This window comes from Rattus norvegicus, chromosome 18, assembly GCF_036323735.1.
Source record: "Rattus norvegicus strain BN/NHsdMcwi chromosome 18, GRCr8, whole genome shotgun sequence".
Lineage (NCBI taxonomy): Eukaryota > Metazoa > Chordata > Mammalia > Rodentia > Muridae > Rattus > Rattus norvegicus.
Window position 1 is genome coordinate 84,491,564 of NC_086036.1, and position 210,405 is coordinate 84,701,968.

Here is a 210,405-nt window from a genome sequence, read left to right on the forward strand (position 1 = left end):
TTCCTCTTTTGCAAGAAAAGAATGAGTTATCTATTTTGATTGACATCCCCTCCCTTCCTAGGAAATTGAAAACGCCAGTACAATAAAATGTTCCTTAAAATGCAAATAATTTTATAAATTTAGCTTTATCATCCCTCTTACTATCATTTGCAATTTCATTTCAGCGTATGTTAGAAAAGCATGGAAAATGCATTTAGAAAGCATTCAAACAGAATCTTCTTTTTTTTTTAATTTTTCTTTTTTTTTTTATTAACTTGAGTATTTCTTATATACATTTCAAGTGTTATTCCCTTTCCCGGTTTCCGGACAAACATCACCCTCCCCCCTCCCCTTCCTTATGGGTGTTCCCCTCCCAAACCTCCCCCCATTGCCACCCTCCCCGCATAGTCTAGTTCACTGGGGGTTCAGTCTTAGCAGGACCCAGGGCTTCCCCTTCCACTGGTGCTCTTACTAGGATATTCATTGCTACCTATGGGGACAGAGTCCAGGGTCAGTCCATGTATAGTCTTTAGGTAGTGGCTTAGTCCCTGGAAGCTCTGGTTGCTTGACATTGTTGTACTTTTGGGGTCTCGAGCACCTTCAAGCTCTTCCAGTTCTTTCTCTGATTCCTTCAACGGGGGACCTATTCTCAGTTCAGTGGTTTGCTGCTGGCATTCGCCTCTGTATTTGCTGTATTCTGGCTGTGTCTCTCAGGAGCGATCTACATCCGGCTCCTGTCGGTCTGCACTTCTTTGCTTCATCCATCTTGTCTAATTGGGTGGCTGTATATGTATGGGCCACATGTGGGGCAGGCTCTGAATGGGTGTTCCTTCAGTCTCTGTTTTAATCTTTGCCTCTCCCTTCCCTGCCAAGGGTATTCTTTTTCCTCATTTAAAGAAGGAGTGAAGCATTCACATTTTGATCATCCGTCTTGAGTTTCGTTTGTTCTAGGGATCTAGGGTAATTCAAGCATTTGGGCTAATAGCCACTTATCAATGAGTGCATACCATGTATGTCTTTCTGTGATTGGGTTAGCTCACTCAGGATGATATTTTCCAGTTCCAACCATTTGCCTACGAATTTCATAAACTCGTTGTTTTTGATAGCTGAGTAATATTCCATTGTGTAGATGTACCACATTTTCTGTATCCATTCCTCTGTTGAAGGGCATCTGGGTTCTTTCCAGTTTCTGGCTATTATAAATAAGGCTGCGATGAACATAGTGGAGCACGTGTCTCTTTTATATGTTGAGGCATCTTTTGGGTATATGCCCAAGAGAGGTATAGCTGGATCCTCAGGCAGTTCAATGTCCAATTTTCTGAGGAACCTCCAGACTGATTTCCAGAATGGTTTTACCAGTCTGCAATCCCACCAACAATGGAGGAGTGTTCCTCTTTCTCCACATCCTCGCCAGCATCTGCTGTCACCTGTTTTTGATCTTAGCCATTCTCACTGGTGTGAGGTGAAATCTCAGGGTTGTTTTGATTTGCATTTCCCTTATGACTAAAGATGTTGAACATTTCTTTAGGTGTTTCTCAGCCATTCGGCATTCCTCAGCTGTGAATTCTTTGTTTAGCTCTGAACCCCATTTTTTAATAGGGTTATTTGTTTCCCTGCGGTCTAACTTCTTGAGTTCTTTGTATATTTTGGATATAAGGCCTCTATCTGTTATAGGATTGGTAAAGATCTTTTCCCAATCTGTTGGTTGCCGTTTTGTCCTAACCACAGTGTCCTTTGCCTTACAGAAGCTTTGCAGTTTTATGAGATCCCATTTGTCGATTCTTGATCTTAGAGCATAAGCCATTGGTGTTTTGTTCAGGAAATTTTTTCCAGTGCCCATGTGTTCCAGATGCTTCCCTAGTTTTTCTTCTATTAGTTTGAGTGTGTCTGGTTTGATGTGGAGGTCCTTGATCCACTTGGACTTAAGCTTTGTACAGGGTGATAAGCATGGATTGATCTGCATTCTTCTACATGTTGCCCTCCAGTTGAACCAGCACCATTTGCTGAAAATGCTATCTTTTTTCCATTGGATGGTTTTGGCTCCTTTGTCAAAAATCAAGTGACCATAGGTGTGTGGGTTCATTTCTGGGTCTTCAATTCTATTCCATTGGTCTATCTGTCTGTCTCTGTACCAATACCATGCAGTTTTTATCACTATTGCTCTGTAATACTGCTTGAGTTCAGGGATAGTGATTCCCCCTGAAGTCCTCTTATTGTTGAGGATAGCTTTAGCTATCCTGGGTTTTTTGTTATTCCAGATGAATTTGCAAATTGTTCTGTCTAACTCTTTGAAGAATTGGATTGGTATTTTGATGGGGATTGCATTGAATCTGTAGATTGCTTTTGGTAAAATGGCCATTTTTACTTTATTAATCCTGCCAATCCATGAGCATGGGAGATCTTTCCATCTTCTGAGGTCTTCTTCAATTTCTTTCCTCAGTGTCTTGAAGTTCTTATTGTACAGATCTTTTACTTGCTTGGTTAAAGTCACACCGAGGTACTTTATATTATTTGGGTCTATTATGAAGGGTGTCGTTTCCCTAATTTCTTTCTCGGCTTGTTTCTCTTTTGTATAGAGGAAGGCAACTGATTTATTTGAGTTAATTTTATACCCAGCCACTTTGCTGAAGTTGTTTATCAGCTTTAGTAGTTCTCTGGTGGAACTTTTGGGATCACTTAAATATACTATCATGTTGTCTGCAAATAGTGATATTTTGACCTCTTCTTTTCAGATCTGTATCCCCTTGACCTCCTTTTGTTGTCTGATTGCTCTGGCTAGAACTTCAAGAACTATATTGAATAAGTAGGGAGAGAGTGGGCAGCCTTGTCTAGTCCCTGATTTTAGTGGGATTGCTTCAAGTTTCTCTCCATTTAGTTTAATGTTAGCAACTGGTTTGCTGTATATGGCTTTTACTATGTTTAGGTATGGGCCTTGAATACCTATTCTTTCCAGGACTTTTATCATGAAGGGGTATTGAATTTTGTCAAATGCTTTCTCAGCATCTAATGAAATGATCATGTGGTTCTGTTCTTTCAGTTTGTTTATATGATGGATCACGTTGATGGTTTTCCTTATATTAAACCATCCCTGCATGCCTGGGATGAAGCCTACTTGATCATGGTGGATGATTGTTTTGATGTGCTCTTGAATTCGGTTTGCCAGAATTTTATTGAGTATTTTTGCGTCGATATTCATAAGGGAAATTGGTCTGAAGTTCTCTTTCTTTGTTGGGTCTTTGTGTGGTTTAGGTATAAGAGTAATTGTGGCTTCATAGAAGGAATTCGGTAGGGCTCCATCTGTTTCAATTTTGTGGAATAATTTGGATAATATTGGTATAAGGTCTTCTATGAAGGTTTGATAGAATTCTGCACTAAACCCGTCTGGACCTGGGCTCTTTTTGGTTGGGAGACCTTTAATGACTGCTTCTATTTCCTTAGGAGTTATGGGGTTGTTTAACTGGTTTATCTGTTCCAAACAGAATCTTAACGCCGTTCCTTTTTTTCCCTTTTCTTTTGTCACCCCCCCCCCCACCTTCTCCTCCGCCTTTGATTTTTGCTTATGCATTCTTGAGGTCTGGTATCCTAGACGCTGAACTTTTCAGTTACATTTTGCAGCTTGAGCCATTTAATAATCAGGAAGAGAGTTGGAAGAGCAACCACACACACACACACACACACACACACACACACACAACCACCCGAGCTCTAGGAAACATTCAGACTGGCAACACACACACACACACACACACACACATATTCCACCCCAGCTCTAGAAGCTAAACATTCACACACACACACACACACACACACACACATATTCCACCCCAGCTCTAGAAGCTAAACCTTCACACACCCACACACCCACACCCACACCCACACACACAGACACACAGACACACAGACACACAGACACACACACACACACACACACACACACACACACACACACACACACACACACACATTCCACCCCAGCTCTAAAAGCTAAACATTCAGACTGGCACGGTCTGAACAAATCCCATCAGAGCCTTGGGCTGTTGCCAGCTCCTAAGAGCCCGCTTTTTAGCCCGCGTCTGAAAGCCGGAACTCAATACCAAGGGGCGAAGGGGCGTGTCCGGAACTTCTGGAGGGAGCAGGGCTGAGCCAGACTACAACTCCCAACATGCACTTGGACGGAAGAGGGTGCTACCTCTTCTTGACTCCCTTATACCTTAGGCTTCTTAGGACCGAGGCAGAGGTATACGTAATCAGTCGTAATAACAAAGAGATATCGTAAACTTGTGTGGTGACAGAAGCATTGGGAACTTTTCATTTACTGCTCTCTACTCAAGGGGTGGCTAGCGTAGACATCGTGGAACCTCTGTTCCTTTCAGACGAGTTTCCGGAGGATATTAATTATGAACGAACTCTGTGGCGCGACCGTTTAATTCTCCGGCGGCGACAGATTGTGGTGGAGAGATGGTTCTGGCGGGGCTCATCAGGAAGCTCGGTAACTGTCTGTGTTGCCCAGGGTCCGAGGAGCCCTCGCGTCTTGGCTTGGTAGTGCTGGGTTTCGGCGGTCCGGTCGCGCGATCACCGCTCCTAGTCCCTGCTTGCGCAACGTTGCCCGCTGACCTTGCTCACATTGTATAATCCTCGGCCGCATCCAGCGCACCTGTGGCTTAGTTACATCCTGCTTTCTCTTCAGGGGGTTGGGGGGAACAAGCACATTCAGAATAAGTTATGAGTGGTTCATCTTTTCAGAGCCGGGAGATAAAATTATTTTGTGCCAACTTTTCTAACAGGCCATCAGCTGACAGAGATCAGGGAACGCGCCCTCAAAAGTATCCTGTGCAAGATCGAGCACAACTTGATCTGCTGTGCTGACTTGATTCAGGAAAGGTTGCTTTTTCTCCATTTGCTTGAATGGTTCAATTTCCCGTCCGTCCCAATGAAAGAGGAGGTTCTGAACTTGTTAAGCAGATTGGTTAAGGTAATGTCATTTTGAAATGAAACAACTGTGGTCTAAGTTAACTAGCATTTACTGAAAGGCATACTTGGCATTAATTTTTTTTTAAAAGACAATCAGAGGTGTTGAATTTTAATTCATCTGAGTAGACATTGCTCATCATTTCTTATAATAGCTTATCTCACATTGTACGATGCCTTGAAGTAGAACTACTAATTCTGTTTTTTTGATTATTTGCCGCCCGTTTTTCTTCATTTTCCTGATATTTCACGTTTAAATTAGACATTTCCAGTATTAAAAGGAATACATTTAAATACGTTTAATTAACAGTGCATATAATGCTATTTCATGAAAATATTTTTTTTTCTATTTCTGTGTCTACATTAAGAGTAATTTAATTTTAAGGACCAATGTCAAATGTTCAGTGTCTTTTAAGTCATTAAAATTCTCATGGGGAAATTTTAATGCCTTTGGCATTTTGATTCCAGTAAGGAGACTAAGATAAAGTGTCAGTAGAGAAAAGTAACTTAATTTATATTTAAAAGAAAGGCGTGGAAGTAGGAAGGATCATATAAGACAGGGGCCAGCCAGTGTGTGTGTATTGTGTGTATGCTCCTGTGATGGGAAGACAAAGTACAATGATGCATATATATGAAATATAATGGAACCCATTTTCTAAGTGACTATATTAGCAATAAAACATTTACAAGTAAAAGGGGAATTGGTAGTGTGTGTTTTTAGTGCTCAGAGGCTTGGCTTCTTTCTATTGAGTATGTGTCTCTCTAAGTTTGTCTGTTTTCCTTTATGTTTGATTTATGGAAGTTGTTTAGAACACAGCAATGCAGAGTTTGCATTTCAAAACATGAAATATTTGTTACACTAAAACTGCTATGTTTTGATTATGGTAAAATGAAGTTTAGAGATCTCCATGTTCATGGCTATTCTCAAGAATATTTCTTTTACTGTAGTATCCTCCAGCTGTCCAACACTTGATTGACCTTGGTGCAGTAGAGTTCTTATCTAAGCTCCGTCCAAATGTGGAGCCAGCAATTCAGGCTGAGATTGATGGCATTCTCGATGGACTTTTCATTCTTCCTTCAGAAGTTCCTGCACTGCGTTCTGCCACTTACCAACCTGATCAAAATGGTAACTGCTTTTCTGTGTTGTATTCTCTTCAAATCTTTATTATGTTTTTTTTTGTGTGTATGTATGTGTGTATGTAGGATGTATGTATGTATGAAGTATGTGTGTGTGTATGTATGTATGTATGTATGTATGTATGTATGTATGTATGTATATATGTATATGGGTATATGTGTGGATGAATGTCAGCTACAACATGCCTAAGGAGGACAGACAGAGGATACTTGTGGGAGTCAGTTCTCTCTTTTCCACTAGTATAGGCCCCAGAGATTAAATTCAGACTGTCAGGCTTGGTGGGCTTGCCAACTCATGTCCTTTTTTTTTTTCTTTCTCTTTTTTTTTTGCAATTCTTTCCTAAGTATATTCAGTGAGAACCAAAGCAGCTGGGAACTATAAATTTGAGTAGTGAAGAGAAGGGAAACAGACTAAGAAACACAGGTGGGCAGTCATCATTTGATACTTTTAGCAGACTCATATTCACCAGGGATATTTTCAATCTAATTAGTAACTATATTTACCTTACAGTGAAAGAGAGGGGAAAGCACCTTACTTGGAACTTGGCATTCTTTTTTTCTTTTTTGTTTTGGAATATACAATATTCAGAGGATAAACTGGATTACTTTTTTATTTTTATTATTTATTTAGTTTTATTAATATTGAAAGAGTGAGAGAAAATAATACACTTTAAGATGGATAATTTTTGTTTTAGCAGGTGAATTGATAACAGTAATTCATGTATTTTTTTTTTTTTTTTTTCAGAATTGTCACAACAACCTGAAGTTTTAACAGGCTATTTTCCCCAAGACAAAAGTAATCTCCAGCAGATGGAAGTCCCACCAGGGCCAGTGGGTGTGTATAAATAGGGAAATCTACTCTGTTGTAGAGACTTTCCTGATGATTGTTTGTAGTGACATGTTAGTTTGTTTTCTATTGCTGTGATAAACACCATGACTAAAATGATGTTTTTGATTGGGAGAAAAGGGTTTATTTCATGTTACAGCTTATAGGCTATCATGAAGGAAGTCAGGGCAGAAACTCAAGGTAGGAACTGAAGCAAAGACCATAGAGGAATGCTTGTTATTGACTTGATCTCCATGGCTTTCTCAGACCACTTCCCTATACCACCAAGTATTACCTTCTAGGGCCTGGGCCCTTCCACATCAGTGATTAATCAGTAAAATGTCCTACCATCAACTTGATAGAGATATTTTCTCAATTGTTATCTAACCCCCAGATAAGTAGCTTTTTTCACATTGACCAAAAGTAATTAAGACATGACTGGTTGAACTGTGTCTGATTCTGTTCTTAACGCCCCCTCTGTCAGAGAGTTTTCTGATTGATGTTCTCTTTATGTCTCTTCTTAGCAAATTATATATATGTTTACTGCTTGTCTCCTTCCTAGTGTAATAAGCTGTGACAGCCCCTCTTTCTCAGTATTTGAACCAATGCTAGAAATGTATCAGGCATCCAATGTGGACTCTTCAAAGGATTCAATGAGTACTTACCAAGCCACAGTGGGATTTGGTATTATCCAATGGGGTAAGCACACTATTATCACCTGACTACAGTGGCTCAAATACAGTTAGTATAGCATAAAACTTGGCCACACAGACTCAAATCCCAGTGTCCCTATTTTACCAACTAAGACACTGACAAAAGGTGAAAAGTTTGTCCTAGGTGACAGGGAATGGTTAAAAATTACACAAGTTAACATGGTATTACATGTTATAGTTGAGATGAAAGGATGTGCTAAAGAGTGTCTGCTGATATCAAGAATTAAAATAAACTTAATTTAGAACCCTCTGCTTTTAAAAAGCTTTCACGGCAACTTAAAGGCTGAATAGCAGCATACGGGAACAGGAAGCATGTGAAGCGGCTTTAAATGCTATACTCCCTCTGTCTGGAAAAGCAAGAAATTTAAAGATAATCTCTGCATTTAACGAGTTCATGTTCTTCCCAAACCATTTGACACACATTATTTACACACCATCATATTTGATTGTTCAGTTTTGCTGTTCTTTTACAGGAAACCCAACTGTGAAGTGGCTGAGGTTCTCTGTGTTTCCTTGGCTACCCCTGACCACAACAGACAGACATGTTCTCTCCTCCAATGAAAGGTACAGAGATGATGTATTACAGGCCCTTTTGGTTTTTTGTAGCCATGAAATCTGATAGTTATCACTATATGTATTCTTCTGGAAAAGGTAACAAGTTCTGAAATGTGATTTTCAGTATTTCAAGAAAGCAAGCAAGAAAATTGTTGCATGTGTCTTATCTTTGAGCCATCTACATGCCCATTTTTTTTTCCTGAATGGATATCATGTAGCCCAGGCTGTCCTCAAGCTTACTATAAATAGCTAAGGATGACCTTGAACTCCTGCTGCTCCTTATCCCCCCACCGTGTGCTGTGATGATATGCATGTTTGTGCACCTGGAGCACACCCAGTGTCTTCTGTGGTTGGAAGCTTACACAGTCTTTCATGACATGCTATCTCTAATTGTGTAGGCTGTCTGAGTATTTCCTGAGTCCTTCAGGAAGAACAGTGGGACAACTAAATGCAGTCCGTTTGGTAGAATATACTTGAAACATGGGCTCCATGAGGAGGAAAACTTAAAGGTGTTGAGAAAGTTGGAGATACCCGCACTGGTCTTCTCTAGTGCGTATTGATCTTAAATTAGGAGGATTTATAAAAGGAGAGGGCTGATTGAGAAAAGCTTGCAGCATCTTACTTGTCGTTTTTGTTTTTTTAAGGTTGATTTTTAGGACAGACCATAGTGGCACATACTTTTAATGCTGGTTCTCTCGAGGCAGAGCCAGGAGGATCTCCGTGTGTTTGAGGCTAGCCAGGTCAGAATAGTGAAACCCTTAAATTTTTTTTAAAAGAAAAACATTTGTTTGTAGTTTTAATTAATTTAATGTGTCTGTGAGTGGGTTTGTGCCTGTGTGAGTTCGGGTGCCAGAGAAGTCCAGAAGGTGGCATCCAGTCCCCTGGAGCAGGAGTTACAGGTTGTGAACTGATTAATGTGGGGGGGGGGGAGCCGAAATTGGGTCCTCTGTAAGAGTAGCATGTGCTTTCGACTACTGAGTTATCTCTCTAGTCCCAGATAGTGGTTTATATATGTAGGTATGCATGCATTTATTAATTATGTATGTAGAGATCTGCCTGCATGTATGCCTGCAGGCCAGAAGAGGGCACCAGATCTGATCATAGAAAGTTATGAACCACTATGTGGTTTCTGGGACCTGAACTCAGGACCTCTGGAAGAGTAGCCAATGTTCTTAACTTCTGAGCCATCTCTATAGCCCCCAGATGGTATTTTAAATATCAATATTTATCTGGTGTAATTTACTTGAAGTCACAATAAGTGATTGTCTCTTTTGATAAGGTATGAGTTTATCAAATTTGAAAGAGTTAAGACAAAATACAGGCGATTGCTGGTAATGCTTACATCATTGTCTAAGAGCAAAATATTGAAGAGGTAGTGCCCACTTTAGAATGGGTCAAGGGTGAGTTATTAGTTGTGAGTCAGTGCTTAAGGAAGAGGTAGAATAATTCTAGCTGAGTTCTTGAAGTGGACTGTATACAATTAACTGCATCCTTAGGTAAGTGGAAGCTAAGGGTATGGGATAAAAGGACATCGGGAACAGGGAAGATGATTGGAGAATCGAATTCCCAGAAATTAACACTATACAGGCTGTCATTTTTTCCCTTTTAATTTGAAAATTGTATTTGACTCACCAGTCCCATTTGGTAGAGTTGTTATGCCTTCACATTTAGTGGTTAATGTGACGTAGTTCCTGTTCTGCCAGAGTATGGTCTAGTGGAGGATGCAAAGCCAGTAAGCAGTCACTGAATTAAACAGTGTGGTGTAGAGAAGAAGGACCTCCTCAGAGTTGACTAGGAAAAGATAGGAGGATGCATCCAGGGCCTAGTGATGCCTCTGTGGAGCTTCAGGTGCTGACAGAGACATTATGCCGTTAGGTTACACAGGCAGGTGCACATGCGTTCTCTCTGAAGCCTGGCTCTGTTGTCTCAGCTCCTTGAGAAGTAGTAACCACACTCTGATCTGGAACACCTGTGAGCTTCTGAAGGACGTGATCATGCAAGACTTTCCTGCGGAGATTTTTCTTCAGAGGCCTAAGATTGTTCAGGTAAGTATATTCTGTATTGTTTTAGGCTTTAAAACAACATTTTATCTTACCACAAATTAGTGAAGTGCATAGCAGAGTAAGCATCCTTGGGAAGAAACCTTGTATGAATTTTAATTTTAAAAATGAAGTATTGAGTGACTTAAACTGCCTTCTGTCTGACGTATCAGGATAGTTAACAGTTCTTTTAGTGGACAGTAGTCTCATTTAGTACTTTCTGTCAAGCTGTCTATCTCAAATTCTCATCGTTTGGATTTTCTTCTTTAAAGTTTTAAATTTCTACATCAAAGTGTGCGTGTGGAGATCAGAGGGCCACTTTACAGCATTGGTTCTCTCCTTTCACCTTGATGTGGGTTCTGGGGATCAAGCTTAGGTTGCCACAGTGCATGGCACGAGTCTTTACCCACTGAGCCATCTCACCAGCCCCATTTATGGGTAATCTAATAGAGTAAGCTTTAGAAGAGTGGGCAGCAATAATCTTCATGTTTCGTATTCTTTATGTTTAGAGAATAATGCTAAAGAAATACATTATCAATGATCAATAATGATTACCCTTTCCCTTTATGCAGTCTCTTGTCTCTGCAGTAGACAGATTCAAATGGGAATGTAACATATCCACAGCATCTTGTAATACCTGAGGGTTCTGGGTTCTCACTCAGGCTGGATGGATCCCAGTGATTGGCAGTGTTGATGCCTTCCATCACAGATGGGAAATGGAAACAAAAACGCTGTTTATTACTGAAGCCTGTAAAGTGCTTCAGATGGGTGAGGTGTAGAGAACTTGCTGTGACTCTGTGTGCTGTGACTCTGTGTGCTGTGAAGTGGGTGTCCTTAATGAGAAACACTCCTTCCAGATAGGAAATAGGAGATACTGACTGCTTTAGTCAGCTTTTTTATTATTCGTACTTATTTATTTTTTATTTTATGTGTATGAGTGTTTTGTCTACATGTATGTCTACACCATGTGCTGTGTGCTCCTGGGGCCTGTGAAGGTCAGAGGTAGGCATCAGGTTAATGTAGCCCTAACCCTAACACTGACAGTTGTGAGCTACCATGTGGGTGTTGGAATTGAGCACAACTCTGCAAGAGCAACAAGTGCTCTTAACTGCTGTTGCACTAGGCCTACTCAGCTTTTAAGCACTGTCATTGAGATGAGGTCTGGCTGTGTTGCCCAGGTTTGTCTCAGACTCACATGGGTTCAAGTGTACTGAGTATCTGAGTATCTGGTACTGCAACAGGTATGTGGTGCCACCGTGACTTGTTTAATTTTATCACCTATGGACATTGTTGGATTTTGCTGTCATTTTTGCCAGTATCTTTTTTAAACATTTTTTCTGTTTTTTGAATAAAATATATTTTATTATTATTATTATTATTATTATTATTATTATTATTATTAATGTTGAGTGCTCATGATGTGTATTTGTCTACGTTCATGTCATCAAACAACTTTATGAAGGTGATTTCCTCCTTTCATGTGAGTTCTGGGTATCAAACTTGGGTTGTCAGGCTTGTGTGCCCCTGTTTCTCATGTTTTATGAAAGTTTGCAACCCTTTTCTTTGCTTATTCACCTTTGTTTGCTTATGTGCCACATCCATTTTTATTTATTTATTTTTTTTGTTTTTGTATGTAGTTCTAAAAACATAATTTTTAAAAATATAGGTCTCGTTATATATGCTCTGGAACTTGCTTTGCAGACCAGACTTCTGCCTTGAAGTTGTGGTGGCCCTCCTGACCACCACACCTGACCACAGTGTTCTGTAGAACTGAGCTCTCTGTTTCTATAACTACTTTCACTCTCCTGTCTCAGGGCCTTTTGTGTCTGGTGAAGCTGGCCTTTGGAGGAGATGGGAAGCATCGTCTCGCCTTACAGTCAGTGTCCTGTTTGCAGCAGCTGTGCACAAGCTTAAGAAACAGACTCAACTTTTACAGAGATCCCAACCTTTTCTCGAATAAACAAGGTACTTTGCTTATCTGTTTACCAGTTAGCAATATTCTTTATCGTCTTCTGAGAACTGTCCACCTCACTTGAAAGTTGACTGTGTATGCTTTGCCTTTCTCAGTATACATTCTCATTCCTAAGACGTCATTGGCTCCTTGAGTAGAAACTAGGCAAATGAGAGAACCATCATGATCCCGCTCTTTTTTTTTTTTTTTTTTTTTTAAATAAGGCAAAGTTTGAATTACTTAGAAAAAGATTCTCATAGAGAATTAGGTGTGGGCACTAAGAGAGAGATACACACTGAAGGACAGTAGCCCATATCCAAAGATGGTGCCAGCTTAAAGAGATTTCCTTTCACAGTCTTAACAATGGCTATATATGTGACGCCGGTGGCTTTCGAAGTTACAGTGCTTAAATGATTTAAATCTCAGATAAAAATGTTTTAGTATGCTTTGTTTTTTATCTGAAGAACTTTTCTTTCCTAAATGAGTTTGTAAGGTGGTTTATGGTTTATGGGGTTCCATGTGCCTTATAGTTGTATGCATTTGCAGGATAAACTAGGTCAGTAAAGGTCAGTGGAGTGCTAACTATAGGAGGTTAGGCATTCATTGTTCATAATTTTCTGGAATTTTCTCAGAAAAAGGAATATGTTCCTTTGCATATGGTGTCAAAATTATTTTTAAAGATTAATTTTTATTATTTTTAATAAATTGTAGTTGTGTGTCTGTTTGTGGATATGTGCATATAAGTACAGGTGCCTGAGGGATCCAGAGGTGTTGGATCCCCCAGAACTGGAGTTACAGACACATGCAAGTCACCTGCCCTGGGCGCTCTGAGGAAAAGCAAGCTGGCTGCCCTTTCTTCCAAAGCCTCCTTTCCTTTTCTGTTGTGTCTCTCCTCTGAGCCTTCTGGCTGTTCATCTTAGGGATGACTGTAGCAGAAGTCCCATTTTCTGGTAGTGAATTTACTTGCTTAGAGATTTATAGAGTGATTCTCTGTTTTATCCCCAGATTCTCAATCATTATGGGTCTGGGGACTAGGATTCAGACTGTGACAGTTCATGTGGGACTTAGGGAATTTTAATGCAAGGTATATATTGGGTTAAAACACTCTTTTGTTTGAAAAACAGTGATTTGTATTTTACCAAAGCCATGTTTATGCTTTTTGAGATGTAGCATATGCAGACATGTACTCACATCCACAGGCCATTCAGAGGAAAAGTGCCCTCTAGTGGACAGATGGGATACAGGGTGACCTAGGCTGAATAGTCTCTACAACCTGATTTCTGGGTACACTGTGCCTTGAAAGATAAATACAAAAATCCAGTCATTTGTTATTCTGTTTTACAGTCCCTGTTTACTTGGGGGCCTCGCTTTTTACCGTAGACTTTACCATAGGCTATGGGCTCTTGTTAATATTCTTAATGGGTTTTCTGCAAATGACCCCAGAGAGCTGTGCTCCATGCTTTAGCATAGAAAGAGTTCAAGTACTTACATAACTCCTATTATATGCCAGCAGATAAACTAGCCTCTGGGTAGGGAGCAATGACCCAGCAATTCTGTTCTCGGGGTCTTGTACTTTTGGCACTTGAGGAAGACAGAGAAAATCAGGGTTGTTTCTGATAAGAAGTGCTCTAAGGAAATAGAAAGGCGACATCACAGAAGAGGATACCACTTTCACCACTTTCTTTAGATGGATAGAGAGTTGCATGAAGAGTGTACATGGGGAGTTGGAGATCAAGGCACCAAGTGCATGCGATGTATGTGAGAAAGGCAATCATGTCCTAGGAGAGCAGAATGTCCAGAGTCAGGTACAAGGAAGTGAGGCGAGATAAGAGAGGTTATAGAGGCATGTAGATTGTGGTGGTTTGAATATTGAATATGTTTGATCCATGGGAAGTAGTACTATTAGGAGATGTGGCCTTGTTGGAGGGGTTGTGTCACCGTGGTGGTGGCCTTTGAGGTCTCCTAGGCTTAAGCTCCACCCAGTATGGAATTCTAGTTTCCTCTTGCCTGGCTGCCTACAGAAGACAGTCTTCTTCTGACTGCCTTCAGATTAAGACATAGAATTCTGGGCTCCTCTAGCACCATGTCTGCTATCTTGCTGCATGCTATCTTGCTTCCTCCCATGATGATAATGGAATGTACCTTTGAAATTGTAAGCCAACCCCAAATAAATGCTTTCTTTTATAAAAGTTGCCTTGGGCATGGGGTCTCTTCACAGCAATGAAACCCTAACTAAGACATAGATCTTATTAAGCATTTCATAGTTTGTGAAGAACAGTGAGAAGTGTGTGGTGTTAATTTTTTCCCCTTATAAAGTCTGTCAATGTATCTAACATGTCTTTTTCTACAGCTGTCTGTAAATACACATTTGTGCACTGAAGTGCTATTATGGCTACTTTCACCATCATGAGTCTTATCTACAAATGTACATAAGACAACTCCGGCTGTCCTGGAATTCATGTGTAGATGGGCTAGCCTCGAGCTCACAGAGATCCTCATGCTTCTGCCTTCCTAAAGCTGAGGTTAAAGGTGTGAACCAGCACACCAGGCTCCATGTGCACCTATAACATAAGATGTAGTTATAGCTTTTTAAAAGAGTGATGTGAATGCTCATACTGTTTTACAGCTCTCAGACATCCTTGTTACTCTGAAGAGAGGCATTAAGTAATAATCCCCCTTTCTGCTTTTTCTTCACCTACTGATGAACTCTAATCTAATTTTATTATGAATTTTGTCCATTCTTGATACATTTGAGATCATACAGAATTTGCCATTTTTGTTTCTGGCTTATTTTCTTTGTAATAGTTTTAAGCTATGCCTTCTTTGTACTTTATTTCTTCCTTTGGCCGAATAATTTTCCATTGTGTTTATGTGCCAGATTGTGTTTGTTTATATCTTGAGGGACGTTTGTGTTATATCTACCTTCAGTCATGTGTCAGTGTGCTGTATCCTACATGTGTGTGTTTGTGTCTGACGTGTGTGTAAGAATGAGCTGAAGATCATATGCTAGTTCTTTCCTTTGCTTTGGAAGGTCGTCTTCGGGCCCCTTTGTTGGTGGCTAAAACACTTTACGAATCTACTAGCATAAAGCTTCTGCACATGCAGTTCTCATGAGTGCTTCCTCTCACTCTTCATCATGACATTTCACAGGTGCCAAGCAGTTTCTCTCGCCCTTTTGATTTGCATGTATAGACACTCACAATGGATGATGAACTCACTACTAATTTTGTGTGTGTGTGTGTGTGTGTGTGTGTGTGTGTGTGTGTGTGCTGGTTGTTATTTGTATGTCTAATTTGGAGAAATGAATGGCTATTTCAAAACCTTTGCCCATTTTCACTTTGTTCTTTGTTTACTGTTCAGTTTTAGGAATTATTAATGTATTCAAAATATTAAACCCTTACTAAATACATATTTTGCAAATATTTTGCCACTCTGTATTTTGTCTTTATGCTTTCTTATAAAGTATTTTGATGCACAAAAGTTTTGAATTTGATGAAGTGTGACTTATCTATTTTCTTTTGTTGTTTACATTTTAATTTCCATATCTAAGAATTCATTGCCATGAGGATTTTTCTGTTGTTGACTGGGAGGTGTATTTATGGTTTTAGTTCATATTTAGATTGATGTTTAATTTTGTTATGGTTGCATGTGGTTCAAAGCATGGGTGCTTTGAGAGCTCAAAGCTGGGGAGACGTACCCAGTGTTGTTCTATTTCACAGTCTTAGCTGTCACTGCCCAGAACTTCTTAAAATCAGGTCAGGAATGTGCTGTGTAAATATTTGCTGGGAAGTGTGATTTACTCTTTAAATTTTGTCCCTGTAGAAAATATTTTTTATTAATTTTTTTTATTTTTGCTAAAAGTCTAGGGGATATAATTAATTCACATTATCAGAAGTCTGTTTCTATCAGGGGTAATTATATTGTTTTATTTCTCCAGACACAATCTCCCAGAATTCTTCTTTGTCTTACTGTCATGAAGCAAGAGGTCCTTACCATTCCCCAAACCCGTCCCCAGGAAGCAGTAGCTCTCGGCCTTCCGTGGTTGGGCGTACAGGCCAGCGACCCCGAGGAGATGGCCAGGACTGGGATGCAGTGTCTTCCAGGTGATTGGCTCCTGTGTCTGTGTCCATTTTATAAGGAGAGAATTGTTCCCCCTGTTTTCTCTTGGATTATTGCCCTACGTATAGGCAATGAAACTCTGCATTCAATACACATTCATATGCTTCCTCTTAGTCTCTGACTCTCTTTATGTGTGTTTAACTAAAAAACAACATGTTTACACCATTTTACTCCAATTCACTATTCTGCAACCAGTCTGTATTCTTTATTCCTTCCTATTTCTTTAAAAAGATTTCATTCACTGCTATTTTGATCAGCTATACATAGAACATTACATTAAAAAATTGTATGTGTGGGGGAATGGGGCTTGGGATAGGAGCTAGCATGCCATGCTGCACATGTGGAAGTCAGAAGGTAACTTCGTGGATTGGGTTCTCTCCACCTTTTATATGTGCTTTTGGGATTAACTCAGGTCATCAGGCCTTAATGATAAGTACCTTAATCCACTGAGCTGTCTCTCAATCTCTAAATTATATTTTTAAATGATATTTTCATATATATTTTTGTAAGTCTAATTATAAAGTCCTGTGTGCGAGGATATGAATGGTTAGAGAATATCGTTTACATGGGAACTCATTCAAGGGGCATGCATCATTTATCTGTGTGAATACAGATTTTCCATATGTCATGTTTGCTTGAAGGGATGACATTATATCTGTGTTAGCCTATCCTAGGCCATAACTGCACACAGTAACCTTTTCTTGCATGTCATGCTAAGCAGTGTTTAATAAGGAAGTCCATGTCTTGGCTTGGTTATTGTTGCTGCTGCCCTACAAGCTCACACAAATTCATCATGGTCATGAGCACGGTGTTAGGACCACACACTTTACATTCTTGATTTCCTTAGTCATCTTCAGACAGTTTTACAATAGGATAGGCATTGTTCTTATTGCTATTACTTGCAGAAAGACTTGTATTTTCAAGGGGTTGAAACCACGATAGTTGCCAAGGAGTAGAGTTGGGGCTGCCTGTGGCAGGAGAGCACAGAGCTCTCTTACAGGTTTTCTTTTTACCTGGTTATAAAGCATGCTTTACAACCTTGTTCTCTGTATGTGAACAGTTTCCTCACAGGGCCTATCAGACTTTGAGGGAAACCTCGGTGGCTCCCTTTCACATTTTGGGATGCTTGGAATCTTGAAGCTAATAAATAAGGAAATAGGCATGAAATCTGGGGAGCTTTGAATGCTCACACAAAATGTTTCAGTAATTCAGCTGTAGTTGTCCATAACAGAAGTCAGAATTTTGAGGACCAGAATAAGAATCTTTTAATGGAGAAAGCATTTTCAAAATCACTATATGATGTTGAATGTCCTGGTAAGTAACCCACTTCCTATGGTATCTTTCTGAGGCCATTCTCTAGTTGCTCGCACTGGCTTACTTAGAACATTTGCTGAAAATCACAGAAGCCCTCAGCAACTGTAGAGTTTACCCTCATGATTTGCTCCCATCAGTGCTTTGCTGTGAGCCTGCTTGTTTTCTTTTCGGAAGTCAGTGGGTTATTGTTGCTCCTGTTTTCTGCTGTAGAAGTGTTCATGTCTCAAAGTTATCAATATGAAAAGCAAGGAGTAAATGAATGCATGTTTTGCTTCATGTTCAGTTTTTTCTGTTTTTCTTTTGTGGTGTTGCAGTCTGTAGTTTAGGTAAGTGCTGTGTCACTGAGCTGCACATGTAGTTCCTTCATGGATAGCCTGAAGTTCTCTGAATGGAATTTAGTCTAATTTGTCAGACTTATTACGCAAGTCAGTACGAAGAATAGTGTGCGTTCTGCTGTGCAGCAGGTAACAGCAAGTCTGCTGTTGGAGTTGTCTTCTTACTGAAGATCTGTCTTTGCTTTCCAGCGGGAGCAGCAGTCACGCACATGTGAACTCTAGGCTGTCTGTGCGTTCTCCCTTGGATGTGGCGCATGCAGATCTGCCGGAGCTGGAAACAGAGGACGCATTGGAGCTGCACTTCCAGCAGCTTAGTCTTCCTCAGTTCTGCATCTCCACCCTGGACGCAGCAGTCCCTCTGCTGAGGACAGGTGAGCTGCACGTGAGCTTGTGTTTGTTTTATGTGTCTCCTGCGAGTGACTGATGCTCTTTCTTTTGTATGAAGGCTTTTAGCATCTATTTTTACTTATCTTTCTTTAGAAATTAGCAAGCCTCCTCCCTTTCTACTTCACTAAATGTGTTGCCATGCTGATATTCAAATAGAGTATCTTCTTCCATTATTTGTTGTCATGGGCTTCTTCACTATTTTAATATGAACACTAACTATAAAATTTAGCTTAAGTAAGTTAACAAAGATACATTTAAAAACTAGCAAAGAAAATTCACTCAAAATTCTGTTTGAGGTACTCTCTGTTGCTCATACTTTATACTCATGTCTTCTAAAAATGATTTATTTATATTTTTATGTGTATGAATGTTTGGCTGTTGCCCATTGGTATGATTGCATCATGTATGTTTGGTCCTCATGGGGACCAAAAGGACATCATATTTCCTTTAATGAGTAACAGAGAGTTATGAACTACCATGTGGGTGCTGGGAACTGAACAGCCTGGGTCTTTTTCAAGAGCAGCAAGTGCTCTTAACTACTGAGCTATCTCTCTAGCCATATTCATATCTTATAAGCCAGAAAATGGTAACCAATCCTCTACCTGGATATATTTTTCTCTAAAGCAACCCCCACATGTTCTGGTTTTACTCATATGTACTAAGTATCCTTTTCTAAAGCATGCTAGTTACAGTGACAGTGTGGCTGGTCTCTGCTGGAGTCTAGTCATGGAGCTCTGTGTGGAATTCCCAGCCTGCTTAGTCATTGCTATTTGATTTCATGAGCATTATTTTCTGTTTGTCAACAACCCAGTTTTCTCCTTCAGCAGTCACAGTTAGTGTTGCCATGTTTTCAAAGGAGGAAACTAGGGTTTAAAATGATTTTCAGACTTACTGTCAAAATAGCCAGGGACCTGACCAAAAGCACTAAACTTGGAGTCCACACTCCAACATTTTTTAGTGTAAGCAAAATATTGAAAGCAGTAATGATTTGTATTCTGTAAGCTTATACATTCCTCCTCGGTTTTGAATATTGAAGCAGATACTTATGTTTTCTAGGCAAGCACTCACTCCTAAACTACATCTCCTAGCAGTTGATAAACTTGTCAAGATATTCATATAAAGTGAGTTTTGCCCTTGTTAGTTTATTTATCAAAAATCCCATATAATGGTTGAACATTTAATTTTTTTTGTCTTGGTTTTTGTCTGCTTGAAGGAGATGGAGAAAAAAATAGAGCAAAGGTATAAATTTGTGAAGCATCTTTGTCTTGAAACCCCCCTCCCCTTCCTTCTCATGGTGGATTCCTGGCTCCCAGGCTTGTGAGTGTGCATGCTTTCACATGCTGATGGTGTTATGTGATACAAGAGTGGCACTTTGCATCATCAGGTGGTTTTGTCTATTTGTCTGGTATATTGAGAAGAACAGTTTTAGTCTTAATGATTTTGCATTTAACCTTTCTTTAATTTGTTGTAAAAAGTCAGATTGATAATTATAAAGCTATATCTTGTACATAAAAATTTCTAAATGTTCCCTTGCCCTTTTGCAGTAAATTATTGCATAATTTGTAATTGTTCAGTATTTTAAGAGGTGTAGAGAGAGCTTGCTCCAGCTGTTCTAATGAAAAAAATGAATGTAGATAGATCCCTGTGATTCAGGAGTTTGTTTTACAAACAATTCATTAGGAATTAACCTTTAAGATATAAGACAGGATAGACAGTCTTATTTGAAAGTTTGCCTTTCAGAATTTCAGAAAATGCTTTTGTTTTCTATCTCAGGAGAGAGAGATTTGGTTGCTTTTATGGTAGTGTTGGTTTTGTTCTTTTGAGATGGTCTGGTGATTGGCCAAGAACACATCGTGTAACCCAGTGCTGGGATTACAGGTGTGCACCACCTTGTTTTTCTAGAGCAGCATCTCTTGTAATGTTTGTGGTTAGTGGCTTTTTGTTTGTTTGTTTGTTTAGACAGTCTGAGGTGTCCCAGCTTGATCTTAAACTTACTTCATAGCTGAGGATGACTTTGAACTTCTGATCTTAACCTTCACCTCTTGAGTAATGAGATCAGAAGTGTGCCTTACCGTACCTGTGTAGGCCATCTGGAAATGGAACCCAGGGCCTCAAGCAAGCTAAGCAAGCCTTCTACCAGCTTAGTTACACTCTCAGCATTGGATGCTATTTCTTATAATTTCTTCAGTATACAATACTGTGGATGGACATTTATTCTTTTAGTTACTGTGGTATAGGACTAGTTTCTCATGTGACTCTTATGTGTGACTCTATGACAAAGCTTAAAGCTTCTTGTGCTAGAGAGAAGTCTAGAATGTATCCTTTAAACTTGCTTGTTTTGTTGCATATAATATACAACATGGATAGTCTCTGAGTTTGAAATTGCTTAAATCTGTTTCAGGGTATTTTTAGTTATTTCTGCTTTCAAGTAACTTTGACACTTATGAACACATTTGGTCTGTTACAGTGAGATTGTGATTTCCTCCTTCATCTCTGCCAGCAGTTTACAAACCGAGGATGGGGTAATAGGAATTTGGGAGCATTACCTCGCTTGAGGGTCCAGCCATTAACTGATAATCAAGTGACTTTGTTTTCCTTTATATTTCTCCCATTTTTATGTCTAGGTAGCAGAGAAATGGTAATAAGAGTTTTGGAACTGCTTGGAGAGGACCTGTTGCTCATTGGACAAGCAATTTCATCTGAAATCTGGGATGATAACAGCCTTTTTGCTATAGATGTGGTGAGAGTCATTATTTTCTTTAGGGTATAGTAGGTTTTAATTTGTGACAGAATACATGATAGGTTCATTTTGTATGCATCTTTGAGTGAATCCTTTCCTCAGTGGTTTGGTTTACACTAATAGAGACAGGTCTAGACCAATAAAAGGCCACTGGGTATAAAAGCTGTCATGACATCCCACCCCTCTTCTATAACAGAACTATGATATCTAATTCATGGGTTTGTATTTGCTGTGTTCTGATTTTAAATTTTTCTTATACTTTTGTTCAGAGAAAGTATTAGTTCACAGCAAGAGGAAAATAATTAGCTTTCATTGGTAGCATATGTACATTAGCTTGATAATAGTAACACTAGCACAGTGTTTCCCAGTCTTTTTTTTACTTCAAGTAAATTTAAACCTTAAAACATACAGTTGAAATATTCCTTAAATTTACTTGAAGGAATTCTCTTTTCCTTACAATTTCAAGAAACACAGTTATACTGGCTCAGGTAATTTTTTAAAAAAGTAAAAATATAATTCATAAAAATATTAACTCATATTTCTCTCCATGAAATTTTTTACATTAATGTCATTCTCAGAGGTTTTTTCCTTCTCTTGCTTTGGTTTTTGTAATTTCTTTGGGATTTTCTCTCTCTGGAATCACTCTATCAATGAATAAACCGTGTTAGGATTATGTCGTCTGTGAATATAGACAGTTTGATGTCTGTTTAGTCAATTTAGATATCTTTTAATTTATTGTTGCTGCCCATTGCTTTGGCTAGCACATGGCATACAATGGGAGTTAGCATGCTGTGAGCCTTGTTCTTCCTGTGGAGGAGTGTAAGTCGGTCTGTAAGGATTAGCTATAGTTTGAGCTCCCCAGTTTTGTTAAGTGCCCTTAGGAGAGGAAGTTTTCAGTTATTCCTTAATTTGATTTTTTTTCTTGAACAGATGTTGGATTTTGTCCTAACCTTTTCAGTGTCCTATAGAGATGATCATTTTTTGAATAGAAGTTACTCATTTATCTGTTTATTTTTATGCTTGAGACATTGTCTTGGTAGATATTCTAGGTTGTCCTTGACCCCAAGATTTTCTGCTTCAGCCTCCCTAGTGTTGAGATTATAGGTATGCATCCCACGCCTGGCTGGATTACACTGTGTGTCTTGATTTTTAATGCATTTGTCCTTGTAGAATTAGAATCTGTTCTTATAAGTGGCTAAGGTATTATCAGAGCAGTCTCACTTCTTTGGGGCCTATTTAAATTTTTCTAGAAAGGTTCTTAAACAGTGACTTTAAAGTGGAACAGTTTTGCCCTCCAGTGGGCATATGGCATTATCTAGAGACATTTCTATGTATTATAACTGTCATGGTACTGGCATCTAATAGATAGAATCCAGAACAGTTCTTCATAAGAAGTACATTTTTAGCTGAAGGTTCCAGTAATAGCAATATTGGAAACAACAACAACAACAACAACAACAACAACAACAACAACAACAACCCCCAAAAAACAAATGTCAGTGTTAGAGTATCCTCCTTACAGAGGTTAGACTCTACTCCTCTAGGAGATGTGGCCTCTCTGGGTTCCCATCGGATGTCTGCAGACTTCTGATGACTTCCATTGGTTGAGGCTTGAATCTCTTGTTGTATCTGTGCCCTGGGATTTTGTGTTAAATCTGAGTGGTTAGATTTGGCCCACATTATGCAGTTTGTAGTTTCTACATCATCTCCATCTTCTTTTTTTTTTTTTTTTTTTATTAACTTGAGTATTTCTATTATACATTTCGAGTGTTATTCCCTTTCCCGGTTTCCGGACAAACATCCCCCTTCCCCCTCCCCTTCCTTATGGGTGATCCCCTCCCAACCCTCCCCCCATTGCCGCCCTCCCCCCACCAGTCTAGTTCACTGGGGGTTCAGTCTTAGCAGGACCCAGGGCTTCCCCTTCCACTGGTGCTCTTACTAGGATATTCATTGCTACCTATGAGGTCAGAGTCCAGGGTCAGTCCATGTATAGTCTTTAGGTAGTGGCTTAGTCTCTGGAAGCTCTGGTTGCTTGGCATTGTTGTACTTTTGGGGTCTCGAGCACCTTCAAGCTCTTCCAGTTCTTTCTCTGATTCCTTCAACGGGGGACCTATTCTCAGTTCAGTGGTTTGCTGCTGGCATTCGCCTCTGTATTTGCTGTATTCTGGCTGTGTCTCTCAGGAGCGATCTACATCCGGCTCCTGTCGGTCTGCACTTCTTTGCTTCATCCATCTTGTCTAATTGGGTGGCTGTATATGTATGGGCCACATGTGGGGCAGGCTCTGAATGGGTGTTCCTTCAGTCTCTGTTTTAATCTTTGCCTCTCCCTTCCCTGCCAAGGGTATTCTTTTTCCTCATTTAAAGAAGGAGTGAAGCATTCACATTTTGATCATCCGTCTTGAGTTTCGTTTGTTCTAGGGATCTAGGGTAATTCAAGCATTTGGGCTAATAGCCACTTATCAATGAGTGCATACCATGTATGTCTCTCTGTGATTGGGTTAGCTCACTCAGGATGATATTTTCCAGTTCCAACCATTTGCCTATGAATTTCATAAACTCGTTGTTTTTGATAGCTGAGTAATATTCCATTGTGTAGATGTACCACATTTTCTGTATCCATTCCTCTGTTGAAGGGGATCTGGGTTCTTTCCAGTTTCTGGCTATTATAAATAAGGCTGCGATGAACATAGTAGAGCACGTGTCTCTTTTATATGTTGAGGCATCTTTTGGGTATATGCCCAAGAGAGGTATAGCTGGATCCTCAGGCAGTTCAATGTCCAATTTTCTGAGGAACCTCCAGACTGATTTCCAGAATGGTTTTACCAGTCTGCAATCCCACCAACAATGGAGGAGTGTTCCTCTTTCTCATCCTCGCCAGCATCTGCTGTCACCTGAGTTTTTGATCTTAGCCATTCTCACTGGTGTGAGGTGAAATCTCAGGGTTGTTTTGATTTGCGTTTCCCTCATGACTAAAGATGTTGAACATTTCTTTAGGTGTTTCTCAGCCATTCGGCATTCCTCAGCTGTGAATTCTTTGTTTAGCTCTGAACCCCATTTTTTAATAGGGTTATTTGTTTCCCTGCGGTCTAACGTCTTGAGTTCTTTGTATATTTTGGACATAAGGCCTCTATCTGTTGTAGGATTGGTAAAGATCTTTTCCCAATCTGTTGGTTGCCGTTTTGTCCTAACCACAGTGTCCTTTGCCTTACAGAAGCTTTGCAGTTTTATGAGATCCCATTTGTTGATTCTTGATCTTAGAGCATAAGCCATTGGTGTTTTGTTCAGGAAATTTTTTCCAGTGCCCATGTGTTCCAGATGCTTCCCTAGTTTTTCTTCTATTAGTTTGAGTGTGTCTGGTTTGATGTGGAGGTCCTTGATCCACTTGGACTTAAGTTTTGTACAGGGTGATAAGGATGGATCGATCTGCATTCTTCTACATGTTGCCCTCCAGTTGAACCAGCACCATTTGCTGAAAATGCTATCTTTTTTCCATTGGATGGTTTTGGCTCCTTTTCAAAAATCAAGTGACCATAGGTGTGTGGGTTCATTTCTGGGTCTTCAATTCTATTCCATTGGTCTATCTGTCTGTCTCTGTACCAATACCATGCAGTTTTTATCACTATTGCTCTGTAATACTGCTTGAGTTCAGGGATAGTGATTCCCCCTGAAGTCCTTTTATTGTTGAGGATAGCTTTAGCTATCCTGGGTTTTTTGTTATTCCAGATGAATTTGCAAATTGTTCTGTCTAACTCTTTGAAGAATTGGATTGGTATTTTGATGGGATTGCATTGAATCTGTAGATTGCTTTTGGTAAAATGGCCATTTTTACTATATTAATCCTGCCAATCCATGAGCATGGGAGATCTTTCCATCTTCTGAGGTCCTCTTCAATTTCTTTCCTCAGTGTCTTGAAGTTCTTATTGTACAGATCTTTTACTTGCTTGGTTAAAGTCACACCGAGGTACTTTATATTATTTGGGTCTATTATGAAGGGTGTCGTTTCCCTAATTTCTTTCTCGGCTTGTTTCTCTTTTATATAGAGGAAGGCAACTGATTTATTTGAGTTAATTTTATACCCAGCCACTTTGCTGAAGTTGTTTATCAGCTTTAGTAGTTCTCTGGTGGAACTTTTGGGATCACTTAAATATACTATCATGTCGTCTGCAAATAGTGATATTTTGACCTCTTCTTTTCCGATCTGTATCCCCTTGATCTCCTTTTGTTGTCTGATTGCTCTGGCTAGAACTTCAAGAACTATATTGAATAAGTAGGGAGAGAGTGGGCAGCCTTGTCTAGTCCCTGATTTTAGTGGGATTGCTTCAAGTTTCTCTCCATTTAGTTTAATGTTAGCAACTGGTTTGCTGTATATGGCTTTTACTATGTTTAGGTATGGGCCTTGAATTCCTATTCTTTCCAGGACTTTTATCATGAAGGGGTGTTGAATTTTGTCAAATGCTTTCTCAGCATCTAATGAAATGATCATGTGGTTCTGTTCTTTCAGTTTGTTTATATGATGGATCATGTTGATGGTTTTCCGTATATTAAACCATCCCTGCATGCCTGGGATGAAGCCTACTTGATCATGGTGGATGATTGTTTTGATGTGCTCTTGGATTCCGTTTGCCAGAATTTTATTGAGTATTTTTGCATCGATATTCATAAGGGAAATTGGTCTGAAGTTCTCTTTCTTTGTTGGGTCTTTGTGTGGTTTAGGTATAAGAGTAATTGTGGCTTCGTAGAAGGAATTCGGTAGGGCTCCATCTGTTTCAATTTTGTGGAATAGTTTGGATAATATTGGTATGAGGTCTTCTATGAAGGTTTGATAGAATTCTGCACTAAACTCGTCTGGACCTGGGCTCTTTTTGGTTGGGAGACCTTTAATGACTGCTTCTATTTCCTTAGGAGTTATGGGGTTGTTTAACTGGTTTATCTGTTCCTGATTTAACTTCGATACCTGGTATCTGTCTAGGAAATTGTCCATTTCCTGAAGATTTTCAAGTTTTGTTGAATATAGGTTTTTATAGTAAGATCTGATAATTTTTTGAATTTCCTCTGAATCTGTAGTTATGTCTGCCTTTTCATTTCTGATTTTGTTAATTTGGACGCACTCTCTGTGTCCTCTCGTTAGTCTGGCTAAGGGTTTATCTATCTTGTTGATTTTCTCAAAGAACCAACTTTTGGTTCTGTTGATTCTTTCTATGGTCCTTTTTGTTTCTACTTGGTTGATTTCAGCTCTGAGTTTGATTATTTCCTGCCTTCTACTCCTCCTGGGTGTATTTGCTTCTTTTTGTTCTAGAGCTTTTAGGTGTGCTGTCAAGCTGCTGACATATGCTCTTTCCTGTTTCTTTCTGCAGGCACTCAGCGCTATGAGTTTTGCTCTTAGCACAGCTTTCATTGTGTCCCATAAGTTTGGGTATGTTGTATCTTCATTTTCATTAAATTCTAAAAGGTTTTTAATTTCTTTCTTTATTTCTTCCTTGACCAGGTTATCATTGAGTAGAGCATTGTTCAATTTCCACGTATATGTGGGCATTCTTCCCTTATTGTTATTGAAGACCAGTTTTAGGCCGTGGTGGTCCGATAGCACGCATGGGATTATTTCTATCTTTCTGTACCTGTTGAGGCCCGTTTTTTGACCAATTATATGGTCAATTTTGGAGAAAGTACCATGAGGAGCTACGAAGAAGGTATATCCTTTTGCTTTAGGATAGAATGTTCTATAAATATCCGTTAAGTCCATTTGGCTCATGACTTCTCTTAGTCTGTCTACATCTCTGTTTAATTTCTGTTTCCATGATCTGTCCATTGATGAGAGTGGGGTGTTGAAATCTCCCACTATTATTGTGTGAGGTGCAATGTGTGTTTTGAGCTTTAGTAAGGTTTCTTTTACATATGTAGGTGCCCTTGTATTTGGGGCATAGATATTTAGGATTGAGAGTTCATCTTGGTGGATTTTTCCTTTGATGAATATGAAGTGTCCTTCCTTATCTTGTTTGATGACTTTTAGTTGGAAATTGATTTTATTTGATATTAGAATGGCTACTCCAGCTTGCTTCTTCTGACCATTTGCTTGGAAAGTTGTTTTCCAGCCTTTCACTCTGAGGTAGTGTCTGTCTTTGTCTCTGAGGTGTGTTTCCTGTAGGCAGCAGAATGCAGGGTCCTCGTTGCGTATCTAGTTTGTTAATCTATGTCTTTTTATTGGGGAGTTGAGGCCATTGATATTGAGAGATATTAAGGAATAGTGATTATTGCTTCCCATTATATTCATATTTGGAAGTGAGGTTATGTTTGTGTGCTTTCATTCTCTTTGTTTTGTTGCCAAGACGATTAGTTTTTTGCTTCTTCTAGGGTATAGCTTGCCTTCTTATGTTGGGCTTTACCATTTATTATCCTTTGTAGTGCTGGATTTGTAGAAAGATATTGTATAAATTTGGTTTTGTCATGGAATATCTTGGTTTCTCCATCAATGTTAATTGAGAGTTTTGCTGGATACAGTAACCTGGGCTGGCATTTGTGTTCTCTTAGGGTCTGTATGACATCAGTCCAGGATCTTCTGGCCTTCATAGTTTCTGGCGAGAAGTCTGGTGTGATTCTGATAGGTCTGCCTTTATATGTTACTTGACCTTTTTCCCTTTCTGCTTTTAATATTCTTTCTTTATCTTGTGCGTTTGGTGTTTTGACAATTATGTGACGGGAGGTGTTTCTTTTCTGGTCCAATCTATTTGGAGTTCTGTAGGCTTCTTGTATGTCTATGGGTATCTCTTTTTTTAGGTTAGGGAAGTTTTCTTCTATGATTTTGTTGAAGATATTTACTGGTCCTTTGAGCTGGGAGTCTTCACTCTCTTCTATACCTATTATCCTTAGGTTTGATCTTCTCATTGAGTCCTGGATTTCCTGTATGTTTTGGACCAGTAGCTTTTTCTGCTTTACATTGTCTTTGACAGTTGAGTCAATGATTTCTATGGAATCTTCTGCTCCTGAGATTCTCTCTTCCATCTCTTGTATTCTGTTGGTGAAGCTTGTATCTACAGCTCCTTGTCTCTTCTTTTGGTTTTCTATATCCAGGGTTGTTTCCATGTGTTCTTTCTTGATTGCTTCTATTTCCATTTTTAATTCCTTCAACTGTTTGATTGTGTTTTCCTGGGATTCTTCCAGGGATTTTTGTGTCTCCTCTCTATGGGTTTCTACTTGTTTATTTATGTTTTCCTGGAATTCTTTCAGGGATTTTTGTGTCTCCTCTCTATGGGCTTCTACTTGTTTATTTATGTTTTCCTGGAATTCTTTCAGGCATTTTTGCGATTCCTCTGTGTAGGCTTCTACTTGTTCTCTAAGGGAGTTCTTCACGTCTTTCTTGAAGTCCTCCAGCATCATGATCAAAAATGATTTTGAAACTAGATCTTGCTTTTCTGGTGTGTTTGGATATTCCATGTTTGTTTTGATGGGAGAATTGGGCTCCGATGGTGCCATGTAATCTTGGTTTCTGTTGCTTGGGTTCCTGCGCTTGCCTCTCGCCATCAGATTATCTCTAGTGTTACTTTGTTCTGCTATTTCTGACAGTGGCTAGACTGTCCTATAAGCCTGTGTGTCAGGAGTGCTGTAGACCTGTTTTCCTCTCTTTCAGTCAGTTATGGGGACAGAGTGTTCTGCTTTCGGGCGTGTAGTTTTTCCTCTCTACAGGTCTTCAGCTGTTCCTGTGGGCCTGTGTCTTGAGTTTACCAGGCAGCTTTCTTGCAGCAGAAAATTTGGTCTTACCTGTGGTCCTGAGGCTCAAGTTCGCTCGTGGGGTGCTGCCCCCGGGCTCTCTGCAGCGGCAGCAACCAGGAAGACCTGTGCCGCCCCTTCCGGGAGCTTCAGTGCACCAGGGTTCCAGATGGTCTTTGGCTTTTTCCTCTGGCGTCCGAGATGTGTGTGCAGAGAGCAGTCTCTTCTGGTTTCCCAGGCTTGTCTGCCTCTCTGAAGGTTTAGCTCTCCCTCCCACGGGATTTGGGTGCAGAGAACTGTTTATCCGGTCCGTTTCCTTCAGGTTCAGGCGGTGTCTCAGGCAGGGGTCCTGCTGCTCCTGGGCCCTCCCCCACGGGAGCCTAGAGGCCTTATACAGTTTCCTCTTGGGCCAGGGATGTGGGCAGGGGTGAGCAGTGTTGGTGGTCTCTTCCGCTCTGCAGCCTCAGGAGTGCCCACCTGACCAGGCGGTTGGGTCTCTCTCTCTCATGGGGTCTGGGAGCAGAGAGCTGCTGTGGCCCGGGATCCCCGGGTGTGGGACTTCTGGTAAACACAGAACGTGCCTGGTCCTAGAGGAATTCTGCTTCCGTGTATCCCAAGCTCACCAGGCAGCTTTCTTGCAGCAGAAAATTTGGTCTTACCTATGGTCCCGAGGCTCAAGTTCGCTCGTGGGGTGTTGCCCACGCGCTCTCTGCAGCGGCAGCCCATCTCCATCTTCTTAAACCATCTATGACTGTCTGACTCCATGGGCCATTTTGTCTGTTTTCTCCATAGGAGTTGCTTGCAGGCACAGTAAGTAGGGCCTTCATTTCTTGTTTTTCTTTCCCCTGATACGACAGTTTTAGACTGTTAATTCTCCAGTGTCTACTATTTCTTTTAAGGAAAAAAAAATAGTGCAGCTTTTTATTTGTTTCTTAGAAATGACTAGTCCTTATTACTATTTTATGACCCACATACAGAGGCTTTAAATTATGATGTTTATGCAACTGACTTACCTGGGAATTATCAGAGTTTATTTGTACAGTTGTCTACAGTATAGATTCTGTATCTCTCTCAGAGTCGTTTTGTATGGACAAATGTTATTGAGGTTAGTTTTGTGAATTTAATACAAACTAGAGTCATGGGGAAAGGAGATTTTGGTTAAAGAATTGCTACCTTTATATTGGCCTGTGGGTATATCTATGGGGATCTTCTTAATTGCTAATTAATGTAGGAGAGCCTAGCACACTGTGGGCAATGCTGTCATGTGGGCCTGGGCTGAATAAGAAAATTACCCAGACTAATCAGAGGAAGTTACCCAGTCAGAGGAAGAAATTACCCAGTCAGACTAGTCAGAGGAAGAAATTACCCAGTCAGACTAGTCAGAGGAAGAAATTACCCAGCCAGACTAGTCAGAGGAAGAAGCTGGTAGCAGAGTTCCTTGTGGTCCGCACTTCATTTCCTGTCTCTACTTTCTTGCCTGAGTTCCTGGCTCCTTCTTCCCCCAAGCTGGTTTGGGCAGTGATTTATTATAGCAAAAGAAAGCAAATAGGGTTGGTGTTTTGTTCTTCACTGTTTGTATTTTCATTTGGTAGATAATTTCAGAAGTACACAGTAGCCTCAGGAATGCTGTATTATGGCATAATATTTAGAAGATCTATAAACTGCCAAAGTTTGGTTCTTATTGTTTTGCTGCCAGAGATCCATTACACAAGAATTTTACCACTGAGATGCATCTTTAGTCCTTAGTGTATCGGCATGTAATTGCAAATTGTAAATCCTTTGACATTTCATTGTAGCATAATTCTGTTGTCACTTAGATCTTTTATTTTGAAATCATCTGATAAACATTTTTCTTGAAAGAGTGACATCTCTTTTGTTAATGTCTACTAGTAATATCTGTTCTCTTTATTTACCATTTTGATTATCTTGCTAAGGAAGTATTATAACTTGTTAGTCATTAAAATATATGTTGCTTTAAAGGTAACTCATTGCTTTTAGGATAACTTGAGTATTGTTTTGTAAGTGATAGGGATCAAACCCAGGGCCTTGCATGTGCTGGTATGTTCTTTCTACTGAACTGTGTCCCCAGTCCATGTGATGACTTGTAGTTACTGAGTTTTCTTTGTTACTGTGATTTTTTCTGTCTATATTTAATTAAGATTTGTTTTGGCTGTTAGGGAATGGCTGATAAAATTCTTAGGAATAGAAGCCAAATCATAAAAACACAACTAAAATAGAGACAATGCAGATATTTACATAATAAATATTTGTGCATAATATTTACTTGATGCTATAATGAATATTCAAGATAATTAACTTGTTAAGGGAAGAGAGTTATTTTACTTAGAGTGTTGGAACTTACAGTGTAATACTAAGTGGACTCAGTGGCTTTGGATTTCAGGTAGATATGTGTGATATCAGAGGTGGTCTATGTATGAGGTCAGTCTGTATGCCTCATAGCTACTTCAGTCCTCTTCAGATGAGAGACTCTTCTTCCTGATAGCTTCACCCTGGATGCCAAGCCTTTAACATTTAGACTTTGGAGGTCATTAGGCTTTTAACTATAATAGTATTATGTATGCAAATACTTACGGTGTTATCTTTTTAATGATACATGTATCTTGAAAATATAAATAAATGATATATAATAGCTATGTTTCAAGCCCTTCAATTCGTGATAGTAGTTTTTGTTTATTTGTTTTATGTTTTTGAGATAGATTCCTATATATCTCAGGCTGGCATCCAATTTGCTGTGTAGCCAAAGATGATCTTGAACTTCTGATCCTCTTGCCTCCACTTCCAAATGCTGTGATCACAGGCATGATCCACCTTGCCAAGGCACTAAATGGAGAGCTTCCTGTATGCTGAGCAATAATACAACCAACTGAATCACTCCCTACCTTCTGATGAAGCTTTTCCTCACTTCATTTTTCTTTACAGTTATACTCCTTCATAGTATTTTACTTTTCTATTTTATTTACTTGTTTTTACACTCCAGATTTTATTCCCCTCTGGTCCACCCTCTGGCTGTTCCACATCCCATATCTCCTTCTGCCCATATCCTCCACTCCCCCTTCACTTCCACTACCCCCCACCAACTGTCCTACCCTCCACGCCCATCTCCACAAGGATGTACCCCCGACTCCCACCCCTACTCCACCAGACCTCTAAACTTCCTGGGGCCTCCAGTCTCTTGAGGGTTAGGTGCATCTTCTCTGACTGATTCCAGACCTGGGGGTCCTCTTCTGTATATGTGTTGGGGGCCTCATCTCATCTGGTGTATGCTCTCTGGTTCGTGATCCAGTGGCAGAGAGATCTTGGGTTCTAGGTTAATTGAGACTGCTGGTCCTTCTATAGGGTTAGTCTCCTCCTCAGCTTCCTCCAGCTTTCCTCTAATTCAACCAGAGGGGTCAGCAGCGTCTGTTCTTTGGTTGGGTGTACATATCTGCATCTGACTCTTTCGGCTGCTTGTTGGGTCTTTTGGACGACAGTCATGATAGGTCCTCTTTTGTCAGTGCCCCATAGCTTCAGTGATGGTGTCAGGTCTTAGGGCCTCTCCTTGAGCTGGATCCCACTTTGGGTCTGTTGCTGGACCTTCTTTTCCACAGGCTCTTCTCCATTTCTATTCCTGCATTTCTTTCAGACAGGAAGAATTATTGGTCAGAGTTTTGACTGTGGGATAGCAACCATATTCCTCACTTGATGTCCCGTCTTTCTACTGGAGGTGGGCTCTACAAGTTCCCTCTTTCCACTGTAGGGCATTTCATGTAGGGTCCCCCCACTTTGATTTCTGAGAGTCTCTCACTTCCCAGATCTCTGGTACATTTTGGAGGGTCCTCCCAACCTCCTTCCAAGGTCACCTTTCTTTCTGCTGACCTTCAGGGCTTCAGTTGTTTTCACCCATCCAATACCAGATCCCCCCACCTCCATCCCTTTGCAAAACACATGATGTCCTCGTTCATAAGAGCCGAGTAATATTCCATTATGTAAATGAACCACATTTTCTGTATCCATTCTTCTGTCATGGGACATCTGGGTTGTTTCCAGCTTCTGGTTATCACAAATAAGGCCACTATGAACATAGTGGAAGACGTACCCCTGCGGCATGGTAGGGCATCTTTTGGGTATATTCCCAAGAGTGGTATTTTTGGGTCTTTAGGCAGGTCTAGTTCCAATTTTCTGAGGAACCTCCAAATTGATTTCCAGAGTGGTTGTACCAGTTTGCAATCCCACCAGCAATGGAGGAGTGTTTCTCCTTCTCTACATCCTTGCCAGCATCTGTTGTCACCTGAGGTTTTGATCTTAGTCATTCTGACTGGTGTAAGGTGGAATCTCAGTATTGTTTTGTGTTTGCATTTTCCTGATCACTAAGGATTTTGAACATTTCTTTATGTGCTTCTCAGCCATTGGAGATTCCTCTGTTTTGAATTCTCTGTTTAGTTCTGTACCCCATTGTTTGATTGGGTTGTTTGTTTTTTGGTGGTTAGCTTCTTGAGTTCTTTATATATTTTGGATATTAGCCCTCTATTGGATGTGGGGTTAGTGGAGATTTTTTCCCCCAATCTGTAGGATGCCGATTTGTCTTACTATGTCCTTTGCCTTACAGAAGCTTTCCAGTTTCCCGAGGTCCCATTTATCAAATCTTAGAGCATGAGCCATTGGAGTTCTGTTTAGGAAATTTCCCCTTTTCCAATACTTTTTTTAAAAAGTAGATTTGTTTTCTTCTCATATTGAAGAGTTTCAGCACGTGATTTTATCCTTAGAAATGTGAGGAATAGATTATCAGTTGTGTCTTAAATTAACTCAAAGACTCTTGGCCAGAACATTTATCTGAGAAAGTTCAGTCATTCACTTTTTACTTTTGGCTGCTGATCATTTGTGACTCAAAGATTTATTTATTTTTAATCTGTAAAGGTTAAATCTGTTATATAAGTACCAATTGGTACATAAGAAATGCTAGGTCATCAGTGCTTGAAATTATACGTAATTTACTTATAAATAAATACCTCCTTGGTAAAAGCTATTTTCTTCAGTGTTAAAAGCAAAAAACTGAAATTTGTGTTCCAACTTTGACAAACATTAAGATAAAAAAATAGAATGTTACGGCATTAAATAACACAATATATTGTTATCAATTTAGAAATAAAGTACTTGAGGATATATAATCATATTACTAGATAGTTCTAAATAGTTAAGTCATATCTAATATTCTGTAACTCAGTTTTGTTAAGCTAACATAATGAATCTTCCCCTAGAAGTGACTACTTTTATTCATTTGAAGTAAAAAGAAAAAAAAATATTGTTGTTAAAGTAGAAATGTATTGATAAACAATTACCACATTTTATTTTCCTAGAGTACCCCATTCTACTTTACATATGAAATCAGGTTTCCATTTTTTTCTGTACACATGGCCATTAGGTCTAGGAGCTGGGAGCCTGGCCTTTCTTTAGAAAACTCCCAGCTCCTCTTGTCCTTTGTTTTGTTTCATTTCTCTCTCTCTGTCTCTGTTGTCATTGTAGCTCACTGAGAAGCAGTCTCATGACTCAAAGCTTCTAAGTTTCCAAGCACCTAGCACTGAGTGGCCAGTGTTCTTAGTCTGCACGTTTTCCATTGTCGTGCTTATGTGTCCTGTGTTGGAAGTGAGACTTCCAATGTGTGCTGTCATTGTTCTGCTGTACTGTCTGATGGCAGCTGAGAGCACGTCAGTATATCTAGAATACATTTTGGCCTATATTATCATGACTTGGCAAGTCAGTTTCTCTATATGTTATTTAATTTTTTTAATATGTTATATTTACCTTTCAATATAAAAGATACAGTGTTCTGGTTATGTGGTAAGTTACATGGATATTTATAATGGTAAAATATTTCTTCTTTAAACGGCCTTACTACTTGAGAAGAAAGTTGACATGCTTGATAATTTTTTTAGCTAGATGGCTTCTGTTTTATTATTTAATAAACATTTGGGTCATCAATTTGAGAATATTTCTATTAAATTACTTCTTCTACCCCATTATATTTGCCATTGTATTCAGCAAATATTAATCTTGGTACACATTTGAAGCAAGGTCACATGAGTCTGTGCTCCAATTTGGAGAATTAGGTAGTGGAAACTGGGAGGAATTTATAGCCCTCTAAGCTTTTGTGTTTTATTGTTTTTGTTATTCTTAGTAAGGATTTCTCACTATATGCTCAAGAACTGGCAGCCTCCCTGTGTAACATTAATGTACCCGTTCTTTTGCACTTTCTGTTATCTCTAGATGTTGGCTGTTTTTTTGCTGTGAGGAGTAAATTTTTGTGTTGGTTTGTAAATGACAGTATTTGTTCTCAATGAGATTTGTGTATATTTACATGCAGAATTGATTGTTTTGTTTAGTTTTGTCTTGTTTGAATGCTTTCAGAAAGAGAAACTGCTCCAAGTGTTGGGGTCCCTTGGAGAAACTATGTGCTACCGAAAGACCAGTTTTAGCTTGGAGCAAGCAGAGGCTATACTAGTGCACCACAGGATGGCCTTTGTCAGCATCTCACTGTTCACCGTTCGACTGTTACAAATTCTTCTCCCTGTTGAAAAGGTAAGAGAGAGAAGGCTGGATGCTTATAATTTACTGAAAAATGTAAGTAAATGGCTATTTAATGGTGTAAAGGTGTGTTCTACTTTAGAATGTTTTCAAAATATGTGTGGCATAGCACTGTATCCTGTAAGCCTTGACCTTGGAAACCTGACTAGGATGATGAGAGCGAAGAAAGGACAGACACATAGAATGATGTATAGAAAAGCTGGAGGTCAGTTGGGCCATTTGCTGTGATGGTGACACACCATCACTGCAGCAACCAAGACTAAGTGTGTTTATTTTATACACTTCTGTCAAGGAGGTGTGTTTACTGTATATAGCTGAACAAGCAGGTAGGTTTAGCTAAACGTGGTTGGAAGTCTCTGTCCTAGTTATTGTTCTATAGTTGTGAAGAGACGTCATATCCATGGTAGCTTAAATAAGAAAGCATTTCCATGACCATCATGGTAGAGAGCATGGCAGCAGGGAGGCATGGCAGTGGAGAAGTAGCTGAGAGCTTATATCTGATCCACCAGCAGCAGGCAGAGAGACAGAGACAGAAAGAGACAGAGACAGAGAGATAGACTGAACTAGGCTTGCCATGGCATTTTCAAACCTTGCACCTCACCCCCAGTGACACACTTCCTTCTACACAGCCAAACCTTCTTCTAGTCTTTCCTGAATAGTCCACCAACCTGGAACCACACATTTAAGTATATTAGCTTATGGGGACCATTCTCATTCCTATCCCTATAGTCTCTATAGGGGGGCAATCTCAGGTTGTAATCATATTGGAAGAGGAAAACTGCTTGATAATTTCTGCATATACTGCACATGGATCAGAGGAAGGCTTTGCAAATTCTCTTTGAGTATCCCTGGAGAAAGATTTATGGTGGAGGCACTGGGGTCCTAGACATGGCTCTGCCCCTATCAATAAATAATACACACTCACTCAGGAAATTATCTGCTCCTCACACATCTGCCCAAGGCTTCCTCCATTCTTCACGATTCCCTCTTTTTTTTTTGTGTCTTAAATGCTTCTGATGCAGCTTGACTTCTGGTTCAGTGGCAGTTCTGGGTGATCTCAAACCAGGTCTCTGGTCTGGGTGATTTGTTATCCTGCTTAAAAACTAGAATTAATTTGAAAACCAATTAGATCCTTCCCTTTCAGCAGGTCTTGTCTCAGGGCTGCTTGTAAGAGCCATACTACTAATAGCTACAGCTGGCCTTGTCTACCAAAAGAAAAGACTAGAGCTGTTTTCTGAGGTGGTCCCCAGCTGGGAGGCATATGCCTCCTTTGAGCCTAGCCTTGAAGACAAGGGCTTGGTAGTGTAGAGTGGGGAAGAGCCTGGCTGGGTTGTCCTGTATTAGCTCAAGGTCAAGAGCAGCTTGCTGTTGCCAGAGATCAAGCCTGAGCACAAGAGAGCCCACTACCCCTGACTACTTCTACACCTGGGAAAGGAAGTCCTAGACATAGATCTGGGTAGGTTATTACGCTGGACGCTCAGGAACTATTTCAGTGTGGGAAGATCGGTAGCGACTATAAAGTGTCCCACTACGCCAAACCCAAACTCTTAGAACTCTGAAATCCCTAAAGAATCCTGATAGTTTGTAAGATGAATATAATCCATTTGGACAGCCTCTTCATAAGGAGAACATTGCAGCAAAATCTCCTTTAGAGTACTAAAGTACAACTTTAAAGTACAAGCAAAACTGCCTCGGTCTTGGTTCTCTGTCTTGCTTGTCCCATGTTTTAAACCTAGAACTTAGACATGCACTTCTTTCTGTCCCTCTACCACCCCCATTCCCTTCCTCTTCCTCTTTCTTTGTATTCTTCTCTCAGACCTACACAACTTCATCCTGGAAACCTGTTGGGGTGGCAAAGAAATACAGATAGGACAGACACATGTACAGAGAAGCTGGGATTGGGTGGGCTGTGCACTGTGATGGAGACACTGACCCCGAGAGCCACCTGGAAACTCAATGTGAGGAGGCCTGTTGATTGAACATAGCTGAGCAAGGAAGGTTGTTTAGCTAGTCTGAGTGCGGGGTGCGGGGGGTAGGGAAGCCTTAGCCTGTAGTCTGAGAGGAAGCTGTATTTGCTATTTTCTGCATAATAGCCAATCTTTCCTAAATATGCATACTTGGATCTGAGCAAGGTTTTACCAGTTCTCTAAGCCTGACTTGATAAGACTGCCATTCCCATGGGTCTGAGACACGGAGGTCTTTGACATGGCTGTGCCCCTGTCAATAACACACATTCGTTCAGGACTTCATCCTCTCATTTACTCATGACTTCCTCTGTTCCCCACAATGTAGTGATTTTAAGAGAGTTGTAGAAAATGACTAGCACCTCGAACAATTTTGGCAAATCATTTGGTAGAAAGGGATTTTTACTTTTGCATATGTTAAACACATTTGGGCTTTCTACACTCATGTATATTCCTTCATTTGTTTACCTAATCAATATTTAATTCATTAGTAGTAGTTGACTAGTCGTATTAGAAACTGGATGTAGAACTGAGTTAGAATTTGTCTCACAGAACTTAATCTTGTCTAAAGCTTGCTATTATCTAATATATGCATTTATATTCTTGACTTGCCTGATTTCATTAAAAAAGAACATTTATTTGTTTTATATGTGTTTTATCTGTTTGTGTATATGAGCACCATGTGTGTGTGTGTGTGTGTGTGTGTGTGTGTGTGTGTGTGTATGTGTGTGTATGTGTCTTGTGCCCATGGAGGTCAGCAGAGGATATCAGATCCCCTGAAATAGGAGTTACAGATAGTTATGAGCTGCCATGCAGGTACTAGGAATTGAACCGTGAACATCTGTAAGAACAAGTGCTCTTGTCCAGTGAACCATGTTTTCAGCTCCTGCTTTCATTTCTTTAATAAGTTTGGGGTTACATGAAGGGTAGTGGTCATGTCTTTGTAATTCCTTTTACCTTATTATTTTTACTTCTATTAAGCATGCAGCAAGCCTTATAAATACCTCACATATATAGATACAGACATACACATATGTATACCTATATAATTGATAGACCTTTTAATTGAATGGATGTCATTACATATACACCCATGTTCTCATCTCTGCAAACGAGGAGCATAGCTCTCGATGCTTATCATTCCTGGCAAGGTTTTCTACTGCTTCTTTACAGATAGGTAGAGTTTGTTACTTAGCCCATTTCCCAAATTCCTTGGCATATGTAAAACATAGTTTTCAGCCTTTCAGAAATTATATCCTGGTTAGCATTTGCTAAGTGTCATCTATTTTCTCTGGCATGACATTTCAGAACAGGTAAGCAGTGCCTTAGCATCCAGGTGTTGATTAAGTTGGTTTCTTAGTATTGTTTCTCATGATTATCCTAACGAAAGGCTTTTCTCTTTATTTATTAAACAGTGCAAGAAACAATATGAGAAAGGAATAAGAATTTATTACAAGAGAGTAAGTTACTGACCCTGAATAGCACTTAGCAACAAACAGTTGTTATCAATAAACACAGCTTATTTTTAATATTTATAGTGAATATTCATTTTAAGGTTTCATTTTCACATATTTGCTTTCCTCAAATGATTATTATAGTGCCCATATGTGCGCGCGTGCGCGCGCGCACGCACACACACACACACACACACACACACACACACACACACACACACAATTCTGGGTCAGGAGCATGCAAAAGTATGTAACTTAAGACTGAACATTTAGCTTACCTTGTACAAGCTAATTGCGTGCAAAGTGCAATGCATAGTAATGTTGATTATACTTGTTCAAGGCAGGTTAAACTTAAACAGAATTACCCTTAGTTATTAACTATTTTTAGTTTTGTTTCTATAATTTTGTGGAGAATATAGTCTCAATTCTATTTTCTTTTGATGTTTAAGATCTGCAATATACTGCCAGGACATTTTGGAAAAAACAAAGTTTTAATTTTAAAACATACATTTTACATTGTAAAAAATTAAAATGTAGAATCCTAAGACTGACCTGGTTATATTTGCTTCAATTAGCGAAGTTCTTTAAAATGGCATCTTAACAGAAATGCTCTTCCATTGCGCCTCATTTCTCCATTGTGTAGAAATGTGAGGTTTTGCTGCCCTCTGCCTGTGAGGAGTCACCAACAATTGGAAGGCAATTTGAGCCATGTTCACAGTACTTTTCCTTTGAAATTGATATTTTTTGATTGAAAATAATTTTGTAGAGTATTCATATTTGGTTAAAATGTTAGCAATCTCATGAAAAATACTTTTGATTGGGATTGAACTGATTGGGAAATAAAATGAAGGTTGTTTTACTTGAGTAAATATTTAGGAGGTATGGGGGAAGAATTGAAAATACTAGCCTGAACCAGAAGAAGCAGAACCCAAGATCCAAGTGTATTTTAGGAATATACTTTTATGCTTCTTAGCTTGCAAGCAGAAGTAAAAGTGAGGAGGACTTCATACCCAAGTCTTCTGGCTTTTGGTGATGTATGTCAGGTATCTTGGTACTGACTGAATGATTCAGACTAGTACATTTTGAAGTATAGTGTATAAACAGATCTCCTAGAGATCTTGATAATCTTATTTTCCATATTCTGATTCATCAGGGTAGGGCCCAAGGGGATGGATTTCCTGTCCTTGATACCCTCTATTGTTGGAGACAAAGGGCCTTGTGTTTGCTAGGCAAGCACTCTACTACTGAGCTAAATCCCTAACCCAGAGGTTTCCTTTCTATCAAACTCTTAGATAATACTGCACCATGCAAGAATTAAATTTAGGATATTAGCATAGTGTTTTGAGTTGTTGATATAACAGAGTTTCAGATACAAATATGCAGAGTGAAAATGTCAAATTCCTCCTTGAGGGGAAAGGGGAAAGGAAGAAAATGAATATTTATCAAGTACTATGTACTCTGTTCTTTGCTTAATGCTTAATTCAAACCCAGTTATTATTTTTCTCACTAGATTTAGGCATTGTTCTTTCAAACTAATGAAGGGACCTTTTCATCCTATTTTGTCACCACTTAGAAACTAGGCCATAAACCATTTGCTCCAGCAGCAGACCCCTAAGTCCAGTAACAAGACAATAAAATCCCACACTTGAGGAACAGCCTAAAGATACCCACATGAATGGGAAATAATCTTAGGATAGGCCATCTGTGCTGGGCAGCACATCCTGTGGTTAATCATTTATGACGCAGCCCATCTGGGTCATCCCAGTACACATCAATGAGGTCTTAGATTACCTTATCCTAACAATATAGTAATAATAAAATGTTTGTCTACTTTAAGTCTAAGTCAATGCCTGTCTGAGTAGTTCTGAGGCTGGAAACGGCAGTTTCCAGTAGCATCTCATAGTAGAACGGGTTGCGTGGGGGAACTGTTCAGCTCTTAGTTGAAGTCTTGGGGGAAAAAAAGGGGAGGGTGACATGTCTCTGCTCTTAGTTCTCAGCACTTGTATGTCTTCCAGAGTGTATGATCACATGGTAAAAAAAAAAACACTACAAGTTTGCACATAAATTTAGGTCATAAATCAAATGAAAGGTTTACAACAGAGGATGTCTTTATGTTTATCTACTAAGAGTAATTATCTGGCTAAACATTCATCATTTGTTATTAGCTCTACAGGTTCATGGAGAGTTAAAAACCATAACTGTGTTATCCTTGAAGTTTTGTATAGGTAAACCTACTCAAATATATATATATATATATATATATATATATATATATATGTGTGTGTGTGTGTGTGTGTGTGTGTGTGTGTATATATATATATATATATATATATATATATATATATATATGTTTATTTATTTATTTATTTTTTTCCTGTCCTTGCACCTATAGTAAATCCTTAGTTCCCTTTTTATGACCTTTGGTTAATGGTTCTTACAACCTTTTGGAATGCGCTGTAATTTTTAGATATCTCAGAAGTATTTAGTATTTTGCTATCTCAGAAGTAATTAACTAGGGACACTTGAAGACTGGAAGAATTCTCATTGCAGTTTTGACATCAGAAATGATTTAATAGAGAAGTCCCATTATAAAAGAGACCTGAGTGTCTTTGAAGTGGTGGGGACCCATGAGTGCTGGTTGCTTCTGCAGATTAAATGCTCTTTGGTCTTGCATACTATTTGAGTCTGGGGGCTTCCTTCAGTGATTTTGAACCCTGACACTAAAATGTAGTTACCATGGAGTTAGAGCCTCTGGGTTATATTATTTCAGTACAGTGCGTCCAAGTCACAAGTTCTCCCTTACTTGTTTTTCTTTAGCTTCCTTAGTCTTTCAAATGTAGAAGACTGACCTTGTGAAATACTCCCTTTATGTGACCTTTAAATGTGATTTACTTGTTTATGATTCCAGGACTTATGCTTACAGGCAAGACATTCACATGTTTCTTATCATTTATATGTTCTATATCTCTAGTGTTCCATTTCAGTACCATCACTTGGATAGTGGTGTTTCTAATTCCCTACATCAGACCTAATCCTTTGCTTCATAAGTGTTTTCTCCCCGTAGACTTTGTTATTTCAGTATCTTCATTTCCTACATGTTACTTTTTTAGGTGAAAGGTTCTAGTCCTTAAGTATTGTTTCTCCAGCTTGAATTACCTGAGTTGAACCCAATGTCCTGTTTGGTCTGTGCTATTGCAGTAAACGATTCACTGGTCTGTCTCTTTTTATCTTTGTTTTACTCTGTATTCTCTGCAGACTAGTCAGATGAATACTTGCATCCTGTCAAGGGCCTCAATCTGTGAGCAAATCCTTAAGAAAGATCAAAGCCTTAATTAATCTGGTTCTTCTTTCTCTATTTCCATCCCTCAGCACTATCTATAATGGCCTATTTAGAGCTCTCTCTCTCTCTCTCTCTCTCTCTCTCTCTCTCTCTCTCTCTCTCTCTCTCTCTCTCTCTCTCTCTTTACCGCTTTCCTCCCAGATATCTATGCTTCCTGATGGGTCCAGGTTGCTAAGGACGAGCCTCAGCACGGAGAGGGTCTCTGAGAGAAGGATTGTCTAGGAACAGCAAAAAGAATGACTCAAAGTCAAACTGTGTGTCCAAGCTTGTGGCCTATTGTCTGCTGAGGTGGCTTTTCAGACTGTTCCCCGCCCCTCGTGTTCTGTTCAGCTCTAGACAGTTTTTTCTTGGTATTCTAAAAACTCTAATAGTAAAAATTCTAAAAGCTGTATGGATAGCTCATGACTTTTCTGACCAAAGTCAGAAAATCTGCTATAAAAAAATTATTGGATCTTCTAACCAAGTCAGAAATCCTTTTAGGCAACAATCCTTGAAGAGCTAGCTGTGTTGCTCTCCAGAAATCTTCAGACAACTCTGTTTTTGCTAGGGAAAAAAAATGTAAAAAAGAACTGCTATCTCTTTTTGCTAGCTCATCTACTGCAGACCAAACATCCAGTTTTTAATTTACATATCAATTCAGTTATTTATTCCAGGTTTCTTTTGCTTATCTTATGAATCAGTATCCTGTGACCCTAGCCATTTGATTCTTAAGAGACAGCAGGCATACATTTTTTCCCTTAATATTGTGAAAGAATTCAGAAATCTGTCTGCCTCTGTTTAGCACAGATGAGAAAGTGGTTGGGTGGGACCCTGCTATGAAATTACCATTTCTACCACACCTGGCTTTGTCCTAGGCTGATGTTGACTCAGGAATCTGCCTGCCTTTGTATCTTTCTGACAAGCTGGCTCATACTGTAGCTGCCTTTGTTCGTTTAGATTCATGAAGGCCCTCATAATTCATATTGTGACCTTATATTTTACATAGTTGAGAAATTATATATATTTTCGAACTCATGTATTTAGAGCTCTTTCCCATAGCCTTTAAGGGCTGTCCTGAAGGTCCCAGCATTTATCATTTTGGTGAAACATCTTCACCTCCTGGACTTGTGCTGTTTCTGATTCTCATGGAATAATTAACATTAACAGGGAAGACATTCCTTGGAGGAATGTGAAAATATGTACATTATTATACAAACAAGCCTTATGCCCACAGTAGCCATCTGCACTTGTGGAAGCTTACAGCAGGCCCTGTCAGGGGCAGGAGCCATGTCATCATGTCACCCTGTCCCTACCTGGGCTGCGCTAGGGCAGGAGCATCGGGGAAGAGTTGTCTCTCTCAGAGTGGCCTGTGGACATGTCTGACAGGCGTTTTTTGATAGATGATTGTTGTGGGAGAACCCAGTACAAAGTGGACCATGTTATCTTTGGGTAGGTGGTCCAGAGGTGTATAGGAAGGAACTGAGCAAGCCACAGAAATCGAGCTATTAAGTAAGATTTCTCGTTGGTTTCTGCTTCAGTTCCTGCCTTCAGGTTCTTGCCTTGAATTCCTACCTGGGTTTTCTTTGATGATTGTCTGTAACTGGTAAGCCAAATAAACCCTGTCTTCCCTAAATTGGATTTGGTCATGGTGTTTATCACAGCAATAGAATGCAAACTAGGAAACTCTGATGTCGTCTGCCAGAGATGCTATACTGCTTTAAAGTTAGTAGCATTTCCCTTATCTAGTCCATATAGCATTTCTCTAGCTTTCCCATCCTGATTTAAAAATTTTATTAGTACTTGTAGCCACATTTGCCATCATGTGAATGTATTATTTACTCTCTGTCTTCTTCAGTGGAATGTCAGCTTCTGGAGGGCAGAGATTTTGATTTGCTTCTGCTGTGTCCTCAGTCTCTGGTACAGTGCCTAGCTTATACAGCTGCAGAGGGGAGGCTCAATTACTATTTTTTGAGTGATTTGTAGGTGAGCAGATATATATTTTTTCTCTCCTCCTTTTTTTAGTAAGAGTGTTACTAACAAAGCAATGAGGTTCTTGTGACTTACTAATAGCTGTTCTCTTATGTGTCTAAGTTTTTCAGTGGTTTTAACCTAAAGTTTGATTTCTTTATCTTTTGATATTCTCTTGGCAACTCTTTTAACGGCATTATTGCTTAACTGATTCAGCTCTTAATATTAGACTTTCAGGCAGATGATGATTATTGTTAAAATAGGATGCCAGTGAAATAAAGTTATGATTAAATTCAGTGATAAAGAAAATATTTCAGCCATACTATTGAGCTTGTTGAAAGATTTTTCTTTAACTTGGACTAAACTACATTTTATTTTTTAATTAATACTTAGAATCTTACCACAGAACTATAACCATTAGTTAAAATTAATTCTAGTTTTAGATCCATTGACTTTGATTATAAAATATATTGTAATTTAAAACAATAGAATAGGTCTGTCTTCTATAAGTTTTCTGTAATGATTTGAAATATTATGTTAAATTCCATCTTAAAAGGAGAGCACAAATCAATTTCTGCTCAAATAAATCAAGTTGGAATTGAATTAGTGCTGTACTGTTTTATGTGTAGTTATTAATGCCTGCACTGCTTGTATATGCTTGTATATGCTTGTATATGTCAGAGAAAATGTTTCTGTTCTCAGGAGCGTGTCGGCTTCATTCTGTACTTCATAGCAGAACTGTAAACAAGGGACCGCAGTTAGAGGGAGAGTAATTCTGGGTATTAGAGGGAAGTAACCGATCTCTCCAGCTGGGACAAAGGACTTAACATTTGGATTAATATTTGGACTTAACATTTTAGGCAGAGAGAAATTGCATTAAAAAAACATAGATGTACATGATATGTTGATATGTTGGGAAATATAATTTTCTTTTGAAAAAATATAGATTTTTGATAGAGAATTAATAAGATAGACTCAACTAATATTATAATATACACTTTGTTTCTAAAAAGATTTTTTAGAAAATACTTACTTAAATTTTTTTTTTTTCCATCAAGGCTAGTGAGTTTTTGCCAGAGTCCATGTCAGCAGCATTATTTTTTGTCTCGTTGGACATGCCTATTTCTTTGGAATATCCAGAGATTCATGACACTGTTGTGGCTTATTTGGAACAGCTGGATTCTGAAAATTACAGCATTTATAAGCGAACTGCAGAGGCTGTTTATTCAATTGAATGTACCTGTAACTTCCTATCTGATGTGGGGAAAGAGGTAAAATATTTTGCAAATAATCTCTTAAATCTTTTTGGTGAAGTGTTTAGAATAGCTAACCTACAGTGTTCCAACTGATAGATGTACAATAAATTAATTGGTTGTTGATATGTGAGAAAAATGTGATACATTTGATTGGAGTGGTTTATAGTCTCTTTAAAATAAAGATGCAATTTGTACATAAGTAACACAGAGACATTAGGGTACTGAATAGTGTATTCTCAAAGAATTAGTGGTTTCAGAAAGCTATAACTATTTCGTTTTACACATAATAGCAAGTACCTGTTATCAGTGTCTCACAGTTTGAGAACTGAGTGATGACTGATTTAATCAGAATTATGAGAGTTGTGTTAATGCATACTTAAAGACTTGTAGATAAAATTTTGTTTTAATCTTTTATGACATTTATTACATATTTTCATGAAGAACCTGATATTTTTGCTGTTAATTACAGTCTTGAGTTATTATTTGTAAGATAGTGGGTATCTTGAGTTATAGCATCCTAGCAGTAATTATTAACATTTACCTCATTTAAATTTACTATTGAAGTATAACATATTATACTGAAAGGCTAGTGGATCCCAGAGATGGGTTCCAGAGATGGCATTGTCTTGAGTAGAGGTATGAGAATATCAAAATGGTCCCTGCAAAGTAAGCACACAATTCTAATTCCTTTTGAAGTATCTTGAACCTCATGTTTATAATTTATTTTTATATATTATGAATTTTTTCTTTTTATTTTTATGTTACCCTCTTTAACACATTGCCCCGTGCTGGGGATGGAAGCTCAGGCCTCTTACTTATTAGGTAAGCACTTCATTGCTGAAGCTGAACTAAGCCTCCAGCCCTTTTGCTTGCCTTTCTATTTGTTTTTATAAATTGATCAGATTTGATTTGAGTTTATTTTATAGTCCTGGTGGGCCTTATACTTGATCCCCTGCCTCAGCCACCTCAGTAGCTGGGATGAAGGCCTGAGCTACTTGGCCTGGCCAGTTTTTTTTGTCACTTCTTGATGCCACTGGTTTCCAGTTTATTCTTTTACAATTTTAATTAGCATCTTAAGTAGATTTATTATTTATTATTTTTGTGCATTCTTTAGTCTTTTGAGTGTGCATGTATAGATGCCTTCTTGTTTCCAGAGCTTGTCAGGATGGTAGGTAATAAAATGCATCAATCTTTTAGTCACAGAGGTCACAAGTGAGCAAGTGAGCAAAGGAAACCCAAATAAGGAACAATCTCAGATGACATTTCACTAGGATTTCCCCCACACTTTGCTTTCTAGGTTGGGATTTTTAGATTAATATGTCAGAAAGTGGACTTAAACAAATGTGAACAGGGTCTCTGAATGGTTTAATTTCCTGAAGGTACTTAGTTAACTATGAGAATTTTATTCTATGTGAATTTTATATTTCCTATCCCTTTTCTCTTTTATTGCAGGGAGAAAAGAATCTCCTAGAATTAGTGGAGCTGGCAGACCAAGCCTTGCGTAGCTTTTCCTATCATCAGCATTCCCCCCTCATAAAGGAAGTCATCTGCCTTTGTTCAAAGATGTAATATTTCCTTTTTAAATGTGACAGTGTTAATATAGGTGTGTGTGTGTGTGTGTGTGTGTGTGTGTGTATGTGTGTATGTCTGTGTGTGCGCGTGTGTATGTGTGTGTGTGCGTGTGTGTGTGCATGTGTGTGTGTGCATGTGTGTGTGTGCATGTCTGTGTGTGCGCGTGTGTATGTGTGTGTGTGCATGTGTGTGTGTGTGCGCGTGTGTGTGTGCATGTGTGTGTGTGTGTGTGTGCCTGTGCGCGCGCACGTGCATGTGCATGTGCAGGCATCGGATGTGAGGCATGCATATACAAACTTAAGAGTAATATAAATGAGCATGGGTCTGTAAACTTTGGAGTAATATAAATGAGCATGGGTCTGTAAACTTTGGAGTAATATAAATGAGCATGGGTGTGTAAACTTTGGAGTAATATAAATGAACAAGGGTGGGTAAACTTAGGAAGAATATAAACGAAGCTGGGGGCTGGAGAGATGGATTGGTGGTTAAGAGCACTGCCTACTCTTCCAGAGGACCCAGGTTCAATTTCCAGCACCCACATGGCAGCATACAACCATCTGTAACTCCTCTTCCAGGGGATCTGACACCCTCATGCAGACATAGGCAGTCAAAATACCAGTGTACAAAAAATACAAATAATAAAAGAATATATAAATGAAACTGACCTTACACATTTTCTATTTTAATTTAAATTGCTTTATGGGTCACACTATTAAATTGTATTAGTTCATTAAGTGCATTAAGCTAGTTAACTGCTTTATTCAAGAATTAATTTCACAGTGTCATGCCCATAATGAAAATGAGTATTTCCTGGATCTGTGTGCATTTGTAGCCATCCTTGTCACCTACTCAACTCTTAGTTATTAATAGTCAGAGGTGCTGGTTCACACCTACAGGCCTAGCGCTCAGGACACAGAAGCAGGAGATTCACTTGTAGTTAAAAGTCGTCACTGCCTAGTAAGAACCAATCTCAAAAACACTAATGTCAACAGAAATAATTACTTATGTATGTTTGATTCCTTTTTATAAATTTTATAAAATTACTAATTTTCTTAAATGGATTTCTAGGAAGCATTATGCATTAGTTATTTTATTTCAAGATAGTGGACAGATTCCCATAATACATTCTATAATATGACAAACATCAGCTAACTTATGAGTTATTCACTTTTTTACTAATATGTATGATATGTATGTGTGGAATATGGCACATGCCATGACCTGTGGAGGCCGAAGGGCAGTTTTAGGAACTAGATTCACTCCTTCTGTAGGACCTAGGTTGAACTCAGGCCATCAGATTTGTGTTACAAACACCTCTATTCTCTAAGCCATTTCACTAAGCGCTCTACCAGTGAGCTAAATCCCCAACCCCCTCAAAGATTCTTTTTTAATAAAGATTTTATTTATTTATTTATTTTGCATGAGTTCTTACTGTGTAGCTTTGGCTAGCCTGTAACTTCTTATGTCCAGGGTGGGACTTAGTGATATACTTACCCCCGTTCTCTGAGTGCTGGACTTGAAGGCATGTGTCATCATGACTGGCTGCAAGTGTGAGTGCAAGGATGTTTTCTTTTTGTCTCTTTCTCTCTCTATTCCTTTAGAGAGAATTATTATTTTACCCAAGTTCATGCCAGTCTAGTTAATTAAAGAAAGATGTCACTCAAAGGAACTGGAGTAGGAGGGGGTCTTTCCCAACATGCTTTGTAATCCTTTGCTTAGTAACTTGCTGACCTCTGATGATTTAGCTGTTTTTCTTTTTTTTTCTTTTTACCAGCTGGAAATCTGCACAGGCTAGTCCACTACTCCAGGGAGAGAGCCAGAAGGTGTTTCTCCATATGCTGTCTCACCCATTGCCACAGGTGAAGGTGGAGACTTACCAGTGCTGCCTGGAGATTGTGAAGGTGGAGCTTTTCTTCTTCTGTTTTTGTGTTAATCCTAAGAACTGTATTCCAGAGTAGATGGTAGTCATTAGTCAGCTCTGGGAAGGTTGCATTTATAAATCTAACAACTCCTGTAAGTCTGTTTGGCTGTAACAAGTGTTTGTGTTTTGCCATTCTTCTAATTAATAAAAATACCACAGTGACAGACATCTCAGCCAATCTTGCTGTTGGGGTGTCTTTCCATCCATGTTTTAGAATATATGTTTACTCGATACACATGTCTTTATAATACAATGTATTATTGTTTGTTTTGTGTGCCTAAAGTATATTTTCATACTATACATGTTTTTGTCAAATGTTTAGTTTATCTGAAGGATATGGGATCTACTTAGTTAATTCATCTTTACTGTTATAAGTTGAAATTTACTTCCTTTTGCTTAATGATTTCTTTAGGTTGAATCTCTTTTTTACCTAAACAAGAATTTTAATTCCGAGTGTTTGGATTTTTAATCCATGGTGCTCAGGTGGCACTGTGGTCACCTGAGATGATTTTTAAAGCTATAATTTGGGTAGTATTTAGGAGATGGGCATAGAAGGCTTGTAGAAGGAATTATTACATTTTTGGAGGAATAAATTAAAGCTCAGAGAATTGTGTGTGTTTTAAGGAAGTGACAGTAACATTAAGGCTGAAGCCTTAGCTCTCAAGAATTTAGAGCATTTTTTTTGTTGCATTAAGTTAGTAGTTAAAAGATAGTTTATATGCATATAAGTATGTGAGATTATATGTATATATTTTGACCTGTGAATTGTTACTAGTTCTAAGTAGAGAATAACTTGCAGTATGAAAGAAATTGAGCTTAGGTTTGTGACCCACTATTTCATGTGCTCCACCTATTGGGTCTATATCCTCTTAATATTTCTGATCACTTCTCTTCTCTCTCACATTAAATAGGTTCTAGGATAACATTTTCTCTTATAATTGAGAAAGGATTTAATGTTTCTTTTGTACGTTTCATCACATATTCTTCAATACACACACACACACTCCCTTCCCTCTCTCTCTCCTTCCTCTTTCTTTCCTTCCTTCCTTCTTCCCTTCTTCGTTTTTTTACTCCCTCCCTCCCTCCCTCTCTTCCTTTCTTCCTTCCTTTTTTTAATTTGAATTTTGTTTTTCTTTCTTAAGCCTCAGTAAATCAAGTCACAAATCAAGTCACATTAGGTTAACGTTTTAGAGTTTTAGATTTCTGGAGGTTATGTTACTTTTTTTTTTTTTTAAATTTCTGAAGACTTTGCACATTGATCATTATATAGTCCATATAGACTTGAACAGTTAGGTAGAAAAATCTTACTAGCTAAAAAAAGTTTTTAATGATGTAAAAACTAACAGTGGAAACAAATTATAAGCAGAAGAAAGAGGACTCTTAGAAAAATCTTTCACTAATTTCAAATATTTGTATTATTTTGCAGGAGTGTTTAGGTGTCCATAATGTCACTAAACCTGTGTCTTCACTGTGTAGTGGAATTCATTTTCTGCTTCATCCAAAAGTTCTCTATGAAATCTCTGCATTTGGTATTCAAGAATCCAAAAATGAGGTATAATATGTTTAAAAAAATGGGCAAAAGATTACTCTACCAAGTCAAAATGCTCTAATAAAATTGAATAGCTTGATGAAAAGCTATAAGGACATGTATATTTGGTGTATTAGTTCAGTTTTGATACTATTTATATAAAAAGATGTTAAAGAAAATGGGTGAATCAAAATACAGAATGCACTTGATCTCATAGAATCAGATGAACATTTTACTTATGATTATCTTTTAGATGTAGGGAGCTACAAAATAGTTGTTATTTCAGATTTTTTGATAAGGGTGAAGTAGTAGAAACTAGTAAGGGGGCAAACTCACTAATATCAGAATATAGATGATATATGGAGAGAGGAACACTTTAAGAAAGAGGAGTTGATTCTGCACCTTTTCAGATTTTATAAACATAGGTCTGTGAGAGGACCTAGTAGGACATCTCATATCATGTCTCCTGTTGAGCAGGTGAATGCTGCTGCCAAGGCTGTTCTCCTGTATCTGCTTCAAGGACGATTTATGATGACAGCTCTGACCTGGAACAAGTTTATCGAGTCTCTCTGTCCTGTCATTCCAGTGCTACAGGTACTCTACAATTCATTTTTTCTGATACCATTTATCTTTGGCTGGTTGTCAGTGATTTAAAAGAATGCAAACAGCAGAACTGTCACATTGTGAGAAAAATGAAATGGAGCTGTGAAGGCACCGGTGATAAGTGAGCAGGAAGTGTGTGGCTGTCTTGTTCCTGGCAGAAGGTTAAACAAGGATAGCAAATTTGCCCATGTACACTTACATACCTGGGTGGGAGGTCAGAAAGTATTGACTGTGAAAAATAGAATTCCATCTTTTATAAAGGCTTTGAGGCAAAGCCAGCAGTCTTTGTAAAACTGACATTGCATAATTAGCTTGCCTCATGAATTCTATTTGTGCATGTATTTAATTAGAATAATACTTTGATTAATGAGCTTGTAGGTACAAGACTTTCTTAAGCAGCCCCTTTTGGCATTGAAAGAATGAGGAAAGTTTAGGTTCCTACCTCCTTTGGATGGAAAGGTAGAGAGTGAGGACCCACACACTTATTTATTTTAATTAATTTTATTTATGTGTACATGTGTGTTTGTGTGAGTGTATGATATATATGTATGGGTACATATGGAGACCAGAAAGAGGTGCCAGATCACTTGGAATTGGAGTGATAGTTATGAGTTGCCTGATATGGGCGCTGGGAACTGAACTTCAGTAAGAATTATTCATTACAGCTGAACCATATTGCAAGTCCCAGGTTTATTTGTTTGTTTGGTTGTAAATACATAACTATCTTTATCTTTAGAAACTGAACAACTGTCAAATTACTATATAAAATACTTTGTTTCCATGGTCAAAAGTTCACATTCAAAATGTAATTTCTTTGTATTTATTAAATAGGATCCTATTTAAGTGTGCTAATGTGTGATAAGATACTCTGTTCTGAAAAATCTCATTGGGGTTCAGGTGGTTTGCCTAAGAAAGAAATAATCTGCAGCTAAGCCACATGAAAGAAAGGATAAGAATGTAGGGGAACCTCTTGTCTAGTACCATGAAGAAAAGTGATTTTATTTATTTTTCCTGTTCACATTTTTTTTCCACTTTTATATTGTTGCTATAACAAGCATCATGACCAAAAGCAACGTAAGGGAGGGAAGGGTTTTTGACTTTCCCTTCCAGGTCCCAGCACATCATGAAGGGAAGACAGGGCATGTAGGGACTGTTGTGGTGTGGCTCATGCTCATGCTCAGCTGTGTAGGACTGGTACTACCCACAGTGGACTGGGCCCTCCTGCATCAGTTAATAATCAAGACAATCCCCACAGACATACCCACAGGCAAATGTAGTCTATGTGGTCCCTTGATTCAGGCTTTCTTCTCTGGTGACTCTAGGTTGTGTCAAGTTCACAGTTAAGCTTTTAGAATGTCTAAGAATGAGCTTCAGAAACATTCTTTATTCTCACTTTTATATTGTCTACATTGCATTGTATTATGTAGAAAAAAATAGCTTACTTCACTGGAGACTGACTACAGCTTCCTATGGACAATGGTTATATGTTCCCAATGGAAACATAGGTTTTAGTCCTTGAAGCTCACTGGTGTAGTTTTCCACATGGAGTTCCTATAGCACTCCTGCTTTGTTCTGTTTGGAGAGGGCTAAAGATCTGTCAAGTGTCTCAGGTATGGAGATGCTACTGCTCAGATCTTGGAAAACAGACATTTCAGCACATTTTTCTTAAAATATACTTTTAAATTTTATTTTACTTTTAATTTAGTTTTATTTCAGCTCCTAATCACATGTAGGCTATTTTCAAAAGAGGCTCTGTTCTTCAACTGACATGAAAGGATTAATGAACTGCATGACATGCCTGTATAATTACTATTATTTTCAAATTGAAAACTTAATATTAATAAAGCTGAATGGTAATTTCTCTTAAAAACAATTCTTAGGGCTATGCTGATACAGAAGACCCTTTAGGCAACTGCATTCTCCTTCTAAGCAAAGTGAGTTCTGAGACAGGAGAAGGCATTCTCCCCTGCACTACCCGGCTGAAGTCTGTGCTACGACTTTTGCTAGTGAAAAAACCTTCGTGAGTACAATGTAACCTTTTGAATAAAAATGATTAATGGAGCCATCCTAGGAGAATGTAGTAATTATATGAATCTGAAACAGAACTAAAGAACGGAATCAAGGTGGTTCCGTGTCATTACCCTGGAGAACCAATGCATGTGTAACAGTGAGCAGTGCGAAGTCCTTGGCTGCTTTCCTGAGTGCTTTAATCTCTCTTTGGTTTGTGCTGTTACTTGTGAAAGCTAAAAGGAGCCCTTTCCTTAGTAGCTATCATCTTTTTTTTTTCTTATTCAGTGACACATGAGTCGTCTCTGTTCCCTTCTGTAGTTAACGGTGGATATATTTCCCTTCATTGAGAAGAGGAAGAACTTTAAAGTCAAGTGGTGATGAAGAGTATTCAAGAATACTATTTTAAAATTTAACTATTTTAAAATTTTTAAATATTTTTATTTTATTTTATATGTATGGGTGCTTTGCCTGCACATATTTTCTATGTACCACATCTGTGCCTGGTGTTTGTTTGTCAGATCCCTTGGTACTGGAGTTAGGATGGTTGTGAGTCACCATGTGGAGTCTAGCAAGTGAACCCTAGTCTTCTATAAGAACAGCAAGTGCTCTTACCTGTTGAGCCATTTCTGTAGCCAGAGCAATCTTTAAAAAAAATTTCTCTTTATTATTTTTTAATGATGGGTATATACATGTACATATCTGTTTGTTGGTGCCTATGGAGTCCAGAGGTACTGGATTCCCTCAGAGCTTCAGTTAAAGGCAGTTGTGAAAGTGAACAAACGGAGTTCTCCTTTGGGACTGGCTTCTGTGAGTGTGCCATGGTCCCTGGAAAACACTAGTATTTATTGTTTTAGTACTGTACTCTTCTTTTTCCCTTAACCAGCACCTGCATTTGATGAGGAACATACAAATATATTTGTTATTCTCTTAGGTAGATTGTATTAGTTTTTCATTGTTTTTGTTCATGCTCTGACAGAATACCTAACAAAAGCAACTTGTTTTGCTTCATATCTTAAGGTTACAGTTTCAGTCTTTTATAGTGGGGGACGTATGTAAGGCATTGGGAACTTGGAGCAGCTGACCACATAAGTGTTCAGCAAACAGAAAGAGGAATGCTGGTGCTTAGCTCAATTTCTTTTTATCCAATCCATGTCCATAGTTCATGGGATGGTACCGTTCACAGTTAGGTTGTGGGCCTTCCCACTTTTTTTGGGCATACCTACATAAACATGCCAGAGTTGTTTCTGTGGTGATTCTGAATCTAGGTAAGTTGACAGTGAAGATTAGGAAACATCACAGGGTCCAAGACCTCTAGTAAGCAGACTCAACAGGATCCATGAACAAGGTCTGAACTCTATTAGAGTATGAGTAAAGAACTTAGCATATTTAACTTAGTCATTTTCTTCATTGGATTAGTTTCATATTATCCCACTTATAAACTCAGTGAAGTTGGGAACTCTGTCTACTGACTAATTTTCTATCATTACAGATTATATATCAGGATAGTTGAAAAAGTAGGTAAATATTAGGATAATTGGATTCTGGAGGCCAATACCAAACCTAAGAACATGTTAAGTTTATATACTAGAAAGGAAGACACAATAAACATGGTTTATTCTTCTCATCTCTGGTCTTATTGTGGTGTTTTGAAACTCTCCCTAAATCCCAGCTTCTGCATAGAAGCCTTAGAAGAAAGGAACAAGAAACAGCATTAGGTAAATTGAATGTATGCCCTTGCTTTATTTCCTTCTTCCTTTTTATCCCTTAGTTACTTTTCTATCAGGTGACAAGACACCATGACTGAGGCAATTTATTGGGATTCATGATTCCCAGTAGAGGTTAGAGACATGATGATTTTGGCCTTGAATCTGGCAGTAGACAGGCAGTTGTGGTCCCAAAGAAGCAGATGGGAACGTCTTTGTGATCCACAGCTATGAGACTGGGTAGGGTGAGGGGAATATGTCACTCCCAGTGACACGACTCCTCTACTAAGACCACACCTCCTAATCTTTCCCAAATAGTTCTACCTGTAACAGACCAAGTATTCATTAGTCTATGGGGGCCATTCTCATTTAAACTGCCACATTCTACTTGCTGGTCCCTGCATGCTTTGTGCCATATAAAAATGCATTTAGTCCAACTTCAAAAATCCTCAGATGTTTCCACCAAGTGTAGACCATGCATTCAAATATATGAGCCTATGAGTACCGGTCTTCAAACCACCACATCTTGTAGGTTTATTTTTAGACTGGCTTTATCATTGTGATGCCAGGACTACTCTCAACCTCCTGTGTTTAAGTGATCCTCCTGTTACATTCATGGGCAGTAGGGACCACAGATCTGACATGGAGATTAACCTCCTGTTTTCTTCAGTCTCAGTGAGTCTACCTAATTGTATTCTGAGTTTCTGATGGTATTTTATAAAATAATGTTGACTCCTTATGAAAATAGCTATATATGAATTTTTTGTAGAAATAGGAAAATATTAGTAATGGCAATATATATATATATATATGGGTAGTTATACTTTATTATGATAATTATGTATATTATTCTAAGCCTTTTTATAAAATTATAAAATTTTGACTTAAATACCTTCTGTTTTTAGGGTTCGCTCACTAGCATTAAAACTTTTAGCATTTCATCTTACCGGTGAAGAAGGAGCTGATACAAAGCGCCCATTCGTAGATGCTAGAGTTCTTTCCAGAGTTACTAATCTGTTTATTGTGAAAAAACCTATTGATCTTAAGTTGGATGACAGAAGAGAACTAGTTATTAAGGTAATTTCAACACTTGAGTTTATTACTATGTGGTAATTTGACACATTTATATAAGATGTATTTCCTGTGATGTTTTTTAGGATGTATGTGCATATGAAGGGAGATGGTTAATTTGGGGCTATTTCATGCAGTCTGTATTGATCTGACTTCTGGATGTGTTTGTTTACTGGGCAGGTATCACCTGAGTACCTGTTGTCTTCCAGGTATTATACCTTTAACTGAGTGTGTGTGTTGGAAATACAAGTTATTCATGGAGTGTCTGAAATGCACTACAATTGAATACAGTGAGAGGTTTTGTGATGAATTTTAATTTATCTTTCTAATTAAAAAACCCCTTATGTATGTATGCTTATGGCTACAATGCCCAGTTGAAGGCAGAAGAGGGCGCTGGATTTCTTGGAGCTGGATTTATAGATGGCTACTTGCTATGGATGCTGGAGTTCGAACTCCAGTCCTTTGGAAGAGTAGCATATGCTCTTAATCTCTGAATTATTTCTCCAGCCCTGTTTTTTATTTTTTCAGTTAATTTCTTAAAATATATAAGATTTGTCTGTGTATGTTTGTGTTAGAGAGGAAAGGGCTTATTTAATCTTACAGATTAGTACATCATCTGGAAGCCAAGTCGGGAACTTAAAGCAGAAATCATGGATAAACATTGGTTACTAGTTAGCTCCTAGGGTCAGGTTCAGATATTTTTCTTCTACAGTTCAGACCCACCTTCCTAGAGATGTACCATTTACAGTGGCCTGGGTCCTCAAGCATCAATCAGCAATTAATAAAATGCTCCATAGACTTCCCTATAGACTAATCTGTTGGAAGAAATTCCTCAAATGAAGTTTCCTATTCCTAGTTGTGTCAAGTTGACAGCCGTTATTAACCATCACTGAATAGAATTTAGCAGAGGGTGCAAGAAAAAAATAATGTTGCTTTTTGTTCTGTTTATATTGCTGCCTTTGCTGTTTCAGACTCTGTCTTTGAAGTAAGCCAGTCTCTGCCTGTTAAAACTACTAGACTTGTGTCCAGGGCAGAGATAGTTAAAGAAGAGGGCTATGGGTGCTGGTGGTTTACAGGATTGAGAGAAAATCTTTCTGAGTCGTGCGTCTGAGTTGTTTGTTTCAGGTTTGTGTGGTATAACACATAACCGCTAGGAAACCTGGAAGTTTTTATTATATTCTCAAGTGCTAATAGATTAATGACCTATGTCCTTTAGCAATAATGTTCATTTAGAAGAGAAGCTTATTTGAACATTGTAGTTGCTTCTTTTTAAATTTCCCTATTAAGTAACACATCACTGTGGCAAAACATATAAATGTTTATATAAGTAAGTTGACTGCAAGCTTTGGTTTTTATGTCATGAACTATAAAATTTTATTGGAATTGGAAACAGGTAAAAATGTCTTTTTTGATTTCCAGTTGGAGACTGTTAAAAAGGTGTATGAAATCTTCACCTCAGATGATGTTGATCTTGTTTTAAGAAAGTCAGCAGCAGAACAACTAGCTGTGATAATGCAAGGTAATGAGGACTTTTGTTTTGTTTTGTTTTGTTTTGTTTTGTTTTGTTTTGTTTTGTTTGTTTTCCGACAGTGGTTGTTGCTGACCTAGGGTTTGAGATTGCTGCGTAGTCGTCTTGTTATTGGGTGGCTGTCACAGGCCAGCTGTGGCCTCTGACTTACTTTAACCTTGAAGATAAGAGTGCCTTTTTTTACGTTTGGAATTATTATAATCAAGTCTCAAGAATGTGTGATAGATTTTACATGTAATATTTACTACTCAGTTCTTCACAAAAAATTGGCTTGTTAAGGATGTTGTCAGTGTTTTTCCATACGAAGTTGAGAATTGCTCCTTCCTTGTCTGTAAAGAATTGAGTTGGAATTTTGATGAGGATTGCATTGAATCTGTAGAGAGCTTTTGGTAAGATGGCCATTTTCATTATGATAATCCTACCAATCTATGAGCATGGGAGTTCTTTCCATCTTCTGAGGTATTCTTTGATCTATAGAATGCCATTTGGGGGCATTATCAAATTATCAAATCTATTATAAAATATTAATAAAATTATGAGTGTAAAGTTTTATATATTTTTACAACTTATTAGTATATGGTAATTTTGATTTGTACATGTTGTCCAGAGAACAACCAAAAAGTACTTTTGAGTACGACTGAAAATAAATCACAGTGAGCTAGAGAGGTGACATAGTGGTTAAGAGCACAATGGTTAAGAGTTCCCAGTACCCATACAGAGCTTACAACCATCTGTAATCCAGACCCAGGGGATCTAATGCCCTGTGTTCTCAGGGCACTGGTTGTTATACAACATGTAGTTGGTGTACAAATATACATTCAGACAAAACACCCATACACATAACATGAAATGGAAAAAGTGCATTGTAATTGTCTGTATTATGACCTATTGTTTAAAAAGAGTGTGTGTGGTTTAAAAATAAATTAGAAAAAATACTGTTTGCTTTGTTTGTACTATTACTATTGTATAGGCTTCCAGTCTTTGTTAGTGTTTAATTTTTCTCATCTTTGATATGTTCTTTAATGTTTTTGAAAAAAAATGCTAATTTCATTTATATACTGAAAAGTCATATGGTAAGTATTCCACAGTTATCCTGAGATTATTGGACCCTGGAATGAGAGGATATTTTGAAAAGGAATAATCAGCATATTTCTGTTTTTATTTTATTTTTTATTTTCTTGATTGGGACATAATTCAGCTAAAATATTGTTTAAATAGCCAAGTAGACACTTTATAAATGAAGACAAGTAGTTGGTCACAGGTATAGGAAAACATGTTTCCCACCACTAATTATTATAGCATTATAAATCAAAACCATATTCTTGTTAAAATGTCTGCCTTTAAAAAGAGAAAAAAATAAAAACAAACACCTACTGGCAAGGTTGGGCAAAACAGGAGCTCAATCTCCAACTTTTATGCTGCTGATAGGGATCAAGGTAGTGTAGCCATTATGGAGAACAGTGTGCAAGCTCCTCAAAGACTTCAGTACTGGCCTGCTGTAGTATCTGCATAGCCAAAAGACAAGAGATTGTTATCTTGGAGAGACATTGCATGTGTCGACTAGTTTTATGTCAGTTTGACACAAGCTAAAGTTATCTGAGTGGAAGGAACCTCAATTGAGAAAATGCCTCCATGTGATCTGGTTGTAGGACATTTTCTTAATAAATGATTGATATGTGAGGGCACAGCCCACTGTAGGGAGTGCCATCTCTTGGCTGATGGTCCTGGATTCTATGAGAAAGCAGACCGAGTAAGCTATGAGGAACAGTCAAGAAAGCAGTACCCCTCAATAGCTTTTGCATCAGCTTTTTCCTCCAGGTTTCTATCCTGTTTGAATTCCTGTCCTGGCTTCCCTCAGTGATGAACTGCAATGTAGCCAAATAAAGCTTTCCTCTCCAACTTGCTTTTGTTCATGATATTTTATCACAGCAGTAGTAGTACTAACTAGGACATTACTCTGTGTTTCATGTAACCCTGTTCAGTGCTCTGTCTGTGGTTTTAATAACAGTAATATAGACTGCAGAAAATAGGCTCTAAAGATGTGGAAGCTTGGCATGACACGCATAATCACAAGTCTCAGAAGGCCGAGGCAGAATGATTCTGTGACCAACCTGGGTATAAAGAGACCGTACTTCAAAATCTGGAAAGAAGGAGCTAGGTATGGTGGTATATATCTGTTATCCCAGTTCTTAGGTCTTGGAGACTTGAGGACCAGGAGTTCAAGGTCATTCTTAGCTACAGGATAAGTTCAAGGCCAGCCCAGCCTGCCTGTAGCCCTGCTTCTAGATACATGAATGAATGGAGAATTTTGGTTAAAAATTGAAGACCTTTTTGAAAGATTATTACTTCAATATTACTAAAATTTCATAAGTAGAGTTTGAAAATATCCTATACTGTGGTTACTGGAAATTCACTTTTTAAATAGTAGCCATAAGCTAGTTATAATGATACTTACATCACAGTATGAAGATTCCTATGATTTTATTAGTGATAATAGAGGAGAAAATTTGCATGTAAATTATTTGCCAATACTTGTAACATATCTAGCATTTCTGGCTCTAGTAACATCTGTGTGTGTGTGTGTGTGTGTGTGTGTGTGTGTGTGTGTGTGTGTATGTGTGTGTTTCTCTGTACACAATTTTAAATTTTTTCTGCATATTATAATATTTGAATATATTCTTACAATTATTTTTCTGAAATATATAGTACATTAAAGTTTCTTTAAAAATATTTCTTTCTTGCGGGGGGATGCTAGGGTAGTGAGGTAGGAGTGGGTGGGTAGGAAGAGTTGCATCCTTATAGAATCAGGGAGAGGGGGGATGAGAGGAAGAACCAGGAAAGAAGATAACATTTGAGATGTAAATACATAAAATATTCAATAAGAAAAGCAAAAAAAAATTCTTTTTATATTTCCTATTATTAACTTGAGAAGGAAAAATCATTTGTTAATAGACTCATCTTCATGTTTAACCCATATCTATATATCAGTTTATGGAGACTTCTAACTATTTTGAGGTAAACTATTTGGGAAAGAGAAGAAATGAAACAATATAGAGAAAAAATTTACCATGTGGAATTAAAATAATTCATTTGCCTTCTTAAAGTTCTAGTTTCTACTTAGTATCTAAAATAGTTTTTATTAGTTTTTATAGTTTTATTTTTTAATTTAATTTTTAAAATATGTTTAATTATTTATACATTTATATATTTACATCAAACACTGCCCTTCCTCTCACAGAGACCCTTCCCCCATCTCTCTCCCCTTCTCTTCTGAGAGGGTGGGCCCTGCTAGGTATCCCCCACCTTGGCGTATCAAGTCTCTGCCAGGGTAGGAGTATCCTCTCTCACTGACTGTCAGACAAGGAGGCCTTTTTGGGGAACGAATACCTCAGTCAGGTTACAGCTTTAGGGATAGCATTCTCCCCTTCATTAACCCATCCCCCTTGTGCTCCAGTTGTTGGGGGACACACATGGAGACTGAGTTGCACTTCTGCTGCTTGTGTGCCAGGGACCTCAGTCCAGCCTGTGTATGCTCTTTGGTTGTTGGCTCAGTCTTTGAGACCTCTCAGAGGTACAGGTTAGTTGACTCTGTTCGTCTTCCTGTAGGGTTCCCATCCCCTTCAGGGCCTTCAACCCTTCCCCCAACTTTTTCATAAGAGTTCCCGACCTCTGTCTAATGTGTTTGGCTGTGGGTATCTGCATCTGTTTTAGTCAGCTAAAACAGCATCAGAGAGGATAGTTACACTAGGTTCCTGTCTGCAAGCATAACAGAATCATTAATAATGTCAGGGCTTGGTGCTTGCTTGTGGGGTGGGTCTCAGTTGGGCCAGTTAATGGGTGGCCATTCCTTCAGTTTCTGCTCCATCTTTGTCCCTGCATTTCTTTCAGACAGGATACATTTGGGGTCTAAAGTTCTGTGTGTGGCCTGGTGTCCTATCCCTCCACTGGGGGTCCTGCCTGTTTGCAAGAGGTGGCCTTTTCCGGCTCTATGTCCCTACTGTTAGGGATCTTGACTAATCTCACCCGCATTAGTCAATTAGGAGTCCTGGGAGCCCCCCATTGCCAGCAGCTGAAGATTTCCACTCATTTTCTTGGTCCTCTGGGTCTCTGCACACCTCATCCTGCCTCCCCAAAACCCATTCTTCTCCCCCTCCCCTTTCCTACCACTTCCCTTTCTCCCTCTGCTTTCTTCATCATGGAATGAATCAATAGATGCAGATTTACTTGTAGCTTACATGTTTTCACAGTGTACAGATTCATAAAAATACTGTGTCTTAAAATTTCAGCCTAGGTATACCCTATTTTTTAGTATCTAGAAATTTGTATGCATATAACTGTCTCATATATTTCAACATGTTTTTAAAGCCACAAACATTTATTTAACTTTTAATACTGTTTTGTCTGTAGATATTAAAATGCATACTGTGGTGAAAAAGTTGTGCTTAATTGAGAAGATTATTGGATACCTAAATGAATTCGTGGGTCAAGATGGCAAGGTAAGACAATGAAGTCAGACATTTATTATAGGTCGGATTTTTTGGTAAAGAGGTTATTTCTGTATGCCTCTGCAGATGTGCATGTACATGTGTGTGTTGTATGGTGTATGCATATATGCATGCAAGCGTACTTGCCTGTGCATGGATGTGTGGAGGCAAGCAAGTGAAACTGGATATCTTCTTTCCCTCTCCATATTACTTTTGAGATGGGGTTTTTCATTCAGCTGTACTTCACTCAGGGCTTTTGTTGGACTTCACTCAGGGCTTTTGCTGGTTAGGAATCTGTAGCATCCATCTGCCTCACCCACCATGTTCTGGTGTACTACACTGAGATTGTCCATGGAAGCTAGGGCTCAGATCCAGGTCCTTCTGCTTACAGAGCAAGTAATTTCCCCACTGTGCCATGTTTCCAGCCCAGTAGGTTGGTTTAATTTGTTTGGAACTGAATTTAGAGAGAATAGTTGGATTTGTAGTGTCAAAAGGGATACCAACTCATCTTTTTTTTATTTCTAAAAAGGGTTTATAAAGGAGAAATAAGATAGTTTTATAAAGAGAAGTGTATTCAATATTGCTTTTATTTTTAAGTAGTTTTTTAAAATTAAAATAATCATCAACTTATGAGTATAAGGGTTTCCTGAATATATGCCTGCACATCATGTGGGTGCCTGGTGCCAATAAAGGGCAGAAGAGGGCATTGGATTTCCTAGAAGTGGGGTTACACACAGTGGAGAGCCACCCTGTGGGTGCTAGGAGTTGAACTTGGGTTTTCTGCAAGAAGAGGCAGTGTTCCTTAACCACTGAGCCATCTCTCCAGCCCAGTGTTTAAAGTAACTCTCAATATAATTTAAATATGTAATATTTAACATCCTTTCATCTTAGTTTCATATAAATTGATGAGAAAGCAATTAAACTTAGAATAGGATAATGTGGTATATTTTATCTTCTTTCCTGCTGGCAGGTTATAGAATGCTTGATTCGGCCATGTCTCACACTCCTGAGGAAGGTTGTGTGTGCTGACCTGGTTATCCGTGCCTCTTTGTCACAGCAGGCCTCTCTCTTGACCCTCTTACTCAGAGGTGAGTAAGTAGTGCCCGAAGGGCTCCACCTGTGCTTATACTCTGACTGAAGGCTAAAGTTACTTCTCACTGTAGTAGGAGAACAGAGTTCCTTACTGTTTACTATACTGAAAACATAATCTTAAAAAGCACCTAATGTGTGTTTGGAATTATCCCTTCTACTGCTGTTGCCCAAGTAGGCAGCAGCTGAGAAATGCTGAGTGAACGTGGATTGGTCTCTGCACCTGCTTGTTAATATGGAGTTTACTACTTATATGGCGAACATTGTGAAGAGCAAGGCCAGCTGTTTTTTTCCTTTCCCTTAGTATCTGTGTCCTACCTCTGTTTTCTCTTGCACCTTCGCTTGGCATTTGTGTATGAGATCAGGCTGGGATTGAGACTGGAGACCTAACTCTATCACACTGAGTGACCTACTCTGAGCATCTGTTTATGCGTGTCATTTTAAAAAACATTTTTAAAATGTGCTTTAAAAAATAATTCTAGGTTTGATTGGATGTTAATGATAATTTGAGAGAAAACATGGGTTTATGTTATTTCTTATCATTTGCTTTTAATACAGACTTGAGTATTTTTATACGAGGTAGGATTCTCCAGAGGAACAGAGCACAGAATGAGTGTGTTATGCAAGGGGGTCTGAAGGCGGACGGGCAGAGGGCACCAGTCCCCAGATTCCGTCTGTGCTGCGGCCGAGATCCAGCACAGGCTGCCTTGGTTCTGTCCAGCCCTAGTCAGGTTCCCACCCCAGGCTGACCAGCATAGTGTTCTACAAGCACTGTGTTTCCTCCAGCATCACCTCACTGCTTTTAATTATTCTAAAGAGGCGTTTTGGTCAAATGTTTCAATATTTTGTGACCTGTTAGGCATTGGTGAGATAAATGATGTTTATATTAGAATATTTAGTATTATAAAATAATTTTATTTTAGAATTTTACCCTCAGTGATAATCTGCTTACAAAATGAGTAGGACACAGTTTAAGAATCATTTGTGAAAGTCCAAACCAGGCTAAAAAAAAAAATTCATTTTTAACATCATAAAATTATATAAGTAGAGTGTGAGATTTTTTATAGATCTTTACGTAGTGATCACCTGAAGGGATAGCAAGTATAGACTTCTGATTTCATCTTTCCCCTTTAAAAACACTTACTTATTTTTCATTTGTAGCTTTCTTTTTAAAATTGTTCTCAGAAAGGGTATCTCTCTGCAGCAGTTTTTGGCTAGAACTTAGTATAAGGTGGTCTTGAAGTGATCAGCTTCTCTCTGCCTTCTGAGTGCTAGCAGAACACACTGTGTTCCATTGTGTCTATCTTTAACTTTTTTATGTTAATAATTCTCTTATTAACTCTTTTAATTTCATCTAGTCTCTCATTTACCCATTTTCTTTTAAATTATTCAAATACTGCACTTATGAGTATCTAGCAGATACTAAAGCATTTTTGCATGTTTGGGATGGTGTTGGGAATTAACTGAAGTTTTGTATGTGCGAGACAAGTGCTGCACCAGTGAGCTACACTCCTAGCTTTCAAAAGTACTTTCTATGGCCACATAATCTGTATCCTTTGGGTATTTTTAGCAATTGTTCTCTGTCATGTGTACACAGGGAAATTTTTATTTTTTAACCAGCTACTCTGCCAGGAAACTATTCCTCTGTAAGCATTTATGAAGCACATACTATGCTTTAGATGCGGTAGTAGGCCCTTTTATTAGAGTTATTAGCATGCCAAAGGGACTGTCTTTATAAACAATTAAAAATACAGCATATAATACCTGAAGTGGGATGCCTGGTACCAGAGGAAGTGCTGAATGTGTTAATTAGTGTGAGGGAGGTAATAGATGATGCTTCTAGGAACCATGGTGTCTGAGCTGGGCTTTGAGCATTGCATGGGAATTCAGATGGACGTGACTGAGCTACTGATAATGGAAGAAGATATGCTCCACACGTTAGCTTGCTAGGAGCAGTGTAAATTCAAAGGAACATAAATGAAGGGGAAATGGAAATTGTAAGGAGGGCAGCTCGTGTAAGATCCAGTAAGAAAGAGCAGGGAGGAATTATACGAGACTGTTAAGTGGGAACATGTGTTTTAGAGATTATTCTGTCCTAGTATGGAAAACTGATTGACAGGCTTTAATGATTAAATAATCTTGGCAAAGCTCTGTTTTGAATTATAGCCTTGCTATGACAGAATCTTATACTATATTGTAGGGATAGAATCTAAGTTAAATAGTGAGGGGATGGGAACAGGAACAGGGATGAAGTGAGTGAGGGAGGGGAATGGAGGCAGAGAGGATGGATTCTGGAATTATTATTCTAGAGACCAGCATCAGGGTGCAGATCTAACTTCCTTGTTCAGTACAATAAACTTATATACAGTTTTTCAGCTAACCAGGGGGCAGTTACAGAATCAGTGGCCAAGCGGGAATTGCACACATTGTCCTGCTGAATGTAATTCACTTGTCCACGACTCTGTAGGGGAGAGGGTTAATCATCCAGGGAGATTGCCATTCCTGTGAATAGGGAAAGCAGCCAACTCCCTGATTCACCTGTGTGCTGGAGCCATCTCAGAGTACCATGTACAGCAGGTCAGGATTCTTGGAGGAGGTGCAGGAGCCAATGGAGCTTTGCTCTCCACCTCACTTCTTCCCCACCAGGTTCCCTCCCATAGTCCCCAGAAGACAGTATTCATGATATCGTTAGAGAGGGAGGAAATTGAGGTCTCACAGGTACTTGGGTGCTTCAGCATATTCCTAGTACTAGCTAGATATGTAGTAGAGGCAGAAGAACTCCAAATTCTTTATCTTTCTTAAAAATGATAACAAGTTACATATCCCCATTGCAAAGTTCCAGACAGTTGTTGAGCTATACAAAATAAAATTCTATAGGTTTTTTTTTTTTTTCAGGGCCTTGCGCTTGCTAGGCAAGTGCTCTACCACTGAGCTAAATCCCCAACCTTCTATAGGTTTTTATCATCTCTGTTATTTTCTAATATCCCTTAAAAAGAATGACGTATTGTTGTTTTTTGTTTCATTTGCCATATTACTGAATATTTGTTTCAGATTTCATATTGTCAGAAATCATTTTTCGTCATCTTACGCATGCACTGTCATAAGAACTGCTGCCCTTACTCTGGAATGTGGTTAAGTTCTTCAAGCCAGTTTCTTCACAGTCTGCTATGTCTGGGGGTGTCTCATTTAAAATTTTTTTTGTAGATAAAAATAATAGTTCAAATAGGCTGTTGAGGAGAAGATAACCAAACTAAAGTGTGCATGAGGTTTTGCTGCCTTAGTAAAAGATAAAATGAGGGGTGTAGTATATCACATGTGAAATGAAGGAATTGGCCTGGGGTGGAGTGGGAACTGAAGTTAAGCAGTTCTCACACAGGGGAGTAGGGGAAAGAGTGGATAAAGGAGAAATGAAAACTAAAGATATAAAAGAATCCTTATGCAACCTCACTGGTTTATAAGCTATTTAAAAATATATCAAGAAACAAGCTTGTATTATAGCTAAAGCCTTTAATAAACTTAAATATTTTAATGGAAATAAAATTTAAGGTAAGGTTCCAAATCTGTTTTAGCCTCATACAATAGCCAGTTGTACTTCAGAAATTTTTTACTATTTATACACTCCAAACCATCTTTTTAATATTCGTTCATTTTTATATAATTCTTATTTTTTTACTTTTTAGGTTATATTTTTAATAATGCTAACTACATATTTATCTTTTTGTACAATTAGGAAAGTTTGTATCTAAAATACAGATTTCTTGTTTGTGAGTCTATAAATGTGAAGATTCTGTATTGTTACTATTTGTGTGTGATGGTACAACTATTAATTCAGTTTGTTTAGTATTTCTTAGTTTTCAAATAGTGAAAAATGTCTCATTGGGAATGTTGCAGAAGTAGATGAGGCTTTTTTTTTATGGTAAAGGACGTGACTAGCCCTCTGAACTAGTATGTGGTGAAGCTAGTGTTATTACCTGCTAACTCTGGATGTTTTTACCTACATTTTCTCCTAGTGAGTAAAAAAGACAGAATAACAAAGCATAAGTACAACATTTTAGTATTAAGTCTAAGTTATAGGACCATATTTGTTCCTAAGATCCAAAGTTATAAAGGATGTCTAGTAAGAAAACTTCAGCTAGAATTATGTAACTTGATAAAGCATCCCTTGACTTGGATTTCTTTGCTGAGATCACCTGCAACTGGACAGTGTTTAGTGAACAAGTCTGCATGTGTGGCTCTGGACCAGTACTGTCAGCATTTTCTGGGAAGGTGTTGGAGATACACATTACTTACATAGAACTGTTGCCTTCCTAGTAACTCTCACACATTTGGTAGCTTGAGAGACAGTGTTTTAGATATGTCAGTTTTTCTGGGTTATTGCTATATTTCTTTTTCTTTCAAGTTTCAAGTGTAAGACATTTACAAGCTTAATATTTTATGAAATTGCATTCCCTCTTTCCCTCAGTTTCCTTGATATTTCATGAAGACTGTGCTGTGGTGGCTGAAGTCGGGGCATTGTTTTGTCTTCTGTTGTTCGATGAAGTATCAAGAATGGATATGTGGTGAGATATAAGGATTTTATTGGTGTGCTTTTGCCCTGAGTTATCTAAGGTATGATGCACTCTTCTTTCCATGCTGTACACATCATTCATCCTCTTCAGTTTGAGTAGGTGTGAGTAAACGATATTTAAAAACCCATGCTTTCAGAAAGTCACCCTCAGTTACTTTTTTGAGCATAACTAAGTACAAAATTAAAAAAGTAATTATTATAGTGATTTTTGTCTTGGATATGTTTTTAATATATATTTCAGCATTGTATGCTTTAAAAATTATTATTTACAAGAGGAGAAAATATTTAGAATAATAATATTTGATTAATGTGACCCTAAGAAGCATCAGTCAGAGGGGTCACAGATGTCACTTGCTAGTATATCTACTTTGTTATATGAATGCTTATTATATGAAACTACAAACAGAAATACAGTTTACTTTCAGTTCAGGTGATAGCAAACACTCGACTATACTGAATGTTAGACTTAGTAATAATCTCAAATGCACTGTCTAAGAAGGAGTGGGCTGTACCTCTCAGAACTTTGGCCTACTCAGTTTTCATTTTGCCTTCTTTTTATAGGTCTGATAATTCTTCTAATAAACCTTCTTTGTCATCAGTCTTCAGTTTGCCTGTTTCAGTCTTTAGAAGGTAAAGAATTTGTCTTATTTTCATAACTAGTAAGTTTATTTCACAAAGGCGAAGTTGCTGTCTGTAATTGTTTCAGTCTCTTCTTTGTCAGGACTTCCAGAATTTCCTCACTGGGATTCTTTGAAGGGTCCATGAGTTCTGCTCCCTCCAATCAGCTTTTTACTTCAATCTCTTGCAAGTTTACAGGACAGCTTATTTCAGTGTCCCTTCAGCCCTGAGTCATTGTTCACATGCTGTCCCTTTCTCCACATATAATCTCTATTTTCAATCATTTGAAAAGAAGCTTTAGAAAATTTTTTTCACTGTTTCAAAATTCAGAATATAATCAAGATCATGTGTTGAATTTTATTATATGTACATTTAGAACTTGAAAATATATGTCATTTTTTTATGTATAATATACATGAAATTATACACAACCCTTGTATTTCTCAGTAAACACTAGAAAATACTATGCAGATAAAGAAAATGGCTGTTACTTCTAGGTCACAAACTTCTTCCACCTTTTTTAAATTACTTTTTACTACTCCAGAATGTAATTCTGTTTTCATTTTTGTCAGTATAGCTTATTTTTGCTGACTTTTATCAACAAAGTGCATTTAAAAAAATGTTTATTTATATTTCGAATGTTGCCCCTTTCCTTGTACCCCCTCAAACAGGTCTTCCTTCTACCTCCCCTCCCCTCCACCTCTGAGAGAGTATCCCCATCTATCCCACCTCCCCCAGGATCTCCCTACTTTGCTACATGATTAGGTTAATCCTTTCCCACTGAGGCTAGAAAGGCAGCCCTATGGTACATAAGTTCCAGGGCCTCAGACAGCTCTTTGTCAGTCACAGTCTCTAGCAGCTATTAGGTTTCCAAGGTAGTTGATACTGTTGGTCTTCTTATGGGGTCACCATCCCTTTCAGCTCCTTCAATCCTTGCCCTAACTCCTAGGGGTCCCTGACCTCCGTCCAATGCTTGACTGTGAGTATGAGTGTCTGTCTCATTCAGCTTCTGATAAAGCCTGTCGGAGCACGTTAGATTCCAGTCTGTAAGCATCCGTAAAAGTGTTTGGAGTGCCCATGGGGTGGATCCCAAGTTGTGACGGTCACTAGTTGCCATTCCTTCAGTCTTTGCTCCATTTTTGTTCCTGCATTTCTTTTAGACAGGAGCAGTTTGGGGTCTAATGTTTTGTATGTGGGTTGATGTCTCCATCCTTCTATTGGGGGTCCTGTCTGACTACTGGAAGTGGTCTCTCTAGGTTCCATATCCCCACTGTTGGGAATTTTGGCTAAGGTTACCCATATTGAGTCCTGGAAGTCTCTCCCATCCCAGGTCTCAGATTTTTCTAGAGGTTCCCCCCCAGCCCTGGCAGCTGCATATTTCCATTCATTCTCCTGTTCCTTTGGGCCTCTCTCTTGTCTCCCTCCATACCTGATGCTGTCCTCCTTATTTCCTCCTTCCCTCTCTCACCCAAGGCCCTCCCTCCCTCTGCTTACCATGATTATTATGTTATGGACTGGGGAGGAAAAGGGGATAGGGATTGGGATGGGAGAGGGACATGATCTGGTATTTGGTGGGGGAAAAGAACGGAAGCCCTGATGTCTAGGGGGAAGAATGGAAACAGGCCATCTCAGGAGGTAGGAGTGGGAGGACCCTCCAGAATGTACCAGAGATCTGGGAGGTGAGAGACCCTCAGAACTCAAAGGATGGGGATCCTAGATGAAATGCCCTACAGTGGGAAGCGGGAACTTGTAGAGCTCATCTCCAGCAGAAAGACAGGACATCAAGAAAAGGATGGGGTTGATATCTCACAGTTAAAATTCTGACCCATAATTCTTCCTAACTGGAAGAACTACAGAGAGTAAATGGAGAAGAGCCCGAGGAAAAGAAGGTCCAGGGACAGGCTAAAATGTGGTCTAGCTCAAGTCGGGCAGCAAGGCCTGGCCCTATTACTGAAGCTGTGGATTGCTCAGAAAAAGGGACCTCTCCTGACTGCCCTCTAAAAGACCCAACAAGCAGGTGAAAGTGTCAGATGCAGATATGTACACCCAACCAATGGACAGACGCTGTTGACCCCTCTGATTGAATTTGGGAAAAGCTGGAGGAAGCTAAAGAGGAGGGTGACCCTGTAGGAGGACCAGCAGTCTCAGTTAACTTGGACCCCTGAGATCTCTCCGACACTGGATCACCAACCAGGCAGCATACACCAGCTGAAATGAGGCCTTCAACACATTTACGGAAGAGGACTCCCAGGTTTGGGTTCAGTCAGAGAAGATGCACCTAACCCTCAAGAGACTGGAGGCCCAAGGAGTTTAGAGGTCTGGTGGGGTGTGTGGGGTACAGACACCCTAGTGGAGATGGTGGGTGGTTAGGTATGGGATATGGAGAAATAGGAGTGTGGGCTAGGAGGAGAATAAAATCTTGATTGTGAAAGAAAAATAACAAAAAAGAAAAGAATAGAAGCAACTTGATTACAGTTTTTCAAAATATGCCAAGAGGCAAAACAGAAACAACAGCAAAAGAAGAACGTCATCCATTATCTTTCTTTGCAGCTCTTGTGTCTTTCTAACCTGCCCTCATGAATCAGTGTTTGGTTGCTTTCTGGCACAGAATAATCAAGGCTCCTTGAGACTAGCAGTAGCTGTTCATTTAAAAAGAGAGTTTTTTGTCTAGAAAAAACCCAAACTTATTTGTGTGTGTGCGTGTGCGTGTGTGTGTGTGTGTGTGTGTGTGTGTATGTGTGTGTGTGTGTGTGTGTGTGTGTGTGTGTGTGTGTGTGCGCGCGCGCGTGCACGCGTGTGGAGAAACCAGAAAAAAGAATCAGATTTCTTGGGTCTGTGTCTATAGGCTTTTGTGAGCTGCCTGATGTGGGTGTTGAGAAGCTAGCTTGCTTTTCTTCAAGAGTGGCAAGTGCTCTTAACCAGTGAGACAGCTTGTCATCCCCAGTTTATTAGTTTTCAGTGGAAAATTGCTATTAAAATGTTTAAATTGCTATTAGAATGTTAAAAGCTTGTTAAAAGTAGCTTTACTTGATAAATCATAGTTTGATGTAGATATGAAATTATAGCATTGTTTCTCCTTCATTGGTGTGTAGAAAGTCAGAAAGAAAGCATGTGTTCTTGTAAGCTAAATGATATAATTACTTGTATTACAGTGGTCATTAATGAGGATTAGGGAATATGCGGGAGGGGAGCATTGTGAGGGGGTACCTGAAAAGAGAGGGATACTTCAGTTGGGATGTAAAGTGAGTAAAAAATAAATTAATGGGAAAAATTAGTCATTAATATGTAAATTAGAGACATGTGGGTTGGTGGGGGGTGTTGATTTTTGTTTTTTGCTTTTTCTCTTAAAGAGCTCAGGCTTCCTTGGTCCTGGACAAGAATTTGATTGCTGAACTATAGCTTCAACCTATTGGAATATGTTACATTATTAAAGTTATACTTTACATATAGCATATGAACTGGGACTGTCTTGCTAGCCACCACTGTTAAATTGCTTTGAGTTCATTTAAGAGACATCAGTATTTAATTTCTTCTTGTATCTAGAAATACTTGTGTAGTCTTGAGTTTATTGATCACTCGGTCAAAGGAAAGCAGTGCATGGAGTGCAGTCACTTAGTAACTTTGATCATAGGCAATTCTGTAGCTCCCTCGAGAGCCTTATTTTTGTCCATCTGTATGCCATTGCATTACCCAGCATAAGTAGAGAAATGGTGGTTTGGAACAGTGTTTGTCAAAAATAGTCGGCATCCTTGTTTTAGCAAACCACCTTTAATTTTCAGTGTAATTATGTTCCTGACTTCAGGGAGCACTGACTATCTCAGTAACAACCCTAATGTAGAGAATGTAGCCATTCATAGATAGGAAAGAGTAATACAGTATCTTGGAGAATGTAGAGGAGAGTGACAGAATAATTAAACTATTATGTAAGATGTGATAAATTTAACATTGTTATGTATGGGAGTCACAAAACTAGCTCACACTTCTGGTTCATTATTTGAGTCCTGTTTACTAATTTAAAGTTTGTAACTATTTAAATTCATTTTCTTTAGGTATCACCTACCAGTTTATGTGAATGGCCACCACGCTGTGAGTCCTTACTCAATAGTTTTGCCATTATCTACTGAATGTTTGGCCCTCAAGCCTGTGTCAGATATGCTGAGAATAGCTTGGAACCTGGCATGGTATCATGGGAGTGATAATCTATTGAAACAAACGACCTCTGAAACTAAAATTCAGGAGTAAGTAGTTATATTAAGATAAATCACAAACAAATTACATGAAATTAATTAGGCTTCAGAAGTTCTTAAAAGTTTTTAAAAGCATTTTTACCTTGATATCATCAACTGATTGTAATTTAAGATTATATTTTCGTTTTCTTTTAGGTCTGTGCTTATTAACAATTATATGCTGTCTAAACTGTTTCTAAACTGTATAGTGTTTATTCAGTTAATAGTTGTAAATCATTTGGAAAGAGTAATGTGTACCCAAGAATATTCTTACTTCTAGATGTGGTAATTGGCTCCCATGAGTAACAATATATTGGTGTGTCATTGATAAGAAGGGAAAGTCAGTATCCACAGTTGGAATGCTAATGTGAAACTGTGCTATTGATAGATTTATATGTTAGTATTTAACTATAAGTTAACCTTTATTGAAAAGCACATGAAGCCAAACAGAATTTTTAAGAGGCTTATGAATAGAAATAAGTATGGGCTTATGTTCTTTTTCTTTTTATGCTTAGATTTTCAGATACACTGCAGCTGTCCACAGAAGATATCCTTACACTGAAGATCACATACACGGATAGTGGGCTGAAGGACTGCCTTCAGTCCATTGTTCAGGCTGGAGGCCACAGGGATGTGAGGGCTGCTATTACCAGGATGAGTTTTTATCTTTTGAACGACAAACTGTCTTTGAAGGATGATATTGGTCCATGTGGGTTTACTTTAAAGTCCTTGGCCTGGCACACTGTGCTGAACAGGTTAGTGTAAATTTAAGGCTGCCAGTTTGAAAGACCTGCTTTGAATTATGTTTAGGATTATCTTCAAACCTTTGCAGGGAAGAGTGTATATTTGTACAGTTGCTATCATGAGAGAGATGCTTTAAACAGAAAGAAAAACTAAACTGCTATTTACTTATCTGTGATAAATAATAACAAAAGAGAAAAACTTTACCTCAGTTCCAGCATTTCTGAAGAAAGTTTCTTATAATAAGGTTACAACATTGGCTGAAACATAGCTATTGGATTCATTACATTGAAATAATATTCATTATTTTAAACGAATAGAGCCATAGTAGATTGACGACAAATAGGTTCTGTACACCTGCTACTGGTCGTTTTATTTTGCCTTTGTTTTCTTCTCAAATAAATGATTTCAGTTTTCTTTCTGTTCAAATTCCATGAAGTTAATGGCCATATGGCTGTCTTTGGTAGTTATTGGAAAGACTCTATCTTGTAAATTTCAGATGTTGAACTGATAGCAGATGGCTCCATTTGAAACAAGACTGAGAAACCTTCCCTCAAAGCAATTTTTCATCTTATGTTTCACATGAATAGTGTAGATGTGTATTTTTCTAAATAGGCACAGCATATGATTTTCAAAGTGTTAGGTGATATGAGCTTGTGAATTTGAAGTTCTCCAGTTCCTTGTTAAGAGTGTAAAAGAACTTACCCTCTCCAGTGGCATGCTGAACCAGCTTGTGAGGTGGTGGTGTCACGATTATGGATTTTTCCAATTAATTACATAAAAATTATTATGCAGTATAATTTCATATATTGTTAATTTATGAATTAAATTATATGAAAAGTAAAAGCAGCAAACATGAAAATTGTCACTTTTTAATTGCTTTACATTTTACTATTGTCTGTGCTCTGGTGGTTATTTATAATAGATCTTTTATGGATGTACTGTTGTATTGTGTGCTATAATTTTTCACAGCCCCCTAGTAAATTGTAGCTAGAAATAGGCCACAGTAGGGATATTATTATACTATGTAAATCGGCAAACAAGCACATTAGTAATGTTTTATCAGGCTACTTCTTTTATACATACCAACTAAAGCATGTGCAAATTTTGCAGTTTCAATTCTTTTGATATATTGTTTGTCAAAAAAATAAACAACAAAAGCCATTAATATATCTTGATGTAATTGTACATGCTAGGTTTTCTTTTGCACATTAAAACTATAATTGCATGCTATACCACAGTGAAACAAAGGCTCTCTAATAAGTTTGTATCAGTGGAGCCTCCAGGGGAGTTCAAATTGAATAGTAGCAGAAACTATGTGAGAGTCACATTTTTTAGGATTATGTTTTCCACATACAAGGACAGAATTGTATGTGTGTGCCTCATAAGTATGCATCTGCTACAACCATGCATTTAGCCAAGTGTATATTGAAAATAATAAGAATAATAACAACGGCTGGTCAGATGGTTCAGTGGGTAAGAGACTTACTTCTCTTGCAAAGAACCCTCCTTATTTCCTAACATCCACATTGGGTGGCTCAGAATTTCCTATAATTTTAGTTTCTGGAGATTCCCTTCCCTCATCAGTCCTCCTTGGGCACCTGCACACACATAACACACATATATACATATACATAATCAGTTCCCCCAAAAGAAGCATCTGTGATGAAAAGGTGTTTTTTTGTCTTGTTTTGTTTATTTTTTATGTAATTGTTTCCTAGACAATACAGTGTAACAACTGTATGATAACATTTATATTGTATTGGGTAGTCAAAGTAATGTTACAGTTTAATGCTTGTGAGAGGATATGTGTAAGTTATACTTAAATACAGTGCTATGCTGTAGAAAGGACTTGAACAATTGCAACTGCAAATTTTGGTTTAGGAACCTAATTAACGCAGATTGGATGAATAGCAGCATGTAGAGATTATTTTGTCTACCCATGTACTCATTGAATCCCTTTCTGTGTTTCCCTGTTAAGCAGCCATGTACATTCATGTGAGGACCTCTTCTAAAGAAAGACTGTTTCATTTTTGCACTTGGACCAGAAGTTCTAGCTTTGAACTATTTTTGCTTTTGCTTTTGTAGTTATTCCTACCAGTATATCCTTTAAACTTACTTAAAACTAATCCTCACTCACTTCGCATGTTACATCTCTCCAGTTATTTAAGTACAACTATAATTTCTTCTCTGATTTTTCTCCTTACATTCTCTCAATGTTCCTTAGACTTACTTGTTCACACTTCCTCTTTCACCATGATGTGATGACGTTTAAATAGGACATGTAATAAGGAATGGAGTAGGCAAGGAAAAGGGATATTACATTTTTTCCCCTTATTGCATTTAGTTAACATTGTTTACCTACTAGATGCAAGTCACTTCTAGGAAATTTAATAGAAAGCCAAATAGGTATGTTCCCTCTTATGGAACTCATGGTGAAGACAGCAAACAGTATTGTGAATAGTAAGTAGTACAGCGCCTGAGGAAGAAATGGGTGGAAGACTGGATGAGCAAGTTCTAACCTTATGCCAGTAGGGAACTAATATTTCAGTGGAAGAAATTTAAGTCAAGACATAATAGAGTTAAGAAGGATGAAACAGAAAAGATGCCAGGCAAAGGGGCATAGGCCTCCTGTAAGAGAATAATCTTTAAGCAAGAGAAAGAAAGAAATTACACATGGACTTAAAGAATATGGAAGTCAATACAGAATGAGTACAGGGATGATTATGTGTATTTATGATTATGTTAGATATCATGGAAAAGTTCTAGAAATTATTATGTATTCCTTTAAAACAAGACTTGGTATCTTCTCAACTGACTGTCATTTTGCAAAGTGGAGATTTTAAGTGAAAAGGTGTAATTTAGCAAGTATCTACTGTCTAACACTTAGTAGCCACATGACTATAAAGAAAACTGCCTAACCACATCTTTGTCTGCATTTCCTCATTTTAACAATAAAAGCATCGAGGTTCTAGAAATATTTTTTTATAATTTATTAGACTTTTTATTTATATTTCAAATGTTATCCCATTTCCTGATTTCCCATCCATAAACTCCTATCCCATCCCCCTTCCCCTTTTTCTATAAGGGTGTTCCCTCACTTAAAAGATCACCCCTTCCTGCCTCCCTGCCCTGATATTCCCCTACCCTGGGAGTCCAAGGACATTTCCTCACATTGGTGCCCAACGAGGCCACCCTTTGCTACATATGCAGCTGGAAACATGGGTCTGTCAATCATACTCATTGGATGATGTGTCTCCTCTATGCAGCAAAATGCTGGGTCTTCTTTATGTATCAAGTCTGTTAGTCTATGTCTTTTTATTGGGGAATTGAGTCCATTAATGTTAAGAGATATTAAGTAACAGTGATTGTTGTTTCCTGGTTTTTTTTTTTTGTTTTTGTTTTTGTTTTTGTTTTTTTTTGTTGTTGTTGTTGATGATGATGTTAGAGAAGGAATTATGTTGTGTGGCTCTCTTCTTTTGGGTTTGTTGCAAGAAGATTACTTTTTTGCTTTTTCTAGGGTATAGTTGTCCTACTTGTGTTGGAGTTTTCTATCTGTTCTCCTTTGTAGGGCTAGATTTGTCAGAAGATACTGTGTAGATTTTGTTTCATTATCTAATATCTTGGTTTCTCCATCTATGTTAATTGAGAGTTTTGCTGGATACAGTAACCTGAGCTGGAATTTGTGTTCTCTTAGGGTCTATATGACATCTGTTCAGGATCTTCTGGCTTTCAAAGTCTCTGGTGAGAAGTCTGGTGTGATTCTGATAGGTCTGCCTTTATATGTTACTTGACATTTTCTCTTACTGCTTTATATATTCTTTCTTTGTTTTGTGCATTTGGTGTTTTGACTATTATGTGACGGGAGGAATTTCTTTTCTGGTCCAATCTATTTGGAGTTTTATAAGCTTCTTGTATGTTTATGGGCATTTCTTTATAGGTTAGGGATGTTTTCGTCTATAATTTTGTTGAAGATGTTTTACTGGTCCTTTAAGTTGGAAATCTTCGTTCTCTTTTATACCTATTTTCATTAGGTTTGATCTTCTTATTGTTTCCTGGATTTCCTGGATGTTTTGGGTTAGGAGCTTTTTGCATTTTACATTTTCATTGACAGTTCTGTCAGTGTTTTCTATGGTATCTTCTGCTCCTGAGATTCTCTCTTCTATTTCTTGTATTCTGTTGATGATGCTTGTATCTCTGATTCCTGATCTCCTTTCTAGGTTTTCTATCTCCAGGGTTGTCTCCCTTTGTGATTTCTTTCTTCATTGTTTCTATTTCCATTTTTAGATCCTGGATGGTTTCGTTCAATTCCTTCTCCTATTTGGTTGTGTTTTCTTCTAATTCTTCAAGGGATTTTTGTGTTTCCTCTTTAAGGAATTCTACTTATTTACCTGTGTTGTCCTATATTTCTTTAAGGGAGTTATTTATGTCCTTCTTAAAGTCCTCTATCATCCTCTTGAGATGTCATTTTAAATCCAAATCTTACTTTTCCGGTGTGTTTGGATATCCTGTGTTTGCTTTGGTGGGAGAGCTGGGCTCTGATGATGCCAAGTAGTCTTGGTTTCTGCTGCTTAGGTTCCTGGGCTTGCCTTTTGCTCTCAGGTTGTCTCTGGTGTTAGCTTGTCTTTCTGTCTCTGACAGTGGCTGGACCCTCTCTTTTTTTTTTTTTTTTTTTTTTTTTTTTTTTGGTTCTTTTTTTCGGAGCTGGGGACTGAACCCAGGGCCTTGCGCTTCCTAGGTAAGTGCTCTACTACTGAGCTAAATCCCCAGCCCTGGCTGGACCCTCTCTTAAGCCTGTGTGTCAGCACTCCTTGAGATCAGCTTTCTCCCAGCAGGATCCAGTACAGAGAGCTGTGTCACAGGGTCAGCTCTAGGTGCAAGCAGAAACCAGAAGGATCCCGTTCCAGACTGCTCCTAGGTTCCTGAGTCCTAAGGGCTCCAGGCAGGTCCCTCGGAGCAGAAGTGGTGGTCTTACCTCTGCTCTCAGGTGTGTCAGGGCTCCTGGAGACTGGTTTTCAACTCTGAATGCAGGCAGAAACTGGAAGGATCCTGTCCCTGACTGCTCCTAGGTTCCTGTGTCCAGAGGGCTCCAGGAGGTTCTTGGTTTCTGCTGCTTAGGTTCCTGGGCATGTGAGTAGGATTGGTGGTCTCCCCTGCGCTCTCAGCATTATATGTACTTCTGAAAGTCCAGCTCTCTCCCCCATGGATTTGGGTCTAGAAAGTTTTTAAAACTGGCAAAAGTCCAGTGGGTAGTGGATGATGAGTGACCCAATTCTTATTACTGCGTACTCCAGCAGTTGAATCTCATCTCTCTTCCTATTTGCTTTTTCCATGATCCTCCTCCCCTACAGAAAATTTTTTGTCTAACTACTTTAAGCTCTTTTATACTAATGTTTGTTTAAAAATCTTCGAAAGTTGCTTTGGCTTTTGTAATTCTGAACTTTAATTATTTTTCCTAAGCCTCTTTCTGCTTGTTGCAAAATCTAGTAACTTCTTTGCAAGATTGGTGTGTCTGTTCGTTTGTCCATCCGTCCGTCCGTCCTTTTTTCTTTCCTTCCTTCCTTCCTTCCCTCCCTCCCTCTCTCCTTCCCTCCTTCCTCCCCTCCCTCCCTCCTCCCCTCCCTCCCTCCCTTCCTCCCTTCCTTATTTTTGCACCTTGATTTTCTTAATTGGTCAGACTTGGTTTTGAAGTCACAATTCTTATTAGTGAAAGTTGACACTTCCAGCTTGAAAATACAGAGGTAGAGAGATTGTTTTTGCCCCTGGCATCCCCTTTAGTATTTTTCTCTGAAGTTTATGTTTTATTTTGAGTGAACCTAGAACTTTGTACATGGTAAGGCAAATGTAGATCATTTTTTTGCATTTTTCTTTTGGTGACTTACTTGTCACTTAATTCTCTTTCACCATTAAGTTCATCACGTAATTTTCTCCACTATACTGGGGTTATGGGAGACAAATGCCCCGTTCCCTCCTTCTGTGCATTTCACAACTCTAGACTCTTATCTTAGAATATACTGTGTTTGTGCTAACTATACATACTTGACCAACAATGATGACGTCTGCATTTTGAAGAGCTAGGAATCATGATTACTGTCTTTTTCCAAAATATAGGTTTTTACAAGTACTTCCTGCTTGCACTGAAGATGAAAAACTGCTAATAGATATCATACATTTTTTGAATAAGTTAATAAAGGAACAAAGAAAAAATCCATCAGTAGAACTTTTAAACTGGATTCTAGAATTACTTCTTAGACATGTAAGTATATTAAAAGAATTCAAATTTTTGGTTTGGGAAGGAATTTACTTGGAAAAATCACTTATATTGGAAGGGGTAATGCTTATATAGCATGTGATAAGTAAAATAATTCTTATTTTGAATGAGAATTGTGTTGAGTGTTTAATGTAGTGTGGTCTTCTTGACATGATTGATTCTGTTTATTTAATTGACATTCCATACAATGACTGAGACCATTAATATTCATGTTTAATTAATCCAGTTTTGTTTGTGAGCTTTTTGCTATATTTAAAATTTTTTGTTAGTGAGTTTTTAAATTTGTTTTGGTATTTTAGAGAAGTTCATACAATGCTTGAACTTTCCTTCCCCTTACCACCCTCAGATCTTTCCACATTTCTTTTTTCACCCAATGTCATAGTCTTTCTTTCTCTTAAAAAAACACTGAAACCCAAACAAAGCAACAAAAAGAAGTACAAGTGTGGGCATGCCACACGAGTGTGTGTACATGTGCACAGATGTGTACCCATGTGCACCTGTGTACACACACACACACACACACACACACACACACACACACACACTAAACAACAAGGAGTCCTATTCGTGTTGGCCAGTATTCCTGAGCATAGGGAATGTCCTGAAGTGTGGTTGATACACCCAGTATCTTCCCATTAAAAAAAAAAAAAAACAACAAAAACTAATTTCTCTTCTTTCAGCAGCTAGCAATTGCAGATAGTTTCTAGGTGGTGGTGGGACTTTGTGCCTATTTCTCCTTGTTGTTCCTGGGATTTTGCTTATCTTGTACTTAGACAGGTCTTGGGCATGCTGCTACAATCTTTTGGGGACAAAAGTATACCAACTATGTTGTTTAGGAAACACTGTTTTCTTGAAGTCTTCTACCACTTTGGGCTTTTACAACTTTTTGTCTTCTCTTCTACATAGATCCCTGAACCTTGATGGGGGGAGGGTTATGGCACAACATTCCATTTAAGATCTGTGTCTCTAAAGTCTCTTACTTTCTGAGCATTGTCCAGTTGAGGGTCTTGATGTTTATTACCATCTTCTGTAAGAAGCTTTTCTGACGAGAGTTGAGCAATGCAATGATCTGTGAGCATAGCAGTATGTCATTAGAAGTCATTTTATTGCTTTGTGCATTGATCAAAATAATAGTAGTAGGGTTTCCCATAAGGCCTATGACCAATTGAGTATCATGTATGGATTCAGTTTCATGAAGCAGGCCTATAATCCAGTTTTTTTACCACCCTCAGATCTTTCCACATTTCTTTTTTCACCCAATGTCATAGTCTTTCTTTCTCTTAAAAAAACACTGAAACCCAAACAAAGCAACAAAAAGAAGTACAAGTGTGGGCATGCCACACGAGTGTGTGTACATGTGCACAGATGTGTACCCATGTGCACCTGTGTACACACACACACACACACACACACACACACACACACACACACACACACTAAACAACAAGGAGTCCTATTCGTGTTGGCCAGTATTCCTGAGCATAGGGAATGTCCTGAAGTGTGGTTGATACACCCAGTATCTTCCCATTAAAAAAAAAAAAAACAACAAAAACTAATTTCTCTTCTTTCAGCAGCTAGCAATTGCAGATAGTTTCTAGGTGGTGGTGGGACTTTGTGCCTATTTCTCCTTGTTGTTCCTGGGATTTTGCTTATCTTGTACTTAGACAGGTCTTGGGCATGCTGCTACAATCTTTTGGGGACAAAAGTATACCAACTATGTTGTTTAGGAAACACTGTTTTCTTGAAGTCTTCTACCACTTTGGGCTTTTACAACTTTTTGTCTTCTCTTCTACATAGATCCCTGAACCTTGATGGGGGGAGGGTTATGGCACAACATTCCATTTAAGATCTGTGTCTCTAAAGTCTCTTACTTTCTGAGCATTGTCCAGTTGAGGGTCTTGATGTTTATTACCATCTTCTGTAAGAAGCTTTTCTGACGAGAGTTGAGCAATGCAATGATCTGTGAGCATAGCAGTATGTCATTAGAAGTCATTTTATTGCTTTGTGCATTGATCAAAATAATAGTAGTAGGGTTTCCCATAAGGCCTATGACCAATTGAGTATCATGTATGGATTCAGTTTCATGAAGCAGGCCTATAATCCAGTTTTTTTAAAAACCGTTGACTGTTCCTATAACATTTGTGCACTATTGTATCAGTGGGTATATGTGATAGGCAGGTGAGTGGCTATTGTAACTTGGAGGGATCTTGGAGCTGGCTGAGATTCATACTAACTATGAATGCTAGTTAGTAGTAGTGGTGAAGCTTCTAGTTGAACTGAACACTATTTTTCCATGTTCTATAACATTAGTATTTAGTGTCTTTAGCAATATTGTTGCTTTCAGGATGTGGAGGTTAAAGGGAAATATCAAGAGGTAGGTAACTGACTTAGTATTCTATTGCTGTGAAGAGACACTGTGATAAGAGGAGAGCATTTAATTGGGGTTTGTTTATATTTTCAGAGGTTTGGGCATGATGGGATCATGGCAACATGCAGACAGATATCATAGTGCTGGAGAAGTAGCTTAGAATTTTACGTCCAGTTCCCAAGGCAGTGACTAGGCCTGGCTTGAGTTTTTGATACCTCAAAGCCCACTTTCAGTGACACACTTCCTAAAAGAAGGCCACACCTACTCCAACAAGATTACACTTCTTAATCATTCTCAAGTAGTGCCAGTCCCTGGTGATTAAGAATTCAAATATATGAGTGAGTCAGTGGGGATCATTCTCATCAAACCACCACAATAATGGAAGCTTGAAGGTGAAATGGAGAACTGGGTAAATGGTATTCAATCTTTACTGTGGGATTACTAGGGGATTAACCTGCCCAGTCTTTACAAACTCAAAGTTTCTAATAAACCTGCTAAAAGCACTAAAAGCTAGCTCACAATGTGGTCCTCGTGGTTATGTTCATCTATGTATTTATTTCTGTGAAGTTAGTAAAGATAAATCTTTTCAAAAATAAAAGTATATAGGAATCAGAAAAGGTCTGATCTGTTATAGAAGATGGTAGATGTCTATTATGTTTTGGCGTATTTGCAAAATTTTTAAGAATACTAAGTTCTGTATCTCAAAACATGGAAATTCTAATTGACAGGAATGTCTGTATACAACTTAAGTGTTTATTATCTTCTCTTTTATTGTAAACCAGTGAAACCAGGCTGTTTTACCCACAATGAAATACCACAAACATGTAGTAACTCAAAAACCACACATAAATTCATAAAATTAAATTTTTAAGTGGCTTACCAACAACAAAATGGTCACTGTAAAGTGTGTTGAGGGGTACATGTGCCAATATATTTATAAACTAATTATCTAGAATTGTTGCTGTGCTATGTTATAGTTTTGTATGTGTGTGTATGTATTTTGAGGTTCTATTTGTTGGTGGTGTTCTATAAATAACTTACATTTAGTGAGTTAGAGATGTTTATATACTTGAGGCATTTTTTATTTTATTTTATTTTTATGAATTGTTCCTTGATTTCTTGCTGGTTTTACTCCATGATTGGTTGGCTTTCTCCCTCCCTCCCTCCCTCCCTCCCTCCTCCCCCTCCCTCCTCCCCCTCCTTCCTTCCTCTCTCCCTCCCTCTCTTCCTTCCTTCCTTCCACTCATTCATAGAAGAACTTTTTATAAATTAGTCCTTTATCTGTGGTGTGAAGTACAGAATCTTTTGTTATGATTTGTCATTTATTATTTGATTGACATAAATGCTTAATCTGGTCAAAAAAATACTAAGAGGAAATAAAAGACATATCTATTAGTTTTCTGAGGGTAGGCTAGAAACTTTCTCCCTTGCAATTTTTGCCTTGGCTTTATTGCCATTTTATTTATTGTAGTGAGCATATTGTTTGAGAATATATTACCTTACTCCTCTGTATCTTAATATTTTATTAATGTTACCTATTTTATTATTTTGTCTATTTTAGCAATATAGAGCTAGCCTAGCTAATGAGCTGATTTAGATTTGTATCAGAATGATATGTAATGCTAATGTATCAAAGTAGGGCTGTAATTTTTCTTTCTTTGGAGGAAACTAGTTGGAACTTCTTTTTTTTTGTTGCTATTGACTTTCGTGTAACATGTCCTGGTGCCATAGTTTCATGAAAGCATTGAACAGCCTGCAATCATAGACGTGGTGACTGTGGTAAATAGAATAAGACATCACTGTAAAGATGTTTGGCTTTTTAGAGGTCAGCCTTGACAGAATAAAGGTTCCAGTAGTTTCGAATGAGAATAGAATACCAATATGAAAAGACAAAAGCTCGAGGTGTGAGAGGTTGAATATTTGTGATCAGGACATATTAGTACAGCCATCCTCCCTGTTACTTCTTGTGCTTGTCTTGTGTTTTAGAAGATACTGGTATAGTTCACTAGATCTGAATGTCAACAAGTACATGGAATATACAAAGGGAGAAAAGTCTCAGCAGTCTGCCAGCAGAAAGAGCTTGCTAATAGGATTGAGAGACTTTGACAAATCTTACTTTTAGCCCAGGACCAGATGGGTTTAGTTGAGAATTCTATTAGACCTTTATAGAAGACCTCATAACAATACTGTCCAAACTATTCCACAAAATAGAAACAGAAGGAACACTACACAATTCCTTCTAGGAAGCCACAGTTACACTTATACCTAAATCTCACAAAGACCCAACAAAGAAAGAGAACTTCAGACGAATTTCCCTTACGAATATCGACATAAAAAATAATCAATAAAATTCTTGCAAACCAAATACAAGAACACAGCAAAATGATCATCCATCATGATAAAGAAGGCTTCATTCCAGGGATGCAGGGATGGTTCAATATACAGAAACCCAATCCACTATGTAAACAAACTCAAAGAAAAAAAACCACATGATCATTTCATTAGATGCTGAGAAAGCATTTGACAAAATTCAATACCCCTTTATGTTAAAAGTCCTGGAAAGACCAGGAATTCAAGGCCCATACCTAAACCTAGTAAAAGCAATATACAGCACACTAGTAGTCAACATCAAACTAAATGGAAATTAACTTGAAGTGATCACACTAAAATCAGGGACTAGACAAGGCTGCCCACACTCTCTCTACTTAGTCAATATATTGCTCAAAATCCTAGGCAGAGCAATCAGACAAAAAAAAAGGAGGTGAAAGGCCTACAAATTGGAAAGGAAGAAGTCAAAATATCACTATTTGCAGATGATATGATAGCATAATTAAGTGACCCCAAAAATTCCACCAGAGAACTACTAAGCCTGATAAACAACTTCAGAAAAGTGGTTGGGTATAAAATTAACTCAAACATACCAGTAGCCTTCCTCTAATCAAAGGATAAACAGATTGAGAAAGAAATTAGGGAAATGACCCCCTTCACAATAGTCACAAATAACATAAAATACCTCGGTGTGACTCTGACCAAGTAAATGAAAGATCTGTATGACCAGAACTTCAAGTGTCTGAAGAAAGAAATTGAATAAGATCTCAAAAGATGGAAAGACCTCCCATGCTCATGGATTGCCAGGATTAATATGGTAAAAATAGCCATTTTGCCAAAAGCAATCTACAGATTCAATGCAATTTCCATCGAAATTCCAACTCAATTCTTTATAGAGTTAGAAGGAGCAATTTGCAAATTCATTTGGAATAACAAAAAAACCCAGGAGAGCAAAACTTCTGGGGGAATCACCATCCTTGATCTCAAGCTGTATTATAGAGCAATGATGATAAAAAACTGTATGGTATTGGTACAGACACAGGCAGGTAGATTGGTGGAATAGAATTGAAGACCCAGAATGAACCCACACACCTAGGGTCACTTGATCGTTGACAGAGGAGCTAAAACCATCCAGTATAAAGAAGATAGCATTTTCAACAAATGGTGCTGGTTCAACTGGAGGTTAGCATGTAGAAGAATGCAAATTGACCCATTCTTACCACTCTGTACAAAACATTAGTCCAAGTGGATCAAGGACCTCCACATAAAACCAGATACACCCAGACTAATAGAAGTAAAAGTAGGGAAGACCCTTGAACACATGGGCACTGGGGAAAATTTTCTGAACAGAACACCAATGGCTTATGCTCTAAGATCAAGAATTGACAAATGGGACCTCATAAAACTGCAAAGGTTTTGTAAGGGAAAGGACACTGTCATTAGGACAAAACAGCAACTAACAAATTGAGAAAAGATCTTTTCTAACCTTATATCTGGTAGAGGGCTAATATCCAAGAACTCAAGAGGTTAGACTCTAAAGAATCAAATAACCCTATTAAAAATGGAGTACAGAGCTAAACAAAGAATTCTCAGCTGAGGAATATCAAATGGCCGAGAAGTATCTAAAGAAATGTTCAATATCCTTAGTCATCAGGGAAATGTAAATCAAAACAACCCTGAGATTCCACCTCACACCAGTTAGAATGGCTAAGATCAAAAACTCAGGTGACAATAGATTCTGGCAAGGATGTGGAGAAAGAGGAAAACTCCTCCGTTGTTGGTGGGATTGCAAAATGGTACAACCATTCTGGAAATCAATCTGTAGGTTCCTCAGAAAATTGGACATTGCACTACCTGAGGACCTAGCTATACTACTCCTGGGCACATCCCTAACAAATGTTCCAATATACAACAACAACAAAAAAAACAAAAACATGCTCCACTGTGTTCATAGCAGCCTCATTTATAATAGCCAGAAGCTGGAAAGAACCCAGATGCCCTTCTACAGAGGAATGGATACAGAAAATGTGCTACATCTACACAATGGAATACTACTCAGCTATGAAACACGATGACTTAATGAAATTCATAGGCAAATGTATGGAACTAGAAAATATCATCCTGAGTTAGATTACACAATCCATAAAAAAAAAAACCCTCATGGTATATACTCACTTGATAAGTGAATATTAGCCCAAAAGTTCAAATTACTCATGATAAAATTCCCAGACTACATGAAACTCAAGAAGAAGGACAACCAAAATGTGTATGCTTCAGTACTTCTTAAAATGGGGAACAAAAATATAAAAATATTCATAGAAGGATATAGGGAAAAGTTTGGAGCAGAGACTGAAGGAATGGCCATTCAGAGCCTGCCCACCTGGGGATCCAACCCATATACACACAGCCACCAAACCCAGACAATATTGATGAAGCCAAGAAATTCATGATGACAGGAGCCTGATGTAGTTGTCACCTGAGACGCTTAGCCAGAGCTTGTCAAATAGAGGTGAATGCTAGCAGCAAACCATTGAACTGAGAAAGGGGTCCCTATTGGATGAGTTAGAGAAAGGATTGAAGGAGCTGAAGGGGCTTGCAACCCCCATAAGAACAACAATATCAACCAACCAGAGCTCCCAGGGACTAAACCACTACCTAAAGAGGACACATGGCTCCAGCTGCATATGTACAGATTTTGGCCTTGTTGGGCAATAATGGGAGGAGAAGCCCTTGGTCCTGCCAAGGCTGAACCTGCCAGTGTAGGGGAATGTCAGGGTGGGGAGGCCAGAAGGGGGGGCTTTGGGGAGGCGGAACATCCTTATAGAAGAAGCGGGGGAGGAGATGGGACATGGGGGCTTATGGACGGGAAATTGTGAAAGGGAATCATGTTTGAAATGTAAATAAAAAATATCTAAGAAAGAAATTCTGACTTTTTGATAAATATTTAGTATCGATATAGCAGTTAGTAGTTTCTGTTTAATTTTTACTTGTGTATTAGTTCTGTATAATTTTTACTTATATACATTAATTTTTACTTCTTTCCTGATTGCGAAGTATAGACATTTGAGAACATTAGTATGAATAGTTTGTTCATTCTATCACTATTCATAGGAGTCAGTTGACATATAACTGTATTACCTTTTGGTCTATGGATGTTACTGAAAATATTTTGAGTTTTTTTAAAAAAAAAAAACACAACCTAAGTATATGATCTGATTGTTTCATTCTTGGGAGAGAAATGGATTTTAGGTAATTTTAATTGTCCCATGAGTATTTTTTGTTCAAGATAACACATAAAGATTGGCAAAAATTCTGCTCAGGTATAAAGCGTAGTATTATAGAACAAAACCATGACAGCCTCCCTGGTTCTTTCCCAAAGTTTTTACTGATAATTGTTTTTATAATTACATATCTGATTAAAGTATTCTCAACATACTTTATAATATAAGTGACTTGACAATTGTCTTCACGTTTTACACTAAGTACAACGTAGGCATTTTAAACTTTAATTTGTTACATGAAAAATTTAATAACAGCAGTAGCTACATTTCGATTTGATTACTTTCTATGCTATTACATGCACTTGTGATGTGGCACAATGCTAAGAGTGGGTGTTAGATTGGAAATGTGATGCCACTTGGTCTGCTTTGTAGGCTTTACCTTTTCTCTTTTGATATCCTATCTGTAAGACCGAGGTAAAAACAGAAATCTTGGAGCTACTCAGGAAGTTAATTGGAATCTTGCCTTTCCCCTGTTTCGCATAGACTCTGACACCAAAACGATTATTGTAAAATATGTCTACCAGTGCTTGCTGACACCTTATAATGCTTTCTACTCTCGGTATTGTTAGAAACAATCCTTTTAAATACCTTTAGGTACAGTGTTTTAGTTGGTAAACTGGACATATTTTACAAAGTCGAAGTTTGATTCTCTTCTTAATTTATCATATTGCTAAATATTACAGCAGTAATAACCCTCAACATTGACATATACTTTAGGATGTTTTACATACTAATTAGTCATATACATCAGTACTTTTGGGGGTGGGAGGGTAAGGGCAGTATGGCAATATACCAAAAGGTTTTAAACTATAACAATGTATTGTCTTAGTAATTTCATGGCTTACAATTTTTATATGAGTCATAATTCGACATGTGCATACTCTTTATTGAAGCTCAGGAAAACCATAATCATCGAGTAGCCATATGTAGTGTTGTATTCAAGTACATATGCACAAGGAACGGTCAGATACCTAAACAAGGTGTAAAGACTGCTAATTAGAATAAGGAAGAATTGAGTAGTGGGTCTTTCACTTAGTGTCAGTTTTGTGTAAAACATATAATTTAATTTGTCTCTATTTCTAATGATGGAGACAAAGACAAGAGTATGGAGCCGATTTCTTGCGTTCCTCTGTTTCCTTCATTTCTTTGTAATGGTTGCATTTTGTTCTTATCAGCATAATACATTAAGACTGTTGAATTTAGAATGTCTTTATGAATACAGTTAAAGCCCAGGGCTACCAGTTTTAATAGTTGGATAATGACATAGCAACAGAAAACTTTTATAGGAAGCAATACATATCAAAGAATAAATATATTTTAAAAATGTTTCGTTTTAGAATCCAAACCCACTATTAGACCTGCTGGTTCTGACAGAGTCACATACACGAGAAGTAACAGATGAAATCCGGACTGCTGTCAGACAGCAACTCCAGAAAGAATTGATCACTCTTCTTAATTCCTTATTGCTGGTTTGCATGACAGTTTCTGACAGGTACCATTTTTGTTATTTACTATTTGAGTATGTTCATATAAAGCATACTTTTCTTCAATTTCTAAAGGTTGACTTCTAGTTCTTTAAATTAAGAGGTTAAAAACTATTCATCAGATAGGCTCAATCTGTCTGTTTCTAGTAAAGCCTGGTTGTCCTTTTTTTTAATCTTTAGTACAATAATGAATGTATGTATGTGTTGGAGAAAAAAATGAAACATTTTCTTCTGCTCCCATACTATGGTCACAAAGGACTCTCTCTACACTATGGTCAACACAGAGGACTTTTGACTCTTAGATGTGGTTTTCACTCTTACCATGAAACAAATAGTTTCAGTGAATAATGGTTGGGTTTGTCCAATTCAGTTTAATATGACATACTATCCAGAAGTCCCATCTGTTTCACAGGTTGAAGACAACCTTAAGAATGCCCTTAGTTTCACCTTCGATGCTCATTGGCAGGTTCAAGTTACACTGCTTGTGTTCTGGCCCACCTCCTATTACCTAGAATGCCAGCCATCTTCTCAGCTGGTTTCTTAGTTCACATGAGTAGCTCATAGAATTTGTGGATGTACTTAGATTTGCTGCTTTATAAAAGGTTATGACAAAGCTTATGGATGGAGCATATACAAGGAAGACTGAGGAGTGAGACATGTTGTTTTCATGCCTTCTTGGGGTGCTTCACTCTTCATGTTCAGCTATTCACAAATACACACTGATCATTGCTTTGTTTAAAATTAGTGACACAAAGAACTTACACTAAGGCTAAAAGTTGCTTATATACATTCACAGTTCAACCACAAAGCAATCTAATACAATTTAAAATGTTCCTATCTTTTTTTTTTTCTTCAATCAAACCTTCTCTTCCCTCTTCTCTTGCCTCCTTCATAACTACCACTCTGGATAGTTCAGATGATTACTCCAATCCCAGAGAACAGCAATAGAATACTCATTGTTTTCTCCAATGAGATAAGTTATTGGCAAAGATCACATCTACCAGAAGAATACGTTTACTCCACTATGTGGAAATCTGTTATTAAAATAAAAACTCCTTATTTGAAAATAATCAGTTTCAGTGTAAATGGTTCTTTAATAAAAGAAGCGTCTATGAGAACACTCCATTTTTCACTGTATTCCTTTTTCTTCATGTTAATGTTATTATACTGTTGGGTTTAACCTTTTATCCATAAAAAGCAAGTAGGAAAAAGGAAAGTGTATAAAGCACTTTAAAGTTGCAATAAGCATAATTGTGTCTTAGTAAGATGAAATAAAAATTTCTTGATGCAAACTTGGTTCTCATTGGAGAAAAACAGTAGATATTGTATTGTTAATCTCCAGATTACCACTCCATAACCAGAGTGGTTATGTGGGAGGGAAGGGGAGGAGGAAGAGAAGGAGGTTTGAAGGTTTGAAAAAGAGATAGGAACATTTTAAATTGTATTAGATTGCTTTGTGGTTTACCTGTAAGGAAGTGAACTTAGAGAAATAATTTTTGATGTTAGTGTAAGTTTTTTTTGTGCTTCTAAAATGCTTTAACAGCCAGTGAGAAGTATGTAAAATAATGATCTTAGAACACATATATTTGATGGAATAAATAGTGATGCAGTTAAAGTTGTCAGATTTAGAGTTTTATAATTAGAGGTATTGAAAGATTTCTGGCTTTATTTAGTAGCTTGACTGATTATTTATGAATTACATTTCTGAATCCATGCCTAGGTATTTAATTTTAGGAATTTTTCTTTAGTAAAATAAATGTTCTTTTTATGATCGTTTTGCTTATGTGTTTAGATTTTTAGGGAAAATGTGAATTTTAATTAAACAAAAACCACTCTTATGACAGTGAGTGATTTAAGTATAGTATTAAAATATGCAAGTTAAAGTCATTTGAAATATGAACTTTTGTATTTTAGCTTTCTACCTCTTTACAGGGTGGTAATGCCACAATCTACAAACGTGTATTTTCAATGTAACAATGTATTTGTTGCTTATTTTTCTCTTGTCTTACCTTTGTTGATATTTTTTCTGTGCTCCCCTTGAAGAATGTTGAGCAGCAATATTTTCTATCATCTTTTTTAACTCATACATTTCTAATGTAGTGCATCATCAGAAACATCCTCAGCTGCTAAGAGAGCACCTGAGCTCTAACCATGTGGTTTTCCTCTTTTTCCACAAATAGGAAATGCCTGGAACTATTTTATGTTTTCCAAACACAGCTGTCTCTGAAGCTACTCCAGTGCCTCAGAGTCACAGATGCTCCCCATTTCTATGGCTTGCCTTCCTTGGAGAGGACCTTAGCAGGGATGGCTCACCTCACTGCCTCCCCTGGGTGGAGTGCACATTCTCCTCTCTCAAAGCCACTTGAGATTTGTGGGAAGTACTTGTCAGGTCTCCTGGAGGTAAGTGAGAATGACAACTCTAACACCTAGCTACTGTTTATTGGTCATTTTTTAATTTCTAAGCCAGGAACAAATGCAGTATATATTGTTATATTTAAGGTAGATTATAGTACAGTATATGTATAACTTATAATAATTTTGAAACGTTTTAATTTTTTAAACAAATATGTGAGGTCATATATACCTAGTTACATTTACAAGAAAAACTGAGACTTATCCTAAGTCTCTTTAGGGATGTGATTTGTTTTTTCACTTATTTCATTTAGCCAGCTAAAGTTTTGGTTTTACTTTCTGGATGCTCAGGAAGGGTGGGGTGGGTTTGTCCTTGCCACAACACAGGTGTGACTACCAGAGGACAATTCAGAGCAAGCAGTCTTTTCTTCCCTCGTTCCATGTGACTCCTAAGGTCAAACTGTTCATGAGGCTTGGTAGCAAGCACTTTTATGTGCTGAACTATCTCACCAACCCCGTTTAAGTTTAAATTATGAAATATAACATATATCCAGAAATACACAAAATTAAACAATAGCCCAGTGTGTTATTACATGACTAAAATCCCACATGATTGCCCCCAAATCTCTAAATAGAACCTCGCTGACAGCTCTGGCATGTTGTTAATCACATTTCTTTTAATAACATTTCTGAAGGGTCTTGATTGCTTGGCATTTTGGTCATTTTGATAGTTTTACTCCTTTGTCTTGTGTTGGTAGAAAATATTTTCTGACTTTTTAAAAATATGCAAATGGAATCGTTTGATTTCTTTCTTTCAATGATATTCTTAGGAAATTTATTTATTTTTTCCATTTTTATTAAATTGGGTATTTCTTATTTGCATTTCAAATGTTACTCCATTTCCCAGTTTCCTGTCCATCAGCCCCCTATCCCCTTCCCCTCCCCTTCTATATGCCTATTCCCCTCCCCATTCACCACCCCCCATGTTCCCCTACAGTGGGGGTCCAACCTTGGCAGGACCAAGGGCTTCCCCTTCCAGTGGTGCCCCAACAAGGATATTCATTGCTACATATACAGTTGGAGCCCAGGGTCAGCCCATGTATAGTCTTTGGGTAGTGGTTTAGTCCCTGGAAGCTCTGGTTGGTTGGCATTGTTGTTCATATGGGGTCTCAAGCCCCTTCAACTCCTTCAGACCTTTCTCTAATTCCTCCAATGGGGGTGCCGTTCTCAGTTCAGTGGTTTGCTGCTGGCATTCACCTCTGTGTTTGACATGTTCTGGCTGAGTTTCTCAGGAGTTTTATTTTTTTGTTGCTTATAGGTGTTTAATTTTTTTTTACAGTAATCTACATACTACAAGAATGACTTGCATTTAGTTTTAAGTTTTGTTTGATAGAGACCAAATTTGGATACTGTTGCTATGAAATTATTGCCGTTGGGTGAAAATGTGTACAATATATGTATTTAAAAAGTTTTCTTATTCTTGTTAATTTGTGGAAACTTACCAGTTTCTAAGCAAATGCCTTTAATTTTTTACTCATTGATTCATTTTGTTTATGAAGTCATTCAGGCTGGAATCGCCTATTTGGGAAGATTATTAGTTATGCATTGAGTTTTAGTAAATCTATAAGTAAACTATTTTTTCATGTTTGTTTTGTTTAGTAGGCTATATTTTTCTAGAATTAAAATTTTTATTTACCTAAATTTTCAAAATCATTATCTAAAAATTCTTCAGCACTTAAATGTCTACTGCATCTATAGTTGCTACCATCCAGATATTAATTATCCTTTCTCCATTTTTCTTTCCTCATCTCACCAGTGCCGATGTTTGTTACTGTTACAAAGCAATCAGCCTTCATCTTTGATCCTCTGTCCTGCTTTTCCCTATTAATTTTTACTTATACAAAAAAATGCATTTACAAAAAGTGTACAGCTTTATTAATGTTTTTAGGTACAGTCTTACTTCACTAATTTTTGTTCCTACTCCAGCTTTTCTTTTTTATTTTATTGTATTTATTTATTTATTTATATTATTTATACAATATTTATTGTATTTATTTATGTATTTATATATGTATTTATTTACATCGCTGCCCTCCTCTCAAACATCCCCTCTCTGTCCTCTCCTTCCAGAGTTCCTCCCCCACTCCCTCCCTTTCTCCTCTGAGAGGGTGGAGCCTCCCCTCCCCCCAGGTATCCCTTCACCCTGGCACATTATCCTCTCTGAGGCCAGACAAGGCAGCCCTATTGGGGATGGATTCCACGGTCAACAGCTTTAGGGCTAGTCCCTGCCCCCTGCCTTCCTCCACTCTAGTTTTTGGGGGCCACATGAAGGCTGAGCTGCACATCTGCTACATAAGTGCTAAGGGCCTCAGTCCAGCCCTGCATGCTCTTTGGTTGGTGGTTCAGTCTCTGGTAGCCTCCAAGAATCCAGGGTAGTTGACTCCGTTGGTCTTCTGGTGGAATCTCTATCCTCTTGAGGTCCTTTAATCCCTATCCCAACTCTCCTTTAAGAGACCCTGACCTCCATCCAATGTTTGGCTGCGAGGATCTGCATTTGTTTCTGTCAGCTGCTGGAGGGAGCCTCTTAGAAGAGAGTTATGCTAGGCTCCTATCAGCAAGCATAATAGAGTATCATTAATAGTATCAGGGATTGGTACTTGCACATGGAATGGTCTCAAATTGGGCCAGTTGGCCATTCCTTTAGTCTTTGCTCCATCGTTGTCCCTGCATTTCTTTTAGACAGGACAAATTTTCTTAAGTAAGCCTTTTTGTCTCTTAGTAGACTAGAAGCATGGCCTTAATTATATTCCGCAGTCATCATTTGGTTCAAAGTATTTCCAGTACGATGTAATTAAATGAACTGAGATATGGTTGTGCAAAGTTTTCAGAGAACAACTTTGCTCTGGCAGCCTCACATTATGCCTAGCTGATGGATGTCTTAGCAGAATTGTCTGAGATAGCTCTGCAATTTAAAAATCTCTTCATGGGACTGTCAGAAGATTAATTGACATGCTTGTTCACTATTTGAAGTTGGTTATGAACTTCTAAACTTATGTGTCTTTTTATTTTTTATAGCTATATGTATTTTATTTTGCTTTTATGATTTCAATCTTTTTTATTCTTTAGGATTTTATATGTTATTTTGATCCTAGTTACTCTCTCCCTAGTTCTTCCCACTTCTCTATCTGTCTACGTTGTGTCCTTTTTTTCTGATTTCTTTTCTTTCCTTTAATTTTGAATTTTGAATTTTCTGTTATTTTTGACTACTCATTCATAGAAGCTTTCCAGCAAGAACTATTCAGTAGTGTCTGTCTTTTATAGAAGTCAGTCTCTATATATATAGAGTTTACATCTTAACTTGCTTCTTTTAATAAGCCTTTTCTTTTTCACAGCTATGTGCTAAGTATTGGTTGCTGGTCTGTAGATGACATCTACTTATAGAGGTTTACAGATGCCACTGTTAGTACATAATCTTTTAGATACATTGTATTTCTTTGTTTTACATGTCTTATCATTAGTTTATGATAATGGTTTTTGGACCATTTCCATTACTGGTGCCTATCTGCATGTTTAACACAATGATTATGATCTGCCTTTACCCCTAAACTTTGTTTTGTTTTTTAAAAAGTTTTAAAAGTGCTAAATTTTTAGAAGCATTATGAAATCCAGTATAAATTTAACTGTAGCCTCTTTAAAAAAGTACCCTTTTTCTTAATTATATAAACCAAGAAAGATGTACTATAAATTGACTCATTAATCACTCTATGCTACAAGGTTTTTGTAATTAGAAATATATGATTATTTTACATAAATATACTAGCCAATAACTTCCTTCTAAGTTCAGCTATCTTGAAATAAAAACATTAGCAGTTTATTGACCAAGGAACAGATAGAAATATTCCCTATTTTCTAATATTGCATAGTTATGAAAAATTTAATTAATAAGTACTGATTTGGAATGAATAGGTGTTTCTTTAATGCTTCATTGAAAGTAATGGAAAATGTATGTCTTTATATTCAATGACAGGAAGTTCATGTCAAGAAGTCATTTTTTGTTAGAAATTATAGCTGAGTTACATTCAATCTAGGATTTTTTGCTCAGTTAATTATGTGAATGGGTCTCTTTATTGTATATTATCTAAACTCATACTATTAAGGAGAAAGTAAAGTTTATGTGAGTGGATGTGTCAAGATCTATCGTTTGTCCCACTGATTTGCTTAATGTTTGTCACTGAAGCTAATCCTGTCTTGAAAGAGCTGCTCTTCCAATATCAAGTCCTTTTATTTCTCTACAGCAGATCTGATATTTGTCTTTTGCAGTACTTTATTATTTTCAGCTATTTATACCTAATTATGATATGTAGATAAACACCAAATTGGTATTTGAAATCACCTACATGATCAATAATTCCAGAGATCTGATGAATAATACTAAAGTTATTACCAGGTATTGTGATCTAAAAAATAATATTATTACAAAGATGGTAAAAACAAAGTGATAAGGATTTGATCATGTATGACTTGTATTTTTAATGTAGTCTCATAAAACTTAAGTTTTTAATTACTAAAAATATCATATAAACCTACATTTTGGAAGACTAGTTGAGCCTATGGAACTGTTGTTCACAGTTTTTAACTCCTGCCTAGTCTTGCTTTTTTTTTTTTTTTTTTTTTTTTTTTTTTTTTTTTTTTTTTTTTTTTTTTTCCGGAGCTGGGGACCGAACCCAGGGCCTTGTGCTTCCTAGGTAAGCGCTCTACCACTGAGCTAAATCCCCAGCCCCCTAGTCTTGCTTTTTAAGAGATAATTTTGAATTATCTGTTTTTAAAAAACTTAATTTTTCATCAAAAACCCTTAGTTTTCTATTGGCAGGTCATTTAAAAAAATGTATGTATGTGTGTGTGTGTGTATAACATTGTATGTATATTTATATATTAATATGTATATTTATACATATAAATATATATGGTTTTAAATATGCTTATATGTAAATATATATTTAATTATATAATTATAAATCAAATTAAAATTATATATAATCACATATATAATTGATGTATATACATATACATGTTATATATACTAACACAAACATATATGCAGTGATTGCTATATATAATTTCCTTTGCTTCATGAGTTGAAGAAACACATAAAAGAAACCCTAGAAGACCCCCAAGGGAGGCGATTTGAAGTTGTCCACATGGAGGTTTACTACGGAAAGAGAGCAGTGAAGCCTTAGCCAGTGCAATACTTACAGTAGTATTAGGACCAAAAACTAATAGTATTGCTTATTTGGACACACAGAGAAATTTTATTCAAAGGTATTATGCCTAAACATGGCATCTTTTTTAAAAGAAATATTATAACAAGAAATTATTTTTGTCTTACTGAATTTTTATAGTTTAAGTTAATAATCTATAAAGAATATTTTTGTAATCACTTCACAGTTAGTTACCAAGTCCCTGCTCGGGAACAGTGTGCTATTCACACAGAAATGGTGAATATTAAGGATATTGCTGCACAATTGAGTTTTCCTAATCAGGCATCAGGACTCCTTCTGATGTAGTTGCTTAGTTAAGGGTGTCTCTTCACAAGAGAAATGCTTCTGTGTTGTTACTGTTGAAGAAGTGTCAAAGCTCTCAAATATGTGAGAAAGAAATTACCTAAAGACCAGTTATTGAAATAATAATCACATACTAAAATGAGCAGTAGCAATGCAAAATCTTTCAGAAGTAAATACAATTTCTGTTTACATTTAACACAAATATTAGCATAATCCTGGTAATCAGTGCATTTTATAGAGCTTGTAATTTTATGTATACTTTTCATTATACATTTAAAAATTGGATTAAAATTGCTACAGCACTAAACAATATCATATTCATATTTTAATTGTAAAAGAATGTCCTAGGAAGGTCCTTTGAACAAATTCCAAAGTTGAAAAAATTTAAAAACATTTTTTTAACTAGAGTAAAATTTACCACCACTGTCACTATTAAATGAATTAATAGGACTTTTAAATTTATGTAGCTAATATTTGATTAGATAAGAGAAAGATGCTTACTATTATATTCCCTTAAGAAGAAGTCCACTATAAAATTGCTGACCTTTGCTTTCTAGGTAATTACTTCTTTTTATGTGGAAAGGGGAGGAAACGCTATGTCCTTCATGGGGAAAGGTGTGACGAAGAGCACAGTTCTTTGCTTACTTCATTTATCCCACGAGATGATAGTCCAGGCACCAAACTCGGTAAGAGAAGCTGACATATGACAAGCTCAGATGACAGGCTGCCATCATTTGAAGTGTTGTGAAAAGGAAACGTGCTGTGGTTTAAGCCTATGGGCTTTCTACATGGAAATGTTAATTTTGACTTGGTCGCGAGACAGTAAGAATTACTTACGGATGTTGAGTGCTGGAGAGGTGGCTCAGTGGTAAAGTGAGCTGGCTGCTCTTTCAGGGTGCCTGAGTTTGGTTCTTAGCACTCACCTACATTGATTGATTCACAGCTGCCTATAACTCCAGCTCCAGGGGTTACAAGGCTCTTATAACATTTGTAAGCAACTACACACACACACACACACACACACACACACACACACCCCATAAACAAAATAAAATCTTTAAGACAACAATTGTTTTGAGTTACAACATTTCTTTGATTTTATATGTGTCTGAGTTTATTTAAAAAATTATTTTGGTTGAAATCTTAAGTAGAAAACTACTTTTTTTGTCTAAATTATGGGAGAAAAGCCTCTGTTGAAAAAATTTTAAAGGGAAGCCAAGATATTTACTTGCATTATTTTAGCCAAAAGTGCATTTTTATTTTTTGATCTTTAAAACCTTAAGAGTTATTTTAAGCTGTATAAATGTACTTTTAAGTATTGTGTTCTTGGTTTTCATTCTAGGAGTGGATGCCACTTTGGTTCTTGCCTTTGGGTAGTCACAGTGAAGAAAACGTCCCTTCTCAGCAAGGATTGGCCTGGCTGATTCCCTTATGGGTTGATCGAGACCCAGAGGTCAGTGTGGAGGAACACCAACTATGTTATATCTAAATTGAAAAGCAACTAAAAGCAGATTTACTTATGTAATATTGTGGGTTACTGTAATTGATAAAACATGTTTTATTTAGCCCCCATCTTTCCTCAGGCAACCCTAAAGAAGCATTGTTGACAGAGTTATTGCAATAAGAATTTCTTGCCTTATAGTTTTGTTGACTGTACGAGCACAGTCAGGTTCTGGAGAGAGCCTTTAATTTTCACTTACAGATGCTTGTCTTTTTAGAGAATGTCCACAGAGCTTTTCACTGTACATGTGTTGGCAGTCCCCGGTCTGGTTGTGGGAAGGATGTTATCATTAAGAGTTCATTTCATTCTAATTATTTTGAGGAAGCCCTATTTCCAAACAGGACCCATTGGGAATTAAAGCTTTCACTGAGACTGGAAAATCATCTTTCAATCTAGCTTTATAACTCTGTTCCATTATAATTTTTATCCTTTTTAAATACATTAATCTCTGTAAATAGATTTAAAAAACAATACTTAGCTCACTGCATTATCATCTTTAAACTCTGAAGTCCAAGGTCTTGTATGAATATTATCTAAATCAAGAATAGATGAAAATTTATATATTTCATCTCAAGGAAAGAATTTGTTCTCACCTAGGATCTGTGAAACAAAGACATTAGGTATGTCTGTCTGATTGTAGAATAGTTGTAGGTTACATATTTCTAGTCCCAGAGGGAGAAATAGGAATGGAAGAAACGAGGCTCCAGAGCAAGTGTACATGCTGTGGAAGCAAAATTCCATTAGCACTTAAGACTCGAGCCCTTTGTCTTGATACTGTGCATTTTAGGCGTGCTGGAGAAATATTCTCAGCACCCCATGTTCCTACAACTCAGTGGGTAGCTGACCTCCTCAGGCTGTCTCCCTGGGCTCCACCTGTGCTGTCGTCATTACGGACAGCACCACAGTCCCTTAGGCACTGACTGGACTGGGCCATCCTGGCCCAGTGAAACTAGAAAGGCAGCCGTAGCCTTAGAAAGTGAGGCTGTGCTTTGCCTCCATGCTAGGGTAGGAGTGACTGAGCTAAAGATCTCTGAATTCCATTTGGAGCCATTATTGTCCTTGAAGAGTACCACACACTGCCTTCTGGAATCTAAGCCCCATAGTCTCCCAGTCATTGCAGTTCACTTCCTTATTTCCTGCCGTTCCACACTGGCACTGTCTTTGTCTTATCTCCATTCTGGCTACTGCTAAAATGTCTAAACAACATTCATAATCTCTTCATGAAACAGTTATTCAGCCATCCTTCCGTGGCCTTTCCAGAACTAGAGTTCTCATCTTGTATGTAGATAGCCTAGAATTTTCTTAATTATCTATAACTGTCCCCCTTTTACAGACATATCATTAATTCCTGATTCAAATCATGCTTCCTTTGCATTTTGCTATAAGCACTCATGAGAAATTGATATACTCAGCACTTTGCTTAGAAATATTTTCAACTATGTGTATAATTTCATTGCTCACAAAAACAACACTTGAATGCAGTTTTACCACTTTTAACTTTTATTTGTATAAAGCAGCTCTATATTATTATAACAAATACCTGAGCAGAACTAACTTAAGAGTTAAGAAGTCAAGGTTTATTTTCACTTACAGTTTCAAGCATTCCGCTCTCTTTCCTTTTGGTCCTGTAGCAGTGTCTTGGTGGGAGCTCATGGAGTAGCACACCTGCTGGCCTCCTGGCAGCTGGGCAGCAGAAAGAGAGAAAGTAGAGGGCCGGGGTCTCAGTATGCCTATTTTGTGCATGCCATAACATGGTTAAAAGACTTCTAACTGCCTACTATCCTTAAAGATTCTACCTTCTGTCAATGGTTGCATGGACTAGGAACTGCACATTAACACACCGGTCTTTGACGGTTACTTGTGCAAATCCGAGCATGACCTTCTATGGATCATCCTTCCTCCATGCTCTCATTTCTTTCTGCTATCACAGCAGAGTCATCTTGCGGCTGAGCTTCTTGGTATGAGCCTGGAGTCTTCCAGACTCTAACTTGTGTAGTTCAAAAGTCACTTCTGTGTCATGGTATTTGTTTTAGTATAGCTCCTCTTGTTAGTTATTATTAAAAAAGAGAAATTAAAAAACAACTTGTATTAATGTTCTCAGGTTGCCATAATAAATACCACAGAATGGATTGCTTAAAAAGCAGCAATGTAATTTCTCATGGTTCTGGAGGCAGCAGTCTAAAATCTACAGTTAGCTTCCTGGAACACTCCTTCCCACTGTGGATGTCTACCTTCTCATTCTGTGTTCATTTTCCTCTTCTTGTTGCGGGCACTTGGTGAAAGGTCTCTCTCTCTTTTCTTTTAAGGGAGCCACCCTACTTCATTTTAAATGCCTAGTAATATTTAAGTGCCATTTTATACATAACTTATATTATTTAGACATTTTTCAATGATGTTAGGTAAGAAATCATGGGTCTTATTAAAAACCTTGATTTGTGTAAGTATTATTTGATCTGAACTTAGAAGGTACACTTGGACTTATTACTTGACTGTTTTGTGACTATGTTATTTTATTCCTGTAATTCTCACTGAAAATGTATTTTTGACTCAAAATTCAGAAATGCAGCAAATTGTTAACTTAAATAGCAGTTATGCTATGGTCAGTATTACTGTAACAACTTAATTTTGATTTTTTGAGACATTTTCTTCCTCTTAAAATAACTTGAGAAAGTACTACATGCCCTATAAAGAATTGTAATTTATCTACATAGTTTTGAAATGAAGTATTACCAAACAAAACTATTTGGAAAAATACTGCTAACTTAAAAAAAAAGAACAAAGTAATGGGTATATTTTTTAAGAATGAGGAGTAATAGAAATCATGTTCAATAAATACTTCATTTGCATATGAAGTCATGTTCAAATGCCTTTCCTTAAAAAAAAAAACCTTCTAAATTATAATTGCTTTAATGCTTACTTATAACTACCTAGGCTACCTCATGTAACATTTGATCATAGTCTACTTCTTTTTCAAATCATTGATTTGTTTTTTCCCTCCACTCTGATATGAAATTTCTGCAAAGCCAATGACATAGTCACACACATGCAGGACACTTCCTAGTGTTCTATAATGTGTAGGAATGTAAGGCCAATACCATATTCACATATATGTAGGACACTGTTTCTGAGTGTCCTTTAGTGTATAGAATGTAAAACCAATGCCATACCTGTGTAGGTCTAACAGTTCTTTTGTACCAGAAGGACAATCTAATGGTAGCAGTGAGTATTCTTGGACTTGATATCTTTGTCTTTACGTGACAGGTGAGATTCACTTCACTGGGGTTGGGATCAGCACTGACTACTATGGAAGCTGGCTGTGTGGCCCTGGCAAACAGTTGTCAGAATATTTCTGGTGGGCTCTGGGGAACTGTGGTGAACATTCTTCTGGATCAGTCAGAATGCAGTATGGTGCGGCGGGAGGTATGTCTGTCTGATTTAGCTGCCAAATCCACTTTCCCATACCCTTTATTGTCACAGAACTCTATTGCAAGAGCATCTATAACTCTCATTTGACTTGCTGTTCAGCAGAGTAGACTGAGAAAAAAAAAACATTATTTATTTTGCTTGCTAAATTTAAAATGATTTACAGTAAAAATTCAAGTCTTTTATTCTGATAAAATTAAGGCAGAATATTTAAAAATTTTGTATTAAATATTTATTTATTTGTTTTTATGTGTGTGCATGCATATACACATATGCGTGTGCACATGTTCTGCTGTGAAGGTCAGAAGACAACTTAGGAGAGTCAGTGCTCTCCTTTCATGTGGATCCTGAGGTGAGAATACAATCTTGGCAGTCAGTGCCTTTATTAGATGCGCCATCTTGTTGTGCCCAAAATGGTACTTTTTAATGTGAACTTTTCTATTCCACATTGCAGAGTAATACACAGAAAACATTTGTTTTTACCTCAACATTTATAGGCATTTAATGTTTTTAAACCCTTTATAATCATAGGTATTTTCAAAATAATGTTTTACAACATTTGTCAGTGATACTTGAGAAGAAACACTAAATTAAATTGTGTTGTAAAATTATTTATGTCATCTACTTGTGTGTGCCCATGAAGGTCAGAGGGCAGATCCCGAGAGTCAGTTCTCTTTCACCATCTTGTGGGTCCTAGGGACCAAAGTTGGGTCATTAGTTCTACCCACAGAGTCCTGTACCCATGGAGCCATCTTGTCAGCTCCAAGTGGCTTTGTTGTTGTCTCATTGATGCTTCTGTCAGGTGATGACTTACACTCGTAGTTTTAAAAATGACAAGCTGATGGCTCTCAGAGGTTCCTGAAGATACCAGCGGTTCCTGGCCCACCATTACCTAGTACCCAGTGGCAAATGTATAAGGACCGTATTCTTATTAGTTGCTGTCTTAGTTTTAAGATCTCTTAAACTTACGGATTAAACTTCTTACACTTATGGATTTTTCTTGATTAGATAATTTTAACCTTTTTAAATTGACTTCTGTGAAGATCGATGGAAACTTTACTCTTAGATTTTTTTCATATTCTTGTTATTCTCTTAGCATGATTATAGCAAACCTTCCATTGAATGAAAATCAGTTCTTATATTCGTATGACTATTTCATTCTGTTGTCTTATATTCTGATAGGTGAAGTTGGACATTTGTGCTTTACCTTTACTAGGAACCTTTATATGAATGAGGAGGAAATTGAGGGAGAAGGCAGATGTTTGCTATCTCTGTGTGTAACCCTACAAAGGGATTTGAAGACTATTTCTTAAATGCTCCTAGAATTATTATACTAGTCATGTTTTGTAGAAAACTAAATTTTGAAATAGTAAAAACTATATTTTCTTATGAAATAACTGCATTGTTTGGTCATCACCTAATTCAGTTATCAGCTAGTAAGAAATGTAGAGTATGAGACCTTGTGAGGGTCTCAGCTTGTATCATTGCCCATCCAGTTATTTAATTGCAACAATCGGTTATTTCAGAGATGACAGCAAGATGGCAGTATTGACATTTTGTGTTTTTAATTTTCAGGCTGCATTTATACTTCAGAATCTCCTTGTAATTCCAATGCCTTCAAAGGTTATAAAGGATTATACTTGGCAGGTAGGTATAAGCGGTTATCAATCTAGCAGATATTTTATATTAGTTTTAAATTTTCAGTATATTTGTTCAACTAGCCCTTTGTGGGTTTTATTTTTGTGGATTTAAGCAATCAGGAGCCAGGAGTCAAAAACATTCAATAAAAAGTAATTGTGTGGAATAATTATATTCTCTTTCTCTCTCTCTCTTTTTTTCTCTTTCTCCATAATATATATGTATACACACACACATATATGTATGTATATATCATTCTCCTTGAATAGTATAGCCTGACAAGCACGTACAATAGCATTGTTATTGTAAGTGACTTAGAGAGCTTTTAAGTTATACAGTAGAATATGCACAGATAATAAACAGTTATCTCTGTCTACAGAGTTTGGTATTTTTGAGAGTCTAAGAACCACTCCCTTTTGATACCAAAGAGGCTAAGCTTTATTACTTAAAAAATTGTGTGTACAGCAGCAAGTGCTTCTTAACTAGAAGGTAGTAACTGATGCTCCAGTTCAGCATGTAAAATGTAAATGTAAAATGGTCCAGCAAAGGTGGAAGGAGAGAACTGACTTTGTAAAGTTGTCCTCTAACCTCCACACATACGCTTCACATGGTACATGTATAACCCCCATTACACATACACCATATATACACAATAAATTTTAATTACAAAAATTTAGGTTTACTTATGTGTGTGACTGTTTTGCCTTCATGTATGTGTGTGAACCATGTATGTGCCTGGTACCTATAGTGGTTAAGAGGAAGGTGTCAGATTACTTGAAACTAGACTTGCAGATGGTTGTAAGTTACTAGGTAGGTGCAGTGAATCAAACCTGGGTCCACTGTAACAGTGAAAAGTGTCCTTAATCACTGAGCCGCCAATAAAATCTTTTTCTCTAGCCTCCAGTAAACATTTCATTTTTCTGTATGTGTGTGGTTTTTGTTTGTTTATTTGTTTGTTTGTTTTTGTTTTCTTATTTGAGATAAGATCTCACCTTGGCCAGCCTGGAACTCATACATCAGGCTGACCTCAAACTCAACAGAGATATCTCTTCCTCTGTCTCCCAGAGCTGGGATTAAAAGCACAGGCCACCATACCCAGCCTGATAATGCTTAAAAAAAGAAGAAACCCTCTTTTGTTGTAGTGGTTAATATTTTTAAAATTAGTAATGCTTAGCATGATAGAGAAGTTTTGGGACTATTAACTAGAATAATTGTTGGAGTTGTGAACTATTTTCCCAATTACATAGTTGAGAAGTTTTATCACAAGGAGTTGAAAGAGCTTAGTGAAGCAACATAGTCAGTGGTATTACAGAGTCTCTTTCTCGTATACATTGTTAAATTGACAATTGGTAAATTGTAAAGTTGGTTGTATTTAAAAATACAATCATATTAAATTTCTTTTTCTGAGTTAGTGTACAGTTGGGACCATGATTTAGTTCTTTTTCTTTATATTAGATTTTTTTTTAAATAGTGAATATCAAGTCACTAAATAGTTAACATGTAATATGTAAGTAGGCTCATCATAGGCATAAGATGTATTTTTATCGTATCTTCATCCTCATAATTATGTTTATAATAATCTTGTATACCACTTCCCGTTCTCCTCCATAAAACTGTTTATTTTTCAGTTTGCTTCAGAATATTCACTCATAGTTACTGAATCAAGCTGAACTTCAGAAAGGGGGATTTCAGTATGTCACCTGTTGCATAATCTAGCTGGCATTTATCTCCTGGGTTCTTCACTTCTTCAGTCTTTACAAAACCAAGTTAGCAGTGCTGGTGCGCCAATTCATCTCTAGCCTTATTAGTATTGTTTGTGTATGTGTGTGTGTGTATTTGTGTATACAAGTCTCTATGTGTGTGTGTCTGTGTTTGTATCTGTGTGTATGTGTGTACTGTGTGTGTGTTTCTGTGTGTGTGTCTCTTTGTATCGGTCCATCTGTCTACATGTGTGTGTACCACCATGTGGGTTGAGAGGTCAAAGGCAACTCTGTGAAGTCTGTTTTTCCTTCCTTTACTCTGGGGTCCAGGGATGGAGCTCAGGTCATCAGGCTCTCATAGTCTGTGATGTTACCTCTGAGTCATATCTTTCCATCCCCTAAAAATAGTTGTAAAAATATTTTTACTAACCACTGTAGTCTTTAATTTTCTCTGAAAGACACTAGTATTTTGTTTTTTGACCATTAAATTGAGTTCATTACCACATATTAATTTACTGCATTGCCTCAATTCTTACTATTAAAATTTATCTTCTTATATAGAACTTTGTTTCAGAAGGTTAGAACCATAGTTTATTATTATTATTTTTACTTTCTTTCCTATGGCTCTAGGGATTGAACCAAGGCATTGCTTATGCTAGGCAGCAAATGCTCTACCACAGATAGGGTTTATGTTTTGAAAATGTGCTCTCCCAATTTCTGATTTAGTAGTGTGTGAAGAATTCAACTTACATTCTTGGTCTTATGTAATAAAGTCTTTGTTTTGTTTCATAATATTCCATTTACTTTGTTTGGATATGCTGGGGATGGAATGAACTTCAAGAGGAGGAACAGATAGGAAGCATGTACATAATCCTCATCCGTTGGCCTTCAGCGGACACCCACCCACACCTTCTGTTAGTAAGTAGGGAGCCAGCCTCTGGCTGGGTATGAGAGCTCAGCTCTTGTTACAGTAATCTTCACGTATTGTAGTTCTTTCGAAATTGGGGCATATCTTAATAAAATATGTTTATAGAGGCTCACCTTTATTCACATGCATTATCAAGACTGTCACTCTCTGTATCAAAGTGCTGAAAGTTGTATTGTAGTTCTCAACTAAGCAGTGCTTATAAGCTAGTTTCCCACAGCCTGACTAGGTTGTTAGTTCTGGATGTCCCTGATTTTGTTGCTGAGTTTACTTTGAAGACTACCAGGTCAGCCTCTGCAATGTTTTCAATTAACCTTAGACTTGTTTATGATAAGAAATCTAACAGATTTCTTATTTCATCTGGCTTTCTGTTGTTTGGTTTTGGGTCTTTTTGTCTATGACATTTATTTAGTGCCTACATATTGGGGATATGCAGGTGTTCAAATTAAATAATTTGGACCTAATGACATGATTTAGGGGAAGACAGGCGTTTTACAATGTTTTATGTATTCTATTGGTAGCTTATTCATAATTTTTGTAATGACTGAGTTATTCCCTTGAAAAGCATATCATACTTATTGTATAGGCATTTTCATGTGGGTTAATATGCTAGGTTATTGCTAGTTTGTGAATATATTACACTTGTTCTCACTTTGCTTTATATATTTGTAATAGGGCTTTGAGTTGGCACCTGCACTTTGTCTTTTTAACCCTTTGAAAAAATAGTAGATTTATAGAAAGTTGCAGAAACAATATAATTTCCATTCATCTTTACTCAAATCTCCATTGTTCATATGTGTCCTAAATTGTCTTTGTGCTGGTTGTTCTTGGTTGTCAGAAAGAGGGAATTTCAGCTAAGAATTAGCTTCATTAGGATGGTTTGTTAGTTTGTGTGTGCTTGAGTGCACATGTGCATGAGGGCGAGATACCTTTCTTGATTGCTAAATGATAGAGGAGAGCCTAGCCCATTCTGGGCAGGTGGTCCTGAGAAGCAGGAATTAAGCCAATAGGTGCTGTCCCCCTGGTGTCATGATCTCTGCTTCAGTTTCTGATTTATGTTTAATTGTACTCCGGAGTGGATAATATAACCCATAAGCCAAATTCCCAGTTGTTTATGGTCATGATATCTATCACAACAACAGAAATCAAACTGTTCAGCTGGTATCCTTTAAATTTTTGCGTACTATTCAAAATATGGATACACTGATACTTTTCCCATTAACGCCGAAGGATGAATTTCCTATAAACAAGGGCATTTTCTTATGTGATAATAATAATTCTCAAATATTTCTAGTCTGTTATACAGTTGTACCAAGGATCTTCTATAAACCTAAGGTTTATTTAATAGTTAACTGAATCAAGATGAGTTGCTGAAAGGCAGTTTCTAGGTGTTACCTGATGCAGACATAGGTGACATTTATTTCCTGGATCATTTCACTTCTTTTGTTTATGGACAAAGGAAATCCAATATTGTATCCAATTTAGAATAACATTTTTCACTTTTTTGTTTACATGTGAAATTGTTTTTAATTCTTCAAAACTTATAACCATTTTGAAGAATGCATGCTACTCAGTTTCTGCAGTGACTTTCAGTTAGTATTACTTGTTTCCTTATGATTGAATTTGGATTATTCTGTCTTCTCATAAAACACATAGAAATGGGCTAGATAATCTGCTCCCTTGAAGAGGCTATATCCTGAGGCATACCAGAGGATCCGCTGTACTCAGAACATTTGACAACATATCCTGAAGTGTATCACAAGAACCACTACACTCAGAACATTTGATAGTACATCCTGAGGCATTGCAAGAGATCCACTGCACCCAGGACACCACAGCTTAAAGGCATCCCAGGAGTTCATCTGTATACAGGGACAGCTGAGCAGTCGATACCACACCCGCGAAGACCTCCCAGGGGCTCTGTTGCATGCAGGGCACTGACCCAAAAGACTGAAAGCCTCCCTGTGGCTGCACACAAGGAAACAGAAACCACAGTCCATTGGCTCACCACCCCCTTCCCAAAACCCCTGCCCCTGGGAGAACAGCTTTACACAGGTCAACAGTTTGACTGCTCCTCTGAAGACCCAACAGTCTGAAGGCCACCCCCACCAGGAGATCTACTGCAGCCAGGACAACAAATCAGCTTCTCTGCCCCTCTGAATACCCTCTAGTTGGAAGGCCCCACAAGAGGTCTGCTACAGACAGTGCAGCAGGCCTACCAGGAAACATGTAGCAACCCAAGGACAAAAGAGGCAGACTCCAAACAGAGTCACCCAGACCAGCAAACACTAGGGATAACCAGATGACGAGAGGCAAACATAAGACCATAAGCAACAGAAGCCAATATTAATGAGCATTATCTACCACCACAGCAAGCCCTGAATATACCAACAAACCAGGAAATCAGGAAGCTGACCTAAAATCCTATCTCATGAAGATAAAAGAGTCCTTTAAGGAGGATATAAATAACTCACTGAAAGAAATACAGGAAAACACAGGTAAACAGGTAGAAACCTTTAAAGAGCAAACGAGTAAATTCCTTAAAGACATATACGAAAATACAATCAAACAGGAGAAGGAATTGCATAAAGCGGTCCAAGACCTATAAAGTGGAAGTAGAAACAATAAAGAAAACACAAATGGAGGCAAACCAAGAAATGGAAAACCTAGGAAAGAGGTCAGGAATGACAAATTAAATATCACCAACAGAATATAAGACACAGAAGAGAGAATCTCAGGTGTAAAAGATATGGTAGAAGAGAATGACACAACAGTCAAAGAAAATTCATAACATAAAACAAAAACCCAGAACAAAAATTCGAAGCTCAAAACATCCAGGAAATTCAGGACACAATGAAAAGATCAAATCTAAGAATAATTGGAATAGAGGAGAATGAAGACTCGGAGCTCAAACGTCTTTAACAAAATCATAGAAGACAACCTCTCCAACCTAAAGAAAGAGATGGTCATAATGGTATAAGAAGCCTATAGAACATCAAACAAATGGGACTAGAAAAGAAAATCCTCTCTTCACATAATAATCAAGATACTAAATGCACAGAACAAAGAAAGAATATTAAAAGCTACAAGGGAGGGGCTGGGGATTTAGCTCAGTGGTAGAGCGCTTACCTAGGAAGCGCAAGGCCCTGGGTTCGGTCCCGATCTCCGAAAAAAAGAACCAAAAAAAAAAAAAAAAAGCTACAAGGGAAAAGGGACAAGTAACATACAAAGGCAGACCTATCAGAATTATACCAGACTTCTCAACAGAGACTATGAAAGCCAGAAGAGCATTGTCAGAGGTCATGCAGACTCTAAGAGAAGACAAATGCCAGCCCAGGCTACTATACCCAGCAAAACTCTCAATCAATATAGATGGAGAAACCAAAATATCCCAGGACAAAACCAAATTCAAACAGTTCTACAGAGGATCCTAGAAGGAAAACTCCAATACAAGGAAGATATCTATACCAAAGTAAAGACAAGATATTAAGCGTCTCACAGCAAAGCCAAAAGGAGAAAACTACAAGCACATAAAGCTACCTACAAAAACAAATATAACAGGAACCAACAGTCATCTGTCTTTAATATCTCTCAATATTAATGGACTCAACTCACCTTTAAAAACACATAAGCCAACAGGTTTGGTACACAAACAAGATCCAGAATTTTGCTACATCACAAGAAACACACCTCAATAACAAAGACAGACTATCTCAGAGTAAAAGGATGGAAAAAGGTCTTCCAAGCAAGTGGCCAAAGAAATAAGCTGGAATTGCCATCCTAATATCCAATGAAATAGACTTTCAATGAAAAGTTACCAAACGCTATGAGGAAGGACACTTCATCTTCATCAAAGGGAAAATCCACCAAGAAAAAGTCTCAATTTTGAACACCTATGCCCCAAATGCAAGGGCACCCACATTGATGAAAGAAATTTTAGTAAAGCTCCATATATTGAACTCCACCCATTCATATTGGAAGACTTCAATACCCCACTCTTACCAATGGACAGGTCATTGAAACTGAAACTAGACTGAGACACAGTAGAAACTATTTGAGGTCATAAACATGAACCAAATGGGTGTAACAGATATTTACAGAATATTTCACCCTAAAACAATACCCCTTCTTTTCAGCACCTCATAGTACCTTTTCTAAAATTGACCACATGATTGGTCTCAAAATAATCCTCAACCAGTACAAGAAGATTGGAATAATCCCACGAATCCTGACAGACCACCATGGACTAAAGCTGGTTTTCTATAACAGCAAAAGCAACAGAAAACCCATATACCCATAGAAACTGAACAGCTCTCTTCTCAATGGTAATTTGGTGAGGGATAAGATAAAGAAATTAATGATTTACTGAAATTTAATGAAAATGTTGACACATCATACCCAAACTTATGGGACACAATGAAAGCAGTGCTAAGAGGAAAATTCATAGCACTACGTACACTGGTAAATAAACTGGAGAGATCTTACACTAAACAGCATACCTGAGAGCTCTAGAACAAAAAAGAAACAAACTCACCCAAGAGGAGTAGAAGGCAGGAAATAGTCAAACTCAGAGTTGAAATCAACCAAACAGAAACATAGAGCAAAGAATCAGCAAAATCAAAAGCTGGTTCTTTGAGAGAATCAATAAGATAGATAAACCCCTAGCCAAATTAACTAAAGGGCGCAGAGGCGGTATCCAAATTAACAAAACCAGAAATGAAAAGGTAGACATAACAGAAATGGGGAAAATTAAAAAAAAATCATCATATCCTGCTACAAAAGCCTATATTCAACAAAACTGGAAAATTTTGATGAAGTGGATGGTTTTCTAGATAGATGCCACATACCAAAGTTAAATCAACAGCAGGTAAACTTTCTAAACAGGCCCAAAACCAATAAGGAAATAGAAGTCATTAAAATCCTCTCATCTAAAAAAGTCCCAGGGCTAGATGAATTTAGTTCACAATTTTACCAGGCCTTCAAAGACCTGATACTAATATTCCTGAAACTATTTAATAAAATAGACACAGGAGGAATACTACCTATGTCATTCTATGAAGCCACAATTACTCTGATACTTAAACCATACAAGACTCCTAGCAAAATAGACAATTCAGACAATTTCGCTTATGAATATCAGTGCCAAAATACTCAATAAAATTCTTGCACACAGAATCCAAGAATACATCAAAGCCGTCATTCACACACCCGCGGATCCCGGCCTGCAGCAGCTCTCTGCTCCCAGACCCGGTGAGAGAGAGACCCAACCGCCTAGTCAGGTGGGCACTCCTGAGGCTGTAGAGCGGAAGAGACCAACAACACTGCTCACCCCTGCCCACATCCCTGGCCCAAGAGGAAACTGTATAAGGCCTCTGGGCTCCCGTGGAGGAGGGCCCAGGAGCAGCAGGACACCTGCCTGAGACACCACCGGAACCGGAAAGAAACAGACCGGATAAACAGTTCTCTGCACCCAAATCCCGTGGGAGGGAGAGCTAAACCTTCAGAGAGGCAGACAAGCCTGGGAAACCAGAAGAGACTGCTCCCTGCACACACATCTCGGACGCCAGAGGAAAAAGCCAAAGACCATCTGGAACCCTGGTGCACTGAAGCTCCCGGAAGGGGCGGCACAGGTCTTCCTGGTTGCTGCCGCTGCAGAGAGCCCCTGGGCAGCACCCCACGAGCGAACCTGAGCCTCGGGACCACAGGTAAGACCAAATTTTCTGCTGCAAGAAAGCTGCCTGGTGAACTCAAGACACAGGCCCACAGGAACAGCTGAAGACCTGTAGAGAGGAAAAACTACACGCCCGAAAGCAGAACACTCTGTCCCCATAACTGACTGAAAGAGAGGAAAACAGGTCTACAGCACTCCTGACACACAGGCTTATAGGACAGTCTAGCCACTGTCAGAAATAGCAGAACAAAGTAACACTAGAGATAATCTGATGGCGAGAGGCAAGCACAGGAACCCAAGCAACAGAAACCAAGACTACATGGCACCATCGGAGCCCAATTCTCCCACCAAAACAAACATGGAATATCCAAACACACCAGAAAAGCAAGATCTAGTTTCAAAATCATATTTGATCATGATGCTGGAGGACTTCAAGAAAGACATGAACACACTTAGGGAAACACAGGAAAACATTAATAAACAAGTAGAAGCCTACAGAGAGGAATCGCAAAAATCCCTGAAAGAATTCCAGGAAAACACAATCAAACAGTTGAAGGAATTAAAAATGGAAATAGAAGCAATCAAGAAAGAACACATGGAAACAACCCTGGATATAGAAAACCAAAAGAAGAGACAAGGAGCTGTAGATACAAGCTTCACCAACAGAATACAAGAGATGGAAGAGAGAATCTCAGGAGCAGAAGATTCCATAGAAATCATTGACTCAACTGTCAAAGATAATGTAAAGCGGAAAAAGCTACTGGTCCAAAACATACAGGAAATCCAGGACTCAATGAGAAGATCAAACCTAAGGATAATAGGTATAGAAGAGAGTGAAGACTCCCAGCTCAAAGGACCAGTAAATATCTTCAACAAAATCATAGAAGAAAACTTCCCTAACCTAAAAAAAGAGATACCCATAGACATACAAGAAGCCTACAGAACTCCAAATAGATTGGACCAGAAAAGAAACACCTCCCGTCACATAATTGTCAAAACACCAAACGCACAAAATAAAGAAAGAATATTAAAAGCAGTAAGGGAAAAAGGTCAAGTAACATATAAAGGGAGACCTATCAGAATCACACCAGACTTCTCGCCAGAAACTATGAAGGCCAGAAGATCCTGGACTGATGTCATACAGACCCTAAGAGAACACAAATGCCAGCCCAGGTTACTGTATCCAGCAAAACTCTCAATTAACATTGATGGAGAAACCAAGATATTCCATGACAAAACCAAATTTACACAATATCTTTCTACAAATCCAGCACTACAAAGGATAATAAATGGTAAAGCCCAACATAAGGAGGCAAGCTATACCCTAGAAGAAGCAAGAAACTGATCGTCTTGGCAACAAAACAAAGAGAAAGAAAGCACACAAACATAACCTCACATCCAAATATGAATATAACGGGAAACAATAATCACTATTCCTTAATATCTCTCAATATCAATGGCCTCAACTCCCCAATAAAAAGACATAGATTAACAAACTGGATACGCAACGAGGATCCTGCATTCTGCTCCCTACAGGAAACACACCTCAGACACAAAGACAGACACTACCTCAGAGTGAAAGGCTGGAAAACAACTTTCCAAGCAAATGGTCAGAAGAAGCAAGCTGGAGTAGCCATTCTAATATCAAATAAAATCAATTTCCAACTAAAAGTCATCAAAAAAGATAAGGAAGGACACTTCATATTCATTAAAGGAAAAATCCACCAAGATGAACTCTCAATCCTAAATATCTATGCCCAAATACAAGGGCACCTACATACGTAAAAGAAACCTTACTAAAGCTCAAAACACACATTGCACCTCACACAATAATAGTGGGAGATTTCAACACCCCACTCTCATCAATGGACAGATCATGGAAACAGAAATTAAACAGTGATGTCGACAGACTAAGAGAAGTCATGAGCCAAATGGACTTAACAGATATTTATAGAACATTCTATCCTAAAGCAAAAGGATATACCTTCTTCTCAGCTCCTCATGGTACTTTCTCCAAAATTGACCATATAATTGGTCAAAAAACGGGCCTCAACAGGTACAGAAAGATAGAAATAATCCCATGCGTGCTATCGGACCACCACGGCCTAAAACTGGTCTTCAATAACAATAAGGGAAGAATGCCCACATATACGTGGAAATTGAACAATGCTCTACTCAATGATAACCTGGTCAAGGAAGAAATAAGGAAAGAAATTAAAAACTTTTTAGAATTTAATGAAAATGAAGATAAAACATACCCAAACTTATGGGACACAATGAAAGCTGTGCTAAGAGGAAAACTCATAGCGCTGAGTGCCTGCAGAAGGAAACAGGAAAGAGCATATGTCAGCAGCTTGACAGCACACCTAAAAGCTCTAGAACAAAAAGAAGCAAATACACCCAGGAGGAGTAGAAGGCAGGAAATAATCAAACTCAGAGCTGAAATCAACCAAGTAGAAACAAAAAGGACCATAGAAAGAATCAACAGAACCAAAAGTTGGTTCTTTGAGAAAATCAACAAGATAGATAAACCCTTAGCCAGACTAACGAGAGGACACAGAGAGTGCGTCCAAATTAACAAAATCAGAAATGAAAAGGCAGACATAACTACAGATTCAGAGGAAATTCAAAAAATCATCAGATCTTAGTATAAAAACCTATATTCAACAAAATTTGAAAATCTTCAGGAAATGGACAATTTCCTAGACAGATACCAGGTATCGAAGTTAAATCAGGAGCAGATAAACCAGTTAAACAACCCCATAACTCCTAAGGAAATAGAAGCAGTCATTAAAGTTCTCCCAACCAAAAAGAGCCCAGGTCCAGACGGGTTTAGTGCAGAATTCTATCAAACCTTCATAGAAGACCTCATACCAATATTATCCAAACTATTCCACAAAATTGAAACAGATGGAGCCCTACTGAATTCCTTCTACGAAGCCACAATTACTCTTATACCTAAACCACACAAAGACACAACAAAGAAAGAGAACTTCAGACCAATTTCCCTTATGAATATCGACGCAAAAATACTCAATAAAATTCTGGCAAACCGAATTCAAGAGCACATCAAAACCATCATCCACCATGATCAAGTAGGCTTCATCCCAGGCATGCAGGGATGGTTTAATATACGGAAAACCATCAACGTGATCCATTATATAAACAAACTGAAAGAACAGAACCACATGATCATTTCATTAGATGCTGAGAAAGCATTTGACAAAATTCAACACCCCTTCATGATAAAAGTCCTGGAAAGAATAGGAATTCAAGGCCCATACCAAAACATAGTAAAAGCCATATACAGCAAACCAGTTGCTAACATTAAACTAAATGGAGAGAAACTTGAAGCAATCCCACTAAAATCAGGGACTAGACAAGGCTGTCCACTCTCTCCCTACTTATTCAATATAGTTCTTGAAGTTCTAGCCAGAGCAATCAGACAACAAAAGGAGATCAAAGGGATACAGATCGGAAAAGAAGAGGTCAAAATATCACTATTTGCAGATGACATGATAGTATATTTAAGTGATCCCAAAAGTTCCACCAGAGAACTACTAAAGCTGATAAACAACTTCAGCAAAGTGGCTGGGTATAAAATTAACTCAAATAAATCAGTTGCCTTCCTCTATACAAAAGAGAAACAAGCCGAGAAAGAAATTAGGGAAACGACACCCTTCATAATAGACCCAAATAATATAAAGTACCTCGGTGTTACTTTAACCAAGCAAGTAAAGATCTGTACAATAAGAACTTCAAGACACTGAGGAAAGAAATTGAAGAAGACCTCAGAAGATGGAAAGATCTCCCATGCTCATGGATTGGCAGGATTAATATAGTAAAAATGGCCATTTTACCAAAAGCAATCTACAGATTCAATGCAATCCCCATCAAAATACCAATCCAATTCTTCAAAGAGTTAGACAGAACAATTTGCAAATTCATCTGGAATAACAAAAAACCCAGGATAGCTAAAGCTATCCTCAACAATAAAAGGACTTCAGGGGGAATCACTATCCCTGAACTCAAGCAGTATTACAGAGCAATAGTGATAAAAACTGCATGGTATTGGTACAGGGACAGACAGATAGACCAATGGAATAGAATTGAAGACCCAGAAATGAACCCACACACCTATGGTCACTTGATTTTTGACAAAGGAGCCAAAACCATCCAATGGAAAAAAGATAGCATTTTCAGCAAATGGTGCTGGTTCAACTGGAGGGCAACATGTAGAAGAATGCAGATCGATCCATGCTTATCACCCTGTACAAAGCTTAAGTCCAAGTGGATCATGGACCTCCACATCAAACCAGACACACTCAAACTAATAGAAGAAAAACTAGGGAAACATCTGGAACACATGGGCACTGGAAAAAATTTCCTGAACAAAACACCAATGGCTTATGCTCTAAGATCAAGAATCGACAAATGGGATCTCATAAAACTGCAAAGCTTCTGTAAGGCAAAGGACACTGTGGTTAGGACAAAACGGCAACCAACAGATTGGGAAAAGATCTTTACCAATCCTACAACAGATAGAGGCCTTATATCCAAAATATACAAAGAACTCAAGAAGTTAGACCGCAGGGAAACAAATAACCCTATTAAAAAATGGGGTTCAGAGCTAAACAAAGAATTCACAGCTGAGGAATGCCGAATGGCTGAGAAACACCTAAAGAAATGTTCAACATCTTTAGTCATAAGGGAAATGCAAATCAAAACAACCCTGAGATTTCACCTCACACCAGTGCGATTGGCTAAGATCAAAAACTCAGGTGACAGCAGATGCTGGCGAGGATGCGGAGAAAGAGGAACACTCCTCCATTGTTGGTGGGATTGCAGACTGGTAAAACCATTCTGGAAATCAGTCTGGAGGTTCCTCAGAAAATTGGACATTGAACTGCCTGAGGATCCAGCTATACCTCTCTTGGGCATATACCCAAAAGATGCCTCAACATATAAAAGAGACACGTGGTCCACTATGTTCATCGCAGCCTTATTTATAATAGCCAGAAAATGGAAAGAACCCAGATGCCCTTCAACAGAGGAATGGATACAGAAAATGTGGTACATCTACACAATGGAATATTACTCAGCTATCAAAAACAACGAGTTTATGAAATTCGTAGGCAAATGGTTGGAACTGGAAAATATCATCCTGAGTGAGCTAACCCAATCACAGAAAGACATACATAGTATGCACTCATTGATAAGTGGCTATTAGCCCAAATGCTTGAATTACCCTAGATCCCTAGAACAAACGAAACTCAAGACGGATGATCAAAATGTGAATGCTTCACTCCTTCTTTAAATGAGGAAAAAGAATACCCTTGGCAGTGAAGGGAGAGGCAAAGATTAAAACAGAGACTTAAGGAACACCCATTTAGAGCCTGCCCCACATGTGGCCCATACATATACAGCCACCCAATTAGACAAGATGGATGAAGCAAAGAAGTGCAGACCGACAGGAGCCGGATGTAGATCGCTCCTGAGAGACACAGCCAGAATACAGCAAATATAGAGGCGAATGCCAGCAGCAAACCACTGAACTGAGAATAGGTCCCCTATTGAAGGAATCAGAGAAAGAACTGGAAGAGCTTGAAGGGGCTCGAGACCCCAAAAGTACAACAATGTCAAGCAACCAGAGCTTCCAGGGACTAAGCCACTACCTAAAGACTATACATGGACTGACCCTGGACTCTGACCCCATAGGTAGCAATGAATATCCTAGTAAGAGCACCAGTGGAAGGGGAAGCCCTGGGTCCTGCTAAGACTGAACCCCCAGTGAACTAGTCTATGGGGGGAGGGCGGCAATGGGGGGAGGGTTGGGAGGGGAACACCCATAAGGAAGGGGAGGGGGGAGGGGGATGTTTGCCCGGAAACCGGGAAAGGGAATAACACTCGAAATGTATATAAGAAATACTCAAGTTAATAAAAAAAAAAAAAAAGCCGTCATTCACCATAATCAAGTAGACTTCATTATAGGGATACAAGGTTGGTTCAGTATATGAAAATCCATTAATGTGATCCACCATATAAACAAACTCAAAGAAAAAGAATGACATGATCATCTTCTTAGATGCAGAAAAGCATTTGACAAAATACAACACCCCTCATGTTAAAAGTATTGGAGAGATCAGGAGTTCAAGGCCCATATCTAAACATAATAAAAACAATTTACTTCCAACCAACAGCCAATATCAAATTAAATGGAGAGACATTTAAAGCTATTCCACTAAAATTGGGGACAAGAGAAGGATGCCCACTCTCCCCACATATATAGGACTTGAAGTGCTAGTTAGCACAATAAAGACAACAAAAAGAGTTCAAGGGGATACAAATTGGCAAAGAAGAAGTAAAGGCATCACTATTTGCAGATGATTTTGATAGTATACATAAGTGACCCCAAACATTCTACCAGAGAACTTCTCTGCTGATAACCAACATCAGCAAGTAGCCAGATATAAAATTAACTCAAATAAATCAGTAGCCTTCCCTTATGCAAATGAAAAACAAGCTGAGAAAGAAGTTAAGGAAACAATTTCCTTCACAATAGCCACAGATAATGTAAAATATCTTGGGGTAAATCTAACCAAACAAGTGAAAGACCTGTATGATAAGAACTTCAAGTCTCTCAACAAAGATATCGGAAACGATCTCAGAAAATGGAGAAATCTTACATGCTCAGAGTAGTAAAAATGGCCATCCTACCAAAGGCAATCTACAGGTTCAATGCAATGCCCATCAAAATCCCAACACAGTTCTTCAAATACATGGAAAGAACAATTCTCAAATTTACCTAGAAAGGCAAATAACCCAGAATAGCAAAAACATTTTTTTTTTTTTGCTGTTAACTTTTTAATAATGTCCTATTCTTATCCCCCATCCCCCAAGTATCTGCAGGTCACTACTCATTGTCTTTTTTCGTTGTTGTTGGATTTTTTTATTTATATTTCAAATGTTATCCCCTTTCCTGGTTTTATCTTCATAAGCCTCCTATTTCATTCCCCTCCCACTTCTTCAATGAGGGTGTTCCCGACCCCAACCATCCAACCTTCCCTTCTCCCTGCCCTGACATTCCCCTACACTGCCTTAACAAAACCACAATTTTAGGTTGTTATTCTTTCTCTAAGTGACAAAGATGTTGGCTTCTTATGTTCTGCATTATAGCATTGTATCTTATCTTTATCATGCTCTGTTCATTTAAGCATACTATAACATGTGATGGTGACAGTAAGGTTGACTATTTTTTTTCTTGATAAATAGCTCACCTGTGACAATTAATAAAGTCATGTTTTAAAGGACCACAATGGAGTGCAGTTGTAGAGCACTTGCCTCTATGGTTGAGGGCCCTGGTCTCACTGAATAATTTATAAATAAATGACAAGCCACATTGCTTGTAACTGACCATGATGAGTATGCATAGCCTTCTGATGCCATTCTCCTGTTCTGTTTGACCTGCTTCTTCTAGATTTCTTTATTTAAATTGTTCATTTTTTCTGAATCACTGCTAAGTAGAAATGCGTTCAAACAATACTACTTAGACCACATTATTTCAGATCTTTATAATTGTGTTACTATCATGTGTTGGTTAAAAGATACTACTTGGTTGAGAATGATTGTTTTATAGTAGCATTTTTATGAATTGACCCTTCAGGAGGTTCAACCTTCTGGTAGAGGAAGTTTGTACATATATATACATATATATGTATATATATATACTTTTTGTTGTTGTTGTTCTTAGGGAATTTTATTTTTTTTTCCGTCTTTATTACATTGGGTATTTCTTATTTACATTTCAAATGTTATTCCCTTTCTCATTTTCCATGCCAACATCCCCCAACCCCCCTCCCATTCTATATGGGTTTTCCCATCCCAATCCTCCCCCCATTACTGCCCTCCCCACAAGAATCCCATTCACTGGGGGTCCAGCCTTGGTTGGACCAAGGGCTTCTTCCCTTTCCACTGGTGCTCTTACTAGGATATTTATTGCTACCTATGAGGTCAGAGTCCAGGGTCAGTCCATGCATAGTCTTTGGGTAGTGGCTTAGTCCCTGGAAGCTCTGGTTGGTTGACATTGTTGTTCATATGGGGTCTCAAGCCCCTTCAGCTCCTCCAGTCCTTTCTCTGATTCCTTCAATGGGGATCCTGTTCTCAGTTCAGTGGTTTGCTGCTGGCATTTGCCTATGTATTTGCAGTATTCTGGCTGTGTCTCTCAGGAGAGATCTACATCCGGTTCCTGTCGGCCTGCACTTCTTTGCTTCATCCATCTTATCTAATTGGGTGGCTGTATATGTATGGGCCACATGTGAGGCAGGCTCTGAATGGGTGTTCCTTCAGCCTCTGTTCTAAACTTTGCCTCCCTAACCCCTATCAAGTGTATTCTTGTTCCCCTTTTAAAGAAGGAGTGAAACATCCGCATTTTGGCCATCCTTCTCGACTTTCATGTATTCTGTGCATCTAGGGTAATTCAAGCATTTGGGCTAATAGCCACTTATCAATGAGTGCATACCATGTGTGTTTTTCTGTGATTGGGTTAGCTCACTCAGGATGATATTTTCCAGTTCCATCCATTTGCCTATGAATTTCATAAAGTCATTGTTTTTGATAGCTGAGTAGTACTCCATTGTGTAGATGTACCACATTTTTTTTAATTCATTCCTCTGTAGAAGGGCATCTGGGTTCTTTCCAGCTTCTGCCTATTATAAATAAGGCTGTTATGAACATAGTGGAGCATGTTTCTTTCTTATATTTTGGAGTATCTTTTGACTTGACCGTCCTATAGGCCTGTGCGTCAGGAGTGCCGTAGACCTGTTTTCCTGTTTTCTTTCAGCCATTTATGGGAACAGAGTGTTCTGCTTTCAGGTGTATAGTCATTCTTGTCTACTGGCTTTCAGTTGTTCCTGTGGGCGTGTGTCCTGAGTCCACCAGGCAGGTCACATGGAGCAAAAAGTTGGTCTTACCTCTCATCTTGGGCCTGAAGTCGCTCCTCAGGGCTGTGTTTCAGCTCTCCGTTAGGGCAGCAATCAGAAGGGCCTGCCCCTTCTTCTCCGGGGTCCCTGTGTGCAGGGAGCCCTGATGGTGCTAGGCGTTTTCCTCTAGAGTCAGAAATGTGGGCAGAGAGTAGTCTCTTCTGGTTTCCCAGTGGTTTCTGCCCCTCTGAAGGTCTAGCTCTCCCTCCCATGGGATTTGGGTTCAGGGAGCTATTTGACCAGGTCCCTTCAGATCTGGGCACCGTCTTGTATATATATATTTTTTTGCAGCCTATCTCCATAAATATTCAACCTTTCCTCTTGTTGACCACCCACCAGAGGCAGTGGAAGAGAAAGTTATTAGGATATGAGAGTAGTGGATCTGTTTAGCAATAGTTCTTTGGGGGGTGAACTCAGTCTTCTTTTTCTTCGTCAGCAGTTCAGTCAAGTAACAAACACCAAATATGAGTCAGCAGCTAGAGTCCAGTCCTCTTGGCAGGCAGACAGCACACATGAACCAGCAGATGTAGTTCAATCCCAAAGAATATGCAAGGTTTGCCAACTGTCCTGAGGTGAGCCTGCAGAAGAGTCAAGAAGCCACAGTAACTTTATATAAAAGAACATTTTGTCACGTTTCTCTCAATGGCAGCATTAGCATCTCGGAGCTCAACATTGGCATGTAAGCCACCAATACTTGCATGTCATTAGTGAAGAATAGTGATACAGAGAGAGCAAAGCAGACCAATGCTTCTCCCCAGTCTTTGTGGGATCATATTTATACTCCTTCCTTATGTGTCCTTTCTTGTGTCCACTGTAGCAAACTATCCTTTCACTTATGTCTGCTTCAGGAAATCATTCTTTCACATGTCTGCTCCAGCAAGACATCCTTTCACCTGTGTCTGCTTCAGGGAAACATTCTTTCATATGTCAACTTTAGCAAGACATCCTTTTACCTGTGTGCCCCAGCAAATGATCGTTGTACATGATTGACTTTCCTAAGAAGCTAGAAGTTTCCACTTCAGAAATTTAAGAAGCAGAAACCAGTAAAGCAAAATACTTTTTGGTCTAGTCTAAACTGCCATACTAGAAGGATGATGGTAAGGCCTGGGGCACCTTTGCCATAATAGTGAGATGCAGTGGTTTTTGTTTTTGTTTTTTTTTTAAGAATGAGTTCCTAACTCAGTATGTCCTCTCTGTCTTCCCCACAGGGCCCCTGTGTCCATGATGAAGATTCTGGCCTGTCACTTTCAGGAAAACCTGCACTACAGGCCCTTTTGTATCACTGCCGTTTCTATGAACATTTGACTCACATGGTGAAACATTGTTACGTTGGAAGATATATGTTTGATTTTAATATTTCTGCTTTTACTGAAACTTCAGAATATAATGATTTAAATGGTAAGTATAATACCTTTATCATTATCATTATCATTATTATAAAATACAACTTCTGTTAAATGATATCGAGAAGCTAGGGAGATGACTAAGTGTTTAAAACACAAGTGGAAGGACTGAAGTTTGTATCTTCAGCATCCACACAGTGGTCTGGAATCCCCAGAGCAAGCTGTCTAGTCAGATTGACCCGTGTCACGTGAGAGATCCTCCTTTAATATACAAAGTGATAAGAGCGCCTATGGAAGACATGAAGTAAACTTCTGACCTCCACACTCAAGAGTACACATGTGAATATTTAAATAAGCATGCATACCGTCTACACATGGGAAAAAAAGCACATGCTCACTAAAGAACATTTGGAAAATAGTAAAAGATTCATCAGAAAAAACTATCTCTAGAGAATACCTCTGATATATTTCTTACCATCATTTTCCCTATGTGATGTTTTTTCATATGTTTTATGCACACTTTCTGTTTAGTTTCTGCTTCTCTAAACATTGCCTGAACATTATTCTGTGTTATAAGTTCTTCATAGAACCATGCTTGACATTTTCTTAATGCTTCATAAGTTATTTTCTGGCCTTCAGTAAAGTTTATACCTTTTTTTCTATGGTACAGTCTTAAGCATTTTTAAGACATCTTGTGTGTCCAAAGATGTACAGTCTTTCGGTTGTTTTCCCCTACCTTTCATATGAATGAGATCTTTTCTATGGCTTCTCGCTTATTTGGTAAAAGTCTTAAAAAAATCTATTTATTTTTGTATGTCATAAATTTATCAGAACATCTTACTGAAACCTTTTTATTTCTCATTTTCTAAGTTTTATATATTAATGCATAAATACTACTTAGATGTTATAAAGTGAAGATCCATTTAGCATAAACTGCTTTAATTTTGAAATTAATATTAAAATATAATGCTTTAGAATTAACATAACACAGAAAACGTTCAATAAAAAAATAAAAAAACCATTAGCCATATTAATTTATTCACTGTCTCATGAATATGTATGTGTATGTAATTATAAATAAGATTTATGTCTGTATGCAAATATATACATATATAATAAGCAGTAAACTGAAATGAAATTCCATTACTTTTAATTACTTAAATGTGAATTTATTTATAATTATTTAAATGTATATTCACATTTTTATTCCCATCTTAGGGGAGTTGAAAGTAGCACTTAATGAAGCTCTTGAACTTTATAAATAACTGTCTCTATTAGAAAAGTGAGTTAGTTGTTCAGATGTTTTGATTTTATGAGTCACTGTCGTTCCTAACATGGCTTTTGAGCCAATCTGCACTGATGCGTTCTGAGTGTTTGTTAGAAGTGTGCATTCATGGTTTCATTCTCATGTGGGCTATTAGAATCCCTAGGGCAGGTGCACTGGAGAAACTGCACCAACAATCTCTGAGCAATTCTCAAACACAGTGAAACATACCATTCTTTACTTTATGGTTCTTTCCTTAAGGAGTATGTATTCTGTTGATTGTCGGAGAACCTTGAGGAATGTCATATTAACTATTCTCTGTTGTCACAGGTTTAGATGACTCATTCAAGTTCTGGAGGGCCCCCTCTGGGACATCTACTCAGGATCATGAGCCAAGTTCTCTTTCTACCTCAGAAACAATGGTAATTGAAAAGAACACATAGTGTATCATTTTGAGCCACTAAATAAGTTTATATTTGCATACTAGTGATAAAATATTGGATACAAATTTAAGGTTAGGATTATAATGTCTTTTTGAAAGTACATTCTGAGAAGACTCTTGCTCTGCATTTACTCAAAATATTCTGTTTAATATGTTCAGTTATCCTCATATGGTAGACACCCTTTACTTTCCCACACAAGTGTGTCATTCTGAAGTTAAGTAACTATGGTAAACAGCAATGTAAGAGGCAAGATTGGAATTTCAACTGGTATTGCTGGCTACAGTCATAGCTACATACATTGTTTCAGTTGAGTCTTCAGCCGCTCTTTCCTACCTTTTCTGATTGAATCGAGAATAAAATCATGTTAATAATTAAAAGTCATTAATTGTCCTGAAATTTTGATTAAGGGCAAAGCAGAATGAGAAAGTGTACATATTCAGGTCATTCCAATGTGGTATTGATAACTTCAAACACGTTTCTAAATACCTGTATGAAAAACTTTTCTACAGTATGTGAAATTTGCGTGTATGTACATGTCGTCATTCTTGCATATGTGGCTTCTTCCTAGAAGCTGACGCCCATTTTCAGTTTTCTTAAGTATATCAAAAGCATTTCTTCTAATTAAAAACATAAATTTTTCAAGTGTACTCTATTAATAATTGTGTTGTAGAATCTATTAGGAAAGCAATATGTATATGTGATAGTAAAATATATAGACATTAATAATATTTACCTCCTATATTGTCCTTTTCCCTTTCTTCCCTTTATTGTTTCAAAAGAAAGGAGTTGTATTTAGTGCTAAACTAGACCTTTATGTGGAAAAATGGGATAATTACTCTGCTCCCACTAGATGTCATACTTTCCAAGCTTAAATGTAAAGACACTGTATCTTCAGTTCAGCAAGAGAAATGATATAATTAAATGCTAAGATGAATTATATTAGTTGGTTCACAGAAAAATCACTGGAGGAACAGCATCAATATATTCTTAAAATTTTCTCAAGTGAACCAGTTTCTAGAAGACTATTGAATAGCCACTCTAGTGAACCTTTAGTTCTGTGACTAAATGCCTGAGAAAATTACCCTCAGGTAGAGAAGATGTATTGAAATTCACAGTTTGAGAGCTTTGGGCCTGTGGTTATGTGACTTCATTGTTTCTAGGCCAGTCCTTAGTGAGGCAGAACATCATGCAGGGAAGCATGTGGTGGTGGAGCAGAGATGTTCATGGTATGCAGTGAGCAAAAGATAGTTACAGAGGAGGATCTGGGGTCAAATGCTCCCTTCAAAGTCACCCCAATCTACTTCCTGTAACAAGACTATAACTCTTAATGTTCCCATGAACCTACCAATAATTAAGTAAACTATGAAACTTTCAATGTGTTGATCCATTGTTGTATTCAGAGCCCTTAAGAAATAATTGCCTCTTAAAGGTCTTCTGAGGGGCTGTGTTACAGGGGGATGGGGGAGAACATTTAGCACAGGAGCATTGGGAGGAAATTAGGAAATCAATCTTAAGACAGGCCTAAACTGTTTAATTCTTTGTTTATTAGCAGTATCAAGTAAATAGTAATTTTTTGTGTTAGCTATTTTGTGTTATTCAATTTATATTTATCATATGTAGGAAGACTTGATACAGAAAGAACATTTTAATTTATATTTTTAGTGTATATTAACGTATGAACTTACAGCTTAAAGCACTAGATTTGCCAAGAATCTAATTACTATGATCCATATTAAAATAGAAATACTTTTGTCCTCATTAGTCTTGTATTAATGTTAAAAATATTCAGGCAAAAAAAACCAAACAAACAAAAACAAAAACAAACAAACAAAAAAACCAATATAAAAGGAAGAGAGGCTTGTTTTGCCTCACAGTTTGCGAGGTTTCAGTCCAGTCTCTGCCCTGTTGCTTTTGGCCTCTGATTGCACAATACATTACAGTGTATGTGTACATATGTGCAGTAGGTAATAGAGGAAGCCTGTTCATCTCATGACATCTTAGACACTGAGAAAGATGCAGAAAGGAGCCATGATTCTCATATATTCTACCAGGGTACGTCCAGTAGTCTAATGTTCTCCAGCAAGCTCCACCACTAAAGATTCCCCTATCCCTTCCCTGTAGCACTGTGGACTGAGGACCAACCTTCAGTACATGGGCCCAAAGGGACATTTAATATCTAAATTAGAGTGATCTCTGTGAACATAACAGCCCTTAACTTCTTCACAGTTAGTTGTTACAGAGTGAGATGAATGGCAGGATGGCTCAGAGACTACCAGCGTTCACTGTGCAAGTTTAATGACCTCAGCTTTGATCCCTGGTTCTATTTCACAGTCGAAGGAGAAAACCAACTCTCAAGGGCTGTCCTCTGATCTCCACATAGGTGCCATGGCGTGTGCATGCCCACACTCATACACCCCCCACCACACACACACACATACACACACACATACACACACACACACACACACACACACATTGCTAGTAATAAAAGATAATATACAAAAATGTGCTACTGAAGAAGTATTTGAAGTTTAAAAAGGATTATATTATATTATATAAAAATATTAATAATAATAAAATTACTTTATTAGGTTTGTGTAACACTTTCATACATGCATATAATGCTTTTTGATGCTCTCACCTCTTGGCCTCTCTTATCTACCTCATATCCTAATCAATCTTCCTTCCTACCAATCCCTTTCCCAGAATCATGACTTTTGGTTTCATTTCATGACTCTTATAATTTAATCAGGGCCAACTGTGGTTTTAATTATGGGGTCACCAGTGGGCATTTAACTGAAGGCAGTGACTCTCATCTTCTTAAGTCTTTCAATAGCAAGCAGTTGAATAGTGAACGTTGAGATCCCCAAGTACTTCCTTCATCCATGCCTGACTGTTGATGGTCTCACTCTTGGGCAGACCCCTGCACACATCTGTTATCTGCTGTCAGTTGGTTATTCTAATGGCTGTATCTTCCCTAGATGATATTGTTTGCAGCCTTCTCCCTCTCTTCCAACTCCTGCATTCTATACTAAGACATCTTCACCAAAAATTATTTTTAAAATATAGCCCATTCAAATCATTTACCTTTTTTTCAGATGTTGATAGTTTCTCGGGACTTCTACAGTCAGCTTGTGTGTTGTTGTTGCTGTTCTTAGTACTACTCTTACTATTTCATTTCTCCTTTTGGGAGAAGGTAGAGTCCAAACTGAAATACTGGAATTTTGTTTTTAATTCATTCTAAGTTCTGTAGTTGTTCTTATTCTGTTTTTCTTAACCATGGCTAACATGATATGCATCTTTGCCCTAAAGAGACAAGTCAAAGAATTCATTTACTACTCATTACCACTGTATGCAAAGACAGTTGTACTTAGATCAACTAATACTTTCTCTAATGGCTAGAATTGGCTAGTAATCTAGAACTCAGAAGTTATAAACTGAGGTAACAAGGCGAGGGAATGTAAATCTTGGGGGCCCATCTGGCTCTTTACATCTGTTTTTGTTTATCTCTCAGAGTTGAGAAAAAATAAGGTCTGCTTATTGGTTGGCTTTTCCATTTTTGTCTTTTCTAAGTCTGGGACCCTCTTTGATTTGGATCCCGAATAAGTGTTGCCACTGGGCCTGTCCAGCCTGCGCTGTCAGAGCCACTTTAAGGATGCAGCAGTGCCGTCTAATGAATTCAGTCTTTTGTTTGTTTGTTTGTTTGTTTGTTTGTTTTCATGCATTGTAAGGGTTGAGCTTGTATACTGTGTATAGTATAAGCAGTGTCCTGGGCAAGAAAAAAATTTAAGCAATCCCTTGTCTTGAACAGGACCAGAATAGGTCTTTTCTATGTGAATCAAAACTGTGCAGCAGTTAAATATTTAGTTGCCAAAACACTTATTATTTGAACTCCTAGTGAAAAGGTACAGATCTTTATATCAGCATTGATTATTAAATATAACTAATTCTTTTACATGTGTCTTCCAAATATTTTTTTCATGGAAGTGGAGAAGTTTAGTTTAATATATGTTTGGTTTTGCTCATTAAGAAGGAGTATACCGTTATGTTAAATCGAAAAGAACGCATGTAAAGATCAGTGGAAATATAGATCACCTATACTCAATTTTTGAGGCATATTACCAGGCAAAGAACCCCTGACTCCTCAAGTATATGAGACAAATTTTAATATAATTAATAGATTGTTTTCACAAGCATCTTCTTTAAGCTTGGGCTTTTTAATCCTGTCTCCTTTACTTTTTTTTTTTTTTTAAACAGCCAGAGGAGTTTTTTGATAGGAGACAGATGTATTTATTATTCAGCTCTGCCTAGGTTGTGATATTAGTCATGGTGTTTGATTACTCTTTCCTAGAACCATAAAAATCATCTTGATTGCTTTGACATGAATATTTTTTACATGCCTCCCAATTGTCATCTGGACAAGTATATTTGTAAAATAAGCAACAGTTAGATTATTTTGCTATTATCTGAATTTAATACAAGAGATTTAGTGCTTGTCTGTGAGTGATTTATTTAGAAGAAACATTCATTCAGATAGATATTTTATGCTTAAGCTCGGTGTTTTTGACTTTAGAATTTTCTCACTTACTAGAACCAAAATCATATTTACCTAAGGTGGGAAATAATGTCTTCTGTTCAAATGGAGATTTGTTAAGTATATTTAGATTTAATCGCTGTGGATTTTTTCATATTCTCTTTACTCTCAGAAACTACAAATGAAGACAGTCTTAGTGTTTGCTTTCATGATATCACTTTAAGTCAAAAGTACAATATGCTAAAAGTAAGCACAGCCAGTGTACAGATGTGACCTTGTAGCACTGTGACAGCAATAATGCTAGTTTATCAGTTCTGGTGATGTCCCATATCATGTGCACACACTGACACAGGGTCTCCCCCTGTGTAGATTCTTTGTGCCTTTTCACAGAGAAAGAAATATCTTACCTTCCCAGGGAGGGATTTTTCACATAAGAAGTGCCAAACACAATAGCCTGAGTGCATTCAATTTTTGAGGGTCACAGCCTCATCTACAAACCTCTAGGTATTTTGTGTTTTGCTTTCTACAGCAATTCTATCAGGTTTGATGTTTTAAAAAATGTTGTATTCTGAAACATGGTGTCAGCATTTTGACAGCCTTTTTTTTTTCTTTTTCAAAGTTTTTTTTCTTATATGAGGTAAAATAAAGAAAAATCTTTTAATACTTCACTGATTGTTTTTGTTTAAATTCAATATCTGCAAGCTTTTCCCCCCACTTTATGTGTAGGCTTTTATGTTTGTTCATTTGTTTGTTTTTTGCTTGTATACATCTGTTCATCACATGTTTGTCTGGTATCTGTAGACCTTAGAATAGGGCATCAGGTCTCCTGGGAATGGTTGTGATGCAGAGGTTGTGAGCAGCCAAATGGGTACTGAAGATTGGACGTGGGTCCTCTGGAAGAACAGCAAGTGCTTTTACATTCTGTGTTATCCATGTCTCCAACACTTACAGTGATTATTATAGGCATTATTAAAACTTAATTGTGCAATTTGAAACATCAGAAACAAACTAAACAAACATGGGTGTTGGAGAGTTGGCTGAGCAGTTAATAGCATTTATTGATTTTTCAAACGATTGAGGTTCAGTGTATTCCAGTTCCAGGGGCCACCTTCTGTTCTCCATGTACACTAGGCACATAGGTGGTAAACATTCATACGTGGTGGCAAACCACTCATATAGCTAACATGTATATCTAATGTAAAAATCTCAAAACCAATAAATTTTTTATGAATAAGTATGTATCTTAAACACTCTGTCATTTGGGCAATGAGAGCTGTAGATTGCTTATGAAAGGAAAGGTATTGGCATTGTACACCCAAGAGCAAGTTCTGAGCATGATTCTTCAGTGGGACAGGCCAAGGAATAAGAGACTAAGACAGGAGATAGAGCGTGAGGAAAGAGAAGGAAACAAGGAAGAGGGGCAGCGATATTTGTTCCACTTGACAAAGGACTGCCATGTTAAGATGAGGTGCTTGGTTTTAATTGGGCATGTTATTTAGGTGAGACAAAGGAGGTGTTTGACTTCAGTACTTTAATGGTTGGACTTTGGTAGTCAACCTCAGGAGGGGTAAGTGACCAAGCAAGCGAATAGATTTGGTGGCTAGCTTTAGGTATGTAATCTAGTGGTTTGTAGCAAGGCAAGGGGATGGGAGAGAAAAGTAGGGCTGCCAGAGTCATGCTCGCCATCCTCGAACTGACCAGAGTCCAGTTTATATCAGAAACTTAAATCCTACTTGGGCTTCTGATCAAAACTTGGCTCTTTTGAGTTACTGATTTATGGACATTATAGCAGTTCCTATAAGAGGTCAGAGAAAATGTCAGTGTTGGAAGACTAACTCAAGATTTAAAGTATTTTATAGTTATGTTAGCTGGCAAAATTAATTTAAAACTGGCTTCCTTAATAGTCTGTATACCTGCTGTTTGTTTCCATGTTACAACATTAATGAGAACCTACCTGGTTCACAGGTGGCGGCTTCGGTGGTCAGTGCTGAGATTCAGCCCCTGCTGCCATCAACACTTCTTCCTGAACCAGCAGCCCTTGACCAGTTTGTGACACAAGGTATTCTTTTTTGTATATAAAGGTTTTTATTTATTTATTCTTTTAGTTTTCCCTTTCCCTGTCTCTGTCTCTCTTTCTCTCTTCCCCTCTTTATCTTCCCTCCTTCTCTCCCTCCCTCCCTCCCTGTGGTCTGTGGTATGTGGTATGTCCAGGGGTTGATATTACAAGCCTTTCCCAATCATCCTCCCTTTAATTTTTTAGCAGCACAGAAAATTGTAAAACTAAGATTTCCAAAGGATTATTACTTCTGGATAAAAACAGTATGACTAGCATTTACTTCCTCATGAATGTTTCATAGAAAACTTCTAAATATTCTAAACATGGACAGGTGTTCTTCCCTTGTGCGTCCTATACTAGCTACATACTTCCCTTGTATGTCCTATACTAGCTACATACTTCCCTTGTACCATGTCTGTTTGAGCTCCATGCTTTAAGGTTTTTGAGCATCTTTCATTTTTCTCTTTAAGGAGCATTGGGCACAATTTTCTTTCATTGGAGATAGCCAAACACTGCTATGATGATGATGCATTCTATAATCAGGGAATACTCCGTACAGAGTGTTTCTCTGAATAACCCACAGTGCAAAGGTCTTGCTTATACTTTATAAGTTCTTTCAGAATTTTTAGTTTTGTATTTATTTTGAGCATATTCATTCCATTCTCTCAATTCTTTCCAGATCTCCCCCCTCGTTCTCATCCCCCAACCTTTGTGTTCCTTTATATTGTTTCGATAGGGTCTCATTGTGTAGCTCTGGCTATTTTGAACTTCCTTTGTAGACCTGGCTGCCCTGGAACTCATAGAGGTCTATCTGCCTATCTCTGCTTCTCAAGTGCTGGGATTAAAGGCATTTACCCCCATAGAACTTTAAAAGATGAAATATGCTGTTCAAACATTTCTTTTGTATTTGTTATCTTCACTGAGCATGCTTAGCTCATCAGAAACTACAATCTTAGAGAAAATTGTCACTTTTTCAGCAGCTAGCAGTTGCCATTTGCTCAAAGACTGAGGTGAGATTATATGCCCAGCTCCCCTCTCCATTCCATTTTTTTGAGATGAGGTTTCTTACTGAATTTGGAGCTCACTGGCTGTTAATTCCCAGGACTAGGATCTCAGATGTTTGTTGCCATACCCAGCTTTTCATGGGTGATGAGCATCTGAACTCTCAAGATAGAGCAAGTACGTTACCCGTTGCTCTCTCCCCTGAGCCCACTTAAGTTATTTTCTTTTAGGAAGATATTTTGCTTTAATAAAAGATGGAAAGGGAGGTAAAAGTATGAGAGGCTAGAGAGACAGATGGCTCAGCAGATAAGAGTGCTGCTGCTCTTGCAGAGGTACCAAGTTAGTTTCTCAACTCCCATGCTGAGCTGCCAATTGATAACTGCAGTCACTGCTTCAGGGGACCTCACAGGGCACCTGCACTCAGGTGTACCCCCACATTTAATACTTTAAAAAATAAATAATTTAAATCATTCTTTTTTTTGCGTTTTTTTCCATCTTTATTAACTTGAGTTTTCCTTATTTACATTTCTATTGTTATTCCCATTCCTGGTTTCACAGCCAACATCCCCCTAGCCCCTCTCCCTCCCCTCCTATATTGGTGTTCCCCTCCCCATCCTCCCTCCATTACCACCCTCCCCCCAACAATCACATTCACTGGGGGTTCAGTCTTGGCAGGACCAAGGGCTTCCCCTTCCACTGGTGCTCTTACTAGGCTACTCATTGCTACCTATGAGGTCAGAGTCCAGGGTCAGTCCATGTATAGTCTTTGGATAGTGGCTTAGTCCCTGGAAGCTCTGGTTGCTTGGCATTGTTGTTCATATGGGGTCTCGAGCCCCTTCAAGCTCTTTCAGCCCTTTCTCTGATTCTTTCAACGGGGGTCCCATTCTCAGTTCAGTGGTTTGCTGCTGGCATTCGCCTATGTATTTGCTGTATTCTGGCTGTGTCTCTCAGGAGCGATCTACATCCGGCTCCTGTCGGCCTGCACTTCTTTGCTTCATCCATCTTGTCTAATTGGGTGGCTGTATATGTATGGGCCACATGTGGGGCAGGCTCTGAATGGGTGTTCCTTCATTCTCTGTTTTAATCTTTGCCTCCCTATTCTCTCCCAAGGGTATTCTTGTTCCCCTTTTAAAGAAGGAGTGAAGTGTTCGCATTTTGGTCATCCTTCTTGAGTTTCATGTGTCTGTGCATCTAGGGTAATTCAAGCATTTGGGCTAATAGCCACTTAAATAAATCATTCTTTAGGGAAGTTGTTTAGCCGGACCCCTGGGAGCTTCCCGACACTGAGCCACCAACCAGGCAGCACACAGGAACTGTTGAGAGGCCCCTGACACATAGAGAACAGAGAACTGCCTGGTCTGGCTTCAGTGGGAGAAGATGCACTTAACCCTGGAGAGAGCTGAGGGCTCAGGGAGAGGGGCTGTCTGGTGCGGAGGGAGCATCCTCTCAGAGATGGGGAAGGAAGAACGGGGTGAACTGTTGGGGGTCAGTGTCTGGATTGTAAATAAATAAATAAACAACAACAACAATAATAATAAGTCTGATCGCCACATGGCTCCTTACTTAGTATTTCAGTAAATAACCACTGCATATGACTCCACATTTTAATCCTCTTTTGGGAAGCACTTAATAGTACGTGACTTGGATGTGAAGAAATTGTAGTTAACATGTATTCTATAAGGATGTGCAGTCATTTGAAACAAAATCTATTGGTGTTTTTGTTTTTAGAAATCCACACAAGCAACCTGAAATATATTTTTATTTATTTTCCTGCAGATAAGGACTGAACCTAGGGCCATTTTCATGCTATACCCACACAGAAAAATTTTTATATCAATTCTCCATCCCTGCAGTGCACTTTTATAAATCCAGTATGTTTTACTTTTTGTCTTTGGACCACAACCAACTCTACTTTAAGTTGTATTTATATTGGAGTTTACAACTCATCTTTGAATCCTAGAGAATATGTTGGCCTTATTTGTTAGCACTAAATTTCTGACCTAAAAGAAATAATACTTCCTAAAGGAAGTTAAATGTGAACACTGATGTACAGAAGATATTCTTACAAAAAAGTTTGCTTCATTGAATTTTCATTACTGTATTATAATAATTTCACAAACAGGTTTCCACCTTGGTAATTTATGTTAGTTAATAAAAAAGATTTAATTATAAAAAATACTTAATTCAACCTCTATGTTGTATGCTTACAAATCTTTAAACAATTTTATTAAATAGTAAAAAAGTCACAAGGATTGAAGTTAGGTTTGGCTGCAACCTAGGCCTGCTGAGCCATCTTACCTGCAATAATTATAGAAGAAAAACCACAATTATTATTAATAATTTAACTTTAAAATTCAGCCCACAAAATAGATGTGAACAAACATTTAAAAATACATTATTTTTAGATAGCATAGCTAATATCAAAAATATGTAAAATGTTAATTTCTATAAGTTAATCTATAAATTAGTGTCCAGTCAAAATAACATCAGATTTCTTTGTAGTAGGAAAATTGTATTCACCCTTAAAACAAAACAAAATGAAGAATGAGTATACAGAAGTAGCCAGGAAAATGCTACTTGGATATAATAACTGATTAAAAAATAATATTGAATCTTTTTTATTACCAGCAATGAAAAATAAATAGAAGTGAGAATGTATCCATAATGATTAAAGTGTCACCTCAGGTCTCTGGATAAGCCGTAGGTCTTTTGATAGATAATAATGAAAACTGGCCAGCCATTTGACACAAGAGCACATCTTACGCAGAATCATCTGGGCTCCAAAGTAAAAAGTGAAATTAATGAATACTAGAAGGACACATGGATGGATGCTTATAAAACCACATTGAAGACTCTAATCTCATGTCAGAGTCAAAATTCAATAAGAAGGACACATTTACATTTAACTAACAACAATAAAAACGACTTATGAAGCAGAAAAGATCATAAAGTGAAGAGATTGCTTGACAAAGTAGCATAACTATGTGGAACATTGCTTACAGGAAATGCTGTCTAAGCATTTAGCACACTTAATTCTTAAGAAGGAATAGGACTGACAACTTGTAAAAGTGAGCAGGGACATGAGACAAACAGGCACAAACGACATGAGGAACCCATATTATCAGATGCATACAAATTAGTGCTACACCATGACCCTCGTTCTTAGCTATTAAATTAAATTGCCAGCTATTAAAAAGCACTGGCAGTGCATCCTCTTGGCAAGACTATGGAAAACAACACTTTTATAAATTGTAAGAGGGAATGCAATTAGTGTAACATTTTTGGAAGGGAACTTGGCAATATCTAATGACTCTATAAATGCATTTATCTTACAGATAGCAATTTTCATATAACTCATCCCTAAAAGCATAAAAGTATACATGCACATGATTATTTAATGAAATATTTGCAATTAGGAAATATATCACATACCCAGATTCCCATAAGCAGGAGGGTGTTTACAAGTAAATATCTACTGTAATGAACTATTCAGGTGTTGAAAAATCAAGGAGGGTATCTTCAAATTGGTACATCAGAATTACCCCAAAATATCAATAAGAAAGCATCTGATTGGGTTAGGGAGAGGGTTCAGTGGGCACAGTGTTTGCTCTGTAATCCTTTAGCATCCATGTGGAAAGTTGGTTGTCGTGACACATGCTTTTCATGCCAGTGCCGAGGGCAGAAACAGGCAGATAACTGAGCTTCACTGAGTAGTCCATCTAGTTGCTTTGGTGATGTTCGTGTTGAGAGAGAGAGAGAGAGAGAGAGAGAGAGAGAGAGAGAGAGAGAGAGAGAGAGAGAAAGACTGACCAACCGACTCTGTTTCAGACCATAAGATAGATGGAAAGCAATAAAAAGGGGAACACCCAGTTTAGACTCTGGCCTCCACATCTGTATATAATTCCCACATATACATTACTGGTTGTAATGGGGTACAGCTGGTGGGGAATAGCCTGCAGGAGCAAAAAGTCTCACGGGGTTCAGGCATAGCCCAAAGGACTCAATGGTTACAGCTCTCCAAGGGAAAGCCAGAGCAAGGTAGGCTGCAGGATCTCTTCTGCTGGTAGCAGGTGATGAGACACAGCAGGTAGCTAGAGGCCAAGGTCAGAGTCACTGAACAGGAAGTGGCTTTGGTCACATGCACCCAGCTGATTGGGCTGGGTCGAGGTCCGGTAGTGAAAGCTTCTGGAGTGAAAACTCTTACCTGGAGTGTTAGAGCTTAACAAGACAGGCATTCTCAAACTAGTTGTCTTTGGTGAAGTAACTCAGGCACTTTTTTCTTGTGGATGGGACCTTACAAACATTTGGGATTGGGTTGGGATCTAGAAGCAGATGCTTTTTATTGGCTTGGTCTGAGATTAACATCTCATCTGCGTATAGAAGGACTTCAGGTGTTGTCTCTACATGACTGATTGTCACAGTCCTTTCAATGGTGTGTTGTAGTCACATGTTCCATGACAGAAACCTGGTCAGAGGTAGATTTAAACACCTACTCTTCTCAATTATGAGAAATGCCTGAGTTCCTGAATCTGCTCAACCTTACCTGGTTTTCTGTCTGGTGGCATGGTCCACTGCATCACAATATGTCACACACACAATGCACTAAAAATATATACCTCACACTATATAGTATTTGCAGATTTCTACTTTTTGAGAGATGATTCAGTGGTTAAGAGTACTGTTTGCTCTTCTAGAGGTACCTGAATTTAATTTCTAGTACCCGAGTAGCAGTTCACTACCACTGTTATTCTAGTTCCATGGGTTCTGGAGCCCTCTCTGAAAGCTACTCACTCAGATAACTACACTTCATATTTTCTTTTATAACAACGAGGACATACATGCATTTTTTTTACTTCCCCCCTTTATTATTATTTCATTGCTTTCATGTTTGTTTTCTTTTACTGTATATCTGTATACTATACACATGCTTGGCTTAGTTAGATTTTTATAACCATAGTTTATGTTTCATGTGCTACAAAGGAAAAGAAAAATGAATTAAACTGACAAAATGTGAAAGTAATGTGAATACAAACAAGTTCATTTAGTAAGTAATTCATGAACTTTCCTCCTCAGAGTTAATGGCAAGCAAAGAAAACTACAGGCAAACAAACGTTCAAGTCATAATGTTAGTTCATCTTTTGCAACTAGCAATCCTAAAACTTCTTCAAATAGACATAAAACCGAGCAAATGAGCTGTTTACTGCTGGATTTACCCTGTTACGATTGTGTGCATGCTGCACTACCAGTGTAGTTCTGATGCTATCTGAGCTCGCATTGGAGGTGTTGAAGGATAGTTCACTAGACCTTACTGCTTTTCTAAAACCCAAAAGTATTTGAAAGTTGGAAACATTCTGTTACTTAGAATTTTTGGAGAAAAAGTTTGTATCCTAACCTTGGCTCTTAGTACCCTCTCTCAAGACATATGCATGTATTTATGTATGCATGCATGTATGTATGTGGAATTGCATGTTGTGTGCTTCTGTAATGTGCACATGTACACTCACAGGGGGAAACAAAACAGCGGGTGTTCAGTAAGGTTACAGTAAACCATGCAGTTACAAGAATTAAGCCACCCTTCTCATCATCTTAAGGAGATTTCTTATGTTGTGAAAACTTGTAAATTTTGTTAATAACCTCCTGATAGATGGAATAATTTTTTATGCTCTTTGTAAATAACAGGTCAACCTGAAGTCAGACCTGTGCGACCGCGTGACTCATCGCCGTCTGCTTCCCTGCACAGGCAGTGTGTGTTTGTTACTCCGTCTCTGCTGTCAGCAGTGTGTAGCCTCTTAGACAACCTCTTGGCAGTTACTCCAAGAGATGCTGCAAATGCTTTTCAACAAGCTCATCTCATAGAACTCCTCTGTAGGTAAGAGATAAGGGCATAGCGATGATGAATACAAGATGTATGTTCCTCACGTATGTTCTCTTCTGTTCTTATACCCTTAAATTCCAGGCTTTTGCTTTTGCCGTCCTTGGCTTCACAGATGTTGCTGTTGTTATTTCCTCCCTCTGTTATGTTAATATACATGTATCAGCTTCTTAGCTTGATTGTTAAGCACAGAAAGATTTTTTTTCTTAAGTTTTAAAAGTTGAGATGGTTCTGAACCTTATGCCTTCTATCATAGTCACGGAGTGCAGTATATTCCACTTGTTTACTCTTTGTGATGGACAGGAAGGAGTTTGAGGATTCCTCTCTCTAGCAGCCACATCAGAATAATGACCCCAAGTTGAAAATCACTGTTGAATTTCATTCATATGTATTTTGTTATGGGAAACTAAATTCATTAAAAATGTTATGGTAGAATTTATGGAAACAATGACTTGTTTTAGTTTTTCATTTTCCTAATATTAATGAGCCTCTGATGATGGTATTTACATAGCAGCAAAGCCTTAGCGGTTGTGCTCAGGCCCGTCTAAGGTTACAGTTTATTCCTTGCCTGGTGTTGCTTTGTCCTCTACAGGATATTGTTGGCCCCAGCTTAAAGGGGAAGCTTGAGGAAGTCTAGGGTGCAGATACTCCTTCTGTGTGCTGAGTGTGATGTCTCTCTTCCTGACACTAGCTCTTCTCTCCCAGCATTCTTTTAACCATATGCATATGTCTATTTCTCTGCCATTCTCTCTTCTTACTTTCAAAAAGTGCTGTCTGAAATATTTTTTTTTTCTCTTTGCTAAACCGTACTGCCTTCTCTTTCTTTTGGGATTTGAAGATAGAACTGAAGAAAAAAAATCAACCCTACATTTCTGCCTTAGGTTTTCTGTTGTAGTAATAAACACTAATCAAAAGCAACTTAGAGGAGGAAAGGGCTTATTTGGTTTGGTTTACAGGTTTTCTTCATCATCAAGAGAAGCTGAGCTAAGCTGAGCCAGGAACTGAAGCAGAGCCCACGGAGGAGTGCTGCCACTGGCTTGCTCCCTCTAGCTTGTGCAGCTCTCTTCCTCCACCTAGATCCACTTGTCCAGGGTTAGTCCCTCCCACTTGGGGCTAGGCCCACTCACATCAATTAGCAACTAAGAGCATGCTCCACAGACATACCCTCAGGACAGTATGATGGAGGCAATTCCTGAACTGTGGTTTCTTCTGTTCAGGTGTGCCAGATTAACAGCTGACGCTAACTATGATACTTCACTCTTTAGAATTCTTTGTTTTAACACTTACCTAACAATATATTCCTGTTTTCTGAAGTACTCTGGGAAACCTTAAACAGGTTTTTGTTGTTGTTGTTGTTGTTTTTGTTTTTACTTAGAAAAGCCCTTTCTCTCTATTTATATTCAGGGTTATATGGTAACGTAACATTATGGTGTTTTGTCTTTAGTAAGAAGCATAGTAACTATCTATGGGGTGTCCTTTATCCTTGACAGCACTATGGATGCCTCCCTCCTAGAAATGTGCGTCCAGGAACTCAAGACCCCACTGTCTTTATCATCTGCTGTTGAACATACTCAGGCTCAGGTAAGCATCTTGGATCTGCCTCTCACTTGTGTCAGGGGTCTTTTGCCTTAAGGGCCAAACAGCAAAGTCTGCTAAGGAGATCCATCCACAGAAAAGATGGAAATCTCTCATTATATGTGTGGTGTTATGTGCTTTTTGAACTAGGTTACTTAAAATTAGTATAAGAGACGGGGATTGGAGGAAAGAATACTGAATACTTCCCCTAACTCCATCATTAATCACTTATAAATGTTTAATTCCTTGGAGCAGTACTTTATAAAGGGACGCTGGCGTAACCCACTTATACTATGATTTTAGGATGTCTCTGGAGTGTCTTATTTTTACCTAGGTTGAAGTTGTTAGATTAGTGTATTATTTGTTTCCTTGTTTTTCTTTTTTCTTTTATTTTTTGAGACAGGTTTCTCTGTGTAGACATGGAACTCACTCTGTAAACCAGGCTGGTTTATTTATAATAGTATTTCTAGTATCCAGAGATTAAACTTTATTTAGCTTTAATAGGGCAGCAGATGAAGAGAATCAAAGATTTTTTTACAAAAGAATATACCTTTTTCTCAACATTTCTCATGGTACCATCTCCAAAATTGACCATATAATTGGTCACAAAACAAACCTCAAGAGATACAAGAAGATTGAAATAATCCCATGCATCCCATCACCACAGATCACCACAAACTAAAGCTAGACTTCAATAGCAACCAAAACCTCACATACCCATGGAAACTGAACAACTCTCTACTCAATGATAACCTGGTCAAGGAAGAAATAAAGAAAGACATTAAAGACTTCCTGGAATTCAATGAAAAGGATGACACAGCATCCTTATGGGACAGAATGAAAGCAGTACTAAGAGGAAAATTCATAGCACCAAGTCCCCTGGTAACGAAATTGGAGAAGTCCTACACCAGCAGCTTAGCAGCACACCTGAGAGCGCTAGAACAAAAAGAAGCAAGCACACCCAAATGGAGTAGATCACAGGAAATAGTCAAACTCAGGGCCTAAATCAACCAAATAGAAACAAGGAGAATGATACAAAGAATCAACAAAACCAAAAGCAGATTCTTTGAGAAAATCGACAAGATAGATAAACCCCTAGCCAAACTATCTAAAGGGCCCAGAGACAGAGTGCAAATTAACAGAATCAGAAATGAAAAGGGAGACATAATAACAGAAACTGAGGAAATTAAAAAAAAAAGTCAGATCCTAGAACAAAAGCTTATATTGAACAAAACTAGAAAATCTAGAGGAAGTGGATGATTTTCTAGACAGATACCACATACCAAAGTTAAACCAAGAGTAGGTAAACTATCTGAACAGGCCCATGTTCCCTAAGGAAATAAAAGATGTCATTAAAAACCTCCCAACCAAAAAAAGCCCAGGGCCAGATGACTTTAGTGCAGAATTCTAATGGACCTACAAAATATTATTTTTATATTGAAGGATAACTAGAAGCAAAATACATTTTATTGATAACATTACCTAGGCTTATTAGGCTTGATGTCTTTTCCCCCATACTTTTGCACTTTGAGGATTATTTTTATAATCAGATCTTTCTTTGCAAATTGGTTTATTTTGACTTTAAATACCCTCTCTGCTGCTTCTGGGATATTGGTTTCACAAGTTACCTATTTTAAAAATACAAATACTTTAAATGAAGTATGGAAATCACCTTTGAAAATACTGTGTTGTTTACTTGTGGTATACTTAATAGTGCTAATGTGACCATTACTGATATGCTTTTAATATTGGAAACTATTGCCTGTTGCATATTAAGTTTATAGCATACAATTTATGATGAGTGCTTTTTTAGTATCTTACTGAATACATTTTATAAAGAAACGATTTTGTATAACACATGGAAAAGCAAATTACTATGATGCCACCTAGATAGATGTTTTATGAAATCTGTTTACCATATTCTATCTCTTTTTGCAAATAGACTTCCTTTTTTTTGGAGTACCTATCCTCTTTGTTCCAGCTTTTGAAGTCCTGTCTGTTGGTAGATCCTAAACTTGTGACACAAGATGAGCTCTTGAAACCTCTTATCACTAATGTCATCCGAGTTCTCATTGTGTGTACCAAAGATGTATTGGGTAAGTTTGTTTACTTATTTGTTTGTTTGTTTAAATTAAAATGCATTTATGTGTGTGGGTGTTTTGTCTGCATGTATATCTATACCACATTCATGCCTGGTGCCCATGGAGGTTAATGGATCCTCTCATACATGAGTAGCAGATGGTTGTTAGCTGCCATGCGGGTGCTGGGAATTGAACCCAGGTCCTTAGGAAGAACAGTCAGTGCTCTTAACCACTGAGCTATCCTCAGGGATAGAGGGGAAAGAGTACTGGGAGAGCTACTGGAACTGGGCAGCAATTTGGGGACCAGGGAAGCAGCTAATGTAATGGAAACTCCCTGAGATCTACAAGGGTGACAAAGATTTTTACTAATGGGGATGTTGACCCTGAACCAGCCATCTTGTATATCTAGGCAAACCTTCCAGTGAAGGGATTGAGACACCAAACCAGCAATAAAACCTTCAATCTACAATTTTTGTGCTCACAAAATGTGCTGGTATAAAGGTGGTACAGAACTTGTGGGAGTGGCCAACCAAAGGCTGGTCCAACTTGAGCTCCATGCCACAAAGGGAATCAGTGAAATGATTGCTAATCATTCTTCTCTACTAGTTGACCAGACCCTAGCATCATCCTTATTAGAGAGGAGTCATCTAGCAACTGATAGGAACAGATACAGAGACCCACAGCAAAACATTAGGTAGAGCTTGGGGAATTGTGCAGAAAAGGGGGAGGAAGGACTGGAGGACCCAGAGGGGTCAAGGATGCAGCAATAACATGACCCACAGAATCACCTAACCAGGGCTCATAGGGACTCACAGAGACTGAACCTATAATCAGGAAGCCCATATAGGTCTGACTTAGGGCTGCATATTTGTTATGGGAGTGTAGCTTGGTTTTCTTGTGGAATTCCTTATAGTAGTAGCGGGGAATATCTCTGACTTTTTTACCTGACTTGGGGATTCTCTTTTCCTATTAGGTTGCCTCATCCAGTCTTGATATGAGGGTATGTGCCTAGTCTTATTGTAACTTATGGTGATATCCCTGCTCTTTTCTGAAGGGAAACAGAAGAGAAGTAGAGGAGGAGATGAGAGATGGTGTGGAGGGAATGAGAAGATAGGAGGGAAGGAAAACTGGTCAGGTGTAATACATGGTAGAAATATGTGAGAAGAAGAAATAAAAAGAAAAAAATGAACACAATCAAATTTCCTTCCTTCCTTTTTTCCCTCCAACTCTTCCCTTGTCTCCATCCCCCACTTTCTCTCAAATTCATGGCTTCAATTTCTTGACTTGTTCCTCCCTCCCCCTACCCCCCCCCCCAAAAAAAAACCTTTTTAGTTCATTGAATGTCACATCTTTATATGATTTCCGGGTAGACCACTAGTATTAGATAACCAGTTTGAGGTTTCTTCCCTGACGAAGAGACAGACTATTTTTCCTACTATCAGAATTCCTTATTTGCTTTTAATTCTTTGTCTGTGTTTGAGGCCCTATGAGATTTTCCCCGTCAGTGGTAGCATGTCTATTAGAATGATCCTGCTCAGCTCTTGCTTAGGCAGTTGTGAGACTTCATGGTTGCATCTTCTCTGACATTTCTGGGAGATAAAATCTTACAACAAACGTCCTGTTGACAATCTTTCCGTCTAGTTCTGCAATGATCCCTGAGCCTTAGGGGCAGGGGTTGTATGGTCATGTATCAGGTAGGACTAGGCTCCACACAATCTTTTGGTCTATCAATTTTGATTGGTTGTGGCTTTCTGTAATGATTATCATCTCTAGCAAAGAGACTTTTTTTTTTGAGGAGGGGTGAGACCTATACTTACTGTGAGTATAATATCAATTATTAGGGTGTGGTTAGTGCATTGTATTAGTGCATTGGCATTTGTAGGTTTTCTATGAGATCCGTGACTTTGCTACCCCTGGATAGTTGGCTAGAGCTAAGAGGACTAGGTATCATTTTCTTCTTGTGAAGGAAATCCATTAGAGAGTGGTTGGTTACCAACAAGGTATCGGTGCCGCTCCTGCACGCTTAGAGTTATTGTGCCATGTTAGTCATTGTTGTTGTTCATAGACATCTTACTTTAGTTAATTAGGACTCTCAGTTGCTTCCCTCCTTTGGAAGCTAGAATGATGCCTGTTTCTACCATGAAATGTATTCCTCAGAGAGAAGGCTTTCAGGTTAGATCCAGCTCAGAGAGTCTGGGTCCTGTGTTCAAAGTTTTTGTTTTGTTTTATCCCCTCTGCTGTCAGTATTTTGAGAAGTTTTGATCATGTGTTTTATAATTAGAATGACCTGAAATGGCATCAGGAGAAACTTAGGGCATATATATGTGTGTGTGTGTGTGTGTGTGTGTGTCTGTGTATGTATATATACATATATATACACACATACATACATACATATTCAGAACTCTCCTCCATGTTTCAGTTGAAACAAGTTACAGTCTGTAATGAGCTTGGAGTACTGTTTTTATGTATATGGTAAGGCCAAATGGAAGTTGCAGGTATAAGCCAGTTCAGCATATAATATGAGCATTTAAGATCCTTTGAATTGTTTGGATTTGCGTTGCCATTGAGGTGTGAAAGTGAAAGATGCTCTGGTCATGAGCAGTGCCAGACCACAGTATTGCTCATATCAATGTTAAAATTACTTTTCTGTTTGAGTTGCAGTATTTTCCTGCTTGGAAATTCTCTTCAGGTTAGCAACAATTTAATGAAGCTTAGTAGGTTAGACTGCAGTCTCAACAACAATATAGATTGATCTTGTGAGAAGGGCATGAGGTAGATATTAGTGTGATGTGTGGTCTAACAGAGCTCAGTTGTATCTCATAAATTCTTATTTAGTAATTTCTTATGTTTGGTTTTGTAGCTATTACTTGACCAACACTGACATTGAGTTCATGGGTGTGCAAGGCACTACAATATTTGTCTACAGTACTATGATGATGATAATTGCTCGATCTAGCAGTCACTTGAAAACAGTGTGTGACTGTTGTGGCCTTGTAGATTTTTTTTATTGTTTCTCCTATATACTTTTAGAAATATATTAGATATCTATACATATTACATATTTATATGATTTGCTAGTTCAAGTATATAATTCAATACTTTATATATAAGCAAATAAATTTAATTAAAATATTTAGTAAATATGATAATACATTTAAATGTTAATAGCTTTTGAAATTTATCTTCCAAGTTAAATATTTTATCATTCTTAAGCCTATATTGAATGAAATGAGTAGACTTTTCTGTGGTATTTTAAAGGGGTCATGCAAATATGCATGTAATACATGTGAGTACACAGCATATCATAGGGATTGGCAATCAGGAAACACCTAAAGTGCTTCTCAGTGAGATTAGCAACAAGACAGCTGAGGAGCACTGGGACTGGTTGTGGCCTGAATACTTGGTAGGAGTTCTCTCCAAGGAACTCACTGGTGCTAAGGAACACCTGGACAATGTCCCCTTGCTTACGTCCATGAAGTTTGATGAAAGGTGACAGAACTGCAGAGATATGGCCAGAGAGACTTCAGAGATAGCCAGTGCTGTCCAACTTCCCTCTACACAACGTCCTTACTATGGAAGGTTAACTTCTCTAACAAGGGGTCCACAAAGGCAGCAGTGCTCAGTCTGCTTTGTAGTGTAGTTTTCTTTGTGGGGTAATTCTCTGTTTGGCTCTTCAAAGAAAATTTTCTTTCTCTTCTGCCTTGACCTCAGCATATCGTGCTTTCCTTTTCGTCTCTGCACAAAGCTGCTAGAGGGAATAAAGAAAATAAGAGGAAAGTTTGTTTCACAGAAGTAGCCACGGTTATGTTTTATAATATGCCTACTGTGCAGTTCAGAAATTGTAGTTTGTATTTACTGTATCGTACTTTCTGATTGTTATTGAAAATATTCTAATGAAAGCATGGCTTGCATGACTTTGTAGAAGGGTAAAGGGACATACCTTTAAGTAGCAGTAGAAAAAGAAGTAAGAAGTTAATTGTAGTGACTTGGATAATTGTGCAGGCTAGAGTTTATGTCAACTTGATGCAGGGTGGGGTCTTTTGGAAGAGAAACCTCAATTGAGAGAACACCCCCATCAGATTGGCCAGTGGAGGACTCAGTTCATGGTGGGCTGTGCTAGTAATGGACAGGTAGTCCTGGATGCTACAGGGAAGCAGTCTGAACAAGCCATGAGGATTAAACCACAAGCAGGACTCTTTCATGGCCTCTGTATCAGTCCCTGCTTCTTGGTTCCTCCCCTGTTTGTGTTCCTGTCCTGGCTTTCCTCAGTGACATATTGTGATATGGCACTATTTGCTGAAGTAGATCCTTTACACTGCCTTTTTTTTTTTTTTTTTTTTTTTTTTTTTTTTAGCAAGTGTATATACCTTTTTCTATGTGGATCTAATAAAGTATAATGGTAAGTTGTTAATGTTTGAAGGTTCTCTTCTTGTTAATAACTTGTAGCATTTTGATTAATTTACAGATGTACAGTTAGTGTTGGCTTTTCACCGCACATGGACACATTTATTTGACCTTCTGGCCACACTACTGAGGAAGGCTGGTGCTGTCTCCCTTGTTCCTCTTACCTCAGCTCTTGCCAAGCACTGGGAGGCAGTGACTGGTAAGTAGATCTTAAAGGATTGGGGTGTCTCACCTAATAAAAATAAGATAATCTTTATTGTCAGCTAAATGTGTAAATTCTCCACATAAGTATGGCATGGTATAGGAAATAATTTCAGGATACTTGACTTGAGAATTTTCACTACTCCGGATGAGCCTTCTTTCTCCCAAATTGCAATTTAAAAAGCAGCAATAAATTTCAGTGTGTCAAAAGCTAAGTAAGAAAAGTCTGTTTTTTCATGAAAATATATATATTAAGATTATAAAACAATTAGATTTATATTTGTTCCCAAAGAAGTCGGTCATTTCTGTTATTTGCTATATCTCCATTCTGTGTTAAATGTGGATATATGGAATCTCATATGCAAGCAATATCAAGATGGAAAATTCTAAAGCATTATCTTTTCTGAAGACATTTTTTATAGCCCAGAAATACCAATAATGTGGTTATTTTTATATTTTCTATTTCCCATTAAAATAAGCAAGTGACTATTTTTAAATAAATAAGTTTTGATTTTTTAAAATAGTCTTCTCATAAACTTTAACATAGCAGGGCTTTACATAGGTATAATATTTATTAGTCTTTTTAATTTTAATTTTATTTAATTATTTTTAAAGTACATTTTTAGGAAGCATATAAAATAGGTTTCTATATGGGCTATATACATGTTAGACAAGTGCTAAGCCATACCTTAGCCATACCTGTAAACTCAGGCTAACATTTTCTTAGTACTGAAGTAAAAATTCAGAAGTTAAAAATTCTCAAAACTTTAAATGTTAGCTCAAAGTAGTTATCCACATCTTGTCTCCATGTATCATGTATATATACTGAAAAACTCATGTAATGAAAACTTAAGTAGATTTCATAACTCAGTATGTTGCCTTAATACTGACTTTAAAACTTTTTATTCATGTATATATTGATAGCTTTGCATCTTTAAAAATAAGAATGCTATAAATTTAATTACAAATACAAATCTGATTATTTTCCTCTTTAATTTTGAAGAAGTTGTCAAACATATACATCTGAAATCATTCTCCTTGTAGATACACTGTGCAGATGTGTGGGCCTCTCAGTCAAGTGTCCTGCCCTTAGTATTGCCAGCCTCCAGTTCCTGTCTGTTCTCTTGGCTGAGGAAGAAAAGAGACGTGTCCAGGACAAGGATAAAACAAATGCATGTCAGACCCCAACAGTGGCCTTCCTTCTTGATGGAACTCAGGGAAGCCTTAGATCTTCAGAGCGACTTAATGAAACAATTCTTCAGGTGTGTGATTTCTTGAAATTTTTTTAGACTTTATGTATCTTTAAATGAATTCCCTTTCATTATTCATCAATTTAAATTTTTTCAAACATTTTTATTAAGGAGTCAATGACCATTTTGATTGAGTAAGCATATAGTAGAAAATTATAATAGATCAAGTATTTCTTTTACAATTAGTTGTATTACTAGCACTCTGTAGCTACCTATGTGTGTCTGTGTGAGTGTTTGTGTATGTTCATATGAGTGTATGTGTGTGAATGAGTATGTATCTGTTTGTCCTTGTATATGTGACTGTGTGTGTGTGTGTGTGTGTGTGTGTGTGTGTGTGTGTGTGTGTGTGTGTTCGTATGGGGGTGGTGATTAGAGATTGAACTCAGGACTTCTTGCATGCTAGGAAAACACTCTATTCCTAAGCTGTATCCCTAGATCCTTTGTTTTACCTTTGATTTTGACATAAATTTTAAGTTGCTCAAGCTTGCCTTGAATTCACCCTGTATAATGTAGGCTAACCTTAAAATTGTAATCTTCCTGCCTCAGACATTTCAGCATATGACATTATAGGATGGGGCAGGAGCTTTCTGAGAATATAGCTTTGTTGGTAGAGTGCGTGCATAAACATGCATGAGTTTGTAGGATCTGTGTCCAACATGACACACACTGGTTATGATGATAGGCACCTGAATCTCAGCACTCAGCATGTAGCAGCAAGAGAATCGAGAGTTCAAGCAAGCCTCAAACATCAAGACCCAGAGATAGGTAGGGGGTCCTTTAATTTCTTGATTTTAATCTTCTTTCTGAAATGTGGAAAAGTGATAGAATTCTATATGAGGGATTCGCAAATCAGCTAGATGTAATTTACATGGTTGGTTGTGCCATCTGATATGTGGTGGTCCCTTTTTTGCTTTGAATTTAGAGATTTTTCTCTCCCCTTGGTTTGTGAATGTTGTCCTCAAGAAGGTATTTATGGCATGACTACTTGTACATTTTTAGCATCAGTCTTGACTGTGTTGAGATGCAGAGAAGGCTGGTAGACAGGCAAAACTGAAAGGGAAATGAGGAGATAGTAGAATTTATGTCATAAAGTCAGAAGGGCATGCTGCTTCTAGGTAGAACAGTGCCAGTAAGAGCGGGAGGGGAGAGTAATAGAGTAATATTGTAGAAATGTTATAATCAAACCCATTCTTTTGTATACTACCAGAAATTTAATTAAAAGCAATAGCAAAAAGACAAGAGATACTTTCTGCTCCAGTTAAAGGATGCTTTATAGGATACCTTGGAGTAATTTTTTTTTCCTGTTTTACAAAATCTGGTTGTTTTCTCAGCATCACTAAGAATCCTAACAGAAGGTCTCCTACATTTTGTCATCTGTCTGCAAATGTTGTTTACTGCAGAGCTTGGTCTCCTCTAAGAGCTGTTTATTTTGATGAGACCAGAGCTTCCCTATAGATAACTTTCTTTTTTTTTTTTCTTTTTTTTTCTTTTTCTTTTTTTCGGAGCTTGGGACCGAACCCAGGGCCTTGCGCTTGCTAGGCAAGCGCTCTACCACTGAGCTAAATCCCCAACCCCTTATAGATAACTTTCTTACATACATCCTTTCAGCTTTTTCCAGTGAAGAACTAGACACTAGGACAGAGCACTTATAATTCTTGCAGAGAACCTGGGTTTGGCTCCCAGCATCCATATGGTAGCTCATAACTGCCTATAACTCCTGTTCCAGGGGATCCATGCTGTCTTCGGAGTGGCCTCCATTGGTTGCATGTGATACACAATAATGCACTTAGATGTACACACATGTACATTAAATAAATCTTAAAACTGGATGCTGCCCCTGCTGTCTTGATTCCAAATCCAAAAACTAAAGTGGCTTAGTTTTTCCTGTGACATTGTTGGCACTGTTGTATCAGTGGAATTATCTGCGGCATTGTAGATCATTGTAGATCACAAGATTCACAGCTCAGCAAGACTGATGATGCATCTCACACTTCAGCACTGTGAAAGCTAGTCAGTAGTGATGAACCTTCCAAATGGCATGAGTATGTGTTGCCATCATCTTACTGACTAACAACTTTTTTTTTTTTATTAAATTGGGTATTTCTTATTTACATTTCAATTGTTATTCCTTTCCCGGTTTCCGGGCAAACATCCCCCCCCTCCCCTTCTTTATGGGTGTTCCCCTCCCCATCCTCCCCCCCTTGCCGCCCTCCGCCCAACAATCTAGTTCACTGGGGGTTCAGTCTTAGCAGGACCCAGGGCTTCCCCTTCCACTGGTGCTCTTACTAGGATATTCATTGCTACCTATGAGGTCAGAGTCCAGGGTCAGTCCATGTATAGTCTTTAGGTAGTGGCTTAGTCCCTGGAAGCTCTGGTTGCTTGGCATTGTTGTACCTATGGGGTCTCGAGCCCCTTCAAGCTCTTCCAGTTCTTTCTCTGATTCCTTCAACGGGGGTCCTATTCTCAGTTCAGTGGTTTGCTGCTGGCATTCGCCTCTGTATTTGCTGTATTCTGGCTGTGTCTCTCAGGAGCGATCTACATCCGGCTCCTGTCGGCCTGCACTTCTTTGCTTCATCCATCTTGTCTAATTGGATGGCTGTATATGAATGGGCCACATGTGGGGCAGGCTCTCAATGGGTGTTCCTTTTGTGTCTGTTTTAATCTTTGCCTCTCTATTCCCTGCCAAGGGTATTCTTATTCCCCTTTTAAAGAAGGAGTGAAGCATTCACATTTTGATAATCCGTCTTGAGTTTCATTTGTTCTAGGCATCTATGGTAATTCAAGCATTTGGGCTAAGAGATGGCTTAGCTGTTAAAGGCTAGGCTCACAACCAAAAATATAAGACTAACAACTTCAAATGAGAAAATACATTCCTGGCACTGGACTTTTATTTGCTAGTCTGTAGTGTCTAATAGCATCACTGTTGCCCCTGTTATAGGTTAACTCCACATATGTGTGTGCATACATGTATATGTTGTATATTTATATATATATATATATGTGTGTGTACATATGTACACTATTTTAAAAGTAATTGTTAATTATTCACTTTGTATCCTGCTCACTGCCCCCCTTTCAGGCTCCTCCTCCCAGTGACCATTATTAGACATATATTCTGTAATATTCTCCACCTGATACAAAAATAAAACTTCTTTAATAAGGGGTGAAAGCTACACTTAGGTATGAGGATATGCATTTGGAATACAGTTAGAATTTATACTGGTTTAGAAAAATGGTAATAGGAGGTTCTAATCTTGAATCTATGACCTCTCCAACCACAAGTAACTTGTTTACAATATCAGGCATGAATTTCCTTCTTTTGAGTGCCTCAAGGACAATTAGACAATGTTGGCTATGCCTATGATAAAAGCGCCACTATTACAGCACTGTGGAAATCTTTCTAGTCCAGCCAATGTGTATTTCTTGGTGTCACAGCTAGTTAGAGGTATATTGAGAATTTTGGTTTCTTTAAAACACAGAAATACTATAAGAATATGTTTTCATTTTAATCCCACTTGTGGAATATGGGATTTGATTGTCCACAGCAGCTATGATTTGCCTCACGCTCTAGCAGGGGTGTGATTTTGCCAGATGCAGATAGTTTCTGCTGTTGTGTGGTATTTGGAGTTCTGGGGGACTTTTCAGAAGGTCTATAGATGCTAGGGCCCTGAAAGGTGCTTTGGGTTGTTGGTTGTGTGCTGTTTCCAGTGGTTTGTTAAGTAGTCATGCTCAAAGAAGAACCAAGAAGGAAAAAATTAGATATCCTGAGGGTGGAGATCAGTCTTGCCCCAAGGAACTTGACACCTCTCATCAGCAGGAAGTAGTCTAACAATAATGTCACCCTCTTTCTCCTCTATCCTTCTTTTCTTTTCTATCTAGTGTTAGGGAGATGAAAGGGTGGAAGAAAGAGGTGCAACTTGCACAGCACATTGGTGCACAAAGGAAAGAAAGTTCTTGGGGAGAAGACTTTCAGGTCAGTTTCATCCTGTTTCCTGGAAGTCCTGTGACTGAAGTGCGATAGGGTCTTACATTCAAGGGGGGCAAGAAAGGACAACAGATAGAGAATATATTGTGTTCGGGGTCTTTTGGACTGCTCCAACTAACAACTCAAGCAGAATTTCTTGTAGTTGGAACTGGGGTTTTCTTTAGGTAGTCTATAACACCATTTTTATTCTGTGTCATAACTCCATTTAAACTGAATGTCTATGTATATACATATGCATAAATATATGTAATTTTAGGTAAATATGAACTAATATGATTCCCTATGTCATTTTGAAATATCCTTAGTGTTATTTATTCCTCCTCTTTCTTCTCCCTCTGCATTGCCTCTTATTCCTCTGTTTTTCTCATTTTCTTCTTTATTGAACTTGTGTCCTACTGGTTCCTACTCTAGAATTTATTGTCCCCCAATCCCTTGGTCACTTCTTACTTTCTTGCTGTGTATTAATCTATACCCCCTCCCCCATAGAGAGACTTTGAGAATAATTTTAATTTTCTTCCATATGGATAATTTCTTTTTTTTTTTTTTTATTAACTTGAGTATTTCTTATATACATTTCGAGTGTTATTCCCTTTCCCGGTTTCCGGGCAAACATCCCCCTCCCCCCTCCCCTTCCTTATGAGTGTTCCCCTCCCAACCCTCCCCCCATTGCCGCCCTTTCCCCATAGACTAGTTCACTGTGGGTTCAGTCTTAGCAGGACCCAGGGCTTCCCCTTCCACTGGTGCTCTTACTAGGATATTCATTGCTACCTATGGGGTCAGAGTCCAGGGTCAGTCCATGTATAGTCTTTAGGTAGTGGCTTAGTCCCTGGAAGCTCTGGTTGCTTGGCATTGTTGTACTTTTGGGGTCTCGAGCCCCTTCAAGCTCTTCCAGTTCTTTCTCTGATTCCTTCAATAGGGGACCTATTCTCAGTTCAGTGGTTTGCTGCTGGCATTCGCCTCTATATTTGCTGTATTCTGGCTGTGTCTCTCAGGAGCGATCTACATCCGGCTCCTGTCGGTCTGCACTTCTTTGCTTCATCCATCTTGTCTAATTGGGTGGCTGTATATGTATAGGCCACATGTGGGGCAGGCTCTGAATGGGTGTTCCTTCAGTCTCTGTTTTAATCTTTGCCTCTCCCTTCCCTGCCAAGGGTATTCTTTTTCCTCATTTAAAGAAGGAGTGAAGCATTCACATTTTGATCATCCGTCTTGAGTTTCGTTTGTTCTAGGGATCTAGGGTAATTCAAGCATTTGGGATAATTTCTATTTAGGCTTTTCTCTGTAGAATGTTCATAGTTGGTAATAATTTATTAAATTATAGCGGTGGTTTTTTGTTTTTGTTTTTAGTTTTGTTGTTTCACACAATCCTTAATATGCCTCTTATTTAAACATACTTTGGTTCATAGAAGTTTTACTAGATGGAGTTTTTTTCTGAGCAGTTTCTCTGCCTTCTCTACAGTGCTATGAAGGAATCTCCTCCAAAGACGTCCTGAAAAGAGTTGCTGCAAATGCTCTGATGTCACTTCTGGCTGTCAGCAGAAGAGCGCAGAGGCATGCGTTGAAATGTGAGATCACCATCAAATGTTTATTGGCATCTTGCTAATCATATTTTCTACTGCTTGTTTAATTTCCTTTGAACTAAAAATGTAAAGAAATTATAGTAAAATTTCAATGACATTTAAAAAGTTTTTTCTATATAGCAATACTGAAATTATTACTTTTAATTATTTTTTATTTTTAAGATTTATTTTATTTTTAATTATGTGTGTGTATGTCTGTGTATTTGTGAGTATGTGCATGTGAGAAGAATTGCTTATGGAGGACAGAAAAGGACACTGGATCCCTAACCTGGAGTTATAGGCTGTTGTGAGGCACCTGACATGGGTATTGGAAACTGATTCTCTGCAAGAGTTAGTTAGTTTATCTTAACCACAGAGTAGTCTCTCCCACCCACATTCATTCCTTTAAAATAAATGAATAGGCTGGGAATATAGTACCTAGGAAGCACAGGACCCTGTATTGAATCTTAACACCAAAATATCAGTCAATAAATAATATAAAGATGATGATACTTATAGATTGTGTGTTTCTATTTGCATGTAATGATTATTATTATTCTAGAGAATAAAAACATAAAGAAATTTCAAGCTGTATCCTATTGTTAAGCTTTATAATCATTAGTATACACAAGCATATTTTACACACAGTATACAAGCATAGTTTTTATGGTATGGTAAAGACTACAGTATCAAATAAGCAGTATTTTTATATAAATTTTCACACTACAGGGTCATGATTTTCCTTCTAGACATCAGAGAATACAAGTCTGAGAGGTGAAAGAAAGGTGAAAGCACAAAGCTTATCCACTCAACTAATTATTTGCTGCTAAAATAAAGCGTATAAGCTATAAAATACATAGATATGGAAACTCTCTTACTAGGAAATGAAAACAAAGGGTATGGTGCTCTTTTTCCTCTTTAAATCACCATTCTTTCATCATATATTCGAATGGGTTTTCAGTGACTTGAGTACTTGCAGCCTTAATGTCTTCAGAAATGGAATGGCCCCTTGACAGTTGAAGCCTTTTTCTTTCAGCTGATCTCATAGAAAACTGTGTGGAGCAGATGAAGCACATCAATGCACAACTGAACCTAGATGTGCTGAGGCCTGGGAAAGCAGCACTAAAAAAAAAGGTGACTTCAAGGTCTGAATTCTTGTACAAGGGAAGATTGATAGAATGACCATGTCTCCGTTGCTCTTGTGCCTACAATGAGCACAAGGTTGAAATCAATGTTTGACTTAGAAGGTAGATAGAGGCAGGTACATTATTGAGGTCAATTCTCATTTGAAAATCTGTGAGATTTATATGTTACTCATTTCTGTTATGCACAGGTAGGAATGTGAACATTTACATGATATATTGCAGAAATATTTTATACAATGAAATATATGAATAAAAAGTTCTCGAGGGATGAAATCTGTGACAACTGTAATTTATTTGTGTTTATGTTTGGACAGTTCATACATTTCAAATTTGTTATTGTATAAATAAACATTTATAACAACATATTGACAAAATCCTGCCATTGATGAGGCAAGATTTTGCTCTCACATTCTGTATATTTTCTTTCATGATTCCCAGATGTTTGTTCTAGCATTTAATTGTTTGACTGTATATATAAATTATACCTTCATGTAAACACAATATAACATAGTAACTATGTATTGCCCATGGCTAGTCATAATTGTGACTAGTAACATTTACACCTCATTTTTTTTTCAAAAAGTGAATGTACATATGAATATTTAAATATATTGTTGCTTGTAAAATTATAAAAAATGCTGTCTTTTATCCCGCACTAGGTCTGGCACCGGAGTGCCCCTCGATAACTGGTAGATATCTTCATTTCAGTCAGCAAAGCCTCTCACCCGCTTTGCACTAACCCATATCACACTGTCGGTGGCCTCTCTCTGAGCCTGGCAATAATCTCTCTGCCCATCTAGTTCCCAGGGCAAGCTGCCACCATGCCAAACACACATCCCAATTCCGTGGCGGCCCAGTGTCTCCAGCCACCACGTACTCTCTTGAACTTAAGTCGCCACATGAAAGGACACACAACACAATAACCTCTGATCCAATTGATAAGTTATAATTGCCCACCTAGACATACAAAGCCATGTTCACATCCATCCCTTAAGAATATTCATCACAACCTGTAAATGTGCAGAGAGGAAGCTTAACATCCGCCCCCATCTTCTCTCTGCTGCTTCTCCTCCTCTTGCTCGAGTCTCCTCCTCTCTAAAACTTTTCTCCTGCCCATCCTTCTTGACAGGCCTTGTTCTGTCTTGTACCTGCCTTCACCGTATGACATTCTACAATATATAAATAAATATTCTACTTATTAAATATATATTATAAGTATATATAATGTATTAACACTCTTGCTCATTTTAAAGACACATGGTACTCTTTCAGAAGATAATGAGTTAAGTTCCAAAGGATACAATGTTCTCCTCTAGTCTTTGGAGACACTGCATTTGTTTACATGAACATACCCATGTGTATATGTTTATGCATATACATATATATGTATGTGAGATAAGATTGTATGTAAATATATGCATGTAATTTAAAAGTAAAGTTAAATCTTTTAAAAGAAAATCAGGCAAAACTTTATGAAATAGGTTAACTGGTATACGATTACAGAATCCATGTTTGACAGCTTCTTCTCCTGCTTCTTATTTTCTGCCTAGAAAAAGCCATAGTTATCATTTAGAAAGTCAGCACAGACCTGATATGATGGAAAACCAGTCAGTACCTACCTCCCTTGATTGGAGACGTGACATGGAGGCTATTATAGATCTGAATTGTTCCATGCCTGATGGAATCGGTTTTTTTGAGTGCATGTATTTCTTGGTATATGGTCACCATACCTTGTCAGTTTTCTCAAAGTGATTTAGCTGGGCATAATTACAGCACAGCTGCAGTGTATGGTGACCCTAAAGGAGGAAATTACTGTTACTGAAGGAACTGCATTCATGTTTTCCAACTTCTCTGTGTCTGTATAGGAGGATGGCATCATTAAAGAGTTAAGCATTACCCTGCAGCTCCTAAGAAACTGCCTTTATCAAAATGAAGAATGTAAAGTAAGTAGAGTGCCTCAGATGCTGATAGCAGTCCAAGCAGTGAGTGGCTGGGAGTTGTGTGAAGTAGTCCAGGAAGGCAGACGGACCCTCCGAATTCTCTTGTTTAAGACGGATAGCCGATTGTTTCTTAAGCTCAGAGTTAATTCTCAGAACTGAATGAATTTGATTATGTTGTGCTTCATCACTAATGACCTTCCTAGTATATCAAAGCTTTACCTTCGTGATTGAAATGTAACTTCTGAATTTCCTCTTCATCCTATATTGTTATGCATTTAGATGTTTTTTGACTAGATAGTAATAAATGGCTGTATATGTCTTGGAAGAAGGGGTTTTCAAAGGTGTTTGTTAAAACTGATTATTTTCGGGGAGTAAGTGACACTATTCATAATTATAAAGAAGACAAGCATGCATCCTGCTTCAGAATAGGTACTGTTTTGCTTAGGATGGTCATGTCACCTAAAGGAAATCCCTTCCTTACATATTTGCTGTCATCTATGGCCTTGGGACAGTGCTGTTTGAAAGCCACTGAATTATTTTGCTTTCTTTGTAAGCTTTGGTTCTGTCAATTTAAGCCATCGTGATGGCACATCAAGATGTGTGACACAGAATCTTCTGAACTCATGGAGGTACTCAATACGGAGTGACCTCACTTTTGAGGAGTTAGCTTTAGTATAAAAAAAAGTGGTGAGGCAAAGATAAATTATAGAAATTTCTTTTGGTTTTAAATTCTTTGATTATGTGCTCTTGTAAATGTGGAAAAATATGGTAAACATGAATTACTTAATTCCTCTACACTGGGGAATGAGCCTTTACAGGTCCAATGGCTTCTCTTCCTGTTGATGCCAGACAATACCATAGGTCCCTCCATGTGTATTCATTGGTTGGTGGTTTAGTCCCTGGGAGCTCTAGAGGGGTCTGGTTTGTTGATACTGTTGTTCTTCCTATGGTGTTGCAAACCCCTTCAGCTCCTTCAGTTCTTTTTCTAACTCCTCCGTTGGGGACCCAGCACCTTAATCTGTATCAGTAAGGGTATGGTAGAGCCTCTCAGGAAACATCTATATAAGGTTCCTGTGAGCAAGCACTTCTTGGCATCAGCAATAGTGACTGGGATGGTGGCTGCATAAGGGATGGATCCCCAGGTGGAGCAGTCTCTGGATGACCTTCTCTTTAGTCCCTGCTCCACTGCTTGTCCCTGTATTTCCTCCCATATTTTGTTCTCACTTCTAAGAAAGAATGAAGCATCCACATTTTGGTCTTCCTTCTTCTTGGACTTCATATGATCTGTGAATTTTTTCTTAGTTATTTTAAGATTTTGGGCTAATATTCACTTAGCAGTGAGCGTATACCATGTGTGTTCTTATGTGACCCGGTTACCTCACTCAGGATGATATTTTCTAGCTCCATCCATTTGCCTAAGAATTCCATGTAGTCATTGTTTTTAATAGCTGAGTAGTAATCCATTGTGTAGATGTACCACATTTTCTGTATCCATTCTCCTGTTGAAGGGCATCTGGGTTCTTTCCAGCTTCTGACTATTATAAGAAAGGCTGCTATGAACATAGTGAATCATATGTTCTTTTGGATGTATGCCCAGGAGTGGTATAACTGGGTCCTCAGGTAGTTCTATGTACAATTTTCTGAGGAACCTCCAGACTGATTTTCAGAGTAGTTGTACCAGATTGCAATCCCACCAACAATGGAGGAGTGTTCCTCTTTTTCCACATCCTCACCAACATCTGCTGTCACCTGAGTTTTTGATCTTAGCCATTCTGACTGGTGTGATGTCTGGTATCTCAGGGTTGTTTTGATTTGCATTTTCCTGATGACTAAGGATGCTGAACATTTCTTCAGGTGCTTCTTAGCCATTCGATATTCCTCAGCTGAGAATTCTTTGTTTAGCTCTGTACTCCATTTTTTAAAAAAGATTATTTGGTTCTCTAGAATCTAACTTCTTGAGTTCTTTATATATATTAAATATTAGTCCTCTATTGGATGTAGGATTGGTATATATCTTTTCCCATTCTGTTGGTTGCCATTTTGCCCTATTGATGGTGTGTTTTGCTTTACAAAAGCTTTGCACTTTTATGAGATCCCATTTGTTCATCTTAGAGCATGAGCCATTGGTGTTCTGTTCAGGAAATTTTCCCCGGTGCCCATTTGTTCGAAGCTCTTCCCCACTTTCTCTTCTATTAGTTTGAGGGTATCTGGTTTTATGTAGAGGTCCTTCATCCACTTGGACTTGAGCTTTCTACAGGGCAATAAGAATGGATTGATGTACATTCTTTTACATAGTGACCTCCAGTTGAGCCAGCACCATTTGTTGAAAATGCGGTCTTTTTCTCACTGTATAGTTTTAGCACCTTTGTCAAAGATCAAGTGACTGTAGATGTGTGGGTTTATTTCTGAGTCTTTGATTCTATTCTACTGATTTACCTGCCTGTCTCTGGACCAATACTATGCAGTTTTTATCACTATTGCTCTGTAATACTGCTTGAGATCAAGAATGGTAATTCCCTCAGAAGTTCTTTTGTTGTTGAGAATAGTTTTTGTTATCCTGGACTTTTTGCTATTCTAAATGAATCTGCAAATTGCTTTTTTCTAACTCTATGAAGAATTGAGTTGGAATTATGATGGGCATTGTTCTAAATCTGTAGGTTGCTTTCTACAAGATGACCATTTTTACTATATTAATCCTGCCAATCCATGAGCACGGGAGATCTTTTCGTCTTCTCAGATCTTCGATTTCTTTCTTCAGAGACTTGAAGTTCTTGTCATACAGATCTTTCACTTGCTTGGTTCGAGTATAGGGGTATTTTATGTTATTTGTGAATATTGTGAAGGGTGTTGATTCCCTAATTCCTTTCTCAGGCTGTTTATCCTTTGAATAGAGGAAGAATACTAATTTGTTTGAGTTAATTTCATATCCAGCCACTTTGCTGAAATCGTTTATCAGCTGTAGGAGTTCTCTGTTGAAATTTTTGGGGACACTTAAGTATACTGTCACATTATCTGCAAATAGTGATATTGTGGTTTCTTCCTTTCTAATTTGTATCCCTTTAACCTTCCTGTGTTGTCTAATTGCTCTGGCTAGGACTTTCAATACTGTATTGAATAGGTAGGGAGAGAGTAGAGAGCCTTGTCTAGTCCCTGATTTTAGTGGTGTTGCTCCAAATTTCTCTCCATTTAGTTTGATGATGGCTACTGGTTTGCTGTTTATTGCCTTCACTATGTTTAGGTATGGGTCTTGAATTCCTGATCTTTCTAAGATTTTTATCGTGAAGTGGTATTGAATTTTGTCAAATTCTTTCTCAGCATCTAATGAGATGATCATTTTTTTCTTTGCATTTGTTTAAATAGTGGATTAGATTGATGAATTTCCATATATTGAATCATTCGTGAATTCCTGGGATGAAGCCTACTTAATCCTGCTGAATAATCATTTGATGTATTCTTGGACTCTGTTTACAAGAATTTTATTGAGTATTTTTGCATCAATATTTATGAGGGAAATTGATCTGAAGTTCTCTTTCTTTTTAGGGTCTTTGTGTGGTTTAGGTATAAGTGTAATTGTGGCTTCAAAGAACTAATTGGGTAGTGTTCCTTCTGTTTCTATTTTGTAGAATAGTTTGAAGAATATTGTTATTAAATCTTTGAAAGTCTGATAGAATTCAGTACTAAACCCATCTGGTCCTGGGCTCTTTTTGGTTGGGAGGCATCTAATGACTGTTTCTATTTCTTTAGGAGTTATAGGACTGCGTAGATCGTTTATCTGATCCTGATTTAACTTTGCTACCTGTTATCTGTCTAGAAAATTGTTCATTTCCTCTAGTTTTTCCAGTTTTGTTGATTATAAGCTTTTGTAGTAGAATTTGATAATTTTTTGAATTTCCTCAGTTTCTGTAGTTAAGTCTCCATTTTCATGTCTTATTTTGTTAATTTGGATACTGTCTCTGTGCCCTCTGGTTAGTCTTGCTAAGTGCTTATTTATCTTGTTGATTTTCTCAAAGAACCAGCTCCTGGTTTTCTTGGTTCTTTGTATATATAGTTCTTTTTGTTTCTACTTGATTTCAGCCCTGAGTTTGATTATTTCCTGCCTTCTACTCCTCTTGGGTATATTTGTTTCTTTTTGTTCTAGAGCTTTCATTTTGCTATCAAGCTGTTAGTGTAGGCTCTCTCCATTTTATTTTTGAAGGCACACAGAGCTATGAGTTTTCCTCTTAGCACTGTCTTCATTGTATTCCATAAGTTTGGATATATTGTGCCTTCATTTTCATTAAATTCTAAAAAGTCTTTAATTTCTTTCTTTATTTCTTCCTTGAACAAGTTATCATTGAGTAGAGCATTGTTCAGCTTTGATATAGTAGTTTTTGTTGTCATTGAAGATAAGCCTTAATCCATGGTGATCTGTAAGGATGCATGGGATTATTTCAATCTTGTATCTGTTGAGGCCTTTTTTTGTGACCAGTTATATGGTCAGTTTTGTAGAAGGTACCTTGAAGTGCTGAGAAGAAGGTATATTCTTTTGTTTTAGGATTAAATGTTCTATAGATGTTTGTTAAACCCATTTGTTTCATAACTTAGGTTAGTTTCACTGTGTCTCTTTTTAGTTTCTGTTTCCATGATCTGTCCATTGATGTGAATGAGGTGTTGAAGTCTCCCACTATTATTGCTTGCAGTGCAATGTATGCTTTGAGCTTTGGTAAAGTTTCTTTTATGAATGTGGGTGCCCTTACATTTGGAGCATACATGTTCAGAATTGAGAGTTCATTTTGGTATCTGTTTCCTTTGACCAGTATGAAATGTCCTTTTTTGATAACTTTTGGTTGAAAGTCGATTTTATTCGATATTAGAATGGCTACTCCAGCTTGTTTCTTGGGACCATTTGCTTTGAAAATTGTTTTCCAGCTTTTTCCTGAGACGCGGTGTCTGTCTTCATCACTGAGGTGTGTTTTCTGTATGCACCAAAATGCTGGGTCCTATTTAGGTATCTAGTCTATTACTCTATGGGTTTTATTGGTTTGTTTTTTGGTTTTTGGTTTTTTTTTTTTTTTTTTGCAATAGAATCCATTGATGTTAAGAGATATTAAGCAATAGTGATTGTTGTTTCCTGTTATTTTTGTTATTGGAGGTGGAATTATGTTTGTGTGTCTCTCTTTTGGATTTATTGCAAGATTACTGTCTTGCTTTGTGTATGGTGTAGTTTCCTTCCTTGTGTTGGAGTTTTCCATCTATTATCCTTTGTAGGGATGGATTTGTGGAAAGATACTGTGTAAATTTGGTTTTGTCATGGAATATCTTGGTTTCTCCATATATGTTAATTGAGAATCTTGCTGGATATAGTTGCCTGGGCTGGCATTTGTGTTCTCCTAGGGTCTGTATCACATCTGTCTGGAATCTTCAGAGTTTCATAGTCTCTGGTGAGAAGTCTGGTGTAATTCTGATAGGTCTGCCTTTATATGTTATTTGACCTTTTTCCATTACTGTTTTTAATATTCTTTCTTTGTTTTGTGCACTTGTTATTTTGACTATTATGTGACGGGAGGAATTTCTTTTCTGGTCCAATCTCTTTGGAATTCTGTAGGCTTCTTGTATGTTTATCTGCATCTCTTTCTTAGGGAACTTTTCTTCTATGATTTTGATGAAGATATTTACTGGTCCTTTAAGTTGGGAATCTTCAAACTCTTTTATACCTATTATCCTTAGTTTGATCTTCTCATTGTGTCCTGGATTTCCTGGAAGTTTTGGGTTAGGAGCTTTTTGCCTTTTGCATTTTCTTTGACTATTTTATCAATGTTTTTTTCTGTGACATCTTCTGCCCTCATGGTTCTCTCTAGAATCTCTTGTATTCTATTGGTGATGCTTGCGTCTATGACTCCTGATCTCTTTGCTTGGCTTTCTATCTCCATGGTTGTCTGCCTTGTGCCTTCTTTATTGCTTCTATTTACATTTTAAAATCCTGGATGGTTTTGTTTAATTCCTTCACTTGTTTGGTGCTTTCCTATAACTCTTTAAGGGCTTTTTGTATTTCCTCTTTAAGGGCTTCTACTTGTTTACCTGTGTTCTCCTGCCTTTTTCTTTTTTTTAAGGAAATTTTTAATGTCCTTCTTAAAGTCCTCTATCATCATCATGATTTGTGATTTTAAATCCAAATCTTACTTTTCCCGTGTGATGGATATCCCTTTCTTGCTGTGGTGGGACAACTGGGTTCTGATGATGCCAAATAGTCTTAATTTCCTTGCTTAGGTTCTTGTACTTGTCTTTTATCTCTGATGTTAGTTGGTCTTGCTGTCTCTGACTGGAGCTTGTCTCTCTTGTGGGCCTGTGATCCTATGATCTTAGGAGTGAGTGCATTTCTGGGAGAACAGCTCTCTCCTGGAAGGCTTTGGTCCTGAAGGCTGTGGGACAGCCTTAGCTCTGGGCACAGATGGAGACCTGAAGGGTCCAGGCACCAGGCTCCTCTGTGGTTCCTGTGCCCTGTGTGCTCCTGGCTGGTCCCTCTTTGGACAGACAATGGAGCAAAAGTGGGGTCTTACCTGTGTGCTTAGGGGTGAGAGCACTTATGGGAGACAAGCTCTCTCTGGGCAGGTTTTGGGTCCAGAAGGCTATTTGACAGCCTTAGCTCTGGGCTAAGATGGAGACCTGAAGCATAACTATTTTTTTAAGGTATTTGTTTATACATATGTGGTGATTTGAATGAGTATGACCCCCGTGAATACACACACACACACACACACACACACACACACACACACACACGCTTAGTTACCTCAGAGGGGGAATTGTTTGAGAAGGATTGGAAGGATTAGGTTGTGTGACATTTTTGGAGTAGCTATGACCTTGTTAGATAAAGTGTGTTACTGGGAAACAGTTTGGGGTTTCCAAAGCTCACAGAAGGCCCAGTCTTTGTGTCTGCTGCCTGCAGATGAACATGTAAAGCTCTCAGCTACTGCTCTAATACATGCTTGTATGCTTCCTACCATGATACTCATGGACTAATCCTCTGAAACTGCAAGCAAGCTCCCAGTTTAAGATACTTCAGGCAAAATATCATGAGGCCTTATCCTGGGCAGGGAGAAAAGTGAAGATGGTGTATAAGAAGTAAGTCTGCAGAGTTAGGACTGAAGAAGTAAAGTATAGAAGTGACTTCCAGTCTCTAGTTTAAGCTGCTTACTGATATAAGAATATATGATAGAGCTTAGTGCAATGATGAGTACCGTGTAAGCCATCTAGGTGGAGAACTGCTTGTAGCCAAGTTTGCATGAGCCTGAGGAGTTATACTTGCTGGGGATAGTAGGAGTATGTAATTAGTATTTGTACTTAGGATTCTACTTGAACTTTTCTAAGACAGTATATTATAATACCTTTGATCATATATTTGAAACACATGTAAGAGAAGCTGGAAAGCAGAGGGGTCTGGAGAAGGAGAATAGACATAAGATAGAAGGATGGAAGTGAAGACAGAGAAACCTGTAGTAAATGCCCAGTGCTGGAGAGTTTAGGAGCCACAAAAGTTGGAGTGGTCTCAATCATCAGAACAGGAAATAAACTGAATGGAGCTGACCATGAAATGAGAAGTGTAAATGACAGCAGTGAGCATTCTGTCCACAACTTGATCTTTGCATGACATGACACATTTGCTTCTCCTAATGTGGAAGTTACTTACTGTAATCAGAGAAATGAACAAGCTAAAAGTGAGTGTAGTTATGTACATGTGCACTCAAGTGAATGTGGGTATAGAAATTACCTTATAATTTAAAAAGGTACATACTGCTGTACTTCTGCAAGCAACTGTATCTTATCTGCAGTATTGTAAAGACTAAGTTACTTCAGAATCTGTTCAAATCACACAAAAATCACACCCCCATTCAGCAGTTGGATTTTATGTTTCTTTCAAACCTGGCTTTATCTCATGACTGCAAGAGAGTAATTCAGAAGGTAAGTACTTATCATCCCCTTCACGTCATAAAGATTTACTTGGCAAAATAATACTGTCAATCAAATTTTAGAAGTTTATTTCTAGGAGTGCTTTCTTAGGACTTTAAGACATTTTATTTTAAATGTTTGTAAAAGTATTAGAGGCTAATTGCTTAAAGTCACTTTGACAGGCACTAAAATTGAAGCAGGAGATTCTTATTAGTCCATGTCCTTTTAATTATCTCCATAGCTGTGTTTTAACTAAAAATGGTGATTTTAGAAAAACATTGATGTTATACAAATAATATATTTGATCTGTAAGTAGACCAGTCAAACCAATTTCTGTTTATTATGGTGACAGAAAGTTTTATGAAAGCAAAGCTTTATACAAGTTCGTACATAAACGCGCGCGCACACACACACACACACACACACACACACACACACACATACACACACACACGACCACCACCACCACCACCAACAACAACAACCTCCCCATGCTTTCCATCTGTTTGTAGTTTGTTCTCAGTGGTTGATTGGTGATCTATCTGTTGTGTGGGTCTGTACCTGTGTCTGATGAGGCTTTTCTCCATATTTATTGGACAGCCTAGAAAACATGGTATGAAAGAATGAGGTATTCTTTACAGAGCTCTTAAACAGCATTTTATAGGGAAAGACTTTACTGATTGCAGCTGACCTAGAACAGCACTTTGAACCACAAACCAATGTCATTAACTTATACTTGTCTATATGTTGCTTCCATTTCTTGTGGCAGATATTTATTTTAAGGTTGCTGCCAATTAATTAAGGTTGTTGGCTCTTTTCAGCAAATAATTACCATAGCACATACATATATTATTCTGGGTCAGGATATGGGGGGAGTACATAATTGAAAGCTATAAGTTTAGCTTAGGTTGTCAGAACTGAGTGGGAAATCTGAGGCATACTAAGGGTGGTCACCTTGTTCTCCTATAAGCAGGTTAGTTAACCTTAAACAGGCCAAGCACACAGTAGGACTGCACATTAAGTACATAGTCTTAAATAATCTGAAAATATATTATTAACTTGTTTGGCAGTCTGGGCAAGTTAAACCTCTTTGAGGTCAAGGTCTATTTTCAGAAGATTGTCTCATCTCACATATAGTATATCCACATTAAGAGAAGTAAAAGGCAGAATCGATCAAAGAATTTTCTTTACTACAAATCTCTGTCTCTGGACTGTGTATGAACCTTTTTAGTGTTTATTTATTGCTAGGAGATAATCACTTTACTGCATACTTTTACATGTTATAGAAACTTCTTCGTAGTTTTTCTCTGACTAATATATCCTAGCCACCCTTCCAGAGACTGTGCAGTCTCCTGATCCGTTCTGTCCAAGGTGGAGCACTGGTGAACTGAAGAAAATTCTTCCTACTCTTAGGAAAGATGAATTACACTATTACCTTATGTGGGTGACAACTTCAGGGGGTATTTAAACCTAGGTTTGCATTTCACATGTTCAAACTAATGGCTGGTCTTATTTCTTTTCTAAAACAGGTGGCAGCTTTTGAAGCACATCTTGTGCCTGTCCTGCACTCTCTCTGGCCTTGGCTTTTGATGGAAGATTCATTGATGCAAATTGCCTTGCAGTTGCTTTGTGTCTATACTGCAAATTTTCCAACTGGTAAACTAGAATCCAGTGTTGTTTTTTATGATAAATTAAAATACTAGTTAATACTAAACTGGACTGGAAAAATATGTATGTTGATACATTTTTCCTTATTAGTCAAAAGCAAATTTTCTTATGGGTCTTAAAACTCGAGAGCATTTTAAGAATATTATTTGTTGGCCTGGATAGTCAGTGGATAGATAGTTCAGGAAGTAGATTGGCTTGATTTTATATGGCTGTGGGAAACTGCATTCACAGGGAACATCCAAAAGGTGAAAATTAATGAAAAAGCAAGTGAAGATTAGGTCTTTTATAGATTCTAGAACAGGAGACAGATATGATGGAAGTTAGTTCAGGGTACTGTTGGTTTTTGAAAATTGATACTGATTATATTCATTCATGTGGAAGTTATTATCTTGACAATCTATGAAGGGCCATGCATTGTGAGTTGTAATGAAACTGATTAGACAATGAGGAAAATGTACTGGTAGACAATTCTAGGAAGAGAAGGGGTGTGACGTCACTGATTTAGAGGGGGAAGCAAACCTCAGGGTGTGAAGTACTATGTTTGTTAGTGCTTGTTAGCTGTTCAGTAACTATACGGTCAGACATACAATGTGGACTAGTTAGCAAGTATGCATGGTTTCCTTGGCTCAGTAACAGAAATGTACACACACCAAAGGATGCATATGGACGGGATGGGAGACAGTGAGCAGTGAGCTCATCTTGTCACTGCTTTGTGTTATGATGACTGATTTCTTTTTATCGTCTGGTACCTTAGGCTATCTGCTTCACCATCCTACTTAGAAAGTCTCCTGCATATAACAGAGTAAAGCTTGTGGCTGCCAGTCTGTGTCTGATTGTGAATCAGAATTGTCCTCTCTTCCTTCTGCTACTGCTTTCTCTGTCTCTTTCTTCTGCTTGGAGAGTCTCTTCTCAGTGTGTCTTTTATCTCAACCTTCCCTGCGGTGTGGCCAGCTCAGCATAGCCTGTCTCTGAAATGTACTATCGAATGTTGTTCTTCCTTGTCTTAGCTTTCATCCTAAGCATCTAGAAAAGTTGGAGGGACAAAAATTGAGTGGCTTAATGTGATATAAAAAAACTGATTTGTACTATATGCATCCTTAAAATTTATGAGAATTGTAGAAGTGATTAGGGTACTACCAACCTAATGCAAAAATACTATTTTTCTATTTGGTGTGCTGCTAAGCAAAAACACATCATTTAGTGAACACATTAGTGTTTAAATGTAGTTATGAAGTTAAGAGTACAAGAAAGGCTACTATATTTTCACTTGTACTTATCACAAATGAGCTTATTTCATAGACTGTTCAATTCTGATATGACTATACAAGCTGTTCTGCTTGCATGAAGTTTTGCAACTTCATATTTCTAACTCCTTTATGTTTTTTGTTTTGTTTTGTTTTAATTCCCTAATAAATCTCATATGGTTACCTGATTTACTCAGAATACATAGAACTCTGGAAAGCCATAGATACCAATACTAGCTCCTCTATGAGCCCTGTGACCTTGAAATCCCATGATCAGGCTTTTCTGAGTTCTTTATTTTATGGGTACTGTGGAAAGTGGTGTTTGAGCTGTCCCAGTTACCTTCATTGCTAAAATTCTGTTCTATCACACAGGCTTTTATTTTGATGCCTTCTTTATAAACTATTTAAAAAACCGATTATGCTAATCTAATCCTTTCTTTAAAAAACAAAAAACAAAAAAAGTTGGCATTTTAATGCTCCACTGAGGTAATTAGCCACTGAGTGAGTTCAGTCAATCTGTTGGGTTGAGGACACATCAACATTAGGATTCAGTGCTCACGTGTAGTTCATAGGTGACTGACAGATATGCTTACTACTTTGTGTTTTAAAAGCTAAGCAGCAGAACAGAGGCAACTCGGTGACAGGATTTTTTTTTTTTTGAAGGCTGTAGTTCCCTTTGTTGGTCAAATTATGGACAGTATATTCAAACCGCACACAGAGGCACCCCCAGCAGCTCCCTGATACTGTGTGCCCTGAAACTGGCTTCTCAGGTGCCTGCAGAGAACACCCCCATTCAGCAGGCGGTTTTTATGTTTCTTTCAAACCTGGCTTTATCTCATGACTGCAAGGGAGTAATTCAGAAGGTAAGTACATAGTCTCTCCTTTGTGTCATAGTTATTTGGCAAAATAATCCTGTCAATCAGATTTTAGAAGTTTGGAAGTCTGTTTCTAGGACTGCTTTCTTCAGATTTCAAGACATTTTATTTTAAAGGTTTGTAAGAGAATTAGAGACTAATCGCTTAAAGCTAGTTTGAGAAGCACTAAAATTGAAGCAGAAGGAGATTCTTATTAGTCATGTCCTTTTAATTATCTCCATAATTGTGTTTTAACTAAAAATGGTGATTTTAGAAAAATATTGGTGTAATACAAATAATATATTTGATCTGTAAGTAGACCAGTCAAACCAATTTCTGTTTATTATGGTGACAGAAAGTTGTATGAAATCAAAGCTCCTTTGCTCCAGTTACATTTTTACATCTTAATAGCATAGTTTGCCACTTATAAAGTCTCTGGATCTGTAGTTCTAATCCTTCATGTTTTATCACTAATTTTAATGGAGTGTATAAAGAAAGGGTATGGGTGAGACAAATTTCTGGGACAAATGTACTAGAGCAGAGCATCTTTATGGTTATATATGAACAGAATTCCTACTTGGGAATATTTTTAAAATCTAAATGTTATCAGGTCATCTGTTACTTACTCCTGACAGTGATTTGAATGTTTCTGTTTCTTCTGCTTTGAGGTCAGATGGGATTCATAGCAATTCAGTGTCCCCCTACTGTTTCATGTGTTTGAACCAGATAGTTTGGATATAATTGCCCCAAATAATGCTAATGGCTCTCATTTTAAGGAAACTGAATGATTGGTTTTACCAGGGGAATATTTTCTATAAGGAATTTTACCCTGCTCACTCTGACTCATGAGTATCCTCATTATATTTTTTAGAAATTTCTCAAGCCAGTTGATGTGATGTTATCTTAAAATCAGCCATGGAGGGAACATTCATAACCTTAAACTTGACAAACACTACAATCAATTACCTGCCTCTCAATTGTTTATTTACCAGCATACAGCTAGATAGTTTCTTCATGTGCATGCTGATATTTCTACAAATTGTACATATGGATGCATGTGCATATTTAAATATACATAGCATGTATATCATGTTTGTATATTCTTTCATATCTATTGATGTTTATATATGTATACACACACTTTACTTCCAAAAATCTCATCTTGAGCTAAATACATAGAATTATCTTCTTCAACATGAGAGGTTTATACATGTGAGACCATGGTACTGGCCAATCTACCACTTTCTACCACTCCCTTGTAGAACATGGTAATGGGGTGCAGAGTTTGAACATCCAGATGAAATGTAAGTGCCAATTTCAAGTTTGACATGTGACTTTGAGCTGGAGACTTTTTACCTTACATTTCAGGGTTGCTTTATTTTTAATTAATAAGGAAAAATACCTCTAAGATAGGTAAAACTCTCAGTTTAAATTCTGGTTCTCTACTTAAGAATATTGTGGGAGAAAACAAAGATGGCAGCAACTGCTGGTACCCCCTTGAAACTCTGAGGAGTCTTAATGACATGGAGTAGTACCAGAATAACAAAAAGAGAGAGAGAATAAAAAAGGCAAGTCTATAGGATGATGTTTCCAAAATGTGGACTTATGAAATTGGAAAGAAAGAGAGCCAAACAGAGCTGTGTGGCAAAGAATGGCGAATCTATACCCTTAGCATGTCAGCCAGAAGGCTGCAAGCACAAAGATCATGTCTGAGAAGCCATGGCACCCCATGAGGTGACCTGGAGCTCCCACATAATGGGTTGGCTCTAGGCCTACCCAGCCTCCAGCCTACAGACTATGCTGTTTGCCCTGCTGGGAGATCAGAAGCACCACAGCCTACAAGCACAACTGGCTCCAAGAACAACCTGCAGCAGCTGCAGCTCCCAAAGAAACATGTCATTCCCGAATATGGCTGATGGAGCTGTCCCTGCTGACAGGCCCCAGCATGGAGCTGCCCAGCCCAGCCACACCACCACCCTGACTCTGCAACAGTAGAATATCTATTGAGACAAGTCTCAGCAATGGTTCAGTATTTACGGTGCTTCACAAACCAGAATCCTTGAAACTGAAGAATTCATTGCTATGAATATTTATATGTAAAACTGTTTGGGCAAAAAAGTATACTTTGTGATATATTGCAGTCTCAGAGCAGTTGAGTGCAGAGAGAGCTGCAGTGGATGGGGAACGTGTTACTGCTTAATAGGGTCAATGTGGGGAGGGAGGTGCAACAGACTCAATCCCTGAAAATGCTGTCCAGCTGGATATTTACCCTGATTCCAAGCAACAGTGGGGTGTCTGTGCTGAAAAACTGTCCATGTTGTGGATTGGACCTCTTCAAAAGACCTCTGTGGTCTGTGCTCCCATGTTGATGTTGTGTTGAAGCCTGAGGTCTGTATGGATGTCTGTGGTCTGGGCTGCCATTAGAGGGTATGTAGATGGCCAAGGTCTGTGCTACCACTGGAGACCAGGTAGATATCTATAGTGTATGCTACTGTAGGAGGCCATATTAGTGTCCATGGTCCATTGCTGTCGGAGACCATGCTGATGTGAGTGCTCTGTACTGTCACTTGAAGCCATATTCATCTCTATAGCCCCTGTTACCACCAAAGGTCATGTAGGTGTTTGTAGTCTATGGTGCTACCCAAAGCCCTGTTGATGTCCTTGGGCCATGCCATGGACTGTATTTGTGTCCATGGTTCAGGTTGCTGCAGAGAACCTGATGATGGCCTTGACCTGTGTTACCACTGAAGGCTGTAATAGTATCTGTGGCCCATGCTACTGCACAGGGTCATGTTGATGCCCATGGTCTGTATTGCCAATGGAGACCATGCTGAGAACCATGGCATATGCTGATGCTGGAGACCATGTAGATGTCTGTGGTCTGTGGTGTTACCAGAAACCATGTGGGAGTCCTTGATCTATCCTCCCACTGACAGTAGAGAGCAAGGGAGCTACTTTTTGAAAACAGCAAATATAATCTGTCTTGTATTGATTGTGAGCTCACAGTCCAGAAAGAGGTACATGGAAGTCTATGTGACAGCTCCTACCCCACCTCACCCTACTTGCTCTTCCTCAAAATAGAAACAGCCTAGACAGAAAGACTTCAAAGAGAACTCTTAAAAATTGTGATAAGGATCCTATAGAATAGGTCTCCACAATTGATGGCTTCTGACAGGGAAGGACTCAGTTTTTTAAAAGGTGTTGGCCACTGGAGTTTGACCATGTTCCAGTGAGTATATAGGCAAAACAATTTGAACTTTTTTCTTTTTTGTGAGGGAGAAGGTCACAAGAGTTGGGGTACAGACCTGGGAGGTCTGGGAAGTAAATGTAAACAGGGTGCATGATGTGAAATTCCCAAATAATTAGTAAAAATATTATGTTGAAGGGAAAAAAGAATGTTCTGATATAATATGAATATAATCTGTTTTCAGGGAACATAAATCAAGTCTGCTCTAATTAGAAAATTCTGGAAACTTCCATTGCTGTGTTAAGTAATAATAAGCCTAGAGCCTTCCAGTAGTGCCTCTCCCTCACTCACCAATGGCCATGAGAAAATGCAGTAGCATTATTGTATAACTTGGTACACACTCTAACCAGAGTATAAAATTGTTTTAAACTATCTTTAGAGTGTACAGTGTAGAAAAGCCCACAGTATGCTATATTTTCAAGCACTGGGTACATGTTTTGCAACTCTTGTCTGCTCTGAGTTATAATACGGTGTATCTAACTAAATGGGAAAGGCGAGGAGGAACTATTCAAAAAAGCATCCTTTGTGCTGAGATGAGACACAGAGAAATTTTGAGAGCCCTGCAGCACTTGGTTTATAGTAATTTTGCTGTTTGGAAATATTCTAGTATTTCAGTAGCCCATCTCATTATTATCCTCAAGGTTCTCTGTGTAGGTATATTAAAATTAATTATATAAGTTAAATCCAACATCCTCGTTTTCTGCCCAGAAGAACTCAACAGGTAAACTAGTGTAGATTATCAATACAGGTAGGAGTCATTCTATACAGAAATAACATGCAAGTGATGCACTCTACTTCTTTTTCTTTGCATTCTACTTCTTAAATACATCAATGATCATAGCGTCTATATAGTCACGCCAAGCATCTGCTTGAGATTATTGGGTTATATTTTGTTTATATGTGCCTAGTGTCTATCATATAGTTATGTAATTGGTAGTGGTTTAAGGAATTGGCTTTATTTGAAGATTAAAATGACTTTTGCAGTTCAAATAATAGAGTTTTCTCGTTTCTAAGTTTAATAGAATGACATATAGCCATGAAATTTTTCTGTATTGATAAAACATAGGGTAAAATGATTGTGAAGTATGTTCATAAATTTATGAAGAAAACACCTGTAGCTATAATCATATGAAACACTTTCACTCCTACCAGAGTTATTAATTCCTGTGCAGGGTGGATTTGAGTTTTGTTTCTTTCCTCCCGCAGAATATCTTTAATGAGTAGCAAAATTCCTGGAAGAAAGATAAGAAAGGAAACTCAGGAGGCCTTCTCTGAATTATCAACTCTTAAATAATTGAGTTGACTATAGTTTATTTTATCCATCATCAGAAAAAGAAATAGTGGGAATTAAAATTTAAGCACTACTTTGTTCTTACCGTTATATTTATTAATACTTGGAAGTTGTGTAGACAAAGTATTTGGAAGAAAGAGAAATTAAAATCTGGGAGAAGGATATCAAATGCTGCTTAATTGGTCACCAAGGGACTAGGCAAATGATGAAAAAGACCTGAAAAGAAAATACTATTTTGTGTTTATTCATAGAGCAACTTTCTACAGCACTTCCTGTCCCTAACATTGCCTAAAGGAGGAAATCAACATCTCAGCAATGTGACCATTCTATGGTTGAAGTTGCTCCTGAATATGTCGTTTGGAGAAGATGGACAGCAAATGATCCTGAGACTGGACGGCTGCTTAGACTTACTCATCGAGATGAGCAAGTACACACACAAGAGCAGCCCTCACGTGCCTCTGCTGATCTTTCATAACATTTGCTGCAGTCCTGCTAATAAGCCTAAAATTCTGGCTAATGGTACGTAGTCACGTCGTGGACTCATTTCATACACGTTGGATGTGCAGATTGTTCTAATCAGATTAAAACACAAAGTAGCTCCATAATTTCCCACCTGCTGTGTCCTTGGGAGGCAGGGACTCTGGAGGGGGTGGTACTCAAGCATGGGCCTAGCCTCTGAGTGTGGATCAGCAACAGTCACTCAGTGGACACACTGGGTATAGGAGGTACCTGGGAAAGAGAAGCGGTGGGCAAGCGTGCTCTCAGTTTCACCCTCTGCTTCTGACTCTTCTTCATCTACTGTTACTTTAGTTTCCCATCCTTTCTTATCTGTCTTTGAGTAAATGAAAACTCTCTAGAACATGTATCCCAGTTGAGTAAATGAAAACTCTCTAGAACATGTGTCCCAGGTGCAACTTCTGCCCTTCGTCCTGTCCTGCATCTCTTCCACCTTCTACCAGTCCCCTTCCCCAATCTGCCTTTGTGTGTGTGCGTGCGCATGTGTGTATGTGTGTGTGTGTGTGTGTATGTGTGTGTGTGTGCGCGCGCGTGCATCTGTGTGTGCGCGTGTGTGCGTGTGTGTGCGCGTGTGCGCGCGCATGTCTAGTATCTAGAGTTGTGCCTGTCACTACTAAGCTCTCCATAAACATTTAGTAATTAAGAGAAATCCTGACAGGCAGAGTTTAAGGCCACAACCAGATAGGGAAATTAGCCTTATAGGCTTCATTCTCGGAAATGTGTAATTGGAGGCAAGAATCCAAAAGGAATTGAGGGGAAAAAAATGAAAGAATTGGAGGGATCTGTTTCTGAATCCACAACTACCATGTGAATTCATGTGGAATTTTATAAGAGACACCCAATTGTGATATACAAAAAGGAAGAAAAGAAAAAAAAAAAAGAGTAGGAGGTGGTAAACTGGTCTATCTGGTCCTGAACTGAATGTCCTTCTCACTTTACAGAGCTTCTATGAACCCTAATTCTCCCCCACAAAATACTTTGTTTTGATAAGAATGAGTTTATGAAAACAGAATGTCCCTAGGCTTGTTGCTAGTTCATAGTAAAGGTATTAATCCTCTGCTCCTTCATGTTTTACACTTAATTTTTCTGAAACTTTACCATCCCAAGTGTTCTAAGTGAATAGAAATGACACTGAACTCATGTTTTATATGCATAAGGTAGTGCTTCTATTTTTCTGATAGCAGCTATAGAATTGATGAAAATTTTATGCAGAAATTGTTCAAGTTGAACCATCTTCAAACTCACCTGAACTGACTCAATTTTTACCCAGTTTTTCACCACTCTTCTGCTGACAGTGCATCCCACCATTGGGAGATGCATATCGGTGCTTATCTTTGATTCCTCTTCCATTGCATCTGCTTTGGTTCTCACATCTGTAAAGTGAGGATAATAATAGTCCCACTTCAGGTGATAAGATCCATACAGATCATTTGCTGACAGTCCTGGTTCGTGGGAGCAGCTCAATAGCATCTGCTATTGTTTATTCCCCATTCCCATAGTAAGTTGGGTTTTGTTTTTGTTGTTGTTGTTATTGTTGTTACTGTTTTTTCTTTAGATCCCCTGCTTTTACTGTTCAGTCAGTAAAAGGAAAGAATTTAGGGGAACTGAGGAAATATACACTTTTCACTTCTAGATCTCTAGATTTGTATTATGGATTTCCCTATAATCAGCAGTGTTTTCTCTCCCTCGTCAGTATTAAGCAGATGGACAGTTGGAGAGAAGTCATTTCTCCAGTGCTCTCACTCTTGACCTCAGTGGGCTTTCTAGGGAGAGGTCAGGTAAGAGCCAGCATCTGTGTGGAGCTGGGAAGACCTGTCACAGGCTTTCCACATGGTGAGCTAAGCAATAGACTTTGGAAGAATCAGCTAAGTTACACAACTTTCTAAGGCAGACTGCATGCCTTTAATCAGTAGCACCAGACATGTGGTGTGTATGGTTAGGATGGACTGTGCATTGGGCTTGACCTGGCTGCTAAAAACCTCCTCACCCTGTAATGTTCAGGATGAATGTCTTTTGTAAAATCACACTGAATAAATGTCATAAAAATTTACATCAAAGTGTTGCAGGAAGATAGTGGGGAAGCTTACAGACCAGTTTTGATGGAAAGTTTGTGTCCAGATGGATAGCACATGCCGGAAGGATATCTGCCAGGGTTATTGCTTAGCTTTTGTCTAGAACATCAAAGAAAAGAAAGAAGCAATGACCTTCAGGTGAGACTCTTACTGTCTGTCCTTTGTGCACGGAGCTGGGGCTTCAAAGACCCATTCTTGAAGGAGAAAGTAGATCAGAATAAAAATACTTCCCCAGCCTTCATCTGGATGAATAAAGAACAGAAAGAGAGAAAGGGGGATACAGATGGGTCCCATGGGCTGCCCCTCCTAGCCTTTTCATGCTGGGATACATGTTATTGATGTGATCATTGGTTGGTTAATAGTGATCAGAAATCTTGTCAGAAGCAAATTTTCCCCTCTGGATGAAGAACAACATGCTGGACAACAGGGAACTGCCACAAACAACTTTTCTGAACACTAGAACAATTAATCAGGTACACTGGAAAATTTAACTCTCTGAATAAGAATCAGCAGAGAAACAGGTACCAACTTCTCTACCCAGACTACAAATAATTATAAGTATTTCTATCATTTCAGGATTTTTCTTTTGGGCATCGTTCTTTTAGAAACTTAATAGCCTAAATTTAAATTAATATGGATGTCTGTCATTAGCAATATATAATGTAGGTATAGAAAAAAGATAATTTAGGCGATAGAAAATAGATTAGCAAAATATTATTCAGAATGCAACAGAGGGCTGGAAAGGTGAGAAAGGATTGGGAGCATGTATTCCAAGACAAATTAACAGTGTAATAAACTCCTAGACGATGAGGAGGAAATGGCTAAGGGATGATGGCTGTTTCTTTTGTGAGCAAGGAAAGAAAGTTTATTTCAATCTTACAGTCATAAATAAATGCCAAGGCACTTGAAGCAAAAACAGAAGAATTCTACTTACCTGCTTGCTCCCTGCTCCTGGTCACCTAGCTTCCTCATACAGCCCAGGACCAACTGCTCAGAGAGGCTCTGCCCACAGTGGGCTAGGCCAAGCTCTACTTATAATAATTAAGAAAATACCCTGCCTCATCCCCCCAAGAAAAGACCATAGGCCAGTCTGATCGAGTTAATTCCTCAATTGAGGTTCCTTCTTCCCAGGTGTCTCAAGTTGACAACCAAGAGCAGCAATCACGGGCTGTCTTAACAAAGAAACTACAGACTGTAAAATTACATCTTCTGTTTCTGTAGTTCTATTCTCTGCTTTTCTGATTTCTTCCTTTCTTTTCTATTTCAGAGAATGGAAATCCTTGTCTTGTTTCTGATTGTAGTGGGAATCTTTTGAGTTTTGCTTCACTTAGGATGGTGTGACTACACCCCACCCACCAGGGACTACACTCTTACAAAAAACAGACTCTCTCTGCTATCATCTATAAGTGCTATTAGCCTCTTGACTAGGGGTAGGAGGACTCCAAGCCGACTTCTTCTGTATGTAATAGGGTTTAGTGCACTTTGTAAGTGTGCAGACCTTATGCATGCTGGGACAACAGCTGTGATTTTATATGTCCACTTGCCTGGTTGTTTGTGGAAAGCAGTTTCCTTGTAGTTATCCACTACCCCTGACTCTCACAAACTTTTTGCCCCTTCTTCCTCAATGATCGTTAAGCCTTAGGAAAAGTGATATAGTAAAGGTGTCCCATTTAGGGCTAAGTATTCCACAGTCTTATTTTCTGTGTCTTGATCCTTTGTAGTTGTCTGTTAATCTCAGATAAGGTTCGAGAGATGCATTGATGTATGGATTCAATGAGAACTTTCTAGAAGCTGATTTAATACTACATCCATTTAACAGAGTAATAGTAGTAGGTTCTCCCCTAGAACTTAGGGTCTTTCTAGCCACAGGTTCTTGCAAGCAGCATCTCCACACAAGAAAGCAATATAGAGCAAGTAGTGCACAGCCACCACACGGAACTTGTCTGATATGGGTTGCATGAGGCACTAATGATTTATCCAGTCTGTGACTAATTGATTCTCACAAAATACTTCTGTTGATTTCTTTTCTCAAACTTTGATGTCCACAGTTAATTTGTAGTTGTCATTCAGTCATAAGTTGATGAAAGAAATTGCAACCTAATTTCTAGCTTGTAAATTTTAACCTGATAGTACTGTGCTTAAATTATTCCACACGCATGAAGGATATGTTCATTTAGCTGAATTAATCCCTCAGCTTTCTCACTAAACCAACCTTGGTTAGAGCATTTCTTGAATTCTTGGTGTTTATGTTTCACTCTTGTTGATTCACTTTTAACTACTTAAGGTATTTAAAGCTCCTAGGTTTATAATCATTTATAGCTTCCTATTATCTGTCCCTGTGCTTTAATTAGAATTCATACTTTTTGTATGTGCCTTATGTGCTTTTTTGTATGCACATTATATTTCATGATAAAGTGTTGTCTTAAAATGTTTTACTCACTTGCTTTACAGAGGGCTAACACATTATTTAGCCTGTAAATGTAGTTTATTAGAAATGATAAGTGATAATGACTTGTTACAGAAGTTAAGATATAAACTGATATAAATCTTAAGGATTGTTATCTGAATATTTGGGATATAAAATTATTTGATGATTCTCAGTTGGAAAAATGAAACTACCCTCATTTATGTAGCCATCCACAACCCACATGCCAAATTACATTTGATTCCTATTATAGACTTAATTTTGGATAGTCTATTTTATAGGAAAGCCAAGGGGAACTGGGTAATGCACATGAGGTATTCAGGCCAGAGGGGACCGTGTGGGCAGAGCACGACTTTCTCTTACCTGCATACCTCCCTGTCATACCACCACACACATCTGAATTCACTTCCTTTTCTTGGCAAAATTCCTTACAATACAATCACTTAGATTAATTACTTTTCTGTTGCTGTAGTAGAATATACTGACAGAAACCAAGATAAAGAAGAAAGGGCTTCTTTTGGTATATAATCTCAAGGATAAACTCTATCATGCTTAGAGAAAGCATGGCAACAAAAGTGTGAGGCTCTCCTGATAGTCAGAAAATACAGTGGTCATGTTTAGTCCCCACAAAGGAAGAACAGGAAAATCAGGCTAGGCTATAAAACCTCAAAGCTTGCTTTCCTTAATCTACTTTCTCTAACACACAAGGCTCTACTTCCTAAAGGTTCCACAACCTTCTCTAATAGTTACTTCCAAATGAGGACCACACAAGTATTTTCACACTTGAGTCTGTGGGGGTCATTTTTTATTCAAACTACAATATGATTTATACAAAATATTAAGTTGTCAGATTTTCATCCAGGTAGTATTTATTGGGCCCCTATAACGTACTGGCACTGTGATTTGAATGCATACCCTTTGGCTCTCTTTTAAGGGCAGGCTTTTATTTGGGGAAAAATATACTGGGCAGTCAGAAGCTGAGGGAGTTAAATGGAGTTAAAAGATAATGGCCAGGTTCTGTAGTGGTGTGTCGGGCAGGAATCTAGGCTTTAGTTCTAGAAAACTAATTACTAATTACTGTAGTTTCAGCAAATTGTAACCGAAACGGAAGGACTTTTCAATTGGCATGGTCATAGCAAGTACTGACGTGTTTCTGTAGGCAGGTAGAGAGGAGGGAGCAACCGTTATTGTAACTATCCCTGCTGGGTAATGGCAGCATCCTCATCCAAGAGATCTTGGAGCAGTGTCTGGTGTCAGAAAATGTAGAGGGAATGTTGTGACAGCAGAGTCTTCCCTCTGTGGTCTCTTAGCCTGCTGCTGTTTCTAGCTGTGAAATGCTCTCTTCTCAAGCTATGGCACCCTAAAATCATCTAAGAGATGAACATCAGGTCAGTCTAACCATTCGGAGCAGAGATGGGTTTAGAATCTTCACTCCTGCTGATCTTCAGGAATTTGAGGGTATTCATGGGATCCAGGTAGATAGAGTTAGACTATTTCTGAACCCTGAGTGTGGATCAGTAGTAACAGAGGAGATAAAATTAAGACGGCAGTTGCATACTCACAAGGTCTGCACATTAATAGCATCACTACTAAAAATTCTTATATATTGTTTTATGGTAAAGACCCAGAGATTCAGTTTTCGAACTGTTGGCCAATGGGATTGTTGTGTTCAGTGTAGTCTTAGTGAGGTATTATGGACCTTGTGTAAAGGAGAAACTAGCAGGATTATCAAAAACATAAAAGTTGGTGAGGTGTTTCTGATTAGGAAAAGCACGCGAGTCCTTTAATTTATTTATACCTGGAGTTGCTGTGATTATTCCCCACCTGGCATGTCAGTGGCCCAGATGTAATGCCTGACGTAAAGTTTGATTTAAATGATTATCAACCATTTAACTTTTATTATACTTTCCCGCTGGATGTTTTAGACCATGCAGGTGGTCAAAATTAATCATTCTTTTATTGTCAAAGTCAATTGAGGGTCTGATTCTTTGGCATCAAATCTTTCCTTGAGCAGTGCTAGTTTAGTTAGATTCCCTGGGTGGTTAACATGTAACTAATTTGCTGAAACAAACGTTTCACCTTTTAAAAAAGTTTTTAAAATTATACAAATTATACAAATGTAAAATTTAATTATGTGAAAATAATAAAAAATAGTTTTAATATTGTTTGATGCATCCTGACAATTGCCTTTGAAGTAGATGTCTCTGAATCCTCACTTAAAATGATCAGACTGGTATAGATAATTAGTAAGTCTTGATTTCTCTCCTCTAGTGGCCTTCCCAGAGGGACATTTCTTATAAATTAAAATGACATCAAGTCAAATTTTCTTGTGATATAAAAATACAAAATTTTCATGCTGTAGCATGTTTGTATAGTGGTGATTATGATTTTCTATCAATCTGTTTTGTACATGTGAAAATAGGAGCTTTAATAGGATAACAATATACTTGCTTTTGCATTATTGTCTCCCAATGAATAAACTTTTGTTGAACTTAGACCAGAAAATTTAGAGAGGATTGACATCCACATCATCTGGTGTGGGAACAGTGTTCTGAGATATGTCTTCTCATGCCTCAAGTTATAGAAGATATTGTTTGAGGATAGCAATTTGTGTTTTATTCTAATAGGGCATTTATTCTGTTTACTGTTATGGGACCAGTCCAAGATAAGAATGCAGTGAAGTGTGTGGAACTGAACTTTCCTCTCATGATGTGCTTGATTGTAGAAAAGGTTGTTACTCTTCTGGCTACCTGCTTAGAAAGTGAGAATCAAAATGCCCAGAGGATTGGAGCGGCTTCACTTTGGGCTCTAACATACAATTACCAGAAGGTTAGTTTTTAAAATCATTGGTGAATTGGAGGGAGGAGAGTTTGGGCAGTTAAATAATTAAGGCTTTTAGGATGCTTCCAAAAATATCAGGAATACCAGCCAAAGATACAAATGAAGTCACAGACCCAAGTCTCTTTGTTATTCATATGATTAATATATCAGTTAATATTCTTTTCATTTAATTATTTAATCAGCATTGGACTCAGAAAGGTACCTCTGTTTAAGTGAATTTCCCTATTTCAATTTAATGTGCCAATTCATTATAATTTTAGTAGAATTATTTGTTTGTACAGATGTATCCAGGAGAAATGCATCTTGATGTAAGGATGATTAGTTTCATCTGTGCATCTGACTTGGCTTTCGCTTGTATATATCATCACTTAAATTTACAAACAGCTCAGTCCATTTAAGATTGGGGCTCTGGGGCTGCCCACAGCCAATGAGAGCAAGAGGATACTGTGGTCACCCTTTCTCTGGCCTGTGGTCTTCTTCTCTTGCAAACTGAAGGTGACATATGTGAGCTAGCCAGCCTATGTGGCTCCTTCTCATCCTGGGCCAAGGAGCTGCCATCCTTCTCACATGGATTAGGGGATAAAGAATAAAGGGATTAGGGGAGTGAACAGAGGGGAAGCTTCAGAAGGTGCAGTGGGCCTGACACTATAGGCTGAACTGCAGTGCAACTAACTGTCTATATTATATCTTTACTATTATTCTGCTTAACGCAGTAGCTAGGAATGGGTAGTCAGTATTGCATTATCTTCATCCTTAATATTTGGGAGTAAATCTAACAGATTATCTTACTTTCTCCAGGCAAAAGCAACTTTGAAAAATCCATCAATTAAAAGAAAAATAGATGAAGCATATTCCATAGCAAAGAGAAGTAAGTTTTAGTTTTAAAGGTTATAGTTAAATTTGAAGAGAACTAAATGAATTTTCTTGTTACTAAAATATTTGATCAAGCCATTGCAAAATGACAGTATTGTGCATTGCTTTTACTTAGCTAGATTTTGAGAAGTGTTATTAAAGTACTATCAGATGGGCCCACATTTAGTATGTGCTTTTCTTGGTAATATTTCTTGACATAGTAAAATAATAAAATATTCAGATAGACCAGTATTTAAAATATAAACGTTTCTTAAATTGTGTCTATTGATGATCTTTTCCAAGTCAGTTTCTCCCTCCCTCCCCCTCCCTCTCCCGCCCCCTCTCTCTTTTGCCAGCAGCTGCTACTGTGCTATTGAGCATTCTTAGGTGATAAGAATTGGGCCCAATTAGAATTGACCTTGAAGAGAATAGTTTGATTTAACCTTAGGAAGCTGAAGTCTTCCAGGCCCAGATTTGATTGCCCTGTAGCCAGGTTTCTTTATGATCTGCATTCATGGTTTGAGGGGTTTCTTTTTCAGAGCATGTCAGTTGTTTTAAGGGAGCCACTTTTCAATGAGCGTTATCCTCAAAACTTTTATCTCAAGATAGCAAAGTATGTCTTTCTTGAACTGTGGTAGATCTGTTTATTGTTAATGTTTATTTCTGAAGAAAAGTCTTTGGTTTGTTTCCAAATGTGATCTTGCACTTCAGGAGGAAATAGAAAATTAGATTATGTTAAAAGTTATGATTTTAGAGGGAAGGTATATAAAAAAAATTCATCCTGAATTATAGCTAATTTATGTGAGTTACAGAGATGTGTTTTTAAATGTGTTTTAGATAAGCCCATTGAAAAGAAATGAGTGGAAAATTTTAACATTTTAATTTTATAAATGTAAAATGTTTTCATAATTCAGGTATATCAAGAGCATAAATATCTTGCTAATAAATCTTTTTCATAGCTTCATGTAGGAGTGTCTGCCCATATGTGTAGCATTGTTTATTAAAGTGGTATTTATAACTCTTATTTCCTGTATCAGCTTTCTCAAACTCAGAAGAAGACCCTCTAAATTCCTACTATTTGAAATGCCTTGAGAATCTTGTACAACTGCTTAACTGTTCCTGACCCATGAGATACCCTACTCCAAACCTGACCGCCATCCACAGGAGATCTGGATCAGGGGCCACTTTGTATAGCAGCTGCAGCTTTGTATAGCAGCTGCCCCTGAATGATGCTAACTCTGCAGTATGAGTGCCTGCCTCCCTGTGAGGCAGCAGCCGCCACACTGAAAGGAGTAGCTCTGGTGACTTCTCAGGCTGTTCGTTCCTGGCAGTCTTCCAGAAGTGAAGACTTGCTGGCCTAAGATGCTGCAAAGACAGAATTCTGGCAATATAAACATTTTTTACACTTTTCTATGCAATATGTTTTGTAAAATGTCTATTTAATAGTTATTTAATAAATAATATTTTTAGAAACTATACTTTTAAAAGTGTATTTTATTCTGAGAATTTCATGCATGTATGCAGTGTAGTTTGATCTATTTTGTCCTCCATTCCTGAAATTCTGCCTAGATCCTCTCCACACCCTATCCCTATCCAAACTTCATACCTTTTTAGAAAAATAACCCATTAAGTCTAATTAGTGCCACTCAAAGCACATTGATATGAAGTTAGGAGCATGGCCAATCTACCAAAGGCCATACCTCTAACTAAATAAAGCTGACTCTAACAACCCTAGAAGCCATTAACTGTTAATAGGCCAGTTCCTCAGCTAGTCATGGGAGAGTTTGTTCCATGCCCCATTTATTCTAGGCTATCGACTGGATTGATCTTGTACAGATAACCACAGCTGCCATGAGTACAATGTTCCAGTCATGTCCAGAAGACACTGTTTTGTCCCAGTCTTTCCTACCTATGAGTCTTATAATTGTTCTAGCCCCTCTTCTGAAACTTGTAGGAAGGATATATCATCCATGGCTTGGCATTCCACTGACACTAATTCTCTGCACTTGACCTTTTGCTTCTCTGTATTTTCCACCATCCATTGCACAGAGCTGTGTCTCTGATAAATGTTGAAATTTTAGTCCCAATATGGGGACTTTGATCATTCAGTTTCTGGATAAAAGACACAATTTTTATTATTTACAATAAGCCTTAAACAGCACAAAAGCTGAGTAGATATCTTTTTTCCATGCTGTTAGGTCTATATCCCAGCCAATAATCCCATTATATAATTTGCCATGTTTCATCTGGACTGCTCTTAACTCCAGTTAGCCAACCCAGATGGTCATAATTTCATGACTTACCTGATTCATCCTGACTTCTTCCTCCAATCACCTTCTTCTCCCTCTCCCTTGGGGTTCTCTGACCTCCAGCTCAGGAATCTTAATCACCACCACCCCCCAGCCCCATGTCTCTTTTGTCCAGTTATTGGCTGTCAGCATCTTTATTTACCAATCGGAAATAATTTGGGGGCAAAGTCACCTAGTGTCACTTGGGTCTACTTTCAGCCTCTCATCTCTGGGTAATCAGGTCTTGAACCATTATTAGCTTTAGAATACAAGCAGCATCAGGCCAGTCCACTACAGATAAGGTCTGAGAGCTGTGCAATGTAAATGTATGAGCAGAGAAATGCCTACTTAGGAGATCTTGGTATTAATTATCTCCACTTAAGAAAATCATAGTCGTGGGTTCTTCCCTAAGGCCTAGGAGCTTCAGTACCATGGATTCTTTGCCAGATTTACAAGACAGTAATTTCCTTCTGTGGAATGTGGTCGCTATTCTTGGTTGTCAAGCTGACTACATCTAGAAATAACTAAAACCCAAGTGGCTGGGTACATCTGTGAGGGACTTTTTATTAATTGAAGTATGTGAAGTAAGTCAGATTCACCTTTAATCTAGATCTTCTGAGGTAGGAAAACAACCTTAAATCTGGGCCACACCTGTAGCAACCTATTTAAGGCCATGAAAGAAGGAGGCTCTTGCCCTTTGCTTCTGGTGAATCAGTTCCTTCACTGGCATTAAAACCTACTTCTTTGGATTCCAAGATATACTGAAGACCATCTGAGACATCCAGCTCTGTGGATTAAACAACTACTAGATTCTCAGACTTTCCATTGGTAGACAGCCTTGTTGGACTAGCTAGACCACAGCCTATAAGCCATTCTAATAAATTTCATCTCTATATAAATATAAAGATACATAGATATAGATCCATTTTGTCAGTTCTATTCCTCTAGACAACTCTGAAGAATACACAGAGCAAAGGAGCAAATCCAACTACAAAGCAGTTACTCCTATAATCGTTCCTACTGCATCCATGGGCATACCTTCTTAAGCTGGTCATTATTGTAGTTTACCAGGTTCATAGTAGCTAAGACTTCTGGTTACTTTTCTACTATAGCACCTTCTACTATTCTGAAAGCTAACCAGCATTAAATATTCTTGCAGACTCTTATCAGTTGGAGACAAAAGAAGGAATTTTGTCTTGGTTTCTTTTCTCCTCCCCCTGCCCCCACACATACCCATGGAATCTGGCCCTGTCTATATCAATCCTAACTTTTATATGTGTGTTATCCAGAGAATATATGAGACTGAAGTGCACTTGTGTAAATATGCATGGTTTTAGAACTTCCTTGTAGAATGTTTAGTGTCATTAACTTATTTTTGTGATTTAAAAAAATCATTTATAGTTTTCATCTTTCCAAGTTTAGAAAGGCTGTATGTATAATAATGAATTTAAGCATATATTAGTAGCTGCATAGATCCTAGACTAGTTCTACAGAACACTATAACCTTTTTAATTAATTAGTTTTATTTCTTTACTTAGAGGCCTAGACTGACCTTAAACTCATAGTCCTCTTGTCTCTTGTTCCTGAATGCTTTCCTTTAGATTGTATCATCAAACCTAGCTGATATGATTCCTAATTAAGATGAAGTTTAGTGGATTTTAAATATATACTTTGACATTTTTCTTTTACTTTGTGTACACATGCATGCATACCACAACACTCATGTGGATGTCAAAGGACAATTTAAAGCAGTAGTTTCTCTGTAAGTTAGAAATTCTGAATCCCAGAAGTTTCTGAAGTCTGAAGTTATTTGAATAACTGAGCCAGAAGTATATTTAAAAAATAAGTCAAGGGCACTGGAGAAAACTTCCTGAACAAAACACCAATGGCTTATGCTCTAAGATCAAGAATCGACAAATGGGATCTCATAAAACTACAAAGCTTCTGTAAGGCAAAGGACACTGTTGTTAGGACAAAACGGCAACCAACAGATTGGGAAAAGATCTTTACCAATCCTACAACTGATAGAGGGCTTATATCCAAAATATACAAAGAACTCATGAAGTTAGACCGCAGGGAGACAAATAACCCTATTAAAAATGGGGTTCAGAACTAAACAAAGAATTCACAGTTGAGGAATGCCGAATGGCTGAGAAACACCTAATGTTCAACATCTTTAGTCATAAGGGAAATGCAAATTAGAACAACCCTGAGATTCCACCTCACACCAGTCAGAATGGCTAAGATCAAAAACTCCGGTGACAGCAGATGCTGGTGAGGATGTAGAGAAAGAGGAACACTCCTCCATTGTTGGTGGGATTGCAGACTGGTACAACCACTGTGGAAATCAGTCTGGAGGTTACTCAGAAAAGTGGACATTGAACTACCTGAGGACCCAGCTATACCTCTCTTGGGCATATACCCAACATATAACAAAGACACATGCTCCACTATGTTCATAGCAGCCTTATTTATAATAGCCAGAAGCTGGAAAGAACCCAGATGCCCTTCAACAGAGGAATGGATACAGAAAATGTGGTCCATCTACACAATGGAATACTACTCAGCTATCAAAAACAATGACTTTATGAAATTCATAGGCAAATGGATGGAACTGGAAAATATCATCCTGAGTGAGGTAACCCAATCACAGAAAAACATGGTATGCATTCATTGATAAGTGGATATTAGCCCAAATGCTCGAATTACCCTAAATGCACAGAACATATGAAACTCAAGAAGGATGACCAAAATGTGGATGCTTCACTCCTTTAAAAGGGGAACAAGAATACCCTTGGGAGGGGATAGGGAGGCAAAGTTTAGAACAGAGACTGAAGGAACGCCCATTCAGAGCCTGCCCCACATGTGGCCCATATATATACAGCCACCAAACTAGGTAAGATGGATGAAGCAAAGAAGTGCAGGCTGCAGGAACCAGATGTAGAGCTCTCCTGAGAGACACAACCAGAATATGGCAAATACATAGGCGAATGCCAGCAACAAACCACTGAACTGAGAATGGTACCCCCGTTGAAGGATTCAGAAAAAGGACTGAAAGAGCTTGAAGGGGCTTGAGACCCCATATGGACAACAATGCCAACCAATCAGAGCTTCCAGGGACTAAGCCACTACCCAAAGACTATACTTGGACTGACCCTGGGCTCCAACTGCATAAGTAGCAATGAATAGCCTAGTAAGAGCACCAGTGGAAGGGGAAGTCCTTGGTCCTGCCAACACTGAACCCCCAGTGAATGGGATTGTTGGGGGGAGGGAGGTAATGGGGGGAGGATGGGGAGGGGAACACCCATATAGAAGGGGAGGAGGAGGGGCTAGGGGGATGTTGACAAAAAAGAAAAAAAAATAAGTCAAATATTAAAATAAGTTTGAGATATGTAAGAAATCTTAGAGATATTCAGCAGAATTTAAAATGCTCTAAAACCTTAACCTTTTTGAGCGAAGTCACTCAAAAGCTTTCCTTTTTCAATTGTTTGGGAGCTTTATACTGCTCAAAGTTATGAGACAGCATTGTGTCTAACAAAAATAACAACTGTACACTCACATAGCGATAATAAATCCTTATATACTCTTATTTTCCAAAATATTTCCAGAAGAAGTTTTCTAATTATATTTTGCTTAATAAGAAAAACACTTAAGTGATTTCAGCAAATCGTCCAAATCAATAATCCATGGGTGATTATTACATATTTTATGTACTTGTTATTTATTCATTCGTTATTAAGACAGAGTCTTTCTAAATTCCTAGTATCAAAGTTGCAGTTTACCTGCCTCCTGAGTAGCTGGTATCATGTTTTTGACAAACCAGAAGTACAACCACAAAATACTGTCAAACATTTAAGTACTAAGTTTTGTGTTAGAATTATTTCACAGAATTATTGCCAGAAAAGTCTAGGAAACTCAGAAGTTTCTTAATAGGTTAAGTTGAAAGTATGATAATGCTATTGCACTAGTAACTGTTCCTTTGTTGTGACAAATATGTGGACAAATGTAACTTAATGAAGTTCATGTTCCAGAGGTCCATGGTAGAGAAATCGTGGTGGCAGGAGTCTGTGGCAGCTGGCCACATTATAACCACTGTTACCATGGTGGCAGGAGTCTGTGGCAGCTGGCCACATTATAACCACTGTTACCGTGGTGGCAGGAGTCTGTGGCAGCTGGCCACATTATAACCACTGTTACCAAGCAGAACAAGATTGGACAGTGCTGCTCAGATTTCATTCCATCCAGATCTCCCATCCCATAGAATTATTATATAGCGTGATCGCTCTTCCTTCCTCAAATAGCTCAGTCTGGATTCCCTCATGAATAACACCCAGTGTTTTATTCTCATGCTAATTCTAAATCCCCAAGATAACAAACAATTCTAAAAGCAGGAATCTTGTGAATTTTTCTCTCTTTTACTCTGACATATAATTTCTATCATTTTATTTCTTTGAAATTCTTCGTGGTGAGTGAGATGGATTTTGTTACAACTTCTATTTAAGGGAGTTATTTATATGTTCCCAAGCACTGAACTTTTACTGTTTAATCAATCTTCCTAAACAAACAAACAAACAAACAAAACAAAACAAAACAAAAAGAAACCAAAAGCCCACTGTTACTTTATGTTAAAGTCTGTCTTAGTTACTTTTCTATCAGCTGTAAAAAGACACCATGACCAAGACAACTTGGAAAAGAAAGCATTTAATTGGACACTTGCTTTCAATTTCAGAGGCTAAGCTTATGGCCATTATGTCAGGTAGCACTGGGAGCAGCAGAGATGCGGGCAAGCATTGGAGCAGTGCCTGAAAGCCATGTCATCTGCAAGTAGGAGGCTCTGGGTGTGGAAAGACACTGACTCTGAGACTGGACCTAGCCTAGGCTTTTGAAACCTCAAAGCCTACACCTAAGTATATACCTCTAACAAAGCCATGCTTCCTAATCCTACCAATAGGGGATCAATCATTCAAATATATGAGCTCATAACAGGCACTCTCATGCAAATGACCACAGAGGTGAATAAATGGAGGCCCAAGAGTAAATTTGCCTACTGTTGGTGAATGGATAAGAATGGTAAGAATGGAGCCCAAGATATCCACCAGCATCTTTAAGCTCTGTTTTGTTTCTTAACCCCCAAGCTACACTACAGCTCTACCTCCACCTACCACTTCTGTCACTGAAAAGATTTGTACTTGGATCTTGTGAATAACCACTACTTTTCTGTAGAAAACAAGCTCTCTTTAAGAAAATTATCATTTTCTTTGTGATTCATTGATTGACTTTATCTACACATCTTTTTTTAATTGGATATTTTATTTATTTACATTTAAATGTTATGTATCCCCTTTCCCAGTTTTCCCTCTGGAAACCACCTAAACCATCTTCCTTCCCCCTGCTTCTAAGAGGGTGCTCCCACACATATCCATCCAACTCCCACCTCCCCACTCTGATATTCCCCTACACTGGGGCATCCAGCCTTCCCAGGACCAAGGGTCTCTCCTCCCATTGATGTCCAACAAGGCCATCCTAGCTACATATGTGAATGGAGCCATGGGTCACTCCATGTGTACTCTTTGGTTGGTGGTTTAGTTCCTGGGAGATCTGGGGGATCTGGTTGGTTGATATTGTTGTTCTTCCTATGGGTTATAAACCCCTTCAGTTCCTTCAGTCCTTTCTCTAACTCCTCTTTTGGGAATCCCATGCTCAGTTCAATGACTGGCCGTGAGCATCCAACTCTTGTATTTGTCAGGCTCTGGCAGAGTCTCTCAGGAGACAGCTATATCAGGCTCCTGTCAGCAAGCACTTCTTGGTATCCGCAATAGTTTCTGAGTTTGGTATCTTATATGCTATTCCTTGTTTTTTTGGAACCAGGGAGAATTGTGAATTTCTCCCCTAGGAGTTCCACTAGGTAGACTGTGAGGGGCAGTTAGTGGAGAATGCTCATGCCCAAAGTCCAGGGATGAATGTTGCATATTAAGCATCTATTGAGAACCTGTCTTGCATGACACTGTACATAGACAATGAATATACACAATGGTGTCAGGGGTCATCTAGGAAAGACTAAGGCTAGCAGGTGGCCTTCCTGGAGGTGGCTCACCTTTTTGCATGGCCTAAGCTGGGTGAGTTCTGGGAGAGAAGGCCCTGAAAGACCTCATCTCAGGTTGGCTTCTTAGCAGCGAATCTGTTTTTCCTGTCACTATTGCACAGCCTAAGGATTTCTGGGTATTAGCCCACCCTATTGAGCATACTCACTGCAGATCAGTATGAAGATGAACTTTTATTAATTAATGCCATTTAGATGAATTACTGATTTTATAGAGTTCCAGAGTTGATTCAAATAATCTTTTTTTTTTTTTTTGGTTCCACACGGAGAGGTAATGTTAGGATGAGACAAGGGAGAGGGACAAGAGAGAGAAGAAGAGTAGAAGAGGAGAGGAGTAGAGGCTGGCCATGAGCATATGGAGAGAAGGGGGGAGGGAAATGGGGAGAGAAGGGACAAAGGGGAAAAGGGTAAGAGCAAGAGAGTGGGAGCAAGAGCAAGAGCGATTCAAATAATCTTAGGAACAAAACTTTAATATATCGTTTTAGTTGTTTTGCTGGAAAGATGCAATAAAGTTAAAAATTCAAGAATAGAACATGCCCACACATAATAGTAAGTAAAGGGTGCATAGTAAGGGATAAGATGAGCCTTCATATTAAACTAAAAGGAGACTTCTAGTAATAAATCTTTTTACTTAATTCCTCTACTGCTAAACAGCATGTGTTAATCACCAGATATTAGCACTTATTTAAGAACAAATAAGAAAGTTGAATTTTAAGTGCAGAAAAATAATAAAGTTTGGAGCAGTTAATGAAGTACAGAACAATGGTAATTAATAAAGAGTTAAGTTTTCAGTGCTTTAATAAAGCATAAAACAGTAATAGAGAGTATATAAAGATACAGCATTTAATAAAGCACATAGATTTATAAGATAAAAGTAAAGCACGGAGAGATAAGGAGAAAAGAAGCCAGCAATTTTCAGCCACAGAATAAGCAAGCAAGTGGTGATTCTCCAGAAACCATCAGCTAATAGAATCCAGTAGTTAAAGTTACAAGGCCAGAGATCATCAGTCTTTTGGCCTTCATGTGATGGTGTGTCCCACCTCAGCTCAGCAATTTGGTATATTTAACTCTCTACACATCATGTGGTGAAACTCTACTTTTTAAAAATTAACTTGTAAATGTGGAAAATTGAAAAACACAAATCATTGCCGTACTAGTCAAAAGAAAATCTTAGCTTAAACAATGTGACTTACTGTAATCCCATGAGTTTGGAAAATGAACTAGACTAATGCATTGTGTCTGCAAATTGAGGAAACGATAAACTGAGACTTATTCTTTGTAGGTTCATACTTAGGAACTTCCTTACACAACCTAAGCAGTAGGTCTCGTGGGGCTGCTCGAGAATCTGCAGGGCGTGAAGCTCACACTCTAGAAGACTGCCAAGACCCCAGGAATCCTGAGCCCTGGCAGCAGTACACACACGGAGCTCAGTGTGATCCTGTTTTCAATGTGCTCAACACTTATCTTTGCATCCCATTTGCTCCTTCTGCATTGAAATCTGTTTCAGAAAATAAAATCTTGTTTAATGTTTCTCAGAACACCCTTGTGGTCATGACTAATAAATGTCTCTTTAATTTTACATAAAACCAAATTTTATATAGACTTCCTTTTTACAGTATCATCTTTACCTGTTTTCTGTCAGTGTTGCGTGGATTGACTTGGTTAGTGATGTATAATCATCCTGGGGCAGACTGTGATGTAAGCCTCCTGCGGGGGTGAATCGTGGTGGCTCCCTGTGAATTCTGAAATTGTTTCTTTCAGTTCTTTATTAGAACATTATTCCTTTGGCTTAACATGGAAGGCATCAGATAATAAAATGGAAATTTACTATTTTAATTGTTTAAATGTTCATAAAGATTGGTTGTGGTGCTGAAGAGATGGTTCAGTGGTTAATAACACTGGCTATTCTTCCAGAGGACCCAAGTTCAGCACTCAACACTAGCCAGCTCATACCCATCTGTAACTCCAGCTCCAGGTTATCTGACCTCTGTAGGCACCTGCACTCATGTGCACATAATTAAAAGTGGAATGCAACATAAAAGTGTTAAAGGTTGACTTTGCAGAATCTGTTTGTGGGTATAATGTTTATTTTAAGTCACTTTCTGTACCTGTTAAGGAAAAAATAACAGTTTCATAGAGCTGAAAGTCCCAAACAATAATGGCTTTAGGCTTCAGTGAAATAGGAGGGTTTTGTCTCCTGCCTTTTCTTTCTTTTTTCCTCCCCTCTTCCTCTTTTTTTCATGTACATGGCAAAGGGAGCTCATTGTTTTCTACTTTCTAGATCCAAATAGGCAATGAGGCCACAGCCAACTGTACTCATGCACTGTGTCCATCTTTCTGCTGTCTCATTACTGCATGCTGCCTTCAGTAAGTTGATTCATGAGCATCAGGGGAAAACAAAGGCCAGACAAAGGCATCTCCAGCTGTCTGTTATCTTTTCAGACACGATTTCCTGAGTTCAACAACTTGCACATTTACATTCACTTCTTAAACTGAACATAGCATCTGTTCACACGTACAAGGGAGACCAAGAACTGTAGTCTAAGTTCAGGGCCTTGTCTAGGAAAATAGGTCTTTGTTATTTAAGAAATGAAAGTTTGACTAGGCAACCACCCGTCTCTTCCCCATATAGCAATGCTCTAACTTGTTTTAACAGAAAAATGTGATATTATTATGGGTAGAAGAATTATTCTCCCAAAAAAAAGGTAAAACAGGTTAGCCACATTACTGAATTGTTTTATGTGGATTGAAACTTTATGGTTAGTTCTAATTGAAGGCACAACTGAAGATAACAGTATGCAATAAGAAAGCAAATGTGAATTTCAGTGTGAAGACTGCTTCTCTTCAGTATCCTGGATAAAGTCTATCCCTGTGAATGGAAACTATCAGTACCTTCCTGTCTATGGTGAAGAAGTGGAATCAGGAGGCAACCAGGCTGAATATACTCCCTATGTTCTGAAAGACAGCAACTTCAAATTAATCAATTAAAATGAAAACGGTTTAAGAAATTTAATAATATCTTTCTCCAATATTTTATTTGCAACATGTAAACGTTTACCTATTCTCGAGGGTTTTTTCTAGGGCCTTTTAAATGAAGTTCATACTGTTTTGTCAAAGTCACACTTAATCTATCTGGAGACTATCCAGTTTCAGATTGTGCTCCTGGAAGACCAGCTCTTTGCAGGCAGGTTTTGTGTCTGAGGGCTGTGGATAACCCCAGCTCTGGGCTCAGATGGAGACGCAAGAACAAACTTTTTACCTCAATGCTCTTTCAGATTCTCTTATCTCTGTGGTTTAATTCAACTTCACCCCCACAGTGTTCTTCCATCTACCTTCACCCTCTATTTCTATTATAAAAGCCCAAGTGAAATGTCACCTTTCCCAGGAAGCTGTCTCAGATTCCAGCTGAGAGAAAGTTCTCCACTCTGGGTTTACACAACTACTTCAATTACTTGTTTAATTTTGAGATCACTTAGTTCTCTTGCCAGTGTGTTGTGCTGATTTACAGATAATCTCTGTTCCTACTGACTTCTTCAGACCTGATCTCTGATAAACTTGGGAGCAGGTGCTTCTTGTGACACTGTAACAAAGCACATACAAGGAGTGCATCTCCCTCTATGAGTGAGTATGAAAAACATAGTAAGACTAATCATGACACAGAGAAATCTGTACATGGTAATTGAAATCAATTTTTAGAACTTTAAAATTCTGTAAAGAACGCAATGAAGTCTGACGTGCTGGTTACAGTGTGAAGATATAGGCAACACTGTCAAGAAAGTGGCTGCCATGCTTCCAGGATCCCTTGTGTTACTAAGGATCATAGCAGGGACATGCTGTGGGGGAGCTGGTGGCAGTGTCAGCTTTTGGAAAATAAAACAGCAAATTCTGAAAGCTGCAAATGCTGAGTGCATCACCCAGTGTCCTTCCATCCTTTCACTTCACGGTGTTCACTCGCGGTAGCAAAACTCTCGCGGAGACTGCACTTGAAAAAGATGCATGTGACAGAACTAGAAAGTAGTGTTAAAGGCTGAAGGGATATTTATTACCTCAACTTAATAAAAGCCAGTAGCTCCTGAGAGACACAGCCAGAATACAGCAAATACAGAGGCGAATGCCAGCAGCAAACCACTGAACTGAGAATAGAACCCCCGTTGAAGGAATCAGAGAAAGGACTGGAAGAGCTTGCAAGGGGCTCGAGACCCCTTATGTACAACAATGTCAAGCAACCAGAGCTTCCAGGGACTAAGCCACTACCTAAAGACTGACCCTAGACTCTGACCTCATAGGTAGCAATGAATATCCTAGTAAGAGCACCAGTGGAAGGGGAAGCCCTGGGTCCTGCTAAGACTGAACCCCCAGTGAACTAGATTGTTGGGGGGAGGGCGGCAATGGGGGGAGGATGGGGAGGGGAACACCCATAAGGAAGGGGAGGGGGAGGGGGATGTTTGCCCGGAAACCGGGAAAGGGAATAACACTCGAAATGTATATTAGAAATACTCAAGTTAATAAAAAAAAAGTATAAAAAAATAAAATAAAAGCCAGTAGCAATGAACATTGTTTCTGATACCCCACAGTGGGGAATACTGTCTATAATTGCATTACTTTAAAACTCTGAAGCTCATTTCTTGGCAGCAACTGATAAAACACAGCTCCAGCTGGAAGAAGGAAGATACTGAGACTTTTATACTCGATTTGAGTTTGAACCCAGAGGGAAAGCTCTGACTCTACAGTCTAACTCAAAACTGGCAGGTCCAACAAAAATGACATTGGCTGTGCATTATTTAAGGATTTAAAGTGGCTGGGGCTGGTGAGGAATAAGATTTTAAGCTACCAGGACTGTTGATACCTCCTTTAAAATTCATTCAAAAGACATATTAATTCTTATGAGAAACTGAGGCACAGACTAAGAACCATAATGTTTCTTTGGAATCATTATGACAAGATCAGACTTGTCCCCTGGGAAGCACAAATTCAATCATGTATGTTTGAAGACCTTACAGATTTCAAACCAATTTTATTAGAGTCTTATCAAGGCAAACATCCTGGAACTCTTATGTTGATGCTCCCTGAAACTATATATATATATATATATATATATATATATATATATATATATATATATATATGTGTGTGTGTGTGTGTGTGTGTGTGTGTGTATGTATACATATAAATATATGTTGTAATATATTAAATATAAATATTATAATATATTACTTACAAATATATATTGTAATGTATTAAATATAAATATATTGTAATGTATTATAATGTATTAAATATAAATATATTGTAATATATTTTAATATAAATATATAAATAATATATATTTAAAGCTAGAACTGTATGAGTCAAGATGAGCATGCCCAGAGGGGATCCTGTCAACCAGATTTGTAACACAAGATGAACATGCCCTAAGTGTTTCTACTGGCATCTGTACAATACAACCGGAGCATGCCCAGAGGCATTCTGTCACCCATCTTCTTGTCACAACATAAACATGGTCGGAGGTATCCATTTCTCCCTCTTTATGATGTAAGCTGGACATTCCTAAAATTCTTCTTTTCTGTCACTTTGAACCTTTTGAGAATGCAGTCCATAAAATAGGGACTAAGTATAGAAAATATTTGTCAGCCACATTTCCTTTTGGAACTGTTTTGTTAATTTTTTTCAGTACTGGAGATTGGACCTTGAGCATGCTAGGCAAGTCCCCTAGGAGCTGTATCCTCAGCATTTGAACTATATTTTAAAATTATCCACGTTCATTAATGTATTTGTTGATTGTGCATGCTCCTGAATGGGCCTATTCTTAATATTTTTTGCTTTATGAATAAATACAGTTTCTCCAGATAAAATTTCCCCCTTTCCTTAGTTCAAGAAGGCTATTTCTTTGGAAATAATTTCTGTACTCTCCTTACCTTTTTCAGGTAACAAGTTTTAGTCCATAGAATCATTTCTTCACTCTCCTTGTTCTGGCTTTGCACTTACCAAGATGTGAAGCACAGTGTTTAATTATACTTTGAAAGGCAAAAATCACGAGTGAACATGAGGATTAGTTGTTTGCAAGAACGTACATTTTCTGCTGGAGGTGGGTTCAATAAATCCCCTCTCCCCACTGAAGGGCATTTTATCTAGGGCCCTGCTTTTGAGTGCTGAGAATCTCTCACTTCCCAGATCTCTGGTACATTCTAGAGAGTTCATCCAAACTCTTTCCTCCAGAGGTTTCCATTCTTTCTGCTGATCCTCAGGGCTTTGGTCCTTTTCCCCAGCCAAGTGGTTGCTTTCTTCTCTCTCCCAAGTGGGACTGAGGCATCCTCACTGGGCCCATTCAGCCCATTTTTGAGTTCTGTGGACTGTATCTTGGGTATTCTGTACTTTCTTTTTTCTTTGTGGCTAATATCCACTTATTAGCAAGAACATACAATGCATGTTCATTTGGGTCTGAGTTACCTCACTCAGGGTATTTTCTAGTTCCATCCATTTGCCTGCAAAACTCAGGATGTCCTCATTTTTAATAGCTGAGTAGTATTCCATTGTGTAAATTAATGGATATTTTCTATATCCATTCTTCTATCATGGGACATATGGTTTGATTATAGCTTCTGGTTATCACAAATAAGACCGCTATGAACACAGTTGAATATGTGCCCCTGCGGCATGGTGGGGCATCTTTTGGGTATATTCCCAAGAGTGGTATGGGTCTTTAGGTAGGTCTATTTCCAACTTTCTGAGGAACCTCCAAATTGATTTTCAGAGTGGTTGTACCACTTTGCAATCCCATCAGCAATGGAGGAGTGTTCCTCTTTCTCCACATCCTTACCAACATGTGTTGTCACCTGAGGTTCTGATCTTAGCCGTTCTGACTGGTGTAAGGTGGAATCTCAGGGTCGTTTTGATTTGTATTTCTCCGATCACTAAGGACTTTGAACATTTCTTTAGGTGCTTCTCAGCCATTCAAGATACCTCTGTTGCGAATTCTCTGTTTAGTTCTATACTGTAGTTTTTGATTGGGTTGTTCGTTTTTGTTTTTTTGGTTTTTTTTTTCTTTGTTGGTTAGCTTCTTGAATTCTTTGTATATTGTGGATATTAGCCCTCTATTGGATGTGGGGTTAGATTTTTTCCCAATATGTAGGATGCTGATTTGTTTTATTGACTATGTCCTTTGCCTTACAGAAGCTTTCCAGTTTCATGAGGTCTCATTTATCAGAGACCCCTAAGACCTGACACCATTACAGAGGCTATGGGGCACTCACAAAAAGGTACCTATCATAACTGCCCACCAAAAGGCCCAACAGTCAGCTGAGTCACATGCAGATATGTGCAACCAACCAATGAACAGAAGCTTCTGACCCTTCTGGTTGAATTAGGGAAGAGCTTGAGGAAGCTGAGGAGGAGAGCAATCCTGAAGAAGGACCAGCAGTCTCAATTAACCTGGAATCCCCGCTTCCCTGAGGTCTCTCAGACACTGAATCACCAACCAGGCAGCATACACCAGCTGAGATGAGGCCTCCAACACATATACAGCAGAGGACTCCCAGGTCTGGGTTCAGTCAGAGAAGATTCACTTAACTCCCAAGAGACTGGAGGCCCAAGGAAGTTAAGAGGTCTGGTGGGGTGGATGGGGTGGGGAGATCTTTGTGGAGACAGACACGTGGCAGGGGGCGAATGTAGGGGAGGAGATATGGGATGTGGAACTGTTAGGGGTGGGCGTGAACCGGGAGGGGAATAAAATCTGGAGTGTTAAAATAAATAAATAAATTGAAAATTAAAAAAATAGCAGGATACAAAATTCACAAATAAAATTAGGATACTTCTTATAAACAAAGGATAAATGACTGGGAAAGAAATCACAGGAAAAAAATACCACTAACAGCGCAGCTATTTAAATTAGCACATTCTATTTTCCAAAGCATATAATTTTGTTCTCCATGTATTTGTACTTATTGAATAATGGTAATGTGTCATTGAATATTTTAATGTGTTAATATTTTTGAGTATTTATATATTTAAAGGCTTTCAGCATGCCATTTCCCTAATATTCCTTCATAGTCTTACCTTTCAACTATTGAATTTATACTCTGGACATAATTGGTTGTTTTTCAATGAAAATCTGAAATATACAGTTTTGAACTTACACATATATGCCATAGTTAGCAATATTTATATATTTCTTCACAAATATATTATTGCAAAAGAACTCTTTATGTATAAAATTAAAGATACTGTTTCTGAAAAAATAGGAACATACATTTTTCTGCATCATTTGAGAGTAACATATATTTTCTGTCCTTAAAACTATTTATGTTCTGTATTACCTTAGTTATTTGCATATGTTACTCAAATCTTGCATCCCTGGAGTGAAGCCCAACTTAATTATTGGTCTGTAGTTTTTTTTTATATCATATTGGCAATAGAGTAATGCTAGCTTTGTATACTGAATCTGATTGGGTTGCTTTCCTATTTTATGGAACAATATCTTTCTTTCCTTATTTCTTGCAGTTTTAAAGTATCCTTTTATTCCTACAGATCCTTTGGATTTCTGTGGTGTGTGTGTGTGTGTGTGTGTGTGTGTGTGTGTGTGTGTGTGTGTGTGTTCAAAACTGAAAGAGGATTTTGAGAGGGGAAGAAGAGGTCAAAGAAGGGGAAGAGAGCATAATGGACTACGTGTATTGTAAAAACAGAAGTGGGTACTGTCTGAAGGAGAGAAGTGAACAAACCAAGGGAAGGGAGGAGGCCAATAGGGAGGTTGGTGACTTAGCGTATGATGGTGAATATTATGTTTAAGTTCAAAATTACTGTGCTTAAGAGAACTATAAAACATAAATGCCTTTAACCTGTAAGTCCCACTTGTCTAGCCACAGATAGCATCCCAGAGTGCTGGAGTTATTTTTGCCATTGCCTGATCCTGTACAATTTCAACAAAACTATTGTTTATGTAAAATAACAAACCATGTGATATTTTAAACAAGCTAGCTTGCCCCTGACTGCATGTAGGCAGGATATGTGCTTGACTGCATGTAGGTGGGATTTGTGTCTGATCACATGTAGGCAGGAAGTACATCAGGATGTGTGTTTGCCTCTAATTGTATGAAGGCAGGAAATACTTCTGAGTTTTGGTTTATAGCCCCCAGACTAATATAATTCAGGGATACATCTTGAGAGTCCTCTGGGTATAGTCCCAGTACCAGCATGAATATCTGAAAAGGCATCTTTTTGGTAAATTTATTCATGGTCAGACTGGTGAATCTCTGAATAAGCCAAAACCAAACTATAATGATACATATATGAAAATCACTATAATGAAATCCATTATTTTTGTGCTGACTTTAAAATTTTTTTTAAAAATAGAAGTTGTTAGTATATTTTGAGTAAGACACTGTCTTACAATAGAGTAATAGGGCAACATAATTTATTGATCACAGGACACAGAAAAATGAAATTAGTACTGATCAAGAAGCTTTCTTCCCTCTGGTTATCTTTTATAATATAAAAAAGATGCTATTTAGGTCATTGAGAGAAAATCATTGAACGTCTTACCAGCAGCAAATCTTGTGAAATGCAATGGTTTGTGTAGTAAGATAAGCTCATGTGTGCAATAGTGGAATGAATGCTATGAGAGTAACCAGTTGAGTTCTGGTTGACTTAAGACTCATCCAGAGGCATAAATATACCTCTTTTATTATAAATTTGCTCAAGAACCCATAGTTGGGAGACCATAGATCCTTCAGTAAACTAACTACTATTATCCTGCTAAATGGAGAGTAGATAACTACCCTCTGAATTTATTTCTTTATACCTATAAATTAGTACAGCTATCAGATACCATCAAAGTTTCTTTGTCTGGTAGGTGGAATTTAATATAGAAACTCAAAACTGGTTAAAGTGTAGAGAACAAGTATCAGGGGAATACTTAGCCACAAATGGGACATAGGTATTACACTTCTCCAAGACTCAGTGACCATCAGGCAACATCATGTGGGAAGAGTATAATAGCTAGAATCCAGGGAAGATTGGGCTAAAATAGTATCATCTGGACAGAACAGGACTAATGCAGCCATGAAAACATAGCAGCTGTGTTCGTCTATATAAGATCAAGCTTGTCAACATTATAGCATGGAGGAGAAGAAATTAAGGAGTTCTCACCCCTGACTGAGAAGCTCTTGGCAGTTGATAGCTTCTAGGGGGTAGAGTGTCAGTTTTATTTTAGGTTATGGCCTCTGGTAAGTCAACCATGCTCCAGTGGGTACCTTCATACACATTTGGAATCAGTGAGTTTTTTTTAAAAAAGGACTTAAAGTAGGGAAGGATGGTCAGATAAATCTAGGAGGTGTCAGGCAGAAAAGTTAAGGTAGATATGATCAAAATGCATTGTATGGAATTCTAAAATATTGACAAAAAATGAAAGAAGCCTGAGACAAAAAGAGTTCATACCAATTATTCAACTTTTAGAAGAATGATGATTGCCGTTATTGGTGTTTGGTGATAGAGATCAATTATTTTTAATTCATACACGGCTGTTTATTGAAAAAGACACAACATAACATAGCCTCTCCCGATTTTACTTGATCTATTGTATGTCTTAATACAGGTAATGTAACAGATATATGCATAGATATTATTTATATCATTACATACCATATTGTAGTTCAACAAAGCACCGAAGAATTAACTATATAATAAAAAATATGGACATTAATGAGGAAAATACAAAAGCTCTGTGGAAAATGTTACATTGTTTTGAAGGCTGGGCATGTAGATTTTGGTTTTAGAAGGAATAGGTGGGTACGAATTTAAAAAAAACAGTAGAAGAACAATGAGAGAAACAAATTGAACATTGAAAGTAAATGGCCTAAATTCATAAACAATGATGAGTTCAAAAGATTGAACTAAACATATATATATATATATATATATATATATATATATAAATCTACATGGTCTCCACGGTTTAAATAAACATAAAAAGTCATAGATATAAGCACGGAAAACTTCCTCTGATGTTGTTGGTCAGGGGAGTACAAGAGATTCCCAGAAAAATATAAGCTATTGCCATTGCCATTGGTGCCTTTTAGCAAACAAAGTAAGACTCTTGTCATGATTTGTTTATGCTTGGCCCAGGGAATGGCACTATTAGAAGATGTAGCCTTGTTGGATTAGGTGTGTCACTGTGTGTGTGGGCTTTAATACCCTCGTCCTAGCTTCCTGAAAGCCAGTCTTCTGCTATCTGCCTTTGGAACAAGAGGTGGAACTCTCAGCTTCTCCAGCCCTACATCTGCCTGGATACTGCCATGCTTCAACCTTGATGATAATAGACTGAACCTCTGAACCTGTAAGCCAGGCCCAATTAAATGTTTTTCTTATTATAGTTGCCTTGGTTATGACATCTGTTCACAGCAGTAAAACCCTAGCTAAGACAACCCTATTGCTGAACACATTATATATTTCAGACACAGGATTTGGAAAAATATATATGGATGTGACATGGAGACCTTTTTGCTGAGGGCTATCCCTTCACAGTTTTGGACAAAATCATGCAGCCTCTTTCCATCATCATAGAAAAGGAATCAAGAACCTGATCAAGCTGTAATGTCAACAAATCACAACTATGAGAAGAATGGCACGGTATTCTGATAAGTACAAAGGTAGCACTTATCTGGGGGTAAAATCTGAATTGGACTTTAGACCCTCTTAATGGGAGTGAATTCATGCCCATCATTGTAAACTTAAACAACTCTCTGTGGTGAGTAAGGCCATGGAAACTGGAAGAAAATCTAGTACTGACTGTTTCCTAAACCAGTATCATCTGCATTCTGAAACTCATCTTTATACTCGCAGACATGTAGTTCTCGTCCCTCATCAAAGAAGCTTCTTTTTGCAGTAGACAGAAAACTGAAAGAGAAAACCACAAACGATCCAACCACAGAGACCAGTGGTCTATGTAGAACACATCCCCGGTTAAAACATTTGCATGTAAGGCTTAAGTCACATCACAGAAGAAAGGGCTGGAATCTTTTTTTAATGTTTTAAAATTTATTTTGTATTGGCATCTAATGCTGAGCATGAGGCTTAGTCTTAAGAGTGGTTCCTATCCTAGTGAGACCTAGTTGGAGGAAACTATTTTAAAAAATGCACAAGGTATTATCAATTGGAGAACACTTCTGGGTGAGGAATGGCAGTTTGTGTCTATATTCCCATTCAGCACTGGGACCACATCTAGACCAGACCTGAGCTGCCTCAGTCTCTGTGAGTTCATATGTGCATTAGTCCTAACGTGTTTATAGGGCTTCGCCTCCTTGGTGTTCTCCATTCCCTCTGGCTATTATAACCTTCCTACCTCCTCTTCTGCAAGATTTCCTAAGCTCTCCAAGGGGAGAGATATGAAACACACAACACATTTAGGACTGAGCATCCCAGGGTCTCTTGCTCTTTGTACATTGTAGTGCTGTGGGACTCTATTTGTATCTACTTGATGGAGGAGGAAACTTCTCTGATGATAGCTGAACAAGACACTGATCTTCAAGTATAGCAGAATGTCATCAGGAGTCAGTTCATTTCTGTGTTCCTTTAGCAGAACAGTAGTTTTGGTTTTCTTCTATGTCTCTCCATCTATTTATCTGACAATTTCATAATTTCATTTTTAAAATTTGTTTATTCACTTTACATCCCAATATTAGGCTTCTCTCCTTTCAGTACCCCCTCATGCAAGTTCTCCTCCCATTACACCATCCCCTTCTCAAAAGAGGAGGGGAAGGCCTGTCTGGGTGTCACCCACCCATGCTAACCATCCCCTCCCCCACATACTAGTCACTGCAGGATTAGGTCTTCAATCTTTGGTTGGGTGATTCAGTATCTGAGACCCCACAATGGTCCAGGTTAGTAGACTTTGTTGGTCTTTCTATGGAGACCCTGTCATCTTGGGGTCCCTAAATCCGTGTCTCAGATCCTTCTGTAAGACTACCCAAGATCTATCTAATATTTGGGTGTGAATCTCTGCATCTCTTTTCATTGGTTGCTGGGTGGAGCCTCTCAGATGACAGTTATTTTAGGCTCCTGTGTGCTAGCATAACAGGTATCATTAATAGTGGGACAGGAAGAAATTCATAGGCAAATGGAAGGAACTGGAAAATATCATCCTGAGTGAGGTAATCCAGTCACGGAAAAACACACATGGTATACACTCATTGATAAGTGGATATTAGCCCAAAGGCTCGAATTATCCAAGCTGCACAGAACACATGAAACTCAAGAAGGATGACCAAACTGCGGATGCTTCACTCCTCCTTTAAAAGGGGAACAAGAATACCCTTGGGAGGGGATAGGGAAGCAAAGTTTAGAACAGAGACTGAAGGGACAACCACTCAGAGCCTGCCCCACATGTGGCTCATACATATACAGTCACAAAACTAGATAAGATGGATGAAGCAAAGAGGTGCTGGCTGATAGGAACTGGATGTAAATCTCTCCTGAGAGGCACAGCCATAATATGGCAAATACATAGGCGAATGCCAGCAACAAACCACTGAACCCCGTTGACGGAATCAGAGAAAGGACTGGAAGAGCTGAAGGGTCTTGAGACCCCATATGAACAACAATGCCAACCAATCAGAGCTTCCAGGGACTAAGCCACTACCCAAAGACTATACATGGACTGACCCTGGGCTCCAACCTCATAGGTAGCAATGAATAGCCTAGTAAGGGCACCAGTGGAAGGGGAAGCCCTTGGTCCTGCCAAGGCTGGACCCCCAGTGAACGGGATTGTTGAGGGGAGGGCGGTAATGGGGAGAGGATGGGGATGGGAACACCCAGATAGAAGGGAAGGGGGAAGGGCTAGGGGGATGTTGGCCTGGAAAGCGGGAAATGGAATAATATTTGAAATGTAAATAAGAAATACCCAATTTAATAAAGGTGGAAAAAAAAAGCAGAGCATCAATACTGCTGCTACAAAATCAAAAAGGACTTGAACTGGGGGAAGAGGGTGTGCATTTGTGAGAAATTGTGGGAAGAGTAAAAGGTGAACATTATCAAGATATACATATACAATTCTCTCAAATTAATAAAATATAAAATAAATAAATAAGTAAGTAAAAATAAATAATAAAATAAAAATGCGTAAGTTATGAACAAGAAAAAAAGATGAAATCCTAAGTAGAAATTGTCATTGTGAACTGATATTCATGTAGGGAAATTGTCTTAAGGGTTAAAATTACATAGAGATGAAAAAGACTACTGCGATTATAGAAGATGAATCTTTTGAAATTTACCAAGAAGATGTGATAATTTCAAAAGTTTATACATTTTTTAACTTTGAAGTAGACAAAGCTAAATTTGTTCCGGAGTTTCTCGAATATATTGCTAAATCTGCCATCACTGCAGATTTTGTATTCTTGTGTTTGTTTGTTTTGTTGTTTGATTGATTTTCCCCTATTGAAATTAAAATTTTTTCTCATACAATATATCCTGAGTATAGTTTCTGCTCCCTTCACTCTTCTTAGTCCTTCCCTCTCCCCTCCCAGCCAGATCCACTCCCTTTCTGTCTCTCATCAGAACAGAACAAGCTTCTAAGACATAATACAACAAAATTAAAACATAATATAAAACAAAAAAAAACCTATCGCATTGAAGTTGGACAACACAAACATACAGAAGGAAAAGAGTGCAATATTGGGCATAAGAATCAGACCCACTCATTCACACACTCAGGAGTTCAACAAAAATACTGAAATGGGGCTATACTAGAGGACCTGGTGCAGACTTGTGAAGGCCACATGCTTGCTGCTTCAGTCTCTGTTAGCGCTTAAGAAATGTGCTCAACTGATTTAGATGGATTTATTCTCCTGGTGTCCTCCTTCCTCTCTGGCTCATACATTCTGCCTCTTCTTCCACAGGGTTCTCTGAGCTCAGAGGTAAAGGGATTTTACGGAGATATTTTATTTAGAACAGCGTGTTTCAAAGTCTTTTTTCCTGCATTATGTCTGGCAATGAGTCTCTGACTTCGTTTCCATCTGATGCAGGAGAAAGCTTCCTCACTGATGGCTGAATAAGGCAGTGGTCTATGAGTATAGCAGAATATTATTTGGAGTCATTTTATCACTAAGTTTTTAGGTAGGTCTCACACTATACCACAATATGGCCTTAAACTGGGGTCCACCCCCTGCCTCAGCCTCCCAAGCTTGAGGAAAGAATGAATTATTTATTACTTATATATCATGGTGGAAACTACATAAAAAGGAATGTAGAAAACCTGGAAATCACAACTAATAACCCTGAGCTACAAAATTTGGTAAAGGTTTGCTGTTAAAATTTAGCAATAACAGGCTTTTCTCTGGCCCATGTCTACTTGGTCGCTTGTTCTTTCCATTTTATAACTTAGTTATACCTAATTTAAAAAAGATGAAATATATTCGTATATTTGAAAGTGGATACGTTTCTAAAATACCCCAAAGTTAAAGCAGAAACCACAATGGAAATTACTGAAGGCTGATAAGAAAGTGTACCCATAATACTTGTGGGATAGAGCAGAGGTGAGAATTCTCACATTTATCTTTCAGGAAATTTTTGTCTTTAAATCTGCATAAAATAAAGACCTCTAAATTAGGGGGTCGAATGTCTGTTAAAAGAAGTTTAAAAAAACATGACAGAATTTATGTCCGGGTCACAATTCTGAAGCATGAATATTCTTAATATCTTTTATAAAACATTAAGTTGTTATAGAAGTATGGATTTATTTCTAGAACCTCTATTCTATTACCTTGGTCTATATATCTGGATTTTTTGTTTGTTTGCTTGCTTGCTTTTGTTTTGTATGCCAGAATCATGCTTTGTAGCTTTGCAGCAGAGTTTGAGATGTGGTATTATAATACTTCTCTACTTAAGATTGCATTAACTATTCCTCCCATATGAATCTTAGAATGACCTTACTAGTTTCATGAAACATATCATTAGAAATTTAATGAGAAGTGTGTGATTCTGTACACCACTTTTGAAAAATGTTATCTAATATATTTCAATCACATTTCCCCTCCCTTAACTTTTCCCAGTTCTTCTTCACTTGTCTACTCTCCTAGAATCATGTTCTTCCTTAAATAAAAAGTAAAACAACAATCAAGCAAAGAAGTGCAGGCCGACAGGAACCGGATGTAGCTCTCTCCTGAGAGACACAGCCAGAATACAGCAAATACATAGGCAAATGCCAGCAGCAAACCACTGAACTGAGAATGGGACCCCCGTTGAAGGAATCAGAGAAAGGCCTGGAAGAGCTTGAAGGGGATCGAGACCCCATATGAACAACAATGCCAACCAATCAGAGCTTCCAGGGACTAAGCCACTACCCAAAGACTATACATGGACTGACCCTGGGCTCCAACCTCATAGGTAGCAATGAATAGCCTAGTAAGGGCACCAGTGGAAGGGGAAGCCCTTGGTCCTGCTAAGACTGAACCCCCAGTGAACGTGATTGTTGGGGGGAGGGCGGTAATGGGGAGAGGATGGGAAGGGGAACACCCATATAGAAGGGGAGGAGGAGGGGTTAGGGGGATGTTGGCCCGGAAACCGGGAAAGGGAATAACATTCGAAATGTAAATAAGAAATACTCAAGTTAATAAAAAAAATAAATAAATAAAGAAGTGAAACGCTAATTATACAGGAAAAAAAAAACCAAAAATCACCAAAACAAACTAACAAAAAAGCATATAAAAACATGGAATTTATCTTTTTAGTCAACTCTTTCTAAGTTTGGGACATACCTGGGAATTTGGTTGATATATCCAGTGACACTCCATTGGAGAACTCTGATTTCCACTGTCCAAAAAGTATCAATTAGAAATATCTTCTAAATAAAGGATATGGCTTTCTGTCTACTTACACTATGCTGTGCTGGGATTTTATCTGGTTTAAATGTGTATAGGTCTTATCCATGCTGTCTCAGTCTCTGTCAGTTAATATATATCAATCCTATTGTGTGTGAAAAACGCTGTTTTCTCGGAGTTGTTCACCACTTCTGCCTCTTTTCCCACCTTCTCCTTTGTTTAATCCTCAAGTATTGACAATAGGGGTTCGATAAAGACACTTTATTTTGAGTTTAGTGTTTCAAAGTCTCTCACTCTTTGTAAATTGTCCAGTTGTGGGCCTCTGCCAATCACTATCTGCTATGAAAAGTCACTTCTATGATGAGGGCTAAACTGATGATGTAAAATTTGTGTAGGTATAGAAAAAGTATCATTTGGAATTATTCTATGTTATGTTCTTCAGCAGAATAATAGTAGTAGGTTTTACTGTAGGATCCATGATCTATAAAGGTCCTTGACCACTCTAACAGTGTCAGGTATGGGTTCCATCTTATGAAGTGGACCTTAAATGTATTTTTTAAAAAGTGGCTGATTAATTCCATACCATTTATGCCATTATTATACCAATATATCTTATAGTCTCTTGTAACTAAGTAACATTTATGATTCCTCTTCTTCTCTGGTAATATGCAAAACAACTTGTGTCACCATGAGCTCTGTGTGGGTAAAGCAGAGAACTGCTTTGGCACCAGTTCAATCTCTTCATAATCAAATACATGTGTAAATCACTGTCTTCAGCAATAGGGCCTTACCATCAGGAAAAGTGACAAATATCCTTGGCAAAATTATATGATGTTTGGGGAAATTTATGGAAAACTTTTGATCAATGAAATGTAACCTACTCCTAGAACTGTTGTAGTTACTGGGGGCATTGTCTTCCCTATTATACAGTGACTCCATTTAAATTCATTTCACGTATGTATATATTTTAGGATATTCTACAGCGATACGTTTCCATATGGCTTTCCAAAAGGCCTTTACTGTTAGTTGTCCCTTCTCATATTCCCTTCTTTCCCATTCTCCTTCCTCATCTGACTCTCCTCAGAACGCTCTGGTTTATTTTCACTTCCAATAGAATTACCACAGAGGGACCAGGGGTCAGGAGAGGATCGTCCAATGATGGAAAAGTAGAATTCTCTGTTAATAAAAATATTTTTCTAACATTGCTTCTGCTACTCTGTGAGCATGACAGACCTCTCATCTTAGAGATGAGGTAAGACTGTAGTCACTGTAGTTCCAGCCTGAAAGACCTGCATGCATGAGAGAAAAAGGCATGAAGGATGGTATATGAACAGAAAAACTATTAGGCTGAGACCAAATTTCCATCTCAGTTAATCTATAAAATAGATCACACAATCAAACATTCCCCCTAAGCCTTAAGATTTAATGTGTGGCTTGGTTTAACTTAGGAAATAGAGTACTTTTTCTTATTTTCCCTATTTGTAACAAGAATGGTTGTGCTATATCTATCTCCCCACTTTATTTTAGAAACATAGAACTTGTTTTGTTTTATAGCTTCATAACTTGGGAAGAATTGGATGGGGAGTGGAGCATCCCTTGAGTTTCGCCCACACATGAGGAGACTGTTGGCTTTAGTTTTTTATAAGTTGGTGCTATAATACGAGTTGTACAGTTATGATAATGAAATAGACATATTTTATGTTGTAAAAGAGCATGAATTTGGGGGAGATCTTGGGTGGAATATCTCTATTATTCTAAAATTCATGTTGTAATCTAAATCTAAAAGACCTACATAAAAGTGATTAAGTCATATGGGGAAAAACATTTACAAATACATTTAGTTGCCAAATGGCATACTAAGATAGTAACAGTGTGTTTTGATCCTTCAATGCATAAGGCAATTGAGTCTACTTCACTAAAATTTCAAGAGCTAAGAAGCCCGCTTATAAACAGTACTGATATCCAGGGTCATGCTAAATCTAGCTTAGTCCGTGGTTACATTGGAGGTTCCAGCTGAAATTAGAAAAGTAGCACAATTTAGATTAAGTTCAAATTAAAAGTAACATAATTGTTATTAAATTCATATATAAGACACAGAAGGTTTGAAAACATGTAAATCCCAAAAGGATCCTCAAATTTCAAAGAGAAGAAAGGAAAAGTAAGAGAATTTATATGAATCGATTTAGTAATTTGTGAGTTTTGTACTCAGTGTTTATGTCGATAGAAAGTGTACCTTTCCATTGCAAAAACATATTCAGAAACACACACACACACACCACCACCACCACCACCACCACCACCTGCCTTACAATAAGGCTTCTTTGATCTCATCTCAGAATTGCTTTATTTAGGCCTCATTTGCTGGCACCAAATCTTGTACCATACATCCCTGGTATGAAGGCCCTATAAAGCACGGTATTTCAGACTAAATTCATCGTAAAGCTACTTTAACATTCAGTGCCAAACATTTAACCACCCACCTCCTTCCTGAAAATTTAAATAGTGAGTCATTGGTCTACAACCTGATGAAAGTGAAGTTTTGTTTCCTGTGTACCCTGAGAGAATAAGAAGACAGATCAAGCTAACTTTCACTTCATACCAGGGGAACTATAGTCCCAAGTATGCTGACAAAATAGTCACCGATTTCCTCAGCTTAGCTTGCTTTATTGTATAAGACCCTTTATATATTTGAACTCAGTGTGTGTGTGTGTGTGTGTGTGTGTGTGTGTGTGTGTGTGTGTGTGTGTGCGCACACGTGTGGTATGTTGTGATGTACAGGTGTGTGTACAAGTATGTGGAATGTTGTGATGTGTGCATTGATAATCATAATTGTCTATTATTTTAGAATAACCAAACATATTATTCATTCTCTAGATCTTCTATAGTATATTTTGTTTGTGCTCTATATTAAAGGCAATATTAATACTGATTGTTGCTGAACCAACACCAATTCTGGCAAAGCCTAATATTTCACTTTTACTTCCAGGCTACAATGAGCTAATTCTCAATTCTGAGAATTGAAATTGACTTCTGAACCATCACGAAGACTTTAGAAGTTTGTGGCTTAAGGTGATCTGTGTTATCCTGGACTTCTGCTGTCACTGTGCTTCAGCATTTGTTCCTCTATGTACTTTCCCAAGATATCACATCCCCTCGTTGACTTCACACATTACCTCCATGGGAAAGCCTGCAGTTGCTTGCAAACAGTTTCTCTAGTTTCTAACTGCTTCCCCACTATCCAAATGCCTCCTCCAAATTTGACTTCTTAGATCCCTTAGGTCTGACTAGCCCCATTCCTAGAGTAATCCAGGCTTCCTCTGTGTTCTGGTAATCACTCTCAGAATAGCATCAGCACTAGAGTTTTCTCTTTATTGAGGAGCTAGTATTTGTTCCAGCTGACAATTCCAAATCCTCCAGTTCCGGCAACCAGTCACTGCATAATATGTAGAGCTCAGACAGTCTCACCATGAAATCTGGGAAATGTTTTCAATTTTCCCATCCACGAGATTTTATAAAGAGTTATAGGAGTTAAGTAATAACAAAGAGACAAATGGTTGAATTAAAAATGAGATTAAATGTACTGTTATAAGTTCACGTGTGTCTCCTCTCCTAAAATATTTCTGCATTTGTTTCAGTGCTCGGGATAGAATTCAGGGCCTTACACATCCTTAGTAAGTACTCTGCAACTAAGCCACACTCCCAACCTCTGTTCAAATCCTTTCTAAATATTTTTATTGGTTATTTTATTTACTTACATTTCAAATATAATTCTCCTTCCCAGTTTTCCTTCCACAAACCTGCTATCCCTTCTCCTTCCCCACTGACTCTATGAGGGTGTTTCCCACTTGCCCACCCACTCCTGCCTCAGCACCTTAGCATTCCCCTACCATGGGTCATTAAGCCTTCACAGGACTGAGGCACTTCCTTCCCAGTGATGTTCCATAAGGCAATCCTAAGTTACATGTCCAGCTGGAGCCATGGGTTCCCCCACGTGTACTTTTGGGTTGATGGTTTAGTCCCTGGGAATTTGGGGCATCTGGTTAGTTGATATTGTTGTTCTTTCTGTGGGGTTGCAATCCCCTTCAGCTCCTTCAGTCCTTTCTCTAACTCTTATAGATTTTATAGATCACTAAAGTTAAGGCAGTCTCAATGTACAGTTGCAAAATGAAATGTATACTTACTATACAATTAGAGCTCTCCAAAGGAAAATCAATAGTGTTAATGTCACTGTATAATATGTGCTAAACTCTTTTTTTTTTCAAGAAAGAAGGATGATTGTGAAAGTCCAGGGCTCTTTCTCATATGATCCATCTAACAATGACAAGTTGGTAGGACAAACATGCTAGCTACTCCCAAGCCTGGTTGTCGTAGAGCACTTTGTAGAAATATTAATGACATCCTGGACAAATTCCAGGAAATCCCACAGTCATTGTCTCCAGCAGGAGGACCACTCATGCTAAATATAGTATTCAATTGCTAAAGCTTAAAGAAGAATTAAGATTATAGTGGTTTGTAGCAAAGAATGCATTTTCTGTTTTTGGTAAGAAGTAGGTTGGCACATGGCTAATAAAATTGTTCAAGAAAGAAATTGTCAGCATTTGTAGTGTCATAATGATGTCGACCCTAATAATGTTTTGTTTCACTTACATTGCTTCTTTTTTTAGAACAGGATCTAACCATGTAGCCAAGACTAGCCTAGATCTCCAATTGTTTCTATTTCAATCTCTAAAATGCTGAGATTATAGTCCTATGCTATTATGCCTTGCTAGTGCTAGAAAATCAATAGGTAAATAAAAGGATATCAGAATAAGCATATTTGTTCAAGAACACAGAATAGGAGGAATAGTTAAGAGATTGTAGAATGATTGTTTCTGAGAAGGAGCAACCCAGGATTGGGAGCTGTGGAGTGTCTAATGTGACAGTTCTGAATATATACTCCAAGAGGCTCTAAGTGTGTTTTTGGCACATTTGTATATTGCCTACTTTACTTCCTTTTCAGGATAAAAGGTATGGATATAGTTTGTCTGCCAACACTGCTGGTCATTTTGAGGCCTTCTATGGAAAGTGAGACCATGCATAAGGTGACACAGAAAGTGTAGTTTCAAAGTATTTAATTGACTTTAGAAAATGATAATGTACAAGTGAAGGAAGTTGGGGTTGCTTTGGATTCAGGGAA

At 38.1% G+C, this 210,405-nt stretch overlaps 1 protein-coding gene and 1 long non-coding RNA gene across 10 annotated transcripts; both read left to right on the forward strand.

The window, feature by feature from the left end:
* Window positions 1-4,249: 4,249 nt before the first annotated feature.
* Rttn (rotatin) lies at window positions 4,250-181,516 on the forward strand. 9 transcript variants are annotated; one of them, NM_001170436.2, is made up of 50 exons: window positions 4,401-4,468; window positions 4,764-4,951; window positions 5,896-6,073; window positions 6,830-6,919; window positions 8,097-8,187; window positions 10,109-10,223; window positions 12,032-12,182; window positions 16,106-16,271; window positions 18,126-18,307; window positions 20,948-21,063; window positions 35,167-35,337; window positions 45,107-45,319; window positions 46,757-46,869; window positions 48,651-48,777; window positions 50,224-50,349; window positions 50,803-50,919; window positions 52,809-52,948; window positions 55,547-55,718; window positions 57,132-57,231; window positions 61,648-61,736; window positions 62,695-62,812; window positions 67,276-67,372; window positions 67,942-68,010; window positions 72,048-72,236; window positions 72,740-72,979; window positions 79,077-79,221; window positions 88,551-88,705; window positions 90,878-91,097; window positions 97,168-97,296; window positions 97,953-98,063; window positions 101,373-101,531; window positions 103,110-103,181; window positions 121,655-121,844; window positions 123,384-123,475; window positions 129,996-130,089; window positions 131,498-131,512; window positions 136,780-136,957; window positions 138,451-138,541; window positions 140,478-140,631; window positions 145,085-145,222; window positions 146,269-146,486; window positions 151,919-152,024; window positions 153,055-153,152; window positions 155,029-155,106; window positions 164,559-164,685; window positions 166,605-166,804; window positions 171,585-171,852; window positions 179,072-179,175; window positions 179,986-180,055; window positions 181,077-181,516. In NM_001170436.2, the coding sequence occupies exons 1-50, from the start codon at window positions 4,438-4,440 to the stop codon at window positions 181,160-181,162; spliced, it is 6,687 nt and encodes a 2,228-aa protein (NP_001163907.2). In that variant the 5' UTR covers window positions 4,401-4,437; the 3' UTR covers window positions 181,163-181,516. The 9 variants fall into 9 exon arrangements, with proteins under 9 accessions (XP_038952543.1, XP_038952544.1, XP_038952545.1 ...); XM_039096615.2 differs by lacking the exon at window positions 131,498-131,512 and having other exon boundaries at window positions 4,250-4,468; window positions 136,768-136,957; window positions 181,077-181,515; XM_039096616.2 differs by lacking the exon at window positions 131,498-131,512 and having other exon boundaries at window positions 4,250-4,468; window positions 136,768-136,957; window positions 140,517-140,631; window positions 181,077-181,515.
* Window positions 181,517-202,221: 20,705 nt separating this feature from the next.
* LOC134483073 (uncharacterized) lies at window positions 202,222-209,817 on the forward strand. The gene is made up of 2 exons (XR_010059944.1): window positions 202,222-208,298; window positions 208,865-209,817. It is a non-coding gene; the product is annotated as an uncharacterized LOC134483073 (long non-coding RNA).
* The last annotated feature ends 588 nt before the right edge of the window (window positions 209,818-210,405 follow it).

What these genes read in the sequence shown, in the direction of transcription:
- Rttn (NM_001170436.2), top strand. Translation starts at nt 4,438, where the DNA reads ATGGTTCTGGCGGGGCTCATCAGGAAGCTCG. An exon ending in TTCTTCTCCCTGTTGAAAAG is followed by an intron (nt 35,338 to 45,106) that starts GTAAGAGAGAGA and finishes TTTTCCATCAAG; the next exon opens with GCTAGTGAGTTTTTGCCAGA. An exon ending in ATCTGCCTTTGTTCAAAGAT is followed by an intron (nt 46,870 to 48,650) that starts GTAATATTTCCT and finishes TCTTTTTACCAG; the next exon opens with CTGGAAATCTGCACAGGCTA.